The sequence below is a fragment of the Gavia stellata genome, chromosome 1, assembly GCF_030936135.1.
Source record: "Gavia stellata isolate bGavSte3 chromosome 1, bGavSte3.hap2, whole genome shotgun sequence".
Lineage (NCBI taxonomy): Eukaryota > Metazoa > Chordata > Aves > Gaviiformes > Gaviidae > Gavia > Gavia stellata.
This window is the reverse complement of record NC_082594.1, coordinates 9,759,238-10,038,542: the sequence shown is the minus strand read 5'-3', so window position 1 is coordinate 10,038,542 and position 279,305 is coordinate 9,759,238. Positions and strand designations below refer to the sequence as shown.

At 40.7% G+C, this 279,305-nt stretch overlaps 2 protein-coding genes across 3 annotated transcripts; one reads left to right on the top strand and one right to left on the bottom strand.

Moving 5' to 3' along the window:
* Positions 1-67,427: 67,427 nt before the first annotated feature.
* Positions 67,428-176,169, top strand: NOX4 (NADPH oxidase 4). 2 transcript variants are annotated; one of them, XM_059822346.1, is made up of 18 exons: positions 67,428-67,484; positions 68,277-68,372; positions 79,318-79,428; positions 80,425-80,509; positions 81,028-81,125; positions 83,044-83,071; positions 86,227-86,299; positions 90,807-90,887; positions 95,671-95,899; positions 97,961-98,125; positions 98,272-98,334; positions 115,713-115,773; positions 139,941-140,022; positions 164,494-164,613; positions 168,137-168,245; positions 168,829-168,897; positions 170,960-171,060; positions 176,049-176,169. In XM_059822346.1, the coding sequence occupies exons 1-18, from the start codon at positions 67,428-67,430 to the stop codon at positions 176,167-176,169; spliced, it is 1,749 nt and encodes a 582-aa protein (XP_059678329.1). The 2 variants fall into 2 exon arrangements, with proteins under 2 accessions (XP_059678329.1, XP_059678338.1); XM_059822355.1 differs by lacking the exon at positions 164,494-164,613.
* A 22,595-nt stretch (positions 176,170-198,764) lies between these two features.
* Positions 198,765-250,441, bottom strand: TYR (tyrosinase). The gene is made up of 5 exons (XM_059824328.1): positions 249,599-250,441; positions 238,696-238,912; positions 229,089-229,236; positions 208,281-208,462; positions 198,765-198,988 (listed from the first exon to the last, which is right to left on the bottom strand). Exons 1-5 carry the CDS (start codon positions 250,439-250,441, stop codon positions 198,765-198,767), a joined length of 1,614 nt encoding a protein of 537 aa, XP_059680311.1.
* Positions 250,442-279,305: the final 28,864 nt, after the last annotated feature.

Sequence of the window (279,305 nt, the reverse complement as noted above, 5' to 3'; positions counted from 1 at the left end):
CTCTTGATATTAGTGGAGTTTCTCTGTATTTCCTGGATGCAAAGGGCAGCAAATGGCTCTCTAAATCTAATTGTCTTTGGCCAGCCTTGAGAGTATTGATCTAAAAGGATTGTAGGATTTTTATTTGGTTCTTTAAATACCTTTTTTCCTTATAAGAAAAAAAAGGAAGTTTAAATCCAAAAGAAAAACTTGCATGGATGAGTGGATGACAAGAAAGGATGCTAGAACAACCCTGAAACTGCTTTGTAACGTAGGATGGTGCAGGGTAGGGGAAGCGTGTATCTTTTCTCTATGGCAAAAAAAAATCAGAACTTTTTGCACAGTTGGGGATTTAGGATGTGGTAATGTCTAGGGAATCTTGCACTTGCGTAGGCTGAGGAAGTGACAAGCCAAGTAATACAATTTTCTCTTCTTCAGTCACCATGTGATGCGGATGAACAAAGGGAAGGTTTCCTCCTTGCTACAAAACGTTTCTATAGATAAGTCTAATCACTCTCCAGCACAACATCCTGGCCATCAGCAAGCCCCCAGGCTCTAGTGCCACTCAGAGGTTATTCCAGGCTGATGGAAATCAAGTCATGTACAAACTTAAATGGAAAATTGTATTAGAGTACTGGGGTCACAGTATCTCATAGTAGGACAGTGTGCTCTTGAACAGGATCCTGTTGGATTGTAAATCTGTAGCTGAAGTGCAATGCCACAGGCTCTTCTCTTGGTCTGTTTACCTGATGGAAAGGTGCAGCATGGTGGTGGGATGCAGCTCAGGCCAGCTAGTTGCAGCCAACACATTAAATCAGCTAGCAGGAAGGAAGAGGTGATGTACCTTGATGTACCTAGGAGAGAGCACAAAGTGAGAACCACTTGCATGGGTCCCTCGTACTTACGGCCTCTCTCTTACACATTGGCTAAAGGAGAGTGTAAGAGGCTGAAGCAGGGTGCAGTCTTGGTTCTGTGAGCAGCTATTTCATTTTTCTTATCCTTGGTTTTGATCTGAGGACTGGTCTTCAAAAGGGACATGGCTGTGAAGTTGATTCCTAAGTAGCTGCTTGTCTCAGTTCTACCTTAAACAGCAGCCTACACATTTGGAATGCTGCATGGATGAGAAATCACAGGCCCACTTCTTTCCTTCCCACGTATTTCATTTGCTGGTAGCTTTTCTGAAACACTTTACCATTGACTGCTTCCTGACCTACTTTATTTCACATGTGTAGTCCGGGAAGGATTTCAGCAGTTACTGTTCATTCTCTTCTGGAAAGAAAATCTGGCAATACTACTTTTATTTTCATCTTAGAAAAAGGAATGTTACTCGTCCTAAGGCAAGGTCACCATTTGCCTTCAGTTTAGGTAATGTGAAAGAACATACCTATTAGAGCTTTTGCTTTGACTATTAACTGCCAGTCCTTCACTGAAACAAAAGATGCTGCATCCTTGTATCTTCAGGATGTTTTGAGTCCAACATGGATACCCCGAGCTGTTGGTGCCTTTCTGTTTCCAGTCTTGAAGATCAGGTGGTCAGTCTTGAATAGCTAAGCTACTGTTCATTTCCATCAGAGCTTTTGAGACTTCCTAATGTCTTTAAAAAAAACAACCAACCAACCAAAAAAAAGCAATTTCACACAGCTGAGAGTATAAAACTGACCCTCGCTGCTGTGAAACAATATCATGATTCATAATAAAAAAATTTGGTTTATTCAACTTAGTATTGCACTACAGCAGTGGTAAAACCTGACCTCTGAGAATATATATTTTATAATTTATAGATCTCTAATAGCTGCTATATTCTAGTCTTCTTCACTTTCAGTAGACAGATACACAGGAAAGAACAAACATGTTATATTGCTATTACTTAAAAAGGACACACTATAAAGCACTGCAGGAATTGTAAATTACTTGCCAGAGTCCTCTTTGCTGCAAACTAGTTATATTATTCTTTAAAAATGCATTTGCAATGGTACTGTCTATGAAGTATTTACATTATGACAGATCCTTGAGGTTGCTAAGTGCTTTGGTTGGGGATCGGAGATACTTTTTTTATGTCAGATAAAGCACTCTTGCAAACTTCTTTAACTGGTGTTTTGCTGGGGTGTTGGGATACTTCATCATTTTGTGAATGGAGTCATTAGTGAGGATGATGCTATGGTGCTTAGCCAGCCAATTGCTTTTAATGGGAGAAATGTTTGAGAAGCTCAATTTGACCGTTAGTGCTTGCCTTGATCCTACTGCTTCAGGAACTGGTTGTGCAAGGACTATACTCTTGGACATTTTTGATGTGTTCTATGCTGCATGGCAACAGAAGAGCTCAGGGGTTATTTTTACCAGATGTTATACATGAAGAAATACCATCTTGCTTATTTGTTTTTTTAGAATAGAAACGTCTTGAACTTTTATTATTATTACAGAATATATCTGTTTATATTCCAGTGAGCAATGTTGGTACTGCTCCTGAGATCATGAAAATGCCTCTGCCTTTTGTCGCTAATGAGTGGTTTAGGCCGCTTAAAGAATCACCATCAAGGGTATTGGTAAAGGCGATTTTAATAGAAGTTTATAAAAATGTGACTTAACAGAATTCAATGGCAAGGTTCACTCTACTACTTACTAAAACATACAGAGGAAAATCAAATTAGAATCTGATCAGAATGATTTATACAGAGAGACTGGAGAAACAAAAGGGATAAAGAATAGGGAAGACCCTCCCGTTGAGTCATGAGGTTCAGAATGGACTGCCTTGCTTTCTAAACTTCTCAAAGAGGAGTTTAGATGTGACTGAATCCAGACTTAGTTTCAGACTTGGTCAATGGTTTATGTCTAAGGGAAAAGAGAGGATACAAGGGATAAAGAAATCCTCCCATTGAGTCACGAGGTTCGGAATAGACCCCATTGCTTTCTAAACTCCTTCTCAGAGAGGAGTCTAGGTGCGGCTAGGTCTGATCCTAGTCCCAGACTTGGTCAACTGGTTTTATGTAAAGGATTATGTGTATTTAGCAGCAATTTGAGGCTCGTTCATAGTTTGAGGTAAATCATAAGATTTTAGCAACACTTAATCATGGATTAGATTTAAGATTTACAAAGTGAGTTAATCACAACAATAGCTTGACTACAGATTGATTCACACACACACACGCAGAGGCAGAGAGAGAGAGAGAGAGAGAGAGAGAGAGGTATACCTGTTAAAAATTCCCCTCGAGTTCTGTGAAAATACTCACTTCAAATGTCTCAGCATTCCTCAACAGGCAGGGTTGAGTCTCGGGGAGGAGAGAGTGTTAGCCCAGGTTGTGGTTCTCCAAAATTTCACACACTGGAGAGTTTGTGAAAAACTCTGAGAGGCGTCCCACTCAGAAGGAGATGCTGGTCGCAGCCCGCTGCAGTCCAGAAGAGCTCAAAGGATCTCGCTTGGGAGTTGTAAACGAGTCCAACTTGCAACACCAAATTGGGCATCACTCAGAATCTAAGCCCAGCCGCCCCCACCCTCTCCGATATCTGAGGACAAGCTGGAATGCAAGGGGGTTTATTTTCTGCCAAATTACTTTGCCCTTTAATGCAACAAAAGGTCAGGGCCTAGCTGGATTTTCTGAGATCGTAGAGTGGCCCAGGAGAGAGGGGAAAGGAATGCACCACCACACCTTTACACCCCCATCAACTGTATCCTTTACAATATATGCTCTTATATCTTTGCCTGCTTCTCATATGCCACACTGGAATGAGTATTTGGGGGGACAGAGTGTTATCTAACAACTGCAATAGAAACCCGTGTTAAGACTTTCAAAAATGGAATATTGCCCACCACGCTCTGACGTGGCATCCTTTCCTTCTATTACACAGTCCACCCTATCCCATCTCTACCACTGCCTCACTCAGACAACGAAGGTCCCCCTACCTTCACCCTTTTTTTTCCTCTTTCTATACAACATTAAGCAATATACATCAATGTCACTTAGTTGTCTCTGCAGATTGTTGACAGGTGCTCAGACATCAGTCTATTCTATAAAGGAGATCCTATTCTATTTTAGGTCAGCAAGTCTACCTAGGTTGAGGTAATTGCTTTCCAGTTGTTCTGTGCTCCTGTAAAAGTCACTGTCATAAAACTTTACATCAGGAGGATGAAAACTTGATCCCTCCCTGGCCAAAATTTGTGCCGTAGTATTTATAAGAGCGTTGAATAGTCTTATTCAATTTTCAAGTCATTGAGGCAAAAAAATCCAGTATTTGACTTTTAATGCTATGTATATTCATGTGCTATCCTTGTCCCCATAGTGTCTGAATTCCTTTTACTTAAAAATCAGACTAAAGCCTGATGTCTGTGAGGCTCCCTGTTTTCTCTCCTTGGAGGAATTTACAGTTGTGTATCCTATCCACTGGACCATTAGGGCAGCAATAGTATTCCTGAATTTAATCTTTCTTCACACACTGCCTTGGTAGTAGTAGTAGTAGTATTATAGCATTGTTGCACTAAAACCTGTTTTACTTTTTTTTTTTTTTGCTAGCATTCTTGTTTAATAGGCAACTGTGAAATGATAAACCTGTCCTCAAAACTGCTGCTTCGTATAGCTTCTGTAGAAAATTTCTGTTGATCTTTGGACATGTATTCTGATGTCATGCTTTCAGAATACTTTTCATGATGATTTCTAGAGCAGTGATATTTGGATAAAAACCCTTTGAATTGCAATATTGTCAAATAAGGGTATGAAGACAGATGATACTTAGTTTCTAAATCATGTACCATTTATTTGAGATGAGTCAGTTACATGGTTAGATGTCTGTCTTCTTGCATCCTGTTTGAATAGTCTTTATAGACTCAGTCCTGCTTTCATTAAAGTCAGTGACAAATCTTAAACTGTAATGAAAGTTTAGGACTTATTTTAGTAGAGCTGCCAAAGCCCATAGATTATATGAAGAAATCTTAAGATGGTTTGGTCTGATGCCACAGTATAAATTCAGGTTTTCAATTTTGTTTTATATAAATTTTGTTATATACATCACATACATACATTTTCGTGGGTGGTTTTTAAATAATAATGGTGAATCAGTTTGTTTCATTTAGAATGAAACTTCTTTGTGCAGTGTTTGTAGCCTGCGAATTGCAGTTCTGTGTTAGGATGAGAGCCAAAAAGTGAAACTACTAAGGAACAAATGAGCAATTCATTTGTAACAGCAATACTGTAAGAGCAAATGTAGACTTGCATAATTAGAGTGAAATCAGTTTGCTCTTGTCAAACTCAGCTGGGATTTTTTGTGGGATTAGAGCTCTATATTAGGATATTCACATCTTTTCCTGTAAATCGTAATCGGGGTGGGGTTATCCTTCCTATTATTAAGGTTGGCTAGGATGTTTTTTCTAAGTTAGACAAAAGTTTGATCAGATTTGATAGCTTTTTTGAAGAGCAGGACTAATGACCTTTACTATCCAGGATTATTGTGTGTGTCTCATGAGTAGTTTAAGTTTGAAGACTCTGTCACAAAATCTCCATTATGATCAAAGCTGTCACTAACTGAAAGCAGGTCAGTCTCAAAAATATTTTCAAATATATCATGCTACCAACATCGTTTTCTTGCAGGACATTTATACTTGTCATTATACATTATACTGTCTGAAATGAATAGCAGTAGCAATATCTGCCCTTTGTGAACTTTGCAAAGATGTGGTACTTCCCTCTTTTTAGAAAGGGTAGCAAGAGTGGAAAGAAGTTCTTACTGGACTGAGTTTGTTTTTTAATTAGTGTTTTTGCTTCTCGGGCCGGTGGGGCACACTGGCTGGTAAGAATTTAGGGACAGTAAAGTGCCAATGTTGCCATGTATAATGAAAAGACCTTTTTCCTGCCAAAATAGGGGTGAAAAATATCAATCAGCTTCTCTAAGAGGGCCAGACTCTGGATTTACCTGTTGTCTGTATTTGTGCTTTCTTCTGTTATTTTCTTTGTTCTGCCTTGGGTGTCACACTTTTTGTGCCTCTTTTTAAGTAGTTTCTGTTCACTATGCAGCACAATTTCTACAAAAATTAGATAGAAATTAAGGGTTAACTCAGTGCTTGAGTCTTAGGCTGTTTCAACCAGCATCTTCATTCTGTAGCATTTTTCTCTCAGTAGTCTAACTAAATTTATTATTCTTTGTTTACAAATTTTTTAAGCCCGCCTTGGTATCAGTTGGGTATAAGAAATATAACCCTAATCAAGTGCCATCATCTGTCCTTATGCATCTCTAGCATTCAGCTATGCACATTGACTCAACAGTGCCAGGAGACAATAAATGATGATGATTTTGTTCATGAGAGACCAAGTATCTGAGATCTGGTTTCACTCACAGTTTTAAATGGGCGCAGTCCTTTCTGCAGCAATGTCTGTCGCTGAAGGGCATTTCCAGGACTTTACTGCCAGCTTATTTAAAATAAGCTGTATAATTTGAAGCAGGAATCCCGAGGCCTGGCCATCCCTTCCTGGGCTTAAAATGGGTGTAAGGGAAAGACTTAAAAACAAGAAGACTCTCTGCTGCACATTTGACTGATGGCATCAGACAGAGTGGGTGCAAAACCAGTGCCAGTATGAAAGCAGTGAGCTTATAGAAGTGCAGAGAGCAGAACTGATGATGAACTTAGATAAACCCAAGAGAGAGATGCTTATTGGACTTGAGTATCAGTGTGTGATACGCTGTATGCTCTTTCTGTTACTGGAATGCCAAGGATGCTGTCTTGGTCTGTCTGTTCTTGTGGGAAAGATAATCCATCATTGACATTGCCCTTTTTTCCTCTCAGTGTGGCAAAAGGAGCAGACATCATATCCTTAGTGCATGTATATCTGGGTGAATCTCCCTCTGCAATGACAAGCTGGTGGTGGGGCCAACACTGTCAGTGAGGCTTACAGGGCTTTTGGAGCCTGGTGCAGAAATCTTGCATGCCCGGGATGTCACCAGACGTGCTGCACATTCACTGTCCACTCAGTAGGTCCTGCACAGCTGGTGTTAGGGCTATTTTGTGCTGGGCCCCTTTCACATGATGGGTCTAGGACTGACATGATCCATGACTGAAAACAGCACTGGCAAACTTAATAACTCTTATATCCCAAAGCATCCAGGCTGACTGAAAAAGATAGATAGTCATCGGAGCTCAGAAGCCCCCATCCCAGGTATCTGCTGCAAAATGGCAAACCTGTACAAATGCATCTTCACATTGCTTTTGGAATTTGTCAGAAGAAACCTTTCACACTTCCAAACTTTCTTTGGAGGAGGATCCCAGTTCTCCCTTCAATGTACCCATAAAATGAGCAAGCCATTGTCATCAGGCTGTCTTTTCCTCCTCTAAGGTTTGTATGGTGTTTTTACAGGATTTTAGACACCTTATGAATGTACAACTTGCAATGCTTGTCAGTTTTGCTGACAGTACTTCCACAAACTATGTGTGTCTGTGTGTATTTCCTTATCTGGTCTTCAAAATAATACTTGGGTCTGTCAGCATATCCTTCTGCATTTTTGCAGAAAGCCAATTAACCCCTCTGCACCCCTTTAAAACCAGCCAGAAATCATTTGCTAATGCTCACTGAAGTGCAACTGCTTTACTCCTGTATCTTAAAATAGCATTTTTAAACTCCTGTACTTAATAGCTTCCTTAGAAAGAAACACTCCTCTAATCAAAATAGCATTACTGAAGCTTTGCAAAGGCATGTGCCCTTTATTTCCTCTCTGGAGCCCTAAAAATTTAAGTTTTTTCCCCCTGGATATACCACCTTACAGCTAACGAAACCGCTGGGTATTCCAGGATGGGAAAGCTAAGCAAATTCCTATTCTAAAGCTGTTCTCTGTAGCTCTGGTTAAACATAGTATTTATGTCCTTGCCCTTTAAGAACACTGATTTCAGTGGAGGCTTTCAGTCAGGTTTTTAACTGCGCATAGGTTCCTGTGTAATTCAAAGGCCTTTTCACAATTCCGGTTTATTTTTTAGAAATAATATAACATATGATGATATTTATATATTGTATGTATGTTCTACTCTTGTGTATCTAATGTGCAAAGATAACCTATTTTCCATGGTTTTAATTAATGAAACAGCAATAAAAAGAAACTTCCTAAGTTGGTTGTTCAGAGCTACACACCTGCATCTAAACAAAGGGGTCTTAAGGATTTAAGTTATCTCCCAGTATTCTTTTTCTTCAAATACTTGCCAGGATTTTTTTAAGCAACAAAAGTAAAACTTCCTTATTATTTTCCCTTTTATATTTTTTTTCCTCAGAGTCTAAAATCCTAGTTTGTTAACCAAAGCCATCCAAAGGGAGCCATGCTAGGAGAGGAAGAAACAGAAAACATCCAAAGAAAATTAAAATAACTTTGCTGAAACCACCTCATAACTTGGCTTGGTTACCAGCTCTCAGCCCAGACCATTCCAAAATTTGTGCTGGTGTTTCATTCACTTGGTTATTTTACAAAATGAGGAATTCGGGTTTTTTTTCCCAATTTGTCTTTTGGCAGTCTGAGTAAAGCAGTAAATTATGCAGTTGCCTATCTGAAGTATGTCACTACTCAAAGGTCTTCAGATGTCATAAGCTCACATCTGAAAATGAATGAATATTGTCTCCATTGTATCTAACATATTTCACATCAAGGAAACACGCCTAGTAAATTAACAACAGGCCAGTTGTACTAAATAGACAGTATTCCATGTTGCTATCTCCTTAGTTGTTTCAGCTGTCTATCCACTAGCTAACAAGCAAAACTGTGTGATACCATTTTAATACCTTCAGACTACGCTGTAGAGATGCTTCAAAATCTAAGAATTGTTCTTAGCATGCAGGAATGTTTATACTGAAGTTAGAGAAAGTATTAGACTGCTGCGTCATCTAACCTATCTGAGATATTCCTAGCTGCTTGTTTGCTGCAGTATATAGCTATCTAAAATGGTTAATCTTTACAAGAGGCAGAGATTAATCAGGCAAATCAAAATAAAGAAGAAAATCACAAGTATGATGAGGTGCATCTGCAAAATGAGGATGTTAGATCAACGTTAATTAAATAATGATTTTTAAAAGGCACATGAGCAATAATTGTAATAAATGCAACATGTTTTTTTCATACCGTTAACATCTGTTATATTTGTGTATATTTCTTTCATTAACAATGTTTATCATCTTACATGTGGCAAACACTGTTGGCTTTTTTTCTTTGTATATTGTTTGAAACAGAAAGCAGTATGGGAAAGAAAACTGGATAGGAAAAGGAAAACTCCTAAAAACTAAATAAATTTTAAAATGTTTTTACTTCAAAAGATGAGAAAATGCACACATAATTTTTGCAAGATTTTCTTTGTTGAAATCACCTTTTTCCAATTATTTTATTTTTTTACAAAATCCTTTTTGGCCACTTGCAAATGAAAATGTTTCTGTAACAAAGTCACTAGTTTTAGATAACCATTTGGGAAAAAAAGTAAGAGGAATAGAACCTTGTTCAAGCAGAGGAGGGAAGGGAATCCTATTGTAAAAACTTTTAATTGACTTTTGGTTTACTCCAGGCAGCTGAATTTCCAAAAGTTAGGACTTGAATGTTTTCCTGAGCCCAATTAACAGCACACTGAAGTCTATTAAGAGCCGTGGCAGCAAGTGATAGGGGTGAAGATAGGTGAAATGGGATATAAAATCTGAAACTTAATTGAATGCTTTTGAAGCATTTCAAGTGATATTCACTACAATATAAATTGCAATACTGAATCTTGAGTTAACGCTGAGGTTGTATAATTCTTCAGTATAGACTTTCCTTATTCCACATAGAATCTGCCCTTTGCAGGTGAGTTTTAGGTTGTGTATTACAAAAAAAACATTGAGCAACTCTTGCTTAGTGATTTCCTAAGCCAGAATTCATTACAGCCAGTGAGTGTAGTCTGAAGAAGTAGTACTATTATGTGTTTGTCCTGTTACTACACTCTTCTGTTTATAGCTGTTGGAGATAAAATTCTGGACTACAAGGACCCCTGAGTTGACCTGGTATAGTTGTTCTTAGGCAGTCTAATTAATTAGCTCATGCATGAAAAATAAAAAGAGACTACCTGCAGTCTCCTTTTTTGGAGGCTTTTAAGGGCAGGTGACATAAATTTATGTGGCTTTTGAGGGGAGAGGGAATGACTGAGCAGGGAGATGGGCTCTATCCTTCAATTGTACTTCATGATTATAATGTCAAAAGTCAGGGAAATGTGCCAGGGAAAGGGAAGAGTGTGCTATTAGAAAAGAGCATAATCTGAAGTATTTTTTCCAGTCACTTGTGCCAGTGACATACATGAGTAATCCGGCCACTAGGGATGATGTGATAATGGCAATGCCATTGTGGATTGCATTTGTGTCACATATGTCCACTGCTCATGGCCCTTCTCCGTATTAGAGTACAGGGAAGATGTGTTTCTAGGTGAGCCAATAATGCCCTTTCAGGCAGGCAAGCTTCATCACTCCTGTAGAGCTGCTTGCCCTGGAAAATCATTCCTTGACTAATTGGTGCCTTTTGTAGAAGCAGGATCTACAATAAATCTTAAATGATTTGCTTATCATGTTCTGTACTTTCCGCTGGGTGTCTTGTGGTTTTTAATAGAGGATGCTTAAATATTTATTCCAAGTTCACTGTTTAGTGTTAGAAAATTGTAATAATGCACTTTTCTTAGATCTTTAATGACCTCAGATCTTCCAAGTTTCTCAGATCTTCTCAGAGTTGGGAAGAAAATGGAGCTCAAGTAGGTAAACTTCCATTGTATTTCCACTATACCATGAAGAGCAGAGAACTGCAGATGGATTCCAGTGGTGAAGAGAGAGGCTGAGCATTAGGATAATTTTTAAATTGTATACACACTGAAACATTTTAATAAGCTATGTAAGGTACTGCAGAATACTTTCTCTTCTGTAATGGAGCATTATTCCACCCTTCAGCAAAAATACAGTTTGACTCATGTTGATAGAGCTGGTGGCTGATTGTACTTTACAGTCATTATTCAAGGGTCTAGAGCAAATTGTTATGTTAATGAAATAAGTCACCAAGTGAACTCGAAAAATATAATATTATTATTCTTTTCCCAGAACTGATTCAGATGAATCTTGGCAGATTGGGATTTTCATATCTGAAAAGTCCATAAACAGTTACTTAATTTTCTATCAGTATTCTCCCTCATAAGACTTTCAGTAGAGATATATTTGAATCTCGTGCAGCAAAACATCTGGCAAGCAAGATAAGTATAAGAAATAAAATAGGCATAATCAAAATTCTGTGGCCTGACACTAATAAAGAGTGATAAAATCCACCTAGCAGACAACCCACAGAATCACAGAATCGCTAAGGTTGGAAAAGACCTGTAAGATCATCAAGTCCAACCATAAAAATCAAAAAAAAAAAAAAACCACCAAACACCAAAAACAAAAAAAAACCAACCACACACACCACACACCCACAAAAAACCAAAACCAACCACAAAACACACCACAACCCACAACAAAAACAACCCACCCACACCACACAGCACCATGCCCATCAAGCCACATCCCACAATGCCACATCCACACGCTCCTTGAATACCTCCGGAGAGGGTGACTCTACCACCTCTGTGGGCAGCCTGTTCCAATGTTTCCCCTCCTAGATTTGGTATCTATGTAGCAAAATAGAGTCATGAGCTGCAAGTCCATAGCTATCTTTTTCTACCCAATCAATGGAAATGTCTAGAGACAAAAAATGGCATACATTGGAGAGGCTGCAATTGCATTTCAGAGCCATAGAAAAATCTATGGCTTAAACATCAAACAATGAATCTTCAACTGAAATGCTTCTTTGTATTATCTGAAAATGTTAAACTTGGAAGTACATCAAAAGTCATAGACAGATATCTAAGTGCCTTCTGAAGTGGATAGGGCTGCCTGAAAAACCTCTCTGAACCTGACTTAAAGGGAGGACTTGATCATAGAAAATAGGGTTGCAAAGGAGCACAGTGGAAGAAAAGGACAGTATACGTAGTAGGTGTACATGAAATGGATTTAATTTCTGAAAGCTGCCTATCCAACAAATCCTTAAAATCTTCCACGGTGGAGGTTCCATCAACTTTGATTGACAACTTACTCCTGTGCTTCCTTGTCCTTATTGCTAGGAAGCTTTTCTCTTCCAATGTTGAACAAAATCTCTACTGCTGTAATTTCAAACACTAATACTGGTTTTACTCATGGCAGGCAGAGAGGAGTTTATTGCCTTTATCTTTTTATGGCTACCTCTTACATATTTGAAAAGTCAATACACATCTCCCTAGTCTTTTCTCTCTAAAGGAAACAGTTCATTTTTTTTTCTTTCTTCTAGTAAATATTGGTTGTCTTTTTACTAGCCCTGTTCCCTGAACTTTCTCCGGTTGATCCACATCCTTTCTGGATTGCCATGTGGAAAATTAAGTGACTTTACATACCAGACATGTAAAGAGGTGTCCTGGAAGAGATACAGATGGTCCACGGTAGTCTTTAGTCTGCCAGAATGGAATGCTCCCAGATTCGTGCATATGGAAAACTGAAATGCAGGCATAGGTGAAGCTGTGCTAAATCAGTCAAACCAACTGTCATTGAACTTCATCAAAATCTGACACCCCAGATAAGATTGTCAGGCATTCCCAGATGATACATCAATTGCATTGTGAATTCAATCTATCTGGAGTCAGGTTCTGCTGCACTACACCCTTGTGAAGGTGAGACTTCTGTGCTTTAGAAGGTATGAAGTGAAGTATGAAGTAGCTGTCATTTCTTCTAAACAGGCTGTTAGCATCAAACAGCTGAATTACTGTGCTTTTGTGCGCTTGACTGAGATAGCCATTCTAACAGACAAATATCGCTGGTCGAGTGATCTGTGATATACCAATTTTATCATTGGTTCCCATACATTCATTGCTTCCCTCACATTTGATATTTTGCATGAAACACAACACCTATTTTGAATTCAACAGCATAGGGTGCTGCTGGAAAGTAAAAGCTTTATCTGACACCTCCTAGAAACACCTGGCATTTGCTTGTAAGTTTACAGAAAAAAAGATTTCTTAATATGATGTTGTACTTGAGAAATATCATTCAGTCAAAAAACCATGTTTATTTGATAAGGCAGAGGAGTTAGAACTGTGTCTATTGACTTTTCTACGTTAGTCTTTTACCATAAAAACAGTGAAGTACATAAGATTAAAAGGCTAAGGCAAACTTTACTAAATCATTGCTTGTCATGTAACATAGCTATAGAAGACAGTTAAACACCTATTTTGCCCAAAAGAGTAGAAGGTGTAATGGCATTCAGTAGTTAGCATAACCTCTGTGAAGGATATTTGGTGTGTATGATGCAAACTGAGGTGGAGAAAGGAGAGGTTGGAACTGAGGTTCGAAGAAAGAATCAATCAAAATTTAGAAGTATGGAGAATGGGTTAGAAGACTTCTGGAAAGGTGCTTGCTGTAAGCCAGGAAACTGCCTTTGTTTGTCTTCATGGCTCATGTTCAAGAGGGTTCAGATGCTTATAAAACACCAGCAGCATCAAACATATGCTGTCACCTAGCTTTTTCATAATTTCTTATTCTGCCTGATTTAAAAGAAGACAATTTAGCTTTTTTTTTCTAGTCATGAAGGTAACCATGGTGCTAGAAATAAAAGATATTGCCAAGAGGATACGCTGTGAGGTAGTACCCAACCAATAATAATGTGGAACAAATAGTGAAAGAACTTAATACAATACAAAGACCATTATATTTTTATTACCATAAAAAGCAGAAAAAAATGGCATTTATTTCAATACTTTTTTTAGAACAATAAATGCAAAATGTCTAGGCAGGCTGAAAAGCACAGTTACAAAAGTCTTTTCTGTAATGGTAAGAAAGCTTAGACAGAGGGCCATTTGTCCAGAGGTCAGGATGTCCCAGCTTACATAAAAATATATAAGGATAGCTTATTTTCTTAGTCCAGTATTGTAGAACAAATAAATGGCTAGATGTGAAGGCATATCTTAATGGCCAAGCTAAGTCATCCAAGTCTAAAAAAAATGAAGAATTTGCTCTCAGAAAACAGATTGGTCTAGAAATGATGCAAGTCCTGGACATGCAGTAGAAAGTCGTGTCCAAAGAAGAGCAACAAAGCTGGTGAAGGGTCTGGAGCACAAGTCTTATGAGGAGCGGCTGAGGGAACTGGGGTTGTTCAGTCTGGAGAAGAGGAGGCTGAGGGGAGACCTTATTGCTCTCTACAACTACCTGGAAGGAGGTTGTAGAGAGGTGGGTGTCTGTCTCTTTTCCCAGGTAACAAGTGACAGGATGAGAAGAAATGGCCTTAAGTTGTGCCAGGGGAGGTTTAGATTGGATATTAGGAGAAAATTTTTCACCAAAAGGCTTGTCAGGCATTGGAACAGGCTGCCAAAGGGAAGAGGTTGAGTCACCATCCCTGGAGGTATTTAAAAGACGTGTAGATATGATGCTTAGGGACACGGTTTAGTGGTGGACTTAGCAGTGTTAGGTTAACGGTTGGACTTGATGATCTTAAAGGTCTTTTCCAACCTAAATGATTCTATGTCAACCAGCTAACGCATGCCAAAAGCTAAATATTGAGAAAAGAATCATCTGCCTCTGAGCCAATGGAGAACTTGTGGAGATCTGTGCTACAGGCATACCTAGGGCTGTAAAGCTAAACTGACAATAAAACAACTTATAAATGTTCATCTGGGCTTGAAATCTAAAGAATGCCAGGGACATGAGCCAGCAATGTGCCATTGCGGCAAAGAAGGCTAATAGTATCCTGGGCTGCATTAGACAAAGTATTGCCAGCAGGTTGAGGGAGATGATCCCTTCCCCTTTATTCAGCACTGGTGAGGACACAGCGGGAGTGCTGTGTCCAATTCTGGGCTCCTTAGTACAAGAGAAACATAGACATAGTGGAGAGAGTCCAGCCAAGGGCCATGAAGATGATGAAGTGACTGGAGTATCTCTCCTGTGAGGAAAGGCTGAGAGAGCTGGGACTGTTCAGCCTAGAGAAGAGAAGGCTCAGGGGGATCTCATCAATGTATATAAATACCTGAAGGAAGGGTAGAAAGAAAAGGGAGACAGGCTCTTTTCAGTGGTGCCCAGTGACTGGACAAGGGGCTATGGGCACAAACTAGAAACACAGGAGGTTCCCTCTGAACATTGGGAAACACTTTTTTACTGTGAGGGTGACCAAGCACTGGCACAGGTTGCCCAGAGGGGTTATGAGGTCTCCATTCTGGGAGATATTCAGAAACTGTTTGGACTTGTTCCTTGGCAACCAGGTCTAGGTACCCTGCTTGAGCAGAGTTGTTGGACCAGATGACCTCCAGAGGTCCCTTCCAACCTCAACCATTCTGTGATTCTGTGACACCCAGAATATAAGAAATTTACTGTGATGCTAAACATGAGCATGACAGAAGGTGAAAGCTCGTCATAAGTACAGCTCCATGTCCAGGGAAAAGAAGATTCTATCCTTGGTCATACCATTATTGAACTATTCAAACACAAAGGAAATTGGCAACAATGCAAAAATTAAGGGAATCAGTTCCATTAAGTGCTGGCAGTGCGAAAATCCTGTTTATAAAAAGGATCATTACAAATGCAAGACTGGTTAGCAGAGAGCATCACACATGTCAAAAGAAAATCTCTTTCCTGGATTGGAAAACACCTAGCTAAATGGGCAGATTTGGAAGTGCAAGGCATTTATTAGGTCTGCAGTTGAATAATAGTATTTAGCTTTTGAAACGCTAAAAGGAAGTGGCAAACTCCTAAGGAAACTCTTGGAAAAGGCATTCTAAAAAATGTGGGAAGGGAAGTGTTCAGAGCAGAACTGCTCTAAATCAAGTTCATGATCCAGGAACATGCAGTCATCCAAAAATGTGATATGACTACTCTAAAATCCAAGAAAGACATTTGTGTCATGGAAAAACTGACCTGCATTTTAGCATGGCTAATAACTTGAGAGTCAGTCCTATGGCAAGTATCTGCAAATTTGGTCTGCTGAAGTTGCTTTTTGAAAATCTGGCACAGGTTGAAGCAATGGTTTGTAGGCAATTGGCTTTCAGGAACTACTCTACTTCAGGGGAGAGTCATTATTAGAACCTCTACGTTCTGTAAGTTTTCTTCAGTAAAAGAAAAAAGGGATCAAGATGTAGAAGTGATGAAACAGTGAGAAATCATAGTTCTCGGGCTGAATGTTTGAGCAACAACAGGAAAACAAATCTGGTGTTAGAATATAGATTTTGGAAAGATCTATACATCTGTTGAACATTGGTAGAGAGGAAAATAGGAAGGGCAAGAGGATGAAGGTGAAGTTCTAAAGGTCTGCAGGGAATTTGTTTTTATGCAAAGCCATATGATTAAATGAGGGACAGCAAAGCCATCAGAATTTCTGTTTGGGAATTATAGTTTTGACTTAAGGGTCTGTGTCAATACTTTTGGTCCAACATAAAATTGATACTGGATATCCCAACTCATTAAACAAACTCATGATTTTATTGGTAGGAATGAGGAATTCTAGTTAACTTAAAAAATACCATGAAGATTTCAGTGAGGTTTCAGTCCTTAGTTCTGGTTCAGAAATAGGATGGGAGCACCAGACTCTGCACAGAATTAGATGAAGTAATTTTAAACACTTTTGACTGTAAAGTAGATGATACCCTGGAGGATGTAGCAGGTCATCCTGATGTCTGACACTGAAAAATGTTAAAATTGAGCATTGGGAAGTATAAGAAGATGTCAAAGATGTTGAACAGCAATTGTTTTCATACCAGATAACTTAGAGATGAATTTGGGGCTGTACACTTGTCTGACCTGAGGCTTTGTAGTAGTACTCTGTGGTGGGCTGTTGGCCTCTTCCAGATCTGCTGACATTGATATGTCTGAAAGGGGTAGGTTTGACATCTGATCTCATGTGAATGCACAATTTTATTGCAAGTCCTTCAGAAATCAGTGCAATGCCCTTTGACTCAACACAGCACAGATCACTGAAGAGAGTACTTCATTGCTAAAAGTTGAAGGGTTAATCCACATGTCATGTTTCCTCAGATGCTTATCCTAGAACAGTATAAAACTTTTGAAAAAAATCTGGTGTATTTGTAGATTAGCAGTGTGTGGAGTTGAAAGCTGACAACATGAACTAGAATCCAAAAAAAAAAAAATTCGGTCCAGAGTCAGGAGGAAGATACTTTTGCTAACAAAGAGATTTAAGGCTGCATGGAGCACAGCCCTTCATAAGCTTACAGTATCAGAATTTCACAGCTCTCCTATTAAAGAAGGTTTGGACTTCTTGAGGCTTTTTTTTGTTTTTGGCAGTTTGGTTGTTATTACTACACTGATGCATGGACTGAGCAAATCACTACAGTAACTGACTGATCTTATGTAGTAATTTCAGGTTTAAGGTCTGTGCTCACTGTTTCTTTTCTGGCCTAGCTGTGTTTTAAAAACCCTTTCATGTTAGGCAGTGCAAGTGCTATTAATTTTGGGGGAAGTCTTGATGCAGGAATATAAATTATTAAACAAAGAAATGACTTGCAACATTAAAAGTCTAAATTCCCGTGAGAGGGAACATTGAACCAGACTGATGAATTCCTAGAGATGATTAACAATTAGAAATGAACTCTTCAGTCATCAGTTGTATGGGAAGAGCCTTGTGAGTGGAGTCCCTGTAGCAAATCATTAGAATTTTGCTGGGCGCTTTGCCAAATGGTTGAAGAAACTGTAATGCTGCTCTTCCAGTCAAAAATGGGTGTAGGCACGAGTGTTGTAACTCTGATGCCTTCTTTAAGGCTTAAGTAGAAAAGAAAGGAATTAATTGCTTAAGGACATGAGCATACTCAAGATGAGAGTTGTCTCTTGCTTTTTATCCATATTTTGCAGAGGTGCAAGTGGTGCTCGCCTTTTTGCTAAGACACTGATTGCAAGGCTGCCCGAATAGACTGCAGTAATAAAAGCTTTGCAGAGGTAAAAAGACATGCATATCCCAGGTCTGCTATAATGTAGATGCTTTTATACTTTTGCTTGTGGAGCTTTAGTTTGCTAAAAGCAGCTAATACAGTGAGTTTGCATATTCTCGTATCAGTTTAGGGTTTCTGATGTTAAAATACATGAAACTGATTTATGTTTTTACCTGGCTCTTCCCTGCCTCCAGCAATCCTTTTTTTTGTTTGTTTCTTTTCTTTTTATGTAGTTCATGGCCCTGCCTTATTTCTCTTCCTTCTTTATATTCCACATACATGTTGTGATTTCCCTGAAATCTAGGGAAAACCAATCAGCATTCACAGTCACCCCTAGACCAGTCTGTTAGAAAGTGTGTTGATGAAGAATAGCTGATGAATTCCCAGCACCAGATGTTCTGTCCACCTGCTAACAGTTAAATGAGAATCGTGCAAAAGTATATTGCTCAGTCATCTTCATGATCTAACAACATCTGGTTCATTTGCAGGTGCCCTCTGCCTCAGTAGCATTATATTAAATTCTGTGCACTGTATTGTAAAGGTAACTAATATATTTTATATCAGGCTGTGGGGAAAAATACCTGCTTTTGTCAGTAAATCACTCTACTACTAGCTGTTGAAAGAAAATGAGTGGAAATAAATGAGTTTATTTGCTGCTGTTTAGATTCTCAACTTTCAGATAATCCAAAAATTTCAATGGCTTTTTTCTGTCTAACTGACGTTTTTCCCCTGCACAATTGTTTAAAAAGAACCCCAAAACCCAGAAATGAGATGTACATGTTTGCTTTCATTAATTTTACTATTTCTGGAAATACAGTCACAAGTTGTTAATCTCTTGATTGTGAAATGTCATAGTTCAGGAATTCAGAGAGTTGTGGTTTTGGAAGATCAGATAGCAGAATGTCAAGCTGGGACAAAATTTATCTGCAGTGCAGTACTTTGGTAGAGTGATATGGTACTGCCTTGTCCTACAAAATATTACGAAAGGGAAAACAGCATTGTTGTTACATCCATGCTTGACTGGCATGTGCACCAGCGATTCCCACTGCTGGCAATCTGAGGTACCTTAGATTCCAAACTTTGTGGTGCAGAATGGAGGATGGAGTGAAGATCTCCAGGTCAGTGCTGGTCTCAACATGGTGTCTTCTCAAAGATGAATTTTGTTAACCGGTTCGTTTCTTCTTAGCTCCTTAGGTCCCATAGCTGATGTCATCTCTCTTGTATCATTAAAGAAGAGAGCTACCTTGCTACCACTGATCTGGCTTGTACCTTGGACCTAGGCAGCGCAATGTCTTCTTGGTCCTGCAAATCAGTGGGGAGAGCAGGGGGAGCTGCAGGACGCTAGAATTGTAGCTGGGGAGCTCCTCTAATGGGATGTGCATTTCTATAGGTGTGGAAAGAAAGGCTGCTGTGAAGTGTGATAGAAGACATTATAGCCTCAAGAATAAGCAGTTTCTGCTGAGAATGGCCATGCTAAAACATCCCTATTGCAGGCAATCTGAAAAGAAATTATAACCCTATGTTGTCCTTTCTTTAAGGATAGCTGAAAAAAATCTAAAATGAATTCTGCTTCTGCATAGAAGAGTCCTGATTAAATTTTTCATCAAAGATATGTGGCTCATCCAGAGCCAATTTTTTCTCTTTCATGCCTCCTTTCATGTTTATCACGATATAAAGATTTTTTCCAGAGATCTGGAGATCCAGATCCAGAGATTTGATGGGAACACAATGAAATTAATTTCTTACCTGTTCATCTGAGGACTCACTCTGCTTTAATTTGATTTGCCTACTACTATTCTACATTAGTAGAACACAAGGTACCTGTATGAAGGGTCACGCTGCTTCTCACTGCTGAAATATGATTTTAGTGGTCTATTTATTATGGGGCTTACTGTGATAACTTTTTTATTTCTTTTATAGGTCTGTTCAAATACACAGAACTACTAGGGGTACCACAGTCTGACAACTAAGCACCACCGAAATAATCCAATTAAATCTTGGGTTGGAAGTCTAATTTTATAATTGGTTACATTGGTACAATTACACAGATGAAGTTTCCATCAACTGCAGTGTGACCTGCGTCTACGAGAGTGGATCTGAACCAGTTCCAACTTGGGGGCTGTGAATATTGCTTGGACATATGAGCCGTATTATCCTCTTTGGCTGGCATAAATCTGGTGTAAATATGAGCTGCACTTGGACAGCAAGCTGATCACTATTGACACAGACATCTCCTTGTTGGTCATGTACGGTAACAGCAGAAGAAATGCTCTGCCTAGTTCCTCGCTGTGTATCTGTTTGAGTACTTTTTGTTCATGCTGTTTTTCTATTAGCCCAGTCTGCAATGGTGTGGTTAGAGCAACTCTGGTTGATGGTTGGTCTTCAGTTCAAACACCAAATACAAGAGGCTGCTGTGTAATTAAGCCTTTCAGCTCTGCAGTGACTTGACATTGACGGTTCATATACAGAACCACATATGAGATCCAGCTCTTCTGCCTCATTTAAGGCATTCGCAGGGCAGAGTTAAAGATATTCCTCCCAAACAATCAATTTAAAATGGACTGCCCTGTCTTGCACTTAAAGCTTTTACAGTCATCTTCACTGTAACATGATGCACTTACTGCAAATGAATTCACAAACGCCACAATGAAAACATAAGTTTTTCTTCTCTGCTTCCTAGAATTGGTATCAATTATATCACAAGCTCTTTTTACAAGATGAGAGGGAGAGGAATTTGGATGTTTGCAGTGTTGAATGCCTGTTAATAGCTTTAGAAAGAACTGAGTTATCTAGGTACATAACTTATTTCCCAGTATTGACCTAGAGGAAAGAACAGCCTTTAATTCTTAGCAATAATAGACAAAAGGCACACTGAAACAATATGACAGAAAAATCCCTGAGCTGTTTCTTGGTAGTTTTTAGACAAAGAACTTGGTTGAAGTCAAGAACTATTTCTGTAGCATTTTTCTCCATTGGATATAATGCGTGTCCCCATTTAGGCACTTTTTTCTATCAGCCCCAGTTGTCTTGGTGTGGTTAGGGTCATAGATGGCATTTTCTTTGTTAGTAACATTGTGACTGACTCCTGTATTCTGTTTCCAGGCTGAGTCTCACATTCTGTGAGGAAGCAGTCTGTCAATCAGACTGTCCCTCAGCCAGGACCAGGACTGTCACTCAGTCCAGACCAGCCGCCGAGTTCTTAAACAGGGATGTAATGTGGAGAATCTCTGCTGTATGCTGTTTTCCCCAGAAAGCAGCTTCACAAAAAGCGTAAGGGATGTGTTAGTGTTGAACACTGTTAAATCCTCATCTAGACATGAGGCTTTGGTGAAATTGGGCAGTGTTTCTATTTTTGCTACATTCCACCCCATGCACCTCACTTTGCAGCCGAGGAGGGTTGAGTAGCTTACATGTAGGAAGATGAATAAGAGTGCTATTCATTTTTGGAGCAGGTGAATTGCACTGCTGAGGATATTTTACTATTAGTGTTAGTGCTTTTTCTGTCTTGGATGAGATCAGCTGTGGATAAGCATCCTTTGTTTTATAGCTGGTTTTAGCACTGGTTCCTGTGTAATTCAATTGCCTTGAAGAAATTTGCTCTACTGAGTTATATATCTAAATTGGGATAGTTGACTGAACATTGTTTTTTTCCCATCTTAACAGAATACTAAGAGGAGAGTTGTCCTGTGAATTTTGCTGAGAGCAATGCATGTGCATGTGTAAAGGCATCCTTCGTGAGGTTGTTTTGTTCTCTGTACTCTGGGTTCACTTTTATATTCTTAGTTTCTTGCCAAGAGTGCGTTTTATTCCATTTGTGCTGAATTTCTCTTTTACCTTTTCTTTTTGATATTATCAGGTTCTTTGCTAAGGGTAGGCCACTCATCTTTGATTTGGATGATAGCATTTTACTATTTGTTTTTATTTGAACAGGATAATTTTCATCCCCTAGAAGCTGCTGCTGACTGTAGCTAGATTTCTTTTAGATATAATCTTCCTGAATATTTTTCAGTTTCTTTATATCATTCCCCTACTTTTTTCTAATATTAGACTTCATGGTTCATTGGATTATATTATTATTATTGATTTTTCTTCTTTGTTTTCCAGAGGATTTCATGATTCTAGGAACTCATGATTTTTCACGAGCTCTTCTGACAAAGTGCTATATTCCTTTATCTTTAAAACCTCAGTGCTGTTGTGTTCTTCCTTTAATTTCTTTATTGGCTCATCAGTCAAGAATAATTTAGACATATTCCCCATAAATGGGCTATCTGTTTTGTAAAGAAAAGGGATTTATTTTAATTACTCCGTGTTCCTATTTAAGTATTTGTCATTTCTTTGTATTTCTTTCGGGCAATGAAATTGCCTTTTCCTGTATTGTCTTGAAACACTTTTTCCTATGTAGGTTTGTTTTTCAGTGACAAGGAAGGTTGCAGAACAGAAGACAATACTTTAAGGTTCTCTGGTCTTCTGCTGAGATTTGGGTTTCTTGTACATAAAATATTGCTGCAGTCATGACTTCGTTTTTACTTTGTTCCTTTGCTTTTCTTCTTGATTTGATGGTGTGCTTGGTGATTTAGAGTAAGAGGATGGATGCTCAAGTTTGAAGCAAGCATCACACAAGCCTAAAAATCTTTATGCAAGCACATTGTTTCTTCAGCCTTAACTCTCTTCTTCAAGGAGCAATGCTAATAGTTGATTTGTGATGCTACAGTCTCTCTGAGCTGAAGAAAACGTACATGAATAGTGCAGACATGCGCTAGACCATGTATCAGCAGGGGTTGATGTGAATCAATAGTTCCCTACCTTTCCACATTGCCTAGATGTTGCTGAGGTGAAAGCACACAGACAATGCATGGAGTACTGTGGTTCACTGTTCTAAACACGTATGTGCTTCGAAATCTGGGCAGCAGTTTGGGGCCATCTCTACTTTGGACCCTGTCTGTGTTTGAGTTACTGAAGTGGACATGAAAGGCTTTCAGGGTGTGTAGGTCTGATTTGGGAGTTCCCTTACTGATAAATTTGATAGCTTGCTCTTGAAAAGCGACTGTTCACAATGAAACTTTAGTTTTGTGGCTTTTGCTTTTGAAGCATAGCTCTAAAGTTTCATCCTTAAGTATTCTCAGAAAAATGGTTAAGTTAAAAAACTGCATGAGGATGGAATCAAACCCTTCCAGGTATCTGTGAATGACGTTATTGTTATTGTTAGTATTATTTAACTCAAACTTTGGTATCTGCCTGAGTGGCCTTCTCAGAATAGCCATTTCCCCTTGTCATCATTAGAAATTAGTCTCTTGCTGTAGCTAAGAAATGGGTTAAAGTTTGTTGGGATCTTTTTTCTCATTTTTGAGGGAAAAGGTAATGAAAGAGTAAGACAGCAGGGAGCCAGAAATATTTACCATCTGAAATCAGTATCTCTCCTGAAATAATACTTTCAATAAAGCTGTCTTTTCACATTTCCAGAATAATATTATGGATAAAGCTGCTAATCTGGAGATTAGGCCAGTTGTCTGAGATGTGGGGAAATTCAGGTCCATGCAAGTGCACTGCCTGATTTAGAGTACGTATTTCCCATCTCCCAGGTGAGTACATTCATTTCATGGCAATGCTTCATAACTGAAAACATTGGTCTTCCTTGTATGGCACTTTTTAAAATCAGCTTCCAAAGAACTTCTCAATGCCAGACAAGTTTCACAATTCCTGTTGTTTTGGGAGAGACAATTGAAGAACCAAGCAGACAGCATGCCTTGCTAGACTCATACAGGACGTAGGACTAGGGCCAATGTCTCTTAGGTATACACTTGTCTCCCTAGATACCCTCGATTTTCTGTTATTTCTATACATAGTAATATTAACAGGCTCTTCAGCTGGAAATCATCTCATTTATTCAGTGATATTGTTCATGAACAGGCATGTTAGTAGGGCATATCTTGCTTTAGATGATTTCTGTTACCTCTCATGACAAGAAGGATGCTTGATTTGAAGATAAAATATATGTTTGGAAGGCAAGGTCCCTGGGATCTAGTTCTGACTGATGCACTTCTTCAGTTTTGCCTGAGCAGTTATTCCTGTGCCTTGGTTTCAGCAGTTCTGATGAATACACTGTAAACAAGGTCTGGCTCAATCAGTGCTGTGGGGCTGAAAATAAAATAACTGTATAATGTGAAAAAGCGTTCTTGTGAAGAAATTACTATCACAGAGCAAACAATGCCAGAGTTCTGTTCCTAGACTTGTTGTGAGACATTGGGAAACTCAGATGTAATTACTGCCCTGCCTCAAAGGGAAAAGTATGTGAGGATAAATATATTAAGGCTTAAATGATCTGTGATGGCAGAAATGGTTGGTCATGGAGGGTCTACATGGAATTTGATGCTAACCTTTTGTCAGCTCTTGAATTTGATTAAACAGATATCATTTTGCTCAGTGTAAAAATCCCAGTTCTAATATATTTTTCCCTCAAAAAAAAAAGAGACTATAGGTCATGTTTATAGATTAAATCTCAAAAACATGTTCAAAGTAGCTCAGATATTTAAATGTGCAAATCTGCCTTTTTTAATTACTTTTTTTTTCAGTTGCATTCTTTGGAGCTGACTCATAGATGTATTTTTAATGCTTAGGTTTGGCAATCTTTTACTAGCTGAAGTGTCATCCAAAGGTAAAATCAAAATAATATCATAACTCTAAAACCAGGAAAAGAACTTTTTATACAACAAAACAAGGGTAAAACTGATCTCTTGCTAAGTGGGATAGAAAGAGAGTTGGATGTCACTCGTTTCTCAAATGTCTTGGCAGATTTTGAAACCACTTTTTGACATGGTCGTAAGTTAACTACTGTGGAATTAGTCCCTGGTGCAAAGCTAGACTATTTCAATATGTGGTAAAAAGAGAGAGAATTAGTTTTCTTAACCTCATTTATCTCAGCATTTCCCCAGTCTGGCTGCATCCCGAGATTGGCTCTTTGATTTAAATAATTACTTATTAATATGTTTGAATTAACAAGAAAAACTGAGCAGTTACTGAATTTCTGCATGCAATAGACTGAATGCTAGTTTTAGCTCTGAAGTTCAGGTTAGCACATGCTCTCCCGAAAGTCAGAGCTCCTTTTCTGGGAGCTGATTTTACCATTTGGGATATGTAGACTCTACTCTTTGGTTGGGGGATGTTGTTGTTAGAGAAACGATCCAAGAAACTACCTGGGTGTGACAAAGGACAGACTTGGCAGTTTCCAATTTCCTCCTCTGGCAGCCACAGTTCCAGCTGCTTAAATGTGTTTCTGTTGTTGAGGTTTTGTTTGAAGTACCTCAGGACCCTCAGGGTTGTCACGTTTCTTCGGAGGACTAACAGACCCCAGGGAGTGACTGCACTTAAGACAGAGCCTAAGTGGAAACATAGGTCAAAGGGGAACTAATGGGGAGGGTGAACTTTCTTTTTGTTCCAACATAGCTTAACTGTAGTCTCTGAGGGATTACTGACTTGCAATGAACGGTGATTAAAATAAATGGACCTTATACCTTTTCTCCAACTTTCTGGTTTGTGAAGACACCTATGGATTACACACTCCATAAAATATTGCATTCCGAGTGGTGATACCTTTGTACATATGATTTGAGTCATGAACAGAAGGATTTCAAGTTGCTGTAGTCTGAAGCAATTAAGAAAAAATTGGGCTTGCGTTCTTAACTCCCATGTATCTTTGAATGAAATATTGAAGGGCTAGAATCTGTTAAAATGCAACTCACCCACTTGGATCATGTGCTTGGGGTAAAAAACCACCTTGAGCTGTGCATGGCATATCACTCCAAAGGATACCTCCCAGCCCCAGAACAACAAGGGAGATTATGGTTCAGAATAATGGGATGAAATGAAAGGGCTCTATACCAGAAGGATTGCCCACTTTCCGAAGGACACTTGGTTACTGGAAAAAGGCTGCCTGGGAACTGCTTTTTTTTTTTATTATTATTTCTACAAAGGGAATCTGGGTTTATCTCTATCTGTGTGTTGTTCTTGCTTTCCAAAGCTGAAAGTCTCTTCCTTTAAAGGCAGAACTTTGGTTATTCCCCTCAGTCTGAGAGAAGGAAGTTATTACCTGAACAGATACAAATCTGTGTCCATGGATTCACAGCACTGGGATCATTCCTAGCTGTCTGAAACGCATTAAGTGCAAAGGTGATGTGTGCATGTACTGCAAAATCAAAAGTGCATCACAACTAGATGGCTTATTGCTTTATTAAATAATGTTCAGCTGCTGTCTCAAAATTAGGCTATGGTATACATTAAAGATCTTCTGTAAGTATTTCAGAAGAACATAAGCGTCCTTTCTACATTGTGTTTGTTTGTTTAGAATAATTAAATAAAAATACATGGCTGAATCATGGTCCATACTGATATGTTTGGAAATTTATTTCTCAGCTAAAAGTAAAAATGAAGTCTGCACACTACCTAAATCCTAACTAAGTCCAGTGGCACCAGACAGAAACAACCTTCTTCACTTAAACTGTATCAGTCTACAGGCTCTCGGCTGATTTATGCTGTGGTAACTGAGGACGGAATTTGGCCATTTACCTAAGAAAAAGAAAACTTCTCTTTAGAACATATACATAACCATATTTTAGGGTAACGGACTAGAGGAAGAACAAACTAACAACTGTGTACTCAAAGTAGCTGAGATTGTGGAGCTTGGACACCTGGAATGCATTCACTGAATTTTCTCTCCCTTGCAAAGAGGGAGTCCAGAAATAAGACTAAAAACACAGAACAGTGTCTCTTGGTGTTTCCCTTTGTTGTTGTTATTTCAGCCCCATGTTATGGATACACAAATAGTTCTAAGGGGAATTATTATTGTAACAATTAATATTATCTACCAAATTATAATTTTTAGAAAGCTAAGCACAATAGGGATAACTAGATGACTGCTCAATTTAAAGATAATGCATGAAACTATATGAACTTGGCAATGCTGAATGTAGGTGATGTCCCCTGATCTTACAGCTGGGTCTTGTAATATGTCTACTTCCTATAACATCTGTTTTCTATTATATTGAGTGTATTTTAGCTACCTAACTCTTTCTACTGTTTCCAGTTGTAAAAGTATTGCTTTTACAAATAAAACAGTTTCAATAGGCATGTCTCTACTCAGCAATGAATCTTGATCTCTAGGGAACTGGAAACGAGCCTTACCAACACTGACAAAGTTTGAGTGAATAACAGGGCTCTGTCTGTCTGCAGAGTGCTGAAGAGAATCGCTTCCTTTCTCTGGACAAGGACAGCTTTCTTTGGTCCTAGACCTCTTGCTCTGCTCTCTTCTGCACCTGCTGTGTTCTCCTCCCACTCACCACTTGTAACAGTACTCTTGATTTATAGCAGTGTAACCCAGTGATCCTTCTGTAAAGGACAGGCAAGTGTATAATATTCCAGTTATTATTTTATATTATAACTAGTAAACGTTGTAAGGAACTGAAATTGGGACCAAATCATGTTAATGGATAAATATATAGTTGATAGGCACATTCAGTCCAAGTATTACACACTGATGGTATCTTTTCAGGATACCCTGTCTAATGTCACTGGGTGAGTTCTTGATCCACGCAGGGCAGTGACAGTTTTGCCAGTTTTATCAGTTTTAGCCAGGATTTTAATGGCTTTATGAAGAGAGCTTATGGAGTCCTCTGCGGATACCTAACACATCGCATGTTGTTTATCATTTTTGTACCATGTGTACAGAGCAAGCAAGCAAGCCTCGTAGTAGTTCTAGTGATTTCTAACCTACCTGTGTATAGGCAAACACTGTAGAAATGATCTGTCTCTATAAATGTATTTGCACATAGGGAGAGTAGAATAAGGCTCTCAAGAAAACTTGGATAATATGACAGAAATCCATTTAAATAGGAATGTACCCTCTGTTGCTGTTAGTCTGCTGAACAGTCTGGTATCTTTCCTCAGTCATTAAGTCATCTTTTAACAAGGTGATGAAAGACTTTGAAGTTACTGCCTTTTCTTGGCAGCTTAACTAACCAAGAAAACTGAATAAAGTTAATTGCAGGCTCATCACATTTACTTCTGTTGCATCTCTGCTGTGGACATAGTGTGGACTGTTCATAAATTTTATAACTTTGACTCTTTCCAGTATCACTTGTGCCTGCATACTGAAATTGCTGGGCTAAGGCTCTGTGTTCCATGCTAGGAAGAGGACTGTATGACATCAGTCAAATGCATTCCTACTGACTTTTATAATGTATAATATTAAAGTATGTTTGTCTGGAACCTGCATTTGTACACTATGAACAGGGATGTACTCTGCACATCCCACAAGGTAGCCAATTTAAACTGTATCCATTTAAAACAAATAACAAAGAAAAACATTTACAGCTGTTGACTAAAATGCTTATGGCTGTCTTGGAAATTCCTGCTCTTTCCTCATTCTGCTCTCTTGGGGTTACAGAGGAGGGGAAGCAGACACGGGCAGTGTGTCTGCCACAGATTGCTTTTACACTGCAGAATCTTTCCAGTGGAGGCGGATGCTTGCTGTGCAAATAGCACCTACCACAATGGGAAACCTGCTCTGTTTGAGGTCTCTCAGCAGCTCCACAACCCATTTAAATTCTCAAGTCCACTCCAGGTCTTTCTAGACTGAGGGGCTGGCCTCCTCTGTTTGATGCAAGCTGGGCATTGCTCTTTTTCCCATGGTATGGCAAGCTAGTTTCTCATTTGCAAGTGTGCGAGGAGTTACATTTCAAGGAAAAGGCATCAAGGATGATTTGCCCATTTATGCTGGGATTGAGCCTTGTCTATTCTGGATGCTGAGCATCTTCCACATTTTAAGGTAGTAAAAGGACTGTCAGAGTGGAAACAAGAGTACCAGGCTGAGAGGAGGTGTGGTAGCTAAGTATGTATGTCTTAATATGTATTTTATCTTGCTACAGAATTCATATCTGTGTTGTAAAATAGTGGAATACAACTCATGGACAGCCTTGTTTTCTATAAGTCTCGTATGGCCTATGCTGTTACTTTGCTATGCAAAAATCACAGCCATAAATCACCATCAAAACAAAAATGGATAAGCAGATGTGTTTTAGGAGGTGAGCTGTTTAACACTGGGGCCCTTTTTAAACTTGTCTTCTCTGAATTAATTAAAACAGCTACTACAGAGCTATCCTATTTGGCCTCAACTTCATTTTCCATGACGCTGAATACATGACCACCATGATATGCACTGACATCCCAGAGATTGAACTAAGAATATTCTATGCAAAAAACAGTAGATAATTACAGCAGGAATTAAGGAACTAGTGTGTCCAAGTTGGTGCTAGAACTCATATCTGGTTTTGGTGATTCTGGCCCCACAGGGACTTATCTGCAATATGCACAAGAGGTGAAATTAGAATTCTGTAAAGATTTGGGGGAGAGCATGGATCTTAGCAGGCTGAGTACTTCCATGAATTCAGCTGTACTATTTAGTTCCTATTCTATTTTAGATCTCAGATATTTGATTTGGATCCAGCCTATTTAAACTGGAACTGTATCAACAACTATCCTTTTATTTCCACATTTGATTAGCGGAACCACAGTTAAAAACAGTTAACCACAGTTAAAAATTGTTTCCCCAGGTCATGTCCAGCAAAGTTTATGAAAACCTCATGGATCAAATGTTCTGTTGTGAATCTGTCAAAATCCATGGTGTTCTGAGTTGCAACAAGGACTGACTTTGATCAATGAAAGAAAAGACAAATAGACCATTAATCATTATTAGTTTTATATGGTCTTTTTCTTGAATTCAAGATTCAGTGCCAATCCCAAGTCTCCAAGGAGGCACAAATTACTTATATGATTTTATGTGGGATTTACTCTTTCTGATATGCTTAGGAAGCTATCCATTAAAAGATGCCATTGGAATAAGAACTTCAAAAGGATAAGTGACTGACTGGCCATGGGATATCACCACCGCCTGTTAATATAATTATAAATATTTTTACTCTATTTACAAACTTGCATTATATTTTACATCCCAGGTAAAAAATATTTTATGTACTTGACAGGTAAACCTAAACTTTAGTTTAACTAAATTAACTGTACCTCGCAAAGGCAGCAAGATAGTCTACTAAATTCTACTTCTCTGTTATCATTACAACTTTTTCATGGAGCAGCCCAGGAAAAGACTGGGAAAATCTGAAGAGCTCATGTTATCAGTCACACAGATGGGCTCAGAATATTATGCAGATGAATTACGGTATTGCCTGCTCAGGTCAACAGATTGCCCATTAAGAACAGATAATCTTATAGTGATTTAGGATGCATTTGTGGGCAGAGGGGAGCAGAAGTTCTGGCCAAAGTTGTTCCCTTTGAGTTGGAATAATACCAGTGGATAATAATTTATCACCTAGAGCCCACAGAAATGAACTGCAGCTAGCTAGTTGGATATACTACCTCAACATACCATGCCAGAAATGGGCAGCTGTATAAAAGCCACTGCTGAATTATACTCTTGAAGATGCTTTGTGTTGGCTCTTTTCCATCCTGAGAATTGTGAAGGGCATGCAGTAAGACATCACCATAAAGTCAGATTTGTACTTATCACTTTTCTCTTTGACCTCTATTTCTGCAAACTAAATACTAGCACTGATGCTGATGATGCTTGCATTCCAATCCAGGTGGCTAATTTTTGGTTATTTGATGCTAGAGCCAAATAAAATATTGACTTTTAAACACAGAAGGCACAGAACAAGGGAGCATACCACTATCTAGCCTTAGAATCCAGCTGCAATTCTTACTCCAGCTCCTGACTATAATTTGTGTTCTTGACATATAGCGCTTGAGAGGGTGGTTGGTAAGTTGCAACGAGCTAAGTTATGAAGTCAATAAAGAACTTTTCTTTGGCTCACTTACTTCATATCAGTAAATATCCTTATTTCTGTTTTCTCTGCCTATTTCATTAAGTGTTACCCCAACTGACAAACAGAGAGATGGTATTTTATGTTGTGTATTTCTAATGCTTATAAGACCTTTGCACTAAATGCACTCATTTATGCATTACTATTTAATATGAATAGTTATTAAAGTCCTTTTCTGTGTTGAAACTGAAGTATTTAGTTAAGTCGTCATCCCAGAATGCTTTGCACTGACAGTTTCACTACCACCATAGTGTTAGTTGTTGCTGGCAGCATGTATTTAAAAAGACTGCTCAAAATTAATTCTGAAGGTGTTCCCCAAGCATGTACGCTGTACTGGGGACAAAAGATGGCTTTGAAACTGTGTTTCATTTTGGTAAGCTCTCTTCAAAAGAAAATAGGAAACTGCTAGAAATATTTTGATTTATACAGTATGACAGAAATGGGATGTATATTTGGGGTGTTCGAACAGGAGTTGTGAACTGCAATAGGAATGCTGCAGCACTGGACTACGCCAGGATTGGTAATGGATCCATGGATGCTTTCTTCCATTTACTAAAGACACTAAAATAACTGGGTCTGGTCAGTTTGGCCTTCTGAGACTTTTATTCTTTATACAAAATAACCAAGAGTCAGCAGTTCCAAAATTTCAAAGACATTCAGACATTATTTTACTATTTGTACAGCAATAATGCTTACAAACCTCTGATAAGATCGGGATCCCTATGGGCTTGGTACTATATACTTCCTTCTTTCCTGTTAAGCTGACAACCTAAAGAAGAACAAAAATACAAAAATATTGCCCTCTTATACTGTCCCATTGGTATAATCTGAAATATTTTAAAATATTTTATATGCAAAACCATTTTTAAAACCTTATATATCAAACAGGCATTAACATCATAGTCTGGCTGAGAGAATTAAAACAGTGAAACAAAGAATGAAAGTAAAAAAGGCTTGCTGGCAGCCAGGGAGTTGTGACTATCCTATGTAAAGATTCACTTGTCTAGACCTACTCTGGGTGTCTGGATCCTCAAAACATCCCATGTAATTTAGATAAGATATCTGAACTAACACATCTTGGTTTGTTTCTAAGGCTGTATTCAGATTCTTGGCAGGAGAAATTAGCCCATGTCAAGCTCTGACTTACTATGGCTAGACTGCTTCTTGCAGGCAAGCTAACTTGTTTTCTGTACGCTCGGTGGCAGAGTGCAATGTAGATGTGATGCTGAGACCACAGGAATCCTTGCCTCAAAATTTGTGCCAAGATTCTTGAAAGTCTGGTCATACAATCAAAAATTATTGGTTCTGTTGTGGTGTCTACCTGCCTGCTGAAGGGTGGTGATGGACTTGATAACCAGTGTTAGATGTCTGCAACTGAGAAGTTAATTGCCTTAGTTTTATGACTAACAAGCAGTAAACTGTTTTGCTGCAGGAATAGTATCACTTTTGTATATATAGCCTTACCCAAGCTGTTATTTTTGCACATTGTGTTTTTTTCAATACACACAGTACATTTAAGCAGAGAACAATGTAAGTGCTTATTTTTTAACGTAGCACCTGTCCTTCTAATTTTTTTTTTAAATATTGATGCTTTCTTTTTTTTCAGTATTAAATATAAAGATAACAATTGCAGAGCTCTTTCTGAAGCGTGAGACAAATCAGAAAATCTGTATGAGAGCCAGGTATGATATTCAGCCAGGAGACGCTCTTGGTAGCTATGGGACTGGGAATTTATGACACTAAACAGTTTCACATGAATTGTTTCTCTAAAGAAATCCCATCTTTGAGAATAAGGCAGACAGAAATGACATTTAGGCTGACCTTCCAAGAAAACAAATTTTGTTTTTATTATTTTAACAAGAGCTACAGATGTTTATCTGAGCATCTCCTAAATTTACCCTGATTTTGAAGTTTGATACAACAAATGAATGCTCGGTACAGTAATATGAGTTATTAATAGGTTTGTAAAAATAAAAAGGAAGTCTTGACCCATCCTGGATGGACAAAGGCTGTAAATCCCTGACTCCTTCATCATATTGTGAATCCAATAAAGCATTATTGTAATGTTAATGGCATTGCCTCAGTTTAAAGTGTTAGTGTTTATAGTTAGGGGTAGTTACTTATTTCATACTGGTGTAAAATTTGCAATTTGTGGCACCTTTCAAAAGCTGCATAAAAGCTAATCGGTGGCCCAGAGAATCACACAGATACTTGTAAACATGAGTCATTCTGGGTCATAGTAACTGAGACTATGAATAAATTAATGTTAATCATTTTTTTCAAAAATGTGTCTGTTTAAAAAGGAAGAAGCCCTTCTGATTGCAATCGCAGCATTCCAGTCACCTTATAAATAAAATCTCAGTCTAAAAGTGCATTAAAACACCGTAAAGCTTCCCACATTTTATATAAAGCCATGCATTAGCTAGAGGCATTTAGTTGTGCAACCCTGTGAATTGTTTTATCCACAGCAAACATATTAATGAAATTCAGGTGTCTTAGACATTTCTGGGTGTGGGTTCCCTTGGCTGTCTGTGGAGTTACTGAAAATCACATAGTTCCCAAAGGGAGTGAGTATGGCAAAGCTTGGGACAGCTTATGAAGTTACTGCCTCCAGTTGTCCTTCTGTCCCTACCACACAGAGGATGGGACTGTTCATGGATTATCTCTGTACATTGAAGGTAAATTGGCTTCTTAATGCATGAGGCTAATGAGTCATTGGGCCACCTCACTGACGGAAGGGGCAACAAAGCTGGAAGCACTGACCTGGTCAATGCTGTTGTTCCTGCTTTCACCTTATCAGGTGGAGTACAAAGAATAATTTACCAGAGCAGCATGGGGCTCATCATAGTACAAGCAAACAGCCTCAGTCTTTATCCTGCTTCATGGTTGAGACTGTAACCTTGCTGATCTCACAGCCATTGTAACCTTGCAGGTCTGACACTGCCATTAAAATTTAGAAACATCTCCCAGAAGCGTGACCAGCAGGTCAAGGTAGGTGATTCTCTCCCTCTACTCCGCTCTCTGGGGACCCCACCTGGACTAATGTGTCTACCTCTGGGGCCCCCAACATAAGAAGGGTGGAGTGAGTCCAGAGAGGGGCCATGAAGATGATCAAAGGGCTGGAGCACCTCTCCTGTGAGGACAGGCTGAGACAGTTGGGGTTGTTCAGCTTGGAGAAGAGAAGGCTCCGGGGAGACCTTATAGCAGCCTTCCAGTACCTGAAGGGGGCCTACAGGAAAGCTGGAGAGGGGCTTTTTACAAGGGCATGTAGTGATAGAGCTAGGGGTAATGGCTTTAAACTGAAAGCAGGTAGATTTAGTTTAGATTTAGATTCTTCACCATGAGAGTGGTGAAGCATTGGCACAGGTTGCCCAGAGAAGTTGTGGATGTCCCAACCCTGGAAGTGTTCAAGGCCAGGTTGGACGGGGCTTTGAGCAACCTGGTCTAGTGGAAGGTGTCCCTGCCCATGGCAGGGGGGTTGGAACTAGACGATATTTAAGGTCCCTTCCAGCCTAAACTATTCTATGATTTTATGAATATAGGTCAAGAAATGTCTGCTCTCTCTCCCTGCTAAAAGACAGAAGTACTTAATTTTGCCATATGCTTGTTACCTCCTCATTTCCAAGGGATTAATGATGGATTTAGTGAGATGCTAACTGTCTTGATTTATCCTCTGGGGTTAATTAAACTTAATTTCAAACATAGGTTTGAAGATGATGGGCCAGATCTCTGAAGGACACATGCCTTAAGTTCCCTCAATAGTGTGAATGAATGTTAATTGGCATTTTGGTAATACCTCCTAGACCTGCTATTTTAAGGTGAAGCATAGAATTGTCTTTGCAATGTTGTCTGACAGGCCCTTTCAACTTATCAACTCAATGTGTCTATTCTGGATTGAGAGCTTTGTTTTTTTTCTTTACAGCACTTAGTGGCTGAAGCTTAAAAATAAGGATTAAGGGTGGTAAAAATAGAAGATTACTCAATTATTATATAACAAATATGACAAGTTCCAAGTTCAGAGGAATCCAAAAAAGGGTGGGAACAAGCAGAACAAAAATAAAGAATTTCAAGGAAATATAGTTCAGTTCTCATCAGGCTGCTTCTAAAAGCAAGGGAGATCATGAGAAGGAACAATTTCTAATTTTTAAATGCCACAGGACAACTAATCCAGTGGTGAAGCATTGGAACAGGCTGCCCAGGGAGGTGGTGGAGTCACCATCACTGGAGGTGTTCAAAAAACGTGTGGACGTGGCACTGCGGGACATGGTTTAGTGGGCATGGTGGTGTTGGGTTGATGGTTGGACTTGATGATCTTACAGGTCTTTTCCAACTTTAATGATTCTGTGATTTTGTGATCATAACTCTTAACTTAATTTAGAGTCAAAGAAAGGGATTCATGTGTTAGTACGCCTGTGCACTGTAGATTTATTAATCTGATTCATCAGTAGTTGTAGGAGATAGTTTGAATTTCAAGGGCCAAGTAAGATCAGAGGAAGCTTGGATGAGGTAGAATTTTTTCTCCTTTGCTGGGATTTTTCTACTTTACAAATATGATAACAGGTCCAATATGCCTTGGACCAAAACAACTGCTGAAGCAATTTTTCCTTCTAGTCCTTTTTACTCGGTGACTTTGCAATATTAACAACATCCAGTTTTTAATGAAATAACTTTAATTAAGTAAGTACATTCCAACTTTTGAAATCATGTTCTCCTCTTTCCACCAGGCCAAAGGGAGATCAGGAGAAGGAAAAGAATTTTTTATTTTTGTATTGAGCTGTAAATTTTTCTCTTTCCTTTGCCCCCTCACCTTTGTTGGAAAAGGATTGATCTGTATGGAAAAAATGGAAGAATGATCAGGGGAGAAAACTACCTAGCTGAAATTTTATTTTGAAAGAGAAAGTAATTTTTTTGCTCCACATTATATTTATTTTTCCTTAACAATTGTCACTGGAAAAACACGGAGAGTTGAAAATTGAGCAGAACGTGAAGTTTTTTCCCTCTGAAACATGCCACTAAATTCCTCCCTTCTCCTTCGCCCTTTATTAGCTCTAGTTAACATGCAAGCTGTCTTGATGCTGTAGCATGATTATGAAGGAATGGTCTAAATATTTATTACAAAATTTAAATTTAGTCTTATACTTTCCTGTGCAACTCCTTCAGTCTCATTTATCGCCTGTCTCTCTGGAAAGAGCTCTGAAAGAAGTAAGCAAAGGAAAGCATGAGAAATGGCTTCCAGGACCATGGGCTGCCAAGCAGACATACATGGGCTTGTTTTTAAAACTGTTCTTGAATTTTAAGGCCTCATAACTTCTGAAGGTTCCCCCTTGTTTCTGGAGAAGAGTCACATTTACTGACCCTGTGCTCCTTATCTGAAAAGTGAATCATTTGTGGGGATGTATGCTTGGACAGAGGGGAGGTTTCATGTGTAACTGGGCAAAACTGGGAGGAATGGCTGACACACTGGAAGGCTGCGCTGCCATTCAGTGTGACCTGGAGAGGCTGGAGAGTTGGGCAGAGAGGAACCTTATGAAATTCAACAAAGACAAGTGTAGGGTACTGCACTCAGGGAGGAATATCCCCACGCTTCAGTACAGGTTAGGGGCTGACCTGCTGGAGAGCAGCTCTGTGGAAAGGGACCTGGGAGTCCTGGGGGACAACAGGGTGGCCATGAGCCAGCAATGGGCCCTTGGGGCCAAGAAGGCCAATGGCATCCTGGGGTGCATCCAGAAGAGTGTGGCAAGAAGGTCAAGGGAGGTTATCCTCCCCCTCTGCTCTGCCCTGGGGAGGCCGCATCTGGAGGACTGTGTCCAGTTCTGGGCTCCCCGGTTCAAGAAGGACAGGGAGCTGCTGGAGAGGGTACAGCAAAGGGCTACAAAGATGATTAGGGGACAGGAACATCTTTCTTATGAGGAAAGGCTGAGGGACTTGGGTCTTTTTAGGCTGGAGAAGAGAAGACTGAGGGGGGATCTTCTCAATGCTTCTAAATACTGAAGGGGTGGGTGCCAGGAGGATGGGGCCAGTCTTTTTTCAGTGGTGCCCAGTGACAGGACGAGAGGTAACGGGCACAAACTTGATCATAGGAAGTTCCATCTAAACACGAGGAAGAACTTCTTTCCTTTGAGGGTGGCAGAGCACTGGAACAGGCTGCCCAGAGAGGTTGTGGAGTCTCCTTCTCTGGAGATATTCCAAACTCTCCTGGACGCATTCCTGTGCAACCTGCTCTAGGTGAACCTGCTCTGGCGGGTTGGTTGGACTGGATGATCTCCAGAGGTCCCTTCCAACCCCTGTCATTCTCTCATTCTGTGATTCTGTAAGGCTGAGATGGGACAAGGGGAGCTCAGTGTTACCAGGCTGCAGGTGCCATTCCCTGTTCCACTCCGCACCAGCTGTCTGGAAATGTGCTCCTGCTGTTCCCTATGTGCTGTCTCCAGAGTGTGTCTGACCTGACTGACCCCCAGGTCTGCTCTATAACGCCAACAGAATTGTTCATGAAACACTGCCAGCTCATGAAGCAGTCAGGAAAGCATAAGCACAAGGCAGCACTTGAGCATACAGGAGATGGGAGGCCTACTGCTTCTTTCAGCAATCCCCTAGATTTGACTAGATTAGCTGCAGCGTAACTCTTACTTTATTCAAACAGTCACTGTATTTTCTTTAAAACTGAAACAGGTTTGGAAGGTGAACAATAGGAGCAGAGATGCGTCAGCTAATCCACATGCGAAAGTAACAATGACAAGACTGCACTTTTTCTACAGTTGCCTTCATGTCCCTCCAATGTTAATTAAGACTTCAACACTCTTTCCAGTTAACTGGAGGTATGAGAATATGAAGCATCTTGCCCAAGGTCACATAGCAAGGAACTAGTGGCTCCTAGGAGTGCCTGCCTTGCAACAGCAAACTTCCCAGCTGGAGTTAGAGGAAACAACAGTGCTGCTTAATTGAATTGGCATTCTGTGCCCCATTCTGTTCCCTGGAAACTGTAGAAGTCTAGTATCAGTAAAGGCAAAATATTCCTGCTCTCTGATCCAGGATTTGATTTGAACCAGATGCCCTTTTTGGTCCCTAATGAAGACTCATTCCCTTTGGGAGTAACTCCCTGGCATATCAAAAATTCTTGTGGAGGAAATGCTACTGGGCTTGGCAAATCCCAAGAGGAAGCTAAAAAAAGAGAGAGAGAGAGTGAGAGGTGACATTTCAAAGTGGGGCCAGACTGTCCTGGGAACCTTTTCTACCCTGCAGCTGAATCCTCCATCATCTGAAATTTGGCATCCTTGGGTGCTGCTGGTTGTGTTTATTTATTTTTGATTGCTATTTTATGCTTTAAATTGCAGAAATGAGGAGTGCTTTGCAGATTATCCATGAGAAATTGTCTCTTTTCCCAGGCACTGCCCAAGAAGCAGGTTTGTTGTTTTGTTGGTTTTTTTTAATGTGACTGTTGGCTGTCATTGTTGATCTTTTACTGGCGACCTTTCAGTCCCAGTACTCCCTCCAATCTGCAGTTAGTTAACTGTGAATACATTTAATTAAAGCTGTGTCACACAGCAGGGGAAGTATTAGCAGTCTGTATATCATTAGGTTTTTTATTTTTATTAGTCTTAGAGTGTTTTAGGACTCTCACTATGAAAATATCATGACATGCCCATCTGCTTTCTCTTGACAGAAGCTTTAGCCAGCTACAAAATGTAGACTTTGTGCAGACTGTGAGCTGAGAGAAAACTGTTCCCTCATGCGACTGCAGTCATGCTTTAGGTTTGTGTCACCAGGTTTTGTACTTCCTCAGGTAAAATACTTCAGCGATGAAAGTTATAGTAAAACCTGTCAAAGACTTGTGCCAGAGCAGTCAACACAAAGTGGGAAAGAAGGATTACAAAACAGAGAAAAAGACATACAGAGATTTGGAGGCATCAATCAAAAAACGTGAATGTTACCATATAAGCTAATAAGGGGGAAAAAAGATTTTCTTTGGAGAAGTAATTACCTGACAGGACTTCATTTGCTTCCCACTCCTCTGCCCCTCTCTCTTCCCAACACACTCAAGTAGTTGCCATTGACATTCCCTGGCTGGGGGTTGAACATCTACCTGCTGGTTCAGGCCATGCTCTTCCACCTGTAAATCCCAGAATCCTTCAAAACCCAAATATGCATCCCCTGTCATTACAGTCTCTGTCTATCTTCTGCTGCATTATCAATGAACCAGAAAACATTGTCACAATATTTTCACCTTTGGTGAGCTTGTCTTGACAGTAAGAACTTAAGCCAGCCCCTACATTTACTGGGAATTTAGAAATGGCATCAAATGTGCTTGCAACTTTAAAAAGAAAAAGTGGCAGAAGACTGAGGTGACTGTTAGACATTGTCATTGATTTTGATGTTTTAAAACTATTTCATTTTACCTAGATGCATTGCTATATAGCAGGTCTCTTAACAAGAGACCAGTGTTAATATATTAACACAAGTAGGTTTCTTTACAGGTTGTATCTGAGCATAATGGAAATTGATCAAATTGGTGCAAAAATGAAGTAAAGCTTTGATGAATCACAGCTTTCTTTTATTTGGGGGCAGGGGAGTCATAGTCTATCAAAAATAATAAACTCTTGTCTGAGGCTACAGGCTTGCCATCATAATTCTACAAATTGCTGCTGCAAGAAATACAATTTGTTTCAGCTGCAGAAGCAGCTTCTGTTTTAAGAAATACACCCTTAGCCTTCTCCAGAGAGTCCATTAAACCTGTGGTCCTTACTGTGTCCAGAACATCAGCAGGTGGAGATCATTTCTGTTGAAGAAGAGAGGAAAAAGCAAGTTTTAGTACTCTGACACCCTCTCAGAAATCATACTGCCAATGGCGCTACCAAGTGGAAATACGGGCTGACTGAAGCTACGGTAAAGCAGTACAAAGAGAGGCAGCCCTACCCAGAAATACTGTCTCAGGCTTTTTAGGGACATCCTGTATATTAAACTCTACCAGGGATCAAGTGGCTGTTGAAAGAGTACGAGTGCCACGAAAAGTGACTTGAAATCTTGTCGTGGTGTTTGCGTATGTTTTCTTTGCTTCCCTTGGCTCCCTTTGAAACTGCAGAATTAACAGGACTATACAGGAGTGACCTGGATCAGTATTATTGTAATAATTCTCTATTACATCCATTTGAATACAATGACATTTATCAAGTCAATAAATGTTGGCCTGCATATTAACATTTTAAAGGATTAGCACATAATTTAACAAAACATTTTTATACAGGTGTCAAAGCATTCATAAGTTTGCTACACCCCAACAAGAAACATTTTTGTTTCCCCAAGGGGAAAAAAAGGAAACAATTCAAAGACTGTAACACCTCCCACCCCTTATTTTTTAGTATCACTGCACTCAATTCTTTTGTTCTTATTTTTAATCTTCTGGAGTTTTGTCCATCTCTTCTGCAGCCTGGACTAGATGGCATTTGAAGAAAGAAGAGAAATGTGAAATAGCATTTAAGTGTGGGATCTTGGGTTCTTGCTGACCATGGAAAAGATCTAGAGAGCAGATAAGGAGAACAGTAAAGGGGTTCTTCTGTCTGCCAGATGCCTGCAGAAATGGGTGGCTATGAAGGGGTCAAGTCAAGTAATTAGTCATGCAGATACACTATTTCCAGGCTCCTTCCCAAGTTCATGTTGTTCAGCCCTTCCCTTTCTTTTTGTCAAATCCATGCAGTGACTGGGAGTAGGGTGGGTACTGCTTTTCAAGACCACCATGATGTTCAAGTGCACCAGCAGGCCTTAATTGTCCTGACTGACCTCACCTTGGGACCGCCACTCTATACATCCTCTGTCCATTTCTCCAGGATCTCTGTTTAAGCTTGGGCTGTGTCTTTATGCCTTGCCTGAGATATACTGTATGTATATAGTATGGACAGGCTGGATCAATGGGCCGAGGCCAATTGTATGAGGTTCAACAAGGCCAAGTGCCGGGTCCTGCACCTGGGTCACAACAACCCCATGCAACGCTACAGGCTTGGGGACGAGTGGCTGGAAAGCTGCCCCGCAGAAAAGGACCTGGGGGTGTTGGTTGACAGCCGGCTGAAGATGAGCCAGCAGTGTGCCCAGGTGGCCAAGAAGGCCAACGGCATCCTGGCCTGTATCAGAAATGGTGTGACCAGCAGGAGCAGGGAGGGGATCGTGCCCCTGTACTCGGCGCTGGTGAGGCCGCACCTTGAATATTCTGTTCAGTTTGGGGCCCCTCACTGTAAGAAGGACATTGAGGTGCTGGAGCGTGTCCAGAGAAGGGCGACGAAGCTGGTGAGGGGTCTGGAGCACAAGTCTGATGAGGAGCGGCTGAGGGAACTGGGGTTGTTCAGTCTGGAGAAGAGGAGGCTGAGGGGAAACCTCATCGTTCTCTACAGCTACCTGAAAGGGGACTGCAGAGAGGTGGGTGTTGGTCTCTTCTCCCAAGTGACAAGTGATAGGACAAGAGGAAATGGCCTTAAGTTGCGCCAGGGGAGGTTCAGGCTGGATATTAGGAAAAAATTCTTTACTGAGAGTGTAGTGAGACACTGGAATAGACTGCCCAGGGAAGTGGTGGAGTCACCATCCCTGGAGGTGTTCAAGGAACGTGTGGACGAGGCATTGTGGGACATGGTTTAATGGGCATGGTGGTGTTAGTTGATGGTTGGACTTGATGATCTTACAGGTCTTTTCCAACCTTAGTGATTCTGTGATTCTGTCATTCTATACATTTTTAGCCTTGTCTCTTGTCTGGATTTTGGACCTATCTTGTTGACTTGTCTCTACTCTTGTCTCCAGCCTGTCTCTTGCTGCTCTGAACCCGTAGATACATGCTGGACTGGATTCATCACCTTCCTTTGTGTGGGACTGCTGATGGATCCTGTTGCCAGCATCCTGCTCTGCTCAGATACGTGGGACTTGCACTATGCCTCTGCTGCAGCCACCTGCAGCTCCCAGCTCATCCCCTTCATGCAGCAGCCCTCCTCTTGCTGCTCCCTGACATAGGAAAAAGTTGTTTTTCTTTTTGCAGAAACTCTAAATAGGAGCTAAGGTATTATCTTACAAACAGCCAGAACTCAAGTTCCATTCAATCAATATCTTTTTTAAACTGGTTATGAAAATTAAAATTGCCAGAACTGACGTGGAAGCTAATCTCAAGATGCTTAGTATCTAAGGGAGAGAGTATATGTACGGGGAGAATGAGATATATTTCATTCCAGAATTCTGATATTCTGACTGCATTAAACATGAGTGTATTAGTGAGGATTATTGCCAAATGGTGCGGGAAGAAGGGGAGAAATGAGGGAGAGGTGTTACAGGCAACTTTTAGAGAGGATAAAACAGAATTTGAGTATGTTACACTGAGTTGGCTATATGAAAGACTTTACAATGTAATTTGAAGAAGAAAGTCCTTTACCAATGGGATGGTGTGTGGGAAACGGAGAAAAAGCAACATGAATTTCGCAAGAGCAAACAATATTCAGTAACCCAGTCATTTTCCCTGATAAGATTTCTGGGTTTTGCTAAATAAAGGAGATGCAATAAATTTCCCTTATCTGGGCTTCAGTAAAGAATTTTAAAACAACAAACACAATGCTCTGATATACCGGACAACGTATTTCCACCAGAGAGAAGGAAGTATGAATGCCATTGACCAAGGCCCTGGAAACCTGTCTGTGACTGTGGTCTCTTCCCAGCAAGGAGTCATAACTCCGCCATGGTACACATTTGGGATGCAGGACTTAAGAGTACCCTGGAGAACAGCTCTGCTCCATGTTTGGCTTAGCAAAGTAGAGCTTAAGTGGACAGGTTATGGCTCCTTGTAAATGTTTTGGGAAGGAATAACTGAGAAAAAGAGAAACTTAGGCTAAAAAAGAGCATTGGAACAAATTCAGGGTTGATTTCAGAGAATGTAAATACATTTGTAAAGCTGGATAACAGAAGAAAGTATCTAGGTATTTGACGAATGAAGCTGTGTGATGATCATTTGGTAGTAACAGAAACATCAGAACTGAAATGAGAATTAATTTTAAGGCAGAGCTTAATCAGTTTATGACATAAACCTCCCTGAGTGGTTCCTCAAAGGTCTGAGTACACTGACTGAAAAGGTTCCTCCCAGCCATGTTACGATTTTTTCCAGTGGACTGAGAATGGATTGATTTTGACAGAGAACAAGACTATTTGGCAACTCTGACAACTGTTGTTTCCACTTTATACTTGGATACTATCTGTTGCTTACTACTGTGTGCTTCATGTTCTCACAGAACATTTCAGACTATTTAATCTTCCTCTGAATAATGAGAAAAATTTAAGTTATGCTGAATTAGCTGGTTTCCTGTATTGTTCTTTACTGGATGACTTATGGAGACAGAGATCTTTTTCCATTATTGAGTGGTGGTAAGACTGTGTCCACTCCGATATACAGAAAGTCAACACCAATCAAAATGATGTTCTCTTCTCCAAATAGATCATTGTACCTATTTTCACAGATATTTATCTTAAAAGTTCTTTCCTGCTTGCCAGCCTCCTGGAAGGTTACAACTTCTGGTGCCTTCTTGGGTCATTTGAAGAATTAGAGCAGCAATATACAGCCAAGAGAGTGATTTACTAAGAGCAAAATGCTAACTGGCCATATTGTCTCCTTTAAATACATAGGCAAAGAAAAAAACTGAACTTATGATTTTCTGCTAATAAGAACAGCTTCTCTTCAAGTACTAATATGAGCTATGATGAAGAAATGTATCATAAACAAACCATGATGGGACAGTTAAAATTTTTCAAACCATGAATCATCTGCTAAGCAGTTGCAGTTTTTTATGTTCAAGGACCTGACATTTCTTTAAAAGCAAAGACAAAAATATTTTGTTTCTTTTTTCCATGCAATGAACCAATTAATGTCCACAAAACTGAAGTAATTTTTTCACAGTGACACAGAGAATTAATGTCAGTGTGTTGCAGTATACGGGGGTTTGACTGTTAAGTCTTGTGCTTGAGGAAGTTTTACTTATGAACAGAACTTTCTGCTTTTGAACTACTGTAAAGAAACAAACTTAAAAAGATGTTTGAGATCTTTCCACTTGCATTTTTTTCCCTGTACTTGAAGTCAGCCAACAAACCAGTGATACAGAGGATACCACAGGAATATCACTGCTCACAGGAATATCTTTTTGTTGATAAGGCCTTCAAAAGAAATATAGAAACCCAGATAGTTGCCAAGAATGGACCTATTAAATTTCCAATATTAACAAACCTATTAAATGTCCAATATTAAAAAACTGAGGTTTCTTTTGCTGAAGGGAAAGTAGAATCTTGTTCGTAGTCTCTTAAGCCTGAAAATGTAACAAAAGAAAATTGAAGCACAGTAAAGTACCACGTGGATTTCCATCAAAATGTACATCATAAGTCCAAAGCAACTTTTTTTTGTAAATTCTGAGGATCTTACACTTCTCCCAGAGCTGAGAAAATGTAGCTTGAACTCCCAGGACAACTTAATGATATCTTCCAGGGAGAAGAGTTATATTCAGGTCAGTGCAAAAGTGTCCTTTCGTAGGTGTGAGGGTGTATCAGGGATGTAGAACAAGAGCATTAATGGCCACAGGATCTGCGTGGTGGAGGAGGAGCAGTGGGAGGAAGACAAATTAACATCCTGCCCCAAGCACTGAAATGCCTCAGTACGGCTCTGCTGACTCTAAACTGAGGTATGATACCTCCTTCTATGAGAGACAGAGAGGTGGAAGTGATGCCATGCCTACACCATTGCAAGATTAGGGTAAGAGGGTAGCATCTCTGTGAAGCAACTGAGCTGCTTTTGATACAGAAATTCCTGTAAGGGTGTATCAAGGTGCCTGGCACCCTGCTGCTCAGAAGCGTATAGGAAGCAACAATCTCCCTCCCATTATACAATTAACTAATTATGCTTCTCAGTAGTATTAATTATATATAAAATTCACTCATTCATATTCATAATTCTTGTGCCTCTACATGGTAGCTATGATTTCACTCTGTTACAGTCTGAATTATAGCAGCCTAAATCTGCTCATTTTTCCACTTCTCAACACTTCTCATCCCTTCATGTCTTTGGCACAGCTGCTACTTCTGAAGCAAAGGCAAAAAGGGAATGCAACATTTTCCTCCTTTCTATGACTTCTCAGAACTGTTTTATTGCCCCATTGGGAAGAACATTTTAACAAGGCTGCACATTATGCATAAACTGTTCTCTTTTCTCTCTGGAGGAAACCATCATGCTTTCTCCTTTCTCCTTTATGATTTCGAAGGTGATTCACTACCCTGGACTTCAGGAGAGCAGACTTTGGCCTCTTCAGGGATCTGCTTGGTAGAGTATCATGGGGCAAAGCCCTAGAGGGAAGAGGGGCCCAAGAAAGCTGATTAATATTCAAGGATCACCTCCTCCAAGCTCAGGAGCGATGCATCCCAACAAAGAGGAAGTCAGACAAAAACACTGGGAGGCCTGCATGGATGAACAAGAAGCTCCTGGACAAACTCAAACACAAAGAGGAAGCCTACAGAGGGTGGAAGCAAGGACAGGTAGCCTGGGAGGAATACAGAGAAATTGTCCATGCAGCCAGGGATCAGGTTAGGAAACCTAAAGCTCTAATAGAATTGAATATGGCCAAGGACATCAAGAGCAACAAGAAAAGCTTCTATAGGTACATCAGTGATAAAAGGAAGACTAGGGAAAATGTGGGCCCTCTCCGGAAGGAAACAGGAGACCTGGTTACCTGGGATATGGAGAAGGCTGGGGTACTCAATGACTTTTTGGCCTCAGTCTTCACCGGCAAGTGTTCAAGCCACACCACCCAGGTCGCAGAAGGCAAAGGCAGGGACTGGAAGAATGAAGAATCACAGAATTACAGAATCATTAAGGTTGGAAAAGACCATCATCAAGATCATCAAGTCCAACCATCAACCCAACACCACCATGCCCACTAAACCATGTCCCACAGTGCCACGCCTACATGTTTTTTACACACCTCCACCACCTCCCTGGGCAGCCTGTTCCAATGGTTCACCACTCTCTCAGGAAAGAAATTTTTCTAATATCCAGTCTGAACCTCCCCTGGCGCTACTTGAGGCCATTTCCTCTTGTCCTGTCACTCATCACTTGGGAGAAGAGACCAACACCCACCTCTCTGCAACCCCCTTTCAGGTAGTTGTAGAGAGCGATGAGGTCTCCCCTCAGCCTCCTCTTCTCCAGGCTGAACAACGCCAGTTCCCTCAGCAGCCCGACATAAGACCCCTCACCAGCTTCGTCGCCCTTCTCTGGACACGCTCCAGCACCTCCATGTCCTTCTTGTAGTGAGGGGCCCAAAACTGAACACAGGATTTGAGGTGCGGCCTCACCAGCGCCGAGTACAGGGGCACGATCCCCTCCCTGCTCCTGCTGCCCACACTGTTTCTGATACAGGCCAGGATTTTCATTTGTTCATTTGACAGAAAGTATAAATTGCAAACCTAAAATATTTTGGGGAAATATGTTTTGTTTGTTAGTGTTTTCTGTTAAAACTTTGAGGAGAGTGTATTGAGTGTATGTGTGTATGTTTACCTATACCTCACTGCAACAAGGAGAGGGACATGTAGCCTCATTGCAGTCTGGAATGCCTGTGCCTCTCATTTCCTTTAAAAAAGGAGAAATCTATATCCCTGCTTGGTGGGTGAACAGCTTTGTGCTGGAATCAACATGTGTGGGCAGATGAATTAGTTCTGGATGTGCATAAATGTAACTCGGAAATCTGTTTGAGCTAGTGTATTGTATGGCCTTCTCCCAGTTTGCTTGAAAGGTATTCCTGGTTAGTCTGAGAAGGTCTTTACTGGGAAGCAGGAGAGGGATACAGCTTTTTTGCTGAAACTGAAGAAACAGCTATGAGGAAAACAGATTGAGACATAAGTTAAGGCTTGGACCAATGTGACAAGATTGACTGTCGCAACATAACCTATTAAGCTGAATGCTGCATGGAGCTTCATGGGTTTGAGATAGTTATCTAAGCATGCTGGAGGACGGAAAACAAGAATATGAAGAGCAGAAGATGAACTTGCAGAGACACCCTCACTAGAAAATGACCTTTAGATTAGATCCTTTTCATTTTAGTATCATTTTTTAAGTGAAAGGAGATTTTTCCTTTGTTTTTCTTAGAAGAGAAATTAAAAGCAATGTCCTTACTAAATGGTGTTTTAAGAAGACCGTGGGCATTCAGAAGTGAATTTATTTGCTCTAATTTGTTCATAACTTTCCCTACTGCAAAAAAATATCTTGGATAATTTCTCTTACTGCATACAGTGCATATTCCTTTCTAATGTAGTTAATGTTTCTATGGGAGGACTAACCTTTCAGTTTCCTTTAATTTTTGTGCATTATAAACTTCCAAAATATCCACTATATTAATGTGGAGGAAGAGGAACTGCATTACCCCTCTTAATGGTGAACCTGAGTTCTCCAAAGAATTGCTGGAACAGATTCATGGCCAGCTCACTTCTTACAACCAGCCGACTCAGGCAAAAATAGAATGAGGTCATCCCTTTGCAGTGTCTGAACATTTTATGCTGTGCTACCGTCTTGAGTACATCTTCTTTTCCCTTAGGTTCATGTGCAACTCTCTCCAGACAGGCAAATATTTAAAAAAAAAATAATCAACAAGTTGGTCTAACAAATTAGAAACAGAGAATCTTGCCAGGAAAAAAAGATATTAAAACTTGGTTATTCAGTCTCTGTTTATGTCAGTTGGAATGACTAATGGCTGTTTTTCTTCTGCTCTTTGGCCATTTCCTCTTCTCCAACTTGAGTTTAAAAAATTCCAAACAACATTTAAACCTCAAGTAATAGTAATATCTAAACAACCTAAATCTTGAAGTGCAGATACTTAAGTACTTAACTTAGTCTTCAAAATTGCTCAGTGGGCAGGTTTTTTAACTTGTTAAGACTGTCACCAGGAAAGCAATGATACCAGATATGTTTAATCTATTGATAAATTTTAATTGCTTGAGGGCTAGTTAAGAAACTATGGTCATATGTGCATAAGTGTAGCATATATTGAATGATAAAAATGTTATTCTTATTTTCCTAAAACAAAACAGCAAACATCTGATATTTCCTCATGATGGTTTTGGCCCAGTGCTTCTGAGCTTGTTATTAATGGTTCAAAAGAAAAAGTAAAATGAACACACATGCAGTTCTCAAATAACATGCAAGTTGGAGGACAGGTCAATTATACAAATAGGTTTCTACAGCTTGATAAGGAGTGTACCCATGAATAATTTGCTTCTTAATAAAGTCATAGGGAATGCCATGGAAAAAGGGTGTATACATATGGTGAGGAACTGTCTCCTGGAAAAGTGATTCTGAGATAGGAGCTGGGACATGACCCATAGCAAATCAAGTGCAAACCTCAAATGTGGTGGTGTCGTTGAAGATAAACACACTACTTGGATCTACCGTCAGAGGAATATCAGCTAGAATAAAGAGGTGGTGTTATAGTCATGTGCATAATAGAGAAGACCACTGCTGGAATATTTTGTCTAGATCTGATTACTCTCTTCAAACAGTTTTTAAAAAATGTTGTCACTTGCCTTCTGCCGTGTCCTGGCTCTATTCCTGCCACTTGTGCATTGACCATTTCCTCTGACACTGCAATACAGGTGTGGCACCCAGTGGGGATTACATGAAGCAGAAGGAGAGGACACCTATAGCAATATTTTATTGCAATTGGTTGCCCCCAAAAAAGTAAGAAGTCTTTTACTGGTCAGATTCACCTAAATTCACTTTAAAGTGCTCAAAATGCAAACAGTAAGTTTGATTTGTAGCAGACTCAGACTTGCAGGTTTCCCTCTCCAGGAGCCTCTGGAGGCTGCTCTCACTGCTCTCGCCACCTGCGCATGAGCATTATAAGATGGCATTGAATGCAAATGAGAATTCAGAGCACTTCCAAGAGACTCTCATTTCAACCTCCGTAACAGTGGAGATTTATTATACAAAGACTTCTATTAACTTTACTCTGTGAGGACAAACCCACTCTTTTTGTCTGAATGTGAGCTGCATTTCGAAATGCCATGAAGCTTTGTTGTGTTGCTTTCTACCTCAGGATGACCTTCCAGTTACAAAATCAGTTGTATCACGGTCTGATCTGATTTTTTCCCATCCCAATGTGATTTGCCCTGTGAAACTTCATATGGCTTCATAACAACTGATCATAACATAAATATTTATCTGTAGACTTTGATAGTCTTACAATCCTTGACATGTCTCTGGCTTTGCAAGAAGAACCCTCGTTCCAGGTTACTGATACAGAAGTCCAAAACAGTCTTTAGGATGGCTTCGCTGAAGCATTTTGATGTTTTCTCCTTCTGCCTGCAACTTTTGGTCAATTTTAGGGGCCAAGCCTAATGACTCACTCTACGAAATTCTGCAGCAGTCTGATCCTTGTTTTTATGCTTTCTGTGGATTGTTTGTTATGTTTGAATGTTTTACAGAATTAAACTTGACAAAATCCCGTTTAATAAGGACAAGGACCGGGAGTTCTTCCTCTCCTTATTCCCATTTCTCATTTTTTAAAATGTTGTTTACCATTTTCCTTTGTTTCTTAGCAGCTTCACATTCTTTCAGATGACCTTTTTTCTATTTGTCTTCACATGTGGCTAAAACCAGTTCTGTTGAGATAATTAAATCACATCAATTTTCCTCTCTTTCCCAGTCTGTGTTTAGTTCTCTTTCTTCTGTGCAACTATGTGATTGGAGGCTGTCATGCTGCAGCTTCTTCCAAGCTGGCAGTAACATTTCTCTCCTCACTATCTTCAGTCTCTTTCAGGAGATCCCCGAAGTACCGTCCTTCTTCAATAATGTCTCTTTTCACAGTTTGTTTCTACTTTCACATACTTTTTGACACTGCTTATTATTTCTAAGGCTTCCTTTTCTTTAGATTTTCTTTAGTTTCACCTCCTGTTAGGCCACACTGTACCATCACTCAGTAAGTGGGATTCTTGATGGGATTTAGCTGGTAGCTAAGTGGGTCAGTACCATCCAAAATGTTTGTAACTTAGGTCACTGCATCTTTTAACGTTTCCAAATCAGCTTTGTTCCATCATCTGCAGCTCTTTGATGTTACTTAAATGTTGATGCATCTCTTTTCTAGTTTAGTCAACATTATAAAAACCCAAACAAGCTTTGTTTTTTAATTCCAATTGTTCATTTTGCTTCATAAATTTGAGCTACAGTGTGACATTATTCTTCCACATTTTCTAGTAAAATTTTTCTCTGCATATTCAGTACAACCTTTACATGTTACAGTATTTTTTCTTGGTTTTATTCATCAAGCTGTTAATTGGTCCTATTCTGACTAAACCTGACAATTGTCTTAGTTAATTATACAAATCTGTTTCACTTACTTCTAAAAGTCTCAGTTTCTTCAATGTAAAACTTTGTTCCTTACATATATTTGAATTACAGAGTCCAGAAGCAATGTCAGGGCTCTCTTGAACCAGTGCTACACAAACAGTGTCTATCCTTTTCCAAAAGGTTATAGTACAACTGGGAGAGCAACGGAGAAGGCAACCAAAGTGATTGACATTTGAGAAATAATTAATAGTAGAATTGGGGGGGGTATTGCCCAGGAAGAAACATAGCTTTGGGGAGGAGGGTACGTACAGGTCTTCAAAATCCTGAGTGCTTTGGTAAAAATTAGTACAGAACAATTGTACTTCTAAAACAATGAACAGGAGTTGTCAGATGAAACTGGTAGGTAAGCGGTCTTAAGCAGGTGAAGAAAATACTTGTTCATCTATCGTTCAGCTGTAGAATTTCTTACCAGTGGAAGTAGTGGACACTGAAAGTCTACATGGTTCTTAAAGTGATGGTCAACCAATGGAAGGAAAAACACCTGAAGGATTAAAAAAAAGACTGAGTCTCAGGAACTCCCTGGACCACGAATAGTGAGATGCTGGAATATTATTCTGCAGAGGCATCCCTAAGACTTTTGCTGTTTTCTTCTATTTTTTTCTTAGGCATCTGACCCTGGCGTCCCTCAGAGACAGGGCAGTGTATGAGGCCATTTGCCTGACCTGATATTGCATGCTAAAGCATTTTTTCAGGCTTTTATAATCCAAACTTGGATGTTTGGAAATCAATAAATAATAATGCAAATTACATGTTGTCTTTCTGCATTTTGGGTCACTTACTTAACATTGCACAGAGACTGGAGCCTCCAGGACAGTCAACTTTGAAAACTGGACCTGCTTTGCAGTGCTAGAGAGACATATCTGTTATGTTTAGTCTACAGAAATACATGTACTTGTGGGCTGGAGAGCACATAGCCCCTAAAGCAATTCCCTTGTGAACTGAATCTGCCTGTATGTTGCATAGCCTAGAGAACTATTTTGAAAAAGTGGAGGCAAAGAAAAGGTACTGAGAGTCCAAACTTTCTCTCTTCCCCAAACTGTTGTTTAACTAACTAATACTTGACATGTGCCTGGCAAGATGGCCAGAACCGCAAATTCTTTCTCAATCTGTGTGGGAAAAAATTATCTTCTATCTTCCTGCTTTGTTTATTTAACACTGACAAGGCACAAAGCTGAGGAGGGCTATTGGTCTTCTAAAGCTTGTAACAAGTGGAAAGCCAACATAATTGGGGATCAGAAGAGGGAAAAATTCAAGGATGTAGGAACTGAAGAACCTCACACACTCAGCAAGCATTTTAGGGACAAATCACTCTACTTTAGTTTCTTATCTGTAAAATGAGGACCTCTCACAAGGCTGCATGCAAGTTTGTGGAAGTTAGAGATGCTTATTTTCTGCAGTAATGCACACAATAAAAAAGCTCCCAAGGAAACACAGTATTTTGTGTGCAATGCAATGTGGAGAAGTGTGAGGCCACACACTGGATGAAGAAGATAAAAAAAAAAAAGAAATAATGAATTAAAAAGAAAATTCTGAAGAGCAAGATGGTTCCTTTGCTGAGCACTCTCCATCAAAGGATCTAATTTTAAAAAAACCGTGAACAACAAGATTTATTAAGAGTAGAGAGACAGTCTTCTGAAGACAAATGAAACAGCCTGATTAACACATCTTGTCCTACAGTGGGTCTGTGTTAACGGGGACGCATGGCGTGTTATTTTTTTTTTTTTCTCATCGACGGGGAATTTTTCTTCTTTTTTTTCCCTTTTTAACTCTCTTAAGTAGTTAGTCTGCTACCATATTTTTCTAAATATCTGTCCTCTACAACCTTGCGAGGTTTCTGAAGTCTTTCTGGACCTTGTCACACAAATATCTGTTCTCTGGAGCTGTCCCAAACCACTCATTTTATGTGTACTCTGTGAGTTTGCTCAGTCTTTGTGGTTATGGTTCTGGATGCCGAAGGTATGTGCATGGCCCTAATTACCGCAGTTCCTGACTCTCCTTCTCTGCACACGAAGATGATATCTCCATTTTATCTGAGCACAGTCACTACTTCATGCTCTTTTACACTGGCAATTCTCAAGCACCTTAAAGGCTGTGCTTCTACCCAGGCCTAGGCATCTCTTGTTCCCAGCAGGTATCAAGCTATCCATTACATGCTCTCACCCAAGTCATGTTCTCATCTGAAAATTTTAATGACAGTTGGGCTACATATGGTAGGTCTTCTCAAAACTCTTATCAAACTGGGAACTTTGTTAAATGCTGTTGGATTTTTTTTTTCTTTCAAATAAAGAATAAGTTGATATGTTTTCATTCAGTATCCTGATAGTGAGAGCATACAGGCAAGATGCTAGGTGATTAATGATGAAAATACTCCTCAATCTCAGGGAATTAAACTCACCCTACATGCCATGCCGGAGGGTACCCTAACCACCAGGCTGTCAGGCAGGCTGGGCTGGAGGCAACGTCTTCCCTATGGTGATGGTATGATGGTCTGCTCTTCTACACAAAGATTGACTGTAGGATTCTGTAGGGTAGAAGACAGCTCTCTGAACAGAGGAGGAAAATCCAGCAACCTTGTTTCCAGTCTCTGCTCCAAAGTCTTTGATATCTAAGACATCTGACTCTAAAACCAGAGTTAGATGGTTTAATGTGTCTTATAGTCAAAGTAGTTGCTTATTTTTGAACTGCCTTTGGCTGCTATATTAGTGAGACAAAGAACCAGAGTATTAATCTCACATAAAAAAACCCACCGCCTGTTTATCTAGGTTTCTATGGCTCTGATCACATTAGGATTGGTAAAAACAGTAATACTTCCCTGCATTACATGAATACTGAAAGATTAGGGATCTATCACTGATCGCCTTTACAGACAGGATGTGAAGATAACGCAGCTTGTGCCTGCCACCAGTACGGAAGATTTTGACACTGATTTGTGAATTGTCCTTCTTCATATGGAAAATTCCTTTTTATTTTTATCAGTCACTGTGGTGAATTGCTCCTTTTCACTGACACATCAAATATAAAATACTTAGGCTATGAAGTACCTTGGTTATTACCTCTCATTTGCTATTGCAATGTCAATCACCACCCTTAGTGAGCTGGTAGTGCTGACTTTCCTGGTCCACTTAGTAAATTCATCAGCAAATATAAACTGGGCTTTGCCTTTCTTGCTAAAAGGAGCTTGCTGTAAAACTCCGGAAAGCCACGTCGTTGACCTCCTTCAAATTCTTCAGTAACGTGCTTACAAAAAGCTTGGCCATGCTAGTGAGCTTATACCACCTATTATAGTTATTACTATCCTTGATATTAATTGCCTTGACTTCAGACCATCTTCTTGTGTCTTTCCTATCTTTGGAAAAGATGGAAAGTCACAGTCAAGGATGATGTTAGCCAGTGGTGGCGATGTTCTTAACATGAGTGGTTACTTAGATATAGAAAAAACACTTCTATCATTCTCCTTGTATAGTCACTCATTGCGAATGTTTCTTTTAAGTGTGTTTTTTAAACATAAACACATGAATCTTGGTGTAAACCAGGGATGCCTTTTTAGATACAATATTGCCAGACGTTTTTCGTATTATGTTAGTTTTTTTATCTCTGGAACGAAAACAACACAAAAGCAAACGGATACCCCAAGGAATTGACATTTCTAGGAATTTTGTTGTACTGTTCAGAGTTACTTCATTTTAGTTCATCGAACTAACAGGAAGACAATTTTAAATGCAACAAACAGGTTAAGTAACAAACAACTCTAGAAGTTATATTACAAAATGGTTTTGATTTCCTTTCTTTTTTTACGTGGCATGATAAAGGCACTTGTTATACATCAGTTTATGACTCCCTTATATTTCTTTCATTTATATGGTTTGATAATCAAAGCATGAGAAATGTCCAGCTAAATTAGAATTGCACTGATCACACTTCAGTACACGTCCGACATGCCTTTGAAATATCCCTGTCTTGGATAGCTTAAAATAATGCAAGTGACAGACGGGCCACAGTTGTGATTAGAATTTTTATATAACACCAATACTTTGTCAATTATTCTTGCTTTCAGAAAGTAGATGTGCTATATGAGTTGTGTGATATAATGCAGAGCAGTGTTGCAAATCTCCAAGTGTTGGTTTGGGTTTTTTTTTTTAATTTCTGCAACTCTGCACATGTAAGTCATTCTTGCTGCCTTTGTTCCTGCAGAAGGAAGGTTTTGTGAGCAAGCAGTGTTCCTCAAAATACATGGGTATTTACTTTCTTTGAACAATAGGGTTTCTAAATACCAGTTCTTCATTTCTATAGCAAAGACAAAGAATAAAGCTCAATGGGAAACATAAAGTCAAATTTTATCTTGGCATTCAGTAGACAATTGTGAATTCTATAATTTAGAAATTATATGGAACAACAGGTAAACAATCAAAACATTCCCCAGTGAGAACGACAGTTTCTCTGTGGTAGGTACAGATTCTTTGTTTGATGAGAACAATTTTATTCCAAAGCACTGGGAGTTCTTTATCTACAAAGATAAACTGTATATATTTTTATAGCTACAGCAATAATAAAAAAGGATATGGATGTAAAAAGTGTTCCTATTAGGTACTTAAAATTGAAAATAATGATGCTTACAAATATTGTGGGACATAAAACAAATGGATAAAAATATAAAATGCTATCAGAATCTTTAAGATGCATTTTCCAATTTATCATCACAATGGTTTCTTTGGTTGTGTCTATAAGAAAGAGTTGTTACTTTCAGTAAATATGTATTTGTCTTTATACCTACATAAGCACATGTACTGTGGTTTTTTGTTAAAAGGAATTGAAGTTTAGGATTGTGGCTATACAAACAGCACTCATGGTGCACAGGTTTGCCTGGAAGTTGGGATGAACTGTTGTAGCACTGCTGTATTAGCACTGCTCAGTGAGTGATGCCTATTTTTGGGTCCTGGGGGATGCAGTGACCACCCAGGTGCGCAGCACTCCCATCCAGGCATGACTGTTGCCCTTGCAGTATATCTTACCTCACAGCTGGCTGATTGGTGCATAGCAGATGATGATTGCAACATGCTGGTGGAACTACTGCTCTCAGCTAAAAGGGTAAATATTTCTATTAGTGCAACAGATGATACTGTTCAAACTCCTGAGATACACATGTATTTATGTATTTACTAATCCTACTAAACCTCTTAGAAACAGTTCAATAGGTTTTGAGGTGACTGGCTGTGGGCACCGTTCCCCTTGTCCTTCCTTCCTTCCCTGCCCAAACTTGCTGAGACACCAAAATGTTCCTTGAGAACTTTATCTCAAGGTAAGGGCTGCAGAAGGTTGCTGGACTCCCTGATCCTCATCCACTTTCTTAACATGCAGGACTATCCCTGTTCTGCAAGCCTCTACATTCCTCACTCACCTTCTGATATTGCTGATCCCAAATGCTCAGCAGCACTGCTCTAGGGAGTGTTATCCCTCAGGGAGGAGAGAAGGGATGTGGTTTGCTTCTAGAAGTAGCTCCTTCCAGCTGCAGGAGAAGGAAGCCTATGCAGACACCAGAGGGTACTGGGAGGAGACACAGATGTAGCAAGGGCAGTTGGTACAGAAGTAGAACATAGGCTGGACATCATGGATTCTGCAGTAGCTATGTTGGTACAGCATCTACTACTGCTACTACAGTATTACTTTATTGCCCATCACCAAGTTTTTTTTGAGGTTGTTAAAAGAAGGGAAAGGAAATGTCTGTTTTGCAGAAAACATTGGTATTTTGAATCTTCCAAATTTGTTCCAAAGTGGAAACTATAAAAATATTGTTGTGGAAAAACATAAAGGTGGTTTTAATTTTTATATTACATTTTGTAATGCCTTGTTAACATTTATCACATCTTCTTGAAACATATCACAGCACGTCCGAAAAAACACTGTGAAATTTTGTATCATCTCAAATTACAACAGTCACTGAATACTAATAAAAATATCTGATTTTCTGGATCCATCTGTTTCTACTGTAATAGTGTGACATGTCACACAAAAGACAAAGGTAAGCACCTGAACTAATTTAAGGAGCAGCTGTTTTCAACAAGTTGTGTTAGCTCATTAATGTGCTACTCAGCAGCAATGCTAGGAGCTGGGACTGCAACTGTGAATTTATACTTTCTATTTGTGCTCTTCCACTTGTGGCAGAGTCAAGATATGACTTGTGCTCTTCTTCCTTTTTGCTGCCTGAACTTTGCATAATTTAGTGCACTGGATGAGAGTTTCAGTGGCATAGCCACACTCCAGCCTACCCTGGAAACTGGTGGTAGGGAAATACAGGTCTAAATCTCCTTGGACTGAGGACAAAATGCATAGATTCAATATCAGATGCCACTCAATGATAAGCTCTAGATCTAATGGTCATCCTCAGCAATCTGTGATTCATTCAGTTGTTTTCTTACTTGCTCCACTACCACCACAGACTATGTTTTGGTTTCTTGGAGTGACTTGATCTTCTGTTTCCAAAAAAAACCTTCATGAAGGACCTACTTCCAAAAAAGAGCTGAAATCTTTACAGAGATCAACCGTTATAAATTGGTCAAGTTGTTGTATGTTCGGAAATTTTAGATGGGTAGCTAAAGTCCTCAGTTTCCCTCAAGAGAGCATGTCTTGGTGGAAGAAGACATATCCAGGACAGTCTAGATGACAGGCAGCTCTAGTTGCAGAGAAACCTGATGAGAATATATGTGTGATTTCCTTTACCAATGTGTAGCAAAACAAGGAAAGGAGAGAAACGTTGAGAAAGAAAGTGAGCAGCAACCAGCTAATAAAAACAATTTTCTGCTGAACTAGCTTTTTCCTATTAAAAGCATTAGTTCTTGTCAAACAAAATCTTATAGATTTACATACTTAAAAATGCCAGTACCTTAGTGTTCCAGCACTCTCCTTGTAGACGCTGGGGAACGTTATCTGATGAAAGACTCTGGCATTGAACTGAAAACTTTATTTCCTTTGGGAAGCAATTTAATTACAGAAAAATGTTTTTCATTTTCACAGAGAATTGACTATATCTTGTTTGCTTATTTCTTTTTGTCTCTGATGTCAGTCGTTTACCTTTACTGACAGGAAAATGTAAATGCATTTCATTCCTGGCAAGCATATTTTGTGTCTCTTAATCAAATAGCAAAATTTGCTTTGTATTAAATTATTGAAAAATGATGCTGTTTACTGACCTTTGGATTTTAAACATCTTTGTAAATCTTTCCACTCTAAATTCTTTGAAATTAATTAATATTAAGTGTTTAGCTGATACCGCAATTCACATTTTTGGCTTCCAAAGTAGATGTTGATAGCTTAAATTCCACTGAGGGTACAGGGCAATAAAAAGAACATCCAAAAAATCTGCTCAAGAATATTTGCTATATCATTCATCATTTAAATGACTTAATGTGCTTCAAATTGTGTATGTGAGAGAAAAAACTTTTGCTTTTTAATAACATTTAAAGAGTGAAACTGCTTTTAGGCAACAAAATACCAAGCAAGGAGGAATTACTGCTGCAATTCCAAAAGCCCAGCATAATTGAAAATAGTTGTTATTCATCTATTCTAGTTTATAAAGTGTTCACAATACTTTAAACAAAAAAGGATGAATAATGATAGAAGGATTCTTACTTGGGGGAACAAGAGCATTTTTTTCAAGTTAGTTATATCTTATTTATTTTCCCTGAGATGAAAATAGGCATTATTGAACAATTAATTCTGAATGTACATGAATCGAAGAAACCATGTCATTATTATCTACACTATTCCTTTTTTTTTAATGAGCGGAGCTAGACTTGCAGAAAGAAAAAACGTTTAAAGAAAATACGGATGAAGAAACCAAGCTCTTCCTGATACAATGAGTATTTGCAAAAAGTGTATGTTCATAAAGAATCTACATTGATATTTTCCTAGCAAGGGATCTAGTTATACAAAAGATTATCTTTGTATGTACTCCGTGCTTTTTTCATCAGCTACAAATCTTGATACTCTTATTCAATGTGATCAGCTTTTCTATTTCTTCCATTTGTTTCTTTTGTTTTTAGCTTGCAATACTTTCATGTGCAAATGTAAACTTTGCTCTTCTTAATCAATATGTAGCAAACTTTGCCCTGTAGTAAGTTCAGCTTTGGCACACTAGCCTTTTGGAGCAGTAATGTGCCTCTTTTCTGGGGATATTTCTTTTCAACAACCTTTTTCATTGATGGACCTCAGTGACATCTTCTTATGCTTCTCTTAAATGAGAGAAATGAGGGAGGTAAGCTTGGTTACAGCCCTTAGTTTCAGTGAGGCTTAACATAATCCACAGTGGCACTCTTCTCAGACGGAAGCCTTTGGCAAACATATTTTGGACCTGCAATACAGAAAGGTGACTGCAGCACATTTTTCAGAGGCACCACATAAATAAGGAAAAAGAGAACAGTGCTGTCATAAGACATGGTTGGGGCGATACCAAATGGTTGTGGAAATAGCTCACTTACTGCATAGCTGAGAGGTGTGACTGCCATGCAAGGGTATTTATTTCTCAGTTGTGGAATTGGTCTCACACAAACTCAGGACCCACCTTTCATGATGCTGTTGGTTGGGTCAGTTTAAGTAGCCTCACCAGAAACTGTGTTTCATTAATTTTCAAGGGTTTGTGTAACGCTTGTGGCTCCAGAGGAGCCACTCTAACATAAGGCCTTATTATACAATGAGGAGACCTTCAGCTTCTCCCAGAAGACTGTCTAGTAAGAAAGCCCAAAATAATTTCAGATAACTAAGATTTGTCCTAACTTTCTACCTAGGTACATTGCAAAAGAATGGCATGGTCTGAAAAAAAAGTCACAGCATCAGTTACAAGCATATCTATCTATGCAAGCAAATCATAAACCTCTAGATATTCAACAACACTTAAATGTGTTATTAAACTTTAAATGCATTTAAAATGAAGGTTCTCAAGCCTGCAGCATTTTGTGTCAAGGTTTGTCATAATGGCTGTCTCTAATAAAACTGGCTTTGCTTAACTCAGAAGACTGAGGGGAGAACACGGAGAAATACCAGTCATATTTTGTTCCCAATCTAACTGACATAGTTCCATGCACTTCAGTAATGTTGTTTCTCATTTACTTTTGTGCAAGATTTTGATTCAACAAAGCACTTACATATGTGCTGAAAGCCCTCACCGAGCAAAGAAATCCCTTTACTTAACTGTAAGCGAAGTTACAGTGGACCTCAGTGCTTGGTTTTTTTCCAGTTAAACGTGTGCCTAAGACCTTTACTGGATGAGAGCCTAATTGAATAAAATAGGGGATTCAAGTCTATGCCCTATAATCTTCTCCATAATGTTCACAATCTTTCTTCTCTAAACTATCTTGCCTGATACTGTTTACCTTGTCTTAGCACTAAATGCAACATGATCCACAGAAAGTTCCACATGTTGTTGGGCTTCATCAAACTGAACAGGGGATGGGGATCCTCTAACATTGTGAGATTGCCTCTGTAGGTCATCTGAAGCAAGGAATATGAGTTAAATTTGCAGTGTAGTTAATGGCCAAGTAAGAATATTAAGTATTACTTCTACAAAAACAGTTGAATTCTGGAGTGAGGCCGCATAATTGTGACAATAATAGGCATATTCTCAAGAAAGTTCAAGAGGATCTTAATTAAAAGAAAGAGAAAGAAACATTGTGTTCAATATTAAATTATAAATAAAACATCAGAAATAACTCAGCAATTCTGACCCAAAAAACTTCTACTAACAACAGAAGGAGTGGTGAAGTCAGGACAGTGCCTGACCGTTGGGAGTCCTGGGTGGCCGTCCCCAGCTGTTGTAATGATTGCTGGAAGGTGTGTTTGGACTGGAAGACATTTTCTGAAACTGGATCATTTAACAGTCTGCCACTTACTCTGGAAGATATTATACAGTCCTTTTCATAAAACAATAGAGCTCTGATGTTTAACAAGTCCTTTTTTTTTTCCACTACTCTTACTGGAAAGCTGTTCCAGCACTTCGCTGCACCTCGTCTAGTTTCCAGGCTAAATTTAATCATGAACAGGGTATAAATATTTATTCACATTCTGGTGTTCCCCTTTATTTAAAGAGTGGTAGAGTGCTTTCCCTCATTAGTGTTTACGCTTTTACTGCCAACTGTACTTGTGTTGTCTGACTGAATCCTATACCACCATTTCTCTCCAAGCTAAGCAGATCTCGCTCTTTCACCATATTTGCATTACCCCTCAACTCCCCAGCAAGTGCAGCTGTATGGCACAGTCAACTTTTCTGCCTGAAGTTTGTACTACTGGCCTGGCAGGTTCCAGTCATTACTTATGTTGGCTGTTTTTTATCTGGTGCTGTTACAACCTTTCATCTGCACGTGGGCATTTGGAGATTTTCATATCTCTGGCAATAGCACGTATTGCACTTCAGATTCCCTATCTGTACAGGCAGCAAGATGCATCTTGAAGGCAGCCTAAAGGCATCTTTCAGAAGGCAAACTTTCTAAGACAGAGTAATTAGGGGAGAAATACCTGAATAGCTCTTTTCTGCATTCCCATGGGAATTTCTTTCTCAAATGTGGAGACAGCAGTGAACTTCCATAGAAGTAGCCTACGCGAGTGATTTGAGCAAACTTTATGAAGACAAATAAACCCCAGATTAAGTAAGAGCAATAAAGTTTGCCAAGGCACTTTCTAAAGAGGATTCTGAGGTGTGACAATGTGAATAGACAAAGAATGAACTCCTCCTCAGGTAGGAATTTCTAGTATCTGGGATATCTGACCAAAATTTGGTCACTTTGTCTCTTGCTGTATCGAAAGTGCTTTCCTGATTCTACTTTTTTTTGATCATGCATAAAAGTCAGCTTTAGTCCTCAGAGCTCCTTTGTTAGCTTTGTGCCGTCCTTTGCCCTTGCCTTTCCGATTTTTTTCCTGCCCTGCTAACTTTGTAATAAGAGTGCAAACACCAGTTTGGCAGAGTTAAAGCGGAAGACCGTGCCAATCTCTCGGCTCTGCAGTCCTGATGCTTTTAACTTTATACTCTTCCGAGGAAAGAAGTTTTTCCAAGAATTGAGGAATTACGAATGTTTACTCAGTGTTGATATTTATGACGCCTGCATAAGCGTATTGTTGGATGTTGTACTGTAGACTTTAAGAGTTTCTGTAAACTATGCTGCATAAACTGTAAGAGCTGTAGCTTGTATTGTAACTGTTTAAAATTTTTCATTTAACCGGGACTGACATGTTTGCGATGAGCCCCCTGGGAAACTTGGATACTGCAGATTATTTGGCACTGACTTTTGTGTCCTGGCACTGAATCAGGATACCCTGGCACAATGTTAGCATGCACTACGTCACCTTGGGATGCAAGCTACCGGACATGTAAAAGAATCTTTTATTTCTTGCCATAAATTATTGCTGCACACTCTTAACCAGCTCTCCGCTTCTACCTGAGAAGTGACTGTGCTGATTTGAAGCATTTCTGGCCCAGCTTTTACTTATTTCATGGATTGTTCCAAGACTCAGTTATTAATGATTCCACTAAAGCTCTGGCCTCTGTCTGAAAGATACCGCTTTTTTATTAAGTGCATATCACAAGGGATTGTTATTCAGCAGTAGTGTGTTAGTGCGATTGTTCAGTAACTTTTTTTCTACACCAGCTCTGTTCAATAGCTTTTATTCATGGTCTGGAAGCATTAATAATCTTCAGCGCAGTGCTGTAGCTAAACTGGCAAACACAGTAACTTGGCATGTAAGCAGAGGAGTATCCTGTAATGTATTAAGATACTTGTACTCCTACCTATTAGTGAGCCTGGTTTTGGACTGTTGTATAAAAAGAAGGGGTTTCCTCTTCAGAAAGGAAGATGAAATGTCTGCTAAAATCCCTCCAACTCTGGAAACCTTGTCTCGGAGCGAAGAATTAAGAACTAAATGCACAGTCTATTCAGTTAACCAGGAAAAAGAAAAAAGGTTACTTGAAAGTAAGTTATATGAAACTGAAGAGAAAAGGGATTTCTGAGGGTAGATTCACTTCCGTGTAACAGCAAAGTACATGATAATACCTGTGCTCCCAAAACGGTTTTAATCCTGTTTGGTCTAAAAATACAGTGCATCCACAAAAAAAACAAAGCAAAGAATAATGAATTAAGGGATCATTTAGCCTGGTAGGTTGTGTTTATTTCCCTCTTCAAAGGTTTTAAAATAAGGCTAGCAATTTTTTTAAAAAACAACTGCTCAAGCTCAAACAGAGTTGATTGGCCAAATACAGAAATAATTGGTTGAGCATCTCTGGAATGACAGTTTGGAGGAATATAATAGTTCCTTTAATCTCTAAAATCAATGCAAGATACATTTTAACCCCTGTACTATTCTCAGACCTCGTCCCCACTCATAGCAAATTAAGGAAAGGCCCAGAAATTCAGTGGAAGGTGGACTGGACCTAAAACCTTTTAAAAGGTACGAGATGCTGCATGTTAATGATCCATAGATACGTGGTTCAATTCTGTAATTAGTGTTCAAGAAAATCTTGCAAACAGTTGGAAGAATAAATATAACTGACATTCCTCTCAAATTGTCACAGAATGCACTCCAGCTGTATTTATTATACACATTTTCCCCATGTGCTATGTGCTTGCATTCTTTTGTGATGAATGATGTTGCCGTGTGTTGGGAGTTGTCATGCTACCCTTCTTGTTTGAAACAGGAATGTGTGGGAGGTTATTTGAGGACAAAATACTGTAGGACCTCCTGTCATATTTTGGAACTTGTAGCATGGAGCTGAGCAGTGGCTGAACGGCTTGGTTTGGGAGAGAGTTTCAATGGAAGCAAAACACAGCCCGCTAATGCTACCAGTGCACTTGTGCCTCGCTGCCCATTTTGGTGTGTCTACGAGAATCGAGGATCAGATCTCCATCTGTTGTTCTCTGACTTTTCATTTGAAGTCTTCAGGCATAAATTTTACTTTTCTGGTAAAGTGAAGTGTGGGCCATGCCTAATGCTCCTAGACACTATGGCAGCAGTAAATCATGCATTACCATGAATCACTGCAGCTTCACTGAAATTAATAAACTTGGCTGTCACCCAACTCTGGAGAAGGATTTCACCCTAGGGAGGCCTCTGAGTTCATCAGGGAGCATACAAGAAAGCAAGTTGGTCTTGTGGTATGCAGCAAATGTAAAGATCCAGTTTCAAAAAAGGAAAGAAATGACACAACATGTAATGCCATAAGTGCCATATGCCATCGCACAGGATATTACTCACATGGCACGGATCTTAAGAGTGACATACATTTTGATCACTATTTTACCCTTATGTTGCGTCTACACACTAGAGTTATAGGAAAAACTATAAAGGCAAACAGCATGTAGCTTAAGAAGTTTAATGAGAAAGTTTCTGAAAAATACAAGAAGTTCATCTGTGGAAAAACCTTTCTGTTTTCTTCTGTGACTGCAGTTTTCTCCTGAGCATTTTGAATTTTGAAATTTGCTCTGCATTTTTTCTTCCAATGGAAACAAAAAATGAACTAGCATCCCAAATCTCCTTTTCCTAGATGATCCTCACCCTTCCTTAGATGTGTGCCGTTACCACTTGGCCAGCATCCCTTTCTGATTTTCTTTGAGGTCTCTCTCATGTATTCCTGGCTGCACAGTGGCTCACTTGGAGATTGTTTCCTTCCTTGACCCTGGTGAAGGGCAGCGGTTAGGAAACTTTCCTGGGATGTGAATGCAATGGCTTCAGTTCTTTGAGAAAGGTCCAGCTCTCCCACCATTGGGCAAGTGCTCTAATCACTCAGCTTTTATGCAGAAACTGCAGTTTTCCTGTTCTCTGTAATGAATCCTGTGTTCAGTTTTGGGCCCCTCCTTACAAGAAGGACACTGAGGTGCTGGAGCTTGTCCAGAGAAGGGCGACGAAGCTGGTGAGGGGTCTGGAGCACAAGTCTGATGAGGAGCGGCTGAGGGAACTGGGGTTGTTCAGTCTGGAGAAGAGGAGGCTGAGGGGAGACCTCATCGCTCCCTACATTTACCTGAAAGGGGGTTGCAGAGAGGTGGGTGTTGGTCTCTTCTCCCAAGTGACTAGTGACAGGACAAGAGGAAATGGCCTCAAGTTGCGCCAGGGGAGATACAGACTGGATATTAGGAAAAATGTCTTTACTGAGAGAGTGGTGAAACACTGGAACAGGCTGCCCAGGGAGGTGGTGGAGTCACCATCACTGGAAGTGTTCAAGAAACGTGTAGACGTGGCATTGTGGGACACGGTTTATTGGGCACGATGGTGTTGGGTTGATGGTTGGACTTGATGATCTTACAGGTCTTTTCCAACCTTAGTGTTCTGTGATTCTGTGAAATTGGTGCCAACATTTCCTTCTCCTCCCATGAGCTCAGTATTAAGTGTAAATACTCCGAAACGGCACACTGGATCAACCGCCCCAGGGATGCAGGCAGAATTTAAGGGCCTGTCTGCCTAAATCTAGATTTCAACAGGACAGAAGACGAGGTGCCTGGATCTCTCCCCAGACTGGAAGGACACAGTGTTGTGCTCACAACACGTGTGGTCACTGCGGGAACTTGCAGGATGATCATGATATGCTGAAATGGAGACACCTAGAAGTTTAGGTGATTTGGCTCTTGATCACTCTCAGGTACATAAGCAAAATTCAGGCACCAGAAACCTTTTAAGCCATGTCCGTAACATTAACTACAACACTCAGCAGTGTTGTCAAGTACCTCAACAAGCTCTAGGAGAGTAGATATGAGTATAGTGGATGTTGATGGGAAGCAGATTTGGAAGGCAAGTGTGCAGTTAGGGTGACTTTACTGATGCAGTAGAAGCAACCTTACCAGATAAAGTATGTGCTCAGTCTCTAAGAGGGACTGCCTGCCTTGACAGTTTTCTGTCCAGCTGGTAGGACGAAGCACAGAGATTGTGCTCAAATGGTGTTTGAGAGTCACGTTGTAACTTTTCTAATTATGCAGGTTATAACTAGCATCTGTGGCCATTTCTGAGTGCTCTTACCAAGCAGTTTAAAACACATGCTCACATACATCTGAGATAGTTTAAAACAGAGAAAGAAGACAGAAAACTTCCCGACCCCCCTGGGAAGGCATGATTTAGCCACTTGCAAAGGCAGCCTTTTCTATGGAGGAAGGACGCAGTTGTGTTAGTGTGGCACTGGTCTCTGCCAGCCTCTTCTTGGGATACTGATTCAAAACCCTCTGTTGTTTCCAGGGAGAAAGAAAAAGGGGATGTTTCCTACAAAAATGCACTCCTTGCGCTGTACCTAGATACGACGTAGGATCCAATGTCGACTGGAGCATGAGTCACAGACTCCACATGCATTACGGTGCGTGGTAAGTGGGCACTGAAGTACAGCCGCTGGTGCGTGAGTCATCAGCTTCATGTGAGTGGGCAGTCAAATCCTGCATAAGCTGATTTTTCAGAGACATTTCTAAGGGTATTTTGAAGCATAGCATATGGCATGGACAAATCATTTTGGTTTTGTTTGTGCTTGCTGCGGCTTCAGCTTTGGCCCAGGCCCCATGTTATTAGGCACGACATATCCTACAAGTTCTATTTTCTGTCATTCCAGCTTTGACATGCTTGTCTAAAGAAGTTTCATCATCTGGTTCTCTGTAAGCAGCTTCCATTTCTCTTTACATTCCAGCAGAAATGAGGAAGTGAATGGAAATAGCAAACAAGATAAATAAACTATACTATTTCTTCTGCTGTTAGAGCTGCTTTGGCATCAAACTATGGTTCTGGCGAGTTTTAAATTCAAAATATGTATTTTCCCTTTCACTAGTTCTCCTTTTAGTGTCATTTGATGATATAAAATAGCTGTAATCCTCTGTCCTGCTGTTCCAAAACTTCACCTGGCGCCTCATAAAGCCGCAGAAATCCTGCCACTTTCTCAGGCAGGGCTCCTGCTGCAGCCAAAATACCCCCAACTGAGTTTCATAGGAGCCATGCCCGACTCTTACTCTTTACGCTTAGGGCCATAGATGGGTCAGACCCTCCCTCCGTCTTTATATGGAACTGGAGAAAGATGATGGTACTTAGCTTCTTCCCAATTTTCTCTGGGCCCTAGGTATGTGGCTCATGAGGAACACAAAAAACGGCAGCTTTCCGAGTTGTAAGAGAAGGACAGCCAGCTCAAGCTGGACTGGGTGAGACTTTGCGGCACTGCTCCTTGGACATGGCATCTCCCTGAAAATGTCTTGTTCTGCTGCCAGCTGTCGCTGCCGCTGCTGCTATCTCAAGGAGCAGCCATGTGCACCACCATGCGTGGTTTAGAGTGGAAGCTCCCCTGGTGACTCATGAGGGTGTTATATTTAAAAGCTGCTAGCAACAAGGGGTTTTTTAAACCTTTTTCTTAATATAAAAACCAGTTATTTGGTGCAACTCCCCCTCCAAAAAAACCCAACGAGCCAAACCCAAACCAAACATGAAGACCAGCACAAAAAGCAGGCTGGTTGCCGAGCATAGCAATGAGAACTCGGGACCCTGCGGACGTGGAGGTGCCCGCAGCACCCTTTCTTGTGGCTGTGGTACGATTACACGCCTGCTGTGCCTGTATACTCGGTTTCTTTGTGCCTGCCTCATCCAGTGCCCCCCAGCACACCTGGTGGAGCGGGAGCAAACTCGTCGTAGCGGAGTCTGCCCTTCCCAGCCTTCGAGGTCCTCAAGTGGAGCCCGACAGTAGTTTCTTGGACAGCCTCTTTGTTTCCCCCCGAACTGCAGCACAGTTGCATGCACGGCTGCTCCCCCGCTCCCTCCCGCTTTTTGTATCACATTTCAGCCGGGGCGGGGGGGTTGGGGCAAGGGGGAACCCCACGGACGGGATTCTCCGGGGGGAAACGCGCTTTCCAAGGTGCGGGGATGCGAGCAGCCGGCCAGAGAGGCCCTGGCGACCCGCGCCCCTGCGGGGTGGCCCCTGCCCAGCCCCCCCGGCGCCGCCGCTCCGCCGCCCGGCTCCGCTGCGGGTCCCGGGGGAGCCCCGCGGGCAGCGCCGGGCACAAAGGGCGGCCGCCGCCTCCGCCGCGGGGCCGGCGGCAGACAAAGGGGCAGCGCCCGGTGGCCGCAGCGGCCCGGGGCGCCGCGGCGGAGCCGGGGCGGGCTGCAGCGCGGCGCGGCGGGGCCGGAGCGCAACGCCCCGGCGGCCGGAAGACAGGGCGGGGGTGAGGGGTGGGGAGAGGGGAGGACCGGCTCAGCCCAGCTGAAAAGGAGGGCTCGCCCGCCCGTCGCCCCCCCACCCCCCCCGGGTCCTGCCCCGCAGGCGTCCCGCACCATGGCTCTGTCCTGGAGGAGCTGGCTGGCCAATGAGGGGAGCAAACACCTCTTTCTGGTAGGGGGCTGCCCGGGGGGGGTCCCCTCGGCGGGGCAGACCTGAGGGAAGGCTCGGGAGGTGGGCGCGGGGGTGCGGTAGGCGGCCGGGGCCGGGCCGGGCGGGGGCTGGCTCGGCTCGGTTCGGCTCGGCGGGGCGGCGAGGAGCCCCGGGGCGGGGGGCGGTTTGCCCGCTGGCCCGGGGCGGGAGATCCCAGACGCGCTCGGCGTGAGGTGCTCGGGGGCAGGACGCCGCTCGGGATGTCGGTGCGCGGGCGGTTGGGATGCGCTCCGTGCCGGTGTGCGGCTGGCAGAGGTACACGCGTGTGCCGTGGCCCGCGGACAATGCAGGCGTCCCTCTCCTGCCGGGACTCGGCGCGCGTTGTGCGTGTGTTTGCTCTTTGTTAGATCCTCTTTGGGAAAGTTTGGGGGAGAAGATGCATCTTCTTGGGGGTCAAGTTCTTCCTGCCTTTGTCTTTGCCTCTTTGTTGCTAGTTCTTATTCTTTAACTGCAATATCTAACTGAAGATTTGGAGTAGTGTTTTGTATGCGGAGGGTTTCGCCAGCTCTCGGTAGCCTTAAGTTGCAAAGGTAAAGTTCCGTAAAGTTCAATTAAAGTGAAAATTTCTCACCCAGAGGCTGTTCCTTTTAGTATTTTAAAATATTTTGTGCTAAATGCTTGGAGTTTGTTTTCCCATGCCATTTACATATGTTTATAAAACTGCAGGCATATGAGTTTTATGAATGAAATTAACACTGAAAAGTTTGCACATGTAACTTGCACTTACAATCTCTTGTTTCTGTTTCATTTTAGTTTTTCTGGCTCTCCCTCAACGTATGGCTCTTCTGGAAAACCTTCCTGCTCTATTATCAGGGACTGCAGTATTATTATTTGCATCAGATGTTAGGGGTGAGTGACCCGGACATTACTTTTTGCCCTGGAAACTGGGATGCTGGGAGATGGGAAAGGGACAGAATGCATTTGCTAATCAAGGATGACACAAACTGCCTGTTAATGCTGCAAAGTGGGGAAAGATCAAGTAGGAAGTTACTGGGGAACTGTTGACAGTTGTTTAGGAGTAGAAAGTGAACAGAGAGAAGAAAAAGAGCCGGTCAAGTGTGGGACAGCTATCCTCCCCCCTCCTGTCCTCTCTCCCGGTGTTTCCAGCTGCAGACAGGCTCACAGGAACACAAACATGCTTAACAGACGACTGGAGCTCAACTTCTTGTCATCAAAACATTAGCCAAGCTTATGGGCTCGTGCTGGCAAATTCTTTCTAATCCAGTTATTGTGATAAATATTTGCTGAAGGAATTCTTTTGAGAAGTCTTAGTTCTTTTCTGTCTTTGTCATCCTCATAGATCCTCTGTTCTGTGTAAATCATGGTCACCGATACAATTTTAGTTTTGTTTTCTAATAACAAATTCTTGCAATCTGAATGGTTTAAAGAAGATTTGACTGTTTTGATTTAGCAAGGGTAACATCCACCACCATGAAAAGAACCCAGAAGGATTATTTGGGGGAGGGAGATAGTGATTTGTTTTGTGAAGATATCCACAGCTACACCATTGCAGTTGTTTGAAACAACTTCTATCCAAAGGGATAGATTAAGGGTTAACAACCTCCTGGAAAATGCTCTAGGGTTGCTCAGAATTTGAGAATCCAGGAAAAAGTGGATGAATAACATGATGCTTTGTCATACTATGTCATACTCAGGAATGGATTTCAATGGAAAGTTGACATGGGGTTAAAGCACAGATGATGCACATCCTAACCTGGTGTAGAGCCTCTGGGTTTTATCTTTGGTAGATCCAGGGTATATTTTTTCATATGGTTGATATCATTGCCATAGCTAGCCAGTTCCATAAGCTTTTGTGAACTTGCTTGCAAGTAAGTTGACCTGATACACTTTTCTTTTTTTTTTTTTTCCTTCTTACGGCTGACTCGGATGTGTTCAAGAAATGAATCTTAGCAAAGGTAGTGCAAAAAGAAGGGAATGAATATACTTAAATCCTTCATGATGATGACTTTCTTGACAGAAAAAGTGTGAAAACGTGTTTAATTTTACCATAATCTCTAATGGCTTTGCAGCCCAGTGCATCCATTTGAGAACTGTGTTTGTTCCTGGCAGAGCAAGCGGATTGTTTATAAAGCAAATGTTCTTGGGTCAACATGTTGGGCCAGATTGTCAGCTGGTATCAATCAGCAAAGTTTCTCTCAATTCAGAAGACTCGTCTGCCTTGTACCAGCTTATTGTCTGGTCTTTTTTTGGTTTTCTTACACTTCAAAATGAAAGACACATACAAAGTAATATAATGCGTGTTTAGAACCTGCGAGATGATTCAAGCAACAGCTTCCTTGTCTTGGTCAGGAGATGAGGACCAGGAGGCTGTGCATTTGAGTTTGTCTAACTGTGTCTGCAACTGTGGGAAAAAATACCAAAGAAGTTTAGAGACTTTCTAAAATGAGGAGGAAAGTGAAGAGCTAAGTCTAAGAGATACTTTGGTCAAAGTTCTGAAATGAATTTAAAAATTTTGAAAATATTAAAGACTGTAAAACATTCTAACAATTCACTTTTTAAAGTTTGTCTAAGTATCATCCTTAGACCCCAAAGTTAGCTTCCTCCTTTCTCTTCATTATATTCGTATATGCATATGAATCATAGAGTTTATTTTGCAAGGGTTGGGAAAACTGAACCCAATTTTAGTCTCTTCAGGAAACAGAGTAAGCATATCCATACTACAGCTGCCGTTACCTTCCATGGGGATTTTTGCTTCTCTTCTTTTTCTGTAGTGGTTTGTGTAGCCCCTGGTCCATGGCCCATCTGCATAACCAGCCTCCTTTCGGTTCCATACATGGGTGAGTGGCTTGCAGTGCCTCTGTGTGCCATTTCTTGATGTTTGAAAATTTTGAGATTTAGATGAAAATTCTTCATTTATAATTCAGCAGTTGATTTTTTTTTTTCTTAACAGAATGAACTCTTTTACAGATACTTCCATGAAAATTGATTCCTTTTTCCAGCCAGTTAACAAAAAATGGGAAAAAGGAATGGCATTTTTTGAATTAAAAAAAATGTCTTTTGTTTTTCAGTGATGTCTGCTAAGGAGTTTTTTTCTCTCTTTGTGTGCTACAATAGCCTAAAATCTCGTTAGGAACTTGCAGCACTGAAAGATTTACCAGAGGTAATTTTATCGTTTACCAAGTAACAGGATGGAGAGCAAGAAGAGTTGCTGTAGGAAATCAGATTGTGATATGAAATGAGATCTTGGACTGAATATCCTGAATATATTCAACTCTGCCACGTTTTGATGCCATGTCTTTTCTTTCTGATGTGAAGGAGGAGAAGGAATGAGGTTAGTTTTTCCTTCAGTGGTCACTGCAGTGGTTCACTTTCCTTCAGCCTTCTACAGAAGGAGGCTCAGTTTTATTCTTTTCCGATTGCATCCTCTGTGACTTTCAACAAGATACTTAGCAGAGGATTTAAAAATTATTTAGGTACCTAACTCTCATTCAATCTTTCAATGACAATCTTTCTGATCCTTAATTCTATTCCTGTAAAAAGGCACCGAGAGCATGGTAGTGTCCTGGCAGTGCAAAGAGAATAAATAAGTCAAAGGCACTGATGTGCTAGGAGGAGGTTAATCAGCCTATTCTATGCTGCAAAATCTAGTGAGTAAATTTATTTTTTGTCAAATGTCACTGCTTTGCTCAGTTTGAGTCCCGTTGATGAGACCATGAACTCTTCACTGTGGAATCTCCATCCCTGGAGGTTTTCAAAAACTAATCGGGCAAAACCCTGAGCAAACTTAGTCTGAGTTTGGTGTTGAACCTGCTTAGAGCAGGAGGTTGGAATAGAGACATCCCAAGGTCCCTTCCAACCAGAATAATTCTGTGATTATATGATTCTTGCGGTGTTAAGTTCAACCAGAACCTAGTGGATGTAAACCCCCTTCCCAGTTCTTTTGCCTTGATGAACCATCCCTTTGGATACTTAATCACTTGTAACACTGCAGATCATAGTCTTACTGCATCAATGCATTCATTGGCGCTGGTTCAGGACCATGATTTAGATAAAGAATCTCAGTTTTTTGTAGTTTAATAAATGTTAACTTGTGGCCTTGCATTGCTTAAAGAAGAGAAGCCTGGGAAACACCCAACAGGCATGGATTTCTTATAAAAGAGTGTGGCAAAGAGGAAAGGAATATTCTCATCTTCATGTTCATGATAGATACTAAAAGATGTGGTAGGCATGTATTACAGAAAGGAAGATCCATAAATTACTTGATGTGACTCCAAAATCTTCATTGTTGAAGGTTTTGTGTCTGCTCAGTCAGAGAAATTGTCCATATGATTAATTTCTTTGCAGACTTCAAGATTTCTCCCTTCAGATTAGCCTGGCTGTATTTTTTTCCATCTGGTTTGCTTGCATCTGACCAACCAATGCAGTGCTATATTTAGTACTGGCCTTATTATAGAACTCAAATCCTGCTTTTAACAGCCTTAAATGAAATACCTGTTTCTTGTTGCTTGAGTTCCCCATGAACAGGAAGAGCATTGGCCTCATTTTGTCATGGCATAAAAGGTCTCTCCCTATTCCCTCTCTAGTCCCTGCTCAAATAACTCTAATGTAGTCAAATGGATGTTAATGCAAGAGATAAGCTTCTGCGTTCCACACCAAAGTGGAGAAAATGCATTCTCAGAAGGATCTCTTTGGGAAAAGATTGAATAACTGAAAATGGGACTGAAAAGGAAAAGTACTGCCTCACTTTTTTATCTATACAGTTGCTACCTTCTTACTTTGCAGTACTGTGCATCACATTTATGTCATCTTTTTTCACTGCTTGGAATAAGTTCCACATGTTCCAGTAACTTGCATGTCTCTCCTTGCTAGTTTATCGCAATGATAGAGATTTTACTAATTGAGGCCAAATTCTGCTTTCCTTGATCCTTATGCAACCACACTGCAGCTTGCTTCCCCCACACATCTAAGCATTGGAGGGAGTTGTGTATCTTGACCCTTTATCTTCCTTAATGCAGCATGGTTTTGCTATTTATTTGTCTTGTAACCAGGCTATTTGGAGTTTGCTCTTTAGAGTGTTACATGTAGGAAAAATGTCTAATAATAGATTTACGTTGCTATGGAAGCTATATATATATATATTTATGCAGGATTCCCTAATCAAGACTAAGGGTGTTAATCACAAAACTTACCTTGATAGTCCCCTTGATTTTGCAAGTAAATCTCTTCTTGCATTCTCTTTGCCTCATTCTAGATTTTTTGTTTGCCAAAACATTTTTTCCTTCTACCCTTTGTCCTTCCTGGACAGCCCACAGTTCAGCATCATTGCTGAGAGATTATTCTCAGTTATGAGCCAATGAGGAACTTGGGTTTTGCACCATATAGTTCTTCTGTTTGCTTTCTCTCTTTTTTTTTAAGCTCAAATGGCAGTAATCCTGTGAAGGACATCTATATTATTAATTTTTATAGGAGAACTTCCACCTTTGCAGAATTTCTTGTGAAACTGTCAATAGTGGAGGTTCAATTAGTAGAGGTACATCTCAATGATTAACTGAAATTTTTACTACTGTATCATGTAGACTTGTGTTAAAAACAGTCTTGTTGTCATCATTGCTCCTCATTCGAAGATGATGATGGCATAATACTCCATGTAGAACAGAACTGAATTGTGGGCAAAATGTTTCTTTGGTCGATTATGCGTTATATTATCTATTATTGCAGGGTTCCCATGGTAGTCCAACAATGGCAGGTCTTAAAATAAAAATAACTGCATTACACTCCAGAAGAAGTGTTTTACACATCATATTACCTACCTGTGTTCTGATAAGGGGAAATAATTCAACACAAAGGAAGCCCTTAGTAGCAGATGCTGGCATCACTTCCATGTGACTGTGACAGGTATGACAATAAGCAACTTCGTGCTCTGGCCATGAGTTGCAGTGTGTTGTGAATCTCTTGGGGGCACTTGGGTACCTGTGCAGGATCAACCATTCAAGCTCATGTTGCTAATTAATATATAAAATACTGTCACACTTTGTGATGTTGCTACAGAAGAAGGATGGTCTGGAAGACTCAAATCTGGTAGATAACTTGAGATCCCTTCCAATCTCTGTGTGTATCATTCTGCCTGGCACAAAAAGAAACATGTAACTCAGCAACACTGACAAAAGTATTTTTTAAAATTGTATTTTCTGAGGTCAGGATTCCAACAGATTAAATTAACTGTTTAATAGTTTAATAAAGATGAACATTTGGTCTGAAATCTTGTAAGTGAATACTCTTTGTTTGGAGATTATCAGACAAGTTGGAAGCTAGTATTGAATTCCAGATTAAGATAGTTGCTTTCTTCAGATTGAATGACTGATTTAAGCAGAAGGAGGAGTACATCTAACACAAAGGGACTGCATATAAAATGAGAACATGACCTAAACATGTGGACAGAAAGAGAAGGAAACCTTCAAGGAACGGCTGTTTGGTGAGTTAAAAGTGAACGGTGAGAATATTGATTCTCAGTAGTGCAGGGAAGATATCCCATACCTCATGAAAGAGCTAAAAATAGTGTTGCCATTGTCCACTCCTGATTTTTCTCCCTTTCTATAATACCATATCCAACTTCTGACTCATGTATGCAAACAGAAGACTTGAAGTTGAATTAGCATAGAGAATTGGGCTGCTGTTAAATTCTCTGTGTAGAGAATTGCTGGTTTTTGTTGTGTTTTTTTTTAAATACTTAATATACTTTTTCAAATGTGATTCAAAAATATTACACCACTTAGTCTTAAAATAATTTTTAAAGGGTTGCAGTACATGATGTTGGGATTTACAGAGTCCTGCCTTGAAACCTTCCATCTTCAGGAGCAAAATCAAGTCAAACTTCTGTAGACGTTTTCATGTGTTCTGGTAGGTTTCCATTACCCTCGCAGTTTACTTCCTTTCAGCTTCGTTTCGGTTGCTTCGGCTTTATTGCTAGATCTCCAGCCAGATTTGGCAGGCCTAGAGGGAATAATTGCTATGCATACAATTCAGATCTGTCCTTCATCTTAGATTATCTGTGCTCTGTTACTCAAAACAAGGAGTACTCTAGGAAGAAAAGGAAGTCAGGTCAAAAGGAGGCACATTGTGTAGCACAGTTTGTCCCACCTACGAAAATAAATATTTTTAGCTACTCCAGTACTGATCTGGGGAGGTGGTCTGTGACCTGTGTCTACGGAGCAGCATGTGACTTACGAGTCTTCCCACAACGTTTCAAGTTGCCCTGAACCGTAGAAGATTGAAAAAGTTCAAAGAACGGCCTTCAGAGAGAGCATCAGATGTGGTGTCTCTACTGCACCATGACCTGTTTAGGATTGTTGCTTGTAGATACTGAAGTCTTAGAGAAACAGAATCACATCACTTTTAGGTGTGGAAGGATTTGCAGTATGCTTCCATTTTTTTGCCGCAAGATGGGCTTAAAAGGTGAGATAGGACAGTATTTGTTGAAATCTTCTTGTATTCTGCTCTCCAGTATGTTTTGCAACCATATATTGAAGATTAGATTTCTGTGCACAGCAATTGCAGATAACCTTCATCTCTATATTTATAACTGATGAACTTTGGGGAATTCTGTGGTACATAGTAAGTTACTTTACCCCTCAACCTAATACTGAAATCATTTGCCTAACTACAGAGAAGCTCATTTCCCCTGCCTTGCTGGGAGCAACACACAGAACATCCAACGAGAACTGACTCTTTGCTTCTCTGTCCTACTTTGCATCTTGTATGAGCGTAGCCAGGAGTCCATCCTGCTTTCTGTGGGACTGTACATCAGGCAGGGATAGCTGGAGAACGTACATTCCCACTGTATCTCTGGAGCCCTTTTCTGCTGCTTTGGAGAAGGAAAATGTGGTGATCGCTTTAGCCTTGTCTGGAGGAAAGATCTAGCCTAGTTTTTAGGATTTGAGTTTGTAGTGGTTCAAGTTCCCTGCCATCCCTGCCACAGATTTCCTCTGTGAATTCGATTAATCCTTTTGTTTTTCAATGCCTCTTTGCCCCTCCATGCAATGGGATAACAGCATGTGTGGTGCTGGGTAGGCAGAGTACAGAAAAAGGTTGTCAAATGCTTGGATTTGATATCAGCAAAGTTGGATAAAAGAGAGCATCCAGCAGAGGTTTTGGGGTGTTCTTTTCTCTCTATTTGATCCTATAGAAATTTCACACGCTACTGACGTGAAATAACAATTTTTTTTTTTTCCTTAAGACAATGATAATCTTAGGAAGAAAAGAGATTATATTTCTCTCATTCCTTAGCTACTTAATAAGGATATATATTCCCTTCTAGAACCAGTGAGTTGCCTTGGAGCAAAAATAATCTTTTATTCTACTATTGTCTAAAGATCCATCAATGCGCTATGTTAATTTGTTACTATGCCACCCAGGCAACGCAAAGGAAGTCAAGAAAGAGACCACTTGGAAACCATTTGGAAAGAATTAGTTTCATGGGGATATTTTTAGCCTTTGGATATATGTTAAGAGCAAACTTAGTACTCTGTTATTCTTCTGGGTCTTGCATGAATTGTGATTCTAAGCGTTGCTAAATGTATTACTTTACCATTGTTTTCAAACTGGTCGTGGGCTTGTTGCAGCAAGCATTGCCCAACTTTATTTATTCAGACTAAAACCTTAAATGAACCATTGGTGAAAATATTTGAATCACACTTTCCTAGAAGAGCACTGCATATTTGAAGAGGTCGTTTCCTGCTCTCTTATTATTTTTTTCTTTGCACAGATGCTGATAGCACTGAATTAGGATTAATGTAAGGGCATTCTTCCATAGTAATTGCATTTATGAATGATTATTTGCTATTTGTTATATAGTGGCATGGAAAAACACAAAGGTTAGTAGGGTAGCTTTTTCTACTCATCATAACTGATTCATATTTTTTGTACCAGTTAAATTGCTTGGCATTTTACTTATTTTTTATGATAAATTATTTCATGTATTTAATACTATACAGTGTAGAATTAACTCTATTCTAGACTATTCCAAACTAGACTGTTTTGTTGAAGTTTTGTAAGAAGAATAGTTGTGCCTGATAAAGGAAGTTTTGGATCATGCCCAGTTTATGTTTAAACTCAAATTCTTGAGAAACCACTGATGTATCATATAGGTCATACAATAGAAATTATGAAAATTCTTAAATTGCTTTACTTATTAATTGTATTGCAACTTTTTTCAGCTTTTGGCTGTTAGTCAAGAGCTACAAAAACAGTTCAGTTTGCTTCTGGGTTTTGCATGATGTTAGTTCTATGCAATTCTTGGGTTTTTCAAATCATGCTCATTTAATCACTGGAATACTGTAGCGCATGAGCAAGCTCTAATAAAAATGCTTATATGTGTTTAACGACCATGTGTTTGAAGTTATTGCTTTTATGAGGTGTATAGCTCTTTTTTAGCTTCCCTTTAGAGGAATAATAATTAATGAAAATAGAGACAGTCTTCTATATGCAAATGGCACATTATAGAGACATTTTATTTGCCATTAAGTCCAATCATTTCAAGGGTATTGCCATTTTATCTGATAGTCCAAAAATATTTATGATGTTCTAAAGTCACTTAAAGCTACTTTGGGCAAGGATAGAGAAATTTTTATTGTAGTTGTTCACATATTTTTTTTTTTTGAAGTGGAAAGTGACATCAGCATTCAGTAAAATCTCAGCTCAGTTGCTGAGGTTGTGGCCATTGTACCTGGTGCTTGGTTGTAGTCGTTGCACTTGGGCTCTGGACCAGTTGGGAGAGTCTGGCGGGGGGGATCTAAAGTCTGAAGAACATGACTTGTGAGGGAAAAGTAACAAAAATAGTCTCTCATCGTGTGTGTGAACAGAGTGTGAAGTAACAGATGAAATAAATAGAAGCAAGGGAGGTTTTATGTAGGGAAAAAAAGGACTAACAGCGCATTGGCAGAAATAGCGGAGGAGGTCTGGAGAGTGGGAAAGAACGAAGTGATGTGGTTCGTTCTAGTCTTATTTTCTATAATCCACTAGGTTAGAGATGCCTCTGTTCTAAGTGTCCCTCTCTGTAACTTTCATGAGATCTGCTCCTGGGACGTTTGCCAGGGATCCCACATTTACATGGCAGAGAACAAGGTAGAGCACATTTTGTGGGGTAATTGCTCCTACTTCTCATGGGCAACTTTTGAGAGAAGGTGCCCTTATGACTGCTTTGTTCTGTGGAAGCTGGTAATGTCTGGTGAGGAGGCCCCTAGCACTCAGATCTAACTAAATAACGTAGCCAGAAAAGAAACGGGATTTAGGTGGAGCGCTTGATGCTTAGGTGGATGGAACACCTTTACCTTCTGTTTGCGTACTGGTTTTGTGCCCAGATGTGCTGCAGAGAAGGTGGGGTATGTGGGTGTTACTAACTGTGAGAGCAGGCGGGTTTCAGGTTTTGTGGTACTGAGAAGCTCCTGTCATGCCATTGTGCATGTGATCGTGCTAGACATGTTGAAGTCCAGTTATTTTGTTTACTTTATTTTTACTAGTTTATATATTCATCCATTTCTGTGACATGTAGGTAAGTCTGTAAAAAACAGCTAATAGCAATTACAAATTCTGAAATTACAAGTATTTTCTAATAATTTTTGTAAAAAAATGTATTTCCAAATAAATAAACCTTCTTTGTTTCTCTCCAATTTTGTTTCTTCTTCTTGATAAGAAAGATATGACTATAATAAATGTTTCACTGATGAAATTTTTTTTGACTGAGAAATAACAAATATTCTTTGCTTGATATAAAGTTTCATTTTGAAAAAGTAATAAATCTTTAGTAATTTTTATTAGATAATTTGTACTTGTTCAAATCATTCACATACCTCTGCAATATTTGAGTTATCTTACAATATTATAATAGGTTTTTATTAATTTCTTCAGGAGTTGAAAAACTTGGGGTTTAGGGAGCATTGTAAGAAATATCCTTCCAGAAATCTGTTGACAGTCTAAAAACATCTTTTATATAAGCTAGTGAAATGGTAATTCGACCTAATAACTGGGAGAACAAAGGCATTTTGCTAACATTTTTAAAAATCATAAATGAATGAGAGAATATATTAAAAGATACAGGGTTATGACATTAATGTGTGCTTTGTTCATTTATTTGACAAGTGTTTTTGTTCTCATTATGTAAGTTCCAAATATACCAGTGAAAGCATTATTGAAATTAGGTTTTATTACAGTTCCGAGCTATTGAGTAGTTAAAATGAAGAAAACCTACTTTCCAGATATGGCACTTCATAGTGTGAATGGATGAGTTTTGTGACAATTCCATAACAGTTCTTGAAACAGTATTATCATATCAGTTTAATTGAATCAATATTTTTTTTTTACATCTTTTTCTGGCTTGTTTACCAGAAAATCATTACACTTTACTTAAGTGGCTGTCTAGTGTCTTCACGGTATTTAACCCGCTTTCTTATTTAATTATGTCTGTTGAAGCTTTCAGGTAATTTCTCGGTGGACACTTATTGTTGTCTCAGATATGTTTTGTTTCATGTGTCTGAGCACTGATGAGGTATTGGTTCTTTCAGTAGAAAGTTGTCATGTGCTGACATTATTGCTGACAAAAATAATTTTGAATAATTTTTGGTTGCAAAGGTGAGAGCTGTTTCCATCAGAGAATAGGATAGCATAATGTAGTGGTTTTTCCAGAGCATGTAAAACGTCATGAAACTCCACTGTTCTGATGAGTCAAGAGAGCATGGGAACTGTTCAGTTTCACAGCAAAGAAAAGGAGGTTGAATACTGACACCTGAACCATTAAAGCATCTTTTCTCCCTGTAATCTAACTCTTGCTATATTTGTTCAGCTAGGATTGTGTGTTAGCAGAGCTTCAGCATCTGTCCTCAATCTCAACTGCTGCCTGGTCCTTCTACCGATGTGCCGTGTTCTCTTGGCCTTCCTGCGAGGATCTCAGAAGGTAAGTGCTGTCCTCAGAATGCAGCAGTTGAGAAGAAGAGGGCCCTGGTTGCTGTTTAGTCTAAAAATAATAGGAAAAATTCTGTTATATCCCTGTTTATTATACAGTATGTGCCTGCATGGTGCAAGTATCAGATATTCACCCTAGATTCATGACTCCTTTGAAGGTACTGCCTTGGCTGGCATTGCCTGGTTTGATTGGACTTGTTGAGAGGAAGGTTTCTTCAATGCATTTTTGAAGGACGAGAAGTTGCTCTGGAACTGTAACCAGACAAAGTCTCCTCCTTCTTTCCCAACTCTTATATATAAGACATCTGTGTCCTCTCTACTGCTTCCTGGTAGAATTCAACAAAGCAGAAAGAACTTTGTCTCTGCATGACCACAAGTGTCCTACTGGAGATGATAGAACTTTAAATAAAAATACCCAACCTGATATATTCATTATCATGGGAGAAAAAAGTTCTGGCAAAGCTAAAAGGGTTTGTTCTCTGTACTGGTTTTCAGGAAACAATAGTTTAACTTGTTTGTGATTCGCCAGTTGCTTTTACAGAAATACAAGTAATGCTATCTGTATTTTCTAGACAGTTGCAAATTGGACCTGAGTTCTGTTCATCATGTGACAGTATCTGTAAGATTTGATGCCTATAGATTCTTATATGTATGCAAATATACCTTTCCCTCTGATCCTGCTCACTAAAGAGTCAGTGATGCCTACAACAATTAGTGCTGGTATTCCTAAATTTTAAGGCCAGAAGGGACATTACTTTACGTGCTCTTGACATCTATGTAATACAGGTCCAACTGTAATTTCTTTATTAAGACCTCAAAATTGGCTCATTGACATAATCCTGTAGGTTTTAAAATTAGGTACTATGCTTGCAAGGGTGTTAAACTTAGTAAAAGCTGAAGTTGCTATTATATCACCTCAGTTGCTCTTAGTATTTTTTTTCTTTGCTTTGTTTTAGAAGAGAGATTGCTTGAATTCTTCTCTTATTAGGTTGCCAGCAGGAAAACCAGAAGGCTGCTGGATAAAAGTAAAACTTTCCATGTGACGTGTGGTGTTACAATATGCATCTTTTCAGGTGAGATCTTACTGTGTCGAGCAGCAAGCAGCTTGTTTGGGAAACACATTGAAGCAGTACTTTGTGGTTTTTCTTGTACAGTACGTTTGGGGGTAGTCTTGCTCTGCGCTTCCCTGCCTTAAATTGTGACTGCTTTCTTGGTTGCGTGTGGGTTTTGGTTTATTTTTCCTTTAAACACATGGGCTTACATTCTAATGCTGAACCTTCCTTAAAATTCCAGTTTCTAAAAGGAGAGGTATATGAGATCAGGTCAATATCTGCCATTACAAGTGACCCTCCATTGTGCCTAAGGAATTTGAGCTAAGCAGCAGGGTGCTACAGGCTTATCTGCAGAAGAGGGAGCAAGCTTTCTGCCATGAATATCTATAACCTGATTTACTTTAGCAAAAGAATTCCTTAGTCTCTGATGCGTCTCATGCAGGTGATGTGATTATAGCTTGTCATCTGGGTAGCCACTTTACTTCAGGGGAACATCTACCTTTTGTTTATGGATCTCAGCTTTACTCTGTTTTTTTTAGTCTTACATGTTGCTGCTCATCTGGTGAACGCTCTGAACTTCTCTGAGAACTACAACGAAGACTTTCTGGCACTAAACGCAGCGAACTATCGTGGTGAGGTGAGCCAGCTCTCCTTTCATATCTTGCTTTTAAGTATATAGTTTAAATATATGGTTATTTGTATATTCAATTCCATTTTATGATCCATCCTATGAGCTATACAGTGCCGCTGTATTGTGCACTGAAAACTCACCATCATGTGCATTGCTGTGGATTTTACTTCTTTCTCCGGACAAAGCATGTATTAAGCACTTTTTGTTTAAGCCAGCAGGATACCGTCCTATTGGATTATGAGGTGGAGAATGCTATCATCAAGTCCTTTCCCTTGCACTTTGTTCTCCTGCTTCTCTTCTTCTGCTTCTCTCTGTTCCTTGGGTGGGCCTGGTTGAGGGAAAATAAATTCTGTATTTGCACTATTCAGAATATAGTGCTATGTGACATATATTGGGGGTTTGAGGATAGTGAGATTTGAGACTAATTTTGCATTTTTAAACTGCGGTGGGAACTGGAGTATATATGCTAAGAGTGGATTTAGTTATCTGCATGAACTGGACTGGAAGCTGATTTCTACTTACAAAATACTTCGTTTGCATGATTTCTCTGACTGGTGCAGATCTCTTGAAGGCATACCAGAGGCCTAGTCCCTCCTCCAGGTGCTTGCTTGTGCATTTGGCACTGGAGAGATATTTGCAGATTTTAGGAGTAAGACCAGAGTCCAAAACTCTTTCTTCTTTGGGCTACAATCAAGTTCTCTCTTGTTTGTATTTATTCTAGTCTCAAGTCTGCATATATTTTCTACCAGCTTCATTAGGAAAGATTTAGAATGACCCTATCCCAGCTGCATCCTTTCCTGGAAAAGGAGAGCTTGACTCAGCCCAGGCTCATAAGGACCAACAACCAAGGTCTTCCAGTCCCTGGGTGAATGATCTAATCATGGAGCTATTCTATGGCAGACAGACATGCCAACACCAGCTATTGTGCTGAGGTTCTGGATTGAACTGGAGTGTTTGCATGTGTTAGGAGTGGTCTAATAGACTTAGCCTCATCAGGAACATTAGCAGGAGCTCGCCTCAGGCAAGAACGTGCCAGGGTGTGCATGGCAGCCTGTGCTAAGCAGCCTGAGGAATTTTGCAGTAGAAAATGAAGATAATAACAAGTTTTCAGAAACTCTGGGACAAAACCTCCCAGATTTTAGTAGCTCTTGAACCTTTGTGCGTGAATTCCACTTAAACGTGTTTAACTGTGGTGGGGAGTCTGGATGCTACTGTCATCTTCTGTACATGGGTGCACAGATCTGTATGCAGACAAGATCAGGGGACGCTTTGTTTTTCCTGGCCTGTATGCAAACTGCTCACCTCCCCTCACTGCATTTTACTGCAAGTTTAAAAAAAAAAAGGTTTTTCTCTGCAGTGAAGACAAAACCTCATAAGGCGTAGGACTCAGGGGGAGTGAGGCAGTTGTTTCCTGTGAGGTTGACATATTCCCTCTTCCTTTCACATGTGGTGAAGGACACGGGAACATCTGGCCTTGTATTGTCACCTCCTTTGTGTTCAGTCCTGCTTCACTGGAGTCCACTGCAAATCTCTTGGTGATGTAACTGGCAGTAAAATGCTCGCTGCTGGTCTTTCATTTAAATTCAATATCTCTCTCTCTTCTGCTCCCCTCTGTCCTCCCAAGGGTATGAGGTAACTGAGTAAAGTTAGGATTTAAAAAATAATTATTTGTAAAATATCTGGATCCTAATTTTTCATAACAGATCAGAACTGTCTTCAGTGGGGGAATGCAAAGGCTAAAGGTTTAATTTATGTTGAATTGCAGTGAGTGTAAACTGCTACCTAATATCAAATCCATTCCTGCATCCAGATTTAGGGATTGCTTATGCCATCGAGCGCGAGAGCTTTATGAGCTACTTATTCCATTATTCATAGAGTATAAAATCACATATGTTGACTTTTTTTTGGCCTGTCTGTTTTTCAGGACCCGAGGAAACTGCTTTTTGCTACTGGTAAGTCTGTTGCAAAACTGCATGAGAAAGTTTGCTGCTTCCCATCATCACTCTCCACACAAAACATTTTGATCCTGTGTTCGCATGCTCCATTTGTTGTATCTCAGCTAGGTTGAGATGTGTTATTTGTGTTAATATAACCTGGGTTTGCTTATCCAATAGTCAGGAGGGAGGAGTTACATAAGCCCTGTAGTAGGATGAGCAGCATCTTCAAAGCTGTTGTTGTACAGATGAGTCAGTGGAAAATCATCAGTTTCAAACAGAGATTCTGCATAATATTAAAACCAAATTCCTAAATGATCCAATTTCTGGAAAAAGAAACACAACAAAAAAGTGGTCTTCTTGCTTCAGCTGGTTTATTTAAGGGTTGGTTTGACTTCAGAGCCATCTAAACTGTTACACGGGAATCACGCTTCAGCACTCATAAAGAATAAATTAGCAAATAAATTTTTGGTGCAGTAATTCAGAAGGGAGCAACGTTTGGGTATGGAGGGGCAGGCACAGGCCTGAGCTGTAGTGCTTCACAAGCAGGTAAGGGTCCTTTCTGAGGGCATCTCTTTCACTCTTACTTAGATCAAATGCAAAAATCCCAACTTGGTAGCATTGAAGGCAAAGTCCAAAGGAATCAGTCTGGACAGCAATAAATGGGGTTCTAGACCTGTCAATCCCAATGCATTTACTAGAATTGGCAGCCTGTGGGAAAGGGCTTTCCGAAAACCCTCAGCAAGGTTTAGGTCAGTTGAGTAAAGGAAGTGAGAAAGTGGAATGGTAGAAATTGAGGTACAAGTTAACTGCTAACTGGAAATAGGTTGGGTAACTGGTGTAGTTAGTGAATCAGTGGTGGAAGCTTGAAAGAAGGTAACTCACAGAGGAGGGAACTGAAGATGGGGAGGGAGAATCAGAACAAGGAGCTAGTATTATATTTAATATCTTAGGGGGGAGGGACTTAGGGTGAAGAATGAGTGTAGGGGCCCTATCAAATATTGTCACAGCTTTTGGGGACACCTTGAGACCTCTCTAGCTGAGCAGAGGACTTGCAAGGTGGAACTCCTTTTACCCTCTGACAGCCAGGAAAATGCTGCATTTTCAAAAGTTTGAGCACATTGTTGCAAAAAGCAGTGATTCCAAGTCATCTTACATTTAAAATTACGCAGATCACTCCCCATCCTAACAACTGGAACTTAACATTTATTATTTGTGCTGTGGGAGTGCCCAGACAGGGACCAAGATTTTGCTGCACTGGGAGCTGTACAAATACGCAAAAAAAAGGATCTCCCGCCAAACAGTTCAGAACTAGATTTATTGACTGATTTTTTTTAACACGGTGAAGAGAAGGAATAAGGAGTTGGAAGGATTTACAGTGTGATGGCTTTTCAGACCAGTCCCGGAAAGAACCTCCTTGCTTAAGGGTGTGAGGCTAGCTCTGGGAGGAACAAGTATTCAAGTTTATAGGTAGTGGAGGAAAAGAGAGACAGGGACAGGGAGGAGAGGAAGCACTAAAAATGCACTGGTGAATTGGGGCAAGGTTGTGAATGATTTCATGTTTGCAGTTTGATGGAGAAGAGAATTGAAGAACTGGATGTAAAAGGTGACCTGTGGCTTGAGTGACAACGTAGGAAGCTGGATCAAGTGCTGTACTGCAATTGGATTGGAATTATTTGTGTCAGAGGGGAGACTGATTGCACACTACATATCAAATTAGATTAAGAAAGAAGAAATGAAGAAGGAGGCAACAGAAAGAATGCACATTTTTTATTGCAATTGCTTTTAATTGTAACCTTTCCATGAAGGGGTGAAATTGTGTTTCTTATACAGTCCATGACAAAACTTCCATTGATTGTAGGACCAGGATTTTTCCTGCAGTTTGTAAAACTGAGGAGTGATTTGGGATGCATCAGATTTTGGGTATCAAGGCTTTTCAACAAGTGGATATTGAAGTTTATAAAAAGATAAGATTTGAAATTGATTGCTAAAGAGTCTAAAAATCTCAATCAATTATTTAAAAAATTAGCTTGTTCTTATCATTAGGATGTGATCCTGTAAGAGATCCTGGACCATTAAAATCTGTGGTTTTGCTATTTATGTCCATGAAAGCTGGTTGAGATCCTTATATTCTGGCACTAAAACATCACTTATTTAGCTTTGTGCTTGCTGATTGACCTGACTGACTTTATTTAAACCCAAACACGTGGCTTTTAGGGTGACCAGAGACTATGCTTAAAAACAATCATTCTTCGAGAATTAAAAGGTTTTGATGTAATGCTTCATGGATTTTAGGTTCTTAATTCTTAATTCAGAATCTTAATTCCTAGGATGGCAATTCTGAAGATAAGGTGCTCAGAAAAAGTGGCAACTTTGGTTGGGATTTTTCTACTCTATCTTTAGGCTGATGGTTTACTGTACTTTATGGGCAGGATTCTACTTTAGGATGAGATGAATCATGCTGTAGAAATACTTGTTTCTGTCCTTTGACTTAAAAAAGAGCCGAGGATAGACTAGTTCTGATACAAGTCTGCATTTGAGCAGATGAGTCCAATCCTTAATGTTTTTAACCTTTCCTTCTCAAATGCTGGCTGTAGATCACTCTTACAGACCTTGCTCTACAGGCAACAATTTCAAGCATGATACAATGCCATGGAGAGTAATTTCAGGCTCTTTCTCATTCCAGGATGAAATGGGTTGGCAAACAATTGTAGTGACAGCTTGCATAGAATTTGATTTGCTTGAAATTTTGTCCCTGACCAGGTTTTTAATTGTTGTGTTCAACAGAGTTTAGGGTTTGGAATAAAAAAAAGACATAAAGGAAGTTGTACAGCCAGTCTTACAAATAAACAAATAGGATTTGTTCTTGGTTACTTGCTTAGAGACAAATGTCATAAGCAAATGATTACAGGAGCAAAGACTAATAGGAAATTAGTGATACATGGTAAAATGCAAGGAAAAGGGCAGTTTTCTCTGGGAAGGTGGGAAATAATACAACAGCTCTTCTTTCCTATCTAGTTTAACACATGAAATGTCTTCAAAAGACAAATCTATGCAAGAGTTCGATTGAATCATGATTTGTATGTCTAATAACTTCCACTTTTTTAAAAGGTCATAGGAGACAAATATACCTCTTCAAAGTTCAAGTGTAGGTTATCTTATGTCTCTTTTAGTTCCAGGTCTGACTGGAGTCATTATGGTGTTAGTATTATTCCTAATGTGTACAGCTTCCACATATGCCATCAGGTAAGACATCATCTGATCATTATGCTGAAAAATGCCATTTGAGTAATCATATCCTCATACTGATTAAAGGGAATGAAGAGCAAATGCAGTATGAGGCAAGAAGTATTTAAATGAGTGTTAAAAATACCAGTTTTCTTGCCTTGTTTTTTTTTTTAACTAGCTTGCAGTAAATTAGCACAGTAAATTTTGTATTAAAAAAAAAGACAAAACCTGATTAAATTGCCTTCAGGGAAAAATACTGTTTGAGGAATGTGTTCAGTTAAAAATCTCGACCTTTAAAAATTCAAATAGTTCTTTTTTCCTGTTTGTACAGGGAGGCAGTAAACTAAGCATATGGAAAGTTCTGTCCAGTGCATAAATTAAATCCACTGGAAGTAAAATAAGATGATCTTTATCTTAATTATTTTCACCAATTAATTGTAACAACAAACTGTAAAAAAAGGCAACAAAAACTACCAGCAACGAAGCAAACCGAAACAGAATTGTGCTGCTTAAGTAGAATGTTTTTTTTTTTAAAACTCTGCTTCTAGTTGTCAGATATATTCTTTTTAATGTTGATTATCATTTTGAAACAGCAATGCAGTATTGGCTCAGAGTAGCTGCTGGGATTTCTAAAGGTTTGGTCCTCCAATGGGTTCACATTCTGGAGCAACATTATTGAACACATACTGTAGTACATTTGAGTGACTGGTACCTTGGAGGATCTAGCCCAACGTTGTAGCCTTTTTAAGGCTTGGATTCTGTGATTGAAGCATATAAAAAAACCCCTTGATTTTTGTAGCAGTCTCTCATGAATTCAAAGACTGATTATGTAAATACATCACCTCAGTTCAGCAAACACTGAAGGATATTTTAATTCCATATCTTCAAAAATTAATGGTGCTCCACTGATATGAGTTTTGTGAACTTTGAACTAATCTGTCTTTCCTGAGTAGTAATGTTATCAGACGCTGATTCAAGAAAGTAGTTCAGCGAATATTTGTGCACTTTTTGTACACAAAGATACTTCCAGGGTTGAGACCTGTGTGAGGAACTGTAGGCTACAGAAGGGCAGGATAAGACTGCTGCACACGATGGCAGGCATGGCTGCACATTACAGAGTCCACACAGATGGCTCTACTTGCAAAAGAAAGCCAGTTTGGGGAAGATGGAAAAATAAAACAATTACTTCACTCTGCAGCAGTGAGCCAGAACAAAGTCCTGTTTCCTCCAAGGCCATGATAAATTAGAAAAAAGAACAGCATTTAATAATGACTGAGAAACTTAGGAAAATATATGTAGTTGCAAACATATTCTTGGAAATAATAATTTCGGGGTTCATGCAACAAAGGTTTCCATCTTTCAAAGTTACATGCTTATTTCCTTCTTCAATTACTGTAAGTGCAAGTGCTTTCCCATCTTTCTGCCATCTAGCCAGCAGAATCAAAGCCTTTAAGAGATCATGTGCATCTCCTGTTACTCTAGCAATAATTCTTACTTAGAAATTTTATCCTGGTTTCTCCCTCAGGCATATGGCTCAAGCTTGTCTTTATAGTGTGTTTTCCTAAGGAAACAAGCTTCCATGTGCATCTTTCTGTCCCTTTTCAATCTCTTTCCCTGTGGATTCTCACGTGCCTTATGATGGCTAAGCTCATGCTATAGTCTTAGGAAAATGAATTGCAAATGTTCACTGCCTATCAGAAGCTGGGCTTTTTAAAAAGTATTTCAGAGACTATTACACTCTTTTGGATTTCAGCCCTAATCCGCTCTGGCACATTGATCTGCTTAATCATTTTTTCCTTCATATGTTCTTCCTGAAATTTTTCTCTGCATGATTATCCTGCTATTTTCGTGCCTTTACTTGTTCAGTAAACTGTGTGAATAAGTATTAGGAGGATTGAATTAGCTGCTAAAGTTTTAAAGGGGGAAAGTGAGTGTTGTTTGAAAAATTGTCTAAATTTTTGCCGTGTCATACCTGAGAATTAGACCAACATTTTTGTTCAGTAGTTGTTTGTTGGAAGCGTTATGACATTATTGGAAAATACAATGAATCCTGTGAATAAATGTTGACATTTCTGCTAACTTTCAAATGAATGTTGTTCAAGAGTATTTCCATTGAACACAATTACTAGTGACTTTGGAAATCATATATTTAAAGGGAAATGAAAATATAAGCTGCTCCAGTGCCATCTCTTTCTGTAACTAAATATTCCAGTCTTCAATTTCATCTTCTAAACTACCACATTTTTAAATTTTTAAAACTAGCTGTAACAGGGTTAAAAATATTTTTCCAAAACTGCGCTGCTTACTGTGTCCCTTTAAAGCATGGAAATCTCCCCTTATGTTTCTCAGTAAGTTAACTCTTGTAGGTCTTCACCTGCAAAATTCTAAACTAGTTAACCAAAATTAAAATTAGATATTCAACTTGATCTCAGATCTTCAGGACTTTGAGTTCCTAAGAAATGCATTCATTCTGTGAATGCCCTAAGAAGAAGGTAAAGAAAGTAATAAGTGTTCTGAAGAACTATAAAAATATATATGTAGCAGTAGGAGGATTATTGAGTGTATTAGAATACTGTATGTATCTGTTGGACACACAGTTTAAGAAGGATACAAGTAAGAAATATATAATTATTAAAATGTTGGAAAATATGCTTCATGGTAAGAGATTCAAGTATCTCCATCCCTTTAGTTTAAGGAGGTGAAGTTGAGAGGACTTGATTACATTTAGGGGAACTTGATACATGTGAGGAACCAGGATTTTATAGTAGAGGTATCTGCAGAAATGCTGAAAGAAGAATGAATTGCACAACTGGCTGGAAGCTGACGTTTAGACATATTCAGACAAGAAGTGTACAGTAATCTTAATCATTAATAATAATTAGCTGTTGAAAACAACATGTCAGAAGCTGGATTGACTTTCCATCACTGAAATTTTGAAAAATTGGTGCATTCTGAAAAAAGTGCTCAAGATCCAATAAAAATTAACTCGGTATGCAGCTTTTGGTATTGTAGCAAGATACCAGATCAAAGCAGAGCTCCAAGACCTGTTTCGGGTTTGGGTGTAAATGTTATTCTCTTTGTGCCTTTTCACTGTGCCTCCACTCCCCACACCATCATCCTTTACTTTCATCTTACTGATGTTCACTCCCACAACTCCTTACAGATACTGGTGAGTGACTGCATGGAAATGCCTACCAGCGTGCGGGTAGTTAGGACTGGGTTGAGCAGTGTCAAGGAGGAAGAAGTGGTAACGTGGTGCTGAATGGAAGAAGGATGGCAGGGCGAAGGCGGGGAGGGGTGGTTTAGAGTCCCTTGCTGTTGCTGGGTTCCTTAGAACTGCCCTTGCTTAGGTTTTATTTTGGTGGCCCTCAGACTATCAAAATTATTTTTTCTGTCTTGAGAAAGAAAACAAAAAAGTCCTGTACTGACAGAAGCAAATGCAGTGTACATTTCAGACGTATTGAAGCAAGGGTGGTTAGCTGTTTATATAAAAGGCCATAGGAGGGAAAAAATTCTGAATAAAGTTAGCTATGTCGGAGGATTAGCTTCTTAAACTTTGTTCTCAGAGTTAAGGTTGTTTTTTATTTAATAATTGTTTGGCTTATGAATGGGGGTAGGTTTTTTGGTTTTGGAAGCAACTCTGCTACCATGCTGTGTAGTGTGAGAGCTGTGTTTGTGTGCTATGAAGTATAGTATTTTCTTAACCATTTGGTTGTTGTTGTTTTTTTGGTGACTATTTTACTCAAGAAAAAACAATCAGGCTTAACAGAAAACAGTTCCAGATGGGTATTTTCTTTGGTCTTGGTTCTTTTTACATTACCTAATAAATTACTGATGAAAGGAAGTCCTCTTTCCCCTTCACCTCTCCTGATCCTCACAGTGGTAATGTTCTTGTTCTTCCCAAGACCATCAGTCCTAGAGCTCCACCGTATGTGGTCTCCTGCCCCGAAAATTCTCCTACCTGTCCTCCTGTTGCCTCCTTGCTCTAGTTCCCTTTCCTCCTGTGTCTCCTTCCACTCCATACCCTCACAAGTTTCTTTCACCTTTCTCACCAGCCCTTCTGCTGTTGTCTATGCTACCTGTTTGTATGTTGTACTAGTAGTGACATATTAAACACCGTGGCCCTGTATTGGGGCAGGGAGAACGCAAGGAGGCCCTCACTGTAAAGAGGTTGAGTTTTGAGCCTGGAGACTGAAGAACTATTCTAGCTATAAGGATCTGATAGGGACTAAGTAGGACCTATGAAAGTAGCGAAGTCTCCTAATTTAGGAACAGTTCAGCTGGCTCTGTACTTCTATGTCCTTCGTCTCTCTTCCTCAACTTTTTACTTCTGTGCTAGTCACCTGTTCTTCTCAACACTTAATTGCTTGCAAGTGCAGTGTGCCGGTAGGAATACGTACTGGGCTTTGGCTATTCTACATGACTACGTGGTGTATAATGATGTCCTGTGTGCACAGATCTGCTTTTAATTAGCAGTGATTCCATCTGAGTGAAACAGCATTGAACCATGGTTTATTCTTTTCAGGGTTTCAAACTATGACATCTTCTGGTATACACACAACCTTTTCTTTGTCTTCTATATGCTGCTGATGCTGCATGTTTCTGGGTAAGTAAATGGAAAACACTGTCCCTTTTCCGGAAGCACAACCAGAAAGAGCAGTTCCCTTGATTACTACCTTTCCCGAGCTCGCTTGTGCACAGTGGGCCAACTTCTTGACAAGATGCTATACTCTTCTGTTTTTCAACAGTTTATTGTTTAAATAAAGTTCAAGCTGTAGCTTGGAGAATTGTGTGTTACTACAGCCAGCTAGCATGAACTTCTTCACTTTCAAGTTTATTCCTTGTCCATGTTACCAGTTTCTAGCGGGAAATCAGGAAAACATTATTGTTTCTTTTCTGCCCCCTCTTCCCTGGCTGCTGAGAGGAGAATGTGAAGGAAAGTTGCTCATCCCTTTCTCTTTCCTCTCTACCTTCCATTTTGATTCCTAAGAAGAGGAAAGGAACAGCCTCTCCCTAATTATCTCTTTCTCATTGCTATGATACAAAATTTACTAGTTTTTCTTCTTGTTTTCACAAACATTTGACTGGTGTTGATGTGCCATGAAGCTGATCGTCAGGTCTGTATCTGGCACAAACAAGCCCAGCTCTACCACAAGGTAAAGCACCTTCCACAATTTACGCTGTGTGAAAATCTGGTCCATTAACATCTCTGAAGTTTCCTTTGTGGATGCAGGTGCAGAGATTGGTATAGGGAAGGGAAGGTGTATTTGAACGAGGTTTATTTCTCCATGTCATCAAACATCTGAAACAGGGGGTGCTGGAATGTCTGTGTGACACTCAACACCGCTGCTTAACGTAAACAGTGAAAGGTAATTAGGCCTAGCAAGATCACGGTAGGAATATATTTTTGAACAAAACAAACACAGCTTGAGATCTGGTGAACTGAAATAATGAGTTCAAAACAATTGAAACTCCTGGACACAATTCCAGTTCTCTGTGTTTTTTTGTTTTTTTTCTTTTGCTCTTATTCTTAGCTGAGGAAGATGGATCTAACCTGTTCTCCCCATCCTGGGGCAGGATAAACTTCTGCTAAATTATTCTTCCCAGGTGTTTGTCTAACTTTTTGAAAACATCTGGTGACTGAGATCCTCTAAGCTCCCTAGGCAATCTGTTCTGGTGATTGCTTTCGGAGTATTTTCATGTCCAGTTTAATTCATCTCCTTCACTGTATTATCCTTTGCCCATTGTCTTCCTAACCATGTTGCCACTTCATGAAGGAAGAAGTCTAGTTGGAGAAGTTCTCAAACCAAGGCTGCAGGAATACACCAAGCGTTAAACAAGCTGCTTCTTGTACACAGCCTCCTTAATACTGAATTGGAAAACCTTACAGTGCGAATCTAAAAGAACTGAGTGTCACTTAAAAGTGGGAGAAGAATGAGTCATGGAGAGTGGGAGTGAGTTCAAGACTAAGATGCCTAAATGTAGGCCGCTACATGTTTTCTAAGTGTCTGTCTCCCATTATAGTCTAATGAGTTCTAATAAATACAGTCAATGGAGCCTTCGGAATGCTTCAGCTAACCTGCTGCTACAAAGATCTACCTTTAAGTGAGCTGGATTGATTTCTGTGTTCCATTGGTGATACTGATTAGAAGATCTCTTCTGAGAACAAAGGAAGCTTAGACACCAGTGCTTAGGTGCCCAAATGACTCCTACATGGCACGTCTCCCAAGTGACTAGTGACAGGACTAGAGGAAATGGCCTCAAGTTGCACCAGGGGAGGTTCAGGCTAGATATTAGGAAAAAGTTCTTTACTGAGAGAGTAGTGAAACATTGGAATAGGCTGCCCAGGGAGGTGGTAGAGTCACCCTCCCTGGAGATATTCAAGGAGCGTGTGGATGTGGCATTGTGGGATGTAGCTTGATGGACATGGTGCTGTGTGGTGTTGGGTGGGTTGTGGCTTGTTGTTGTTGTGTGGTGGGTTTTGGGTTTTTTGGGGGGTTTTTTTTTTGTTTTTTTTTTTTTTTTCCAGGTTGGACTTGATGATCTTACAGGTCTTTTCCAACCGTAGTGATTCTGTGATTCTGTGATTCTGTCTTAGAGTTTTGCAGAAACATGGCCAGTTACTCTACAGAGCAAGGCATTTCCTGTGGTTGGGCTGTGCAGGCAGCATTGGGTGAGGATTTACCTGTCTTGGGAGTCTCTCCTTTTGAGTATTTTCACAGTATTCCTGGATTCTTCTTTTGTTTCAAACTATGATAGGTATGTTCTTACAGTATCCTCTTCAGGGTAGCCAAGCACTTCTCAGCAGTATATAATGTGACATGATTCATCTGTCATATGTTACTGGTTTGTTCTTTTGTCCCTACCCTAAGGGAAAGTAGAATCTTCCAGGGAATTATTCTTAAAGACTTTTGTTGCTCTTGTACTTCTTGCAGTGTGACTTTCAAAAATTTTAGTGGCTTAAGGCTTGGTGCATATCTACATTAATTTATCTATATTTTAAGCCAGCAATAGCAACAACAAGAAATAGTTTATGTAAGAACAAAAGCTTCGTGTTTCTAGTACCAATATAAGGAGCTATAAAACATATAAACATCTGGGGCCAGATCCTCAGCTGATCCAAATTTGGTATTACTCTGGAGTTAAGTGGGTTATACTGGTTCATGGGAGCTGAGAATAAGTGTCATTAGAGTTATCCAAGGATTTCTCTTCTGAAGGGTGAAAATTCTTAAGATTCCATCCATACATTGACCTTTGGGAGACCCCTCAAGCAACTCACCTTGAGTATAGCAGTGGAAGATGGAAGAGAAGATAGGAGCAGTGAAGTTCCCTATAAGAACATTGAGAAACATTGACCTCTAGCTTATCATCATAAAAATCTCAAGAAATAGTGATACACATTTTCTAGCTCTAGCCAGAAGTGAATGTTGGCTCTATTTTGGGTGTGGAAAATTGGGGCAGAGGTTGATGTATGCCCATGCAAATAGACTGCGTGCTGTGTTGCTCAGCCAGTAGGACACTTTCATACAACTTGCCCTTTTTGTCTCTGCCATTTTTGTTTGCTAAAGATGTCTGTCTCCTACTTACTGACATCCACACACTGATTTTTTTTTATGTATTCAAGAGTTGTACCAAATAAATATGTGAGGATGTGTCTTAGGCTCCTTAAGAGTCCTGCAGAACTCAACCTTTCTGGGAACTGATCTTGGGTGTGTAAGACAACTTGTCTTTCCTTGAGAGCTTCAGAAATGGGAGTCATTGCAGCTGCTGTTAACAGGCAGCTTTGTCATCCCAGTTTGCCACTCAGTTAGCATGTTTGTAATAGTTTAAACAAAGTAGAGATCACTGGAGGGGATGCTCATGTTTGCAGTTCAGCTATTCATGTCTCAAGGAAAACTTTGAATCCTCTTTTGGGATTTTCTGAGAACAGAGAAGCTGGGGGAGCAGCTGGCAGGCATGCACACAAGGTTGATTGGAAAAATATCGCATGTGCTGTGACTTCCAGCTAAATCCATGAGGCACCATAATATTTATGGAGCAGGGAACTAGCATAATGCTAGGGGTATCTGTCACTTTGCAAGTATGTGATGACCAACAGTGATGCCAGATGCAAGCGATAGGCATGATTGGGCAATAAATACAGACAGAAGCACGGGTGTAGGCGCACGGACCCTTCCCAGGTGATTCTCCCAGGGTCAGATGTGGAGTTTAGAGTGAGCAGGTTTAACTTCCCAGCTGTACGTGATTCACTGGACCATGCGGGAAGCGTGTTACTAGCTGTCAGGACTGCATTTCAGTAGGGAAGACTGCCAGTAGCCTGTCGGAGCCCATTTAAGTTCGCAATATTGCAGATGTTCTAGTTCTCTCTGTTCTTGTGAATTAAGCTCTGTCACCGCTGCTGCTCTGTGTGTATGTCGGGGAGAGGAGGGGGGACCATATGTCCTTATGTTCGATCGTATACTTCAGATAAGCCTTCACCACACGGCCTAGCACTCAGAGGGCACGTCTCACTAGACATTGTATCAGTGTTCCTTATTTCCCACCCAGCACCATCCTATACAGCTGTCATTTAGCCCTTTGTTTTTTTAAATATTCCTCCTTGTGGTTTTACTGTCATCAAATCCAGATTTGGAGGCAAGTAGTACTTCCAAGGAACTTTATTACTAGTAGAATTGGTTCTTCCCCATTTTCAATGATTCATTCTTGTGTTGAGATAGCCCAGAGTGTCTCAGGTTTTCACTTCTTTCTTCGTTTCTAGCTGCAGCTGCAAAGTTCTCACTTCATTTTATTACAAATTTAACTTTAGCTTAAAAACCAAGCTTGGACCCCACAAAATAATTTGCAAGAAAGGTTCCTTGGCTATCGTGCAGAACTTTTTTATTCCTTCTATCTATTTGACAAGATGGTATTCAAAGGAACAAATTTCACCATCGTGTGCAAACCTGATAAACACCAAGTAGTGGGAACATTCCTGCAGTTTATGATTTGGCAACTTAGGCCACTTCTGCTACAGATTGCCTTAAAAAATGGGCCTTGCTGACTGTAGGGAGGATGACTGAAAACAGTCTGGGTGTGATTGAACTGGAAACATGATTATTTAATTTTTTCAAGGCTCCCACAATATCTCCCCCTTTCAAGCAGCATTAAGCTTGAGGCCGTTCAGTGGGGGAGTGCCAAGTGAGCTGGAAAAGTTAAACCTTGCCTCTGGTGACAGAGGGCTTTATTGTTGCAAAGCTTCGATCTCATTGAAAGTCCTGAAAGCAAATGGAATAAAAATTCTTACAGAAGATGAGCCTTGTGACTGCTTTCTAAAACCCTCTCTGAATTAAGATAAGTTGCTTGATTTTGACTGTTACTTCAGTGTCTTTGCTATTTTTATTTTCCTGTAGGGGAGTGCTCAAGTACCAGACCAACTTAGAGGAACACCCTCCTGGTTGCTTTAATCCTAACAAAACACTCCGAGAGAATATGACGGTGCCAAAGGCTTTTGAAGAGATGTTTCCTGACTATACTACTGAGCCTTTCCCAGAGGACTTATCAGTACCAGAACCCTTTGTACAAAATAACTTTATGAGAATTTGTTCCGAGGAACCCAAGTTCCAGTCACACTTCCCAGAGGTCTGTATGATCCGACGTTTCAGGTATTACAAGCCGTGCCAAGTCTTTCAGTCAGCCATAACCACTAATTATTGCTTTTCCAGACCAGATGTTTTAATAATGGAAAATATTATTAAAACCTTTTCAGGCATTCAAAGATTTGGTGGGGAAAAAACAATCTGTATTAAACCTTGAACTGCATTACAATGTGGTGCATAGAATAGGGTGGAAAAATGTCAAGAGATTGGCTATAATATTCTTTTTTCTATGACACGATAGGAGATGTATTGGTCTTGCTATAAATGTGACTTTAAATTACAGCGTAGCTCTTCAGAGCAAACATTTATATAACATATTCATAAGGTCCCTTTGTAAGCATTGTGTGGCAGTAGTTAACTGAAATAATCAAGCTCCATTTGTTCTCTTTTTTTACCATGTGGATGCAAGTCCTGATACTCATTTCTGGGTTGCAGTTGGTTGTGGTTTGGCTTTGTATAGCCTGTTGTTTGCAGACAGGCTTGTTTTATATGTGGCATGGGTAAATGAGTCTGATGAGAGTGGGGATAGAAAAGCCTTTTCTTTTTCTGTTTTCCTTTTTCCTTTTGTTTCTTTATGTTTTGTGGCAGCAGCTTTTTCTTCATACAAATTTTCTCTTTTCTTTTGAGAAAAGATGAGCTGGGCTGTATTGGCAAGTAGCCTGAGGAAGTTTGGGAATACGGAGTTCACAAGTCCAAGGCCCACCATTCAAGGTGGTCCCATAACAGACCTCACAGGAGTTTATTATTATTATTATAATTGTTTTCTGTAGAACACATATGTCCCTTACTAGCTGCAGTGGGGACCCATTTTACTATGGAGCATGTAATCATAATACGAAACAGTCAATTCTACATTCAAGTCCTCCAGCAAAGTTCTTTGGATTTGTATTTTGTTGTGGTAATACGCCTGAATTGCAAGCATCACTGTATATCTGGCTCCATATGACCCACAGGACATCAAACAGTCGTCTTTGAGGCTTAAGATGTCTACTTTAGAGCCATTTACGGGAAGAGAAGAGCCAAGGAAAGAAATGGCCAGTCAGTGTTCTCCTGGCAGCTCATAACATTATTTTAGGACTTTTTTGGATCTGGAAGTGTTTTAAGCACTTAGCAATACCAAGTCTAAAAAAAAAAAAGCCTTAGGTCTTGTGAGCTACTGAAGTTTTTAAGGCCAGAAGTGCTTGAGGAAATTAAATACTCTGCTGGTTGCAAGAGATGCTGCTGTGTAACTTCAAAAGTTGGGAAGGGAAGATGGATAAGTGTCGAGGGCACTTCAGTGCCATGGCCTGAATGACTGAGCAGATGTGGAATTAGTAATTAGCTCTGCCATAAGGTGTTAGCTCTTAGGGTGGGATTTAGCTGAGCAGCTGCAAATGTCTCCATCGGAGGTAATCACCCAGGGCTCCCTGTATAATCAGTGCAGAGAAATGGGCATTTCCAGGGCATTATTTGGCTAGCATACACATCTTCTACAGGGGCAAATGAATCATGATTCAAAAGTGCCCATTTCTCTCCCTTGTCTATCATTTTACAATGGCTTAATATAAACATAAATTCTATAGCACAAGAATTGCTGCTTTCTTAGTTTTTTGCTTGTACTTGAGATGATTAAAAGAAGGTAATAGTCAAATAATATTGCAAACCAGTAAGTGTTTTTCCATAAAGGTTGACCAGTTTTATAGTACTCGGTCTGTTAGATTTTGAAACAGTGTGTGTACTGTGTCATTCACTGCTGAAACCAGTTGCAATCTAACTACATAAAACCAGGGTAACATGGTTGCAAATGAGGTCATTAGCATTTTGTTCCTGATGAGTTTTATGATTGAAATCGTTTGTGCTTGTGGATGATGCTGCCAGTTAGACTGATTAAGCCTTCATAACACGCTTGGATTTCTGCACACAGAGAGATGTGGAGGTTACTTGTGACCAAAACACAGTTCCACAATAGATGTGAAATGAGGTCCTGCAAGCATTCATGTAGTTTTGAAATTAGAAAACAGAAAATGCAAAGTCCTTGAGGTAACGTATTTTTGTTCTCCCATAGACCTGGTTTTGGATTTCTGGACCTCTGTGCTTGTACTGTGTGGAAAGGCTGTACCGCTACATCCGCAGCAATAAACCGGTCACGATAACTTCAGTGATAAGCCATCCCTCCAATGTCCTTGAAGTAAGGATGATGAAAGATGACTTTAAAGCAAGGCCTGGTCAGGTGAGTTAATGTGCCCCTAAAAATCACTGCTGCTCTTGTAGCTTTGTCTGTAGGGATGACTTTCACTTTGTATATACTAACCCATCACTAACGTTTTGAACATACTTCTTCTGTCATTTTATTTTCTCTGGCTGATTTTGTTTCAGTATGTTACTCTACACTGTCCAAGAGTGTCCGCACTGGAAAGCCATCCATTCACCCTTACAATGGTAAGAAATATGATTTTTTTCTGTACTTTCCCTTTTATTTATATTTGGTAAGCAAATGGTCTTTATTGCCTTCAAGGTGAAAAATCCCTCCAGAAGAGCTTATGTTTCAGTTATGAGGGTACCATGAATATGAAATGGGATGATTATTATGTATGACAGTACTCAATACATATTTAATTTTCTCCACTGTTGAGAAAATGATAATGGGAACTTTTTTCAAAGTCTTCCATAAGTGAAAAACAATAATAAATAAATCCATGTGATTTCGATCATTGTTTCATAAGAGGTTTCAGCTGTGTTTGTAGACCTTAACACAGAATGAGCACAAATTGTAATAAATTTTCTGTCACCTTTCCTATTCAATGAAAAGACATTCCTGCAACTGCCTTTTCCAAAGTTACGAAAAGATCAAGTTATAAAAGAAGTTTCTAAAATAGACTTCTGCTTTGTTTTTATATTAAGAGATATATTGATGACTTAAAGTGATATACCAGTGAAGTCATACGACATTGGGATAATTACTTACTCAGCTCAATTGATCTAGAATGGGAACTGCCCCCCCTGGAAACAGACTGGAATGAAGTGAAATTGTATAGGAACATATCTGAAGTTCTCCAGGAGTGAGCAGTGCAGAGGCCTGGGAGATGCTACCAGAAAATCACTGTACCGCACTGGCTATGTTGTTACAAAAAGCAGACTGTAAGGTTGAATATTAGTGGCAGCCTTTTACTTCCAAAGGGAATAATTTAGGATTGCTTGAAACCAATATTCTTCTTCAAGAAAGCCATGGAGATAAATATTCACATTTGATTCTTTTCTTTGGACTGATAACTGATACTTTATCCCCACTAAATTGTACCTAGTGCTATGGAACAGCTGAGATGTTTTAATGTTACTTGAGATTCCGAGGGCACAACCAGGTCCTTTCCACTCCCAGCTCTTTGGTTTTGTGGGGTGTTTTGTTTGGTTTTTTTTAATTTATTTATCTATATGCCGAGCTGGCAGCCAGGTGCTGTCACAAGGGAACGCACACTAAATTCCATCCAAAATAAATTTTGTGCTGTAAATCTGGGAGTGAATCTCACTTAAAGGAAGCTGCCTCTGTATAGCTTGATGAAGCAACGGTGGCGCTTGCATAGCCTGATTTTTGCAAAGTTTTCCTGGCTACTTGCTTAACCAGTAGAAAGCAGAGGCATGTGTTATTTATCTGTTAACTCCAGTAGGCAATTCCTAAGGCTTTCCTCTGTATAGCGCGTGAAGATAACTAGATATGCAATGCTGAAAAATTATGTGCATTGCAGTATGGGAATGGTAGCTGTTTTTTTGTGCAGAATGATTCAATCAGTATTTATTTATATTTTTTATTAGTTTAGTGATCAGAAAATAAATGTAAAGAACTTACCATAAGTCTCAGATCGCTCTTTGCCCTCATTTGGCCCTAGCATAGCTATATTCATAAAGTCACACTTGTTCTGTACCAGTGGACATAACTTATTTAAACATTAATCTGAAAACATCATGTTCTTGATTTCTGACTGTCCATCTCAGTGAAAATTAAAATAATGGTAATAATTTGTTCATTAGTAGTAATTGCACAGTTTGGAAACTATGGGACTGTTATACAGATTTACTCTTCTTACGTTAGGACACTGCTAAAACAATGGATCGTGTGGTTCTAGTTTCTAGAAATAATGTCATCAAAAGGTATTAGGCCTGGTTCAGTAGTCTTTTTTCTCTGGCAAAATTGCTTATTTGTTATGATGACAGTTTTTATCAGAAAAGAGGCTGCTGACATGGACCTACTGGGTTAGAGCACAGGGTGAATAGGATGTTTTATTGAAGTCAGATTCTTGCATGAGTTGAGGACTTCATCCAGTATTTAAAATAGCATACTATAATAACACATGTTATGAAAAAAGCATTTTTGCACAAAAACTTCTAAATCTAGGAGCTATGGAAAATAGATCTCTTGTTGTGAGTCTGAGTTTTCTTAGTGAAGATAAATAACTCATTTATATTCAGAAAATGTGCAGTATATTTCAGATGTATAAGTCTGGTTGATGCATTACAGTTTGTGTAATTTTTACAGTCACGTATTAAATATGTAACATTAGAACTAGCAAGTTCCACTCATGCACAATGCATTATATTTTAAGTATGTAATACTAGACCAGGGAATTTCTGTTCATGCTCAATGCTTTACACTTTAAAATGCAGTGATATCCTTCAGCGTAACAGCATATCCTTCAAGATAGTGTACATGTTTTAACTATTACAAGATACGAAGTTACCACTGAGTTACTGAGCTTCATTTTTATTGCCACAAACATATTTCGGTAGAATGTCAACTATGCTGGAGAAATGCTGTTATTGGGTAAATGGCTGTTTTACAGCATAATAAGGATTTGAAACGTCTAGGTTTATGGCAATCTTTTTGCCCAGCCTAAGCAGGGGACAGTCGTTTTCACATGTCTTTTTAGGTCTTGGACTGCTGTCCTGCTTAGAAAGCTTTTTTTGTTGTTGTTGTTTAATATGATGTCAGACATAGGACTGGTCTTGTAGAGTGTGTAGGCAATAGCTTAACTCAGTATTTTTTTCTGCTTCTATCATCTGACCTACTTGTAGTTACCAAGCAAGCTGGAACACTACTGCTGCTTCTTTTATTGGATGATGATAATCCCTTGGTTGTTTTTCTAGGCTGGTGTAGGAGCATGGGGCTCAGAGCCACAGTGAGAGCAGCATGAGGGGCATGTGGGGCTTCGGATGCTGGAAGCACAGTGCAGCGATGACTGCAGCAGAGCTAGGGGGAAGGCGCCGCTGTCCTGCTTGGGCTCTATGTGCTGTCCTGTCTAAGCTTATGAAACATCTCACTGTGCCTGGAGTATGCTTAAAAGACCAGAAGTGACCAGTTCAGGCATATCTTTATGCTCTAAGTGAGGACTGCAAGCAAAAGCGGAAAGGAAGGGGTGAGTCAGCGTGAAGGAGTCATGCAGATATCTTACTAGTCCCTTCCCTGTTCAAGGCTGTGTAATAGTTACAGTTTAGCTCAGTTTCTTACATAACACTGGCGTGGAGGAAAACACTGGGAGGCTGGGTAAAGGGCCTGAACCCACTCCCATTGCACTCTGGCAAAGTTCCCACGTTTTTCAGTCATAGCCAGAGGGAGCTCTGAATCGTAACCAAGTGAGCATAAAGAGGTAAGCATTGTTCAGAAATGTGTGCAGTGGCATTTATTTTCTTTTCCTTCTTGTCAATTGGAAGTGTTCTTCCCTTGCTAATGGAAGGAATGAGCAGAAGTCAGTGCAAAATGCACACAGGAATTTGGAGGAGCAAAATCCATGTTGCTCTGAACTCAGAGCTGCCTGTCTGATGGCTTTGCTAACCTGTGACCTGGCTCTGCTGTCAAAGGCTTCATGTCACAGAATCACAGAATGTTTGAGATTGAAAGGGACCTCTGGAGATCATCCTGTCCAACCCCCCTGCTCAAGCAGGGCCACCTAGACCCAGTTGCCTAGAGCTGTGTCCAGACAGCTTTTGACTATCTCCAAGGATGGAGACTCCACAAACTCCCTGGGCAACCTGTGCTCAGTCACCCTCACAGTAAAAAACTATTTCCTAATGTTCAGAGGGAACCTCCTGTGTTTCAATTTGTGCCCATTGCCTCTTGTCCTGCCACTGGGCACCACTGAAAAGAGCCTGGCTCCATCCTCTTCGCACCCTACCTTCAGGTACTTATTATATACATTGATAAGGTCCCCTTAAGCCTTCTCTTCTCCGGGCTGAACAGACCCAGCTCTCTCAGCTTTTCCTCACAGGAAAGATGCTCCAGATCCTTAATCATCTTCATGGTCCTTGGCTGGACTGTCCCCAGTATGTCCGTGTCTCTCTTGTAGTGAGTGGCCCAGGACTGGACACAGTGTTCCAGGTGTGGCCTCACCAGTGCTGAATAAAGGAGAGGCATCACCTCCCTTGACCTGCTGGCAGTGTCACTTGTAGACTCTGCAGTTCGGGCACTTGGAGATCCCAATTTTCTCTCATGATCGATGTGGAAGCTGGCATTTTTTGACTCCATTTTTGAAGCGTGCTTCCACTGTTTTTTATTCACTAGTGTGACTCCTTGACTTTGTTATCCACTGGAAAGGCTGGGAATGGTAATGAAGGGATGACCCAATGTCTGGGATTCCTGCAAGTGACCTGCTGGCCAGTTCTAGGTAGTTCATAGTGGGCTACTAGCTTCATATTGTCTTCATTGCTCCATTGTCTTTGATTTCACTTTGACAAAATGCTTTGTTTTTAACATGTGTTATCATGCTTCTTTCACTGGTTTCTATACGCAGCTGTACACGACTGTTACTATATGCCTTGTAAAACTGTGAGTAACATTGTTTCCACTTTCTTTAGTATACAAAGCCCCACCTCTTCTCAAAACTAAGAAAAAAAATTAGTTTATGGAGATTCTTCCTTTTTTTTTTTTTTTTTTTTTACATTTTGGAAAGTGTTTGTTTCTTCTGACTTCATTATGGTTGCTCTTTGTTTTAACTTGTATGAACAAGGAGAGACTCAGGCTTGCAGTTTATGGTAGCATTGGCTTCCTTTCCATCTCCATCTTACATTTTCCACTTAGTATTGCGTTCCCTCCCTTTTCAGACACTTAACCATACTACTGATTATTTGCAGCAGCATGAAACCATAGTAGTGACCATTTATGGCTATGCACTTCCTTTTTTTACTAATGAATGACTACAGAATTAGGTTCCTGTTTAGAATATATATTAGTGTCTTACAAGAAAAGTCACCTTTTCTGCCATGTCTTTGGAATTTCTTGCATTGGCATGAAGTGATTGGCAGTAAGCCTCTTGGAAATAGCCTTGTGTTTTGCAGATGTTAAGTGCTTCAGAAGATGTGCAGGGTCCTTTCATGTGGTCTCTGCTGAATCTACTACAGACTCAATGCAAGCCACAAACTCTCACAAGCTGCAGTTTAGACAGCTTGGCTACCAAAAGACTGTTGTCTACTCCCAGCACCTCATAAAGCTTGGTAACCTTGTTGTTTTAGTAGTGTTGATTGGCTTGTGGCAAAAGAAGGTAGGAAACAATTACATCACTTCATATGGAACTTAGATTGTGACAGACCTTGAAATAAGGTCAAGACCAAGAGGCAAATTCTTCTAAACTTGGAGATGGCTCAGATCTGAGGTTTGGTGAAAACTTGTGCTCTGCAACAAACATCCACAAATGCAGGATCAAATAATCTGTTACCTCAAATTTGTGTCACTTTTGGTTGTCATTAGCTGCTGTCATGCCCTCATTTCCCCTTGGAACTGAAATCTACATCGCACGAAGATAAGAGGTACTGTTCTGCTGTTGTGTGAATTCAGAGCTCACTTAAACTGCGTGGCAGAATAGCTTAAAGTTTAAAATCCTTCCTTCTGGTGCATGCAAGGAACAGTGCAGACTGTTCAAAACTGTTCTTTTAGTGGGTACCATCTCTAAACTAGAAGTACCATTTCTGAGGAGAAAATAAAATTAGTCCCAATGGTACACGCAGTAGAGAACTGCGTCTTTCGTCACAGCTTCTTTACTGCTGCATTTTACAGTGGTGGCTATGGGGGAAAGCATAGCAGGTGCTGTGGTGATTGAATGAGTCAGTTTGCAGTATCCTCTTTGCTGGAGTTGAACTGCTGATGGAAAAGCTTCATTAAGTTATGTTCTATGGCAACAACATAGATCTGCTATTTGGAATAGTAATTTATTATTTTTCCCAGCTAAAATGTTGAGTCTCAAGGGGTTGTCCTCTCATTTCTGACAATTGTGTGTGTGTATTATAAATTATCTTTTCAGGAGTTTTGTCACTTCACCATAGCAAGATATTGGAAGTATTACTTTAGCACCCAACATCAGGGTTTTATGCATTATATGTAGACACTGAGACAACACCTCCTCTGGACTGGCACTCTTGTCATGCAAAACAGACAAAGGGGAGTGCTTTTGACTAATCCACACTTCTGTAGTATGAGGGCAAGAGACTCTTCCAAGAGACATTCAGGGCAGGAGCCAAACCTTAAATCCTTTGAATCACGTTATTGCATTAACTAGAGAAGGTGCTAGAGTTAGTCCCTGGGAGTCTCCCCTTAGATGCTCTGGGTGCTGGAGAGGAGAGAGGTGTTAAAAGCTTCTGGGAACTGAATTCTGCACACTGTAGTTCTTGTCTAGCAATTTCAGCGACCGAACCACAGTTCCTTTCTTCATTGAAATTCACTCAGGCAAATAATCCATATTGAATTTCTCTGAGATTCGGGACATGGTTTTGTTGGAAGTGATGAAACAATAAATGTTAGCCCACTAAGCTCAGGCTCTTCAGGCAGAGAAAAAGCATTGCCTGGTCTGTATATGTCAACCTTCAATGACTGACTTCACACAGAGATTTCATTCCTTTCTCCGTCATTCCTCCTGACCCAGCACCATTGGTAAGGATGCCCCCTTCCCTCCTGCAGTTCCCCTTTAAGCATCCAGAATCCCTTTTGGAAACAATTAAAAAGCCACCTGTTATTAAGATAAAAGGCTTAATGTGAAGATGTCAATCTACATTGTAAGAAGTTGACTGTCTATGTAGAAAGAGCACCACCTCTTCTGCTCCTGTGAACAGTGCAACCTTAAATATTTTGGATAAATGTCCTTGTACTTTACTGTATCTATAAAGCTGTCCAGGACCTCATTTGATGTTCCAAGAGATATATATCCTGAACTTGATGTTTGTTATCTTTTCAGATTAACACTGTTTTAGCATTGAAGTTGTCCTTTGGTGACTATTTTCTTTAACACGTACATGTATCCCAAGATACTCTTGTTGATACTCAGACACAGATAACTTGCATAAATTCTTGTTGAGCTTTCTCTGCCTCTCTGTTGAAGACGTACTTTGCATATCCACTGATTAGTAGCTTCACGAGACAGAGATAATTAATAGAGACAGATGGCATGGAAGTGGCATATATAAAGTAAAAAAAACCAACACCCCAAACAAAGAACACAAAGCAAAGATACCAGCCTTCAGACTCCAGGACTTTATGAAATACCTGCTTTATATTAGCATGGGTGGCAGCTGCCTCAGATCCTCTAAAGAGTTTTGGCTCTTCATTCAATGTCTAGATCCTAGTTCTGGTAGCAGGTGACCAGACGTCAACTACTCGCAACAGGTAGTTTGAAACTTTCTTTGAAACCAGAAATTTTCTCCTGTATTATAATGTGTTCTGACCTCCCCTACTTCAGTGCAGCGTAACAAATCTGCTTTTAAATCCCATTGAAGTAGAAGCTGGAAGAGTCTGGTAATAAAAAGCTCCAAGAAGTTCTGCTCTTTTGCTGGTTCTCCAACTTTTTGTGCAGATGGTTAATTTGAAGCAGATCACATCAGGAGGATTTGTAGTGCAATGTCTTTCTTCCTTTCCTCCCACATACAGTTCTGTGTAAGAAAAGAATAAGTCCGGAGGGACTTGAATTCTCTGCTCGTATACATGAATGGTCAAATCCGTGCTATGTCATTTGGCATGTAGCAAGTTAGGGGGCCAGTATGTGTGAGTTTTTTTAATAAGTCAAGGCTGAGTTTTGAGGAGGGGAGAGGACAAGTTTGCATATGCAGATACTCAGCTCCACAGACAAAATCCAAATATGTATTATTGAGGAAGATTACTTTGCCTGATGAGTATCCAAATTACTGAACCCCAGCCAGAGAAATTCTTAAGTCCTTTCGTCATCTTAGAGTAGGTTGAAGAATTACCTGAAAGAGGTTTCTGCATGTACATGACAAATTATAGTACTGTCCCTAAATGTCTCAAAGCTATTTCTTATTCCTACATTTTCTACCTTTAAGGCTTTTGGTTTGGTTTGGTTTTTTGTAGATTGAGTTTTCCTTACTACCTGCGCACCTCTATTTAAGTCCATTTGGTATCTGGATTTAGGCATGGTGGCTCTGATCTGTACATTTACATTTTTGGTCTTGATGCCTTGTCAGCAAGGTCTCAGCAAATAATACATGAGTATAAACAATGTCAGAAGTAACACATTTGCTTTTGTAAAAGAAAACCAGTGTTTTGTAGAGTGAAGATTGTCTTTCTTTCTCCCTGGATAATCCAGAGTTCATTTAAAATCAGTGAAGGTATTAACAGTCTAGCAGTGACGTTTTAGCTCTGAGCTTTTTTTAAGCAAGAAATTTTGTACTGCGCAAGGAGCAAAACTGGAGATGATGGAGAAACCCATGTCCTGTACTGTAAACTTGAGAAATAAACTATCCACAACAGGAAAAGCCTAGGGGCCAAATTCTGAAATAGTTTATAAAAAAAATTGAAAAGTTGTTGGAAGTTTGCCTGAGTAAAAAGTAAGTAAGGACATCAAGAGCTAAGTTCATACTGACAGATAAATAAAATAAAACAGAAATCTAACATGATGACATTCTAATAAGATTTGTTAAATATCTTGTGCAAATGGTTATGAAACTTGTCTTTATGAGATGATTTACAGAGTATTTAGGGAAATGCAGATATTGTGAAGTATCTTGCTGGCAAACTAAAAAAATCCCTAGAGCTTGTCTGCTCTTCATAGAAGTAGAAAATCTAGCAGCTGTTTGACAAAGAATTTAAGTAAAACAAAAATAGAATAGATTAATATTTCAGATGCCTTTAGTACTTCCTTAGACTTGTTTGTTTGGTTTGGTTTGGTTTTGGGCTTAATAGTTTTGGTGTCTGTATAAAAACCCTAAGTAAACCTTCACTTTCATTTAAACTTACAAATCTGACTCTTTTGGATGAAGGGAACACAGAAATTGTTACATTCAAGTTCACTAAATCCTGAGTCTTCCTTCACTAGATACTTTAAACAGAAGGTGTCAGATCCCTCTTGCGAGCAGTTTTTTTCTGAGATTATTAAAGTAAATTTACAATACATAACAAGAATCTACTGACTTCAGCAGAGAAGCACATCTTCTCCCATCAGAGGTAGTGCTTCTAGTTTAGCTGCTAGGTCAGGTCAGAGAAAGGTCTAGGAAGTGCAGGAGAACGTCAAAATGAAAAAAACCAAGCACAACTTTTAAGCATGAATACAATTAGCATGTGGACAAAGTATTAGAGGAAATGAAGCACCATGCCTCTTGCTGTCCTCCTCTTGCTGTCCTAAAATTAAGACCAGCTGACTGGCTGGGATCTGCGCTTTAGCCTGGCGAAATACTATGTGTGGTGATAGGGTAGTTTGGAGGGACACAGTGTTCCTCAAGGTGTTGGTGATCTGACTAGAAAACGTATCGATCCTTTGATGGTTCTTTCCATGAGTGCCTCACGGCACTGGGAGCTAGTTAGCATGAGTCTGGAGATGACCCATAGTTTCTGCTCAGGGATGTTGGAGAAGGAGCCTTTTGTGCCATTCAGTTTCCTTGTTCGTGCATTTGTCAGCTCAGCGCAGTGTTGCTTGGCAATGTGTCCGCGGACCCTTGGAGGACTTGGAAAGGCAGCCTTGGGCAGAAACATTGCTCTACCGCATTTTACTCCTTCAGGGACAAAGGCTTGCATCCTGAGCATCCCATAAGGTGGTGGTTTGTTTTTTCCACTCGCTAGCAATTTGACCTGCATAAATTCTATGGGCTCAATATTGCTGGGATTGAGACATTTTTACTATGTTATAGGGAGTTGGGCTTGATGATCCTTATGGGTTCCTTACAACTTGTGCATTCTATGATTCTGTAAAATGTAATGTGTCATCTGGGGTGGAAGGGGAGTCAGCAAGTTTTTTACCTTGGTTGAGCTGCAGAGGCAAAGAACTACTGACTCGTCTGTAGAAGTATATCTTTGTAGTGCATCCATAGCAGCAATAGAGTAGCAGCTGGGCTATTACAGACTTACTAGAAAATAAATAAAGTAATTTAATATTATTTATTCAACAACGTATATATTTTATGCAACATTATAACTTAGAACTATTGGTCTAGTTACAGTCCTAAGACATCTATTACAGTAAAGATTTATATTTTCATGTGGTGCGAGAGTGAAATCAAGGAACAAATGCTCATAGATTGAGACCTAAAAAAAAAAGATTGTTTTGAACACTGAGAGTAATTTAACAACTGAGACTGCAGGGAGTAAAGTAGCAAATGCTGAACTATAGACTCACAGGAATTAGTGGGTGTGGGTTTGTGGTTTATGTTATAGAAGAAGTTAAACCCCAGATGACCAGAATGATCCTTCTTGGCACTGCAGCTGACCAGTGATGCATCCTGAGCATCCCACAGCGTTATGGTGTGTTTTTTCCACTAGCTAGGCTGCAGGTGTTTGGGGTTGTACAACAAGGAGTATAAGGGAATGGAAAGCGAAAGGGAAAAGTGTTTGGGATATGTTTCCGCAGCTGGGCTGCTTGCAAGGAGTCAGCTCTGCAATGGGAGGGCTCTGGCTGAAGCAATGGGTATTCAAGGCATGGTGGTCTCACCTTGATCATCCAGACAGCCTTGACACTTAAATCATGTTCCATGGTTAGATTTTCCCACGTTCAGAGATGTTATAATGTCTGCTGACATCTGCCAGTTAAATTAGGATAGCCAAGTCTCTAACAGGGAAAGCTTTTAGACAAAATGCGATCTGTAAAGTAACATGAAACAGAAAAATAAGCAGAGCAATTTTAGAGAATCTCCTAGCCTTTGAGGCAGAGATGTGTTTAAAAGAGTAACTCCTCAGATTAACACTTTTTCCTCTGAAATTTGCTTCTGATGGGATTAATTAGTTAAAACAGGGGCAGCCCGGTGTAACAGAGTTCTCCTCCTATGAGTCAGACCGAAGTCTAGCTACTATTTTTTGGCTATCTTTATATAGCATGCCTGTGTTTGTCATCACTCCTCTTCATTTTTTAATGTCAGGATGAATCATTTTAGGAATGTTTATCAGTTCTGTATGAAAACAGACAACCTACAGCTTACTGAGCTTCTGAGGTTCACATTTTCTTGTCAGTTGACAAAGTTGAAACCCTTTTCTTTTTCTTTCCACCCCCCCTTCTATGGGAGGAAAAGCATGTTGGTTGTGTTTAGTTCTTTTTTTGCCCCCAATTATGTGTTTTTCCGAAACATGCTAAGTCTTTAATGTGTTTTTCTTGATCTCTATAAGGGTTCTTCTGAGTCTGGAGCAAGGATGGGCTGATGAAATGGGGTTTGCGGTGCAGCTGGTCCACCCTGGCAGGCAGGCAGAGGCCTGGAAACAGATCAGGGTCTCAGCAGTGTTTACTGTCCCTGCCAGAATATCTGCAAATCCGTATTAGGATCATATCGTGGCTTTTCCCCCAAAGTGAAAGCCTCCTTTGAAGGAGTTTTCCTTTATTTAAACAACTCCGCAATGAGCTTTTTAGTTCCCAAAATCAGACAAAGGTGAGGTTTCACTTCGTTCTTCCAGCTGTGGCACAGATCTTCTTTGTAACTTTGGGCACTATTCAGGCCACCTACCACAGCACCAAACACAGAAGTTGGTGTTTACTGTGGTGCATCAGCTTGAGAGCAGTATCTCCACAGGAATCTGTAAGGAGCTTTATTTGCAGAGCCACATGGGGGTACATAACTTGGGCATCCCTTTCATCTCCTTTTTTCTGATAATAGATATTCTGCAGTGTTGTCCTGGTGTATGCATCAGCGCTTCCGTCACAGCGCTGTAATCAAAAGCTAACATCTCTCTGAAGAGTCTTCACAGTTCTTATGGTAGAGATGTACAGAAGAATTCGAAACTTTCAGGCATTAACTTTCTATTTTCTTGCGAGCTTGCTGTTGACTCACCCCAACTCCCTGCACCCCAAGGTCTAAAAAGTGGTTTACAGTATTTCAATAGTATTTAATGCCATTAAAGTATATTAAATAGTATATTAAAGTATATTAAATAGTATTTAATACCATTTCAATAAGGTTGTCCTATTTCTTGTTCTTGGCAGGATTCTTGCCTGGGAGTAGGTACCAGTGATGTTAGATATTTGGGGTATTCTAAGCTGGAAACAGAGGTGCTGATAACATAGTTTTCATTTGCTATATGTTGTGCTCACATATGCACAGATTGCTCCACTGCTCATTGCCTCCAGTAGATTTTTATACCAATACAAAGTGGGTGTAAAGTATTACCACTGTGATCTAACAGTAATTAGTTCACTCACTTTGTGTTCATATAAAAGCAAGGCATAGAGGACCACTGAGAATCGTGTTCACAATGTAAAACTGAAAAATAAAATACATTTCAAGTATGTATTAATCTAGTAGTGCATTAAACATTATTTAATTAAATTATTAAGATTATTAAACATTATCATCTATATTTTATCTCAGCATAGAGATAACTAGTAGAGCTACAGCTACTGGTGAGTGTAATTAATTTGCTGTTTTATAAGCATAAAGTTCTCCAGGGATTGTTGCAAATTCCCTATGTGATAATTTGCATTTGTATTTCAAGCTAGCTTGAAAAAAAAGGAAAAAAAAGGAAAGGTTTTTTTTCATGAAGATATAGAAGAATCTGTATTCCATAAGTTTTATCTACATATAAGACACTATTCTCACTGCTTTTGATGTAAAAATACATACAAAAATAAAATAAAAATAGGTATTGTAAACTTGCTCACATGTGATTAACAGCTCTGAGGAAATCTACCAACTTTCCAAACATAGTTTGGTTTCTCCGGGGGTGTAAATCTGCACAGCTCTATTAAATTTAATAGAATTCCTTTGGTTTTCAATTGTTTTTGGAGGCTGGCCAAATGCTGGCAGATAACCTGATTAACGTAGATGTTCCTAACTGTAAAATCTTTCGCTTTTTAAAGGTATAGATAGCTTGAGGTTAGAATAAGATTAACATAGCTTCATAATAATTACACCATCTGCCACAGTTAATTTGTGTACCATAGCATTTTAATCAAATGAGTGCAGCAAACAGGGTTCATTTAACTCTTCAAAATGCGGTAAGAACTACTGAAAAGCTTACCACATGCGACCTTTCGTGTAACAGTATCTAATGTCCTTTCTCATTACAGACTATTCAAGTTAGTGATTTACCTGTTCGGAAAACATTGTTTATTTAAGGAAATGGAACTAAGAGAAAGCACTTTTTATTTCAAGATTGGCTAATCTTTACAATTTCCTCTTGGACATTATACTGGGCAATAAGGAAAAAATAAGGGGCTGCATTGCAGCTCTCGCCACAGTACAGTTAATAGTCACCAGGTTGTTTCTTAGGGCTTCCACATTAAAAGGAGCGGGGGGAAATCCAAGTACTATTTGCCAAAACACATTTTAAAAACAAGTTTGTTTTTGTTCACAGCTGCAGAGAGGACATCATGCGTTGCTGAGGCCATTTTGATACGCCTTTATTTGACCAAGGCTCGTGTGCTTATTCTCTTGATTTCCAATTCAAGAGGGTGCTTCAGCTTGTGCTTGTCTTCATATAACATAAATAGATATCAGTTTAAATGTGTGTATGAGCTGACTGTGATAAGGATCTTGAAGCAGTGTTCAACTGTGCAGTATTTTAAAGATGAGATAGGGCAAATTAAAAGTAAAATAGGTGATCAGAGACTTAGATATGTAAAATGGACAAGAGCATCAGAATTCACAAGATTTTTTGACACTGTCATAAAATCCTCACAGAGAAATTGATGAAGTGCGGAGTAGCTGAATGGGCAGGGAAGTAGGTGGAAAACTTGCTGAACTGCTGGGCTGAAAGAATTGTGATCAGTAGCACAAAGTCCAGCTGGAGGCCAGTCAGTAGTGGTGTACTGCAGGGGTCAATACTGGTTTGCAAATGATACAAAACTGGGAAGAGTGGTTGATACACTATGTGGTTGTGCTGCCATTTGAGTGACCTTGAGAGGCTGGAAAAATGGGCTAACAGTGCCCTCATGAAGATCGTGAAAGGGGATTGCCAAATCCTGCCTCTGATGAGGAATAACCCCAGGTACTAGTACATGATGGGAAGTGACTGGCTGGAAAGCAGCTCAGCAGAGAATGACCAGAGGGTCCTGGTGGACACCAAGTTGACCATGAGCCAGCAATGTGCCCTTGCAGCAAAGAAAGCCAACAGCCTCCTGGGCCACATTAGGCAAAGCATTGCCAGCTGGTAGAGGGAGGTGACCCTTCTCCTCTGCTCAGCACTGGTGAGATATATCTGGAGCTCTGTGTCCAGTTCTGAGCTCCCCAGTACAAGAGACATGGAAATACTGGAGCACAAAGGGCCATGAAGAAGGAACTGGAGCATCTCTCACATAAGGAGAGGCTGAGAGAGCTGGAACTGATGGAGGAGTGAAGAAAACAGAGCCAGACTTCTGGGTGGCACCCAGTGACAGGACAACACAAACTGAAATGCAGGAGGTTCCATCTGAACATCAGAAAAAACACACTTTTTCTGTGAGGGTGGCACAGGTTGCCCAGAGAGGCTGTGGAGTCACCGTGCTTGGAGACATTCAAAGCATAAATGGACACTGTCCTGGGCCACCTGCTTTTGCAGACCCTGCTTGAGCAGGAGGGTTGAAGTAGCCAGTCTCCACAGGTGCTTTCTAGTTTCAGCTATCTTACGATTCTGTGATTTCATGAAGAAGGTTAAATATATAAGAGGATATTTTCATTTTACTTCATTACACAAGCCCAGTGGTCTGTTAATAACACAGGAAAGTTTACACACTTTCATGATTAAACTTCTGAAAAACTGTCTTTGAATATTTTCTTAAGCTTCTGGAATATATTCTCTAACAGTCTGGAAGAAGCCACAATTTGGAGACTTAATTGTGTTTATGGAGATGAGAGGTAGAATCAGTGTTCTGTGCAGTAAAAATGTAAACACAATTTTCAAAGTTAGAATTACAGGTCCATAGGAAAGTCTTAAGTCGGAAGAGGCCTCTGGAGATCATCTAGTTCAGCATTCTGGTGTAAGGGCCGTAGATTAGGTTATCCAGGGACCTGTGAAGCTGAGTTAGCGAGAGAAGTTGCACCATTTCTCTGGCTACCTATTCCATGGTGAAGAATATTTTTCTCATATCCAGATGAAATTTACCCTGAAGCAACTTGTGCCTCTGGTCTCTTGTCCTGTCACCACGCATGGTGGTGAAGAGAGCATCTTCATCTTCTCTATAGCTATTTTTTAGGTATTGGAAGACAGTGATCTCCCTGAGCCTTCTCTTCTATGGGTTACACAAGCACATTCCCTTTTTGACCTGCCTTTGTATGTCACGTTCTCCAATCCTCTCATCATCTTGGTGGCCCTTTGCTGGACCATCTACAATCTTTCTCTCTTGAACTGGAGGAAGTTCATGCCGTGTAGCCTAGATGATGGGCTTGTTTCTTCTGGTAAGATTTAGCAGCACAGTAAGATTTTTCCAGAACTCTCTGAGGAACTCTCATACCCAGTTATAAGCATCAAAATAGGCTTCCTAAAGTCTAAAGAGAAATAAATCTCCTTTTTATTGGATCATTTTTCAAAGTAGTGCAGAAAGGAGTTAGTCACAAGGGTAATGTAAAGGATAACATGGTTGAAACTATTCTGGCTGGAGACAAAGGGTATTCTGACATTAACTTCAATGGAAGGAGGGAATGACAGACAATTTTATAGAAGATGTGCTGAACTGGGACTGTGCATAGTTGGCTAAGAAAATAACTCAACCTCCTGTGAAACACAGAGAGCCCTGGGACAGCCCAGACTGAAAAATACACTCTGCTAAAGGCTCTTACAGAAGCCCCCAGGAAAACAGATCTTTTTGCTGCCAGTATGCAACTTCCTACCTGAGAGGCTGCTTACCTGCTTTTATATGGAGAATTGGTCTTGATACTGTTGTTGGAAGACATTGCAACTAGCCACAGCAAATACTGGCCTCGTTGTGTGAGGCTTGCCTGCATCCCTCCCTTGATGCCATTTTTTTGAAGGCTAGGACTTGCTGAAGTAATTCTGACTCTGAAGTTTCTGTACCAGATTTTTATAGGAAAACTTGAAAGACGACAAGGAATTAAATATGAGTCTGTCTAGTAATTAGTACTTTTAATAAGAATGCTCTTCTTCTTCTTCTTCGTGAAAATGGAGTGACTAGCCGGGACATTGTATTTGCTGTTCTAAGTTTGCCAAGATGTAGAGAATACTAACCTTTTATCTGTGTCTGCTGCTAAATAAGGAACTTACAGGAACTGATTCTCAGCCCTGAGGCCAGTGGTTTCCCACTCCACAACAGATTATCTTGGGAACAGTAATGTCAATGGCCCTGAACGGAGCCAAGAAGTGTCCTCACAAGCGTGGTAGAAGATTGAGTATTTGGTGCTTGGTTTCACTACCTGGGCCTCTTTTATTTATAATATAGATGTGTTCCTTGAATTTAAGCCCTCTCCTCAGAATTCGTATTTGTCTGTAGCAGTAGAAAAAAAAAAAGACAGGAGTGTCATCTGGTGGGTGTTGGATTCATGATGGAACTTGGATCAATCATTAACAGGTTCTAAGAAAGGTGTCAAAACTCAGTAGCAGTATCTTCTATCAAAAAGAAAACAATGGTGTTGGTTTATAGCAGGAAAGTAGAGAATCTTTTCTTGAGGAATAGTTGCTTCTCCTGTTTATGTGTGAAATCATTTGGTGTACTTGCAAAAGCTGTCCAGACAGTGCGTTTGAAATCTCCCTGTAGCTAACAAGGAATGAAACTGAGGGGGCTCCTTAGACATTTGACATGGCTTGACTGGAGGTTTTTAGATACCATGGTGTCAATAAGACTGTAAATAATATCATTCCTGTGTTTATAGTCACAAGTAAGTAGCCCCGAGGTGAGGGCAAAGGTGCAGAGTGAGAGAATGGTGGCTGCAAAGTGATTCTTATGATGTGCCATGCAATCTGATGTTTTTCCTTTGTAAACTCTAAGCTCTTTTGAAAAGTGCAGCAAAATCTCAGTTTCCATTTAGAAGAAAGCATCAGTTGTGTGAGAATGATCAGCTTGAAAACATGTGCCCTGACATTCAAGAACTGGAAGTCTCTTAAATGCTTTGATTTAGGAGTGATGGGGCAGTTCCTGATTTGGAATGATAAGTGTCAATAGTAGAGGGAGTATTTCTGTACTGTTGTATCCTCAGTTGGTATAGTTGCTGAATAATGCTTGGTGAAGTGGCTGTTCCAAATCACACCCCCAGACAAGCCCATCCAAAACTCCTCTGCGATCAGAAGAAAGGGTTAAGACTGAGTGGAGACTAGCCATGCTCGGCTCACTGAACTGTACCAATGCTAGACTTCTTTTTAAAGGGTATAGCTGCTGGTATGGCTGCTCAGGAATGACCTATTTACACCAGGTTCTGTCTTAACAACTGTACTTTGAATGCATTTTCTTATTTTCTTGCTATTTAGAAGTGGTCCTTAATATATTTAATATTTTTAGTGCCCTACAGATACCAAAGCAACGTTTGGGGTCCACCTTAAAGTAGTAGGAGACTGGACAGGTATGTAGAAAAACAATTCCTTTTCAGAGAAAAATACCTTTACTTGAACTGTTATCCCTTTCTGGCTTCAGCACGATTGTACCTTCCTTGGTTGTGGTGTATTCTCACTAGAGATCGTTCACTAGAGATTGTTCATGCTTGTTTTCCCAAAGTTGGTTTTATTACATTCTTGATGCAACCCCTGCTTTATTCAATTGTACATTTCTTCAGATAACATGTTTTTCCAAATACTAACAGATCTTCTGATCACAATGTAATCATTTTCAGTGTTCCTCCGTTTCTGCCTCTTTTTCTTATTTTTCGGTAGCCTGCTGTCCCTGTGCAGTGCAGTCCCTCTGTGCATAGTAGTGTCTGCAGAAATGCTGAAATGTGCAGCTCCCTGATAAGCGGATTTTGGTGCTAGCAGTTTGGATGGCTGCCAGGTTAATTAACACCTATGGTACACTGAGATTACAGGTTGCTTTCATGTTCTTCCATGCTCTTCCATTGCTCTTTGAATATCCTCCAGACCAGGGGTGTAAGCCAGGATTCCCCACAGAGGAGAATAGTAATTTGCTGCTCCCTGTGACAGTTGTATACTCAAGTGATAGTTGTCATTATTCCTTGGCGGCTGACTTTCTTCTTGCTTAGCATAGCATTTCCTTGTAAGGAAGACAAATACACGACACCGTCTAGTTCATTTCTTATGAAGAGATGTTTTCAATGTTAATTTGTATTGGCCTGTGTGTTTGTGGAACTGAGTCAAATGAGCTTGTTGCCCTAAAAGGGATTAGATCAATTTAGGGAGAATAAGCCCATGAATATCTGTTGAACTTGTTGGTCTGGCTGCATACTGGTCTGGCTGTGGAAGTCACTGAAACCTTAATAGGCAAAGGTTGGGAGGGCCATGCCATGTGCAGGTATGCTCCATAATCACCCTGATTTTCTGTTCTTGTTGGCCAGACAGAGGCAGATTATGGGCCTAATTAGCCTCTGGTCTGCCCCACTATGATGGCTCTTTTGTTGTTAAGCATCATTCCTACTTGGGAGAGGACAGTAGGCTATTGGGGTGGAGAAGTACTTGCTAAATGAGTTTTCCAAAAGAAGTGGCATCTTTGAAGTTTTCTGATTGCCTCTGTGGCGTAAATTGCTCTCTATTAGCATTTAAATGTTATTCTCCCAACTCACTATCTATATTCTTCATTGAGAGGCAGGTCTGTCTAGGTAGGACTGACTGATTCAGGACATATTGTCACATTACAGAGACCAATTCATGTATTAGTTTTGCTAAACGGGGATATCTCTCCCGGAGTCAAATGTGCTGTCGAGAAGCAGGTGGTTTACCCAACCCTTTATGCCGCGTCTGTACCATGGAGCCCTGTTCTCCCTTGGTCCCTTAAGCCCTGTGACAATTAATGGTCTCTAATCTGCTGACTGTTTGAGGAAGGATTATTATATTTGCCGCATTCCTTATAATCTTTCTTAAGCGTGCTCTAATGGCCGTTTCTGCAGACAGGATATTGGGCTGGAGGAGTTTTTATGCAACATACTGTCATCTGAGCTCTTCTCACGGCCTATTCTCTCAGCCTTTATCCTATTTATTCAAATTCTCTTTTCTATCACATTCCTGACAGTTTATGCCTGACACCAAAGAGAGTTAACAATTTATTTCAGAGAACTCAATTACAAGCCTAAATTAAAAGGATGCAAGAAGAGTGCAGATAGGCTGTGAAATGCAGAGAAGAACCAATTAGTTTGAGACATTTCTCCTCTTGCTGGCTTCATCTTCTGCTGCCTGCACCTGGGAGATGTGGTGAAGGAACAATTTCCTGCCATTAGCTGTAAGGACCTGAGGGGGGATACACACTGCTGGCAAACTAATTCTGTGAGTTATGTTTCGGGTCAAGTCTCTGACACTGAGTCTTATGTTTTGAAAATTTAACAGAATACCTCATGGCCTTAGTGACTTTGTTTTGTAGGTTGGGAAAGCAACTGCATGTCAAGAGAAAAGATAAGGAGTAATAGAGTTGTCAACTCCTGATGAGAAATTGCTGTTAATGGAAAGTCATTTATTGCCCATATCCCAGTGCATGTAATTTTTGATATCCAATAGAAGAAGCCACAAGAAGTGGCTTCTGAAAAAGGCAGTCACTCTAGAAATAATTTTTTGCATAGGAGCAGGTATTTAGTAGATTTTCAGGCAACACTGTTATTTGCTTTTTAAAGCAATGATTTGAATAATGAAAAATGTAGGACAGAAAAAGTAGGGAAGAGAGGAAGAAACCTCAGAAATGGTAGCTCTGAGACCTTTGCAAACCACACAGTAATCCAGACCCTTAAGTGATGTATTTCTTGCTCCATTGAAATCAAATGGTGCTATCTGAGCTTAGAAGAGCTGAGAACCTGTCCTTCTTAGTGGATGAGGGAAAGGCTGTGGGTGTAGTCTACCTAGACTTCAGTAACACCTTTGACACCATTTCCCACAGTGTTCTCCTGGAGAAACTGGCTTCTTATGGCTTGGATGGGTTAAAAACTGTCTGGATGGCCGGGCCCAAAGGGTTGTGGTGAATGGTGTTAAATCCAGTTGGCGGCCGGTCACAAGTGGTGTTCCCCAGGGCTCAGTTTTGGGGCCGGTCTTGTTTAATATATTTATCAATGATCTGGACGAGGGGATCGAGTGCACCCTCAACTGTTTGCAGACGACACCAAGTTGGGTGGGAGTGTTGATCTGCTGGAGGGTAGGAAGGCTCTGCAGAGGGATCTGGACAGGCTGGATGGATGGGCCCAGGCCAATTGTATGAGGTTCAACAAGGCCAAGTGCCGGGTCCTGCACCTGGGTCACAACAACCCCATGCAACGCTACAGACTTGGGGACGAGTGGCTGGAAAGCTGCCCCACAGAAAAGGACCTGGGGATGTTGGTCAACAGCCGGCTGAAGATGAGCCAGCAGTGTGCCCAGGTGGCCAAGAAGGCCAACGGCATCCTGGCCTGTATCAGAAACGGTGTGGCCAGCAGTAGGGAGGTGATCGTGCCCCTGTACTCGGTGCTGGTGAGGCCGCACCTCGAATGCTGTGTTCAGTTTTGGGCCCCTCCCTACAAGAAGGACATTGAGGTGCTGGAGTGTGTCCAGAGAAGGGCGACGAAGCTGGTGAGGGGTCTGGAGCACAAGCCTTATGAGGAGCGGCTGAGGGAGCTGGGGTTGTTCAGTCTGGAGAAGAGGAGGCTGAGGGGAGACCTCATCGCTCTTTACAACTACCTGAAAGGGGGTTGTGGTGAGGTGGGTGTTGGTCTCTTCTCCCAAGTGACAAGTGATAGGACAAGAGGAAATTGCCTCAAGTTGCGCCAGGGGAAGTTTAGACTGGACATTAGGAAAAACTTCTTCACAGAAAGTGTTGTCAAGCATTGGAACAGGCTGCCCGGGGAAGTGGTTGAGTCACCATCCCTGGAGGTATTTAAAAGATGTGTGGATGAGGCGCTTAGGGACATGGTTTAGTGGTTGACTTGGTTAACGGTTAGGTTAGGTTGGACTAGGTTAGGTTAACGGTTAGGTTAGGTTAACGGTTGGACTTGATGATCTTAAAGGTCTTTTCCAACTTAAATGATTCTATGATTCTCAGAAGCAGATTTCTATAAAGGCACAACGTTTCCTCCCATTATATAGGCAGCAGCATCCTTTAGATAAATTTCCCATAGAAATCTGAGCTCTTTCATTTCTCATCTGTGTTATGGTGGTATCAGTAACTGTATTGTGCTTAGCTTTCATGTTCGTCACAGAAAACAGACACACAGGCATTGGCATTGCTGTAATGTGCCCTCAGATGCCTGTGTAGCAGATACTTTCACCTGAAATACTTCCCATAGCTCCCTTTGTAGACCTCTGACTTGTTTATGTGTCTGTTTTAGGATGAGGTGAGCCAGGCCCCAAGCATGCCTTTTTCTCTTCATTCATTGTAAAGAGAGTGTAGATACGTACACCACTACCTCAGAGGGTAGTTAGTTTAGTTAATTAACTATTAGTTGTGATTTTTCCCATGTAAAAGTTCCTAACATGATTTTTCCATCTTTTGCCACGGGCGTTGGGTATTGTGAATAGTGGGACAGCTATTATAGACCTCCCTAAAGAATGGTTTTGTGGTAATGTAATTACTATCCTTGTGCTGACATGTGACTACTTAAGTCAGCACATACTGTATTAACAAAACGTTTTGTGGCATTGTGGTGGCTTGTACTATTAATGCAATTAGTTTGTCGTATTACAGAGATGAAACCTGTGGCTGTAGTCCACAGCTTAGTTAGCCTGTCAGGACTTAGACACCCAAGTTACGCTGGGTTTACACTGGCTGGTCTGTGGTAATGGCAACGGTGAAGCCCTGCAGGCTGGGTTAGCCCTGTGGCTCAGAGCTAAATCAGCCTGTCTTCCTCTGCGGCTGCCTGGCAGTTATTGCAGCTGAGCTGGTGGATGGCAACTTTAAACCCTGCAGTAACATTGAAGTCCCTGCAGTGGCTCGTGCTCGGGTCAGAGGTGTGAGATCCATGGGTTAGCTAATCAGCTGATCTTGTTACTAGCCTCCCTTCTAAACACCCGTTTTGTTCAGCTTCTCTCCTATCTCTGTGGTCACCTATTTCTCCTTCAGCTTTGAAAAATTGATGGTGTAGTATTTACAAAAGCGTTTTTTGAAAGTTTTTTTCTCCCACTTATTGTCTAGCTTGTCCTCGGCGTTGTCATCTATCAGCCTTATGCTTTCTCTGTCCTTGCTGCTGCCTCAAGTACTACTGCTTGTTTAGTTTTAAAGCTGACATTTCATCTGGCACCTCCGGAGGGAAAAAGAGGGGCCATGGGCCATGCCTCGTGTCCAATCACTTGACAGCCGTGAAAAAAACCCACGGCGGTGTGTCAAGACAATGTGTCTCATTCACTAGACAAACTTTAGGGTGTGAGACAGAAAGTGATATTGATGATGCTGAAAAACAGACTTCTGAAGCCGTGCAGCATGTTTTTGTGGAAAACATACACAGCACTCAGAGGTGTTAAGGTGAACTGCATGCCTTAAGGCAATAAAACATTGCTGTTATGTTGCAGTGTGTTGCTGGTACCAATTGATGTGGGACTGTGTTTAAAACACTGCTGCTGTTCTGCGCTCTACAGTAATTTTTATCTTCTAGTGACATCATCCTGCTGTGTAGTTGCGTATGATCCTAGAGACGTTCGCAAGGCCTGTCCACCATTCTGAGCAGCATGGTATTTATTGTGGGGATGCCATAAGAGCACTTTAATACCGCCCATGGAATCTGAGACTTCTGTTCTGTAGGTTACTAAATGTCATGGCAGCAGGAGGTGTTGATGTGTGCAGGACCTCTCCAGCTAGAGCCAGAACAGGCAGATCATGGGCTACCAATCTGCATCGCCCTAGTAAACTCTAAGTCTCATCAGAAAATACGTATCTTTGCTTAATTCTTCCTGCTAGAGATGAGGCTATACATGGTCACTAGGTCATTTAGGTACTGTGTACCTTATTTTGAATCTGACGTGGTATGATGTGAATTTTTGTCAGATATTGTCATAGTCCTTTTTCTAGGAAGTCCGGATTTGGAGCAGGGAGTTTTAGGGATAAAAAACCAAACATTTTTCAGTTAAAACCAACAATTTTCCAGAACATGGCAAATGTATGAAAGCATGGATCTTGTTTAACTCCCTATGGACTAAAACCTGAGACAGCAAAGAGTACACACCCCAGATTTCTTATTTTTAAATAGACAAAAATTTTAAGGCAGTTGTTTGGGATTTTGGAGGCTTACTAAGGATTTTTTGCATGCTCACCAGAAGAAAATAAACATACCTTTTGGGTGGCACTGAAGGAAGAATGATATAACTTGCTGGGCTGGGAGGGATTGTCAAATTGTTCAGGACTATCTGTGTGACCTTATTAAGCCCTAGCAGCTCCTGGTTTGGAGAATGCCTGAAGCATCCCAAGGCTTGCTGTGCATTGCTCCGCTTAGCTGGAATTTATCAGCAAGCGTGGGAGCTAGCCAAGAAGCAATATTTTATTTTCAGTAACCCTGAGGACAGTTTTAGAGATATTGAAGTAGTGGATCATTCAGTCAGTATCTACCATATTCTTAGTGGATCTTGATTCAGACTGGAGGAATGTGCAAAGCAGAAGATGACAAGAAGGGATAATAAGACTAAAAAGCCTGCCCGCAGGATGTGACGAGGTTGTCCCAGGATCACTATAACTGCTACTGAGTTTCTTTGAAAATATCTAGTCACTGGTGATGAACAGTTGGTCAACTCTTTTGCTATTACCTCAAGCTCTGTTTGATTTGGGCCTTTTTCATTCTGTAGTAACGTGTATTTTTTTTGTGTTTAGTTATTCCATGAGATTCCTGGCAGGGTGTAAAGGCGTTAATGATGTGGTACTATTGGTTGTTCCAGCAAAATCAACGTGTGGTTTTGGAAGTAGAAGACAGAGGTGGGATAGATGTTATTTTCCCCTGTTAGATTTTATGACTACTGATTCTTATATTGTCAGTGAGTCCTACTTACACTCCTGAGGAAGATATCAGAATTGAGTGCTAAAAAGGTTTAATTGTGTTTCTTTTTATATAATTTGACATTAGTAATAAAAGTAATACTGTTACATTACTGGGAGGTTAAAATGCCTTTACAATATAATTAGCCAAAGTGTGCCGTAAGGAATACTAGTTTTACTCTTCATTGCCATTAATCTTCATTAATTATTTTATTTATGACTGCAAACAAGCTCAATAAAAGACAGGATTAAGCGCATGGAGAAAAAGAAGAACAGATTTAGTTTACTGGCTCAATGCTGAAAGCCCCTTTCCTCTGATTAAAGAATTAATGCTGAAGGTGAACACATCTGAATTTTTGGCTCCAGACCTGGATTGTTTTACGTCAGTTGAACTCCAGCTGACTTAGTACCAAAACCAGTATAACTTGCATCAACTCCGATTTGAACAGTTACTGAGTTTTACCTCTAAAGGGAAAAAAGATTTTTAGGTGAGAAAGTTGCCTTGAAGGAAATTTTCTCCTACTCTGAAGTCCTTTCTTCATGCATCCTGTTATTTGTAAACTTCCACCTTTTTGCATAGCCCAGGCTCTTTTTAGAATATAGAGAATGACATGGCTGAATGATGTAAATTATTTTTATCCTTCGATGTAATATGCACAGGATGTGTGGATGTTGCTGTAGTTAAGAACTGATCCAAGAATACAAGGTTGAAGGATTCCTTGCCGTGCCTCAGATGTTTTAAGTACCCTTGTGAACTACAGGAATGAGACCTGTGGAGCACATTAACATGTAGCAGCTGATGGGATCTAAATGAATGTAGTGGAAAAAAAAGCACAAAGCTACTCTCTACTTTGAAAGCAGAGTCACCAGATAGAAAATCTCTAGGACATGTGTTTGAGTGGAGTGCCAGGAAAATTTCTGGTTTTGCAGTCACTATTTATATGCTGTGTTTACCTATTTAAGAAGGGAAAGTTGCTGTTCTGGAGTTGCCTGTGTTTCACCATTTTTCTGTTAATCTTTGCTCAGGGAAGCAAATCTTTGCCTAGTTTCACTATTTTTCTGTTAATCTTTGCTTAGGGATGCTTAGGGAATTCCTATTCTTGTGGTAGTTTCTGTGCAGAGGTACACAGCTGCTTCAAGCAACGAATATACAAAGTCTGGCTGGACTTTCTGGTTCCGTTGTGTGAGCACCTTTAACAAGCTCAGGTGCGTAGTGGTTTCTAGAAAATTGGAAGAGTTCACATCACAATGCCAGCTCTTTGTGCATGCCTGCACTTCCCTGGGGGCAATAGTGGACTTCCCTAGATGCCACTCAACTTTTGCTGAAGAATCCCTACCAAACATCATCTTGTTTTCTTCCCAGTTCATTGAAACTTCTCCCTCAGGGACAGAAGAAAAAAGCTTCAGACTTGGAAGTATGAGTTACCACAGTTTAACTAACAATTGCTAGTTAAAATATTTCAAAAGTAGGTTTGAAAGGTTTCTTTTTAGGATCCTTTTCTAAGATTGTAAAAATGCTGTAGTTAATTAGGAAAAATATATTTCAAATTTGGAACATTAAAAAAATAGGAAAAACTTTTGTAGGAACTGTTAATATTTATAAGCTTTATGATCAGAAGGGACAGTTATCTTTATGTGCTCCCAACTCGTACATGATGCTTTAGAATTTCTTAGAATAATTTCTGTACAGAAGTTAACATAAGCCAAAACCAAAACTTGGGGTTGAAATAGTCTGCAGATTTTTCAGCTTCAACCTGTAGATGTCCATGGGCTCTTTCTGTGCTGTTTGTGAAAATGAAGCTCAACTTTGTGATGATGTCATAATTTAGTGGGTTTTCCTGTTCTGTTTTTTTTTTTCCCTTTCCTCCTTCATTTCAGGGCAAGAACCACCACTGGAAAATGCGTGTGCGTTTTAGTTGTTGCCTCTTTGTGTGCAAATACTTACAGAAAATGCGCATGGCACCTTTGAACCTTCTATTTGGTTGATCTGTTGTACTAATGTCAAGTTTTGAAACCTTGCATTTGTCTGGCTCTTTGCTTTCTGCACTCTTTCCACTTCTAACATTACTTTTACATACAGAAGTGGACTTCCTTTTCAGTAGAGGTCTCATGATTGCTTTGAGCTGTGGTATGATTTAAAGTCTTTTTTGCCATGAGGACGACCAGCAGTGGTGGTTGCTGGGCTATTCAGAAGACTACCTCTCATGCTACCTTGTATTGCTCCTTATTCTCTGGCCTCTCCTACCTGTCTTCTTTTTTCTACAGGTGCCTTGTCTAAGCTTGGATCGGAAGGGAGGGGGGCCATCACTTGCTCAGAATTTGTTCTGTGCTCAGCAGTTAACTCTGTGGGAGTTAATTAAAACTCCCACAACATTGCAAATGTCGTCAGGATCAAATAACATGGTCAAATGGCATTTTCACCCTATTTACACAGCAAATATTGTATAGCTCCTTGTTGGCATATTAGTGTTGAAGTTCTAGTTAGGATATCCCATATCCTTTATTGCATTATTTTTTCTCCTTCATTCCATAAGTATATTTACCCCAGTTTTCGTCACCTGCGTGTCCTCACCCCAAACTTCAGACTTCCTTGAAACAGCAACTGTCTGCTCCAAAATCTCCTTCTATTCCAAAACGCATTAAAATCAGTGCTGGCCTTGTTCATGTGAAGCAAATCCTACACCCCAAATTTTAGCATCAATTCCCTACAGCCCCTTGCAACCCAGCTTTGCATTCATGTGCCACACACACCTTCCTGTTGCTCCATCCAGTCCTTTGACTTTTGTATATGCATTGTTTCTCCGATGCATCAAGCACTAGCTGGAGAATCTGGGTTTCACCATAAGGAAATATAGCCAGTCTGTGAACCAAGAATTTTTAAGGAGCATCTTGCAACCACAGCTCTGCCCCAGTCCTCCCCCAGAGATCTGTCCCATTAAATCATAAGTATTATTAATAAAAATCTGCCACCAACCCACTATATAGTTATCAACTGCAAAAATAGGATTCCTGTGAAAAAAATGGGTGACAGCCACAAAAGTGTTATTTTTTCCTTTAAAGAAACAAACCAAACCAAACCTCAGAAATTGCACTGAAAGCACCATGTCGTGATAATGGGCCAACAGCAGGTTTCCACAACTTCTCAAAATAAGTATTTTGGTATCTGCTATAAACAGAATAGAAAAGTTTAGTTTAAAATGTTTGTGGCCATGCATTTCTTATTAACTTAAAGCACACATGAAACTACATGCTAATCACAGCTCTCTACTGGACTATGAACCTCGTGGTCCAATGCCTCAAAAAAGTGGATACCCCAGTGCAGAATACAGATGTGGGGGCGAGTTCCTAATGGAAATGGAGTCAGACTGCTGGTGTCATCCATTTTTTAATATAAAGGCATCCTTTTGTGAGTGTCAGTCCACTAAATTAATTTGTAATTAAAACACATTTTTTTTCTTTTTATCAGGCTTTGAAATTTCAAAAGGTGGCGCGGCAGAAATGCCTTAAATACTCTATAAAGTTTAAGATGCCGCAAGGTAAATTAATTGCTAGTGCGTCCGAATTTTGAGTGAGATTTGAAATGGCAGTTGCTACGTGCTGAATGTGGCATTTCTTAATGAGACAAATGACTCAGTTATCTCAGTATTAGCTAAAGCGATGTGAGGAGAAACTGTAGGAGGGAATTCATAGGCTGGAAATCCCTTTCCAAAATGCGAATGGGATTGCAGCCTCGCCCGTCGTGGTACGCGGAGTAGAGTGCGCCGCGACAGCAATAAACGGGGCTTTGGTATGAAGTGCAGCAGGTGATGGGCAGGGTGCAGCCTGTATTTTGTTTCACTGACATTATAACCCACATTTCTGCAGCTCAGGCACGTTCTTGTTCTTCCTCTTTTTCTTCTTTATTTTTAAAGTGCTTTTTGCTCCGAATAGGGATAAAGTGACAGAGCTTGTTTCAAAAAGGATATCATGATACTTCTTATTTATACAGTTTGCGAAATTTGTAGCTGATTAGACCAAAGTACACTGGAATGAAATAATATTCCGTGAGAGGCAAGTTTTGTAGGGAGAGGTAGTATCTTTTATTAGGTCAGCTGAAACAGCTGGAAAAACCAGGTTGTCTTTCAGGCATGCAGTGCCTTCAGCAGGTTTGACAAAGAGGCAGCAAAGTCAAAGCAAAGAGCAGGGAATGAAATAACATTCCCTGTTACTTTTTAAAGCAATTTTTTTCCTTGAGAAATATGAGCAATAAAATTGCCTAGTAAATTAATAGAAGATGCCCCCCCACCTTTTTTTTTTTTAATTTGATTTACCTTTTCCATGAGAATTATTATTTTTTTCTCAAAAAAATTCATACGGTCAAAAATACTGCCTGAAAGCCAAAAATATCACTTGTAAATGCTCTCCCCACTGCCCCTCAGGATTTGCATGTCTCCAGCTTTCTTTATCTTCTCTTGGCTGGGGTCCCAGTTCAGCGTATATTGCTGTAATAAGCCATGGTCTCACTCTCTCCTGAGAGAGAAGGCACTTGCATTAGGGCAGATACAGTCCGGGTGGCAGCTCTAACTGGGAAAAGAGATGAGCATGTGCGAAATCTCCACTATGACATTCATGAAGTGCTGCATTTTATTTATATATACGTGCCCACACACATCCCTCAACTTTCAGCATTTGGATGTTATTTTTACATTTTAATAATTTTTTTCTCTTAAAATCTCAATATCCTATCTAAACAACATTTTGATTTAAAATGTTTGACCATCTATACAGAGTAAAATTTGGACAGTGCTTTACGCAAAGCATCACTGTGTTTTTAGTAATTTGAAGGGACCCTGTTCTGTTCTGTATGTAGAAGCTGACAAACAGTGGATGACTGCTTAGCTTTGTGACTTACCTGGAACCAGAAAATTTTAAGTTATGCTGTAGTAAATACCGTGATCGTGAGTAAGAGAGAATGCTTCTCTGCTGGGGAGAGAGCCTGGAAGGTCTGTGGATCCAAATAGGCACATTTGTGTTTTTATTTGTGTTGGACCAGGGGGGACTCAGTGGAGGGTGGCGTTTACCAAAGGCTGTTGACACATTTTTCAGTGTTGAAGGGGGATTTTGGGGAGAGAGGAGTTTCAGAGATTATTGGCTATTTTGAGTTTTGCCGACATGGCTGCTGTGATGATTTTACTGTACCGTCGACAATAACTGGCACACATACAGCCTCCGAGAAGCCTCCTTGTGTTATGCAAAATGACAGTAAATCAGTGGGCAGTTTGTGCTCTTCATTGCGATAAGCAGTTATGAGGACTATCTCTTCCCATAAAATTTAACATATTCCTTTATTCATTAAGCACACTGTAAGTGCCATTTCCTCAAGGAAAATGCCACAGACACCCACGCGCATTTTCAGAGACGAAGCTGTGATGCTTTGCTGTGCTTTGCCAAGTGGCTGGTGCCAGCCTGACAGCACAGGGCTTTCCCTCAAGGATTTCACGTACACTGTATTAGCTGAGTGTCTCTTGAGCTTAGCCATGACTAGTTTGAAAACGGCAAAATTTATAATTAAAGGAAGACTTTTTTATGATTTCTGTTATTTGATGTTTGCATTTTTTTAATGGGTTGAGGGGATTATGCTAATTGTGTCCCATTATTAATAAGTGTGGCAAAAGAAATTTTCTCAGTGCAGTTTCCAAATAAAGCAGCATTTCATTAATCCCAAAATTTGTTTAGAAATCATATTTCTTTAAAAGTCTCCCATACTTCTCAACACATATGTACCAGCATGTGCCATTTCTGCATAAAGAGGTTTTTATCATTTCTGTGCTGTTTTGTATTGCTGAATTGGTGATGATACCTTGATGCATTGCTATATACCAGGTCGTGACTGGTAACTAAAAGAATCAAAAGATAGATGTCTAATGACAGCTTATAGTTACAAGAATTGACAAAATCACTTTGTCAGAAAAGTACATGCCAAACCATTTCCTTACAATGATTTGAGGAACTGTGTGACCTAAATCATGTTAAACCACTGGATCTTTGTTCTAGAAAATAGTTATCAGTGTAGTATTACATGGTAACGTTTTCAAGCTTTTCTCTCCCATTCAAGGCTGGGAATACTGCTTCTGTTGACTTGAGTAGTAACAGACTTTCTGTCATGTAAAAACATGTTTATTTAGTATTTCATTACATTCATAACATCATGATAGTTGAAAGATGGAGACAACAATCCGGTAGAAAATCCTGCAGCATATTTTAAGGAGAGTCTATACAAGAGCTAGTGCTAAGTCAGAAAATATATGTATTTTTAAGAAATTATTAATTAAGAGTAAATGAAAACTACCCAGACTAGGTTATATATAGTAGCTTATATTCAGGGAGAGGCTTGGCTTAAGTTCTCAAGGATGACTTCTCTAATTCAGATGTAAGAAGAAATAACAGAATTGCTCACAGCAGGGTGAAATTAAACCAAACTTTTGATACATTTCTTGATACACTTGTGTGCATTACATTTTATCACCTATCCAAAAAAAAAAGAGAAAAACAATATCTAATGGCTCATTTCATTTGCCAGTCATTGAAATGATTTGCTGCTAAGGTTTTGATATTGCCCTTTGAGAGATGTTATAAGAAATGGAGCCTCAGATGTGATTAGGTCTTTGGAAAAAATGTGCATTTCTTCCCAGTGGATCATCCCCAGTTGACTAGCAAAATTTATATAGAAAATAGGATCCAGCTGAGCTCCGATCACTTTATCCTGTGTTATGCTTCAGTGCAACTAGTGGTAGGAGTGCTTTTAGAGAACAACTTGAATGTATTCTCTGAAAGACACAGGCCGCTGAAAACACAGGAGAAATAATTTTATATATAAATGGAATCCCTTAATACCCTATTTCTTCTTTTGTTTCTTATTTGGAGCCTTGTTACTGTTATTTCTAGCATTTTAGTTTAGCTAAGTTGTTGGCTGGACAGGCCTTTCCCCCACAGAGAGTATACCAGCCCTGTTTTGTCCGAGCACTGTCTCTGAGTAATTGAGCATATTTCAGCCTTCAGGCTGGCCCTCAGCACGGACCCTGAGAACAACTTAGCGCCTTCAGAGTAGGTATTCACACAACCTAGCTGTGAGGAAGTTAAAGTTATGCTTAATGACCTTACTAACATCAGTTAAGCCTTGGTGATTAGCAACATCATTCACAGCTGCAGTTGGAGGGAAGAGGGTGGATGGATGACAAGGGCTAGGCGATCTCACCGCTGCCTTACATTACAAGGCAGGGAGGGAGGGTGCATTAACACAGAAACTCCTGTTCTCTTTTGCAAACTCCTTTTTCTTTAGTATTTTGTCTTCACCTCCCATCCCTGCCGCAACTAAGAGAAGCCAGCATCTAACCTGCCCAGCATGTACGGAGCCTATGGCAGGGCAGTGTCCCGACCGCATGTTTATCAGCTATGGGGACAGTCGTCTCCTAACCTGTTGTGTCCCTCTCCTCAAACAGATGTGGGTTTGCAGTTTTATCCAAAGGTGGCAATCAATGGAAACCACAAAATACTGATATTCCTATTTTTTTTCCCGTGAGCAGACCTGCTGATTATATTATTTAGTGAACCTTAGAGTGACTTTTAAGAAAGGAGTTGGCACAAAGAAGCGGGCCATACTTAGCAGTGATGTGTCTATGGGGCATCCTTTGCTAGGCCAAAGTCTGCTAGCGCTTCCCTCCTGTTGTAATGGAGTAGGAGTGCTTTGTACAAGACTGGCGTATTGTGTGTATTGGATATGTAAAGCGTTTTGTGCATCACCCACCTCAACAACAGTGGCTGAAGATAAAATATAATCTTATCAGCCTTAAATCACCCCTTACGTTGCACAGGGAAAAGTTCATTAGATCTTGAATCCAAGTCTCATGGCATGTGATTGTTCCCTCCAAAATCTTTTGTCCTAGCTACTTTTATCTGAGAGGGAGTAAAGCGGATGGAGTCAGGCTCTTCTCAGTGGTGCCCAGAGACAGAACAAGAGGCAATGGGCGCAAATTGAAATACAGGAAATTCTTTTTAAATGTAAGAAAAAACTTTTCCACTGTGAGGGTGGTCAGGCATGGGAACAGGTTGCTCAGGGAGGTTGTGGAGTGTCCATCCTTGGAGATATCAAAACCCAACTGAACATGGCTGTGAGCAACCTGCTCTAGCTGACTCTGCTCAGAGCAGGGGGATTGAACTAGACAATCTCCAGAGAGCCCTTCTACCCTCAACTATTCTGATATTCTGCAAAGTTATTATACAGTAATTTATTTGCATATTTGAGTGTAATAATGAAGCTGTGTCTGCGTTAGTAAGAGCGTGAAATGATCCCATGCTTACAGCCTAAACTGAGACCAAATATGAATAGACAAAAGCCCATGCATGAGTTCCCTATGACTGGTGGTGTTTTTGTTACGATACGGAATTTTAGCCTTGGATGGGATTAACTCCATTATTTTGTGGCTGGCATTTAAATATGTTTAATGAAAAGTTCTTGTTGCTTGTTCAAATGTATAAATTATATTACAGTTACGAACCTATTTAGGCCTGGCTAAAAATACCAGTGCATGTATGCATGTGGGGACATACTGATGTTTGATATATTTGGTGACAAACTAATACACATGGCTGGAGACGATGTGACTGTGACAGCCCAAGAAAAACACTTTGGAGTCATGATAATTATTTACATGAAGACATCAGCTCAGTGCTCAGCAGCAATAAAGAGAAAAATTATTAGGAGAAGAGTAGAGAATAAAGCAGAGGAGATCACTGTGCAGCTGGGTGTTTCTGTGGTGCTCCCAGGACTTGAGGCCTGTCTGCAGGTCTGGTCTTCATCTCTCAAACAGGATACTGGACAGTGTTCGGGAAGGAATGACAAAGATGATCAAAAGCATGGAAAGGCTTCCAAACACAGGACAACTGAGTATGCAGGGGCGCTTTAGCTGGAAAAGAGATAATTTAGGGGGATATAGAAGTGGTCTACAAAATTGTGCATAACACTGGAAGAATGCGTGGGTAGGGCCTAACTGTTCTGAGTTTCTGCCAGTATCAGAAGTTTTGGCCGTCAAATACAGTCAGCAAGACACTATTTCAAAGCAAACATAAGATGATGGATCTTTATCTAGTATGTGAGAGACACATGGAACTCCTTGTCAGAGGACGTGGGATAGATTAGAAGGTTTGCACGGGGGACTGGGCAAGTACTTTAAAGAGAAGTCAAGGCATTTCGTAATAGACAAAGCACCTTAGGCTCAGGAGATCCGCTGAGATAGAAACGGTTGGAGGCTGGGAACATGCCAGCAGGAGGGTCTTGCCCTGTGCTGATTCTTCCATAGGTGTCTGCATGTGAAGCAAGATATTAGGGTAGGGGGCCCTTGGTGTGAATCAGTACAGCCTGACACATTGTGCCTTTGCTCAGCTTTTGAGAGGCATACCCTCTGGAGCTTTGCAGTGCTGGATAGTATTGCAGTAATTGCACAGCTGGATAGTAGCTCCACTTCAGTGTTAAAATCCCATGTAGCTTTTGAAAGGTTGGGCTTTCTCTAGTTTCTGTATCAGATTACAAGTTACAAAGAGAGAACCAGTTGAATCCTCCTCTCACATAATTTGAGTCTTTTTTTTTGTGCATGTAAGGACTTTTTAGATCAAGTGTCACAACGTAAAGCCAAAAAGGAATATACTGATGTCTCATCATTTCTTCTGACATGTTGTGAAAGAGGAAAGTGCACCACTAGTGAAGAAAATGGTAGTTGAGCCTCCCTGCGTTGGCTTATGGGGAGTTCAAACAGCGAAGTACGACCCTTCATGGCCATAGGGAGCAATTGTAGAACGCAGTGCTGAAAAAATCTGCATAAATAACATTTGTTTCAGAGCATATATTTATAAAGATATTTTCTAATGTTAAAGTTACCATTTTGTGTTGTTTCTAAACGCTGTTTTACTGTTGCACTTTGTAAGTGTCGAGTTGTGGAATGAACTCTACTGTCATGACAGAAATAGTCTTCAAGTATAGTAAGTACCTCTGAGAAAAAAAGGTTCTTGATTAAGACATTGGTTTTGAACTCCAGTGGTCTAGCTAATCCCCAGCTCTGCCAGGGAGTTGCTGTATAATTTGCAGGTTTTCAAACTCAGTATTGAGACTGCTTAACGTTGGTGTTGTGTCCACTTCTTTTCACTGGCTGTCTGGGGAACCCAAGTCTGGCAGCGTAGCTAACAGGCAGTCTGCATCACTCACTGCTATCTTGTCAAGTTAGACATACAAAGTGCAGTCTAAATGTGGTCCTCAGCATCTCTCTTCCCTGTTTTGAAACAAAGGAAGTGATGCTTTTTCCTTCCCATCGTTCATCTTCCAACCTTTTAAGGTTCCTTGGGCAAGAACTGCTTTTTACTTTCTTACTTCATTGGCTGACATAGGGGTATACACACATAAATCATGCAACACGTGTTATTATAGTGTAAATGAGGGAGGTCTACTTAGAAATAAATCTGTCCAAGCTAATTTTGAAATAGTAGGTGGGACATTTTAAAGACATAAGACAGCACCTAGAGTTCCAGCTGGGAGATATGTGCTGATGCCAGAATTGGGGAGGGAGAATGATTTCCAGCTGGTAAGCACACAGCTAGAGAGAGAGAAGGACCTGACTACTTTTTAGGAAGCAAATGCAGGTCAGGAGGGAAAGCAGGGTGTATGGAGACTGTTTTCAAAGAAAGGAGGACTATTCTGCAGGCCCAGAGTGACTGGAAGGTTCACTGCTGACCTGTGTAATGATTAGTTGATTACCTTATTTTTTCCCCTCTGCTTAAATAAACTAAAATCCTGCAAAAGAAAATGTTAAACAGAAGGATGGTCACTGTTTATTCACTTAGCTTAGAAAATGAAAAGATCAGTTGCCTTTCTGTAAAAGCTTCTCTATTTCCCTTAAATAAATATAAACAGCAAGGTTTTTTACATGATTTTCAACTTTCTGGGGTTTTGCTAGCTTTTAATTTTTTTTTAGTAGCTCTGTAAATGGTGGGCTCTAACTAGTCTTTCAGATGACTGATGAGGAGGGAAGGAAATGGTGGTGAAAAAACAGTAGAATTAAACTCCATGAGGCTTAATGGACTGAGAATCATGGAAGTTCAAGCTCGTCAAAAAGCCTTTCTCTTTGTATCAGCAAAATATGTATGTTTCAGGGGAATTCCAAGGTTTATGATGTAATCGTTTTGGAGCCTTTAGCTCATCAACATTACCTCATCGTTTTTTTCTTTCCTCCTCTTTTAATCTGATGGAGGATATTTGTAGCACTGACTCTTCAAGAGGAGAGAAGTGACACTTCCTTAACTTACAGAAACTTTGGCCAGTAATAAGCCACAGGTCAAACTAAAATATTTATGCCATCTTGTTGCTCATCATAGTTTTATAGTCCTTAACTGGCAAAGACTTCTTCCTAAATGCCTTTTCTTTTTACAAGGCACTGAGGAACTACTTATGACAGCATTTCCAAATTTACAGAGCTTGAAAACCAGTCAGATTAGTGGGTCTCAAATCCTTTTAAATGCCGTTGGCAGTTTTAAGAAAGCTGACTTAATTTTTAATTTTTTTTATTAATTATTGCAAGGTGCTGAGGAGCTATTCACGACACGGAAGGTGCTCCAGGCCACTCTGCATTTTGCATAAAACTAGGCAGATTTTTTTAGTTTAAAATTGCAGGGCTTGCGAGTGTCCATGTGGTGAAAGATGGAACTGAGATTTGTGTCTCAATGAATGCAGAAGTGCTACAGGTAATTACAGAAACATGACTGCAAAACATCCAAATGCGTGAGAGTGTTACCACGGATAGACCTTTTGGTAGCCAGCTAGGCTTCTGGACCACAATGTTCTGTACTTTATAACTGGTGAGGCTATTCTCTTCTCCCATTCTCTGGTTGCTTTCCAATCACATTTCTGTTTATCCTTATGAACTTTGATTTAAAAAATAATCCATAAAACTGATATAAAAAGTCCTCATCCCATAAAAAGCAATTGCTGTCAGTTTTACAGTGTTCTTAATAGAGCTGATTGCATGCAATTTAACCAGTTTTTAGTGGTCTGAAGTTCAGAGTAGTCTGAAGCTGCTGGGTAAAAGGTAGTTGGGATAAACAAAACAGTAATATCTCAGACTTCAGTTGTATACTGCTATGGCCTCACAGATACAGACCCATCAAACTCTGAAAGAGCAGGAATTTGATTTTTCAAGACCCTTGGAATTCAGTGAGTGACTTTGCTGTTATTTTCTGTAAAGTATTTTGTAACAAGAAGGAGCAAGGAAAGAACCACAAGACCTGACTTTTAAAGTCAAATCTGACACAACTGCAGTGTGTGACTTTTGGCATCACCTTCGAAGTGCTGAAGCAGTAAGAGCTTCAGGGATGTGACGGCTTCGAAAAACAAGGCCAGTGCTCCCTGTGCCATAGTGTCTCTGTCTACAGAATGTGAATAATAATGTGTTTTAATTCACAGGGACCTTCTATACAAATTATTTTTCTTTGCTTTGAGAGCCCCAGATATTAAAACCTTATCATAAAATTTCCCTTTGTCTCTTTTTCCACCTAATAGTGTGTCCTGGAAAAAAGGAAACTTGACTGTGTAACCAGTTTGAATGGGCTTCAGACTGTATGCCCATTCTTGCTCACATTTTTCTGGCATTACCATGCTGAACACAACCCCATTCTGCTTGAGAACAGCAATGACATGCATCTAAATATTTCAAAGGGAAAATTTCCCTTGAAATGCATCCTTCTGTCCTTGTAAATTGGTAACTGGTTTGTCATAATAGGTATTATAAAGATGTTAGTGGGCGTTTATACTGAGATTCCAGTAGCTGACTTGTGAATACGTTGAGCTGGAAGGGAGGAGGAGGAACAAAGGGTGGAAAAGAGGTAAGAAGAATTAGATGAGAGACAGGGAAGAGAGGTATATGTAAGAGGACAGATTAAATCTCTAAAGCTTTCAATGGCAAACTTTTTCTTCTCTTTTATGGTCCTGATTTAGGAGGGCAAGGTGTAAGATTACATCCTGCCTCTAGTCATCACAGGTAACTATGCTACACATTTAGCTAAATATACATGATCCCAGTGAGACTGCCTAAATTTAACTGAGGATTTCCCACTGATCAAGGATTTGGAAGGAACTGTATGCTCAAAATGAAAGCCAGGAGGAAGTGGAGACATTCAGCATGTTGAAAAGATAAGTCTGAGCATAAGAGGTGACTGTGCAACCATTCTTGATGTCTGTGAGAACTTCGTCCTGTGGGTAGACATATGGTAGAGTCAGTGAGACGATGTCTGTAGTGTCACACTCAGCAGAGGGACAAAACAATCAATGGTATAACTGATCTCAGAGTAACGTGAAAAAACGTTAGGAGACTAGCTAGTACAGACTTAAACTGACTCAAGTTGCATGGCTAGAATGAGGGACAGAGAAGATAATCGCAGATTTTCAGAAGTAAGCCTTTGAAAACTTGGTTAAGTAAATGTTATTCATGTTTTGTTCACAAACCAGACCAACATCTAGACAAAAGCATCACATTTTAGGTCCTAAACTGTAGGAAGTGATGGAAAAGACACAATTTTGGGAGTTGTCTCTCTAAAATGATCCAAGTAATGATAAGGTTGTCTGTGACTTGGTTTGGTTCTATTGATCAACTAGTGATTGCAAATCAAAATAATGTAAAATTGCTCTAATTACTGTTTCATCAGTTCTCAAGTCTTTCATTTGTTGTTGTAGCACGGATTAGAAGAAAATCTTAGTTTTTGGAAAATATTACCCCCCTTGGAAGGTATTGTTGTGGTTGTTTTCTTGCAAATTGAAAAGCCTTCTCTTGTCAAGCATTAGGCTTCTGATGTTGACTTTTGTGAGAGCACCAAAAATACCTGTGTTCTGTGAGTAGCTGCCCAAGTTCTCGTCACCTCCCTCATCACCTTCCTGGATAGTCCTTAAAAACAATAGTGTCATTTGCACCAGTGTGACTTCTGCACTCTGCACACGTATGTGTAATATGACAATATCACAGACCTAAAGGGTGAAGCATGTACATAATGGTCCTATGGGACAAATTAATCATAAAGGCTTCCGTTCAGTGTGCCATTTCTCTTAAGAGGATTTACAGGACGTGGAGGCTACATGTGCTGGCGGAAGTTGTATGATGTATCTGAGATGAGGTGGAATACTACCATATAGCATAAGTGTTGCCATGGAAAAATTTGTAAAGTCATATGGTGAAAAGAAAATACATCTGCCTTGGAAATTTGCCATAGCATGGGGAAAAAAATAAAAGTTGACTTTAACTAAACCAAGATCCAGTGGGGAAGCTGTTCAGGCCAATTTCAGATGCCATAACTTGGCTGCTTTCACTCCAGTACTGGCCAGCCCTGTCACATTACTATTCAAAATATTTTCAAGATCACGGCTTGTTAAAATGAGTCCTGGAGTGCAGCCAGATGGCCTGGATCAGTGGGAAAGGGCAGCAGCACAAGAAAAAGAGTCACGGAGTAGGGGATAGAGATGGTGTATGGCTCTCTGCCTGGGTGCTGTCCATTCGTGGCTGAACAATGGAGCGGGACATATCTGCGCCCTCACTGAGATGTGTTTTATGTCTCCCAGAGAGTCACAGGCCCTTTGCAATGTCTGCCAAACCAGCCTCACTCACTTACATGTAATGTGTTGTTGTGTAGTATTGAACTGAAGAAGAGCGTGTCTCCCCGTGCTTTGCATTGCTGTTGCACCTCATTAGAGGCCCAAAAAAATAAATAAATCCCAAAGACAAATCCTTAATCATGGTGACTTGCACCATGTCCTGGAGGTCAAAACCCTCAAGTCATGCAAGGAAGCTCTATCATTCAATGTTTGCCATTGAAAACCTCCTCTTATTCCTCCACCAGGCACACACAAAGGCTGTTGTTCATATAAAGCCTTTTTATAAAGGATTCCTAGAAATGTACCAGTAGCTTGAGTTGCGTTGGGAGATTCCTAAGGTAGGGGTGGAAGTTCATGCGCTCTCTCTGAAGCGTACACAGTTGGATATTTTGCACCAGTGAAAGGTTCCTAAAGTCTTTCAGTTCTTGTCCAGTGGCTTTTGAAGATCAGAGTATCATCTTTAAAGATGCCAAGAAGGCCAACGGCATCCTGACCTGTATCAGAAACAGTGTGGCCAGCAGGAGTAGGGAAGTGGTGGTCCCCCTGTACTCAGCACTGGTGAGGCCGCACCTCGAACACTGTGTTCAGTTTTGGGCCCCTCACTACAAAAAGGACTTTGAGGTGCTGGAGCGTGTCCAGAGAAGGGCGACGAAGCTGGTGAGGGGTCTGGAGCACAAGTCTGATGAGGAGCGGCTGAGGGAACTGGGGTTGTTCAGTCTGGAGAAGAGGAGGCTGAGGGGAGACCTCATCGCTCTCTACAACTACCTGAAAGGGGGTTGCAGAGAGGTGGGTGTTGGTCTCTTCTCCCAAGTGACAAGCGATAGGACAAGAGGAAATGGCTTCAGGTTGTGCCAGGGAAGTTTTAGATTGGATATTAGGAAAAATTTCTTTCCTGAGAGAGTGGTGAAGCATTGGAACAGGCTGCCCAGGGAGGTGGTGGAGTCAGCATCCCTGGAGGTATTTAAAAGACATGTGGATGAGGCGCTTAGGGACATGGTTTAGTGGTGGACTTGGTAGCATTAGGTTAATGGTTGGACTTGATGATCTTAAAGGTCTTTTTCAACCTAAATGATTCTATGATTCTATGACAGGACATGCCCATGTACAGCATATTGCCATATATCAGAGGACTAGGAAAAAAGCAAATCTCTGCATCTTCCTAAAATTTCAAGAAGAGGTCAAGAAGTAGCTGTAATGGCAAGCTTTTTGTCAAGACAATGAGCTTGCTCTTCCCTGAAGGGTGTTCATTGAGTTTCACTTCCATCTTCACAGCATTGCATTTATTGTTGGCCACATCCACTCTCTGTCCTGGTTAGGTACAGGGTAAGCTAAGTTACATTTTGAAGATGCAGTAAGAATTTTGGAGGTATAAGTGCTTATTTCTTTCAAAATTGAATCTGAAGAGGTGTAGAAATAAAGGAATGAAGATACTAAGTATGTATCGGCCCCTGTTTCTTCACTGCCAGATCCTGGTATCTTCTCCGAGATGTTTGCAATACATCTTAGCCAGCTGATGAAATGCTAGATCAGACCATCCGAGAAAATTGACCTGTTTTTACAGGTCAGCCCTTAACAAGAGAGTTTTTCTTCTGAATTTATTATGCTTTCTTCAAAGTATTATAACTTTATGAAGTATGGGTTTGGGTTTTTTTTCCGTTTTAAAGGCTACGTAGCAGAATTGTATCCAAATTAATGGATTTCAGTGATGATGACATAGCAGTACATAAACTGAATGTTAAGAAAGCCATCATACACTAATCTGTAAGAAGTAAGAAAGCTGCTGTGGTTCCTTGTCGGAGCTGGGAGATACAGATTTTTTCTCCACTGATTTTCTGTCCCTTGATTTCCTTATCTGTAAACCTGGTGTTAGAGGGTATTTTAAGATACATAGGGATGGAAGGGGAGGAAGGACTACACTTATCCTCAGGTTCAGTTTCCAGAATGTAAAACTTGTATGGAAGAGATAGCTAGTTTAGAGAAACCCATAGTACAGCTACTACACACAACACAAGCTATAAACTATGGTTTAGCAAAAGAAGGGTAAAACCTGTAGCTGAAGACTTCAAGCCACAGTTATATGGTATTGCAGGAACAGTAGGAGATGTGAGGGTGGGAAGGGCATCACCAGTGTCCTAGGTTTCTGTGCCACTGGAGGACTGGTTAAATAAAAGTTGCAGGTGATGGAAGGAAAGAAGGAAACAGAGCATGTCCCATGCTATGGAGAGCTACAAGGTGTGCTAAGGAGATTTGACTTGGGTGGGAAATTCCCTTCTATCCCCGAATCTGGGTATCAAGCGAATTTTGAGCAGGTTCCCATCTTCCATGAACTGGGAAATTGATACTGATAGAAGCTCCTACAGATCCTGCTTACATATTGCACAACCACCCCTTCACTTGGTGGTCAGTGAAGCTAAGTTGCAAAGACCTTACCTACTGCAGATGATCCTGTAATGCAGATTTTTAAATATATAGTAGTGAACAAAAAGCAATCCAGTCTTCCAACCATCCTTGAAAATACCAATGAATCAGTTACCCAAGGACTTATACTGCAATTTAATTTAGATTAATTAATTAATCTATGTTTGTTTAGACTACTGTGATTTTTGAGTGACTGGTAAATTCTTAGTTGCTCCTCCTTTCTGTTCAGACTAAGCTCTTCAAGGCAGGGACTGATTAAGGCTGTCTGTGTAAGATACCCAGACCTGCATGCAGACCTCAGAAACCTTAGGCACTACTAGAATTCAATATTGGATGAAAAAAATGACATTTTAAAACCTTATTAAAAGGGTTTACAGAAAACAGTGTTTTCTAGTCTTAGCAGCAGTTTTGTAGGAATATGTAGATTTTATTCCCTATACACTTAGCTTTGTCCTCTGGTAAATTGCTGGAGAAGAGAATTCACTGATACTACTACTTGGTTACTTGTGGCCTGAACTTATAATGCAGAGTCACAGTCTGGGTTTGTTTTTTTTTCTTTTCTTTTTTTTTCTTTGTCCTGACAGAAAGATTTCGGGATTTACTGCTTCTACATTCAAATCAAGATACAGAGATTCTGCCCATCTTTCAGCAGAGGCGCTATCCCAAGTAAGTAAGATTGTCTTCTTGGGAGAAATAAAATCTTTATCTATTTGCAGCAAGGGAGAGTGAAGCATTTATAGCACTGTACGTGCTTTTGGTGTGAAGTCCTAAGGCAGAGCTGTCAGGGAGCCACACTTGCACTGAGCTTTGCAGTCTTTTGGCGGTGTCAGAGAGAAGCAGACGTGCTTTGCAAGCCTGCCCAGCTGTCAGCAGGGAGGTGGTGGCGGAGTGCAGACATTAAGTTGCCTGGATCAGTGTCTGGTGGAGCTTTGTTTCACTTGACACTATGTTGACATAGGCAGATGTTTTGTCACGCTAATCCCCACTCTTGTCTTGTGGGATTCCATCATTTATGGTGACAGATTCCCTTGGATTTTAACAGGCTCCCCTCTGGAAGCCTGCGAGCAGTAGAAAACAATTTTTTTCTGCCCTTTTTAGGGATATATGTACAGGCTAAACCAAAAGAGGTATTTTTAGGAGGTCTTGCATGTATTGAGTATCCTGGGCAAAACCTCTTCTTCTCCCAGATGACATACCTGAACGAAACAATAAATGCTCCTTGTTCTTTTATTGGTTAAAAGAAACTGTGGCTTTCAGCTAAGTCTTGAAAAGAGGCAGTGAAGGGGAAAGAAGAAGAAGAAATAGTCCTCTCATTAACCATGACCAGAGTGAGCAATGAAAAAAGGCTAGTGCAGGATGGACAGAGCGGGGAAGGAAGAAAGAATGTCTGGAGTCAGTCCAGCAATGATGATGGAAATAAGCAAAGTTATTTATTTTAATTATTATTGTTGGTAGGTTCCTGAAATGCATAAGAAGCCAGTGGAGCTAAGTGTTAAATACAGCTCTTAAAATCCAATAATACAAATTTTTTCAAGATCAGGCAACAAATAGAGGGGCTGAGTGCTGAAAACCAGTCACCTCTTCACTGTAAATACTTGAAAATAAAAGCACTCAAGGGTGAAATCCTAATTCTGAAAATGGTGAAATTTTGCATTGACTCCAAGGGAGATAGAATTTTATCCCCCTGAATTTATTGTTTGCATTATCCATTGTCACTGTTTTACTAGAATACCTTGGAGGTACAATATATGAAACTGTGGGAGGCACCTTATGTGGATGGACTGGTGTACTTGTTTCACTAGGACTTGGGTGAATTATTACTTTTCTCCTCACCCTTTGGAGCACTGGAACAGCTATTTTTCCATGGCAGTAGACTGCTTTGCTTGGCTTAGAATTTTTCACTTATGGTATGGACACTGTCAGACTGGTCTGAGAAACTAGTTTATCGTCCTTCCTCAAAGAACAGACTTATTTCTATAGAAATCATTCCAAAAGTGTCTGACTTTCCATTTCCTTACATTCAATTTATTGCTAGCATTCTTGGCAAGTACAGTCTATTAGCAATATTACACATTGTCAGATTCATGGGTGAATGAGTGCCAGTTGTCTTCTGTTCAATGGATGCTGCAGCTCTTTGAAGATCATACAACAAATGGCTTGTACTATGGAGCTCTGTTGCTATTTGAAGTTACAGTGGCCTTGCATCACAAAATGGTAGATGTTTTCAGCCACATTACTTGGCAAGATTGTCTGATTCCTCTAATACACAAAACCAGACAAACTTTGGCACCTAACTGAAAGAGAAGTTTGCATATGTTCTTAAAAGCAATAGATTTCTGTTTATAGCATCATTAATTGGTGCAAATTTGCTTGCTTGTTGCAGAAATTTATCATTTATTATAGTTCATTTAGAAACTGGTTGAAGACTATTGACATGTCCTAATTTCCCTAGGGTTTGTCTTTCAAGTGAAATACTTGTGGTCAGCAAGGTAGAAGACATGTTTATCTTAATAATATATTTTGTCTTATTCTCATGTCAGTTTTTTCCCTTCCCTATGCTTGTTTTCATTGAAGGGTCAGTTAACAGAAATGAAGATAATGAATGGACAGATCTCATAAATCAGTGTCCCTTCATTGACTTCAGCTGAGCAATGGCTGGTTGTACTACATAAGGGTCTGAGCTGTAAGGTCATTTTAATGAGATGTTGTCATGGGGCACAAGCTGGAGCTTGTAATGCTTAAGGAAATCTTAAGAGTACGGAAGTTTAAAAATAGAATGGAAATTTTAGTAATGACTTAGCTGAATAGCTTGACTAAGCAGGGCTTAGTAGGTAGAAAGGACAAAAGTTTGCACATATTTAAGAGACATATGTCCGAAGGAAGGAGATTGGGTAGGAACATGTTCAGCATCTCTCAGGATATTCAGAGTCATAGTAATAAATATTAAAGGCTAAATGAGCAAACTGTAATCCATCAATTTTTGAAAGAAATAGAAATCTTGATGTTCTGGCCTGAATTATGTTCGTGTACATTTATTATATTAAGGCCTGAACTCTTTCCCAGGGAACAGCAGGATAATTTTGGGTACATGTTTGTTCTCAGAGAAGATGTCTGCGCACTGGAATGGCTGGAAGAAGTTTTCTAGAATATGCATGCACATTGTTCTGGATTTGCTGGGGTAAATTTGTCAAAGAAACATGCTTTGCACTCCTGGTTGATGAGGGGAGAAATGCAGGATCTTTTCATGGTCCTTGTGATTGCCTGAGCTTATTCTGCTGGTCTTGGCTTAGCCAAGGAGCAATACCTACTCTGGCATGTGGAGGAGATTATAGAGAGGCCTGAGCTTACAAAGATTAAGGCTTGTAAAGCCACACGGCACATCACCTTGACCTCCTTGACTTACTACTGTGTGTCCACAAGTAGCGTGTCATCATGAGCACCAGTTGTCATCGTGGCCCGTGAGCTGAGAAGCAGTACTATGCCGGCATATCGGTACAGCATCCATGCAGTCAGCTCAACCTGCAGTATGTGTCCTTTCATTTTTCTTTACAAGGTTGCAGAGCAGAAGGAGCTTGGCTTTATCTTATGCTTCACTCACATGACAAAATAACTGTGTCTTGGAAAAATTATGGAATATGGAATTATGTTCTCCCATAAATGCCTACAGTAGAATTTCTTAATGAAACATACTGCACTGCTCGTAGTTACAGGTTACTGAACTAGCAAGACCAGTCTAATCGAGGCAAGTCTTTTTGATACCTCAAGTGACTTTCAGAGGATGAAATGCATGGTTCAGAAATCAGATGTCACTAGACCCTCCTCATCCACCTCAGCAGGAAACCTACCCATCCACAGAGAGAAATGTTTTGAGGAGAAAATCTGTCTCCTAGCTGACATGAAGCCATCGCCATGTCCGTGAGGATTCGCATTCCTGAAACTAAGAATAAACCTGCAGCTGTGGATAGGCGAACGGGCTGGGGCGCATAGCAGCCTCCGAGAGTACCCGCCCGGGAAGAGCCTCCACATGCGAACCGCATCACAGACATACTTGCAGCTTGTTCCTTATCTCCCTCACTCCATGAGCGTGCTGAGGTCACTGAGGTGAGTTACGCCAACATGATCAGGCCTGTCAACAAACTAAACTTGTTGCAATGAGTCCTATCCTGACTCGTCACTTTGACAATGAGCATTAGGTCTCCTAAATCTCTTAAAAACCTGTTCAGAGTTTCACTCAGCACATTTCTGCTGGAGTTTTCCTCACGCTGGTTTCAAGCTCATGCTTTCCTTGGTTGCCCGCTTCACCCATGAGATTCCGACTGTTCTATCACATGCATTCAGTCATAAAATGCAAGAACTGCTGAAGTGCTGACACAGGCTACAGAGGATTGCTCCTGAAGAAGACACTATTATGGTCATTAATTGGGCTGTAGGGTCCAGCATGTGACGGGGTGGTTGGTGCTAGCAGCGGGGGCCTAGACCGCTCTGTCCCACCGGGGTCTTTTGGTCTTTTCCTGCTGACTCCACTGTGCTCCTGACCGCCCGTGCTGTGTGCGCAAGGGAAGGATGCGCGATTGCCTTGCAACACTAGAGAGAACTGTCTCTTGTAGCTGGGCCTGATAATATCAAAAGAAAAAAAAAAACAACAAAAGAACGAAATTATAAGGGAGGTCATAAAAGAAGGGTGAGAGTGAGGAATGGGGTTGGTGGGTGAAAAAGGCAGGAGAGAGGCTGACACTGCACAAAACAGCACTTGAGAGGGATGTGCCAGAAATGCTACTGATGTTACAGCTTTTTAGCAAATTTCTCTGTATACAAGTGACTTGAGAGATCAGCTGTACTTTTTCTTTTCAAGATATAGCTGAAATCCTCAAATACGTATGTGGGTTTTTTAGAGGGCTTCTTTTTTTTCCCCTTCAGAAATATTTGCAGTCTTCATTCTTATCTTCTGTGGGTTTGGTGGAAAAGTGCTTGGATGATTCACGGATTTTAAGAACAGAAGGAGCTGTTATGTTCCAGCTAATTTGAGTCCCTTTTTAACATAAGCCACAGAGCATTACCCGATAATCCCTGCAGCAAGCTCCTGGTTCAACCGGAGCATGAATTTAGAAAGACATCCAGTCTTTAAATTGAGATGTTAAAAACTGGAAAATTCACAAGCCTTTAGATCAGCTTGTTTCAAGTGTTAATTATGTCATGTATGTATAACATTAATTTCTTTAACTTCAGTTTCCAGTCTCTACCATCTCACTATACCATTTCTGCTAAACAAGAAAGTCCTGTACCATCTGAAATGACATCTCCGTACAAGACGTTGGAGGTCATTTAAAAGCTTACCCTTCTCTTGGACAAATTAAATAAATGAAACTTTCTTGCAGGGTAAGGCTTAGTTAAAAGATCTTTCTAATAATTTTCTTTTTTCTTTTTAAAACCTTTCCAAAGTTTTGTTTGGTTTGTGGTTTTTTTTAAAACATGGGCAGGAATTAAGAAAGTATTTTGGTAACTGTTTCCATGATGTGCATATAGAGAAATTACAGCACTTCCTTATAGTCAAATAGGGAGGCAATGTAAATTGAGCACTATCTTATTAGTTAAATGGAGTGACAAAGTGTTGAACTTTGGAGAAAAAAAATCAACTTAGAACCTAGCAGGTGTAATGAAATAACAGAGTATTCCAAATACACGTACTTTCCATCAGTCATAAACTTACAAACCTTTCTTTGGCTTATATTGTTAGTAAATTAAGGTAGGCTTCTTGTGTATGCACCAAAATACTGGTCATTTTCATGTCACAAAAAAACCCGGAAATACAGGATGTTGATTTTTATATATATGTATTTCTTCAAATACATATATTTGAAGGTCATCTTTGAAAAGCTGCTGAAAGTTTGAGCTCAAACAAAGCCAAGTGGTGTTACTCAATTCTCATCATGGAATATTCTAGATAAATAGGCAGCAGGAAGTTAGTGCCCTAAACCATTGTGCCATCTGGTTTCCAGTTGCTACTCATTTTAATCATAATGGATCTGTAATGGATCCATGCCAATTTACTATGGCTTGAGATCCGAGGCAAGAAACTGATAATATTTCATAAAGAAATAATAATAAATAATAATAAAAAATAATAAAACTTGTATGTTATTTGTAACTGTCTTGAGAACATTGTTCTTTTTAGAGGAAAATGATTTGTGTCTAACTAGAGTAAGTAGTGAGTTGTGGCTTCTGGAAGTGACGATGCTCAGACAGTGCATCCGCTGAGATTCCCCCTGAGTCCCAGATTTAAGCATGCACGAGAGCAGCTAGCAGGATCGTGGCCTAGAAACCCAATTCAGTCTGCATTAGAAAAAAAGGCAACATCTTCCCTGGTGTTCAACAAGGGGAAAAATCACGACCTATGTGTTTGTCACTCAGTCTTCATTGTAAAGGTAAGGAAATTTTAAATTCTAAAAAGAGGTGGAGAACTTTCACAGAGTGTTTTTCTATAAAAGGCTTTCTGTGAAGTGCTTTACAAAAGATGTTCTCTTATTACGGAGGAGAAACTGAGGCATGGGACTCTGATGTGAGGTACCGGTGTCACCCAGGAGCAACTCTCCTGGGGACGAGGCCAGAAATAGAAATCAGGTCTTCCGCAGTCCTTTCAGTTGTGTGCAATTGGCTCTCTCATCTAAAAAAACATTTATCCTGTTTTCCACTGCAAAAAGCACGTGGCCTGCCCATATTGCTGAAATCAGATGGGAAAGTGCCAAGTGAAGGAGCCTTTCAGAAGTGCCCACACAAGCACTTTAAATGCTTTGTGTAGCGTTGTACATAAAGCATGAAAATTACTGGTTTTGAAGTGCTCCATGATTTATTTCAAAATGCAGGCTAGAAGCTAACTATCTCGCCAGCAGCACTGAACCCTCAGCAAACCAGAGTCTCAGAGAATTTTGATTACTTGATAAAAAAAGAGATACCTGCCTATGGAATCTGTAATGACATTTAGAAGAAACTCAAGCTCTTTATAGAGAAGAATGTTTATAGTTTTTTTTAGTGGTTTGGGATTTTGTCTCTTATTTTTCATCCTTTTTTTATTTAATACGACTTGCAGTGGTATCAGGTTATCCTGTAGAGTTTGCAGACCAGTGCAGGGTTGAACTCCATGACAATAAAACTTCCACTGTAAGTAAAAGGCGTTTTCTTGTCATTTGGGATTTTTACCAAATGGTAAGAACAAGCATGGCAATGGGATAAAGGCTGGTAGCTGTTCATAAAAGCAATCATGTTATAGGAGTAATCATGTCACTAAAAATGCAAGTATTGGATCTAGATTTTGTTGAAACCATAATGAAAACAGGAAGAAAGATGACAGTAATTCATACTGTGCACTACACGTTTGGGCTCAGGTCCTACAAAGACTCGTGTGGACGCATTCACATAATATCAAACAAGGCCAAGTCAGTATCTTGAAATACTTAGGACTGCACATTAAACTCAAATGTGGGTCATAAATTCCTTGAGACAGAGGCTATATTTGTTTAGAGTATCAGTACAATACCCCAGTAACTTCTAGTGCAAAATAAAGGCACTTTTGTTCTGTTTCCAAAGGCCCCGAGTTCAAGTACCGACAACACAGAGTGAACCAGTCCCCTTGAAGTGGAGGGGAATTTTGCTGCTAACTTCAGCGGGGCTCAGACCTGAAATCTAAGAAACTTGGAAGAAACAAGTACAAATCTTTCAGATGTAGAGAGATGTGAGGAAAAACCTGTATCCTCTGAGAGATTTGTGCAGCAACATACACGCAAAATCGAAGCTCCTTGTACATATATATTCTCTTTTAAGTACCAAGCAATCTACAATGCAAGTTTAACTTAGCTCTGTTTATCGTAGCATAGTTGTGGCTCATTAGCAGTCATGAACTGTTTTATGCATAACATTGCAATACTCCCAATTGAGAAGGGGAAAGGGCTGACTGAAAATAAATTTCAAAATATTTGGGAGGTGAAATCATTGCTTTGTTCAAAGTGAATGGTATAAGACAAAACATTACAGCTGGTTTTCATTCTGCTATTTGAGATCATGAGCACGGTTCTTGATAAAGCCTGTTGATTTAATTGATATATACCTGCCTACTACTGAGCGGCAGTGTGAGACTGCGGGAAATTATCTGCTGCCAGGTGTCTTGAAGGATGTTTTTTTAAACTGCTCAAACAGAAGTTATAGTAGTTTGATGCAGAAATTGTTAGTGAAGTTCTTTGATTCATTATGCAAGAGAGAGTTACAATGATTTGTTCTGGCCTTATAACCAGTTTTAACATAGTTTTAAAAAAAATAGCTTATATTAGTTTGAAAAATAGTTTCACAATTACCATAGTTACAGAAATCCAAGCACCAGGCTCTTGAAAAAGAAAAACAAGTGCTAAAGAGTTGTGGTTGTTGACAGTAGTGACTTCCTCCTTTACTCTATGGATAAAAGGGAACAGCATCATTCATTCGCTCCTGTACGCCTACCTGCACATTAGCAATTTAATTTTTGGCCCCGTGTTTGCAGTGTGGGACCCCGGAGGCTGTATTCTTTCACAGAACTTGTCAAAGGAGACAGCATCTTTTGTTGGTGCTTTGTTAGCAAGTCTTGGTGAAAAAGGGAGAAAAGAAAGATTCCAGCTATAATAAAGGGGAAAACGGACAATATTATGCCCCTAAACATGTGAAAGAAACTGGGAGAGAAAAAGGAGTTGCCCACCATGTCTTCCTTTATATTTTGTGCAAGACATAAGCAAAACCTGTATTTCCTGGTCTCTGAGGAGGACAGAAATCTAACACCACCCATCGCTGTTCTGGCCCTTCCCCAAACAATGTTTGAAGAAGCAGGAAAGCTGTTAGATAAACACCTGAGCTGTGCCACAAGTCCCTTTTCATGCAGTTTAATACCTCAGAAAACAGCATACACTGCTGCTGCCCCTGGGGTAGCAGAGCAAGTGTGTATACTCTGTAAGAGCAGAGGGGAGCACGAACCTTCAAGCCAAAGGAGACAGCTATGATGTTCTAGTTTTGCATAAAATGGGCAAGGATGGCTTGTTCTCATCAGGACATGAGCCTAGATTTCAGTTGTAGCGACCTTTTGGTGGGTGGCACTGGTGGAGTGGTTCAATTCTGAGTTCCAGGCTCTTTAGTGTATGTGAGGGAGACACTTCACATTTCTTTTTCATGCAACAAGTTGGGCTTTAAGCTCTTGGTGATAACCAGGGGCAGCAAGAGGCCCATGATGATGTAACAGCCATCCCCTGTCTCTTCTGAGAAATGGATAGGAGATCTGGGCTGTGGGATGCCAACTGGACCACCCTGAATTGAGCATCCCCAAGTAAACATGTATGTCAAACACATTTCATGGAGGAAGATGTCTCAGCATCTAGGCTAGAACGTAGCTCAGAAGTAACTATCAAGTCTTAAAAACTGACAGTGGTAGAAAATCCATCTCATCCTATAGTATGTTATTCCAGCTGTTAATTATCATCAACCATGGGGACAGGAGTTGACTGCTGGGAGATTGTACCCAGTGGCCCAAGCCTAGCCCAAAGGAAAGTTCTTCTACGACCACGTCAAGTGGTTTGTAAGTATCACAAGTGCTTTTGAACAGCCAGACAGCTAGCAGCTGGAAAACATTGTTAGCAGCTGCAGAACAGCAATAGTCATGATATTAGCTGCCAAATCCTTTCTGAGTGTTGCCTAATCAGCTAGCGGAGGCTGTTCGTGAGCAGAATTGGAGACTAAAGTAGATAAGTCATAACACAAAAGCTGTTTGAATAGAAGATATATACTGAGTTGTTGGATGGCAAAGATAAATTGGGTGATATTCAGAGTTCCTGGTTGTTGTTTTTTAGTAGAAGAATTTTGTGGGTTACAGACTTGCCAGAAAATTACCAGTCTAAGCATTTGCACCTAAAGCGAGGCATTACATTTGTCAAGTGAGGTGACTAGCAGTGCTTTTCCTCGGAATCATGAATGTGGTGACATTTTTTCTCCCCCCAAAGCAATGACAGAAGCTGTGTTATAGGCACCAATCAGAAAGAAAAGATACTAAAATCATTTGCTTTAGAACCTAATAGCTTTCATGTAACACTTCGCTTTATGACTTAATTATCCGTTGCTGTCAAGGTATCTTTGTAATATGAGGTTTAGATTAAGTCTGTGTATGGTTGAAACTCATTTAGAACCAAACTGCAAAGAACTTTTCTCATTCCTCTGGGAGCTTGTATAAGGCAAAATTGCTGCATACTCCAAAAAACCACATGGGAGCAGGGTCAGTCCTCCTACCCCAAATCCACTTGACGAGTATGGAAGCAGTAACCTATACTACAACCTATACAGTTGTCAGTGTAAGTGTTCTCTGTATCCTCTCTGGTTTTAAAAAGTACTCAAAAGTGTCTAATGAAAGCCAAATGCCTGAGCAATTCTGAGGACTGGGGTCTTGCTTTCCTCTGCATGGTGCGTCGTGATGTTACATAAGGATATTATAGCTTTGTATTTTCCTTCATTGTATACCATGTCTTTATGGCATAAAATAGGTTTTTAGATACATTACTGCTGGTGATTTCTAATATTGGAGTGTTTAAGGTATAATTAATTCCTCTTTAGACAAACCATAAAAGATTGGATTTCTTTATTATACTGATTTCCCTCTGCTAAACCAATTCTGAAGGCCTTAAAATAGATTAAATTGTCCTTTTTTGCATAGATAGCTGAAGCTTCCTGAACAGTATTTGAAATGCAGGCATTTATTTCCAGTGTTTTCTCCAAAATAAAGGTATTTGCATCCCCTCAAAAATCTCAAAAGATGTTGAAAGCTATTTGTAGGGGGGAGGTTGTGCCACACTTTTCATGTTATGAGAGAAAATAGAGCAATGGAAGTGGTCGGTGACAATTTCTCCATCATCTGGTACTAACACCAGAGCAAGGCCAAAGAAATGGCAGCAGAACTGGGCCATTTATTTTCTTGTGCTTCATCCCCAGATGTATTTTCAACTTGGATGAGGCAAATCATGTAGATGTAATGTTATATTGTGAAGGTGTCATAAACCTGATGTACTGGGCTTTCCTGCGCTGTGAAGGTGAAACTCCATGATCTTAAGAATATACCAAGAGTCTCTTCTGCCACTGCAGTTCTAAAGGGAAGCAGTTCTCGGATTCCAGCTAATCGCTCCATCAGTAAGAGTTTGAAGTGTGTTGGAGAGATCCCCCTCCCTTGGCTCAAATCTAGGAAACTGGCACTTTGTTCAAGCCTGGCATAAGATAAAATCTGGCAGAGTTGTGAACTGAAATCAGGCTTTCCATAAATTTTTAGTATAAGCTGCAAGAAGGACTAGAAAGTACCAAAATCCATTAGTCAGGGCGATACACTAGGCAATTTAGCCAGCATTTCTGAGTGGGAGGGGCAGGGGCTGCTGTCCTGAAGGATCACAGCTGATCTGAAGAGTGTAAAAGCCATTGGTTACGTATTTCAGTTATGTCCAAGTGAAACGCTATGCTGCTTTCCCTCCAGAAAGAGCAAACTTTCTGTGAAGGACAATCGTTACATGCCAGCCTCTCTGTCGACCCTGTTGTCTTTAAAGGAGACGACATGAAATTTTGCTTCAGCTCACATATGTCAAACTTGCTGGTGAACTGAAGAAAAAAGAAAAACTCTTAAGTTTGGTTTCTGACTGCTTGAAAAGGAGCAGTGATGCTGAATATTGTGCGGTCTGATGGGGAGGATGGAAGGAGGGAGGGAAGGAGAGCAGGGAGGAGGAAAAGACAGATGTAGCTTTCTGTTTCGTGCACAGACCCCACATTACATGGAGAAAGAGACCTTAATTCAAAAGAACAGATTTACCTTACGGGATCAGCAGAACAAAATAAAATGAGCCTGTTCAGCTGTGTAGGGCTCTGATTGTAGTGGGAGCCTCTGGGCACTGCTCTTCTGTGACAGCCAAGCCGTGCTGGTATTGACAGACAACTTGAGCTCCTTCTGTCTTGTCTTGGGGAGGAGGGTTTAAGAAATGTCTCGCTAATTTATTTGCAGACCGCTGTCCCCCCAGGAGAAAACAGGCTGTGAGTTTGGCGTCTCCAAGGCTTCTTTCACCCATGGTGCCATTAGCACGCACTTGAGCATCTAATCCCAGCTCTAAGCGCAGTAGAAGGGCTGTCCCCTGGGACTCAGCCCCTGCTTCCCTCTTTCAGAGTCAGCACAAGCAGCACTTCTGAGATGGGGAACTTCTGTAGCTTTTCCTGCCCCATCTGCAGCAGTACTTTGCTGTTTGATTGCATTTTTTGTGTGTGTCTATATGCATTTTTCCTGCACATATTCGATGGCACTAACTAGCTGTGTGGTGGTTGATGGTTAACTTTTCTTTTTCTTGGTGCAGATTTGCACTACAATTAAGAAATCCACTTTAAGGGATTGGTGCAAACAGTGGTTATCAAAATTTGGGCTGTCTCTCTCAAGTCCTTTGATAGCAAAATAGAACAGGTTGGCTGTAAGCAACTCTAAAGAGCATCACTGAAGCTTAAGAAATCCATTTATCTCTGCATTGGCTGTGCCAGCGATACGTGGTCAGGTGAACCCTCCTCTCTGAATTGACTTTGTTGTTCGTTATTTGGCCCTGCACTCGGATTCTGGCACCAGTGAATACCGTCTGCACCATGTGGAAATGTTTTGGCAATTAAGAGCCAATTAAATTTGGCTCCTTCCCCTGTTCCATCCTTCTTATGGTGTCCGAGGAGAAGACTCATGACTGAAATATTTAGCATCTATTAAAAAAAAAAGAGGGTGTTGATTTTGCTGAGTCTGGGGTCTGTTTTTCTCTGCACTTGAAGGTTCCTTAGAGGATGAAAGTTCAAGTGGCATTGCACAATAAAACCTGTTCACAGAAAAAAAATATATCAAAAGTGATTCTAAGTCATGTATGGTTTTATTATCATTGGGTCACTGATGGTAAAAAACCCCCTGTGCGCTCAAATATTTGCACACTGCAATGTAAGGTTAACCAAAATGATGAAATAGAAATAACAAGGTAATAACAGGGCTGGCGCCTTTATCCACAGTCATCTTTACCTTTCTTTCACTTGTTTGTCTTGGCAAGACTTCTCCAATGCGATGTGAAGCTATCGCTTACCCTTTTTTAAACTGTGTATCAGTCAGGTCTGCAGATAAAAGCCATCAGTTAGACAGATGAAACTAAAAAAATGAATCTCTGGAAACACTCCTTTGTGTAATGTTGTCCTTCCTTTCCTTTTATTTGCTCATTAAGGACTGTGATCCATATATTCATGGGGTTTATGAGCACCGTTATAGATGTATCTATGGGCCCCACAGCCTTTTAACGAAGTCATTGTTGAAATGCTCTTCTCTGTTTGAGAAATAGAACTATTGCTGTGTAACAGGTAGATGGTGTCACACGGTGTCAAACTGACTTGCCCAGGTTCTCCTAAGGAAGGTATGGCAGGGAGCGGGTTGGATCCCAGCACAGCACCTGAGTTATTTACTGCATCTATCCTTCCTCTTCATGCTCTTTGTAAAGTTCCTACAACAAGGGGGAAGTACCTTTTGATTAGAGACCCTTGGGCCCTTTCACAATAGATGTAGCAATGATAACGTCAGAAACATCTGATGGTGGTTTAGCAAATGGTTGATGAATGCAACCATTAGGAAAAACATAAATACAGTTTCAGAATCTCAGAAAGGAACAACCAGCAAGTATTCACCTGTCAGTCCAGTATTTACTTTACAGTTTGTTTAAATTACAGTTGTTAAGGGAACCCTTAAACAGAAGGGAAGTAAATGGGATGTGGAACACCTAAACCACTGATCACAGCTGATGGGTACAGGGTGAGCTCTTCAAAAAATGAAGTTTTGTAGATACACAAAACTCAGAGAATTGTTATATCATCCATTGTGTACTGCCCGTGTCCTGGTGTATTTACTTGCAAATATAGGTACCACAGCAGGATAAATAGTAAATCCTAGACCTGGTCTATATATCCACTTGTGTAGTGGGTAAATGCTTGACAATATACCTTTCAGTCCTGTAGAACTAAATCCTCTTATCATGGAATTCAGTGGCATTTTTGCCATTTGATTTACCCTGGAACCAGGTATTTTTTTTCCGTAGAGAATTTAGCAAAGTGTTGTCTAAATAAGAATACAGCACAGTGTATTAAAAAGAAAAAATGAAAAAGTCAGTGCTGACAGGTGGCAAGCAGCAAATAGTTCTTAAGCAGACGGTTTTAAAAGGCTTGAGGTATCAAATATGCAGTAATTTATCTTGGGACTTGTTCTTTTCAATATATCAAGTAATGAATGACAAGGAGGGAGAGGTAAACACCAAGTTAATTAAATCCTCTGATGATATTGGGCCAGGGAGGATAGTATATTTCAGGGCAGATGGATTGAAATTTCTGAATGATCTGGCAAATTTCAGAAGGTGGGTGGAAGAAAAGGAAGATGAGTTGGAATAGTCAGAAATGTCAGACGGTTCACCAAGAAAGAAATTATCATCATCAAAGAAGAAAGAGTGACATGGGGTGGGGGAAACATTAGGATCATACTTGGCACTTTATAACAGCCTTTTGTCTCTGTGTATCAGAGTATTAAGCCGATTAAATAAAGCATTCCCAATCTTGTGGAGGGGAGGTCTGAGAAAGCGTTGCTACCTGGTTTCACCAAAAGGAAGAGCATAGCTGAGGTTGTAAATGACATTCTGGAAATGACAGTGGATCAGCATGAGGGAGATGGGATTAAAAGGCCAGACTTCTCTGCGTCTCTGACCGATCAAAACTGGCATTTGAGGTCAGACCTGAGGCACAGTTCTGTGATCTGCGTTTCACAATGGCAATGAACATGGGGATCAGCTTGACCAGCGTGGAGCTGCAGGACAGTGATTTTATGCCAGAAGTCTCATGAGTCAAGATTTGCTGTGTCTCTCTGGAATGACAAGACCAGTCACACACAGTGTGGTTTCTCTGCATATACACAGAGCAACTTCAGGGGGCCTGGTCAATAGGAACTGGTATTGGACCTACAGGAAAAGCCCCTTTGGCTTAGACCCTGACTCTGTGCTAGAAACATTCTGCTGTGATGTCCAGCCTCTGTTCTCTCCAGTGCCTTACAGTCACCTTGCCCTACAACAGTGCTTTGCACCCAGTGGGTTGTAACCCTCAGGATTTTTATGAAAAGTAAGGGTGGGAAGAGTTATGAGAGGAATTACATATTTGAAGTATTTAAACACTAGTCCCCTCTCTCTCTGTCTCTCACCAAGTCACTTGCTCCTCTCTCTTGTTCAGGGTCACCTGTTCTCTCTCAGCTTCTTAAAACTCATAGAAATGCTAAAAATAAGACTCTCTCTGTTATCATGGATACTCTTACAGCACATAGAAAGGTAAGAGCTTGAAGGAATTTTAAAAATTCAAGGGATGAAAAATTCTTTATTTTGAATAACCCAAGATGCCAGGGGGCTGTACAGAGGCATCTTTGTATGGCTAGAAAGGTAGTAATAATGACACCACCACCTATGAATAACGATGCCATTATATAGAGCTTTGGCAGGACTGAAATTGGAACAGTGCAGACAATAATGGGCCATTCACTTTGAAAAAACAGAACTTGAAATAAGAAGTTGGAGCATATTCAGAGAAAAACAATGACGAGATCAAGATGGTCAGGGCTGGATTGAGCTCATCTATGATGTAATGAAGTATATTCTCTGGTAGCTTGATAAGCTTCTGCCTGTGAATCTCTCTGCAGACTCATCTACAGGCTTATGTTGACTTCAGAAATTCCTTCTCCAAGTTGGATGATCTCATCCTTAATCTGCCATTTTATTGCAACTATGTATGGTTTACTCTAGTGTTCGGCAGGTGTTCCTTCTTTCCATTTTGGCCTTGCCAGTTTTCTATATCCCTTTCCAGGTAAGAGGCTGTCTGCCTAAGGAAATGAGTTTGTCTGACCATCACTGAACATCTGGAAGCCATTTGAAGTTGCCTTCTCATTATCTTGCAGACGTCACTCCTCAACTGTCTGAGCAATTTTTAGACAATTGCTTTCTAAGCTTCCTGGCAGCTAAGTTCAAGCAAAGGTATTTTACAAACTCCCAGACCAGTAATTATTATTTTCTTCGTGAAGCTGCCCTGAAGGGAACCTACTCCTATAGGCGCATTCACCGGCCTGTATAGGATGAGGCTCATGGAGAGCATCTTTCCTTAAAGGAAGTGTAGCCGTGAGAGACATTTCCTTACAGAGTTTTCCAGAGAGAAGATGGGCTTGTGACTGGACTAAGTCACTTTGCTTACCAAAATGTACACCTTAAGACAGAAAAGAGTCATCAATGAGACATGGCAAATTTTTCTTGGAGGTTTATTACATTTTAGGTAGTGTATTTGTGCTTAGGTTTACTATATATTGAGGATCCCATTTTATTGCAGGATTGACTACTTCATTCCAACTGCAGAATTTGTTGTGCAATTTGTCCTTCTTTGTTTTTTATTCTTCTTATTTTCTTCATTTTGAATTCTTCATCTCTACTTAGTCTAGTGCAAAGAGCCTGAAAGGCCTGCCTTTGGAGCGGATCGTGATATGCCTGGCCTTGTCTTCAGATTGATCTGCTGCCAGCTACATCTTCCAGCACTCCAGTCAGCTTCTCCTCTCCTCCCCTTTTATTTCTGTGGATACCTAGTTAGGATTTTAATTTCTGTACTTGTCCTCCTTGGGATTTGTCAGCAGGTGCCAACTTTTGTTTCCCCAGCCTTAAGGTGTATTGGAGCTTGACCAAGAAAGCCTACTGGCAGTGTGGATGTTTAGTTAGAGTGGTTGTCGTCTCCCCTCAGTCTACTCTATCAAAACCAGTATTTTGACCTTTGGTATAATATGCCCCCTGAGTATATTTGTAAGTGCAAAGCAGCTGCCAGGGGTGCAGGACTACTACATCTCATCTCTACTAACTGTCAGTCTTTTCTGAATCCTAAACTCCCATGTAGGCTTTTTACTTAGCTTGAAAATATCCAAACCCTGGCTGAGGGAACTGCATTAGACCTCCAGTGCTGGTTAAGATGTAATAATTTGAGGTGTGAATCGGCATCTGAAATCTGCAATCCGGTTGCATCAGTATGCTTCAGTTGCTTCAGGTTTCCCATAGCACCCTGAGCTATTTCCACTGACTTGGGGACGTGGGATATCCTGTCTTAGCGAGTAGAATTTCCCAAGTGAGGAAGAGGGCTCAGTGCTACTATCGGCACTGCTTGTGAGAAGGACCCATGCCGTCTGCTAGATGGCAACTCTGAGACAACCACCAAAGGGAACAGTATAGGCAAGAAAAAGCTTCCTGTAAATACTGAAAGAGACAAAAGGTCAAATATGGAAGTGGATTACTCTAAAGCAGAAATACTGTTTGCAGTGAGATGGACAGATAACTACTGTGCCAGTGAATGAGTTATGGAGAAACATGACCAACAAGCTCAACGTACTTGTGGTTGCTGATCTGTAGCATCTTATCGCTTAATGATGTAACAAACTAAATTTTCAAAAGACATGTTACAATAGGTGGTGCAGTCATTACAAATACTCTTCTTTTACTTTATTAGCTGAGGCAAAATTGGTAGGAGACAAGTTTACAGAGAGGCAAGGCACTTCACAAAATACATACTGTAATTGGTAAGGAAATAAGTGGAAAATGGGATTTCTTGTTATAATAAAATTAAATCATGTATGATCTTTAATCAAAGGAATACGTTTTGGAAACATTTTTTTAAAATGACAGTAAAAAGGCTGCCATGGAGAAGAATTAATACAACATTAATTAAGACTATTGACCCAAGAATTTGGTACAGAAAGTACATGTACTTTCAGAGAACAAAGATGTCTGAATACATAATTATACTTGATTGTAGTTCTTATAGCGGTTTTACAGACCTTTTTAATGAAGTGAATGGTCTAAACTGTTGCTTCTGTCCTATGATAGTCAGCAATGAGTAATAAGAAATATGGGCTCTCCATAAATATTTTAAGCAATATTTAGACAGTTTTATTGAATTCTGAGGAAAATTAACTTGGTCTGAGAGATTACCTTCAGATTGCTGTAGGAGCCCTGAACAAGGAAGAGCCATGCTTAAAATGGTGTCCATCAGTTGTGCAAGTCTGTTTTCTGTTGCCTTCAGTGGAAGTTCTATCTCTATGCTTTTTTGAAATTTTCATTCATAGTTATGAGGTTCTTTTCTACTCCTCCACCATCCTCCTCACTCCTCTGTTGCAAGTCCAGCTCCCCGTAGGTAGCTGTGCAATTTATGCTGTTGTAGTGTTCCAGCCTACTCTAGTGGGATCTCCTTCCCCTTGAACCTGCACTGTGTCTCATAGAAAACCATGGATCTCAGTTCAGGGTTTACAGAAGGAGCCTTATCCATGAAAATGCAGGTGCCTGCTGTGCTTTTCCACTTTCTTGCCCTTTTCATCATGTCTTCAATGTATTTTCTCTTGCTAAGGATGTTGTAGAAATGGAAATTCTTCTTCAGTCATCTCTGGGTCCTTGAGAGTATAATAAGCTGAAGGAGGGGTGATTTCGTTTTGTTTTGCCCAGCCAGGGAGAAATAAATGGAACTGAGATGTACTAAAACCAATGGCTTTTCTAGAATTTTAAAAATAATGATAATTTGGCATGTTTCTATGAGAAGAAAATCTTATGTTAATTGATTCTATAGGATTTTGAGCCATCTACATTGTTATAACCGGATATCTCACCAACTGATAATGGAAGCAACTTCTGTAGAAGAGACAAGCTCTAGTACACGTTGTAAGAATACATTTGAAGTTGAAAGGAAAAATATGAATACTCAATCAGAAATTAAACTCAAGCTGTTAAAAAAAGAAGATGCCTAATGAAATCTGAATTAGGATCATAACACTTTGCAATCTTGCACAAAATAGTGTATAAAGGTAATTGAACCCACTGGGTTTTGCAAGCTTACTTGTCTAAGGGGCTGCAGTTTTCTTTAATGAAAGCATTATCCTTCACAATGTCAGGAGAACACATGGAAACCTCTGATCTCACAAGCCAGATGTCACATTTTATTACATGTTTAAACCCTGAAAGTCATTGTAGTTTCGGAAATCCATACAAACCAAGGATGATGTGCTTTGTTCAGTGGTGGTTCTTCATCTGTAAAAGGCTGTTGGTACTGAAATGCCATCAATAATCACAAGCCCTCTGAAAAAATAGTGTCAGAGTGTAATTGAGGTTTAAATAATGACATGAAGTGCCATATGTGAAGCGGCTGTCTTGATTTTTGTTGCAGAAAATATCTGAAAATCTTCGATAGTAGTAAGTGCAGCTTCTTTGAAAAATAAAATCACATATTTTGTTGTAGCTAGGTTTTTACTGAAAACTGTGAATTGAGCCTTGGACTCCAAAGTGGTCTGGAACACTTCTGTAGACATTTTTCCTTTCTGCAAGCCTACCATATGAAAGATTGCCTCTGACATAAGTTTCAGATTTGGATGTTTTCCAGTAATTCTTCACTTATCTGTATTATCCTAGTGCCCTGAAAAACCAGTTGTGCATCAGGAAGCTGTCCTGATACATGCAATCACACAGCAGAGAGACTGTCCTGACCAAACCAACTTAAACTAGAAGAACAGGAGACAACAGATGGCTACAATCAGACAGCAAAATTCAGGGAAACAGTGAGACAGTACTGGGCCAGAATATGACTGAGCTACGGCGAGCACATCGGCAGCCTAACTACTGTCAACTTCTGGTTTATTGTTTTTTTAGATATTAGAGGAAAGAGGATTCTTAAGAAGGAATGTGGAGGGAGATAATGAAATAGCTCTGCAGATGTTTACAGAGATTTCCTCCCGGGCGTGAAGGGCAGTGTGGGAGGAACATGAAGGCACTTGTTTGAATATTTATCACGTGGGGGTGGAGGCTGGTGTTGTGGATTATCAGAGGGAGGTGATGACATCTCTCTGGTGCATAAGACTTACTTACAGCAGCATAAGAGCGTAAGAAGACTGTTGCAGCCATCAGACAGTTGGTTCCTTGGAGTTCTCAGGCTGTACCCATCATGGCAGTATTGAGCTGTGGTTTTAATAGGACAAGTTAAAGAGAAGAACGGGTGTGGGAGGAAGGCTGTTTACTTGATTTTATTTTGATTTTGGAGAACTTCATCCAAAATCTATTAAAGTCAATGACATGAGCTTTTCATAGGATATCAGGGGGGGATTTAGCTCCAGCTGAAGATGTCAAATTGTAGGTGTCTGTGTGTGAGCTAGGTATCTGAGCTCCAGTTTTCTCAGTGGAGATCTGGGTCTGGATTTGGATGCCTCAGGCTAAGTGTCTAATGCCACTTCAGTTCTGCTTGGCCTTCAGCTGTTCCAAAGGGACACCGAACTCTAAGGTCCTGTTAATTGAGTTGGTACAGTCTGTAGACACAGAGAGCCATTCATCACATCCTGAATCTCTCTCGAGGCTCCATTAACTGTATTGACTGCATCTCTTTTGACCGTATCAGGGACTTACTCAGTATGGTTACACAAAGATACCTATACCTGAGTCTTAGTAACAAACCGAATACTGCTCCAAGGTTATAAAATTTCATACTTCTGGGTGAAATCCTTACTCTGTTGACATTGTAAGAGTTTTGCCACAAACTTCAGTCAGACTAGGACTTCACTTTCTGTGCTATGTGCCCTACTTCGTATCCAAGCATTTTGTTCAACTTGCAAATGCTGATAGTTCTTTAATTAAAATTTCCTACAAGCTCTTGAATTAACTCCCCTATCCATCTGTTATTCCATTAATATGCCTGATAATGTCTCACAGTAGCTCCCAAAGAGCCTGGGAAAAAAGAAACGATATAATACCAGCATTTATAGTTGGTTAGTGAAGTACAAGATAAGCATTAAACTTTTCTAAGGACACCTACACCCTGAAGTAAAGCATGGCACTGAGGCCCAAGTCCGACAGAGATGTGGGCAGATGTCTCCAGACATCACTATGCAGTTCCCTATGGAAGATGATAATAACTTGGGACTCAAAAGCAGTACAGCTGCCTGTGTCCCTGAGACAGTGTCCCTTGGTTTAGCAACAGCCCCATGTTAGTGCAGTTGCATTGCCCAGCACTGGAACAAGCCGTCTGGGCGCTTGCTGGGGTATTTCTGTACTGCTGTACTGTAGAATGTAAGTGTGCTTTAAATAGAAAATATGTTCACCAGCTATCTGTAAGATGCTTTTTAATAATGTGCTCTGCTATTTTTTGTGATATATTCTGCTTTGAGGAGCTTTTTTTGTGTTTGTGAGCTGAGGAATTGTGCCAGAATAACTGAGAGCACTCCTAAGACTGGATATGAATACATGTGAAAAGAACAACTCGTTATTTGAATGTTTGCCTGAAGGGAGAATTTCTAAACCTTTAGTAAAATTCCATTCCCTTCCTTCACGTTAATTAAATTAAGTCTGGGAGGCTAGGAGAGCATAGCATGGTAGTGTGATATATCTAGGGTACAACTCAAGAAACAAAAAGTCATCTTACCCCCCTTGGCTTGTCTGTCTTTTTATTGAAAGCTGTGAGATTTCATTTGCAATAATGAACTGCTTTTATGCAAAACTTTTCAGTACTACCAAATGAAAGGAGGAACATGTTGACAGGAAGTGCAAGTTGCATAATCTCTGCAAAAATCCATGATTGAATCCCTGCTCTGTTCATCACTGGACTGTTTGGTACGGCGTCAGGAGGGCTTTTTTTCTTCCACTGACTTGAATAAAAAAAGGATCAATTCCTAACTGACCACCTCCATCAGGGCATTGGAGTCATATTTCTTTTAGTTATAAACTATCCCCATAGTAAAATGGGATTAAATAGTGCATGTTTATGACATCCAACAAAATCTTCCAGGGAGATCATGTTATCCTTGGAAGCAGTCTTCTCAGGCAGTCTTGCGGAGTGGGTTAACACAGTAGCAATATTTCTGCAGCTTTTTCCCCATTTCTCTTTCTCACACTTGGAAGCGGTGACTTCTGGCTGTTCTGTGCTGGGTCACATGCAGGCACAGCAGGAGGCTCTTGGCTCCTCTGACTGCATTTGCTCTCCAAACAACTGCTCCTTACTCCCTCAGAGGAAGATGCAGTGGGCAGATAGAAATATTTTGCAGTCCAGATGGGGCTAATGCGCCACAAACTGGAGCAATCTGACTAAAATACATATTTAATTGAAGGTTGTTTCTTGAATTTCTGGCATGGAATTATGTACCGTGCTTGACTGGTTTGTGGTGACCAGATCTAGTTTTGCATGTTTCAACTCCTGATCATGTCAGTGGTATTCAGTAGCACTCAGACTTCCCAGGAATTGCTTAGTCCCTTCTGAGATCAGACATGCATACATATATCAGACAGTCCTCAAGTACGCTTAAGTGCAATTCTGCTAAGTGGCACCCCTACAGTATATGACTATTGTCACATCCACTGTGGTATTTTCTGGAAAAATCTCCTTTGCTAGTTTGCTTCTGTTTTGTTTGCTTGTGCTTTTCCCCCAAGATGTTGCCTTTAAGTCTGTATATCCAAATGAAAGTTAGTGCTGCTTGTGCAAAATGCAAGGAATTTCCCTCAGGCCTGTGCTTATGCCCTTCATACCTTTAGGAGCAATTCTCCACATTTCACCAGCTAGGCAGGATCTGATTAGGACAACATGTGTATAAGAGGTATGCCAGGAATGACAGCAGACTTCAGTTGCTGTTCTTTGTTATCCAGTAATTTTTTTTTTTTTTATTTTTGCCCTATACTGATATCCTGAAATTAGATCTCTGTTGAGATATACATCTGAGACCCATAACATTTGTGGACTTCCCTCAAAATGTCCCCTGGACCAGATTAATTTCAGAGTAATGACCTGCTTCTCTACATTTCCCCTGTTGCTAATTTAAATAAGAGGTGCTCCTTTACCTCCTCAGTCAAATGATAGTGCAACATTTAGAAGATCTCTTAAAGCAGCTGCTGTTGCACTCTGCACCAGCAGTGGTATCATTTCATTAGTGAAAAATAAACCCTTGTTAAGCAAATGAGGTATAAAGTGCTATGTAACAGGAAACATTTAATGAGAAGATACTTAATGTTCTGTTTATATTGTACGCACATGTCCAGTTAAGTATTTCTTGGCCCCATTGTGCAAAAGAATTTATCTGTCCTAAGTAAGGAGTGAATTTGGTTTTCTAGTATTCTCGTCATGCTGATACTAACATACCTGACATTGAAAAGCTTTGTGATTCTCCAAAAGAACACTCATAGAATACTGTAGTGACTTCAGAATACAAAGACAGAAATAAGAATAAGCATATTTGGGTTGCAGATTGATTAGTTATGAATATCAGTGAGGAATTTTGGTTATTTAAAAATGTCTACTGCCAGCACTTCCAATGTTTTCTGATGATGTCTGTAGCTGGCCCAGTGTCTTCTCCCTTTCTCTCCAGGTAGGACACCAAGAGCCAAGAAAGGAATTTATAAGACAGGGCATAGTTAAGGATCAGCCAGTTTGCCTCCAGATCTGTCAGAAAGTAGGTACTTATCTGTGTTTAGATAAGACACTGTAGAAGAAGGAGCCTAACATATGAGGCATCAAGATAGCAGCAATAGCAGAAGTCTGGAAGAAATTTCCTAGAAAGGACCGTATTGGCGAAAGACACCCGGACAAGATGTTGTCTTGACTGGTAAGATGCCAAGGGTCAGACCACAAAACGAAAAGAAATGAGATCAGACTGAGATCTTAAGCTACGTCTAAGGTCCAGCCCTCAAAAGGAAAGAATCAGATGAAGGTTGGAAGACTTTGTCTGGGAAAAGAGACATCTCCTCTGCTTTTAATTCTCTGTCTGATGGTATAAAAGAGAAGCTTATGCCCTTTTATTAGACAAATGGTATGCCCAGCTTAATTGCATAATAGTACCGGTATATGTGTGTGTGTAAAAACATGTATGTTGGAACTTTTGCGTGGACTTAGGCCAAAGGTTGATGTCAGTCAGCCTAGCTGTGAGCAGATACCTAGTCACTGAGCTGCTGAACGCAGTGCTGGTCCCACCACACTTTGCTGTATTCACCATTTACCTAAAATGTGGTGATCCAGTGAGTCACTCATACACAGAATGGACCTTGACTGAATATACTGTTCAAGTTCTCTTCATAATAGTTTCTAAAGGTGAATTTATTACTGAAGTAAGATATGCAGTTGGTATTCCATAAGTAGAATAGGGGGTATGTGAATCTTATTGGAGATATTACATCCAATAAACGTTGAGCTGTCTATGGATGACCTTGGTCAGACTTTCAGCAGTGTAGGAAGGATTTGGAGGTCAAACTTTTGAAGATGCCTAAAAGCCCATTTTTAAATTATAGTCAACTGACTTTCCAGCAGTATCTGAAATATTAAAAATGGGTTGGAAAGGGGACTCAGTCTCCTAAATGATCTTCAAAAACAGGTAGACAAAACTATTGTAAGAATAAGAGGCATGAGTCAAAGAGGTAAACTCAGTGTTTTTTCCCCCTCTTCAGATATTCTGTATGATTGGGATAGATCACATTCCCAAGGGTCTGGATGTGAAGTGAAGGAGTAGATAGATGTTAATTTATTTCTCTTGCTCACTGCAGGATGGATATGTGTCACCTCTTCTTTATTCCCTGGAGGCCCTTGAAAAGCATTATGAGAAGCCATGAAAAATAGATTTTTGTACCCCTTTGTCCATCTCAGCTGTTTCTGATGTTCAAGAGGTGAACCTCCCAGGCAGGGCTAGCCAAACTCTCTTCCTGCTTAAGACCCACCAAGTTGTTAGTGTTTCCAGTGCAGCACTTTCTTTGTCCTCTATTACCAGACACAAAGGGCAGTCATAATCTAGTCACCTCCGCCTGTTTGATTAAAAAATGGCTGGTCTGATCATGGAACATGCCAAGATATTTCATATAACAGTTTTTCATTCCACTTGTATGTTGGTTTCTCTCCACATCAAGCTTTCCAGGAAAAAGGTTTTCATACTCTGCATCCCAAGACTAACAAAATATCAAAACAAATTCTTTGTAGGATGTTAATTCCAGCCTGCTTTTCTTTTCCTCTCTTCTCTGATTTTAGCAGCTTTCTCTAGAAGTGTTCTTTTTGCTTTTTGTGCAGACTGTATGTGGATGGACCTTTTGGAAGTCCCTTTGAGGAATCCCTGAACTATGAGGTCAGCCTCTGCGTGGCTGGTGGTATTGGAGTTACACCATTTGCATCAATACTCAACACACTGCTGTAAGTGAACTTAAGCCTTTTAAAGCCATTTCCCCCCAATTTACCATAGTAGTGCATGTCAGAAAGACTTTCAGAGACTTTAAAAACTTCCATTAGCATAACATAACTGAATCATTCCTTGGAGAGAGCTAGAGGACTGGGATGTCCCCTGAAGAGCATAAATCACCTCATACAGGCTTTGTAACCCAAAGAGTTGTGGCAGGGTTGTGCCAGTAATGCACCTGAGCTGGGACAGTGTCACTAACCTTTACACCCTACCATTGGCCTAGCCTGTGATTAAAGTAGTCACAGCTGTTCAGCTAGACTTGTTCCCCTAGTCCCTGCTTCGATGAGGCTACGGACTGTGATAGTGGGGGTTTGAGAGTTGGGAAGTTGTGACAGTCTTCCTGCTGGAAATGCAGAGCCAGCTCTCCTGGTCTGTTTAGCTTCTGTAAATGTGTAAGCTTAAGGTTTTAAAGGAAAGGGATCAACTTGGATTCAGATAGCATTCGGGTGTTTAACTCCATTTGAAAAGTGTAAATTTTAGGTATGCCTTTTTCGTTACTTTTTTTTCTTGTTTCTTTTCTTTTTTTTTTAATTTAAAAAGCCTTTGACATTCTGTTCAGACCAAACCTTTCACCTCTTGTTTCTCTGTCACATTGGCAACATGGTTGCCACCAAATCTTACGCTGTGTGAAATAGGCTTGCTTTTATGATTGCTATTGATTTTCTTATTATTTTTGTTGCTAGATTGTTAGCTAAGAGCTCCAGTCACAGGTTAAGTGCCCCTGTTTCATAGGCACTGTATAAAGAGCCAACCAGATCACCGAACCTTGCCTGAAGCGTTGAAAGGCTAGCTGGCTTTGGGAGGGTTTTACAATGCACAGCTGAAGCATTTGTTCTAAGGTGAACATGCCAATGGCCAGCTCTAACTCCAAAGTGAAGTTAAAGCCTGGAATTTAGGTGCTGTGCACATTCTTCTGTCCTTAATCCAGGCTGAACCTGACAGTGTTGAGGACTTCTGAAAATTATCAGCCCCGCCTGTCTCATAGTGCTGCAGCCCTCAAAGACCATCTTGGGCTCCCTCATTTCCTTCTCCTGAGAGTATATTGATCATCCTCTCAAAAAGAGGGTACATTTTTGCTGAAAGCCTGAGGCCCAGAGGGATAAGATGACCATTTTCCTCGTGATGGATTATCCTTGACATTGTTTAGCAAAAATGTCACAGATCATAATGATGGGCCAGCAGCAGGTAATGACATGTTTGCCTCTACCTGTATGTTATCAGAGGCTGTAGGAACTTGCACAAACATTGCCATAGAAGGTTAGTGTCCAAAAGCTTTTGCAACGTCCATTTTTCTGGATAAAGCCATAAATTGACTTCCAAGCAGCCAATCCCATAACCTGCCTTTGTAGCCAATCTTCCCCTTGTGCACTGTACAATATACAGGGGGATCATTCTGTGATTCTGGGAAAAAGTAAGTGTCTTAGCCTGCGTCCCTTCTCAGTATTTAGACATCACTGGTTTAAACTCAGGTTTAAACATCACTCAGTATTTAAAAGCACTGGTTTAGTGGATGATCCGCCTGTTGTCTTTGCCCTGGCTTTGAAGCAGAAATTGGCAGGTGTGAACATGCAACCTGCCTTACGATGCCAGCGCTGCTGAGCAGCGGGGACAGCCCTGTGGTGTCAAGGACATGCAGCTCTGGGGGAGATCAGAAGCCTGTCAACGTAGTCATTTGTTTCCTGCTCAATTGTCTTCCTGTTGTACGTACACGATTTAATTCCTGCTCCTGCCCTTCCCTCCACTTAACTGTTGAACCCGATGCCCTGTTTTTAAGAAAATATAACTTACATTAAGGAAAACTAGTGGCTTTCATGCAGAAGGGTCTGTAAATAATGGCTGTTGTTATGGACAGTGGTAACATAGAAATACACAAGAAGTATTATACCCATGTGGATTTGGTTGTAATGGGGGGTTGCACCTTTATCGCATAATATATCCTGCTGGAGGTAGACCCAAGCAGATGTGTCTGAGGTGCTCTTTTAAATCTATGCTTGACTTGTTTCATGAAGTCTTGCAGTCCAGCCTCTGTCCAGCTGCAATGTTTCATCACCGAGAGTGGTGTTTTGTTACTGAACTACAGCAGTTCAATACTAAATGCCTTGCATTTTTCTCTTCTTTTATCCTTTTTTTATGGTGAAAGGCACTTACTTTCCTTGCTACTGCTCATAGTTATCTTGTCACATCTGACCAGATTGTGACGATCCTAAGGGCTTGTCTTAGTATAGGCAATCAGAAAAAGATGGAGGAAATCCTGCTCTGCAGGTAAACAGTTTACAAATAAAAAAACTGAAATCAGGACTAAAAGACACTGTACTCTCCCGTCTTAAAGCACTTTTTTTCTCTCTGTGGGGAGTTCACATGACAGGTGAGTTCTCAGCGCCTACATGCTGCTGAGAATGTCTCCACCCTTGCTCCTCAGGCTTACAATGGAGGTTAGGGCTATGGGGAGGTTAGACAGTGATTGGAGTCATCACTTAGGTAGATTATGAAGATTTATTAAGCAAATACCCATGATGGATATGCCAGCAACCCTGGAGTTTGAAATAATGCACAATGGATATGCTGAGATGTATCGTGAAACTTTTCGACTGGAGTTGGCTTGTGGGACTAGTGTTTGAAGTTGACAGGCTATGGCCTTCTCTATCTGAAAATTATTTTAGGAAGAAAAGGAGGAAACAATCTGTGCACTGGCTATTTCAGTGATCAGAACGACAAAAACCAACGTTGGCTAACTAAGAAGATACTTCCTAATCAGTTTGAACTCATAAATCATCAGGATTTTTTTCACTTCTGTTTTCTTTCCCAGTTCATTCCAGTCCTTCCTTTGTGCTATACTTGTGTTTTATTTGCATTAGAAATCTGACATGAGAGTCCTGTTTTTCTAAATCCCATGCCAGAATCTGCCCATGACTGCACTTTCCCCACCAGCATTTTCTGAGGACTGTAATATATCACACAGTTCCCTGACACAATGGAGCTCTGATTTGATTTGGTCTTTGTGATTTTGCTAAAGTATTAATTATAATCAACCAGAGCCTTTCACATATAAAGGCAGAATTAAGTCCTGACATTATTGCATTTGTCAATATTTTCCTCTTATGGGTCATTTATAAACCTAATAAAGAATTGACATAATACACTTGAACTTAGAATGTCTGCTTTGCTTTGAAATGAAAGTTTGATGATGATGCATGAATCCATATTTGCTGCCCAAATCATCTGTATAGCTGACAACTTCCTAATGCGGAAACAGTATCTGTGAAGGGTGTTAGCTCTGTGCTAGAGATTTAATATTCTTAGGATCATCTTAATAGGCTGCATTGGTCGTTTCAGTGTCTGATGTATCATAGGATGAAGAACAACTTAGCAGTTAGCTTCTAATGGAAAGTCATGTTTCTGCTAATGAATATAAAGAATCTTAATTAATGTTCCTTTTTAAATGATAATTGTTAATTACCCAAACATTTTATTTTCAAGTGACGGCTGGAAATGCTACAAGCTCCGAAGACTCTACTTCATTTGGGTGTGCAGGGACATTGAATCTTTCCGCTGGTTTGCAGATGTGCTCTGTATGTTGCATAACAAGGTAAAGGGTGTTGCTTGGAGGCATGCTGAGAACTTAATAAATGCAGGGTATGTCCACACCACACAACTGGCATGCTATAGGGAAAGGCAGCCTTGCTCAAACCAACCAAGCTCCAGCAGTACTTCTGCTTGGGCAACCTGACCCAGATTCCATTTATTCTTGGAGCTGCACAAAACAGTTTGAGTATCTGTCACCAGTATTTCATTGCACAGTGTTGCCATGTACCAGTAGTCTGGACACTTCTCTGTGAAACTGATAAGATGGAAGAATAACGTGCAGGATGGGGAGTCTGAGTGGCCTTTAGCCATTTGGCTAGTAGACAGATTGAGAATGGAGGGGAATTTACAATTTCAGGCAGATTTTAAGAGCAGTGTAGCTTCCTAAAATAGTATTTTGTACACAGCATGATATGCAACGTTCTGGAGTGCATGAAGGGGTGCTATGCAAGCGTATCTTGTTCATTAAAAAGCTTACTTCACTGATGCTGAAACCTAAGTCTTTCAGGACAGTAGGCAGAAGTGACTTTACACTTACATTATGAGAAGGGATATTATTTCACTAGCTGTTTTTATCATCCTCCCAGCTTTGGCAGGAGAATCGACCAGACTTTATAAACATCCAGCTGTACCTCAGTCAAACAGATGGAATACAGGTATGTGGCTAAATGCTGTTTGTAAACCAAACTAGACCTTGGGGTGGTAGGCAATGCAAATTGTCAGTCCAGAGCTAAAGGGAACCACTGGAGATGGTAAAAACAGGAAATGAGGCCATAAACTCAAGTGACTGATTCATTACTAGGGCAAGAGAGCAAGTCCATCCCCACAGCATTAAGAGGATCTGGTCTGGTAGCCTTAACTTGATTAGATGTGGGCAGAAATCCCTATCTTCCTTTTCTAGGAAAGAGGTCCTTCCAGGCCAGGCCACAGACCAGACAGTTGGCCGTGTTTGATGGGAAATCTGCATCGTTTCTGGGCTAAGAGTCAAAACAGAATAGTTCTAGGAGCTTGCAAGCTCAAATCTGTTCAAATAAATATTTTGAGAGAAACTAGCTATTTTTAAAAGCTTTGGATTTCTTTGCCTCAAATATAGGCAAAAGTTACAAATTTCTTGATGTATGAGACTGGAAATTATACTGAACTGTCGATTGTCATGTATTACCAACCCCAAAGCTGGGCTAATTCCCCAACTCTTGACAACTCCCATAGCTATTTACGCTTACAATCTTCATTTTACATTATTTAGCACATGAGCCTAGGTCTGATTCTTTACCCTGCTGTGTTTGGAAACTTTCCATTGACTGCAGCAGGCCCAGAACAAAGCCTAACAATTACTACAAAACATGAAATGCAGTGAGAAACTATGCCCAAAGGATTTTGATCTGCCTGGTATCATGTGGAGACAGCATAACATTCACAGCTCTGGTAGGAACACTACCCAGTAGTCGAAAGGACGTGATGGCTGCAGTAGTTACGAACAGTGCTCCACAGATTTAATGTCTGAACAACATATGTCAGCTGGAATGGCATGCTTGAAAATGCCTAATTGATGAACCTGGTATGTAATTGTTAGGTTAAAATTAAAACCCGAAGCAGAACTGCATTGCAATGACACAGCAAGGTTGTAATAATAGACAATTCAAAGCAAGTTTGCTAATATTGTATATCAAGTAGCTACTGAATTTATTTAAGTCAACTTTAAGTCTTTCTTTAAAGTCACTTTCCTTTTGTGGCTGTTGAACAAAACTGGCATGAAGTATAATACTGCTCGTGATTTCTCAAGGGGGAGTTAAACTCAACTCTCCACTGCCATACAGCTTCTGTGTTCACTGATGTTAGTCCAAAGTGCTGACTGCTACCAAAATTAGGGCAGTTTCGTTTCGTGCTCCCTTTGCTCAGAAGTAGCATGCCTGTGTGACAACAGGCAGCCAAGCCAATCCTTCAGCAAATGCCTCTTGAATATAAACGGCCGATGGAGGATGAGTTAGCCAAGGCTCTGTGTTTGCATCGGCACGAGGAGCGTTTCAGGTCGTTCAGCAGTGGAGTGAATGTGGGAGCCTAGATAAGGTGTAACTTCTCTCTGCCTTTCTATCGCATTAGGACAGAAAAGTAAAGAAAGGGAATGCCCTGCAAGGGAAGGGCATTTGACCTTATCAAAATGCTGGTGAGTTAGCACTGCTGGAATGGGTTGGGATCCATCGGAGGAGCAGTTTTGGCTGCTTTCTGCTGTTACGGCAGCTCAAAACAGCTGGCGAACTACTCTCAGGGAGAAATGTAAGATTTCCCTTGTTACGTTTTCAGACCTAGTCATCTTAATAGTTACTTGTACAAAGTTAAAAAAGACTTCAGACAGAAATACGATTTTTGCATCAGCAGTGTTTCTTCCAACTTAGCATTAAAAGCCAATGAGGGAATGAATAATAGGAGCATGGTTATTGTTTTATGGCTTAAATAAATTGGTTTAAAAGCATGGGGAGATTAATGAGCAGCTGCATGAGGAACAATGTATAACAAATACCAAGGAGAGCCATTGAAAAGGCAGTGAGCAGAGGTATTGGTGCATGAAATGGCTGCAGTTTTAATCACAACGGTCTGATACTTGTGCTCAGGTTTTATACCTCAGCGATATGGTAAGTCAGCCAATGTCAGAAATGGAAGCCCTGGGTGATATGAGGCAGTTTGCAAATCAGGCAGAATGGAATTTTTTGTTTCTTGCAGAAAATAATTGGTGAAAAATACCAAGCTTTAAACTCAAGGCTTTTGATTGGACGACCCCGGTGGAAACTCCTCTTTGATGAAATAGCGAAGTGTAACAGGCGGTAAGTACCAGTCCGCTTGAAGGATGCCACAATTTGAAGGGTGAGGATATTATCTGTTTCTAGCTATGTTTGTATGAAAATATTTTTGGGTTTTATCTTAGAGTGTACTGTTTACGCTACTGTTCTTGAAATTAGCTAGTATTTTGCGGTGAGAGATAGCCTGTACAAACTGAAACTTTTTTTTTTTACACTCAGAACAGTTCATCTTTCCATGCAGCTAGGGTGTTCAGTGGCCCAGAAAATAAAAGTAATAGATTTCTGTCTCACTGCACAGAGATTGCATATGTTTTTATCCTTGGCAATATCTTGCTTGCAACATATGCTGGTTTTATATATAAAGTTGCGTTTTTAAAAATTGTTGACTACTTCTATAATTTTCATGATTTATAGTGCTGGTTTACAAACAGAATGCACAAGGAAGAATCTGACTGTCCTGTATTGTTTTTATTCAGAGGATATATTGTCTTTGAAGATTCCTGGCATTTTTTTATTCTTTGTTAAAACCTGGCAATGCCTTTTTACTGTGCTAGGCAAACATATTATGGTCTGAAACAAGACAGTTGTAAACCAGAGAAGACATGCAATTAGACTACGGAATGTCTTTGTCCAGATCCGGCTTTGCTGGTTGAGTATTTTACATCCCATTGGCAGTTTTCTGCCTCAAAAGCTGATCTGGTAGAAGGGATTGTGTGAGTCTTCCCTAATCCACTTCTGGTATAGTCAGTGGGGTGGGCGCAAACCACCCTCAGTAGCTGTTGATAGTGATCTGGGTGCACCAGGTTGAGAGGTGCTCTCATGACCCTGTTCACCTGCAGAACTTTCCCTCAAGAACATTTTGTCCTCTCTTGCACTTGCAAAGTGAACATCTGCCCACGGCTTATTGACTCTCCTCTTCTGAGGCTGGATATGACTGGGGGACACTGAGCCCTGGCTCTTGGGAAGTGTTGAGCGCCAATATGTATCACAGTTGGCAGCGTAAGCTGCTAACAGTATGTCTTGGATTCAGGTCGTAGAGGATGTTGTGGACAGGGTCCCTTGCCAGGATGCCCCAAAGGCTGCTACAGAGGGACATCCCTAGTAGGATTCTCACACTGTGCAAACAAGTATCACTCAGAGAAGGGTTTTGTAGTAAAGAACCATGGGAAAGAAAGCAAAATAGAGAGGTTAGAGAAGCAAGTTGACTCACTGGCTCATAGTCCTCTGCATAGAGGAGTGTTGACCTTTTATGCTCCATTCTAATGTCTTTTCTGTTTAACTGTGTGAATGCAGTTCTAAAAGGTGAAAATGATGAGGTTTCTGCCACTTCCTTACAGGGCTGTAGGTGCACATAATATAGATGACGCTATTAGTGGTAGTCATACTTGCTTTTTCTTTTGTGCTTTCCATCGCATTACTCCTAATTAGACTTCAAGTACCATTTCCTCTGCATTTCCACATCAGGTCTTTAAATTATGCCACCATTTCCAAGCAGGGTGGTTTTTAGTACCTAAATGATGTTCTGACTCTTTTGATTATCCTGCAGTTGCTAAGATGTAGGCTTCCTCACCCTTTGTCACCCCTTTATCAGGGTTTATAGATACAGGTCTGTCTCTATAGATATAGTTGCATGTAACATGATAGACAGTAGTGCAACCTATAACTCACCTATCCCACATAAACTTACCTGTTGTAGGTAAATATTGTCCCTGTTTCCCTGGACAAGATGGGAACTTCTAGTCCAAGTCTTCCCATTTCCTGGTCTCCTTCTAACTTTCTTTCAGTTCTTACTTCTCAGTAACCTTCCATCTAAATGACCCTGCTGCAATATAGAGACACCAAAAAAAAAAAAAAAAGCAGGGCAACCAATTTGTTTCGAACATCTGGTGCCAGTGTTCAGGCTTTCACATGTATTTGCAATCAACCCCTTGCGCTTGTTTATGGGCAGCCAAGATATTTTCCACTTTTTGTCTTGTGTTTTTAGTAAAAGCTGCACATAAATAAACATGCAGCTGGCAAACCTCTCATCGGTTTAGCCATCTGATTCGTTTGCAGTTTGTGATTTGTTGCTGTTGTTGCTGTTTGGGTCCCAAATAAGCAAAGTGCATTTGTAAGTGTCTGAGCTTTGCCAGACCTTCAGAGCAAAGTGAGATGGGACAAGCCAGCATCAGGTTTCTAATTCTTTCTTCTGGACTAAGAGGAGCAGACGCGTGCCATCTACTGTTGATACTTTATATGACACCCGCAGTCCCAAGAACGTGCATTGGGACAGTTTATGTAATATATTATTTGTCTTATTTTTCATGCTCTCTCTTTGGGGACGGAGCAGCAACCTTGTTCCTGTTCAGTTGTCTTCTGGATGACAAGCTTACACCATGCCTTGGCTGCCACGCTTTCTCAATTTTGCTCCTTTCAAATGGACGCCTGCTTTTTTCCAGATGGAGTCTGACCTAGAAAAAGACATGAATAGCTGTAGGAGAGGAAGGTGTGGAGCACCATGATACATTTCTTGTGCTCTGTAAAGGAGAAATCTCTCTCTAGGAATGAACATGGGATTTCAAACTGGAACATTTCAAGTCCTGACTCTGTTCTCTCTAGGTAGCAAAGTATTTCACCTCTCCCTCACCTCCTGGTGTTCATAAAATGGGTGTAAGAATACGTGCTGACCTTCTCATCCCATAGGAACACAGAGGGATTATTATTTAGTGCTCTGAAGGAGTAAAATCCTATATTAATGTTTATAATCATTGCAAAGAATGGCCCTGTTTCCCTAATTGTAGACATGTTAGTGGTATTTAAAAGATTTTCAGACATTATGCCTCAGCAATACCTAGCTGTCTGTTTTCATTTGAGCAACAAGGTCAGCCATTGTCCCAAACAGGTGATAAGCAATTAAAGCCCATCAGCTCAGGGTAGTAGCATGCTGCTCCATGTAGTAGCTGCTTTCAGATGCCTGCCTGCTTGTGTCACAGCAGCCAGGCAGGAGCCAAGCGAGGCAGGGATGAAGGCATCTGCAAGCAGGGAAGTGGGGGGCGTACCTGGGGGAGGACGTGGGAGGTGAGCTGTTCAAGGGAAGTGGTACGTGGAGGGATGTCCAGAATAGGTACTGATGGTGGGTATCCTGGGAAGGAAGTTTTGAGAGCCTCTGGCTCACTGCGTGGGGCAGTGGCTCAGCTGGGTTTCAGGAGACCTTCTTAGTCAGCCACAGGTCTCTTGTATGACCTTAGGCAAATTATTTAACATTTCTGTGATTCTGTTTACTAGCCAAAAATTCTGTGTACCTTGGAAGGATGTTGTTGGAATGGGAATACATTAGCAGTATGTGCTGCTTGGACCTGTCTGTGCTTCAGAGGCTATATGTATGTAATGAAAGGGAGAGAGACAGATGAAGTCTTTGGGTTTTATTTATCAGTTGTCTGCATTAATTAGACTAATGAAAACAACAACATTGATTCCCTTAGTTAAATACACAGTAGAAACAGATTCTTGCTGGTGGCTCATGCACCCTTTTTCTCCACTGTGCACAGATTAGGTTCTGCAAGTGCTGAGGAATCTTACTTGAGAGCAATGAGCAATAGCACTCTCATCATTTCTGCAAATCCAGCCACCAACACCACACCCCTTGCCATTAAAAGGAGTACTGCCAGGACAGGAAAGTGTAGTAGATATACATAAGGGTGAGAAAAATACGAGTTATTAATATTTGCCATGAATTAATATGAGCGATGATGTAATTGAAGGCAATTAAAGTCAGCATTATAAGGTTCCTGCAGAAGGACACTGTTGCAGTTACCTGCATACCTTTGTGATGCTTCTTGGTGTTTGAGTCCTGTGCTGTGCTGGTGTTGCTGTGCACTGGTACAGCAGGGACTGCCATGCTATTTGGGCTGCTGCCTAACATCAGGCACATGCACTTGACAGTATGCATCAGAGATTTCTTCTTAGATGTGTTATTTCACTTCTCTCACCAAACACATACACAGGCAGCTTTAAACTGTGCATTTGATTATCTTGCATGTGCTAAGATATTTTATATTAAATAGTTACTGGATAAATACTGAAGCAGTCCTGGAGGCAGGGACCAGAACTCAAATCTCCAGCCTCTTGGTGAGTGCTGTAGATCACAATAGTTAGAGCCACGTCCCCTCTTGTGTGCTTTCCCTCCATTCCAGGAAATCTTTAAGATCTTTCTCTGTAGTGACACAATTTCAGCAAGAAGATGAAGAAATATTTTTTTCACGATATAGAAGAGACAGCACCTCATCGTCTTTCCCTGGTCCTTCCTTTCCCTTCTCCTCATCTTTCAAAAAAAGGGGGATGATGAATATCGTGAGTGCCTCGGTCTCGCTGTTGGGGTTGTGCCCTGTTCTGACGCTGGCTACTGTTCAGAGCCCTTAGGTGCTGTATGACCGTGAGCCTGACTTAAAGCCTGTGTTTAAGGTGACCAGAGAGCAAAGTGCTGTTGTCGGTGGAGTGGTGTGAAAAAGTCAGGTTAACTAATGAACCCGGGCTGATAGCTGTGGACGATGAACAAGGATCATATTCTGCGTTTGGCTTTTTAGAAAGCTTTCCGATACAGCTGCTGAAGGAAAGATTGCATGCTAATGTGAAAGTAAAGCAGTAAAGTTATTCTGCTGCTGCTAGAAATAATCACGGGTTAGTAGTGCTCTGTTGTCATTAGTGTAGCGAATCGCCATTAGTGACTAGATCTCCTGCCGGTGTAAATCACGAGTTACACTAATGAAATCGTTACAGTTAGACACATTTTTAACAAAAAAAAGTGATTAATCATGGAAAAAATTAGAGTGGGAAGTAGTAATTTTTCATCACTTGGTGTCTTTAGACTAAGATAAGGCACTTTCTTCTAACAGTTGTCTTTCTTTGTCAAATATGTAATAAGGCTTGTTCTGGTGCTACTTGGGAGAGAGCTGGTGGCTTCAGCATGGTGTCTGTCATTACAAGTTACTGTTTATTTGCAATGTCATAACTTTTTTCTTTTTTTTTTATAACAGGAAGACCATTGGAGTTTTCTGTTGTGGACCAAACAAAATCTCTAAGATACTTCATAAACTGAGCAACAGCAGCAACTCTTATGGGACAAGGTTTGAGTATAATAAAGAATCCTTCAGCTGAAAGTCTGTTGGACTAGCAAGACTCTCTAGAAGATAAAAGTGCAATTTTTTTGTTTGTACAACTTAAAAGTTCAGCTGTGGTTTAAACAGACAGAAATGTACCAAAGAATAGCACAGATTTTCTTATTTATGATTATTTAAGACTTTGGAAAATGATGGATATAGCAGTATACCAACAAATAATAAGTGCTTATGCTCAAAGCCAAATGTGCTTACACAGTATTTGTGGCAGCAGTGATTCTTTGGAGTAGTTTCTGGTAACTAAAAAGTACAGAAGCTGGGGAGAGATACAGTTGCTTTAAAAGCTGATGGAAGAAGAATCTGTGGAACATTTGAACTTCTTCCACTTCAGTACTCTGAAGCTGGACCAGTAAACCAAACCCCAGGTTAATCCAAATGACAAAACACAGTCTATTACAAAGACGTATTGTTTTTGTTGGTATACAAATCTCATGGCTTTGGGGTGGAAACGCTCCATATTAAAGATTTCATATATTGCAGAATTGGGATTCTGTATTTGAAGTATAGAGTGTTACTCTCGCTAGTCTACTTCTGTAATGGGTGTGACTATTCCCACCCTGAATGGAAGAGAGGGTGGAATATGGGGAAAGATGTAAGTTAACCTATGGAAGAGTGAGCACAACTGTGTAGCACCTGTGGGCAGACTCCGCCATGATGTAAATCACAGCCTTTTGGCAAGCAAAGAGCTGTTCGTGGAGAACTCTCTATCTTGCATCGATTCAGCATTCAGTGAGTTTGCAAAATAAGTGTGATTTATGCAGCCAGAAAGATGGAGCAAGAAAAGCGATTAACGGGAGCAGACAGGATATGATGTTTTATTACACCACGCACTCAACGTGGAAGTTGCACTCACTCTGCACTCACATGCCCTGAATGTCAAATACTTCCAAGCATTCAGATGCTCTTACTGATTATTTTACAATGCAGCAGGTTGAAATCCAATTTTAGAGGTTCCAGAGTATGTTTGGTTGACTGTGATCCTTCGAGTACCTTCCCTGGAGTCACACTTGTTTGCACTGAAGTCACCGAAAGCAGGATCAGGTTAGATCTACAGCAGAGTAAGAACGAAGCCCTCATTACTGTAGGTCTTTGCATCATGTGTGCAGATAGGAACCTTGCAGGAGCTGCAGTATGGTTTCAGTATGTTCCAAAAGGAGGATCTGAAGCATCCAAATTTAAGCTCTCCTTCCCTTCTCCTCCCCACAGCTGTTTTCCAGTCTGCTCAGAGCCACAATAGAAGGGCTAGAGGTTGAAACAGGCACTTTGTAACTTCTTGGTTCTGAGGAGCGACCTTTTTTTCCTCCATCCAATAGCCGATCCAACTTTCTTTATTTCTTCTTTATGCCCTTTACCTTATTTTGCTGAGAAAAGGGCATTTAAGCAGGAGTCAGACACTTAGCTGGCATAAATAGGCATCATTCTAGTGCGTCTTAATAGAGCAACGTCACTTTACGCTTGCTGAAAACCTGCCCTTTAATCTCCAGCAGAAGCTTGGGAGCCTGTAGTATTTGCAGCACACAGACATAAGATGGCTCAGCATCTCTGGTGCCTGTGGTTCACCTGTATTTAGCACAGTGCATTCGATTTGGTTTACATCTTTCCAATGGAGACCTTTTTTATTTTTGTAGAAAAGACGGTAATTTTCAGCTCGCAACACAAACTCTGTACAGGGCTCTACAAGTACGATTGTTCAGAGGGAAGCATTTTTCTAGTAGGTGGCGTATAGGTATGTTGTATGTGTACCTAGTGAAAATGAGTTTGGTCTTTGCCTTGGCAGCTTCTCCTCGGGAGTTGCCCTCAGTGGAGCAGCAGGGTGGAGGTACAGCAGTGAAGCCACGTGCGGACGTGTTCCTCAGTGTCTGGGCTTTGCACTGAAGTTCTTGCCTCTGCCTCTGCCCGGTTTGAAATACAGGGGGGAAGGAAAGAGCAAGAGATGGACTTATTCCTACTGATAAGGATTCTCAAAGTAGCTTAGAGGAGAGAAGCCAAAATAGAAATGCAATGTGAGATGGGAGCCTAAATTGCAGCTACTGATTTTAATTTTTTTTTTGAGGCTGAAAGGGTCATTATTTTCTCACTGGATCTCATTCATCTGTCACTGGAAAACTGGAGGTATGCAGAAAAGGATTAGATCCTTTTTAACCATTAAGATTTATTTCTAATACTGCCTGCATGGGTTTTATAATAAACATAACACTGATGGCAAAAGGCATAGATGTCGGGCATTGCCGATACTGCAGGCTTTTTTGTTTGCTGGCAGTTAGCTTAAAGCATGATTGAAATCATGGCTGCGTCTATTAACCACAACCAGACAGTGATCTTTTTCCTCTTGTTTTAGGATCTAGTATCTAATGGTTTTTAAATACAGTTTAGAGTCATCTAATCACAGTGTTTGTGGTTTCACATCTCCTCTCTGATAGATATCGGTTCCATTACTGTATAATGAGCAGCTAGTTTTGTAGTTAGCTCTGTGCTAAAACAGATTATATTTTCTGGCTCAGCTCCTATATAGATAGCGTGTTATAATTAAAATAATAATACTAGTACTGCGCTCTTGTTCTGCATGGTAGCAGGAGCTGACGCTGTGTGTAGGCATGTTAAATGCCTGTTGTTACATTAGGTAGTGCTGTCAGAGCAAGACGCAGGCAGAGCCACGGTCTCCTCTTTCTGCCTTTCTCCTGCACCAACCTCAGCTGACCCACTTGTAAAACAGGCTTGGGACTGTCTACCTTTCTGGAGTGTTGTGAGGCTTAATTAATGTTTTGGGATCACTTCAGTGCACCTGCAATGAAGAGGTCTGTCTAATTGCTATGCAACTGTATTTGTGTTCTATTTTGTGTAAACCTTCCTGTTGCTGATAGGAGTAATTGCTAGACGAGGTGAGGGTGAGTTTGGGGAAAGGCTAAAAGCTTCAGTGGCTTTTTTCCTTTTTCTTGAGCTGTGCTTTTAAGAGGAGCAAAAAGTTTAAGCGTTAGTGACTGTGACTTGACTTCAGGAGTGGCAAATGTTACTGATAAACACGGTCTTTCTAGGGGCTTCATTGTCCTTGCTGCTTCGGAGTGTGTAACTCCAGCTTGCAAAACCGAGCCAAGCTCTCTTTTAAACTCCACAGCTTTTTTATCTGTAAGCCAAGCGTACATGAAAATATAACTCGGTGCCAGGCAAGTAAGTGAAAGCTGACAGCACTTAATTCCACATTTACAGATCAACCAGATTTACGTAACTGAATGTCTCTTTACGCTTTACACGGAGTCCTGTAAGTCGTAAGTGTCCCACTGCCAGGGGAGGGATCCCGTTCTCACTCAGTCTGTCACAAAACTGCAGACCCCTCAGTCCTTGCTCAGGGGGATCTTTGTGTTTTATTCATCATGAATGTTTCAGGACTTTTTTCTTTAAAACAGAAGTGTTTTCATGCCATGATGGAAACCAAGCGCTTTCTCTGTGATGGGAATCCAGCCCTCATACAGCAGCGTGAGACTTGGGGCTTTACAAGACTAACAGCTGGATTAATCAGATTTACCCGGGAAATCCTGTTCCCATAGCACTGAGATTACGTGTGTGAGCAAACGTTCACTGCCGTAGCAAAGGACTGCAGAGGTGAGCCCTGGTGGAGCGTGGGAAGGCCTGATGAGGGGTGGCCTTCACCTCTGAAGTCTGCAGGACAGCCCGTCCTCCATGGTGATTATTCCAGCCCTGAGTTTGGAGCAACAATTCCGTATTTCAGCATATGGTACCAGTAGCATGTGAGTTCTTTCCTGGTCTTTTATCTGGTCTTCTAGGAGACAGGACTGAAGGCGTATGAGAGATCACTACACACAACCTTGAACCTGGGCTGGGGAGAGGACACCAGTGCTGCCACAGACCCCCTAGCTGGTGACTGCACTACTTAAGGTAGAAAGTTTAAGCCAAATCCATTTTTCTGCGAAACGCCAGTTGTTTTGCTAAAACAAACTAGAGAACGGTTGCTGTAAAGGGAAACGAGATAAACCCTTTCTCTGTTTGAAGACTCCTGCCCACACAAGCCCGATGTGAAGATGTGTATGAAAGCATTGCGCACATTCAGCTTCCACCGGCACTGTGATGCACACACGCTGCATCCCGATCACAGGCTCACTCCCTTAGCACCAAATCCCCATCATTTTCCTTGGCTGCAGATCTTCGCCTATCTGGTTAGCAGATGTGCCTTGCAGGTGAGAGAAATACTACATATGCTTGCATCCATGCACAGAGTCTGATATAAGCACGGAGCAACCTGTGAGCATGCCTTGCAGCCAGTGCAAGCAAGTGCAGAGTCATCCCTTTGCTTCTAATGCTTCTAGCACATAGGTGAGAAAGCTATTTGGAGCCGGTTGAGAAGGGGCAGATAATACGAATGGCAGACCAGCTGCACTGGGAAGAGTAATTCAGCTATAACAGCCTAACAGAGCAGAGAAGTAGTGGTTTGGTAAGAAATTTGCTTTTAAAACAGCTGCCTAAGAGAAAAGCCTCTACTCAACAGTAATGCACCAGGTTATAGTTTCAAACCACAGGATGTTGCTTAGAGAAGCAGGCAGGAGGCTAACTAGTCATTGCCTGTAGCAGGTCAAGCCCCGTAAGTCAGAGAAGAGACGTCATTATTAAAATGCAGTGTTTACTTGTTTAAAAAATAAAAGGGCTTCTAGGGAGATTAATTTTCACTTCAGGCTGGCAATCATTTCATAAACATGCCAGTGTGATTTAAGACAAGCTGGATCTGTTCTTCTCTGGATTATGCATCTGATTTGTCTGCAGATTTCTCACCCCTCACAAATAAAATCAGTTTTTATTGTTTTAACAAAGAGGATTTAACAGCAAGGTTTAATCAAAAAGCCGCTGGTGCCCATGCTGAACTGAGCTTTTCTGCAATGAATGTACATTTTTTGGGCATACATATAATACAGCTGACAACTCAACACTGAATGGTGATTTGGGGTTTGCATCTTCTCTGCTGCTGGTGTATTTCATTAAGGTCACTATAGTGATGCACTGGTGAAATGCATGGAGCTGAAATGAGACTCTTCATTCCCATAAAGAGCCTGATGTTTTAGCACCTGTACTAAGAATAGTAAATCCCAGAAACTCTGGAATTTCCTGTGTACATACAGTAGATTAATTAGCCATCATCTTTTAGGGTTGAACCCTGAGTCCTCCACTGGACTGACACGTATAATGAATGCTCTTACACAAAGGTTTTGAGCAACAAATGCCGCTCCTTAAAGGGCTGGATGAGTATTTGTGAAGGTTTAGTATTCTGCTAGTTGTATCACCCATGTTGTACGAGGGATTGGATCTGGTTTGGTACTGTGGAATGCTGTGTACTTCCTTTGATGTTATGAATATCTCCAAACTTGCAGTGGATGCTCAAGGTTTGCCGTGCCTGAAGTGTTACATTCTCTAGAAGGATCATATTTGTAAGAGACAGCTGCTGGAGCTGTACTACCAGCAGTGGATCTGTCCCATTATTACAGGGGCACAGAGAGAAAGCTGGAGAAAGCCACCCATTCCAATTGTGGATTGCCTCTTAGCAGAGCCCTTGGATTTCTGAGAATGTCAGACCTTGCAAAAAATATTTACGTGCTGTATGCTTCTTCCTGGCAAAGTCTGTCCATTGCACAGCCCAAAATCCGCACCTTCTTCCTAATGATCTGTACTGTTACACCAGGAGGGGGAAGCCAAGAGTAGCTCCTGAAGCTTCAGGTAAACTGCTGTCAACTGAGGAGCAAACCAAGGAGGGCCGGAGAGGATGATGAATGCCAGCAATGAACAGGATGAAATATTTCGAACCTGGGAGCAAAGGGGAAGGAGGGAGACATTCTTCCTGGCTTCTCAGAAGTTAAAAGCAAGCCCCATTGCCTAGATGTGGATACAAAGTCTCCCTGGGGTTTGAGAACTAATATACGCAAAGACATTGCCTTTCTATGCACAACTCGGTGCTAAAGCACAGAAGAAAACTAGTATATTTTAGCAACACCCTGGAAATAAGCAATTTGTGTGAAATAAATCCACCATTGACTCTTTTGAGTTAACCTGTTTCAAAAAACATCTACTTCTGTTTTGCAGCTTTTGAGTTGGGAATGGCTTTACCTGTTAACTCCTTTTCACCAAAGTACTGGGGTGTATAGTTCTCTGTGCTAGCTGTAAGTAGCTTTGACAGTTCAATAAATAAATTTTGTGTTCGTTGCTGCTGACCCTAGGTAAGGACAGCCTTGAGGATGAGAAGCAGTGTTACATAAATGTCTAGTGTACATAGCAACACTGAGAAGAGAGATGCTGCTGCATTGCTTTTGGTGCACCAGTCACACATTAAAATTCTGTCATTGCAAGGTCGCGTTGCTCATCTCATACTCTACAACCCTGGGGAAGAAATTTGGATGAGAGGTTGGGGAGGAAGAGCGAAAACTTCCTCCTTGTGCTGTAACCAAGAATATATTCGTCGACAGCAGGGCATTTCTTTTGATTTCTAAAGAGCATGTCATTTCTTTTTCAGGGATAATGGATTCCCTCCTGGTGCTGTGTAGTGGTGTTTGCATGTTAGAAATGTAACACAGTGATAATGGGTTGCTTCTGAATTGAATAAATAACACCTCTCAGCCTTTTCTTCTCCCTTTAATAATCTGAGAGAAATACGAAATACCAGAGAGCATACGGAGTGGACTGTGTCCCGAGCTGCACTCAGTGCAGCCTGGTTAGGAATGCTGCACAGAAACTCTGCAAGCTGCTGGGAAGAGGCGAGGTTTAAGGCAAAAGAGAAAACAACTGTTTTAAGGAGAAACGCAGCAGCAATACATGATCTGTAGTCAGAAGCAGACCATGTCGTAACATTGGCTGTCACATCTTTGAACGGTGCTGAGTCAGAGCCTATCCTAAAGGTACACTTTGGCATCAGGGAAAGTTGAGGGCTCTCGGATTGAGTCTGCAAGGTGAGATGAAAGCAGGTTTAAATGCAGCTGGGTGAGCCACTTGTGTGCACTTCCCAGCTTGGAGCTCAGACCTGTCATATCTGAGGGTGAATTGTGCAGAAAATGAGCTGGTCTGACTTGAGTGCAGTCTCAGTTGTGTGGTTAGCTGAGGGTATGGACATGCCCTTTGTAGTGCTGTAGCTCTGTAGAAGCACGTTGCTCAGGCACTGGGGAGCAGGGTATGTTATGATACTTCATGAGGTGTTAAATGCTTGAAAGCTTGTACTGTCCAGAACAGATGAGGATGGTGAATGCCAGCTTCCACTGACAACTGAATATACCCTGCCCATATTTGCACTAGTATTCATGAGGAATAAATGGCAAAATCTCTGCAGAGAAGATAAAGGTGCTATGTTTTTCCTTTATTGTGAGAGAACAACATCAATAACTGTTAAAATTATTTGATAAGAATGTGAAGATTGACCTATGGCATTATTCTTTTTGATCGCTTAAGTGCTTGTGACTGTTTGATATACGCTTTTTGAGAAAAACATAATGTCCCCAAGCAGAGCTTAAAAACATGGCTGAGATGCAACTTGGCAAAGGGTCTCCACCTGATAGTGAAGTGTCATTGTCTGTTGGAGCTAGATGCATTGGTGCTTTCATTAATCTCAGTCTGCTCCCTCTCCATGGAAGATTAGTGGGAGCTGAGCTTTCAGATCCATCTCTTCCTCTTTGCATACCCTCAGCCTTCCTCTAGGGATGTGCTGTAACCTTTGGATCACTGGAAACAGCCTCATCCATGCGTCACATAGTCCTCCTTTTCTGCTCTCTCCCTCCATAGCACGTGTTGTATCAAGAGACTTCTCCCACCCTCTGCATCCCTTAACTCAGGAAAATGCCACTTTGGGAAATGCAGAGGTCCTCAATTTTAATTATAGCATACACCAGCCTTTGTAACACTCCTAATGTACACAAACCAATGGGGGTCTTGTAGTCACTTTGATTAGCTTTAGGAAAGTGATGGTTTGCAGCATCCCAGTCCTGGAGATGCTTTTTAGGATGAGAGGAGGGGCAGTGCTACAAGGACAGCTGTGCAGAAAATGGGGAAAACTCAAAATAGCAAAGGTTATGTCATCTTCTGCATGAGAATCAGGGATTTGGTTTTGTGAACGTCAGATCATTTGTGGTCATCACTGAAATTAAGTCATATTTCTGCTTTCACATGTAGGCATTTTGGGACAGCAGGCAGTGATGGAAAGGGTTGCTTTTTTCAATTACATTCTCTATTTCCGTACAGCCCCTACTTTATCAACTGCATATAAATTCCTCCTTTCACTAATTAAATATGTCTTCACCTGGTTTCTTTGCTTCAGGGAGCTTGAGAGCTCATTGTTTATAAAGGGAGAGAAGAAGTATTGTGTTGTTAAGCAGTCAACTCCCAACACATATGTTCTGCTCTGCATCTTTGAGAAGGAGACACTGATGCTGCTACAACTGCAGAAAGGCAGAGCTTCACTGACATTCAGATGTGGCCAAGACCCTCTTCTAGGATTCGTATGTTGATGAAGCTCTGGGCTTATTAATTAGCTTTTTCTGAAACAAGTAGCCTGTATATGCCAGGTTGTGAAACCCTTAATCACACTGAGTTTTTCTCTCCCTGTGTTTCTTCTAATCATTTGCAAGAGCAAATTTGATGAAACATGTTTGGGTAAGAAATAGTTCCCTTGGTCTGTGATAGTTAAGGAGAAAAGTCATAATTGTGACATTTTTCCTCAAACTGATGTCCAAAAAGATATTTTGGCTGGGCCAGCTATATTAGTTCCATAATGTGTATACGGGGGGGTATGTTCTATGGTTTTACATTGTTTATATAAATGTATTTTCAACAACAAAAAAACCCAAACATCTTTTTACTTGGGAAACGTTAACATGTCCAAAACAGGTCTGTTTTAAAAAACGTCTTCCAGATGCTTAGAAGGACAGTGGAAACCAGCTGGAAAAAAAATATTATTTTCTAATGGCAAAGCATTCTTTGGGGTTTTTTTCTTTCCAACCTTCATTAGTGAAAAGTACTGTTCAAACTAAGCAATACTACCACAGTCTGAGCTTCAACAAGTGAATATCTTCCTTTTAAAGCAAAGCAGCTCTCTAGGATCATGTCTACACTGTCATCTGAAGCTTGAAGGTAATGTCTGCAGTAGGTCTAGGCTTGGGTTGCTCCATAACTCGAGCCCAGAGGCTGAGCCAGCTGCTGGGGGCTCGATGGACGCTTGGGCACACACCAGCCCTCCTGTGAGAGAGCTGCATGTACTGAGGGCAGGGAGCATGTTGGGCATTTAGCCTTCTTTAGCCACAGCTTACGTTATTTCCTAATGTTTTTCTGAAGTGATGAGGATATAGAGTTAGGAATTATCTCAGAAAGGAAGAAGACAAATAATCCATTTTTATCTCACTTTGGATAGTTATTTGGGACCCATACACCATGTGAGAGTTTGACGTGGTAAATGTCCAAGAACTGGGCACACTGGTACAAGCGTGGGCATCCTGAAAAGACTGCAATCCCACTAGTCGAAGGACTTCTTTGAACCAGAGTGCTACGCAGACAGAAAATAATTAATCAAAATCCAGTCTCAGGAAGGAAGATGTGGACCCCAGATGAAATTGTTGCCATTCCTAAAATTTGGAAAAATCAATAAACTAAGTTCAACTTTCCAATTTTTCTTTTAAGAAATAAGCCTTGGAAGTAGTTGTTTCAAGTTAACTTGTATAATGTGATAGAAAACATGAATGCCCTGTCTTTTCTGTAGTTGCAGGTCTTAACTTTTTCACTGCTGACCACATTCTTCCCTAACTCTTTCCTGTCCCAAAAGAAAGAGGCCAGAAAATTTGTTCTGAATTTCCAATTCTGTAATTATTTCTTTTTTTCCACTAGAGCTGAAATAAAAATAATGTATTAAAAAGGAAGGCAGCATTTACTTCTTTATCTCTATACAATGTGCAAGATAACCATTTTGGAAAATACTTGCATAAATATCCACAGTTTTGAGTACTCAATGTTCTTTTCAGAGATGTCTGTTTACATTAATGTAATTTCAATCTGTTCTTACGTTTTTATAGATCAGGATGTGGTAAATTTCTTTGAAGAGAAATGTCTGATTAGTTTCCAAGTAGAACAAAAAGCAGAATTTGGTCCTGAACTTTCATTTTTAATTTTTTCCCCCAGGCTTGACTTTAAGAACAAGAATAGTACTTAGTGGGTTCCTGCCCATAACAAGTCGTACTATTGTCATATGAAACAGCCCATTTTGTAGCTTCAGCTTGCTGCCCCCCAACACACCAGAGGAACTATATTTCACTGGCTGGAAGGATTTAAATAGGTCACTATTGTAACTGCATGCCTCATAAACCTTCAAAGAGTAAGCAATAAGCTTTTCGACTCTGCTAGTTCCCATCAAATGAAGCAAAGCTTTTACCAGTTAGCTGTATAATAAGGCAGAGCTAGAAAATTGATCATAAAAAAGCTTGTGGCTTTTTTATTTTTCCTCTCTCTTTTTCCTGAGTCCTTTGGGGTTTTTTTCTTCTTCTCTTTTTCCTGAGTCATGTGCAGAAATCTTTACCCATAGCGTCCCTTTCTTAATTATACAGTGTTGTGAGGGTAGGTGCAAACCATTGACTAAAAAAAGGGCACAGATAGGGAGGAATCCTCAGCTCTATCCCATCGCCTTACAGAGTTTTCTTACAAATCAATCACTCTGCTTAGGATTTTCAGAGTAACATGAAGAATTCCAAGTTCACTGAGGTTTTGCTACCCAACTGCATTAAGCTTCTTTCTAAAATCCCACGTTCTTTTTGCCTACCTGTAAAATGGGGACAGTCACACCTGATGAAAGGAGGTTTATGCATTTGCCTGGCCAACAGTCCTTCATTTCAAATTTGTTTAGTTAAATTGCAAAATCCTGGTTGCAGTATGGAAAGGATGCTTCTTCCCAAAAATACTAGACTGAACTAGCCATTTTATCTTAATGGCAATTCTGACAAAGTATTCGGCTGCTGAGTTCTGTTGCTGTTCGGATGTTATTTTTACATTCTGTTATATTAGCAGGACGCCCTAACATGAGTTTATGTCTCTTATTGTATTTGACAAAGCACCATACATTTATTCATCATGTAACTATGGCACTGTACTCTCAAGTTATTTACAGGAAGCTTCATGACTTTGGAATAAACAACCAGTCCAAGACTGAGCAAAACACGGATGAGTTGCTGTTTGTGACCTGGTTTTAATTGATGACATTCTGCTTTAATTGTGGAAGCATTGTGTATGTGCATATGTGCATATGTATTACTGCTGGCAGGGGAGGCTGGGATTTCACTGCTTAAACAGGGGCTCTAGTATTGTTTGAGATGCCCTAAGCTAGCTGAAACATCCACTCAGGGTTGGCAGATATGCTACAGGAGACCCAGGATCCTCTGGAATGACAGCAGGAAGCTGGGTAGGATATCTGAAGTACCAAAATTGTACTAGGCACCCTTGTTTAGCCACCCAGAGTCATTTTCTGACTTAAAACATTAGGCACATGCTTACTTCATATGCCACCTCTTGAAATTTCTGATAAATCTAGACCATTCGAAATGAAGGACTGTGACAAATATTTTCTTTTTGTATCTTCGACTATGAGACCATCTCAGAAGCAGAATAAATTTATCTCATTCTCATACACAGTCGTCCCACCACTGGAATGTGGAAGAACATCAGTCCTCTGCACTCTGCAGGTCTTTGTTCAGAGCACAGTGGGAACAGAAAGCAGCACCTGCCTGACCCTAACCCACCAAAATCAATGATGAACAAAGTTCCCTCCCACACCAGAAGTGTGTAGAAATCCTTCCCACTTAAGATGAGCACTTGGGATCCTGAGTGAGTGAAACAAACTCTGGGCATTTTCTTTAGTCTGCTCAGTCTGGTAAAGCATGTCACAGTGTTTTATTTGAAGCATCTGCTCAGACTGTACTGCTTCTGATAGATTTTAATGGAGAGCTGATATTTTATTCTGATCTTCAAGATACTGCTGATTCTATAGCAAATATGAAACAATTGTTTTAAAACTCATAATCCACTTCCCAGTAAGGTGGTTGGGGACTTTCTGGTGCACTGTGGACTAAAGCACCCACTCAATCTTTCTGTAAGACGTTGAATGTCCTGGTAGCCGTCCACCTAATCATCACTGAATTTGGCAGGGTTGCAGGTTTTTTTTTGAAAACTACATGTGAAACATCATTAATGCAAGTGTGCAGACTTCTCTGAGATTTTTCAGAAGTGCTGTCAAAAGTTCTGGGTAATTATTTATTTTTGAGAAGTAAGGATGCACAATTAAACTGCGTATATTAATCTCAAGGTTGTACCTTTCACTTTCTCATTCCAGAGTGGTGTTGATACAATGATGGCAAAAGGTACCATCCCTCCAGGATGAGGGGTTTAACTGCAGCAAGATGAAAAGAAAAAAAACCAACCCTGCATCTTGTCAATTATTTTTAGTTGTTAGGTTAAAAACATGTAGAGAAAGTTAACGTCTCCACTTCAGAGAAGTTCCTGAGCTGTGGAAATGGAAAAGGTGTTTATTTATACTTAGCGCAAGGTCAGTGACATGCTGGGCAGAGTTATCAGAGGACAAATTGATACTTTCAGAAATTATGTGGTGTTTTTCATTAAGAAGAATATCCTTTCCCACTCACCTTCCCCTGGCCAAGTAATGAGGTTTGGCAAAATGTGTTTTGGCTCATGAGCTTTGATTTTCTGTCTGATATTTGGAGAGTTTTTATGAGAAATGATACATTTCACAAATGCATTTGATCAGGAGGGAAATCTCATTGTTCATACAAGAAGAGTAGGGGAAGGGGAGCACAAAATTGGGGGGCTATTTATTTTGACAAAACCTGGCTAAAACACTGAAGCTAATAAGAAACTCTCCTTACACTGTTTTCCTAGCAGAAGAGAAAAACTGTGCTTCCTCCTCCCCACTTCAGCACTATATAGGCATTGTTGATCATGATAAATTCTTGATAACAAGGTGAGCACAAGGGTGGGCAATGACAGGCTCCTGCTAATGGATGAGCCTTTCTAGGGAGAAAAACAGTAGCTGTGGGCTGAGCAGCAGCTGGCTGCCCAATCCAGGCACAAATCTCTCATGAATTTCGGGTATTTAATGAACCAAATCTCCTAAAGTAAATGAACACCTTTCTCGTATAATCAGTGGGGAGATGTGAAAGCCTTTGAGGCCTTCCAGGGAGATCTGATTCACCTGACTTGGACTTTTGCATTTCAGCATACAAAATCTGTTTCAAAAGCTCCCTTTTTCTTCTGTTGAGACTATAAGGAACACATTTATTTAGAGAAGACAGCATATTATGGGCTCCAAATGTGGATGCTGGTTAGGTGTGAACTGGCTCCCCATCCTAGAATATCTCAGCTGGAGAACCTCCTGAAAAAGCAGTGCGTGTTACAAAATTGAGACCATCTGAGGAGCACACATAGGTAGTTCCTTACCTGTTCCTGATTCTGAATTCCAGGGTAAGAGGGATAGGTGTCCCATTGCTGGTCCCACCAGCCTCCTGAAAGCTGAGGAGCAGCTTTGCAATCCAGTTAGAGTCTTGTTCACTGCAGGGAACCTGATGCTTAGCCTTCAATGTGCCCTAAAGCTCATTACGGCCGCATGGCTGTTACAGGAGGGCTGAAGAGTGGCACATTGGAATAATTTCTAATCAATGCAACTTGGATTGTTTCTCCTAAAAACCCATCATCATTTTTGCATGCAAGATGACTTAAAATAATCTGCACTTCTCATCCATATGCCTTTTCCAACTCCTCTCAAATTTAATTCTCAGGAATTTAATGGCTCCATGATTTATCATTACTTTCTGGTGTCTTGTTTAGCATATGCATAAGCATTAGACTGAGCTTAATAACACTGCACTTTCTAATATGAAATTGTCCATTGTGGACTGATGACTGATGGTCTGAATAACCAACAACTTGTCCTGTCTCCCTCCCCAAAACGGTTCTTCTGGTTTTCCTGAAGATTAATTTTGTTAGCCCAACATTTCTGATCTGTCTACGGATTAATTTTCCAAATGAGCCTTCCTGGAACTTTTTGCAAGGAGTAGTATATCTCCTTGTAGGAGAATGTCACCTTAATTATGATGACTGCAGTAATTCCTTGATCTGTCATCTGTATCCAAACCTCTAAACACAATTTCTGAAGTGACAGCCTCCCTGCAGACATCCCTGTTCGGTGCTCTAGAGTGCCATGGCTCCCAGGATGAGACAAAACACCATAATTTTTAAGTCTTGGTATCTAGACTTGTGGATCTAAGCATATTTGTTCCACTGAAAAGGAAAAGTCTTTCTGACTAGAAGTGATCTAATTTTCCGAAGTGACAAGCACCTTTTCTGGTAGCAGTAGGGAAGACAGAAATGCTTCATTTTCATTTAGGCTCTTAAATGAGAGTTGTCAAGAGCCTGATTCTCCCTGAATGTTAATAGGAGGTTGATGCTTTCAAAGTCAACCCTCTGGATTAAATAGTTGGGACCACAGGCTGTAAAATTAAAAGACTAAAATGAATTTTAAAGTAGCATGTCAAGTCCATGATGGTGTAAAAGAGGACATGGAGCCTGGAGTCTCTGGTGGTCTGTATCTTCCATGGTCACTGTGGCATTAATTTGACAAGATCAAAGTTAAAACTAATTGCTGCTGTTCTGACTTGACAAATCTTCTATTCACTTGCTCTTGATATTAATGTCTGTAATGTCATCCAGATGAAAGGGGATCAGGAAAAAGAGTCCTTATAGGGCTTGTCTACACACATAGACACACATGTTGTACAACTTTTACTACTATAGTAAGAATACAGTTATGTAGCACCTCTCTGTTGCCATGAGTATATGTATTTTGCTATCAGCTAATGACTGTAGCTCTGTCACTCTGGGATGTGCATTGTGCTTCAGTAAAAAAAAAAAATAATCACATTTTCTCGTAATTACACCAATAAATAATTCTGTATACAGATACTGTCATGATCTTGGACATTTGATATTTTTCCAACTGTCTAACCATGCATATATTTCATTCTATACAGCCAGGTCATCTGACAATGAAATCAGTCCACAGTAAATTTAGTAGAGCACCATTAATGGGCCAGTATTTTCCACCCTGCCAATCTCCCAGTAAATTTATGAGAAGACAGTCCAGGCCTTCAAGTTCTTATTAGCAGATCTTCCTGACACGTTCAGCTCTATGACAAAATAGCCAGCACATTTTTGCAGTGTTCTTGTCTTTGCATGAAGGGGTCACATGCAAAGAACTTAAGCTTTTAGCACTTCTCCCAGAAATACGTTTTCTTCTGTGGTGCGCAGGGACTATTTATTTGCAATAGCTTGCACAAAGGAATGAAGGTGAGTAATGACATTAACGTTGTAGAAAAGCTCATCAGCATCAGTCACTGGTGGGGACAAACCGAATCTGATTACAAGGAGGGTTGTACTGGTATGCAAGGCAAGGAAAGCCTGGTGCATGGCTCTGCCCTAAGAGTTAAGAGGCTCTGCAGACTACTTTCCTGTATTTCTATTTAGGGCACTGTTGTCAGAAGTGCCTGAAAGGTGTACAGCAGTTTGAAAATGCAGCACAGTGAAAGCAATTCAAATCAGAAACATTTTAACATTGTTATGATTGCAGGAAAATGTGTGAAAATTTGTCCACAATATGTAATCGACCTGAAAATACATTATTTGCTTATTATTGCCTGAGCATGTTTCTTTCACTAGAACACAATGAGGAAAAATCCAAATTCCTTTAAAATCTGTATGACACACCCAGACAACAACTGTGTAGGCACCATCCCTGTGGGCTGTTTTGCACTGCCATCACTATACCAGCCTCAGTAATGTGGGACAATCCCACCACTGAGCCCTCAAGGATCCCTTTTCCTGACAGATAAAACAGTGCAGCGTGGAGTGACGGGAGAGGGAAGTCAGGTAAGGCTGAATCAAGTTGCGTGACGGGACATGATCCGAAGTGCCAAGTCACAGTTAGGGTCCAGAATTAACGTTTATTGCTGAGTTCTTGTTTCATAGGGGATTTCGTCTGTATGCGGGGAAAGAACTAGTTTCTCCACATATTTTACTAATCCAGCAGATTTCCAGAACTTTTTGGCACCGTGTGAATTCTGCATGCCTGACACCCTCAAGAGAAGGTCGTGACAGACAGACTGCCAGGGAAATGTCCATATATAAAATGGGACATCAGAAAGCCTAATGGATGCAAGATGGATATACAGAAATAAGTGGGTTTTCTATAGTTATAATAGCTACTTCATATCTAATTCAGAGCTTATTAGAAAAATTACAGTAAAAGGCCATTTTTAATGAGAAGGTCTCATTGCTGCCAATTTTCAGCTCACTATGGAGACTGATTCAAAAGGACTTGCATCCCTACACACATGTGTATACACAGATGGTGAATTACAGATTTAACTCAATGGAGAGGACAGGTGCTAAAAATACAAATTTTGGGAAAATGTGGGAGGGAGAACAGAATGAAAAAGACTGACAGCTGCTCATTGTCCTGCCTTGACTAAATGTTACTCTTAACAGCTCGGGGAAGAAAGACACCAGGCTAGAAAATGAAAGACTTCACAGAGGTAACAGTCTCCTGCAAAGGCCAGAGACAAACAATACTGAGTACATTTTAATGAAGCTGCTGGGTATCCTACAGAAGATTTCTGAACATGAGCCATACGGTATTTTTTTTTCATTATGTGAAACAACATGGTGCTGATACTGCAAATAGGTCCCTGGATGCTGAAGCTGGTGGGATCCTCATCTGACAAGTGCTTTCAGACAAGCCTAACTTCAGTGCCCACTGGTGTCAAGGTAGCATATGGTTGCATGGGTTACATACACAGGATCTAGATTTTATGGCACCAAGCATTGGAATGCCCCATTTTTGGCATTGATCCTGTCAGAATGAACTCCCCAAGCCTAAGCCAGCTTCCTAATGTGAATGGGAAGTTTCTTGTCTCAGAAGGTGGTACGCAGTGTGGGAAGTTACCTTGGCCAGACAGAAGAAAAGGTAAAGGCAGGGTTGCGTTTAAGCTCTGCCCACTCTGATTCAATGAGATTACATGGCAAGCACAGCCTCAGGGCGTTTCATTATTCCCAATTAAAAACAACGCAGGAGCTCCAGTTGCCATCTCAGGGAAGCATCTATGAAGAGAAGAGGTCCTTCAACACTTAACTTACATATGTCTGCGCCCAGGAGTAAGCACAAGCCCGAACAAGACCCTGAGAAGAAAAAGGATGCACCATTGCATTTGTAGCCTCCAAATTGAAAGCACAACGTTTCCTGTCGGTTGTGGGTGAGGTGTGCCAAGAAGACATTTAATGCCATGATGCTGAAAGAGTCCTCTTCCTCCTTCTGAGCCATCCAAAACCTAGATGGTCCAAGTTAGCATGCCGAGTCCCCTAAAAGTCAATGGGAAGGGTTAGGCATGTCTGCAGGACACTTTCTCCTGTCCCAAAATAGTGCTTTAAGATGGGTGCATTGAATTCCCACTGGCAGTGGTGTTCACGTCCCACTGTAAAGGAACCTTCGCAGCTTGCTCAGAAAAGAGGACCAGTTGGGTTTTCAGGTGCTCAGAGTCAGATACACTTCTGAAGAGTTTTAACTCCAAACTGTCATTAGGTCAGTGGTCTAAGCAGAAATGCCACAACGATGGGGGGGTGTGGGAGAGCCAGCATGTGTTGCTTGTATCAATTTTGTCCTAGTTACTAATATTAATATAGACTGTACTGTTTATTCCCTGCCATAGATCATGTTGACTATTTGAAACAGGGCTACTGCGTTCTTTGTTTCCTTTCAGAGCAGACATGGTCTCCAGGTCATATGGCAAGTGGGAATTAAAGGGGAAAAATGCTTGGGGGAATGCCTACAAGTATGAAGGGGATACAAATTCCCTTTCATCAGTTAGAGCTAGATTGATGTCTCTGTGATGAAACTTCTGGGGGAAGAAAACAGGCTGTTAGATCCTCCACTGAAAAAAAGGGAAAGGAAAATCTTGCCTGGGAATTGGTAGATGTTCTGAGAAGACCGTAAAGAGACTTTCACTAATAGATCACAAGGATTGGTCACAAGGTATGAATTATGCTTTCCATGCTTTTGGGGAAGAAGGGATGATCAAGAGCTGGCAAAAAGTAGGATTTATAAGACATGATAAGCCAAAGCTCCACTTTCGTCCTTCCACGGATGATGACTTGCTGTGGCCAAAGGAGGGAGGCCCAGGGAACGCTGGTGGAGATCTTCTGTGGAGAAGACCCCAACAGCTGAGCGTTTGAATCAGAAATTACTTGTTGGCCATGTCTTTTGCAAGGGGGTGACATTTGGTAAAAATGACCTTAGCCAACGTGAAAATGAGGCACTGTCACCAGAGATAGTGAAATACCCATGGAATATTGCAAAGGCTGAGATAAACTTGCGTAATATAGTTAGGATTTTTCTATCAGAACAACTTTTCAAAGGAAAATATCACTTTACTGACATGAAATATTTTGCAGAAAAGCATTGTTTTCAACAAACTTCCAGTGAAACACAGGAGTTGTCTTCCTGCCAGGGCATCCACCCAACCAGGGATCATGGCTGTGCCGCAGTCTGTCTCAGATTGCCACAGCCATTCAGACTGTCTCTAAGCTGGACATCTGGGATTTTTAAGGTGCACAACTCCAACATATTCCTGATATATTCTATCTCCAGGACTGGGGAACCCAGAAGCATAACAGGTCCAGACTCCCGCAGGAGACACCCCTCTGCCTGGGAAGAACCTGGGAGCTCATGGGGTTTCCACTCTCCCTCCATAGATTGAAAGAGTCTTTATATCTCAGCTCCACTGTGGCTGCCGCTGTTTGTGTGTTCGCAGCTCTCCATCTGCCCAGTAGAGCCGAGTGGGAGCAGGGAGTCTGGGATTCCCAGGCAATTGTGCAACTTAGGCTTCTATGAACAATTATGCATTAAAAAGCACTTTTTATTTTAATCCTGCCTTTCTTTGTCCCCAAAGATTTCCCTTTCAATGTTCTTCTGTTACCTTTTTCATATTTGTTCAGAAGAATTTTGCAGAATAAGAATTACATAATAATTTTAAATATTTTAGCCAAACCATGGTTACTGAGCACAACAAGCAAGGTTTTTAGAAGAATCACTGAGCACCAAAGGGTGCTTTTCACTGTGTACCTATCAGAGTTTTTTTCCTCCCATTTTAATTAGTTGAAGTAGTCCAGAGAAATTAAACAAATAGCTAGTAGTTGTAGAATTTGAGTGGAGTCCTCAAATAGACTGTAAAAGAAAGATCTTTGTGTTTCTCTGACTGTGAAACCAATCAACATTTATGACGTCAAAATTTAAATATGGAAGTTTTTCCTATGCCACTAGTATTTATTTCTACCAATAGAATATTCTGGGTTATATAAAATACAAATTAAATGACTGAACTGACCACTTGAAATATTATCATAATATAATTCCTTTCCTCCTGCCTATGCCTCAGTGCCAAGAAGCATTTAAAATGCCACGCATTGTGTTTGTTTTTAATACTAAGATACTGGAAAGCATTCATCTGCTAGTATCTCAGATCATCAGTCAGAAGCCATAGGAAAAGAGACAGCTCTTTTGCATTTAAGACCAGAGTCTTTCACGTGGGAGAACAGCTTCATTCAGCAAAAGGCCTGCGCTTTGCTGAGCTGGAGGAGATTTTAGTCCGTGCCTTCCTTAATCGGGGCGGTGGAGCAGACCAGCAGGCACCGGTCAGCCACTTAGCTCCGGCGGATGGGATATGGTTGGATTTGAGGGTGTAGATGGTGACCTTTCCTTCTATTGCCGGTGGAATACACTGCTTTTGCCTGTTTTTGTGACTATTGCTGTTCAGTCAAGGATAGTTGGGAGACTGCGAATGTCCTTGTATGCTCCTTGAAAGCAGGATTTGCACAGCAGGAGAGGGATATTAACACTTTGATGTGAAAAATCACGGAAGGACACCTCCTATAGAAACATCTGCTCTAGGTGGACCCTTCCCAACAGACATACCAGCCCCTTACTGTTTTGTGCCTCCTCTGCTCTGTAAAGAGCTGTAATTTCTGTAGTTCAGAGGACAATTCCAGTGCAATTTCCCTGAAATGGAAATGAATCCATGCAGTTGGCCAGCTGAAAACTATCAAAATAATGCCTTTCAGTGCTCCATGAGGATATTCACTGGAGGCAGTTGTGAGAGAAAATAGCTCATCTGAGAGGTCCCGTGGTATTTTTTTGACTAGGAAAGAGCACCCAGAGCAACGATAAAAGTACATGTTTCCCCCATTTTCAAATGATGCAGTGTTGTCCCTTCCTTCCCACTCAACTTCCCTCCCTCAACCTTCTCACAGCCCCCCTGAACCTGCTTGTGGCTCCTTTCAGTCTTCAAGGTGCCCTTGTCTACAGCTCCCAAAGGCTGAATCTATCACTTTAACCACAAGACTGTCCTGAATACCTGGAATAAACCCAGATGGCAGTATCACCATCAGTAGAGCAGTTCTCTCCAGCACCAAAGGCATGGCCCTTTCCTTGTTCTGTTAATTTGCTAAAAGAAGATCAAAAAGTGATGGGAATCCTCTGAACCAGACTAACAGTATAGATCATTCTGGGACAGCTGTGAATTTATGCTTTTGGCTGGAGATGAGCTTTGGAACTATCGAAAGCCAAGTTGGAGTCACTGTCCCCAAAAACGGAGCGATTCTTTTTGGTTAAGGCCCATCATGTAATTAGATATCTTGTGTATTGCATCTGTGTGGCAAGGTTTTGGTAGTGAGGGAGCTGCAGGGGTGGCTTCTGTGAGAAGCTGCTAGAAGCTTCCCCCATGTCCGATAGAGCCAATGCCAGCCGGCTCCAAGACGGACCCACCGCTGGCCAAGGCTGAGCCCATCAGCGACGGTGGTAGCACCTCTGGGATAACGTATTTAAGAAAGGGGAAAAACAACTGCGCAGCGGCAGCCGGAGAAGAGAGGAGTGAGAATATGTGAGAGGAACAGCTCTGCAGACCCCAAGGTCAGTGAAGAAGGAGGAGGAGGAGGTGTTCCAGGTGCCGGAGCAGAGATTCCCCAGCAGCCCCTGGTGAAGACCATGGTGAGGCAGGCTGTGCCTCTGCAGCCCATGGAGGTCCATGGTGGAGCAGATATCCACCTGCAGCCCATGGAGGACCCCACGCTGGAGGAGGTGGATGTGCCCGAAGGAGGCTGTGACCCTGTGGGAAGCCCACGCTGGAGCAGGCTCCTGGCAGGACCTGTGGAGCTGTGGAGAGAGGACCCCAAGCAGGAGTAGGTTTGCTGGCAGGACTTGTGACCCTGTGGGGGACCCACGCTGGAGCAGTCTGTTCCTGAAGGACTGCACCTCATGGAAAGGACTCACACTGGAGCAGCTCGTGAAGGACTGCAGCCCCCCCATTCCCTGTCCTACTACATTGCTCAGGGGGAGGAGGTAGAGAAAATCGGGAGTGAAGATGAGCCTGGGAAGAAGTGAGGGGTGGGGGAAGGTGTTTTAAGTTTTGTTTTTATTTCTCATTATCCTACTCTGATTTTGATTGGTAATAAATTAATTTCCCCAAGTCAAGACTGTTTTCCCCATGTTGGTAACTGGTAAGTGATCTCCCTGTCCTTATCTCAACCCAAGAGACTTTTGTAATATTTTCTCTCCCCTGTCCTGCTGAGAAAGGGAGTGATAGAGCGGCTTGGTGGGCACCTGGCATCCAGCTAAGGTCAACCCACTACACCTTGTTTTGTTATGCATGGGTTACCTCTATAGAATATATGCATACTGAGCGACCAAAAGTCAACCATAATATGAGCAATCATTAAGTCAAACTGAACAGAGGTGGACACAGTGAAGCTAGGTTTCATCTCCTAAAAACCCCTCAGCTCCCCAGAACGAATGCAAGATGGTGCAGGAGAAGACTAACTGGAGCATTTGAGACAAGTGAGAAGTGGTTTCTGAGAGCCTGCTTTCTGCTGCTGATGGCATTCAATCAAGGACAAACAGGGCATTATGGGAGCTGGAGGGAAAGTATTTCTATCCTAGAAGAAAAATGTGTCTATGGGTGATTCACTTTGCTCTGTGACACCACATGTTTTGCTTACTAATCTAAAGGGGTCTTTCTGCTCTTACATGGAAACTCAGAGTGACTGTAGCCCCGATGTCAGTGCAGTCAGGCACCTCTCCCTAAATCCATGCACCAATGCCATGGATTGGACTGTGGGATTAGAGCCTACAGCTGTAAAAGAGCAAATAAAAGAGCAGAGAATTATACATTAAAGCCACCAACACACGAGCTGGTCTGTGTGGACCATTATTTAATCAAGCATAAGAAATACATGGTGTTCTTTGGGAGGCATGGTAACTTATGTTGGATCTGGGAGATTTTTGTAGGAGTGGATGTCATAAGATACTACAACACTGGAGATTACAAGAGGCTTGAGGAGCAAGACTGTCCAGCCTGCTTATATAGCACACCTCAACAAGGTATTTGTAAACATGAGTCAAACACTGCATGCTTGATTAGCACCTTAGTAACATCACTGAGTTACTGGATGCCTCTAGAAATTGGACTGATAAGATATATTGTTATAATCTTCACTTTCTGTGAGCAAGGGTTGTATCTCTGAAGAAATTCCTCTTCTTTTCTTCCGGCAGGCCAGAATGAGCCCAGTGAGCACAGCAGTAACGATGCCTCCAATCACAGCTGCTCCAACCAACCAAGCCCAGATCTGACGGGCTTGCTCAAGGTAGGGTATTAAAAACTCCTGGAAAGAATCAAGTGCTGGAAAAAAACAGAAAAGGAAAGGTCCTTTTACATGATGCAATGTACTGCCACTTTACAGAAGTTGTATAGCAGATAATACTGGAAGGCTGAGTGAAAAAAGAGACTACATTGGTAGAAATTGTCTGAAGGTCACAAATACTTTTAAACAAATCTCTTCAGTTCTTACAGTCTATTTCTCAATCTTCATATTAAAGGCAGGAATAGAGTTCACTGTTCCCAGTGCTCTTTATGGTTTTGTCAAAACTGTAAGACTATAACCCAAGAAGTTCAATACAGTATGGCCAAAGGTCCTGCTAGCTCAGCATCCTCTTGGCAACAATAACTGAAGCAGAGCACTAGGAAGAGTTTAAGAACAGGTCAAGCCTATTACAACCCTTTCACAAAATACTTACCCAGCCTCCAAGACTTTGCAGCTCAGGGATTTCCTGAACCAGATGTGGTGTCGTTGTATATAATAGTCATTGGAGGGTTGTGGGTTTTTTTCCTTCCATCAGCTTTTCTAGCTGCTCTCTGAACTTTTATCACAACTTCTTGCAGCAAGGAGATCCCTGCCTTAACTACATATTGAGTGGGGTAAAAAAGCTTCCTTTCACTAATTTTGAACCTGCCCCCTGCTCGTTTCATTTGATAGTTCTTGTGTGGGGAGAGGCACTAGACAATTATTCTCCCATCACTCTCTGCACAAGAAATCCTCTTTCTTTGGTGAATCCAGGGCAGCTTCTCACTGGTTAGATAATCAGTTGCCTTATTGCTTTGTGGTATGAATGTGTGTGTCTGTGTCTCTGCTTTTCTCACTATGGCTTAATAAGTTATGAAAACCCTGCCATACAGGGCTCTCACTTGACAATAGAGGTTGGAAAGTTCACAGTGCACCCAACAACCTGTTGGCTTGAATTTGAGAAACGGGAATACCTGCTCCCTTGGGACAAGGAGGATTTGGAATCCACATCTTCCAGTTACTAGCTGTAATTACTATTATTATCTGTAATTACTAGCTATTAGGGAAAGAAAAGGGGACCCCTATGGAGGGAACCCCTATGGTGGTTTATTTTTAAATGGTGTTCATGCATCTGGACTGACTTAGATGTGCTCAACCACATTTAGTGTGCTATACCCCCACAAAGGCTATAAACATCTTCCTCCATCTTGCATTTTCACTGGTGCCCAGAAAAGTAATCCCATATATCTTCTTGGATCATGGTACTTCTGAGTGTATGCTGTTATGTGCACTGTGCTCTGAAAAGATGCTTTCGGTTTGCAGCACCCTTAAGGTTAAGCTATCCTTAGCACTTGACGTCTGAATCGCTTTCTGAGATGTAACTCCATTTTAGGCTGAGTTTAGGCAGAATATAGTTTGTTTGTCCCTACAACTCAGCTTCACTTTGGTGAATGTTTGGTTGCTATCTGTCTGGTCCTTGTTTTCCAGTTAATCCAACTTTGTATTCTGAGATTGTATTTGCAAGAGTCTGCATGTTCAGCCTTCTGCTTCTGACCTCATTAGACATATAAATGCTATATAACCCTAAGAATTACATCAAAATTAGGTTCTTGATGTTTCAGAGTGAACTCCACAAACCTCTGGGTATGAGGTACATTATCTCTTTAATCCTTCATTTCTCTTCTGTCAAATGAGGACAGTACCATTCACTGAATCCTTTGTATTGTGAATATCAATCAAATTTTCTGCAGGATTCAGCTGCTATAGTGATCAGCATCAAACTGTTGGAGGAAACATCTTCAGGACAACATTTTAAAAGTGTGCAATAAATCATACATTAGGCTACACACTGCTTAACTGAAAAAATGAAAATCAGAAGTAAAAAGGATTAGACATTGGGTTCTTTATGAATGCTGCCTATGCTGTGTAGTGAATGAGGTGGGGGTCTGGGGAAAAAATAGTGTGCAATTAAAGATAATACATACCTGTAGGGGTGAGGAGTGAATTATGGCCATATAGACAACTTTAATGCTGGCATTTCTTAGCTTTGTGTGCTTGACTTTGTAACTCCAATGTTTTTTAACCCAACACTTTTATGTTTGTATTGCAAATATGTCTGAATTAGAAACAATCTGGCTATTTAAACTGGAGTATGTATATGACAAAAGAAAATCGATATATAACAAGAACTCGATACTGTTTTAATGTTATGGAAAAAGAGAATTATCACAAAGTTCTCTTCCTTGCAGAAGTTATCTGGGATATGAGGGTTTTTCTAAGTGACATCTTAAATCCATACTTTGTCCTTGAACCATCTCCTCCATCAATATTAGTTGGAGGTCTGAGCTATCTTCTCCCTGGTAAAACATAACATGACTTTGAGATGATGAGATGTCACATTTCATGGCAGGCCCTTTCAGAATGGATTCATCTATTTTATTATATCCTGATAATCAGTCAAACACGCCCTTCTCCTGCTTTCAGCCTCGGTCTTTGTAGTTTCTGTAATCAGCTCAAAGCCAAAAGCCACCTCCTGGCATCTACTGCCTGTTCCTTTTTGCTGCACAAAAGGTGTTTGGCATCGCTATCATAAAGTTGTCATGGCAACTGTTGGGTGTCAGAGGATGGAGGTCCTCAGGACACCCTATAATCTGTTAACCTGTGACTGTAACACAACAGTAATCTATGACTGGACTGGCTGCCCAGCCAAAATCATGCAAACTAGGTTTTCAATTATTTCATTACCATAAATCTTCAATCTCTAACTGTGCAAGGCCCAAGAGTGCAGCAATGTGTTTGCTGTTGACTACCTGGGAAAAGTGTCAAGGGAATGGTGGTGGTGGGGACAACGCAAAACTGCTTTGTGGGAGACATTAGCCAACGCCAATTCCATTCCTATATATCAGTGCTTGGAGCCAAATGATAATCCTCCCTGGAAGCTGCCATGAACACCGATTAAAACTGCCCTTTCAGTCAATAGGTTCATGACAAAGCAAGAAGCAGCCAGGTTGGGCTTGTCCTTGATCTCTACCCTCCCATTAGTGACTAATACAAACAATATCTTCTCATCTTGCTCTTTCTGGTAGGAAAATAGCAGTGATTAACCTCAGCCACGGTCTTAGCATTCAACTTTTGACATACTCTTTCTTCTCAAAGAAGAGTGTTAGCTCTAGGTAGCAGCAACAAATAATTTCTTACTTTTAATACATCAGATCATTCTTTTTTAATGTAATTTTAAAATACCAAGCAGTCCATTTTGTGTGGGTTGCTGGATGTCATTGAGAGGGTAGGAATCCACAACAGTGTAATTTTAAGGTGAAACAATGTGTGTCTCTTATATTTAAGGTAATAATGTGGACTTTCCAAGATGATTGAAGAAACATGCTATGGCCAATCTATTGTTGGGCATCCTGAGATCTTCCTTTTGCAGTAATGTCAAACTACATTATTGATATCATGGATCCCAAGGATGAAAAAAACCCCTCAGTATTTAAACAAATTTTGAAAGAATATTTTTATATTTTAGATATTCCTTCTATGTAAACTAGAAGATGACAAAGTTTTTCCAGGGTTAATTCCACAAATCAGAAATGTCTGGCCAGTCAAGAAACAAACAAAGCAATTTTTCTATCATTTATCTATTGCCATATGCCCCACTGATATGTTGGCAGCCTTGCTGTCCCATTTTACATGCTTTTCTACCCCTAACACAGGTAGTTAATGGGCACCAGATTTTAAAGCAAACCTTGAAGCAGCACAAACATATTTTATTAGGTCCAGCTTGCAACTTTTTTCTTATCTTGGTGAGCAAGTTCTTTCTATTTGGTTTCTGCCATTTCTTGTGTGTGTATGATTCACTGATCATGTCCCTCTGGGTGACCAAAGGAAATACCAATGAGACTTCCACAATCAAAAACTAGGAAGATGAGCTGGGAGGGATTCAAGTTACTGACTCCCTCCGTCTGTCTTAAGGCAGGATCGCTTGTCTCTGCAGTGATGGAAAGTTCACAGCTCCCACTAACTTAATCAGGGTCTCCTCATTATTACAGCTTGGGAAGACTTTTGAAGAGTTGTTTTCTGACAACAATGAGAGAATCACAGAATCACAGAATCACTAAGGTTGGAAAAGACCTGTAAGATCATCAAGTCCAACCATAAAAATGGAAAATCTGGAGAAGACTGTCAGCCATAGTCTACTATCTTTGGACTGCAAGAGATGTCATGCAGTGGGTGATAGTGGGTTGTTTATGGTAGAACTACAGTATCTAATGGTGTAAACTCAAGCTGCTGCCTTCCAGTTCTGCCTTCAGCCCAAGGTGGGTAAATCAGGAAACTATGATCCACCCTTCATCATGTGGCTGTCTCCGAAAACAGTGAGAATCAGATCAGTTCTGTGTGGCTCACAGCACCTTTATAATTCATTTTTCAGTGCTGAAGTTGGTTAGAGTTTTCTTCCCCCATTACTTCTGCATGGTAACATTGCTGTGGAGTCCCGCCCACCCGCTGGCAATGATGGCACATCCACAGAGTGGATTGCTGGCAAAAATTAATTACTTTGGAATACCGAGAGGAGATAAATCAAATATTACTGGGTGTATTCATAGAGCAATACTGTTTACTTTTTGTTTGACAACCTCAGTTAACACTTGCACTTCATAACCTCTCCTTCACAGTTTGCTTGTATTAAAAAAAGGTGAGATCTAGCTATAGGATACCTGATATCACCACACTATACGCTACTAGAGTATTAATAACTCACCGAAAGATAGTTTCCTACCCCTAAATGGCTCCCAGGAAAAAGAAAAAAACCACCAGGTTTTAAAATCCGTATTTCTGTTTCTCCATTAAGCATCATTATATAACCATCAAAATATCTGCTCATACTCTTTTTCTGAGGAATATAGTTTTGCATCCTGTTTCCTTTGGCTCTCTCCTTCTGTTTTAATTAACCTTAATCTACACCTCCTTATCTCTGCCTGAAGAAAACCAGGGGCCAAAATGCTCTCTTCTCATCTTTTATTTAATTCAGAAATGTAAACCACTTCGCAAGCCAGCATTTCTCAAGTATTGTCACCTTTAATTGGTTTCGATTGTCCTGACATCCACATTTTATTGTGCATGTCACTATTTTATTGTAGGCTCTTACGTGCATAACATCAGCCTTTCACATTGTGGCCAGCAGCAGAGTCCCTCCGCGGTGGTACCATAGTTGCCAGATGCCACATTTTCTACTCACGTGGATGTGATTTTGCAACCAAACAGCTGAAGAGCCAGAAATAGAAATGATCTGCAGTCAGACTCTGGATCTGAGCTCTCCTTCTGCAACACAACCCTGAGCAACCTGGCCTTCTACGTTGTAACCACAATGCTCTTATCCCTTGCTTTGCCCTGAGTGTCAAAGATCCTTGGTTAAGGTGTCCAAAAATTGCAACTGACGGTTAGATTCCTGAGTTTATAATTGAGTAGCTGTCTGCTTTTCAAAAAAAAAATATGAATCACATGGCTACACACATAGTGGTCATCAAATTGTTCCTACTGAGAGAGGGAGATTTGCTGGGGAAAAGTCAAGGCTGTGCCTATGGATTTGTCTGTTCCTATTTCTGGAAGAAAAAAAAAATAGAAAAGACTTAGTCCAGGCCCTGAAATGTAAGTGCTTGGAATAGCTCTTGCCATAGAAAATTGTTTTGACAGCTATTGCTAGGTGGTGCCATTAGTCTTCCAAATATTTTTTATTGATACTTACAAATGTTCATTTTCAGTAAGCCATGCCGGTTGTGTTAGTTTTACAGTTCACGAGTCTCATGTCAAGGCAAGCTGGGTGTCTGCTCCAGTTTCTGCTCAGATCAGCTGCCCAGTAACTAGACTCTGACATGTGCCCTTGTGCCCTTGGGGCCAAGAAGGCCAATGGCATCCTGGGGTGCATCCAGAGGAGTGTGGCAAGCAGGTCGAGGGAGGTTATCCTCCCCCTCTACTCTGCCCTGGGGAGGCTGCATCTGGAGGACTGTGTCCAGTTCTGGGCTCCCCAGTTCAAGAAGGACAGGGAGCTGCTGGAGAGGGTACAGCAAAGGGCTGCAAAGATGATTAGGGGACTGGAACATCTTTCTTATGAGGACTTGTGCCTTTTGAGTCTGGAGAAGAGAAGACTGAGGGGGGATCTTATGAATGCTTATAAGTACTGAAGGGGTGGGTGCCAGGAGGATAGGGCCAGTCTTTTTTCAGTGGTGCCCAGTGACAGGACAAGAGGTAACGGGCACAAACTTGGTCATAGGAAGTTCCATCTAAACATGAGGAGGAAGTTTCCCTTGAGGGTGGCAGAGCACTGGAACAGGCTGCCCAGAGAGGTTGTGGAGTCTCCTTCTCTGGAAATATTCCAAACTCACCTGGACGCATTCCTGTGCAATCTGCTCTAGGTGAACCTGCTCTGGTGGGGGGTTGGCCTGGATGATCTCCGGAGGTCCCTTCCAACCCCTGTCATTCTGTGATTCTGTGATTCTGTGATTCTGTGACGTGTCTTTGATTCCTGAGGGGTGGATTTTCACACACATTGTTTGTGACCACTTCTGTTTCAGGGCAGTCATACGTATAAAAATAAATGAAGCTGCAATTAAAATAACCACATCCTGTCACACACTGATTTGCTTTTCAGTGGAAAGCAGAGCTCCAGGCATCAGCTTTTCCTCTAGGGAAGAGCAACAATATAATTTAGTATTAAAATGCCATTTTGTCATTGGATTCTCTCCAAGTTTTATTTCTTGTAACCAACCTCATCACGCTCCGTGTCGTTCTGCTTCATCTCTACCCAGTCGCTGGTGCCGTAACTCAGAACTGCTGCCCTTGCTGCTTTCCTCCAGCTACTTCCTTTAAAAGCAAACAAGACCTGGCTTGTGGGCTTATCCCTAACTCAGTCCTGTCCTCTTCCTCTGCCTTTCCTCTTTCTCCTCATTTGGAAGATCTGCAGAAACACTGCCTCTTCTCAACTGCCCAGATCTTCACTGCTAAGATTTTTTTTCCTTTGTAACTTTTTCCTATTTATCTAGTAACTCCGGGGTGCCAGTCACAGACTTTCTCTCCCTTGAGTACACAGGAGCCTTCAGGGCGGGTTGGCAGGCTTTCCTGCTTCGGCTCCTCTACCAATAATTTCCTGTTTACACCTATCATAGAATCATAGAATGGTTTGGGTTGGAAGGGACATTTAAAGATCATCTAGTCCTATGTTCCTCTGAACAAGAATCCAGCATTCCTATCTGGAGAAAAGTCTGGGTTTAAACACTAGAATACTGAGAAAAGTCTGTATCTGCATTTTGAGATTCCAGCCGTTTTCCATTTGTAACTAGTTCTTCCCTTCGGATAAGAAACAGCTTAAGCTCTCTTCCTCTGGGTGAGATTAACAAGGGGTTGAGTGACATCTGAGGATTATCTGGGCTTTCTAAACGAGGTTGAATTTCAGTCTTTGTGTTGATCTTTCAAAATAATTAAGGAACTACTTTCCTTACCTCTGTGTTAAGAACATGGGCAGAATTTAGTAAGAATTTCATTTTCTGAGGAATCATGTGCTCCCTTGAGAACAGGGAAGAGACCAGGGGGCAACAGAAGTGAATTGTTAATGGTAAATAGTTTACCATTTGTTTCCTTTTGCAGTACCAAATCAGGACTTGGTATTTCTGAAAGTGATGGTATTTGGCACATTTTAGCGACACAATGCTAGGAATAATGTGGTTTTAGGAAACTGGTGGCTTTAATTAAAAATATGTATAAATATTTCTGTTCTTGATCAGGAATGAAATTATGGCAACATGAACAAAAAGGCAAAAATACTACTAATAAGACCAAAATAATAATTTTGAGGTTATATTTGAAGCATTTATTAGATTATTTTCTGTCTGAATACTTGGGGTTGACCAAATTGTTTATGGCATGTTAGGAGAAATACTGACTTCTGTCCCTGGGTTGTAGTACTAAAACAGCCTTAACAATTATACAGGAGAGCTGCAGATTCCTTTTGTTACACACAAAATAGTCAAAACCACATTTTCTGGATGACTGTGAGTCAAGCTACATTTTACTTGAGAAGAGAACGAACAAGCTAAATGCATGATTGGACAGTTTATCAAGTATGCAGAAACCATACACCCTCCATTAGTAAGCAAACTCTGTCAAAAAAGCAGGGATGCCCTGAGAATTGATATTGTTTTGATAAAGACAAAAAGCGAGTTATGAGAATGCTAGCATCGCTAAAATGTCCCTGGTGCTTTTGCTATAGTTATTGGACTTTCAGCTCTTAATTGCCTTTTAAATGAAAAAACTTGTTCACAGAATGTTTTCTGCCTCAAACAGAAAAAGCAAACATGCCCAGTTACACCTACTTGTTCAGTGGCCAATGCTTTGCAAGGATAACTGCATCCCACACCTCGGGTAGCTTTTGGAAGTGTCGAACATAAGAAATGTGTCTGGTCATTCCAATGGCCCAGTTTTATAAAGGATTAGGCCAAAGTATCTGAGCAATTCTCAGTTCCAGGCAACATTTTATCTTTAACAGAATTTAACCCTTCCCTTAAACATAAGGAAACCAGTACTACTCAAGTGAAACTATGAGGTCCACTACTATGAGCACGAGACCTGCTCTTCCTGAGGTTCCCCATCAGCTACAGCCCCAAGGACCTCTGTCCTCACTGTGCCTGAGGATGGCCAAGATAGTCAAGTCAAAACTACCTCTGAACAGCAATACAAGTCAAAACCATCACTAAACAGTGCAAAATTCATTTGATTAAATTAAATGAGCATTATGAATGATTAAGTTGTGTTTCTATAAATAATCATAGGGCAAGCACAAAGTCAATGGATCACTGTTTTCAGTGCTGAACAGACCTTGTGTTAGTCTTTGGTGCCACGATGAATTTTACTCTGAGTATTTAAGGGATCAGATTACATTTTTAAACCGGGAAGAGAGCTTTGGTTCTGCCCTCCTTTAAACCATGTCCAGAAATTGGAAAATCCCACTGGTTCCTATTTGTATTGCACTGTAACAGCTGAGCTGAGCAAATGGCAGACCCAAAATCCAGCACTTTTTCTCACCAGTTTTGATGATGAGCTGACCATTTGGGTCAGATTCTGCTCTTAATAGGCTAGGATACATAGGATTGATGTCAGTGACTGATTTTTGGTTGGAACTTTTCTAATGGTATCATGTTGATTCTACATCAGACCAGAAATGTGAAAATGAGCAGGTACAATTTGGGACTATATTCAGGGAAAAATCTGGAATAGAAGGATTTTTTAATATCGTCTCATTTTACAGACATATTCCAGGTTACAGGCAACAAATTTGACATTCACCCAAAATAGTAACGTTACCTGGATCTTGCAGATACTCATAGTCATACCCCAGCTCTCTTGAGGGTTTAAAAAACTCTCCATTTCTGTAAAGAGGGATAAAGGGGACCATGTAATTTTCTCGATTGTGCCCAATGGGTGCGTTGGCTGCTGGGTAAACTTCTAGCATGGGCCTGTGTCTTCTTAACCATCGCTCAAAAATGCTGTAGAAGAAAAAGCATGTCAATTAATGGTGGAGATCAGCAGAAATTTTCTTCCTGAAGATTAAAAAAAAGTGTTGATGCTTTTTTTTGTGAACCCTGGGGACAGAGTGGCATGCAATGACTTGTGTTCATGTGCGTGTAATGCTTTCCAAATCATTTGGGGTTAGCTACTTCAGTGTTGAGTTCCTATGCAAGCCTACAAAAAGCAAAGGCCTGCAGTGCTGCAGAGAGGCTGAATAAGCCTTTAAATTCCATAAATGCAATTCACTGTTGCACTGTGACCTGAGTGCAATTTCTGCTCAGGAATTCACATGGTTGTGAAGGATAGAGAGAATAGGATTAAAGACCTCAGTCCTTCCTCCTCACCCTCAGAAACATTTATGGCTGGTTGTGAATGGTCTTGTTGCTAGCTGCTGAGTCCTGTTCCCCTTCCTCTACTTTGTTACCAAGGTTTTTCATGCCTGCATTAAAGTATGGCTACACCATGGTTGGTTTGACATCATGAAGGAAAACATCTGGGAAGAAGGGATAAGCTATGAGTCAAAAAACTTGATAAAGCAGGTCAGTCTTTCTCCAGCCATAGCTTCTTCACTGACCTTGGTGTCTGCATAGTTGTTTTACGTAGCTGTTTTACACTCCTTCCTCCCAGCTGCTGTTGCACAGCTTTTTTTACCCTTTCTTAAATATGTTATCACAGAGGCGCTACCACCATCACTGATTGGCTCAGCCTTGGCCAGTGGCTGGTCCATCTTGAAGGCAGCTGGCTTTGGTTCCATCCAACATGGGAGCAGATTCTGGCATCTTCTCACAGAAGCCACCCCTGTAGCCCCCTTGCTACCAAAACCTTGCCATGCCAACTCAATACAAGCTGTTACCTATACCTCTGACCTCAGCTGTTCCTTTCCATTTTTCTCTGCCAAAGTTTCTCCCATTAGCTGTCTGTCAGCACAGGGCTGTATGTCTATTCTTTAACTTGGAGGCAGCTTAAAGGCTGCAGTATGGGAAGAGTTTGTATTGGCATTTTCAAGTCAACCACTGGATGTGTTTGGAAAGCAAAATTAAGAACCCTCCAAAACATTCTCAATTCTCCTCTGTGTCTGAGCTTTTTCTGCTCAATTCTTCACTTTGTTTCAATCCTCAAATCCTTTCCCTGATCCCCTGCTGTTTACACGGTGACCTTGGCTTGTCAGCAGACACCTGGATGGTTGGAATAGGGGAGTTGGCAAGATGTTGCAAGGGGAGCAGATGCAGGTATATTATACATGAAGAAGGGGGACCCTGTGCTCGATCAGAAGATGTTAGTAGGAGGGGATTATCAGCATCAAGCTCAGGGAGGGATCACTGAATTCATTTATCAGTTACGAGGGGTGGAAATGGTCTAGAGAGACCTGTAGATTGTACTTTAATTGAGATCTTGGCTCAACAGTTGCTGCTCCCTGACACTGGCCACTGGCTGGAGGACACAGATTTTCCCCCCTCTTATAATTATTAACTAGCTGTTCAGGGACTCAAGTAGTCTCAGAAACAGTGACCCAAATGCAAGAGCTCAGCAGTATCAGGATCTCTGTAGAGCATCCAGGGATTCTGCCGGTACATTTTTACCTCCTGTCTTTGGGCAGAAATGTTGAGAAACACTCCGCTTACCCCACCAAATTAAAGCCCTCTCACACTCATCAAAACAGAGGTAGGGCCAAAGCCTTGGTTCTTTTTTTAGGATCAAAAGATTTAATAGATGACAACATCACTATGTTCATACATCTTGTCAACCCTTAACAATGCAGGTATTAATCTTGATTAAAATCTTCATTTGTGGCTCTCTTCTTCAGTTTAGTTCATCAGCTCCATCTAGAAAAACTCTTGTCAGAATAATAATGTTCAGCTGAATCTCTCAGATGGATAAATTTAAACAATGATATCAAGGCTTCAGCTACAGTTATCGCAAGAAAGTTTGAACAGAAACTGTAATCAGATTACATCTTTGGAGAACAGCATAGAGAAATTCAGTAATCATTAAAAAAAGCATAGAATATAAAGTAAACCAGGACATTAGTTTAGCTTGAGGGGAGCAGGGGTGCGTGTTGGACTTCAGTCCTTTCCCTGCCTGGCTTTTACTTGTGTCTTGGGCAAGGTACCCCTGTCGGGAGTTTCCCGAAGATGTCGGGAGTTTCCCGATGCCAGGAGTTGACCGATGGTTCGCGGCTGAAGGAACAGATGAATCCGACTCAATAAGAGTGATAAAGCATAGTCCACTTTATTATTCAAGCAACACATATTTATACCGTTAGACCTAATACGTGCCTACTTGTTAGATCCTAATTGGCTGAGCCTAAAAGTTACGTCTACTTGCAGTTTGAGCAGCTGTATAACTCCCTTTTACTTTGATCATAACTACTTGTTATCTACATCCTCATTTCTCAAGGACGCCCAGCCCTTATTTATTGCTTCGCTTGTAATTTTCCACAGGCCTGTCTTTGTCTCTCTCAGAACAAGCTCTGATCCATCAGCTGCACAGGACCACCCCAGGGGCCCGCATCCTGCCCTGCACAGGACCACCCCAGGGGCCCGCATCCTGCCTTCCCACATACCCCGACTATCAGTGCCTTGTTTTCCTAGCAATTGTAGGTGGGAGCTGACATAGCTCTTCTCTGAAGCACAAAGCTGTTAGAGGTACAGAGATACTTCGTTTATGGGAACATGGTAATATTTTAAGAAGGTAGAGATAGAACTTGGATCAAGTTTTCAAAGTCTGGTCCAAATTTTGGATGCTCAATCTGAGGTACTTCTTGGGGTTTAATTTTTACAAAACACTGAGCAGCCACATTCTGAATATCTGGAGGGCTGATGAGCACACGGTTCAGAGCTAGAAGTCATCACTCACCTGAAAGAGCTTCATATGGCATGCCCTGAAATGCAGCATCCTCTCTGGATGACTTAAATGTTGCAGTTTCATAAGCAGTTTCAAGAAGAATCCTTAGGCCAGTAAACTTTCAAACAGAATGCAAATGCAAAGCATTTCCATGGAAATGAATATATGTACTTTTGGATTCCTTCATTTGCAGTGTGATTCCCACGTTAGATATCAAGTTTTTCTTAGCAGTAGCAGCAGCATTGAATTGTCTGCCCTTGCAGCTGAACCTTAGATGTAGACGCAACTGTATGCCTCTAATTACTGATATGATGAGTTGTGCTGATGCACAAGATACGTTGCCCAATTCATAAAGCTGACCAGCATTTACTGAAAAATATTTCATCTAACATATCTTTATGCCACTAGATATCTCAGAAACATCCGTTAGGGTTTTAAGAGTCACACTTTCCATTACTCCCTTTAGAATAGCTGGCCCTGTGCATTCAGTTGGCTTTTTTTTTTTTTTTTTTTGGACACTTTGAAAGAATAGGATCATATTCTGCTTGCTAATAAAGCAATTGGGTGAAGTTGCATTTTTTCTTTCCACTTAAAGGCTTGTTCCCAGCTTGTTCAGTAAGATGGGCTCACAACACTCATTTTTCCTTGGCAAGATAATGCATGATGCTCTGTATTTTCATGAGGATCTTTATGTTTTTCTTCTTTTGCCTGAGAAAACTGGCAGATTTAATATGTCAGTAGTGTTTTTCACATTCTCACGTGTTTGTATTTCTCCTTTTAAAAGGGAGGCACTGCCATTTCCCTGCCTTGCTCATATTTTGTAAGAAAAGTTATGAAAGATGGAACCTTATCCTTGCCTTTTAAGAAAGGTTTCCCAGCTGAGTGGAAAAAGAAATCTCCCAATTGCATCCAGCTGGGGAGAAAATCCATGGAGAGGGTACAACTTAAGCTATATCTCGGTTGTGAAGTACAACTAGTTCTTGTTGGACACCATGAGCCATTTCATATCAGAGAGTTACATTTTATGACTCCCCAACTGAGTCTGTTAACTCCCTTCATACATTTTTAAGGAAAACTGATATCCTGAAGTAGCCTATGGCTTTTGCTATCAGCCAGGTAGTGACATTGGCACAATGCCCCTACCCTCAGGGACTTGTCTTAGTTGAAAAGACTTGGACCAAAAAAACCAAAAGTATATCTTCAGAAAATAATCACACTGTCGTTTGTTTCAGAGTACTGGAACCACTGAATTGCACGTTGTAGGATACTTTTTTCCTCAAACAAGGTGCTTTCTCAATCCCTGACTACGTTTAAGGCAGTTAGCATCAAATGTGCTCTCATTCATGCAGTGCTATCCTTTTTGTAAGCAAAGAGAACACATCTGAACAGGTATGATGGATCACCTGACAATTCATTCATGTGCCTTGGCCTACAGAAATGGTTGCTTTATCCGATAACGGGCATGTGGTTTCCGTGACAGAGAGAAATCAGTACTTGCATCATCAGATGTTGATCCACTTACTGCTGATAGAAGATTTTCTTTTCTTCCCTTAAAAGCAGCCATGTTGTAAGCGATTCCCTTTTAGTACCTTGAAATTATATACCTGTTTTTTGTGCTTTGCTCCATACCTGCAAACTTGGAAGAGCTTAGGGTTGCAGAATTAAAGCTACATGCAGAGAGACAAAATGCTAATGCAATTAACTGGTCCCTTCATGGAGTGACAAAGTTCCTGGTAGAAAAGCCAGGATTGCAGCAGAACAGCAGACCTGAACTCCCTGGAATTGTTGATTGTCTTGGTAAACCACTGCTATTATGTTCTCTTCATATGAACCTCTGCATTCTCCCCTGGCCCTGAGAGCTTAACAAAGCAGAACTATGAATTAAATGACAACCGAAGGGTCATTTTGCTTCACTTTGCCTCCCTTTCTTGACTTAATAAGACTAAAGGTAACAAAAAGACATCTAAAGAATCAGATTAGGGCTCTGTGATATCCAATCTCCATATTTCTTCTGTGCAAAATGTACTGGGCAGAAGTTCAGTGAGAGAGAAATCTGTCTGACTCCTACAGCAGTCTGGTTGGTTACTTTCTTTCTCAGCGTGTAGACAAAGAGGGCAAGTAGATAATAACTTATTTGTATAGGTAGGAGTGATATTTTCCAGAGATGGAGAATTTTTTAGCATTGCAATCCCAGCTAGACCGGCGTTATTTGGGAGATGTTGGCAATGCTGAAGAGAGCAGATGGGATGTGAGCGTGGTGGGGAAGACAAGGCGGGATAAAGAAAAGAAAAGAGCTAATCAAAACTCATTGGGAATTTTATTCAGGGAATGGAAATAGGGAGAACCCAATCTGGGATGTAGCAGGAATAAAACATAAATCCTCCATCGTGACAACTCTTACCTAGAAGGGGCATGGGTAATCAGGACTTAAGAAATAAAAATTTAAAATCTGGAAATGAACTAAATGAAATGGAGATCAGTCTCCTGATAGTCCTAATGCCCTTTGTATATCTTCAGCTGCAGCCAAAAGTGACTTGGAAGAGGTAGCTGTTATCTAAAGGCCTTGGGCAGATTAAAAATAATTTTATCTATATTAGAGCAAAGACTGTTTCTGTCTGGAAGGCTTCTTCCTTTGCTTGAAGAAATCAAAGTGCCCGAAGTGCATGTCCCAAAGAAGAGGCTAAGGAACCGAAAGAGATAGGAGAATAATTTGAATTTTTAAAGATGTCCTGTCTCGCATTTAGAGCTCGAAGAGGCTCAGTCTCTCTATATTGCACTTCCAAAGTAGAAATTATTTTGTAGTGGGTGTATTATAAAGTAAATATTGAAGTGTTTAGAATTACTAGATTGTGGTGATCAACAGTCTATACAAAGATTATTTTTGTGGTAAGAAACAGAATTTTAATATTGTATAATGGGTTGTATTTAGGCAAATTTAGGCTAGAATAAGGCTCATTGTTTGTATTTAAACATTGGAAAAACTGATCTAGGGACATCATAAATTCACTATCACTTAAACCCTCTGATTCTGCCAGAAGCCGCATGTTTGATGCAGAAATATCTAAGGGGGGTTTTCTCGTCAGAAGGATTCCCAAAAAGTCATGAAGGCAAAGAATATTCTTCCTGCATATTAGAGAAATTTTAGAAAGTGTTGGAGGCTCCATTTTACTTTAGAGAAAATAGGCACAAAGTAAAAATGACTTGCCTGAGTTCACACCTGACATGCTGCAGAGGAGTGGGACCTCAACTATGAGGCCACTTTGTGCCTACCAGGCTATGATAACTCTTGCAGTCAGGTTATACCATTGGAAAGCATGGACTGTCAATTTTATTTAAGTTTTTTTGCTATATATCCGTATACAGATCTCTCTTAGCTGTTAATGAGCTTAACACTTGTGTGTACCAGCACTGAAAGGTCTAAAGAGCTGGTATGCAGTAAAAAGTAATAAAGACTCCCACCTGGTATGTTGATGCTCTGGTAGTTTAAATTTTCATTCAAGGGAAATATACTTTGCTTTCAAGAAGAGTTTTATTGTGGTAAGGTGCTTTTACAGAGAAAATTAAAACCATCTATAAAAGACATGGATATATCACTTCCATTTAATTGCATATAAATAGACCAGAATATTTCCCTTGTTCTGCTCCATACATACCAGATTATACAAAGTGAAATGAAATGAGCCTTGGTGGAAAATTAATTTGAAAAAAAAAAATGGTTTAAAGAGTGGGGGAAAAATAAGATTGATTTGAGGATGATTAAAAAAAGGCCACCAATATATATTTCTGAATTCGTATTATTCTATGAATAATATATGCAATGGGATTATAGCTAATGAAAGGATGAGTCAAGAAATAAATGGGTTTATGTTGCCAGTGGGAAATATCAAGCAGAGTATAAAAGCACTGCTGCATATAGGCTAGATAACTTCATACTGTTCCAGATAGTGTTGTGTGCTCTGAAAAAAGATGCTGCTCACAAGAAAGAAATCTTAAAACCTAGAAAAAGTAGAGTAAAACAATTAAAGTAGGCATTTTCTTTATCGTTTTGAAAAGCGTCTTTCCTAAAAGCCATTTCCCAACAGCATGCCTCCACAGTTGTAATCAGAGCTACACTTGACCGATCGCAGTGTAGGAAGAGAAAGCAGACCTTAAATATCTGTTATTAAAGATTTCCTTGTGTTGAACTACCGCAGAGACACTGACACATAGTGTAAACCCAACTGGCCCTTCAGGAAGAGTTTCTAGGAGAAGTTTAATCCAGTGTGTTTTACCTTGCAACTAAGGACAGATGGAGAGAGGGAAAGAGGGAAGAAGAGGGTTCGGTGCCTCTATATGAATTCCTCTGCCACGCAGCCAGGAACATGTGTGACACTGCAGATGTCCCGAGTGGGAAGACTACAGTCCCCTTATGGTGAAGGTTCATGGTCACTCTAAGTCCATACCACTACAGAGGACACAGTCCTGCTTTCTTCCTACCTTCTTGTCCTCACTTTCCTTGTAAGCATTTCCACAATCATGCTATAACCAGGATTAAGGAACTGATTTGGTTTAAAACCAAACACCTCATTTGTTTTTATCTGTTCTGGAATAGCTGAGGTGAGATAAAATCACAGACCTGATTCATCATGCTTTGGCATGATGGCCTGTATCAGCACAAGGGAGGAGCAGAGGTGAGCACCTCCAGGTAGCACTAATTGGTGAGCAGGACTGTTTCTTCTTCTTATCTTACGTGCCAGGTTAAGCTGACTTAAAGAAACAGTGAAACTGTGCCCTTTGTTTCTCAGGAGCCTGCTAAATCTATACTTCAGCTAAGCTCACACACAGACAGTACTAACAGTTCAGCTGCTAGGTGGCAACTTTGTAAGCCACTAATAACTTCATCACATTAAAATATGAAGCCATGTCACTAGTCGTGCCAGATTTGAAACAGACTTTCATTCCCTCATCTACAGTTGTGAGACTGAGGCTAGGTCAGGCTGACTATGGCAGAAGGAAGGCATAACGTTGTTGCTTAGAGTTGATTTATACAATTTATTTCAGTATCATGAGATCTGACATTCTGTAAAAGAAATCTGGCAAGCAACATGTATTTGCATTTGGAAAGAAAGGGAAAAGGAAACAAATTGAGGAAAGCTGAAATGCCAGTCCAAGGACTGTGATTACACAGTAGTCATCACTTTAAAAGTTGGCACCAGTCAGCTGACATTACAAAGTCACCTCAGGTAATTCCCATCCCAAGCATTTGGGAGAAACATTGGTGCTTCAGTCCTGGAAGAGCTGCTAATGCTGAGGTTGTAAAGTCAAGGCACTGTACTGTTTGCCAATGTATGCGGTTATATTGCAGTGTCATTTTTTTCTTTTTGTTTTAAGTTGGCTAAAGATACTACAGGGACTCTCAGGCAGATTGTAAACAAATTGCACTGGTCATAATGCAAGTGTCTGATTAAAAATTAAGATGCTGTCCTCAATTATTGTGAGAAATCCATCCAAGGCCTCTGAGGCTATGTCTCTGCCACTGTTGAATCAGTGCTGAGGACTGCCCTGGGTTACAGTGCTTGCTCTGTGTCCAGTCCCGGATGCTGGGGAACATCCAGACTTCCACCATCACTTCCAAGCTGCAGCATGCGGCAAGCGCCCTTGAGCACAACGCCTCTTCCACAAACCCTTGCAGTACCGCTCTCGAGTTACTTCTACGCCAGTCCCTGGACCAGCTGCTGGAGAGACCTGCTTGTGCATGTGTGTGTCTGCCTGTGGGTGAGGCAACCAGGACACCAGGGGATCCAGGGGCGGTTACTGGGTAGACTGGGTATCTAAGACCAGTTGTGCAGGGATCCAGACTGTATGTGTGTATATATATACACATCTATATATATTTTCCCATAACAGGCTTTCATCTTGGTCAGCCAAAGAGGGCAAGAGGATGAGATTGTTGGTGCTGTTGGAATTTGTGTGAGTGCTGTATTTCTTGTGTTGACCTGTGTAGCTGGTCAAGCACATATGCATATAGCATATACATATATATATAACTATTGTGTGTATGTGTGCCTATTGGGAATACATGCTCAGCCTCACTACTGGCTGGACCCAAGAACACGGAGCTGTGGCAGCCATATCACTATTGGGCTACTAGATTTGTCAACCCTTAACACTTTAAACACAGACTTGTAGAAAACAGACAAAAAAGAATGTTTTACCCCAGTGGACCTGTTCCCTCATATAATGTTGTGCTTCTGATTTTTTTCTTGGAGCATATATTCCCATGTAGATCAATTATATGTCTCTGAAATATGAATATTAATTTTTAGGAAAGGTTTGGCCTACTTTGTTGTTTCCCTTTAGTCCACCTTCTGAACCAAAAGGTTGTTTGTTTTTGTGGACCACAGTGAACTAGACCACTCTCAACACTGACGGGCAACGTGCAGATGACATCAATCCCCTTACTCATTCAGCCAGATTGATGTTGGCTGCGAGCTGCCTCCGAAAGGACTGTTCTCTGGATGAGGTATAATAATGTGCACCATGCTGACATCTTCCCACCCTTTACAAAGTACCAGCAGAGCTGGGGAGCCATGCGACGCCTGAGGATCTTGGCACTGCTCTGCTTCACCATCCCACTACAAGCATCTGTACTTCCTTCCATCTCCTTTGTTCTCATTTATGGCACTGCACAAACTGGGTGCTTGGAAAGTGTCAGATAAAGGAAACAAGAGGAAGGGAGACGGTAAAGGTATAGTCCCACACAACCAATCCCAGCTAAGAGACCACCAATGCCACTTTCTTTGCCCATGTCCTACTTTGTTGAAAGCTTCAAGGTTACTGCAGCTGCTGTGGTTATGAGATATTTTTGATATTCCCTCCACTAATGTGATTTAGAGCAGTTTTTACCCTTTATCTTTAAAATGCCCTCAGCACCTCTGTAGGATTAGGGGAAGAGAAAGGGTCTTCAGCCTTTCCAGCTGAAACAGTTCCTCTTTATGTCAAAAAAATTAACTATCTATGGCCATTTGGAGAAGATGCAGTTGGATCTCTCATTGCTACTTAGCATGCTCATTTGGGTGCAGAGGGCTACACAGCTTCCAGTCACTGCTCCAACAATCGTGTAGTGCACCAAGTGTTTCTCTTCTAGAATAAAAAAGGCGGCGGCTCCTCCAACCTATACTGTGAGCAAAAGCTCCTCAGACACCTGAGTCCTGCAGAGGACTCAGACAAAACGATCCTGAGCAGAGATTGCTACTGTTGGTGTAGGACCAAGTGCCGCTCCTCTCTCGGAGAGAGCTGCTGAAGTCCTGCATTTTTATTCCCCATTTGCTGTGCCTATTTCCATGAGTCACGCCATGAAATGCCTAACTCTTCCCAGGAAACCCATATAGCGGCTTGGGGCTTTGACTCCATTGTGTGTAAGTCTGGGGCATGGCTCCCGTACCACAAAGTCTAACCTGCTGGGCAGCCCTGTAACCCACTTTCCCAGTCAATGAACCTCACAGAAATATTCCTCTTTTCTGCTTCTCGGAAAATTGGGTAGCCTGAACCAACAAGTGCTGAGCCCAGCTTGTATTTTTGATCAGTGGCTGATGGATTACAACATAAAAAGCTTTATTCCAACTGGAAAAGGAGATAATGGATAAGCTGAGGATGACGCATCGCTCATGACACTAAAGGCAGGAGCTGAGTGCTGGAAACTGTGTAGGAATCTGTGCAGAGGAATGTCAGTATTGTCTAGTGTAGGACTAGGTAGGGCCTCATCATAACCCAGTTACTGACAAAGCAAGCTAACTCCTGTGCAAGCTTATTCTGCATCTCTGCTGGAAAGAAATGATGAGTTTAGGTGAGGCTTAGCTGGGCTGAGATTTGGTCAGATATCTGATCTAAACTGTTTCACTTTTCTTAGTCAAGTCAACCTCTGTTTTACACCAATGAAAGCCAGCAATGACTCTTCCTAGGTGCAGGAGAGAAATTCTTGTTCCTTAAAATAGCTGTCATCGTGTGCTGTTTCACCTCCTGCTGTCAAACCAGGGCAATTTTTGGCTAGAAATATTTGTTTCTCATTCAGATTAGGTCTCCAGTGCTGTCCAACACTGCAAAACCCAAGATATAGATAAGACACGATTGTGTGTCCTGTGTGAATTGTAAATAAGGAAAACAAATGCAATCATGTTGCATGGAAAAAAAAAAGTTAACATTTGCTGGAGTGTATTTCCTGTGTTAATTTTCTCAGGTTCATCTTTGCCATGGTTTACAGCTAACAGAAAAACATCACTTGAAGTAAGAGATAGTACAAACGCCAGCTGCTCCGAAGTTTAATAGCTGGTTTCCCCAGAAAAGAAAGATAACAAGCAGATTAAAATGGACTGTTGTGGAGGTAGCTGGACTGACTCTATATAACCCACTCCTGTGCTCCGTAATTCAATTCTTTTGAGACTGAGAGTTTGTCATTATTGAGGTTCATAAGGGCATATAATATATAAATCACATCTACGGTAGCAAAGTGATAATTTCTTTTGATGAATAGAAGGTAGCTACACGTGGGTGAGAAAAGTACCATGTTTTCCTGTGATTTTTTACAATTTGAACAATTACAGCAGCTATTATTGCAGAAGTGCTGCAGGAAGGAAATTCAACGTTATGCTAGCTGTCTGCATCAGAGCTTGTCTTGATCGCTGTGTCACAGAGAGAGCTTTCTCCTCCTCCAGTGTTAAAAGAATAGGTGAAGACTAACCATGCAGCTCTTGCCAAGTTTCAGGGCAAAGTAACCTTTCCTTTTAAAAACCACTAATCGCTTGCATAATATGTGGTGTATAAAGTGATCCATTCTGTAACTGTGTTGGCTGAACTAAAATCTTGCAGTAAGACTGATATGAAACATGCGCTTTAAATTGGATTATTTGAACTGAACCTCCTATGTTATTGATTCCTAAGTGCAGAATGGGTCATTACAAACATCTAGCCTGAATAATGACATGGCAGGTGAGATATTGCCAACTACTGTATTTCACATATAATCCAGAAGATGTCTGTTTAACCTTCCTCTTGCCATTCCCCCAAAGCAAGGTGGATCAGCAGTGCTATAGGTTTTATATATGCTTAATCAGTAAAAAGATCATTTATCTCCAGAGCCTGTTCCTTGTCCTTCTTTCTCTCTGTCTCTGATTCTGTATGGTCTATCTGTGGATTGCTAGAGGACTTATTTAAGAGTGTGGCTTACTTTAGACGCAGATGTAACCTCAAGTGTACTACATAGCCTCAACCCCTGTCTGTCCAATGGGCAAAGCAAGGAGTTCTTCTGGAGGAGGGTTGCTCTAACCCAATACTCCTTCGCTTTTGCTTCTGGCCACCACTATAGCCATGGTACAGGCTAGATGGACCTATGGTGTGACCTTTCAAGGCTGTTCCTGCATCCCCTTGGGTGTTTTGCAATTGCAGTAGCAGGAACTGCTCAGCCTTACTGAAATAGCTGTTAAGAGTCCAGCTTCAGTATCTCGGCGTATGATTTACCTTTCACTCCCAGACACGGGGATATCGAAGGAGAGATGCTGGGGAGCTGTGTTTCACAGCAACACCCCAACCTTCCCACTTACACTCTGTTTTCCATAGATATATTTATGTGGTATTTTGCAGTAGATGTGAACTCATTCTACCCACATACTGAGCCCACTTTGAGTGAGTCAGCTCCATCAAACAAGCTGAGTAGCTCTGGTTAACATGCTACTAAGCCTGAGAGGCTAAGAGAGGAAAGTTAGCAGCTCCGGTTCAGTGCCAGCCAAGGGCTTGTGGTAACAGAGGGAGTGTGTGTCCTTCTGCACATTTGTAGACATCCCCAAGGGGAAACAAAATTAAGACAAATCCTTCCCTGCTTTCATTTCTAAAAATTTCCATGCTCGAGTTTCCCACCCCTTCAGTACTGATCTGCTCTGTATCTCATACTTGTGTGTCAATAAAGCTTGTTACCAAAGTCATTCCTGGCCTACCCTCATTTGAAATGCTCTGCTGGAGAGCAGTTTTCTTCTTCTGATGTCCCTCCTGGTGAAACAGAGCTGTTTTCTGTGACATGGTGGCTTCCAGCACAGCAGCTGCTGGAAACGAGGTGATTTTGTTAAGCATCAGAGAAGGGTGAGAGCTGGGCTACCTTTCTGCAGTGCCACAGAGCCTGCTGGTGGGATGTAGCTGTGCATGCTGATCAAGGCTCTCTTCCCAGTAGGAGCCATGTAATGCACAAGAGGCAGGGAGAAGAGGTCTGATAAGGCAACTGTCACCCTGGGTACATTGCAAAAATGTAATTAATTCCCCCAAGAGCTTTGGAGGTGGGGAGATAACTTTCCCAGACTCAGTCTTATTACATTTACAAGTAATGGGTCATGCAACCATTACATTACATGTGTTGTGGGTGTTTGTATTATAGAAATTTCTGAACTTGAGTTTAAATGAACCCTCTGTGCTGGGTATTGTGCAGAGATAAAAAAAAGTATTTTGAGTGGACTCATCCCATCAAAAGACAGAAATGTGCCTCAGCAGAGATGTTTGTAGCTGAGCTGGTCACTAGTCAGTGACTCTTTGACTATAGTCTCTACTGACTATAAGTGGGGCTCAAAAGGAGATGTCTGCATTGTAGCTCGAGAAGAATACAGCTTAGCCAATGCTGAAGGTGTGTTTCCTTAAAGGGAGACACCAGCGTGCTGCTAGCTGTGGCTCTGATGTAGGTCTACATGTCAACAGGTAGTTAAGGTGTGAGCAGATCACCAGCTCCAATGCTGACGCTCTCCCTAGCCCAGGTGCCAGGGGACAAGGGAGCTCCCTGCGACAGGAGGACTAAGGTCTAAGGTAATCTCCTACACAGAGCTCCTCACTGTTCATAGCCCTACAGACAAAATGGTTTATGGGGACTTCTATGGATATTGTGCTACTACTCCATAATCACCGCATTTAAGTGCTCCTCCAGCTGTCCATGGCTTCCTGCTGCCTTCCCCGCCTGCTTCTGAAGTGGTTTTTTTCCCCTCTTTATCCATCTTGCATGCATTCAGCATATGCATACAGTCCCACTGAAACCACACAGCCCCACTGATACCATCCCACCCCTCCCATCTCTGCTGCATGGTGAACACAGTTCAATTTTTTTGTGAAAAGGCACTTTATAATCCAGATGTTTAATTCCAAAAGACAGCCTAAAGGTTATGGACAAGCATCCTGAGTAAGAAATGACTGTCACACCCAGCAGCCTCCATGAGATTTCACTCAGCTGCCAGATCTCAAAAGATACATTAGGAAAATGCAAAAGCTTTTACGAGGTGAAGTAGCATTTGGGAGCATTAGGGGCTGTCCTGCTACACACCATCATCTCAGGTCTGTTCTGGAAATGGTGCAAAACATCCCTAGGTCAGGAGAAACCCCAGGGGCTTCACTCATAAAAGCTGTACTTGCTTACCCCGGGCATAGCAGTAGCTAAGTGATATTCATGTCTTCGCTGAGTGGAAGGACTTTAACCATGTTTCACCTTCATGCCAGAGAAAATTATGGAGATGACTTCACCTCATCCACTGCCTTTATGCAGGCACTTGGGAGGATACAGTGCTGGGCACAGACAGTAAGATCCTGAGCTGACACAATGCAGAAGCACTGTGGGTTTACTGTTACTGTGGGAGGAGGTATATTGCTAATGGCAGTCTCTCGACCTGCCTTTGTCTAACAGATTTCATGTGGCTCCAAGCCATAGTTCATTCAGCTCCAGAAAAATATGACTTTTAGGCTGTGTCATCATTTTTTGCAAACATATCTCAGAAAGCAATAAGAGTTTTGCTTTGCCCATATCAAGGGAGAAAATTAATCATATGCTTAGTGTTTATGCAGTGACTTCTCCATTTTTACACTGCTTTATTATTAGCTGATAAATCATTGTATTACAATCTCCATCTCATCTGTGCTTAAGTCCCTTGTTTTGGTGTCTCTAAGTTTCCGTATACCAAATGGGGATAATACTTCCTAGGCCTCAGGTTCGTCTGTGTTGTCTCCCACTGGAGACAGTTCAGGGTAAGGAATGAATCTTATTTCATGCATTAAACAAGTCTGGAAACCTAGTGTTGCCTTACAAGAATTTCTAGTGATCCTTTTTGAATGCTTTCACTCCAAATGTTCCAAATTCTTGAAGCAAATAGTTTTTAACTGCTAAAAAAAGTTCTTGTTTCCTGTCAACATTTCAAAACAAGAGAACAACTTGGTTTTTCTCATGCCATTTTTTGGTTTAAAAAACCTGAGATGACATTTAAAAGAAAATGAAAATGTTCTGTTTGAAAAACAGAGTAAAAATAAGAAGCTTTTATTTTGACATCTCTGGGGAGTGAAAATCAAATTTCCTCTTGTTAAAGTGTTTTCCAACAAAATCACTTTTGACATAATGCTAACTTTCTTTTTTTGAGTAGAAGGAGAAGGGACTGGCATGAAGGTGAGTATATTGAGTCCATAGGGACTGAAAGTGTCCATAAAGTTGGCTTAGGGAATGGGGCATTGCTGGCAGGCAAATCAGGATGTGTATATTTGGGGGTTTAATATATTTTTCAACAGATTGCTTTTCAGTTTAACATTTTACTGAGAAGCAATGCAATAAGGAACATTTTATTGTCAGATCCTCAGAAAAGCCAGAGTCTGGCATTTCCTAAAGCTCCCAGCTCCAGCCTGCCACTGAAGCAGAAGGGGTTATTTTAGCATTCTGCAGAGGAGTCTATGGCAGCTGCTGTTGCTGAACAGCACAGAGACATTTGCCTTGATCAGGCCGAATTAGTGGTATTTTCATTGGCTCTGAAGCTGATGCATAGGAGAGTTTCTTCTGCACCTGCTTGGAAGTGTGCATGTATGTAAGTGCCTGTAAATGAGAATGTCTCCGTCTCCTATGTCACCTTATGCTTGACTTGGATTACTTTTAGCAGAGTGTGTGTGCACACGCACAAATACACACACCCCCACCCCGAAGGTTTTCTCTCTTTGATGTGAGGATTTAGTCCTGTGTGATAGCAAGCAAAAGAGTAACTGAAGCAACAAGATCAGCATAGGGATGTCCAGCTGCCTCTTGTCATTGCCATTTCATATGATCGTAAGTGAGGCAATTGCTATCATCTCTTGTTGCTCATGTTGCTTTGATAGCTGAAAGCCGTAGTCAGAGGCTAAGAATATGTCAGGCACCGCACAGACCAGCGCAATTAGACAGTCCCTTAATGACAGGGCTTATAATATACACATAGGAAAAAGGACAACAGATGGATACAAACAGATGGGAGGAGGACTAGGCAACCGTGCAGTGGGACCGCTACGGTCCACCCACTGAGTGAAGGTTTCGGCTTACTAATATCTGAGGTTTTCTGCAAGTATCACTCCGACGGAAGAACTGTGATTGAATCTGTGGATGTGTAGGGTCAACAATTCCCAACCAGGAGGATTATGGAGGGACTTATCTGAATGCCAAACAGATGTAAGATAGAGATTGATGTCATGAACTTATTGAAGGGGTGAGTGAGTTCCTTAGCAATGAATAAGGGATGATTTGGGGATGGGCAGTGAAGGGCCTTGAAAATAGAGACCAGCAGTTCATCTGATATGACAGATGACAAAGACATGGTAAAAGGGTATGAACAGAGAGGAACAACTGATCAGAGCATTGGGTTAATGCAATGATGGTTACAGCAGTATTCTGAGCTGTTCAGTTACTCATGAAAGCTGCAGAAAAAGGTGTTGTAGTGGTGGCACCACTAGAATTGACAATGTGGGTCTAGCTGTACAAGTAGTCTGACAAGTCTGGATTTTAGAGATGCAATAAACTGAAAGTCTACACTCTATTGTGTTTCTTTAGAAAATCAATTCTAAATTGCTTGTCTTAAAATCAGGGCCTTTGAAAGTGATCCATATTATTGTTATAAAACTTGTCCAGAACTTAGAAATGAGATGAGAACTGGGGCCCTATTGCATTAGTTGCTCTACAGGTATAAAGTAGTATGGAGATCTTTAATGGTAATTTATTTTCCCTGTTGCTATTTCATTTTTCTTGCAGTTTGCAAGGGGAATCGTTGGGGTGGGATGTGGAAGTCAAGGAAGGGAGAGGTACAGAACAAATGAGAAGAATGATTGAAAAAACATTCAAAGGGCAGAAGTGCAGCGAGATCAGAAGAAGATACTATGTGGCTATAGGGATGGAGGGGCTGAAAAGTGACAAAGAGGAAAGAGTTCCTTTTCAGAGCAAAGAAAACACCCTAGTGAGCTCAAGTGGGACTGTGGGCTCTTGCTTTCACTGCTTGTGCAGCTGCTCCTTCCAGCTTGAGTGGGTTGACTCCTCCCTTGTTATTCCCTTGTGCTGACTGTAGAGCATATCTGAATAGCAGAGAGATTTGCAATTAAAAGAAATGCTTCACAGAGCTAAAAAAGCTCTCATTTTTGCTGAATGTATATTTTGTTGCATCTCTTATCTTTTTTTTTAAGGCAATCAATTAACAATTAATAATTTTCAGGGTGGTCACCTGCTTTTACCAAGCACTGAGGTCTGATCCCTAGGTCATCTAGGTAGTGAATAAGAAGGTAAGGAGCCTGATCTATCATTGCTAAGAAAGTTGTTGCCTGGGTACCTTCATACTTCTGCATTGCTGAAAGAGAATGACCTAAAAAAAGGGGAGCGTTTGTAAGCAAACGCTTTGCTTTTCACATGAGACATCTTCTCAACTGCACCTCTGCTCCGTCCATCCTTCCCTCATCTTGTGCATCAGGCCTGGGTAGGAAAGGCTGGGGGGTAGCAGATGGGAGGCTGACTGTTGCTCAGTTTGGAAAGGAGCTCCTAACGTTTGGCTCACACCTGTCAGCAGACTCCGTATACACTTGTTTATCCTCCTCTGTACAATATGTTTCTATGTAAAATCAGTTCCAATGATCTATTGCCTTACTTCTATCACTCCTATTATGGTCGTAACTGAGCATTTCACAGTCGTCAATGCATTTACCCTGACAGTGTCCCTGTTGCGTAGGCATCTAATATCACCCACTTTACAGATGGGTTAGCTGAAGCTCAGATCAACAGCTCGTCAAAAGTCTTGTTGACATCAACGGGAAGGAAACACATCTCTAGGAGATGTGAGTTTGGGAGAGCAAACTACGTGCTCAGTTTCACCCAAGGTATTTGCAGTGGAGTGAGGAATCCCTCTTCTGGGTTCTACATGGATGCTCAAAGTGCTGGACCGTTCTTGATTTCTTGACACAGAGCTGTTCCCTGCCTCTGCAAGACCCAGCAGACCTGTGGTTGCTGGTGTCCCGTCTTTTTACACCCTTTGCCAGTAAACCCCCATCTCACAACTCTTGATGTCCTCACCAAGGCCTGGAAGAGATGCTCTCCTCAGCAGAAGATTTAGTTAAAAAGTTAGTTAAAAACCCAGTGGCCCAATATAGTGATAGCAATCAGCTCAAAAGTGTTCTGCCCAAATGAGAAAAGTTGAAACAGAGCAAAAAAATTCTTCTGCTTCTGTGGAGACTGTTTTTCCCATCTTCTCTATTCTTTGTATTCTTGCATGCCTCTCAGAAAAGAAATTCTTCACAGCCCTTCATATTTAAAGTCTATGTAGGAGAGGAACAGGGTTTTTTTAAATGTACTGTACGTACCTATCAGTCACCTACTTATTAATTATAACTAAAAGCATGATTAATCTGTCATGGATAAGGCTGCTAAGTAACCCTATTGATGCTAATGCATTTCTGTCATTTATACAAAAGGCAGCATTATTATCAGTTTTTACATCCGTGTGTACTAAAGCCCATGTACACAGCAGCTGCAGAGCACTGGTAACGTTCTTTCCGCCACAGATGGGATGAGGTAGCATCATGGATATCTGTATTGCTCCCACAGTGCCTGTGCAGTGATTTATTTTCTCAACACTAGCAGGATTTAATGATGTTATCTTTTGCAAATAATTTTGCCTTCTGAAATGGATAACAACTACAGTTATGAAGAGTATTTCCAGGGGCTCATAATTACTATGGCTGAAATTCCTCTGTGGGAAGGGTCAGCATGAAGACGTAGGTGCTACTTAAGCCCTGCTATGAGTGGGAGCTAAGAGACGCGTAGGTCTTATACAAGTCTGAATTTCTAAGGAAAACAATTCTTTTGATATTGCAGAGCATAATGCTTTCCCTTCTGTGTTCCTTTTCTCTGAATATTCAACTGATCCATTTTGTAATAGCCTAGATGCTGGAAAGTTAATTTCCAGGTGCCAAACTCGAATTTTTTTTGTAACCACACCTGAAACCTTTGTGCATCCATCCTGTCAAGCAATATACGGGTGGATATGCTAAATCACAGCTAAGCTACATTGTTTAACTTTTAAAATGTTCTGAAGAAAAGCTTTTCACAGAAAACAGTTTCAAAACTGACACCTCCAGGAGGCTAATTATACCCTAGGGTATTAGGGGCAGAATACAGGTGGGTCACCCTTTGAAGGAACCATTCCGCTGATGCCTGGGTGACCTGCTTAGACTTGATGTCCTATTTCTGCCTGGGTAAAGTATGAAGAAAACAATTATTAGGCTCATTAAATATATAAACTAGGGACAAAAAGATATATAAACTAAGGAGAAAAAGCACAACTTAAAATTTGTCTTTTTCACCAACTAGCTTTTTGGTTAAATATGATAAAGTTTTATATAAGAACTTTGGTGTGAAATGCCTGAAACAAAAGAACTTCACTACAAGATGATGTCTGCAGGATGTAATCTGCATCCCTCCTGTGCTGCATTCCTCAGTGACCCAAATAAAGAAACCATTTTAGTTTTCCTCTGAATAAGCACCTTGCTGCATGCAGGCAGGGTCTCAGTCAGTAGATTATCTGAGCATATAAATTTGTGAAAGAGTCCCAAAAGTTTGTACAGGGTAATCGATCTTTTGTCCTAAGCAGTATCCAAGTTATGGGCAGTGGATGGTGGGAAAGTAAAGGATGATTGGTAAGAAAATACAAACTGCTCCAGAACAACTGTTGTTTGTGTGGCTTTTACAGTCCTTTTCTTAGCTAACTTTCTTTTTTATAGCTCTTCAGTCATCACAGTTTGGTGTAACGCAGTCCACAGTAAATTGTTTGTAGCCATTCACATTTATTATAGTGACACAGAAATTTTTAAGGTCACCATTAAATCTTGGAATGCTGTTCTTAACATAGCAAATTCACTCTTTTCTTGCAAAACTGCGCTCCCCTACCCCGTTCTTATTAATAAACATGATATCCTTCTGTTTGCTTTCCTTTCATTCTGCACAGCTGTACTCTTCTCTTTCATCAAGAGACAGTCACAATTTTGTTTGTCACACTGAAATATGGATTTTTTCTTCTTTATTTATGAATAGCACACTTGGATTTTCCTTAGGGAATAGAAATTAAAACAACACTGACATTTAGAATGTAAAGGAATTGCTCCGACTGATTATGGTTGTGTTAAAATGAGTCACTCACTTTTGGTCCAAACTTTCTGACACACACATCCATATATATTAATCACTATGACATCACTCAAGAACTATTTTTACCTTGGTGATAAAAGCTGAATGCATTTGTCAACTTTTCAAATTATATTTAATCCAGTGAACATACAGACAGGTTAGGAAATACACTTGCTCTCAAATAATAGCAGAGCTCAATTCTACATGTCTGAAAATGCTGTGCATGTAATGGCATGTAAAATATTTGCAGTTTTGAAGTATAGGTGAAAATCACACTGTAAAAACACAAAATAAATTAGTTTACCAAGAAGAATTAAACTCACCTGTCAACAAATGCATGGTGTAGTACAAAGATAGGATCATTTGCAGAGCCTTGTACTTGGGACATGGAGCCATTCATGTAGATGTGAAGTGCATTATGTAAACCGCTTTGAGATATGTTTGATATTGCAGTCCGGGGATCAGCAAAGCCTGTATATTCAAGAGGAAATCATATGCTGATATGACAATGTGTATAATTCTTTTTCCAGTAAGACTGGAGATCAAAGTACCTACTTCCACTTCATTTACATTCAGCTTTTTAGACAAGGGCTTAGAAAAACACGTGGAGGATTGCTAACATATTTCAAAGGCATAGCAAAGATGAAATTAGAATAAGTTAAATTAAAACTCCTGCCATGTAGCTAATGCAGCATGTCAGCAAATGTACTGCTTATTTGCTTTATATTTTTAAATTTCTTTGTCTGTTGTGTCGGGTTTTTAAAAGGCAACGTAATACCTGCAGACATTTATGCGTGTACCTTTATTTAGGTTGAGAAAATTTATTCACTTTATTTTCATTTTTGATCTCGATACCTATAGGTTCCTAAGATAAAACAAGCTGTTTTATCTCATCATATACCAGTCATTTAATAGTTTGTCTCTATAGAACACATTCTTTTATTGATAGCAGACAACACAATACAAGCTATAATCTTTACAAAAGAATTTGGTAAATAATCAATAATCTTCCACAGTCGGACTTGCAGGATGAAAGTCTGCGGATTGCTGTTATTTTGGAGAGCACTTAAAATATGGGCTTTGAGAAGAGGTCACACAGACAATCTCTACATCAGTTTCTATTTTGGTAGCCTGTCCATACCTCAGCTCTGATGTTGGTAGCCCTTCTCAGCATCCTGACAGCCAACTTCCTTCCTGCTTGTAAGGACTCCTAATAAAAGTCAACTCAACCATTTGTTGCTTCTCTGGGATTTTCCAGGAGAATAAAAGCAGAAACATATATTGTCCTCCCAATCTATTTCTTAACCTGATGCTAGTCCTACTATTTAACCCACGCTACAGAACCTCTCTGTTCTCTCTCTTTAATTTGGTTCCTGATTTTGAGGAATTCAAGGGAAGTCAGAGGAGAAAACATAATCAGGACGGCTGGAGGAGGCAGAGTTGGCTTATGATGAAAATTGTAAGACTTGAAGGCAGAATGGGTCTGGATTTAGGAGATAAAGATGAACATGTTGACACCTATAGAGAACTGCAGGTTTTAAGCGCATCAGATGTGGACCGGGATTATTGAAGACACTGCATGGTGACAAACAGCAATGGGCAGAAGTTCTCAAAGGGAAAATCTTGCCCGCAGAAATTTGCCTGATAGCAAATGCTATATTACCTAGATTTCACTCAGGGGAAACAGCAGAATAAAATATTACCAAATGTGCTATGAAGACTGATGAACATTCATGGTCTGGCCAGAACTCACAGGAACCAATGGCAACAATTTTGGCCATCTTTGTTGATGGCCGCAGCGGGTGATCATTGGGATCAGTTGATGCAGCAATACCAGGAAATTTCTGTGAGTATTAACTGAAAATGATCTATCTGTATAACATTCTGAAGCAACACTTCCACTTATATTCAGCTGCATTATAAGTATGTTTAAGGGAAGACAGACTTTATGCAGAGTTTAGGCAGAAGGCTAGATGTTTTATATCAGATTTGGGATACTTCTTAAAATTTCTTCATGCGTTGCAAACACTTGATCTACTCATTCATAAAAAAATATACAGAATACTTATTTTGGTTCTGGACAACTTTTCATGGAACATCTACACAGGAGCAATTTATCTTAATAATCAAAGCTCTGTAGCTGGGAGAGCTTTAGCAACCTCACTTTCCAGCTCACAGTTAATTGGGGCACATTCCACCAGTGTCAAAGATGACATCATGTTTAAACATGCGCATGAGAAGTTCTAATATCTGATTTCTTTTCATGAAAACTCCATATAAACGGTAAGTTAGCAGGAATAAAACCACAATGTAGTGTCACTTTATTTTCTTAGCCTGGGTCTTATTCTTTTCTCTCAGACTTTTTAAAAGACTTCAGGACAATCAGCTACTCAGGTTGACATACTATGAAATGGGGTAGAGCCAATTAAAAAGAATATGTGAAAACATGAGGATTTTTTCAGAGTACAGGAAACTTCATTGCAGTGGCTGCAGTAAAATCACCTCTATGGAAAATGTGAGGCTACAGATCCACAAGTTCAGTGAGCTGAAATAAGAGCTCCCTGCTTTTAGGTAAGGGAATTCCACTTTCCCCACCGGCCTTGCCCCGTGCTGTGCCTTCCCATGCATTAACTGCAGCTCCGGTCAGTCCTTCTGTGACCTCATTTAACTCACTAATCTGGCAGAAAACTGCCCTGGAGTGTGGGATCTCGGGTTTTTTTCCAGGCTACTGAGATGCAGTGTCTTGTGTAAGGATATGAGAAGAACCAGTGTTGGTACCAAAAAAAAGAAGGGAGAGCAACTGACTGATGGATGGAGGAGGTTGAATAGAGAAGCAGGGCTGTCCGCGATGGCAGTGAGCTGTTAAATCATCTGGCCAGTACAAGAAGCTGTAGCATTCAGAAATCCTTTTAAATGCTCCTTTAATTACAGTGCATTAGAAATAGCCATTAAAGCATACATCACTGAAGTGAATGGAATTTTTACCAGTGATTTCAATGAGAGAAAAATCACATTTTTCAGAGATTATAAACCTGATTCTACTCCTTCTGATACCACTGTAAATCAGCAACATTGATTCAGTGGATTTGCAGTAGTTTCGCTGGATCTAGGCCAAATTAAATCAGATGGGGATTTAGCCCAAAGTTTATTATAGGAGGAGCTAATGATGCCATTCAAAATTAAGGCTGTTTGACAGTTCTTAGGAAGATATAAAGGTGGTTCTCATTCAACATGCAGTTGGGACAGGTGTATGTCTTAATAGAGTATTTAATTATATTAACTGCGGATTTTACAATTTAACAACAGAGACCACAGAAGTCCATGTACAATCAGTCAAGTGCAAAGCTTTCTATATTGAAAACAGGTAGTGTTTTCCTCAGTTGCTCATTTGCTACTGACTGAAGCGCTGTAAGTATGCTTAGCAGAGGGTATGCAGAGCTCGGAGAGCATTAGCAGTGTTCAGTGCTACAGGAATGGAAGAACCATTCCAACAATCCTATCTCCTCTGATTATCTTAGAGGACTGCTTAACATTGGTGACATCTCTGCATCACTGAGATATTCATAGCAGTTTTGCAGGTGGTTTTTCTAACTGCAAAACTGTTTTTCTTGCAAAATAAGTTTTAGTTTTGTTTGACTTTCTAGGCCAGTGGTTAAGATAGCAGGGACTTTAAAGGTCAAATTCTGCTTTGTGTGTTACATGTTGAGGGGATCGAGTGCACCCTCAGTGAGTTTGCAGACAATGTGAAGTTGAGTGGGTGTTTTGATCTGCTTGAGGGTACGAAGGGTGTGCAGAGGGATCTGCAGAGGGATCTGGACAGCTTAGATGCATGTGCTGAGGCCAATTATATGAGGTTCAATAAAGCTGAGTGCCGGGTCCTACACCTGGATTTTTTCTTTAATAAGAATTTCGCATATTAGAGTAGTCCAAGTCAGATAGATGCATTTACTTTAAAATAGGATAGAAGGTATAGATATAAGAATTTTAAGGCCATATCCTTTCTGGTCTTTGAAGTTAGTGATGTTCTTCTGGCTTACGGTCGTGGAGATTTTCTGCCATTGGCAATCTCATGGGAAATTTTTCAGGGTTAAATCTTACATATTTTCTCAAGCAATATTATTACTGTAATCTCTCTAGAGTGTGTTAGCTCCAAGATCTGCAGAATTTGGCCTGGGGGGCTGTAGGAAATGAAAGTTTGTGATTATCTAATTTAGACCATGTCACCACCTAGGTTTTTTTCTTAAAACAACTCTGATAGAGCTTCACTGTGGTCTGGGCTGAACAGTCTTTCTAGTTCTCTGGTAATGACCCTCTGCATCTTGACAGCATTTTCTCAATATGCAGCATAAATTTACTCAGAGATTGAGAGTTTGAGCCGGTTGAAGGATGTTGGCTGTAGGCTAAAACTTTTTTTAATTAGAAGTTTTCTGTTGGCAAACTTCATTTTGAGAAACCATTTTTCATTAGCTATATGGATCGCAATGAAAATACTGAGAAAAGTTTTCCAGATTAAAATCTCTCGGGAAAAAAGGAATATGTCCTATTAAAATGAAATTACATTTCGAAGTGTGTGATGTTCTATTCCATTATTTCAGAACAGCAGTAACGATACATAATTGTGACAGACAGTGGAATGCTATGACATGGCTTGACTTGATACCAAGTGTCATGAGTTAATTCATTAATAACAAAAGTGATATAGAGTTTTAGAAACTTTTTAAAAATGTTCTTTTGTCACTTTCTGCAAAACTTAGAAGGCACTGATTTTCATTTGAAGTTGCCATGAATAAAATATTTTCAAATGTGGAATTTGCTCATAAAGAAAAAGAAATTCTAAGTTTTTCAGCCATCTCTTATTCTTAGGAGTTAGCATTCAAGGTGTCACACCAAAACTGAACTGCACAAAGAAGAAACCCAACTATTTAATTTGCAGTCAGCTAATCCATTTCTGATCTCACCTGCTGCTTATAAACTAGACTGATTTTCTGTTCTCTTCTTGTATCCGTGAAGTGTCCAATGAAATCAACAGTGTTCCCCAGTTAGGGCTACGATTCAGCAAATCCTATTTAAATAATTGCTTCTACTACAAGGGGCAATATGCAAACTGCTTTTAACATGGTTTTTTTTCAGTCAAAGCAAAAACTGGCTTGTCCCAGAGTGAGAGGGCAACCCATGCGCTGAGCCTCAGGGGGGTGTTGTTTTATTGAATAATATCGACCATTGCTGTTTATGGCTGTTGTGGCTACTCTTCAGTGACATAATTTCTGTCTCTGTAGCAGCATTTTCTATTAGTCAAGCACGGATTTGGCCTGCGTTCTTGGCATGTGCTCATAATGGTGCTGACACCTACCTCTTCAAAGGGTAAAAAGTTGTTTTCTTTTTCCCAGTGCACTCAAGTACAGAAGAGCATACATTTCCATTACACAACTAAAACTGAGGAGTAAATCTCACATTGGTGTAAATCAGGAGCCACTCAATCACAGTCACTGGCTTGGTTTTGGTCATCTTTTGTAAATCTAGAGTAACTCCAGTAAATTCAATGATCTGTCTCTGGATTTACTTTGGATCTAAAAGAGATTAGATTTTGACCTTAGGTGTATTGGCACAAATCTGTGTAAACAAGTAAAGAAGGATTGAAAAGCTTTTTCCTTAGAAAAAGAAATAAATGTTAGGAACTACAGAGTTTTAGCAGGTTTGTAAGAATGCCGTCACACAGAAGTGGGTACTGGCACAATAAATGCAAGCTGGCAATTTAAGCTTGGCATCTGTACACAACAAAAAACTAAGCAGGCCATTTTTAAGACAGAAGCTAACAAAATATGGGGTTTTTGGCAGTAAAACTAGTTTAAAAACTTTCCACCATCTTCTTCAACATTAGCCATGTATTCTTGGCTTCACATTGCAGTTCACTGTCTTGTTAGCTAAATAAGTTAGTTGACAGAAACATTTGTGGTCCTGTGGTGTAAAGTTGAGTGTTGAAATAATTCAGGTTAAAAAATAAAATATCCTCAAAGAAAAAAAAAATGAAAAAAGTTGTCTCAGAGTAACACTGTGTCTGATGGAATAAGCTCCATCTCCATAGTAATATAGATAAATGTCTACTGAGCCACATCTGGCTAGCATTCAGACAGACTCATCACCAAAAGAGCCCCTTATCGTGGAACGCTGTGGACACAGTTTCACTCCAGTGATCTCTGGCTCTAATGAAATGTTCTTATGGGAAGAAAGGTAACATCACTCTGTTGACCTTTACTCTCTTTCATACCAGCTCTTGGGCACTGTAGATCTCCTTTAACTAGGCTATAAAAGTTAGACAACAATATAGGCTCTGGTAATTGCAGTGGGAGTTGGACTATGAGCGAACATGATCATTTTCTTAACAGGATTTCTCCTAGAATAGAGAGGACCTAATGTTAGGTTGTATTGGTTTTTTGGTTTCACGTCTACAGAGCTTCTAAGGAGGGGACATTCATTGCCTCAGTCTTACCCTACTGAGCCTTTCCTCACTGTGCTACAGCTTCCCAGGCTTCCTCCACATGGATCCTAGGACTTGCAAAGGTCCATCTTCACTGCCAGGAGAAAAGGAGCTGCTCAATCTCTTTCCTTCCTTTTTCGAATCACATACGAGGGATCCTACGGATGCTCTGAAAGGGCTATAGTGCATGTCAGGGAGGGCACATCTGGATGGACTGATAAAACAGGCATGCTCTGCTCCTGACTTGAGCTAACTGGATGCATCCAGAAGCCATGCAGCACTATGACCAAGATAATATATGCTGCTTTCGTAGCTACCTAAGCTGTATGGCTTCTGAATCATATCCGACTTTCATACATCCCCAAGAACATGTAGTTTTTTCCCCAGTCTACTGGAAAAACTGTCTAAATCACATGAAATCCATTAGAATCTATCGGTGGCAACCATGAGATCACTTGTGTTGCATTTGGAGGACTCCAAATGACCACAGTGGTGAGCTGGAGCTTCATTACCTCCCTTAGGAGAAAGATGAACACTCTTCAGCTTCCGAACAATGGTTACACAGAACAAAAGAACTCGCTTGGAGGAAAATTTGATCCAGAATAGCTCCCCATAGTATTCTCCTGGAGAAGCTGGCGACTCGTGGCTTAGACAGGTACACTCTTCGCTGGGTAAAAAACTGGCTGGATGGCCGAGCCCAGAGAGTTGTGGTGAATGGAGTGAAATCCAGTTGGTGGCCGGTCATAAGCGGAGTCCCCCAGGGCTCAGTTTTGGGGCTGGTCTTGTTTAATATCTTTATCGATGATCTGGATGGGGGGATCGACTGCACCCTCAGCAAGTTTGCAGATGACACCAAGTTGGGCAGGAGTGTTGATCTGCTCGAGGGTAGGAAGGCTCTGCAGAGGGATCTGGACAGGCTGGATCGATGGGCCCAGGCCAATTGTATGAGGTTCAACAAGGCCAAGTGCCGGGTCCTGCACTTGGGTCACAACAACCCCATGCAACGCTACAGGCTTGGGGACGAGTGGCTGGAAAGCTGCCCCACAGAAAAGGACCTGGGGGTGCTGGTCGACAGCCAGCTGAATATGAGCCAGCAGTGTGCCCAGGTGGCCAAGAAGGCCAACGGCATCCTGGCCTGTATCAGAAACAGTGTGGCCAGCAGGAGCAGGGAGGTGATCGTGCCCCTGTACTCGGCTCTGGTGAGGCTGCACCTCAAATCCTGTGTTCAGTTTTGGGCCCCTCCCTACAAGAAGGACACTGAGGTGCTGGAGCGTGTCCAGAGAAGGGCGACGAAGCTGGTGAGGGGTCTGGAGCACAAGTCTGATGAGGAGCGGCTGAGGGAACTGGGGTTGTTCAGTCTGGAGAAGAGGAGGCTGAGGGGAGACCTCATCGCTCTCTACAACTACCTGAAAGGGGGTTGCAGAGAGGTGGGTGTTGGTCTCTTCTCCCAAGTGACTAGTGACAGGACAAGAGGAAATGGCCTCAAGTTGCACCAGGGGAGATTCAGACTGGATATTAGGAAAAATTTCTTTACTGAGAGAGTGGTAACACAATGGAATAGATTGCCCGGGGAAATGGTGGAGTCACCCTCCCTGGAGGTATTCAAGGAACGTGTGGACGTGGCATTGTGGGCCATGGCTTGATGGGCACGGTGCTGTGTGGTGTGGTTTTTTGTTTGTGGTTTTGTTTGGGTTTTTTTTGTTTTTGTTTTTGTTAATGGTTGGACTTGATGATCTTACAGGTCTTTTCCAACCTTAGTGATTCTGTAATTCTGTGCTTGCTAGCCATGAAATTAATGTGACAAAGGGACAGCAGCAGAGAAAGGGTTTGATAGATTAATCAGACAAAACACTGATTCTGATTTTAGAGTTAAAATAACTTCTTCCAGGCTCTTCAGGAACTGTAGGTGCTCTCCTGATCATTGTGCAATTCTGTTGAACATCTATTTTACTGCCTTTTTTCAAATAGCTATTGTTATTTTCAGCAGGAAAATGTATCCATTTATATCAAAGGGGTATACTTGATCTATGACCCTGTTTAGCTGTCAGTTTAGACTTAGGATTGACAAAAAGCAGTTTTTGCTCTTTTTCTGCAAGTACTCACAAATTATTGTTATTTAATGAGCAGTCATGATACTTAAATTCAGGCTTTGTCAGTGGTCTGTTTTGACTCTGCCTTCTCAGTAAACCTGTATGTGCCTCTGCTTTTGTTTACAATACTAGCAGCATGATGATAGACCCTCATTATTTCATTACTTGTTTCCTTTAATTCCCTTTTCTCTACTCCTCCCATTCCACCCCTTACATCTATTCACATACTTCGTGGAGAAAAATGTGAAGAAACCTCTACTCAGTTATGTCACCTTTTTCTTTCCCAAACTTCATGTGGTTCCCTTACTCAAAGGTAGAAAGCAGAGCTATGTCCAGAGTTGGAGTTAATGTCTGGATTCTCTGTTGGCTTCAGCAGACAAATTCCACATTTTTGACTGTTTTTGGAGCAGAAACTGGTTCACTTTTATTTTTTCCCAATAACGCTTTATGACATTCCACACTGCATTAACAGTAATACTGAACATACTAAAAGCTTTGCTTTCTTACCCTCACACCAACTCCTATATTGCATTATTTTGCAGTTTCTTTGCAAGCAAAAATCTCTGGGACATCAAAAGTAGATCATATTTGATTCAGCTGATATATGATACTGTAGCAATATTTATTGATAAATACACAATGTGCTATCCTTGTTTATTAGCAACTTAGCAATATTCAAAAGAGATTGGGCAGACAGCTAATTAAGAATAACTATTCCTTTTAGCAAAGAACCCTTGTTTACTAGCAAATTAGGAACATTCAAAAGGGGATGGAGAGTTAGAGAACTAACATAAATAACTAAAGTCTTTTGGAAATGATACTAAGGGTCATTTTTGAGATATAACTTAATCCCTAATCCTTAGAGTTTGGGGAGAAGTTTGCTGTGGAGTTCACAGCGCAGGAAGTAGACATAACATGCCAACTGGCAGCATCCTCTTTCAGCCTTGTTGTCCAGCCTGGCCTCTGGAAGACACTGGATTCCAGGGCAAACCTGTAACCCACATGGACATAGTTATGATCATGTGTAAGTAGATTATTAGATGATTTCCTTTTATGCAGTGCTGCTTTTCTTCTTTGTGCCTGATGCTGACTATAGCAGGAAACAATAACTCCTAACAGATGGATTTAGGGTCTGATCTAGTCTACAGTTTCTATTTTCTTATCAAATGCCTTTAACATGGTTTTTTGTTTTCTGTCTGTTGCTATTCCAGGAGAAAGCATAACTTTTTCTTTCCTTTTTTTTTTTCTTTTCTTTTTGAGTGGTGCTTCATGGAATCACCTTAAACTGCCCGGGGTTTAAAGACTCTAACCCCAGAGAGAATTAATTTACAGATGGAAATGGCATAATAGAATAAAACCTGTTACCTTCCAAAGTGTTTCGGAAACTGTAATTGGCCATTTTATCCATGGATCCAGATTCATACTGTGTCAGGGATAGGCAAAATTCAACTTCAGCTGAGGATGGGAGCCTTGGGGTCCTTGATTTATCGTTGTTCCCAGGATTTCGCAGTATAGGCCCCTCACTTGTGGCATTGCATAAAGCCTGTTGGCTGTTGTACTCTTCAGACCGAGTACAAATTACCTGTATAAAACACTTTCTATTAGCAGAGTTGCAACTGTCAAAAACTAAAGGCAAACAAAAGAGGTACTTCGATTAATATTTTTTTTAAAAGATCAAAGAAAATGTACAATGATGTAGTAAGTTTGTTGCAAGAATATATATTAATTTTTAGATTTTCTATGTACGATTTTAATATCTGCTGAGTTATTTCAAAGAAGACATCCCTCTACTACAGTACACATTTTGAAACAATACACTAGTCTGTATCTGAATCTACCCATGTGGACTAAGGCATCAATTCACATTTATGTCCTTGAAAACTCACTGAGACTAAATTCAGTGTTACCTACCAATGCAGCAGGACACAAACGGAGTTAAATCTGCTGCTGCAGTTGCTAAATGGAGGATTTTGGCTTCAGCAGACTACTGAACAAAGCCATAATCGCAGATTTTTCTCCCCACACAGTAAAAGGGGGAATTGTTGACTTGGAATATGAAAAAACCCATCTTTTATTCTGAAAATATCTTTCTGTGCTTTGTCAGACTAAATGGGCACTTAGTTTCATTATGTTTTGATGATGCTATATGTACAAAATGGGAAAAGACACCGCTTTACTTCAGAGGAATGTATCACCAGCTGAGATACTATAGCAATGGGTATTGGGAAAGGACCTTAAATAGCGATATGGATACAGATATTAAATACTGTCAGAATCCAGCATCATTTATGTAAATGTTCTGGGCTCACAGGCGAAGTCCAGTTACCATGGCATAACAAGTCATTATTTGTCAGATGATCTGTGAAAGCTGCCAGTCCAACTTGAGACTCCTGGAAGAGCGAAGTAGTTCAATGTAACTTCAAATGATAGTCAGCTGATTTTGGCTGAGTCAAATTCCTTCACATTTGCCATGGGTTAAAAGTGCCTACACAGAATGTCTGTGTCACTAAGGTGCTGCTCAATATCTTTTTAAGCCACAATAACTTATTTGTTACTTAAGGATGTGGGTCCTCTGATGACTGTGAGCTTTTATAGTAGCTCTCACTGCTTGGCCAGTCATCACAATGAAAGGGAGGATTTTTTTCATATTCTGGTACAATAAACCTACAGGGAGTTAGTACAAGTACTAATTCATATTTCTACTTTATATTCAGGAACTTTCCTGACAAGGAGTCAAGATGGAGAAAAATATAATGACACAATGACAAGCAGAAGATCAGACTAGAGGTGGATGTGTACAGAGCAACAGTGGCTCAAAAATCCCAGAAGCTGTTTTGTAGCCCTTTCAGGTGAGGCTGAGGCTCTGAACCAAAACCACTGTCTATTGTTTTGCTTTTTTTCTGAAAAACCCACCAAAACAAATAAAACTCCAAACCACCAGAGATCCCTTCAAAATATAGGACCCTGTGGTTAGCAGGTAATCAATGTGGTTAATGAGAACTTTGTGTGGAGAAAGAACAGGTCTCATTATCAAGTGAGACATCATAGGGGAGAAAAGACACAACACTGAAACCTCCAGACTTCTTTCATCCTGGAGGTGTACTTCTGTTTCACGGACCGAAACAATGAACGAGAAGGTGAGTGAAAGCAATCATATCTGCTGTGAATGGGATCGAAGAACATGAGATTCTGTGTTAGTGAAGGAAGCAAGTAGGAGATTCATTGCACCAGCAGTAGCTGTGTACAAATGGCCAGACTGAAGCAACACTTAAGGACAACCTCTGCAGTCAATAGAGAGAGGCATCTCCAGAGTGTGATTCAGCCCTCCTAAGCCAGATGTCTGGTAGGTGAGATGTACTTACCTCTAGGGGTGCCTAACTCTCTCCATTGACTAAGTCAATGAAATAAAACATGTAAAAAAATCAATGCAGAAACTGTCTCTGGACTGCAGTTAACAAGGGAAGCAAAATTAAGTGTTCAACTTAATGCTCTGCTTCTGCGTTAGGATGGGATGAATTACACCCTGGAGGCACAGATGTGCCTCTGAAGTGACTAAAGACAGAGCCAAAGGCAAATTGCTTTGCTGCCTAACTAACTTTTGAAAGAGTGGAAGGAGATGTGATGAATCCTTTTCTAAGTGATTTGACCACAAATTCACAGAAAATGTATGATGGAGCTGGTGATATAACCTAGATTTCTTAAGAATCTCAAGTTCTTAAATGGTAAGTTTCCTATGAATATGAATCGCATGAATAAATTATTCTCATCCTTCTCTTGAGGAGATAAGAAAGCTTATCAGAGAAATTTATCCTTAGAGACTGCTCTATTAGCTGAAATCTGCCCTAGTCTGTTAAAAAGACTCAGGTGTCCTTGGACGCCGTAGGTAGTTGTCCAGCAGAGAGTTTCATATGCACATCCCCCCAGAAGCTCACCAAGTTTTCAGGACTGTCCCTTTAAGAAGTCTCTTTTAAGAATCCCCACCAAGAAGGGAGAGGTAGTAGCAGGGAGAAACCTACAGTTATAAACACAAAGCATAGCTACGGTGCTGTTTTTATGATTGTTCTGTGTTACTGAGAGAGTTTATTCCTGTTAAAAGGAAAACAGGGGTAGGATTCAGGCTGAGAGAGATGCTCTAATAATTTCTTTGTAAAAATGCACAGTCCCTAGAAGTGCATCAGTGAAGAAGGCAAGTGTGTCTTGGCTGGTGGAGTTCAACCCATTTCCCAGTTGGCACTTGGCTCAGAAACTACATACATGTGGATTTTCTGCTTAGTTCTGTTTCCTATGGACCTTATCTAGGTCCATATCTGCTTCTGCCTTCTCTGCCCTGCCATGTCCTATCTTTTCATCCGCTCCCCACTGCCCTGGGGATATATCCCCATTGGGACCTAAAAAGGAATCACATGCTGCTTTCAGGACCAGCTTTTCAGATATTCAGACAGGGTATCTTCAAGCGTGAGCTCAAATATATCTAAACAAAAGAACGTTTCCCCTTCATTCTGTTTATTATCCATTTCAGTGGGATTTAATACAACTGCTAATGGTATGAGGCTTATAAATGTGTTGGGTTTTTTTCCCCTTTAGGTCTCAATGTTGCCCTCATTAACTGTCTGACTAACTGAATTCATCCTAAACGGAAACCAGATGCTAAAAGGCATCTGGTAACTCATGATCAAGAAATGCCAACATAAGGGGTGGGAATGAAAATGTTTATTTGTGACATTCTGCTATTTGTTCTGCACTAAAAATTAAAGTCTGGCCATAAAATTAGCTAGGATGCTTTTCCAGACAGGTGTAACTTAGGTAATACAAATTATGGGTCTATCCTGAAACTATAGTTTGCTGGTTTATCAATCATGTCATGTATAAGTGGTAACAGAACATAGGCCAGTTAAATGGTTCTTTCTGGATGTAATCTGCATAAAACACACACAAAATAGGTCACATCGTTGCCGTCTCTTCACTCAGCAGGAGGACTTCCTACTAGAAACATGCTGTTTTAAGACATGATTTTTTGTTCCCTTTCAGAACAGTCCTGAGCAAATTTCTCAGTTCAACCTGGACAAAGCTTCATATTCAAACTGCACCCAATGCCTGCTCTCCTGCACGCGTAAAATCACTGGCTCCAGAGAAATTGCTAGGAAGATACTCCGAGGAAAAGCTTACGTAAGTAGTTAGCAGACCAAATGCCAGTAGATGGCAGCCCAGAATATGCAGCATCGCTCCTGGGCCTTGTAGCACCCAGCAAAAAAGTCCCTCCGTGCACTGCAGTTGAGATCTTTAGCGCAGCTCTTTGTATCGTTTCATAGAAAACAGACTGTAAATGTGTGGAAGCATTGCTGCTGTCTCGCACCTTTTTACAAATGGGAAACCCTTTTGTCTTTTGTTTGCAACTGCTTGCACAGACCAGGCCCTGTGCCTAAATAAAGTGAATTACATTACAGGAGTCTTCAGCAGTGTTCAGTCCTTTGTCTGCTATATTTAAATTCAAAGCTTTGGGGGGTTTAGTGACAAATTCTTTTTGGTTGCTTTGTACTTCTTAGATCTGCGCTCACAGGGACATGCAATACAGGTCATATATACCTGAACACTTGGAAAAAGATTATTTTCTACGGTATTGAGATAGCTGCTCACTTACAAAGGGATCTGAAGTTCCTTGGTTTGCTGGGGAAGTATGGCCACTCAAAGGGTTAATCCGCACCTCTGTTTCCTTTAGAGCTGGTCCCTTGCTCTGCTTCTCTTCTGAACCCACCGAGCAGGAGTCTGCCCCTGTCCAGAAACTATATCAGCATGTTTTCACAGTGCTATGTTCCAGGTTAATATAGCCTAGAAGAACCACTTCGGACTACAGCCAGAGGAACCACATGACTTGATTATCTGCGGCAGCTATCCCAGCTCTCCCAAGTGTGTGATGTGGGCACTTCCTGGCCCTCCTTGACACATCCCCATGTCTCCGTTTGTCCTACATGAAGTCTGGACTCCCGAACTGAAGCCTTGGGTCCGGTCCCACTATGAGGCCAAAAAATATTTTGCACTGATTCATTGACTTTCTCCATATTTCTCCACTTATTCTGGACAGGCTGGATCGATGGGCCCAGGCCAATTGGATGAGGTTCAACAAGGCCAAGTGCCGGGTCCTGCACTTGGGTCACAACAACCCCAGGCAACGCTACAGGCTTGGGGACGAGTGGCTGGAAAGCTGCCCTGCAGAAAAGGACCTGGGGGTGTTGGTCGACAGCCGGCTGAAGATGAGCCAGTAGTGTGCCCAGGTGGCCAAGAAGGCCACCGGCATCCTGGCCTGTATCAGAAATGGTGTGGCCAGCAGGAGCAGGGAGGGGATCGTGCCCCTGTACTCGGCTCTGGTGAGGCCGCACCTCGAATCCTGTGTTCAGTTTTGGGCCCCTCCCTACAAGAAGGACATTGAGGTGCTGGAGCGTGTCCAGAGAAGGGCGACGAAGCTGGTGAGGGGTCTGGAGCACAAGTCTGATGAGGAGCGGCTGAGGGAACTGGGGTTGTTCAGCCTGGAGAGGAGGAGGCTGAGGGGAGACCTTATTGCTCTCTACAATTACCTGAAAGGGGGTTGCAGAGAGGTGGGTGTTGGTCTCTTCTCCCAAGTGACAAGTGACAGGACAAGAGGAAAAGGCCTCAAGTTGCACCAGGGGAGATTCAGACTGGATATTAGGAAAAATTCCTTCACTGAAAGCGTTGTCAAGCATTGGAACAGGCTGCCCAGGGAGGTGGTGGAGTCACCATCCCTGGAGGTTTTAAAAAGATGTGTGGATGAGGCGCTTAGGGACATGGTTTAGTGGTGGACTTGGCAGTGTTAGGTTTATGGTTGGACTTGATGATCTGAAAGGTCTTTTCCAACCTAAACAATTCTGATTCTGTGAGTCTACAATTCTCACATCCTTGCTTGGGAATGGCATTAAAGTGCAGCCCTCACACTGGATTTAAAATATTTGGCAATTGTAAAGTTTAATTTTTACTTTTTTGCCTACATTAGGGACTGGCATAATCTAATCCTATTTAAGTGGCATCCAGAAGCCATTTACTCACCAAACTGGGAAAATACAAGGAAATCCCCAAATAACCTGCAACAGAACAAACTGTATTTTGGGAGCGTGCTTTTACAGGCAGAACTTGAAAAGGTGCTGTATCTATAGCAGACCAAAAAGTTTTTAAGAGACTGTGTGTATTTATATCTGTTTTTTCATGTACTCCTGAATATTAGCAGGAATGGAAAGGTAAAACAGGCAGAGGACTGAACGAAAAAAATACAATTTGGAAAGCAAAGCTTCGAAGAAATTCTAAGAAACATCTTTGTGCAAGGATAAGGTCATTAATTATCTTTCTGACCCCTACAGCACTTGCATTAACTGGAGGAGCTGTGACACTCAAGCTAAAAGGAGGTGAGACAAACATGAATTGACAGCACTGAAACAAACCCAGGGCCTTCAAGGTATTTTCCCAGCCTTCAGTAAAAGCTGGCTGAGTTTCACCTCTTTGCTCAGAGGTTATCCCCCAGAGCTGGGGGGTAACTCACACCCCTTTCAGCACCTGAACATGGTGCTGGGGTGGCGTAGGAAACTCAGTTATCAATTACTGCTGAAATATTCATGAGCACTTTCTGGTTTGGCAGACGGTGGGTCCCTGCTCTCTGGCTGTCTCCAAGCTGTACCGTTAGTGTTGCTGTCTCCACGTATACAGCAAATTCACTAATACACATCTCTCTGCGGGTAAGTTCCTTTTTCTGGTGAATTAGTAACAAAACCCATTTTTTATGAAATTCCTTAGCTATAAATTTATACACCTCTGAAGATGTTTATTTTTTACACTACACGACTCCTGAGCAAGCATGGCTATATGCTAGAAAACAGCCAAGCAATCACAGGCCAAACTCTGCTGTCAGCCACTCGTGATCCCATGGAGGAAGGGGAATTACTTTGAGATTACAGTGACATAAAGACGCTGAGGATACCTGAGTGGCTGCTCGTGCTGTGCGCAGATTCTTATTCCCTCAGGCTGTGGCACAGAGGTGTGGCATGTGGAGACTTATCTCTTTGTAATAGGAAATGTTTCAAATTTACAAACCATGTAAGCATATCATTAGGAGACCAGTCTTGATAAACTCTTCTTTTGCATTTGGGCTGGTGTTTTTTAATTTACCAGCCTGTAGCTGGCATCAAAACTTATTAAGTTGCAATAAAAAATAATGTCACTGAGTTCATGAGAGACTTGGGTGTCCACAAGCAGATAGATGTAAGACTTCGGTTGATTTAAGAATCAAGAAGTGTTCGCTTCTGTATTTTTTAATTTTTCCTGCAGTTTTTAAAGGTGGACATAAAATAGTGCTTCAAGTTTTCCTCTCAGACTATTTAGCTAGCAATACAGCTCCTTGATAAACTGTGCTTAGAATTAAATAACTGTGCCTGAATAGCTGAATTTTGTATTTCTTACGAAGTCATATTTTCAGGTAATGGATCTAAAGTACTGTCATTATTAGTTCAGGAGCATTATATCTATTTTCTATTTGTGTAACTTGTTTCCCTTTTGTAGCAGCTTTGCATTTGTGTAAGTGGTTCTGCAGGGCGATACAGAATGAAGTGCTAAGGGAAATTCTCGGTGCTTGCAGCAAGGAATTGGCTGCAGGCTTACACCAGCACATCCGAGGGCAGACAGCTCTCCACGTTATGCAATTACTTCCCTCAAGTCACTCTTCTTTCAGGAGCGACAAAATACAGGGGGCTAAAGCTGGTCGTACAGCCTGCTTGCCACAATAGCAAACCTAAACCAGCACTTACATTCTCCTGCTTTATTTTCTTCATTGTCTGTCTAGCACACCGTGGGGACTCCCAAACTCTAATGTTAACTACCAGCAGAAAGATTCTGCTTTTATTTGCAGAAGGCTTTTTATGCATTTGTAGCTCCACTGACTTCAGTTATTTCTCCAAATTAGTTCTGATGCAGAGGAGAGCAGAATTTCGCCTACTACTACTTAAGTGAGGCATAATAATTATTTCTTTAGCAAATCCATTATCTTGAATATTTATAGAAATAGGCACTAAAACAAAAAACTCTCAAAATGTCATGGAAGATTTCTATTTCTCACATAGCTTTCCATTACGTCGGCATGGAATTGCAAAATTTGGTAAAACATTAGTAGTTGTCATACAGTCCTAAATCTGAATGCAACACTTGAATCATCACAAGCAAGTAACTGAAAACATGAGAAAATCCTTCCCACCTACCCTAAAACATGAGCCAAGCAAACAAATAAAAACACTAAAGATTACTGATCGTCTTGCTGGTAAAAACAGAGGCAGGAATCAGAAGTTTCACTTAGATGATAAACATGAGAAAAATGTGGACAGATAATTCACTCAGCTAAGTGGTAACAGCAGCGTGTTGAGGAAAAAGTAAGGTGAAAGCAAGAATTTCAGCATGTATTCATGGGTATCCATGTTGCCATGGCAACTTCTCAATGGAATAAAGTATTTTCTCCTTTCTTCAGGAATTAAAAAAAAGAGAGGTGCTGTTCTGTAAATGGTCAATTTACCTTTTTTTTCAATAAATCTATAACTATTTCCTAACATAGCAGGCATTGTTTTGTTATGCTTTGGAAAGAGACTTAAAATTCTAAAAAGGACACCATATTATAGGTGGTATAGATCATTCAAAAGGTTTCTCTTGCCCTCTTTTTATTTTGAATGCTTATTAAAAGCCTAAATTCCTTCACATTTCTAGATCCACTTCTGTTTTTTTTCTCTTGCTGTTTAGCTACAGAGTTCGAATAATCAGTGTATTCTGCAGCAGATCTATGGCTTGTTTTCCGGTTCAAGCTAAGGCTATTTTTGTTCCCTTTTGATTTTCTGGAGTGAGATTCTGATCTCTTACTTTGTGCTACTTGAAGGAACTGCGTTGACTAAGTTATTCCATCCTAAGCAATTGTTTAAATTTGTATTCAAGGCTCATAAAGAAAGATCAGTTTGTGTTGTATCTTCACCCCAAACTCACTGACTGAAAATGCAGATCAGTCTAATCTCTTTCATTCCTTCTCTAGATAAGGCACCAGAGCTGTACATAGATAGAAGATGTTAAAGGGGAATAATACCCTTTGAAGGTAAAGTTACTGTAGCCCTGTTTTGGAAATTTTGATAAAAGTGTAGCATTTCCAGAAGTGGCTGAAAAATAAAAGTGATAAGCACCCATTTTCACAAATTACTTGGAAAACTTCAGCGAAGGACTTAGGTGCTCTTACATATATACACCGACACTGAAGGTGTTTTAAGCATAGCTCAATTTTTATTGTTGCACTTATTAAAGTTATACAAAAATATCTCTTAAAGCAACTCATTTCATAAAAAATTGTCTTAATTTTCAAAATATATTTGTGGTAACTGACCTTAAATTAGAAGTTATAAACCTGACTCGTTCTTAAATATATTCATTACTACTTGTAAATTTTCTGGGTACTTATTACCGGGATGGAAAAATTCTAAGAATCTGGATATGATTAATAGTACCTTTGAAAAAATGAGCTAAAAACATAACTATCTGACCCCTCCAGACCTTTCAGAAAATTCTGCTAGCAACTTGCTGATTCCTTTATACTACCTGCCTCCTACTACCTTGGTTATCTTATCCAATATACTGTATGGATAACTCCACTTGACAGATGTAACCAGTGCAACTCTGGGTTCATTTAACCCACTTTTAACACTTGTACCATTTACACATAACTCTTTATTCAGCTCAGTGCAGAACAGCATCAGATCCACTTCATTCTGGTAATGCAATCTAATTAACTTAGGAGAGTTCATCCAGATTCATGCTGCTAGAAATGAGCAGAATGTTGGAAAATGGGATGAAAAAACATGCTTGTAGTTATATCTACTTTCTGGCTATGCCTACACTGGTAAATTAAATGTGCCCAGGAACTTTCCTGGGCAGTGAGGCCAAATGACTTGAAATAATCCATGTCTATGCCAGTAAAACTGTCTTAGCCTCCCAAACAGGGTGGCTGTATGCATACATTCTCATGGAAATGGTCCCTGAGAAGCACCTGTTTGGGGGAGAACCAATCAATACATACAAAATGTATGCCAGAAAATGTCCTAAAATAGGTCTGTTACAGCATATGGGTATGTTTGAATTTACAGGTATATACACAGCCTATATTGTTCAGAGGACACAAATCAAGACTAAATACAGTATAACCAGCCCAGTTAGATGCTGTTTTGTAATGCCAGAATATCAGAGAGCTGCTGGAGCTTGTATCTCTTTCACTTTCCATTAAATCACTAAAACTGCCCAACCTTCATTTGGGCTGTTGCTACAGAAATAAATAGAGCAAAGATAGATTTACACCAACATAATCATAGACTTCAGTGCCAGAAGGGACTGTTGCTATTGTCATGATGGAGTGTGCCTATGGAAGCCAATAGACCTTTGTCACTGTGTTTTAGGCGATGTGACAGTAATGAGCAAGAGACAAAAAAAGTCTAGAAGCTCTCAGTGTTACAACAGCATGTATAGTTCAGCTATATGAGAACATATCACCTATGTAAATATGTAAATTTACCTTGGTTTAATTTGCAGTGCTTTTAAGTAGCAGGAATAGCTATTGAGTTTACTACTTGGTTTCTTTGAGCAACATAGATTACTTCTTATATATCTTTTGAACTACTGATGTGAATTATACAGCTGGTTCTGCATTCTAAAGATTTATTTTGTTTGTTTGTTTTTTAATTTGAAAGCAGACGAGCTTAATTGGACAGTTTTTAACTCTTGGATGGAAGAAGACACTGGGAGAGGGGTAGAGACTCTGAAAACTCTTTGCTTCTATTTCTATCATTCCGTCGCCAGCTGTCTTGAAATGGTTGTGTGCTAGCAATTCGTGTACATAAATTCTGCTTTTTCTCACCTGACTGCTTCAGCAGACCCAAGATGTTTAGCCTGCTGAAGGCCATGTCTAGACACACAGGTATAACTTTCCTCCTTCCACCTTAAGTTCTTAATTAAGCAGCCTAAATACTACAGTCAGAGAGAGAAGAGACAAAGAGACAAATGAACAGCTCTAAATGAAGATTAAGTCCACATAATATCTGATTTGCTCTCTGGTAGTGCTTACTTTCTCTCCAGGAACGTCTAAGGGAATGCAGCACGGCTAAGCTCCCAGCTTGTGCACCTCACTTAAGTGCCTAAAGTCAGGTAGGATAATTCTGCACAATCTGCTTTTCCCATCCCCTTCCCCTTGGCCTGTCCTTACCTGCCACGAGGAGAAAAATGATGCTGGGCTGAGTAAATTAGGGTTGGTGGGATGTCTGCCACCCATATATTCATCAGTACAGACCACACAGTCCTCTGCATCTCGCCAGTCCCAGTAGGGGATGGTGAAGTTCTCATCACCTGTTATCTTCTGGATCTCACGTTCCCACATCAGCAGAAAGACCCGATGCCAAGGCAGAAAACCAGGGGCTTCGTGGGCAAAATCAATGTCCCGCCACACATTGGATCCACCTAGGAGTGTGTCTCGAGAGGCATAATAATGCATCCACACAAAGAGATCATACACGTTGATGTTTCTGAACATGGGGTTGGAGCCATTGTTCATCTGAGTGTATGTGCCAGTAGCAATAACATAGTCCTGGCTAGGTGTGTTCTTTGCCAAGTTAAGGTAGGCAAGAAACTTGTCCTTCTCACTGGTGGTGAGCTGGAAGATGTTTCTTCTTGTTCCCAGTCGCCTTTCACTGCAGTTGAGTCCTGAGAAACCAAACTTGCACTCCCCACAGTTAAATCCCATGAAGTTGCCTTCACATTTACACGTCCGGTTGTAAAATACAGAGGGCCAGTCCTCTCTGTCATCCACTCCTGAGAAAGGGAACTGTGGTCCCAGCGGAGCCTGAGAGAGAAGGATGTTCTGGCAGGACCCTCTGCTGGAAAGCTCCCCACAAGGGGACCCATCTCCAGCCCAGGGGGGACAGCACTCCTTCCTCAGCAAGCTCTGCGTATTTGCACAGGCTCTGGGGAACTGCCCCGTGGACGGCTGAAGGATGACTAGCAGAAAACCCATGGCAAACAGTGACATCCTCACAGCACAGCAGGAGAGCATCGGCATAACGCTTCAGTGCACGGAGTGCTCTCTCTGAGCCCTCCAAAGTCCTGGGTCTGAAAGAAATTCCTCCCCTCCACCAGGAAAGCTTCACCGCTGTCTTCTGCTACAGTGCACCCTCCAATGCCCCATTCCTACCCTGGATGCATTTTACACACAAAATACACTTCAGGGTTAATCTGATCATCACATGTGCTGGGTGAAAGCCAAGTGACTTTTTTCCCCACCCCCTACAGGTTTCAAAATAGAGGCATTTATTATAAACTTTCATCTTCTGCCTAGCACATGATTGCTTTCCTCTGGCAATTGGAGAGGAAGTAAAATTAAAATTTGGACACAGAAACAATCGTTGGCTCTTCAGATTCCTTGTTTGATTATATACTTTAGAGTAAATGGTTGTTTAAAAAAAGACCCAGAAGAATCTGATCAGTTAAATAAGCACAGTGAACCTAAAAATGAGAAAATAAACAATTTGGAGGTAAGCTATCTATTTTTTTAAAAGAAAGCAAACATAAAATGTGGTCAGATTTAGTGTGAACATAGGGCAGAACCAGAATAAATGGTTTGGCTTGGCATTTTTATATTTCAGTGTAAGCTACCTTTCCCGGGCCAGCATACAGCAAAGTAACTTCACAAGGGAAGTGATGAACTTTTCAGAAAAAAATATTTTTTTATTCCTCTAGAATCCATAGCACTGTGACAATTATTGACACATTGAAATCTACATCAAAATCTTCTCTGCTGTTTTGCAGGGAATACAGGCAATCTGCCAGTAGATTTACAGAAAGCACTTTAAGCAGTTGTCTCTGGACCTGGAAAATAAATCTTGACTCCTGTTTTTCTCCCATCGGGCAGTTTGCAAACACCATATCTATGTTCTTTACTGGATATGTTACCGGGCAGCCTCCAGACCACCCACCTCTTTCTTCTTACACATTTGTCTGATTAGAGCTAACAGAGCTGTATGGCTGGATTAGAAGTTAAACATTCTTTGAAGCTGCCCCTTGAAGCAAAGGGACAGCAGTTGTTTTTCTGCTGGGCAAATTGCACATGAATTATCCACAGTTTTCTACAGCTACCACTGTTATTAGTAAGAGCGGTTTTGTTGGGTTTATTTTTTTACTAAAAACACTGTGAATTATTTCCTTATGCTCAGGGAGAATCCCAGCAGGGCAGGAACAACGTATAGGCAAATGCAGTGAGAACTTTGCTGGGAAACGATGCCTTTTGCTGGGATCAGCAGGTCGTCACATGACCGTGCTGAGGAGCACGAGGTGCTTTAATCCTGTTGGCTTCTACGCCTCAGGTATTCCAGGAGATTATCCCCGAGTCCTGCTGCCAGGGAGCCTGTGATGTGGGAGCTTGGAGCAAGAAGGGCAAAGGAAAAGGAGCTGCTTTTTCAAAAAATATTTCTAACCACAGGCTGATGTTTACTATTGTTTGACTGATTCCCCTGGTTTCCATGCTAGGCTTGTAAAACAGATTTCATCTCAGAAATGTTACTTGTTTGATTCATTTTATTTTCTCTGTGCCTGGCTGTTTGGAAAACCTTTGCAATTTATTTCTTTCGCTGTTCCTCCCATGAAGGCTAGTGCCAAACTATTATATGTGAGAAGAGACCCATCTCTGAGGATAACGATACATATTTTTTAATTTTCACTGAAAAGCTACAGGCATTGGGAAAGGCTTGAGGTAGACTGAACCACAAAAGCCCCCAAACATATATTTAGGCAGACAGTCATGCACACAAATACATTCAATAACTTATTTTTATATTCAAATGAGATTTTATGTTCAATGTAAAAAATAAGAATCCGAGCCTTGCCAGTTGTCATATGACAAGTTTCTGAAGCAGCTGCTTAACAGAGGAATCCCCTGTGAAATGGTACAAAGGAGAAACTCTGAATGAGGAATGTGACTGAGGAGCAGCACACGCCCTCCTTGACCTACTATTGAGCAGAGTCCTGTTTTGAATAACTGTCAGTGATTCAGATAGTAGTTGGGAAATCAAACTTTCTATATATCAGCAACCATAAGCATTAAACAAGTAAGAAAATATGTGTTCTTACTCCCATGTGATTCTGTAGAGTGACCAAAACATGAGACAGTCACACCTTACATGCTGCATCTGGGCAAAATTCTCTTCATTAAAAAGGTCTCATGGGACTTTCCATCTCTCTTGTGCTTCAACCAAGCGCTTTTTATTTCATTGTTCATCTAACAAAGCCATCATATCTGCATGATGTTTGTGCATAAGTTGAATTTAGTCTTTTTAACTGAGAACTCTTCCCCTTGTGTTCTGCCAGTGGGTTGGCATCATCTTGCCGTATGCTCTGAATAACCCATTTCTCACACCTGGGTCCCCACATTTGAGTATGGGTCAAGACTTATTCATTTAAGGTATACAAAAGCTAGGGGGACCATAAGATCAGCATGGCTAAGGCACACCACTTCCCGTATCCAAGAACATGAAAGACAGGGGTTTAGTGGCTATATCCAACTTACTTGATTCCAAAGCATAAATGACCAGGAATCACTTCACAGCTGGGTCTTGTGGAGGCAACCTTCAACAACAGACTAGCACAGGGCTCTGCCTCATTTCCCTAAATCTTAACTACAACCTAAAGTTTGCAACTGGATCAGTTAAAGTATTGGTTTCAGTCTAGTAGAGTAGCACAGTAATGACAGTATTTAAAATCAAACCTGTGTTTTCATTACAAGGTTCTTAAGTGCTTTATAGAGATGTCAATAGTTATCGGAAGGAAAAACCCCAGACACAGGGTAGTGAGATGTCTTTTTGAAGTTTGCGTGCTGGCTTGCTTGCGGCGTTAGGATCAGATTTTCAGCACTATGCTGCAATGCTAAACCAAACTTTGTATAGACATGGCCTGTGCCTTTCTGATGTGGTTATGGACAAAGAAAAGGAACAATCCAAATAAAAAAGCAATGGCATTGAATGGGGGTTCATACAACCTCATAAAAATAACTCTTGGTCTCCTCAGATCTGACTGGGCTGATCTTCAAAAGTTGATTTCTTCCCTTTGGAAGATGTCACAGGAATTTGCAATTCTGGGCTGCTGATACTGAAGCAATCAAAGTTTCAAGTAATATTAGTGGGTTTTGAAAAATTCTGATAGCTGGATGCCACCATGAGGAAAGTATCCCTCAATGTTGCTTCTTGAAACTTTTTAGGAATTCTAGGGGGGATTTTAAGGTCCAGTTGTTTATTTTGAGTGGGGAAAAAAAGGAATCTGGGATGGGAAAATGGAGAATCATTTTTATTTGTAATTATATTAAAAGTCAAGTATAAAACTGTGAAGAAACAAAAGCTGGATAGAAAAAGTTGGTGCTGCTCAGTTCCAGTGGAAAGAAAAACTGTCAAGTGAAAAAGAGAAAAAAAATTACATTGTTATTTGAGATGGATAAGTACAAGGACCTTTTGACAATGAGAAAGCACTGACAAAGGGAAGGAAAGATAGTCTATTAACCAGCCAGGAAATTCAGTCTGACAAACCAGTAGGCTCGGCTTGTGCTCTCTGATCCTTACCTGTTTCCTGCTGTTCAGCATCAGAATCCTTCCACACTGCATAAGGCACCTGGTTTCAGATGTTTCCCTGAGCTCCTGCTGAGCTTGCATTTTCCTGTAGCAGAAGGACAAAGCATCATTTTCCTCCCTTGCCCCACGACCTGTGTGCCAGATGGAGCTATCGGACTCCTCAGTGGTTTGCCAGTGAGCCAAATCTGACTCCTGGCCCCCAGGAGAAAGAAAACAGGAGTGGATGTAGGACGATGACACATGTCATAGATACTACATTGTGGTCAAAACCAGAACAAAAAATCCATCTCCTGGTTACTGATAAAAGGGGAAGGGAAGTTTAAGAAAAGTCCTGCTTATCGTTAAGAGCCATGAAGCAGCTAGGTGTTTAAATATTACACAAGGAAATGGAAAACATTCAATTTCTATTTATAATGAACTTTTTATCCTTAGGTGGAAAAAAAATCAAGCTTCTGATTAGAATTTAAGAATTTCACCAAGTTCACTCCTACTAATTAAATCTCTTTATTAAGAAGCAGACTAGAAATTCCCACAAGTTTTTTAGTGTAAGACAAAGACGTCTACACCTTTTGGTACGATATTTGAAGATAAGGCTTAAACACCCATTTGGATGTACGAAAGGAGGACAACCCCAGGCTCAAAAATTATTCTGAATGCTGTAAGTAACCAACTTTTAACTTGGGACCAGCATACCTAATATGCAGTCCACACAACTGATGCTCTGATAGATGTAACCATGGGCATATTCAGCCATGAACAGGATGTTGCGGCCCTAATCACAGAATCACACAGAATCACAGAATCACAGTATCACTAAGGTTGGAGAAGACCTGTAAGATCATCAAGTCCAACCATCATCCAACAAACGCCACCATGCCCACTAAACCATGTCCCACAATGCCTCATCCACACGTTCCTTGAACACCTCCAGGAATGGTGACTCCACCATTTCCCTGGGCAGTTTATTTCAATGTCTCACCACTCTCTCAGTAACGGAATTTTTCCTAATATCCAGTCTGAACCTCCCCTGGTGCAACTTGAGGCCATTTCCTCTCGTCTTGTCACTTGTCACTTGGGAGAAGAGACCAACACCCACCTCTCTGCAACCCCCTTTCAGGTAGTTGTAGAGGGCGATGAGGTCTCCCCTCAGCCTCCTCTTCTCCAGGCTGAACAACCCCAGTTCCCTCAGCCGCTCCTCATCAGACTTGTGCTCCAGACCCCTCACCAGCTTTGTCACCCTTCTCTGGACACGCTCCAGCACCTCAATGTCCTTCTTGCAGTGAGGGGCCCAAAACTGAACACAGGATTTGAGGTGCGGCCTCACCAGCACCGAGTACAGAGGCACGATCCCCTCCCTGCTCCTGCTGGCCACACCATTTCTGATACAGGCCAGGATGGCATTGGCCTTCTTGGCCACCTGGGCACACTACTGGCTCATCTTCAGCCGTCTCTCGACCAACAGCCCCAGGTCCTTTTCTGCGGGGCAGCTTTCCAGCCACTCATCCCCAAGCCTGTAGTGTTGCATGAGGTTGTTGTGGCCAAAATCTGAAATTCAGTGCAAGGTTCAATTAAATTTCGCTTGTGCAGCAATTGAAAGCACTCCTGTCACCCCAGCCAGCCTTAGCCCTGAACTCTTACAGAAAGAATTCACAGGTGTAGTTGGTTTCTTAGGCTGAATTTGTGTTATCACAGTTATGAAGAGCAATCCTTGCATTAGCAGATCAACCTCCTTCCTGATCCTGATGTAACCCGGTCCATGCATGAATCCCCAGTCTCAGAATTGTTGAATTAGTCAGACAACACAATGCCAGTGCTATTGTTTTATGGGTTTTATAGTGCATGAGAAGAAGAGAAATACTTGTTCTAGCAAAAGCATAAAGGTGTGGACAGATGATATTTGATTGGTCACAAAGCTTTCTTGCACAAAGTTAATCTAGCCATTTTAACAACATTGAACCACTGAGCTTTACTGGATCAGTGCTTTTATTACGCAGCCATGTTATTTTTGATATGATACTTGGAGCCCAAGAGACAGACTTAGAGCACCAGAAAATAGGTATTCAAACTGGTCTGAAAACATAGGCTAAGTATTACAGGCAACATCTAAGAGTAAGAAAAAAAGTCATTGATCTGCAGTCCAAAGCAAGGGAGAAGAGGCGCAGATGCAATCAGAGCAAAAAAATTACAGAAACAGCTGCAAAAGACAAAAGGCATTTTTCCCCTGTTATAGACTGAAGATAGTATGAAAATAGTTACTAACCTATCGATCTACAAACAACAGGATTTGGGTTCTTGCTGCAGATGACACAAAACCTATCTGATATATACCAGTCTTGATGACAGGACAGCATCTAAGGGGGATGCTGAAGCAATGTTTTCTATAGTTTTATTACACTCCACTTACACTTCACCTCTGCTTTCAGCTCTTTGCTGAAAGGCAGCCTGGCGTCTGGCTTTTGGGAGCACACTGGGCAGAGGGGAAATTTTGGTAAGTGGGTCTGAATGCTTTCCTATCAGCTTTCAGGGGAAAAGTATCATACAATTTTTTACTACTTTGTGGCTGATACGTGAATTTGGCCTTGATAGCAGGCTAGGGCCCGGGTTTAACTAGGTGGGTAATAGCATGCTGGTTCAGGAAATCCCTGTCTCATCTAACAGCTCACTGACGCTGAAAGCACTGAAAGTTTTTCAGCAACCTGCAAGGGAACTATTAATATTTTTTGCTGGGTTAATGTTTTGCTTATTTTCCAAGGGGAACTGTCCTGCTGAGGGGTCAGGCAAGCACACTAACTCATGCAAAACTAGTGGTGGAAACAACCAGGGAAGAGGCAAGGCCAGTCTTTGCTCTGTTGGAGGTCTCTTGGACTGGCTCACCCATTTTGCAAAGCTGCATCCTCTGCCCTTGTGGCAGGTACCCCACAGCTGTATCTCAATCAACTGCAGAGTCTTACTCTTGCAGTTAAAAACCTGTAATCTTCCTCCTTCTTCCCAGTGTCCTCTCATCAACTCAACCCTCTGCAGGTTGACTGAGAGGAACCTTCCTCCTGGGCTGCCCACCGTGCTTGGCTCCTCTTCAGAAACAGCTGTGTCTAATAAGTGCCTCTAGGCCCTTCTCACAGCCTTGTCCTGCTCCATTTATCCAGCTCTGCAGATGCACAGAAGAATAATAAAAACTCCTAGTAGCTGCCTGTTGGCTTTGTGTGTGTGCACGCTTTGGAAAACAGATAATCAAATAGCGTATTAAAAAACATGAGAGTGACATTTAGCACAGAGCAGGTCTCAGCAGCTCCTGGCAGTAAGGCAAACACGGCTTTGCAGTGTCAAAACCTAAATTTGGAAAAAGAATGAGAGAATTAGCTGGGACAGGTACGTGTATATAAACCAGCTGGGACCCTCTGAGGCTGAGGTCACCTCATATAATCTCTTCTGAGACAAGAGCAGGCTTCCACGGAACCTTGCATTTGCTTGTAGATAGAAGGGGGACCCATGCATCAGATAAGCAGTTCACATACATATTTTTCTCTTAATTTTAAACACACATTATTTTAGTCATAAATTGGTCCTTTTAACATACTACCAAAAAATCCTTTGAATACTCGAAAATGGTGAGGAGAATGCTACAGTTGTTCTGAAGCGTATCCCAGAGATTTGCTGAGGTAAATAAAAACTTTGAGGGTGGGAAAAGATGCTGACTTTTTCATATCTGTAGAATATCTTTTAAAATGAAAAAACACCAAAAATGTGAATAAATGTGATTAGTTCTAGTGGAAAAAAAAATGTACAGAAGTAATTAATCTCATACGTTGCATTCAGACTCTTTCCTTTGAAGACTATGCTAACCTGCAGTAAGCTTTACCTTCTTTGGGTTTGAAAAGCAGCTTGGCTGGCTACACTTTCGGATACCTCAGAGAACCCCTCAAACATCATGACTTTTTATTGCTAATGGGTGCTTAAAGTCCACAGCTTTTGCTTTGCCTGAAACCCCCTTATCTTGGTAACTGGTAGAAGGAGCAAATGAGATAAAATCAGGCTGACGGAGACTACAATATACAGACATTTTCCATGAGACACGATGGGAGAAGGAAAGCTGTGGAAAGCGAATTTTCCCTAATCTCCCAGACTGCTACCTGCATAGCTGCTTATTATTGCAAGATTTTCAAGCAGGGGCCTCCCTCGCTGCAATGGGCAAGAAAGAGACAACCTGCAAGTCCAGCGCACCCGCAGGAGAATGACACGGCTCTTCCTTTTGCTCTCCCACTCTGCAGAGCAGAGAGGATCATGCAGTTCTTCAGTCCCAGATCATTGCAGGGGGGAAACGCAGCTAATAAAGTAGGCAATTATAATAGCTCCACTCACATTTCTATTAACTTAAAACTCTCAACAGCATATGAAAGATAAGGGAAAAAGACATACATTGTTTAGAATTCAAAAAATCTTATTAACCTTCCATAACTGCCTGACAACACTCAAAGGCCCAGCTACACAAAAGACTCAAATATTAGATGTAGTCTCTGATTCCACCCCCCCCCCTTCCAAATAATGACTGTAGTGAAAAATCAAATTGTACTGAATTTGGCTTTCTCTGTAGAACTTCACTAATTAATCCACAGCTAAATAAATATATATATAAGACCTTGACATTCAATTTCACTTCAATGCAAGTAGCTGATAGGAAACTCAGTTTCTCACGCTGCAAACTCTCTGAATAAAGAAGAAAATGTCTTGGTAAGACATTAAGCATCTGGGAAAATGGAGAAAAAAAATCCTTCCAAAGTAATGTACAATGATTCTGACAATAGATGACAGTTTTGCGTAATACAGAGAAGGTGAATTATGAATGATTTTTCTCATTTTTCTCCTTATTTTTTGCCATTAGGATCCAGTATGTTTGAAACAAGCAAAACGAGATTTTTCTTCCTACAAGTCATAGTTAAGCTGCTAGATCCCTTGTAGTTGAAATTGTTCATAGGTTCAAAAACTGACCAGACAAATTCAGGAAGAAAAAATTATCAAGGCCTGTTCAGTACGAATGCACCATCTCTGGCTCCAGAATTCTCTGAACCCCAAATTGCTTGAGGAGGGGAGATCACTCCAGGGAAATGTCTCTACAGGCTTGTTCTGTTCCCAGACCCATAGTGCATCTGCCACGGTCCGTTGTGGGGGCAGGATAATGGACAACACGATGCTTTAGTTTGACCATTCCTGTGACAAAAGCATATTAAATATTGCTCCATTGCAGACAGTGGTACGTTTTGCACATATGTCACCAGGCAGTTCCTGGTCTCTACTGCAGAGTGCACAAATATTACAACATGTATCTCCTTGATGCTTGACAGAAAGGTTCCCAAGCAATTAGGAAGAACAACGCACAAAAATTTGAAGTTAAATTTACAAATTAAAAAGTAGGCCTGTTTTCAACTTTTCAGAAGAAAAAGCAAAGATCTGGATGAAAAAAAGTAGATTTTGTCACCAACAAAACAGATTTCTTCAAGTTTATTCACAGGGATACTGTAAACATTATCTGTGCACCATTTGCCCTGGGAGAGCTCATGCGCCTAGAAAGGCGCTTGAAAGAAATGAATGACCAGGTATGTTCCTGGAAGTCCTTACTTCTCCCCAAGCCAGAGAACATACATGTAGAAGGTATCAAAAATAAATAGTTTGAAAAGCAAGTGATGCATTAGTTGTGCAGAGTACTAAGACAAATTATAGAGGTTTATATAGGAAGAAATAAGTTTAGTATTTCTGACATGTGTAAGAGATTCTTGTGACTAGAGTGTTTAAATTAACCTTAATTTATTTCTAGTCATATGGGATGGGCTTGACCTAACAATCGCAAGCCCTTGTTCTTGTGGGGGACTTCAACTTACCGGATGCCTGCTGGAAATATAACACAGCCAAGAGGAAACAGTCCCGGCGGTTCCTGGAGTGTGTGGAAGATAACTTCCTGACACAGCTGGTAAGGGAGCCTACCAGGGGAGGTGCTCTGCTTGACCTGCTGTTTACAAACAGAGAGGGTGTGGTGGGAGAAGTGATGGTCAGGGGCCGTCTTGGGCTTAGGGACCACAAAATGATAGAATTCTCAACTCTTGGCCAAGTAAGGAGGGGGTCAGCAATACCACTGCCATGGACTTCTGGAGGGCAGACTTCATCCTGTTCAGGACACTGGTCAAGAGGGTCCCTTGGGAGACGGTCCTGAAGGGCAAAGGGGTCCAGGAAGGCTGGACCTTCTTCAAGAAGGAAATCTTGAAGGCGCAGGAGCAGGCAGTGCCCATGTGCTATAAGAAGAGCCGTCGGGGAAGACAGCCAGCCTGGCTGAACGGGGAGCTTTTGCTGGGACTCAGGAAAAAAGGAGAGTTTATCACCTTTGGAAGAAGGGACAGGCAACTGAAGAAGAGTACAAGGGTCTCGTTAGGTCATGCAGAGAGGGAATTAGAAAGGCAAAAGCCCAGCTAGAGCTCAACCTGGCCACGGTCGTAAGGGATAATAAAAAATGCTTGTACAAATGCGTTAACAACAAAAAGAGAGCCAAGGAGATTCTCCATCCTTTACTGGATGTGGGGGGGAACATTGTCACGAAGGATGAGGAAAAGGCTGAGGTACTTAATGCCTTCTTTGCCTCAGTCTTTAATAGCCAGACCAGATATCCTCAGGGTGCTCAGCTCCCTGAGCTGGAAGACAGGGATGGAGAGCAAAGTAAACTCCCCATTGATCCACAAGGAAGCAGTTAACAACCTGCTATGCCACCTGGACACCCACAAGTCTATGGGGCCTGATGGCATCCACCCAGAGTACTGAGGGAGCTGGCAAGGAGCTTGCCAACCTGCTCTCCATCATTTATCAACAGTCCTGGTTAACGGGGGAGGTCCCGGACAACTGGAGGCTTGCCAATGTGACGCCCATCTACAGGAAGGGCCGGAAGGAGGATCCGGGGAACTACAGGCCTGTCAGCCTGACCTCGGTGCTGGGGAAGATGATGGAGAGGTTCATCTTGAGGGCGCTCACAGGGCACATGCAGGATAACCAAGGGATCAGGCCCAGCCAGCACGGGTTCGTGAAGGGCAGGTCCTGCTTGGCCAACCTGATCTCCTTCTATGACCAGGTGACCCGCCTAGTGGGTGAGGGAAAGGCTGTGGGTGTTATCTACCTGGACTTCAGTAAAGCCTTCGACACTGTCTCCCACACTATTCTCCTGGAGAAGCTGGCGACTTGTGGCTCAGACAGGTGCACACTTCACTGGGTAAAAAACTGGCTGGATGGCCGAGCCCAGAGAGTTGTGGTGAATGGAGTGAAATCCAGTTGGCAGCCGGTCACAAGCGGAGTCCCCCAGGGCTCAGTTTTGGGGCCGGTCTTGTTTAATATATTTATTGATGACCTGGATGAGGGGATTGACTGCTCCCTCAGCAAGTTTGCAGATGACACCAAGTTGGGAGGGAGTGTTGATCTGCTGGAGGGTGGGAAGGCTCTGCAGAGGGATCTGGACAGGCTGGATCGATGGGCTGAGGCCAACCGGATGAAGTTCAATAAGGCCAAGTGCCGGGTTCTACACTTCGGCCACAACAACCCCAGGCAACGCTACAGGCTTGGGGATGAGTGGCTGGAAAGTTCCCCTGCAGAAAAGGACCTGGGGGTGTTGATCGACACCCGGCTGAAGATGAGCCAGCAGTGTGCCCAGGTGTCCAAGAAGGCCAACGCCATCCTGGCCTGTATCAGAAACAGTGTGGCCAGAAGGAGTAGGGAGGTGATCGTGCCCCTGTACTCGGCTCTGGTGAGGCCGCACCTCGAATACTGTGTTCAGTTTTGGGCCCCTCCCTACAAGAAGGACATGGAGGTGCTGGAGCGTGTCCAGAGAAGGGCGACGAAGCTGGTGAGGGGTCTGGAGCACAAGTCTGATGAGGAGCGGCTGAGGGAACTGGGGTTGTTCAGTCTGGAGAAGAGGAGGCTGAGGGGAGACCTCATCGCTCTCTACAACTACCTGAAAGGGGGTTGCAGAGAGGTGGGTGTTGGTCTCTTCTCCCAAGTGACGAGTGACAGGACAAGAGGAAATGGCCTCAAGTTGCACCAGGGGAGGTTCAGGCTGTATATATTAGGAAAAATTCCGTTACTGAGAGAGTGGTGAGACATTGAAATAAACTGCCCGGGGAAATGGTGGAGTCACCATTCCTGGAGGTGTTCAAGGAACGTGTGGACAAGGCATTGTGGGACATGGTTTAGTGGGCATGTTGGCGTTTGTTGGTTGATGGTTGGACTTGATGATCTTACAGGTCTTTTCCAACCTTAGTGATTCTGTGATTCTGTGAATTTTATCATTAAAATGTTTTTTTTCAAAGTATGGTTTTGTTAAGAAAACAAATTCAGTAAAAAGTCGAAATTCTTGAGGGCAAAGGCTAATATCAGTAAGTGTGAAGGACTGACTGAGTTCTGAGAGTAGTGATTTGGCAGATTGCTTGGGAGGTGGGAGAAGCAAAGACTTCAGAGTGAGTTCCCAAAGGGAACTTTATACCATTCCTTAAATTTTTATAAGAACACTTAAAAATACTAAAAGCCCTCATGCTTATACCAGGATCTTTTTGCCACCCACTTCCCGTCTTCAGATGCAATAGGTGCAACGTGCCTATCTCCGCACAAAAAAAAAAATTATGTACATTATGAAAGCACAGGTGCTGTTTTGTGTATGTGTGTGCTGGCTGGTTAGGGAAAACAAGCTGGTACAAAATGGTGTCATATGGCAAAAGGATATTGTTTCAGTGACAGTGGAATTTTAGTCATTTGCACTGACGCGAAGCTGAACATTTAGAGCGATTTGGACTGACACACCAACAACAATGAATTACTACACTTTTTAAATAAATTCAGTGTCAGACACAAAAAAGGTTTTGCTAGAAGTAGCTTTGTGTATCTTAGTAAATTTTAATGTGATCTAGCATTAAATACAGCCAAGTTTATTTTGAACTTGGTCTTCCACTCATCAAAAACAAAGCCATGTTTAATGTTATGTTAGGTAAAGTACTTTTAAACATGTGGAAACTGCAGGACAATATTGTTCATTCTGATAGCATGTGCCTACCAGCATGACCAAAGATGGCTTCATCACTGAGGGGTGGTGAGGACAGCATGAGAGAAGTCCTGCAAGTGGGTGATAGTGTGAAAATTACTGACAATGTGCATATGGTTAATCTTAATTGCCCCTTACATGAAAAATGAGCAAATAGCAATGAAGAGAGAGTTGGACTTCAACCCCTTTTGTATGAGTTGTTTCTTGAGGAGTCTATTTTTTGAGTATGTTATGATTATTTAGCACATCCTGCTTAAAAACAAAACCTGCTTCAATGCCATGAGCTGATATAAGATTCCCCATGGAAAAGATATAAAGCTCAGAAATTCCTAAACACATTTGCCTGTAGCTTTTCTATATGGAGTGATGTCTCAGGTTTTCTAGGTCTGATATTTTGGGATCTCCCAGAACTAGAAGTATGTGTCAGTTCTGCTCTGCTTTTGGGAATGTCTTCATTTCATGGGGGCAAAGCTCCTGTTTTTTCTTTTAGTGCTTGAAAAACGCTGGACTTCAGCCTTGCTATTTGAGTGACTGATGTTTTGCAGGGGAGTTACTTTTATGGATGACTTCTTTTTTTTCTGATTTTTTTATTGTTCATATGCCTTGCGTGTTAGAAGATTAATGGATAGAATTCAAGTACTCAAAGAAGTATGTCGGTTCTGCAAGTGTATTTAGCATATAGGCTTCTCAACATGGGTTGTCAGGGGAGTAAAGGCCCATATCCTTCCTTCCTTTTGCTAAACATGTCCCCACGCCCCATGCAAGCTCCTGCTGATGGGATGTATGTAGTTACAGCAATGAGGTAATAGCACAGGTCCCTTGCTCTCACTGTGGCTGCTTTCTTCCTTCTTGTGATCTTATTAATTATGCAGGTTGTGAAATTGCTACCAGAAATGGTCAATGCCATGGGGAAAACCTCACAGCTCCTTCACTTGAAAAATTAAAGTGGCGATAAGGTCTTGCTAGTCTGACCGTTTCCCTAATGTAGGCCATGGGATTTGACCCCTTGATTCCTGTATCATACTTAGCAACTTGGAGCTGAACTCTGCTAGTCCTTTCACCCTGACATGTCAAATCAGTTTGCACCTCTAAGGTGCTCTGATTAACTGCAGTGGAATTGGGCTAAAGATAATTCTTGTAAATTTGTACTAATTAAAAAACCCACAGCAGCACCTGTTTGATTCATGGAATATGCCTAGTAGTATACAATCCATTGCAAGTGCTTTGGAGTGAACTTCTACAGAAACTTGGTAACCCAAATTCTTTTGGTTTGGTCAAAGTTTGTATTAGCTAAATTATTAATAGACTTATTTACATGGACAGGACAAAGAAAAGCTAATAACGACCAGAACAAATCTGCTGGCATGCCACATTTTTAAACTGTCCTTGCATTCATTTGATTTCAGTGTCATCAATATGTTTCTGTGTGGAACATCTTGGACTTTGAATACTTTGTGTGACCCAGAGAACTGCAAATAGTTAATACATTGGTATGGCATGTGATTAGGTATTTTGCCTTCATTCACAGATAAGAAAATGAGGTAGAGAGAGATGAAGCAGCCTGTTCTGAGGCCACACAAAGCCTATTTTTAATGTATTTGAGAATTTGTAGCAGAACTAACAACAATAAAAAAATTAAATTTTTGTGAATGTAAAGTAGAAGAGAGCTGATTGCAGTACTATTGCCAGTTTCTGCATCTCCTCATTTAGTTTAGCTTGAGAGTTAATTCATGCCATGTATGAACTTTCCACATTTCCAGCAAGTATCTATCTCACTTTTTATTCCGTCAATAAGTTATCCTTGCCCTGTGCTCAGGAAAACCATTTGCCTTCACTGATGGAATAAACTACAAGGAAGAAAAAAATCTTCCAAGAAAAAGTATATAGATAAACCTCGTTATAAATGGAGAGCCCATCCTACATGTTGAATTCTTCTAATCAAATAGAACTACCTGAATCTGAGATACTCATCTGGACTGATTTACAGTTATTGGAGAGAAGTTACTGGAGAGAAGTTATGTGAAGATCCTTCCCTTTTACTCAGCACTGGTGAAGCCACATCTGGAGTACTGTGTCTAGTTCTGGGCTCCTCACTACAAGAGAAACATGGACATGGTGTAGAGAGTTCAGCAAAGGGCCAAGACAATGATTAAGGGACTGGAGCATCTCTCCTGTGAGGAAAGGCTGAGAGAACTAGGACTGTTCACCCTGGAGAAGAAAAGGCTCGGGGGATCTCATCAATGTATATAAATACCTGCAGGGATGTTACAAAGAAAATGGAGCCAGGCTCTTTTTATTAGTGCCCAGTGGCAGGACAAGAGGCAATGGGCACAAACAGAAACACAGGAGGTTCTCTCTGAACATCAGGAAACACTTTTTTCCTGTGAGGGTGACTGAACACTGGAACAGGTTGCCCAGGGGGGTTGTGGAGTCTCCATCCTTGGAGACATTCAAAACCCATCTTGACATGGCTGTGGGCTACTGGCTCTAGGTGGCCCTGCTTGAGCAGGGGGGTTGGAGCAGATGACCTCCAGAGGTCCCTTCCAACCTCAACCATTCTGTGATTCTGTGAAACAGAAGATTTTAGGATGTAAATTGCCTCATCCTAAAGCAAAGCAAATACCTAAAATAGTCTAAATGAAGTACTTATTCCTTTCCATTTATTATTATGGGAGCTTAGGTTACTCGGCTGTACAGTATCTACATTGTAGGAATCTAAAATTTGGTGAGATGTGGTCAACTCTGGCTGTTTTATTTTAATTATTCAAGTCTTTTATGTATAACAGTTGATGAATTACATCTTTATTTATTCTTTTGTGTATAATCTAAGCATATGGATATTGACTCATGGCTGAAAAATTGTGGGATACTTGCTGCTCTGCTTCCTGCCTGTAGTGAAACAGTGCATATCACATGCAAAGCTTTATACAGCAGATGTGATAAATGAGTAAATACAAATGAATGAAACTCCAAGTGGAACTCATCTGCCCTAACTTTGGTTGTCCACACCTGAGCTAGTCATGGTGGCCTTCCTTCAGAGGAAATGCCACCAGCTCATGAGTGCAGTCATTTCACCCTAAAATAGGTGACCAAGATAGTTCAGTTTAATCACTTTCAGAAGGTGCCAATTTCTCTCCATTACTGCAAAGAAAAGACAAGGTGGCCAGCCCCGACTCAGACATCTGAAGCAGGGTGAGATGTAAGAAAGGTGATTTCAACCTTACATTTAACCATGCATTGCCTCACCAGCGTAAGCCTGAGCGGTCCTTGAACCCAGGAGAGATGCCGTGTGCTGCCCACGTGTATGGCACTGTTTTGTATTCAGCTTCACTGAAACATTTTCCTATTTCTTGAAAGCAACAGAAATAAAAACAGCCCTGAATGAGTTGCTGATTGAGTTGCCAAAGACATCTATCACAAAAATGAATTTGCCTATAGATTTTTTCAGCTGTACTGATAAGTTTACATTAATTCTATACAAACCATCCTTACAAAGACATGGGCTGTATAAATGCTCTAATTTTTAAATGCGAGCTGTGTCACCTATATATTTCTAAGTACTGAAAAATCAGAGGAGATAGATTCCTGAAGTATCAGTTGTTTTGTAATCTTTATTGTATTTCTCGACAACGTTCTGAAACAGAAACAATATTAAGAGATAAGTAGCCTTTCCTGCTAACAGTGAACAGTATGTTTTCTACAAATGGAAAGAAAAGTTCGGCATTACCAGATGTACAAGCAAATACATGACATGGAGTGTTTCTTCCTTTCTAGAAAAATATTTCTGAAGATGTAAAGCAGAATGATTTAAAATAAAATATCCAATTTTGACTAAAGGAGGCTATACATATGTTGACTTTGGAATCCAATTACTATGGAAACAACAAACAAAGAGGATATCTCAGAGCCTGCCAAGCTGAAATTCATGCTTGGACTGACTTCAAATCTTTTTCTTGCTGCAAACTACAGCTGAAGGTTTTCAGGCTGAATTCTATACAAATGTCTTCCAGCATGTTATTTCCATTCCTCAACTTGTCCCCCCTCCTTTTTGATAACAAGATATGAATAACACAAATTTTTTTCTTAAGGGCTAATAATTTTGCATGCCCAAATTTTGGGGGTATTTACTTCTTAAAACCTTTTTCACTTTCAAAAATTACCAAATAAAATTAGCACTGTAGAACTATGCATCTGAGTATGTCACTCCAGGTTTTTATAATCAAGGGAGAAGAATGGACAATTTTAGTTTCAATCCATATGACCTTTTCAGAAATCTACTTCATAATGACCTGAATTGCATGGTATAAGCACCTATTTCTTTCTATTTACTCTAAAGGGAGTCTGCAGCACATTTACAATTGTATATATAAATATATTGCTAAACACAACCATATTATCGTGTATTATATCACATATAGTAGGTACATATACAGGATAATCTGTACTTCCCAGACTATTTCCCCACTGACAAATAGCACACTTTAAAAAGAATTGTAAAAGATGAAGAAAAAATCCTGAGAAACTTGGAAACTAATTAGTATTTTCATAAATCATGAAAATGTAATCTTCCAGAGGGTTTCTTTCTTTTATTGATCAACTTTATGTTGGGTTTCAAGACTTCAAGACTTTTATTAACAAAAATATTTTTCCAGTTACTGGAAATCCGTGTTTAAAACTGTATTTTTGTCAGAAATAAAAATATGTCACAGAAATTTCACATTTTAATACAGTAAAAATTATATTTTGAAAGATGGTATTGGGAGAAAGTATTAAAGTTTGCAACATATAGAATATGTCATGCTGGTTGTCATAAAAATTGTGTAAATGAAAATAGGTAATTTTCATTAAGAGGTGTGTGAAAAAAGAAGTCTAGTCATAATTTTTAAAAATTATGTCTTTTGTAAAGAACCAAGGAGTAATCAGGATTTTTGAGAAGGATTTTGTAGCTGCTGTATTATTCTTGGGAATGTAAGAGATGGAATAATAGCTGTATGGACACTTTTAAATCTTGGAACCATTAAATTTTCAGAGTTTGGTTAGTATTACTGCACATACTGTGTGGGGATAGAGGAGCGGGTTTTGAGTACAATTAAGGGGGAGGAAGGAGAAACAGTCTCATCTGAAAATATAACAATATAGAGAAGACTGAGGATCCTCATTCTTGATACTACATTAATAGATATTAAATTTTTGGTTTTGGATAGTAAAAATTATAGTTTTCTTCAGTATAGTTTTCTTCTTCCACTTTTCCCAAAGTGGAAAAAAATCACTGTAGCTCAAAAGAAAAAAAAGATAAATTTCTCACCAAAAAATCCAAACTCTTCATTACAATTTGGGTTTACCATGTGATTTATCTGAATGTTTTAATCTTTTTTTTTTATTATTTTAGTTTCTTGAAAATTATCCTGAAATGCCATTTTTAAATGAAAAATCCATGTATTTTATTAAAATTACTCAAAGTAAATCTTCATCTGTCTTAATTTCCTCTTATGCTTTAACCTGATTTCAAGCTGAATTTTCTGTTGGTTTGGAGCGATCAAACCTATATTTATTAATGAAAAAATGGCTTGCTTTCTTTTAAATATCTGTTCAAAGATCTGAAGACACACAATCTGTCTTCAGAACAAACACACACACACAGAGGAAAACTCATATGTACAAAATATTTTATAAATTGCTAAATTTCAAGTTAAAACAGCTTTATTTTGACATTTTCTTGCAATGTTTGTTTTTAGAATATGAAGGCTTTGTGTGGCTTCATGAAAAGCAAAAGGTGAAAGGAATTCAAAATCAAATTGTGTCTGACAGACACAATTTCTTTGGGGAGTTAAGATGCATAAATTTAAGTACCTGCAAGCAGGTATCTTCATGGAGGTGTCACAAGTGAGATAGGGACTTAGTTCAGGTCTCTGAACATAGATGTTTGAGCCATTTCGGATGGAGAGGGCTAGAAGATACACCATGAGACAGACTGGCACCTTCTGGACAAGGCAGCTGGAAAGCTGATGAAATAGCCTTAGGCATCTCAAAGGGCTCTAGATGCCGTTTATCTGAGCAAATGAATGGGGCTGTAGGAATCTGCCTGTAGGATTCACCTCTCCAGGTGCCACCAGACATGTCGACTAGGAGAGGGATTCAGCCACTGAAGTGTAGGCACCTAGTGACTTTTGAGTCTTGAGGATAGCCCAATAGTGTCGTACCTCAGAATCTAAAAAGGTGCAAGTCTCCCTCACCTCCCATGCTGTTTGCCAGCCCAGTGCAGTCTCAGATGACCCATTGCAGCCCAGATGTCAGCAGATATCTATATTCAGACAAGTGCCTCCTGCCTTACATCTCCACAGCAGAAGTGGAAGTTTAGACACCCAGTTCCTGTGTCAATACGTCTGTAGTGATACCTAAATGGGGGAGTCCTGATTTGAAACAGAATCTTACTGAGTAAGCACCTGGCAATTTTTGTCTAATTAGTCATAAAACCAAATTGTGTTTGTAAATACTGAAAAATAAACTCAGTATTCGAAAGGCATTTGGAAGTATATTGTGATACCAACATAGGTCGAATGTCGCGTTTACCTCCACATTGAACTGGAGTTTAGCTGCATGAAAGAGTGGTTCAAAGTAGAGCTTTAAGGAAATGATGCAGATTGAATTTATTTACCTGTGTGACTTTGAAGCACCACTGTGAGCAATAAGTATCACCATTTGTGAGCTCACATTTCCCTCTGCTTGGCCATGTCCTCAATGCTTTTAGCTTGTGCTCCACAGGAGGACTCCCTTGGGCGAGATGAATCTGCACATGGCTACTGTTATGTGTAAGGCATAGCACATTTAAACCTGTGCTATGTCTTCAGAGCCCTACAAAATAGAATTAGCACATTGGGAAGCCAGGCTGTTATTCTTATTTTGACAACGTTCTTATTATTTTACCCTGCTAATCTGATTTTCAAAGATTTATACATTAATTTTTCATACATTAATCCCTGAAACTACGCTTGGAAAGCCCATGCTATAAATACCACATGGCTAATGCACATGCCAGTGACAGACAAAATTTACAAGAAACAGACAAACCTCAGAATAATAATTGCATTATATCACCTTTATAAATCTTCCCAGCTGTTCTGACACTTTAATTACACAGTGACACTTTCAGTCTTCAAGTATTATGGCCTGTGTAATAGATCATTTCACTTAATACATGTTATGAGTCTGGCTACTGTAGACGAGTCATTTTACAATCCATCTCCTTTACAAAGGCAGAAAGTCAACAAGAGATTAAATATTGTAATTATGAAACTCAGTAAGAAATTGGGGCAGTCCTGAATTTATTATAACACACATACATGCAAAATATGTAGTGTCTTCCACATCCTTCCTCTTTTCCCAGTGTCCTATGCAAACTTCTCTGGGGAATACAGGTATGAACAGCCTGGGGGTGAGAAGCAGGTGGCCAGTTTTGGAGCTATTGTACCCGAAAAGTGATAGTTTCTGAAAGCTGCATGTAAAGGACAGAACCTCCAGAATAACCCCGCTGAGCAACTTGTAGACAAGGGACTCGGAAGAAAATCTGAGTTGGGAATAAAGAATGTGTGACTGGTTTTCAGTCTAACACAGTCTTAACATAATTACAATTAAAAAAAGCAGGAGGGATAGGACAGTTTTCTGTAAACAGTGACTTCAGAATGTCAAAATGAAAATGAACAAATAATAGTAATTATAGGAGTAAATGCATGGGACTTCTGGGGTCTGCTCTTCACTTAGGCACGTACAGAAATTCACAGTAATGCTAATAAAGGCTGCAAAGACAGGCAGTTTAGCTGTGATGCATCTATACCTCTTCAGATTTACCTACAGAGCTTTAGTTATTCATCTTGTACCCTTTACATCATAAGAAGTCATTGTTGTCATTGTTGTCCAAGTAAAAATACCATCTTTGATCTTCACTTTGCGGTGTCTTTCATTACAGACCTAGCACTGAAGCAACGGGATTGCCGGCAACTGTGCTGTACAGACTCTCTGAAAGGCTGTTTGCAAAAATAGATGTTTTGGAGGGAGGTCAAGCTGTTTTCAATGGACAGAGCCTTCCAAAGTGGTGGCTTAGATGCCAGAAATGTTCTGCTTTCTTATCACTTGTTCCTTGTTTCGGCTCCATCTTCCTACATTCCTTTTGCTGATTTCAGCTTTCTGTTATCATCAAGCTTTAAAGGCATTTGACTAAGTCAGAAATATGAATGTTGCAATTAACATTGATTTGTGTGCATTCTTCTTTGCAAAGATGAAATCATTTCACAGTTAACTCAGGACACAGAATTTTTAGATGATCATTTTAACCTCAGCCTACCAAGAAGTAGTCTATAAGCTGTGAAACATTACCAGGCTGGAATAGAGCTATCCATTATTTTGGTCAAAACCAGAAGCAGCCCTCCCCACATAGGATCATTTCTTTTAGCTATTAATTCTATTAGCATAGTGTTAACATTGTGTGACACAAAGTGGTATCCAGAATTAAGGAGCAACCCAAGCCTAGGCAATCATAATTTTAATTTCTGGGTGGGTGATTTTTTCTTTGTTTTTAATTTGTGAAATTTGAAAGGAAAAAGAATATTATGGCCTCTGGCCATCAGCCTTACTTTTTGCTTTTCTACTTATTTTCCTTATTGAAAGGTTTATCTTTTTATCGATGAACCCATAAGGTTCTGCACATAAAGGAACCCATCCTGAAATTAGTTCCATATGGACAGACCATATGTGCACACTGAGTCCCGCTGAAGTAAACTATGGTTTGCATTTCTTATTTCTGCTATAGTAACGTGCATGTGTCCCTAACCATGGACCCTGTTGTGCCAGGCACTGTACGGACAAAAAGAAAAACTAAATCTTAGTGCTAGCAGATGGACCATCCCAGTACAGATAGGATGAATGCTGCAAAACATAATGGTGGCAGGCTAGATTGTTAAATGGTACATATCAGTATTAGTCTGTCAGATTTAACGAAACCATCACATTTCTACAATTCCATTTAATATGCAGCCCTCTAGAAGAGGTCATTCTCATTTTCTTTCTGGGTATAAATCACAAGTGATCTTTCCTGCTGTCTATGAGGTTGCACATATGTGTGTTAAGATTAGAATGAGACATCATTTTGCACTCTGAGCTTGTCTACAGGAGGAGGCAACTGTGAAATAAGGGGTAAAGTGAACATGTGCATTAATAATCTTGCAGGAGCTCATTCTTTTTTGAAATTGGACTTAATCACTTTTTTGTTACTATGCAGTAGACATGTCCATGTGAAGAGGCAGTATAAAATACCCATTTCTGTATAAATTTATGCCTAATAGTGCTTTGCAGACACTCCCCTTTAGGAAAACCTTGTGTAATGACACCAGAATCAAACCAAAGTTTATTTTCCAAAAGCTACATTTTCATGGCAAATATTTACATGTAACAGATGGAAAGAATAATGCTGATCCACAGAACAAAGGTAAGGATGTAATTGTCTGTCTTAGGAATGTTATAGAAGTGGCTCTTCAGGGAGAAGGAAAAAAATATGGAAAGGCAATTGTACATACATACGTTGTGATAGGCAAAGCTGCACAAGATTTCACAATCAAGCTCTTTCCAAGTAGGTCACAATTATATTGCAAGCTGCTTGCATGCAAAACAATGTTGAGTAAAAAACTGGAAACTGAAGATTAAAAATAAGATGCAAAACCGTAAGAGTTATGATAATGCCCCATTAAACCATTTATCTAGGACTGCGGTGGATTTGCTAAAATTTAAAATCTTTAAATCAAGTTTGGAAGGCTTTCAGGAAGAGATGCTCTTGTTTAATCCAAAGTTATGGGCTTTACTTACAGAATTTCTGGGTGAGAGTCTCTGACCTGTACTATGCAAGCAGTCCGGTTAGATGATCATAATGGTCCCCTCTGGCCTTAAAATCTATCAATCTATTAAGCAACCCGCTGTAATGCTGTGATGCAGAGGCAATTTACATCAAGATCTGAAGAGCACTTAAATTAATTGTTTCATTAAAATCCATTTGAATGCTTTTACATCTTGATGCGCGCTGCTTCTGGGTGCCTCACAGGTTTTATTAGGAGATCTTCAGCCCCGAAGAACCTAGTGTGATTGCCTGGCCTGACTTGTGCATTGTGCCGGCCGTAACGGAGCGTTCCTGGGGAGGGAATTCATGCGGTGAGGAGCCCTGACATCACGTCTAGTGCCCGTGGGTGGTTCTCGGCTGCCGCTAGGAGGTGCTTCCCAGCGGCTCCGCTCATTACTCTTGTTGGCATCATGAGGAATGAGTTCAGCACTGTGTGGGAGCGTATTTCAGATCTTTCCTACACCTACAGCCTTATGCCAAAAATAAGATGCAATCATTTGTTTCCTAGGTGATAACTGCACTGAGCGTGCGCGGTCCTTCCTGCCTCTAAAATGGTGAAGTATGTTATCAGCCTTGCTTGTGGTGCTTTTGAGGCAACATATCAAACAGCTTTTACCGCAGAACAAACGGCTTGTTGATTATGTACACATGGGGAAAAAAATGTATTGAGGTTTGCATCTCAGTACTCACTCTGGGCAAAAGTAATTTTATTCTGTTTGTTTGCTTTTTTTGCGGCAAGTGAAGGGACGAGGGAGCAAGAAATGTCAGTTCCTAGGTTTCTAAATACTAGAAGACCTTTTAGATGTTCTTTCTTGGTAGTCTGTCTGAATCTGTATGTGTATGAAGGTGCAGAAATTCTGCTTCCAACCTTGTTTTCTCATGCAGGCATCGAAAGCTCGTCAAAGCAGAATATCATCCAAGTGCGTCTCCTGTCTCTGGAGTATCTGAATGCCAAAAATCTGTCAAGATATTTGCTTCACACTACTGTCCTTTGCAGGAGACAATAAAGGGTAATATAAGAAGTATAAACAGACTTTTACTATTCTGATAGATTTTTTTTTAGTTCATTCTTTTATTTCCAGTATCTCAAGTGTCTGAAAGTTTTGAAAATATGCAAGGAGTTTCCAAATTCTTGAAATACTTTATTTAACTTATTAAAATGTATTTCATTTTTGTTCACTATTGATATCTATATAGGTTTTATTTCAAAATGTAGTATTTTATTGGAAAGTTTTTAAAAATCTTTTTGTTGTCAGAAATTCTTGACATCTTTCACATCATGTACACTGAAAGGCCAATCAGTGATGACTCTTGCTGTGTATTCTACTCCAATTAAGGAAAAAATTTAAGTCAAATTAGTAATATCTTTTTTTTTTTCTGAGTAATCCTAAGCATCATGGACAAACTGATGGGATTTCAATATACAGGTATTTTTATAGTCTTAGTTTGGGAAGATGAAGTTTGGTGATTTGATTTATGGATATTTTCATCCTGATTATAAGCAAAAGCCTAATTCCAAAATTTCATGCTGTCTTGTCTAGCAGGTCTCCAGGCTTAGACAAAGGTTTGAGCAATCTCTGTTCTATACGGGTAAAGTGAGGTGGAATTCCCGATTTCACAAATTGAAGATGTGCTAACTGCTTCTTCCTCTTGATGTCCATGGGGATTGTCATCTGCACTTGCCACATTTGACTTGTGTGTATGTGTGTGTCTATGGGGAGGAGTTTCTCTGAGGGTCCATTTGAATGTTTTGCATTTCAGACTTTCCTTGTAAACTGATTTCAGCACACCCCCCCAAAAAACCCCAAACAAATTGGAAGATTGGCTGCTCAACTTCTCCATCACAAAAATCAGAGAAATAACATGCAACCGAGGAAAAGGCAAGCTCTGAAATATGTGGAGCTAACTACTTCTCATCTTGTTTTTCTACTTGAATCAAAATCCTGATTATTTTAACAGGTTCAGGAGAAGGTCACACAGCAAGATGATAATCTGCAGAGCTTTTGAATGGTAGCAAACCCATAAAATTTAATTTACATGGACAGTTGTGATATTAAAACCCTGGAGGACTGCAGTTTACAGGACTGCAACAGAGCAAAGTCCTGTGTCTTAGAGGGCATGATTTTTGAAAAGACAATGTGGTTTGTTAAATTACATTTGGACATTGCATTTTGGTATGAACAAAGCTGTAGAAAGAAAATAATGAATCTATATCACAGAAGCCCAAAGTGAGGTGAGATGAATACTGCCTATCACATCAATTGATCTGACAGCATTCTTAGGTACTATGCTGAACTGTAAGGACAAAGCCCTGAGTATTTTGATGGCTAAGGTGTTTTTCATGATTTTCCTAACGTTGTTTTAAAACTCTCTTATCTGTTCCACAAACAATATTTGAATAATTTGCTTCTGGCTACAGGAGTAAGTTGTTTTCAGTCAACACAAGCAACAAACTTGTTATCTTTGGAAAGAATGTCTTGAATATGATCACAAAGAAAACATGGCAATGTACATTCTCTAAATCTTCTTTAAAATAGCAAATCATTACCTAATTGATTGTACTGTCTGAAGTTGCTTCACAGTCTTCCTCCACACTTAACTCCAGTACTTCAGATTAATTTCTTGACTGAAATTATTAAGGGTGTTTCTGGAGAATTCACAGGTGTCCTCTTGCTGCTGAAAGAGTAATGTCAGTAGTGTCAATCTCAAAGATGGGCTGCAAATGCTTTGTGTCCAAAGCAGAAAAAAAAAAAAATCTAGGCTGAAATGTCTTGTGCAATTGGTTCCCTCATTGTATCAGCAAAGCTTTTACATCCTTGGTTTCAAAGATGTTAAACTCCATGTAAGCAAACCCTATTGCTTTATTTGTAAACAAAAGAACAGTCTCAAGAAAGCAGAATTAGTACTGGTATTTCTAAACAGCCTAAAAACTGAAGCTTTTTACTGAGAAAATACTAGCATCACCCCAGAAAAGAGATGTCTGCTTGCACATGGTCCTAACAAACTAATTGACTGTATTACGAGAGTTTTGTTTCTCTCCCTCCATTGTGATTAATAGACCAGTGGGCAAAGCAATGTTTTGAGGCCAAGGTTATATATGAACTTTGACTTGGTGAGTGAGAGCTGATCTTCTCCTATGTCATGTCCTCCAGCCACTGGAGAGATTAAGCTGTTTCTCTCTCTTAGATCTGGTCTTTTATTTCACGTTGTTTTCATTTATGCTTTTTATTCAGTGGGTACTGGCTCAGGACCAATCAAGAAACCATCCACCTATACAGGAAAATGTATTTTTCTGTCATAGTACAGGCTTTTTATATTATATGGTTTTAATCAGACCTGTGTTCCTCTCACTCCAGCTTCACATAAGGTAAGTAGGGAATGACAGATTTTGACTACTTCCTTTCTAAATTTCTTTTTTTTTTAACAAGAAACCACCACACCTTTAAGAAAAGTGTGAGAAGCAGGGAGTGCAAAACCCCTCTACAGAAAGGCTGTTTATTTCATGCAACTATATACACATGGCCTCATACTGGCGTCTGGTAATTTTGGTAAACTTTAGCCACTAAGTGCAAAAAATATTTCATTCCAGATTAACGATGATCTCTGTTTTCAAATGACAGAGAATTGTAAATGTAAATGATGATGATCTTTGTTGACTTGGCATGTTCAGTCTTTTCTTTTGCAGTTGCCCTCCTCAGGAAGTGCCCTCATTGGCCTGGAGCAAACATTTGGCCTTCTCTAGAGATCTACCAGAAACATGGAGAAGTTACTGCTGTTTTCTAATATCAGGGTAGTAGCTCTGTACTGGTATTCTTATCTGGAAAAAAAGAGACTGATTTTTTCTACCAAAACACAAATTGAGCAAGAAGGGTTTCATTATTCCCTTACTCATTCTTTATCCTTTTTTACTTCTACAGCCCTCCGAGATGATCCAAGCGCTCATCCATCAGGCTTTCTTCAGAGACAGAATTCTAACCAAACCGTTTTTTCTAGTATTTCTTTTTTTTCATCCTATTTAAGTCTGAGATTATCTCTCAGAACTTCTTTGGGCCACAGTGGGATTTTTCACATGGCTTCTTAAGGTCAGAATTCATATGGGAGTCTCAGTGGGGCCGCACCATGATAAGCGTTTCTGTCAGCTCAGTGCTGTGGGAGTAGCTGCATTAGAAATATGTACAATAGGGTAGGTATGACAAATGAATGGTGCAGAGTGTTCTTGAGCACACCATGTCTCTGAGCTGCTTTAATGCACAGCCTAATGTTTAAACACAAAAAACTGAAGTGAACATTTACACTTCTTATTCAGCTAGTGGCCCACACTGGGGGAAAACCAGACAGTTGCTCCCCTCACTCCCCAAAAAGAAGTTTACACCTGGGTCTTGACGATTACTTAAATGGACATTTTTTAAGTGCTGTTTTTGCTGTTTAATGAAAACCGTATCATGTGTCCATCCCCCCTAACTGTAAGAGTTCATAATGTAGGTATCTGCTCCTCAACTCATTAGTCTTGCTTCTTTAAATTGGTCAATCTTAAGGTAAAGTCACTTGAAGCCTTCCTAGGGATGACCCCAATTGCATCACCCAATTACTAGTTCCTCTCCATTGGTTATGAAGGGAGTATACATGACCACAGGTGGATATCGCATAACAGTAGTCTACGTCTGATGAGGAGAATCCCACTGTCTACCCACTCACAATACCTAAGCCTTTCATGCTAGCACATTACTGGAAATAATTTTGATCCATCAGCAGTGAGATTATTCAGACAGCACACTCCCATGACACAATTCTTCTGACCTTTAGTGAAGAACCAGAAGAGATATTGGGGAAGCCCGAATTATAAATTAAATATGACTGTTCAACTGGTTTTTTTGTCTTAGTAATACAGTCTTAGACATCAATGTCATATAGTATCCAGCAACCAAGCTGCTTTTCTTTTAGTTGCCTTTTCTTCTGGTGGTATAGGCAGTCAAAGAAAAAAAAAAATCTATCTTATTATGTAAGGAAAGATTGGCTATTGTGATAAACATACAGTTTGACAGAGAAAGCTTTTTGAGTATTTGTATAGATAGGTTTACCTAAAGGAAAAAGAGAGCAATATATAAATGAAAGGAACTGTATTCAGTATTTTACTATCGTTCAAAGTAATTTAACTATTAATTTTCTTCATCAACCTCTTCCATATCTGGAATGAAAACAAGCCATTTCACAAACTTGCTCACTGCTTGAAGTCATGCCAATAAAAAATTGAGGTGCACCTGCTTCTTCAACGAGCCATGCAAAAACTTAATTTGACAAAAACTGTGAATTTATGAACAATCTCCATTCTCATTGTTGGGTCTCAAAAAAGTATTCATCTTCAAATTACAAAGACTTTTTTGTCCACTCAGTGTTCCTGTGGTAACTACAGCAATTGTTTACCTAGGAAAGCAATATTGGGGATTTATAATTTAAAGCTATTTACCAAACATAACACCTTTTGGTTACTGCTGGTCTTAGTTCTCTTTTTCTCTCTTTTTGATGTCCTACAGGAAGGGGAGGGACTGAAATTATTCTGTCTCTATGACCCCTACCACTTTTAAAAGTTCTCCTTCCCACTTGACGTTTTGCACAGAAAGAGCTACAAGTAAGGAGACAGAGCTGGCTCCAAGTCATCTTCTGTGGTAGCTTGACTGCCAGCCAGCCATGTGCTGATCTGAGTCTGTGTTACTGCTGGAGCAAGGTTGTTCTGTGCTACGTATTTCCCAGTCTTTTGCCAACCTCCTTTGTTCATGGAGGGAACGGGAATCAGATCACAGTGTCAGCAGGAGGAATTAGCTGGCCAAGAATAGCTAGAAATAACAGTGTTTCAGCTGAGATACACCAGTACAGTGACTAGTGTGTAGCATTGCAGTGATGCTTTGCCACTTTCATTTGGAGGACAAAGTTTTGTTCAGGTGAAATTTATCATGTTCATACTTTATTCTGTTTGTTTCCATGCAGGGTAGTCCTGAGGGTGGCTCTCCAGCCAAAGGACAGTTCGCCACAGTGGGAATGAAATAGATTTGTAAGAATATTATCTATCTCTGATATTAATATTTCTTAATGGAGCAAAGTCTGGATTCTGGAATGAGTAAAGTTCCTATGGAAGAGTCTGCTTCAGAGCCGGAAACTCCTCTGCTTTGTATTCATATGAATCAATCAGAGTGGCACAGATCTGATCTCACTTTGGGCAGGTTTGGGGACTTCACAAGACAGACAATCCCGTCCCTACCACCTCCCTGCTATTCAGTAGAAGATGCCAGTCTGGGGTGCAAATGTAAGCAGGGATGAGTTCAAAACCTAAAAAGAACCTGCCAGTAAAGTTTCACCCAGTCAATACTTCACTCTCACT

Coding starts and splice junctions, on each gene's coding strand:
- TYR (XM_059824328.1), bottom strand. CDS start 250,441: ATGCTCTCCTGCTGTGCTGTGAGGATGTCACTGTTTGCCATGGGTTTT. Junction 208,463..229,088: donor CACCATGCATTTGTTGACAG/GTGAGTTTAATT, acceptor TTTCTTCTACAG/CATTTTTGAGCGATGGTTAA. Junction 198,989..208,280: donor TGAGTATCTGCAAGATCCAG/GTAACGTTACTA, acceptor GTTTTTTTCCAG/CACTTGATTCTTTCCAGGAG.
- NOX4 (XM_059822346.1), top strand. CDS start 67,428: ATGGCTCTGTCCTGGAGGAGCTGGCTGGCCAATGAGGGGAGCAAACAC. Junction 67,485..68,276: donor GGAGCAAACACCTCTTTCTG/GTAGGGGGCTGC, acceptor GTTTCATTTTAG/TTTTTCTGGCTCTCCCTCAA. Junction 168,246..168,828: donor TCTGTATGTTGCATAACAAG/GTAAAGGGTGTT, acceptor TCATCCTCCCAG/CTTTGGCAGGAGAATCGACC.